At 45.4% G+C, this 231,791-nt stretch overlaps 1 protein-coding gene and 1 long non-coding RNA gene across 2 annotated transcripts; one reads left to right on the forward strand and one right to left on the reverse strand.

Moving 5' to 3' along the window:
- Positions 1-4,488: 4,488 nt before the first annotated feature.
- P2RY6 (pyrimidinergic receptor P2Y6) lies at positions 4,489-155,884 on the forward strand. The gene is made up of 3 exons (XM_040340051.1): positions 4,489-4,917; positions 129,702-129,783; positions 154,118-155,884. Exon 3 carries the CDS (start codon positions 154,160-154,162, stop codon positions 155,147-155,149), a length of 990 nt encoding a protein of 329 aa, XP_040195985.1. The 5' UTR covers positions 4,489-4,917; positions 129,702-129,783; positions 154,118-154,159; the 3' UTR covers positions 155,150-155,884.
- A 46,441-nt stretch (positions 155,885-202,325) lies between these two features.
- On the reverse strand, positions 202,326-209,614 carry LOC120928942. The gene is made up of 2 exons (XR_005747327.1): positions 209,117-209,614; positions 202,326-202,449 (listed from the first exon to the last, which is right to left on the reverse strand). It is a non-coding gene; the product is annotated as an uncharacterized LOC120928942 (long non-coding RNA).
- Between the last annotated feature and the right edge of the window lie 22,177 nt (positions 209,615-231,791).

Below are 231,791 nucleotides of genomic sequence, written 5' to 3' on the forward strand. Positions count from 1 at the left end.
GGCACCAGCATACCAAGACAATTTGTGGGAACAGTTTGGGGACTGCCCCTTCCTGTCCCAACATGACTGCACAAAGCAAGGTCAATAAAAACATGGATGAGCGAGTTTGGGGTGGAGGAACTTGACTGGCCTGCACAGAGTCCTGACCTCAACCCGATAGAACACCTTTGGGATGAATTAGAGCGCAGACTGCGAGCCAGGCCTTAGCTTTTTTTGTCAGACAAAAGCAGGATGCGCAGACTATTAGGCCCGGGTTCACACCTATGCGAACTGATTTTGGCTTAAACCGCATCCAATTGGCATAACATTATAAAATACATTGATTTTAATGAGGCCGGTTCACATATGTGCGATGCATTCGTACTGCGCATTGCCCAAAAAAATTTGCGTTTTCTAGGCATTGCGGTGCGGCTCAGGTGCGAATTCAGGCCCATTATCTTCTATGGGCAGCCGCCGGACCTTTGCTGGACAGAAGTCTCCCGTGCGCACGCGCGGGAGTGACGTCATCGCCGCTCCAGCCAATCACAGCGCTGGAGCAGCGATACCCGGAAGACACGCTGAGGCAAAATGACATCTCCCTTGGCGTGGACCAGGTAAGTTCCCCTAACCTCGTTTCAAGGTAAGCATTTTAGCTGAAGATCCCGCTGCGCTGGCGGATGACAGGGCGCTCCGTTGATCCCCGCTGAGCTGGCGGATGACAGGGCGGTCTCCGCACACTGTGCAGGGACCGCCCTGTCTTTTCTCAGCTCTCCCCTATGGGGGGATCGGATGAACACGGACCGTATGTCCGCGTTCATCCAATCCGATCCGCAGGTGGAAGGAAAAATAGGGTTTTCTTCCGTCTGCAAAATCTGATCTTTGCGGAGGCGGACGAGATCGGGTGTCAGAGGATGTTCATCAGCTGACACCCGCAATCTCATAGGGACCAATGTATGTCCCTTTTTTCATCCGAAAACGGATAGATGAAAAATCGGACATACGGTCCGCACGTGTGAAAGGGGCCTTAATGTTGTACCTTTCATTAACCACTTAACGACCGCCCACTGTATATATACGTCCTGTTTTCAAAGATGGATATCTCGGTAACGGCAGCAGCTGCTGCCACAACCGAGATATCCATCTCTTCAGTGAGCGGTCCTGTAAACAATAACGGCGGTCTCCGCGGCGGATTCGCAGCGAGATCGCCGTTATCGGTGGCGGGAGAGGGGCCCCCCTCCCGCCGCTCTCCCGTGCCCTCCGCCGCTTACCGGAGCCGTCGGTAGCGGCGGAGGCGATTGGGTCCTGCTGCCTACTGTGTGAGGATGCGAGTGAGGGCAAGATGGCCCCCACCCGTCCCCATAGCATTGCTGGGCGGAAGTGACGTCAAAACGTCAGTCCCGCCCATCGTCTTAAAGAGACAATTTTTTTGTTGTCATTTTTTTAAATGAAAAAATTTCCATTTTTTTTTTTTCTTGCATTTAAGTCTAAATATGAGATCTGAGGTCTTTTTGACCCCAGATCTCATATTTAAGAGGACCTGTCATGCTTTTTTTTCTATTACAAGGGATGTTTACATTCCTTGTAATAGGAATAAAAGTGATACTTTTTTTTTTTTTTTTTATGTCAGTGTAAAAAATTATAAAATCAATAAAAAAAAATAAGAAAACAAAAAAATTTTTTTTACAGCGCCCCGTTCCGACGAGCTCGCGCGCAGAAGCGAACGCATACGTGAGCAGCGCCCGCATATGAAAACGGTGTTCAAACCACACATGTGAGGTATCGCCGCGATCGTTAGAGCGAGAGCAATAATTCTAGCCCTAGACCAACTCTGTAGCTGCAACCTATAGAATTTTTTAAACGTCGCCTATCGAGATTTTTAAGGGTAAAAGTTTGACGCCATGCCACGAGCGGGCGCAATTTTTAAGCGTGACATGTTGGGTATCGTTTTACTCGACGTAACATTATCTTTCACATTATATAAAAAAATTGGACCAAATTTATTGTTGTCTTATTTTTTAATTCAAAAAAGTGATTTTTTTCCCCAAAAAAGTGTGCTTGTAAGACTGCTGCGCAAATACGGTGTGACAAAAAGTATTGCAATGACCGCCATTTTATTCTCTAGGGTGTTAGAAAAAAATATATATAATGTTTGGGGGTTTTAAGTAATTTTCTAGCAAAAAAAAAATGTTTTAGTCTTGTAAACACCGAATCTGAAAAACACCTTCTGTCCTTAACCACTTACCCCCCGGAACATATTGCTGCCTAAAGACCAGAGTACTTTTTGCGATTCGGGACTGCGTCGCTTTAACAGACAATTGCGCGGTCGTGCGACGTGGCTCCCAAACAAAATTGGCGTCCTTTTTTTCCCACAAATAGAGCTTTCTTTTGGTGGTATTTGATCACCTCTGCGTTTTTTATTTTTTGCGCTATAAACAAAAATAGAGCGACAATTTTGAAAAAAATGAATATTTTTTACTTTTTGCTGTAATAAATATCCCCCAAAAATATATAAAAAAACATTTTTTTTCCTCAGTTTAGGCCGATACGTATTCTTCTACATATTTTTCGTAAAAAAAAATCGCAATAAGCGTTTATTGATTGGTTTGCGCAAAAGTTATAGCGTTTACAAAATAGGGGGTATTTTTATGGCATTTTTATTAATATTTTTTTTACTAGTAATGGCGGCGATCAGCGATTTTTTTTTTCGGTATTGCGACATTATGGCGGACACTTCGGACATTTTTGACACATTTTTGGGACCATTGGCATTTTTATAGCGATCAGTGCTATAAAAATGCATTAGATTACTATAAAAATGCCACTGGCAGTGAAGGGGTTAACACTAGGGGGCGGGGAAGGGGTTAAGTATGCCTGGGTGTGTTCTTACTGTGGGGGGGGGGGTGGCCTCACTAGGGGAAACACTGATTTTCTGTTCATACATTGTATGAACAGAAAATCAGCATTTCCCCTGCTGACAGGAACGAGAGCTGTGTGTTTACACACACAGCTCCCGGTCCCCGCTCTGTAACGAGCGATCGCGTGTGCCCGGCGGCGATCGCGCCCGCCGGGCACACGCACGGGAGTCGGGGGCGAGCGGGGAGCGCGCGCGCGCGCCTCCGGCGGCGCACACGCGCCCCCTAGTGGCGGCTATACGATAGGACGTATAGCTACGGGCTCTCGCCCAGGAGAGCCGACCTGCCGCCGTATAATGACGGTGCGCGGTCGGCTACTAGTTAAAGGGGAGGTTCACCCTAAAAACGACTTTCCCTTATTACACTGGCCCCCCACATTACAATACGATTATGCCTATTAGTTTTTTTTGATGCTGTACATACCTTCGTACAGCTATTCACCCGTGGCTTCCGGGTTGCGAGTCCCGCGGGAGTGGGCGTTCCTAACATGCTGGTGATTGACATTTTGACAAAAAACGAACTTCCCCCCGTCGCGTAAGCCGCGTCACGATTGGCGAAAGGAGCCGAACGGCGAGTCGGCGCTATACTGCGCCTGCGCATCGCCGTTCGGCTCCTTTCGCCAATCGTGACGCGGCTTACGCAACAGGGGGGGAGCTCGTTTTTTGTCAAAACGTCAATCACCACCATGTTTGGAACGCCCAGTCCCGCGGGACCCGCAACCCAGAAGCCACGGGTGAATAGCTGTACGAAGGTATGTAAAGCATCAAAAAAAAACTAATAGGCATAATTGTATTGTAATGTGGGGGGCCAGTGTAATAAGGGAAAGTCGTTTTTAGGGTGAACCTCCCCTTTAAAGTGGAGGTTCACCCTTTAAAAAAAATTCTGACATCACACGGAGTCGCGCCATCCTACCGACAGAATGCCGATGTTTTTTTTTTTTTCTCAGCACATACCTCTTAATCCCGATTTTCACCTCACGGCAATCCCACGGGAGTGGGCATTCCCAAGCACTGCCTGTGATTGACAGGCTTCCGAAAGGCGCATACTGCGCGTCACAGGTTGCCGACAGAACCCGAACGTCGGTGCGCAGGCGCCGTATAGAGCCGCACCGACTTTCGGGTTTTTTCGGCAACCTGTGACACGCAGTATGCGCTGTTCAGAAGCCTGTCAATCACAGGCAGTGCTTGGGAACACCCACTCCCACGGGATTGCCGTGAGGTGAAAATTGGGATTAAGAGGTATGTGCTGAGAAAAAAAAAAACGGCGCGACTCCGTGTGACGTCAGAAATTTTTTGGAGGGTGAACCTCCACTTTAAGTGGTTAAATGTAACCATATTGTTACACTTAGAGGCTCCTCTCTTCTATTTTATACTCAGTTGTGACAAGAAAGTTATTCTTATATCAAGACATCGCTTTAAAATGTTTGCTTGTCTTGCAAAACGCTCTCAAACCAAGTTACTCTCAAACCAAGGTTTTACTGTAATAAGTTTATATAATATCATTTATTTCTTTTTACCGGGAAATGTAAACTAAAGTGAGGCGAGCCCTCAGTCCCAGCTCCTGCCCCAGGACTTCAGCAGATCCCAACAGGTTGATTATTAGAGACCTGACACCCAGCTGACAAGTCGGTGCAGCCAGGGAATGAGGCACAGTCTGCTCACATGTGTCTCTGCTGTGCTGACCTGTTGTCAGTCAGCTCCTGTGTCAGAAAGGGAGGGAACACAACTTGTGCAGGCTGCAGAGCTGTAATCTCTCTCTACTGTAACTCTCACTTATAAAAGACGCTCTTGGCTGGGGAGTTTTAGTAACTTTCTATCTCCTGCAGGATATGTGCAAAGAGGACAAGCTGACTCCAAGGTGAAGGAGGAACTTTTTAGGAGGATCTGATTGCTGGGTCTGACCTTGGCAGGTCTGGAGGAGTTTGGCTGGTCTGGAGGAGTTTGGCTGTTCTGGAGGAGTTTGGCTTTGCCTGTCTGTGTTCTGCTCTGAATGGGAACCTGCAGAAGACACCAGATCAGGGGTGAAGGTAAGTCCAAACTTTTCTTCATTGCTGCAAAGGGATGGAGTCGGGGGGGCTCTCACCTGCAAAGCCAAGGCTGCCATTGTCTAACTCCTAGGAAGCAATGGTGGCCATGGGGCTTGCAACTGACTGTAGGAGATGATGGAGAAGGGTGCTCTGCATAGGTGTGCGCAGCCTATTGCATTAGGGTGTGCACCCCAAAGATCAAACATATTTGCATGTGTATATACAGTATATTGATGGTGTCAGCAGAGCCGTGGACGGTGTCAGTAGCTTTTATTTTGGGAGCCCCATTAGGGAGCTTTGGTTAAATATCAGGGGTCTATTTCTGTGCGTTACTGCACGTTTAATGCAGTATGTTTCTCTGCATTAGTGCATGTTTAACGCAGTATATTCCAGTGCGTTACTGCACGTTTAATGCAGCATATTTCTGTGCATTAGTGCACGCTTAACGCAGTATACTTCAGTGCATTACTGCATGTTTAACGCAGTATATTTCTGTGTGTTTTCGTGCCATTTAATGCTGTATTTTTCTGTGCGTTAGTGCATGTTTGACACAGTATAGTTCGGTGCAATCTGCACCACACAGGATGATTAGGGTGTGCCTAGGCACACCTGGCACACCCTGTGCGCACGCCTATGGTGCTCTGTCTGGGACCTTGTACTATGACCTGGGCGATGTTGGCTTATCGCCCCATTCGTATCTGAGCGGATTAATGTGTATTTCCCTACATGCGACAATGCTGAACGTCCTGTTTACTAAGGATGAGCTCCGGCGTGTTCGCAAAGCCCATGTGCAGAGCCCGCCAGGAAGTCGGCACTGCGCTAATCACAGGCAGTGAGACATTTCCCGATGCGCAGCTGCAAATGTCTCGCTGCCTGTGATTAGCGCAGTGCCGTGGCGACTTCCTTGCGGGCTCTGCATGTGGAGGGTGCGAACACGCCAGAGCTCATCCTTACTGTTTACTAGGGGTGAGCTCCGGTGTGTTCGCACAGTCCATATGTAGAGCCCGCCCGGAAGTCGGCACGGCGCTGCGCTAATCACAGTCAGGGGGATATTGTCCCGATGCAGAGATCGGGAAATGTCTCACTGCCTGTGATTAGGGCAGTGCCGACTTCCTGGCGGGCTCTGCACGTGGGTTTTGCGAACACGCCATTTCCGACAAATGTTTGATGTGAGCTTTTGGTCGGATATTTTGCGACCGTGTGTATGCTCCATCGGACATTTGCTGTCGGAATTTTCGACAACAAATGTTTGAGAGCTGGTTCTCAATTTTTTCAGACAACAAAAGTTCTTGTCGGAAATTCAGATCGTGTGTATGCAATTCGTCTCTGAATCAAGTACGAGACGGAATCGCTCGGTCTGGTAAAACTAGCGTTCGTAATGGAGATAGCACATTCGTCACGCTGTAATGGACTGAAAAGGGAAAATCGTCTCTCACCAAACTTCTACTAACACGACTGGTATTGAACTTCCCTTTTAATGGTGCCGTCGTACGTCACCGCGTTCTTGGTGATCGGAATTTCCGACAACATTTGTGTGACCGTGTGTATGCAAGACAAGTTTGAGCCAACGTCCGTCAGAAAAAAATCCACGCTTTTGTTGTCAAAATGTCCAAGCGTGTGTACGCGGCAGTAAAGGGTTAAGGTGGCAACACTACTTGTAAGCTCAATGCCTTGCGCTCAAAGTATACAACCATTTTTTATTTTTATTTTTTTTTCAGGCATAATTGAGGATTTTGCCCCTATGGGATCACTTGGAGAACGAACATGCAAAAATGCGTGTTGCGTGCATTTTTCCACCGCTCCCATAAACGTGGGGGGAAAACCATGCTCCAAAAGGGGCTCCTGCAAATCGCTCCTAAATATGCAAGCCAAAGGGCTTAAAAAACAGAACACTTGTGAATGGGGCTCCTATATGTTATACAGCAGCCACCCTGACTCAGTCTGTGATGTACTTTTGAAAATGCTAGGTGCCTGGCTTTCTATCTTCTGTACTTTCTGAGACCCAAAACAAAAATATATGTATCTTCAATACCAGGATAAAGTCAAGGCTCCTAATTGCAAACTAGATTCAGTCAATTGACAGTCAGGAAAGTAGTCTTTTCAGAAGGAATAGTCAGTTGTGTTCTTTCTATATTTCTCATTACTGGGTGGACCTGTATTAATCCTCCACAGCCCATCCCCTTGGTGTTCAGTGAGCACCCTTGGATTCCGACACATATTGTTCTTTTGCTCCCATCTACCGTTCTCCCTGCATATGCATAAAAAAAAATCTCCTTAATCTGGGATGTACTTAACCACTTGAGAGCCGCGCTATAGACGAAAGACGTCCACAGCGCGGCTCTCAACTGCCGGGTGGAAGTCCCTGGATGTCCTTTTATGTGCATTCCCTGCGCGTGCAGCGGGGAAACACTGTGCCCGGCGCATCGCTGAGATGCCGATGCGCGTGCCTGGCGGCCGCGATGTCCGCCAGGTACCCGCGATCGGCGGTGACAGCAGGCATGTAAACGCAGAGCTCCACCTCCTGTCAGGGAGAGAAGAGACCGATGCTGTGTCCCTTGTACATAGGGACACAGATCGGTCACCTCCCCCAGTCAGTCCCCTTCACACACACACAGAACACACCCAGGGAATACATATAACCCCTTCCTCACCCCCTAGTGTTAACCCCTTCCCTGCCAGTCACATTTATACAGTAATTAGTGCATTTTTTTAGCACTGATCGCTGTATAAATGTGAATGGTCCCAAAATTGTGTCAAAAGTGTCCGATATATCCGCCGCAATATCGCAGGCCTGACAAAAAAATCGCAGATCGCCGCCATTACTAGTAAAAAAAAAAAAAAAAAAAATCTATCCCCTATTTTGTAGGCACTATAACTTTTGCGCAAACCAATCAATATACGCCTATTGCTATATATATAAAAAAACGGAAAATTTGAAAAAAAAAATTGTTATAATATCCCAATTTTTTTAAAAAAAAAAAAAAAAATTTCCACGGTTTAGGCCGATACGTATTCTTCTACAAATTTTCGTTATAATATAATTTTTTTTTTTTTTTTTTTTTTTTTTTTTATTATAATATATATATATATATATATATATATATATATATATATATATATATATATATATATATATATATATATATATATATATATATATATATATATATATATATATATATATATATATATATATATATATATATATATATATATATATATTTATAATATAATATAATTTTTTTTTTTTTTTTACGAAAATTTGTAGAAGAATACGTATCGGCCTAAACCGTGGAAAAAAATATATATATATTTTTTTTTTTTTTTTAAATTGGGATATTATTATAACAATTTTTTTTTCAAATTTTCCGTCTTTTTTTTTTTGTTTATAGCGCAAAAAATAAAAATCGCAGAGATGATCAAATACCACCAAAAGAAAGCTCTATTTGTGGGAAAAAAATTATAATATAATTTGTGTACAGTGTTGTATGACCGCGCAATTGTCATTCAAAATGCGTCAGAGCTGAAATTTGGTCTGGGCAGGAAGGGGGTTTAAGTGCCCAGTAATGAAGTGGTTAAACAGCACATTCAGCCCTGATTCACACTGGTGCCATGGGGAGCGAGTTGCCATCAGAAATGCTATTATGAGCTTTTTTCATCCAGTGTTTTTTCTGGCATTTTGTTTAGCCTATAGGAGGCTAAAGGTGATATCCAAATATGTATGCGTTTGTCAAGCTGGACCAATGTAAGTGTGTATGTGTGACTCCTGTGGAAGCTGGGAATCACTGTACTAGGCACCGCTGATCGCTGCTAGCTTCCGGCCCTGTGCTGAGCAGCTACCCTGCTGTTTACTGAACAAATGAGATTGCTTGTTCAGCATGGGCACTATTCAGAGAATACTTTGCATTTTTGTGTAGCGCCTGTGTACTTTCAGTACAGGTGCTATTCTAAATTTAAGGGAGATGAGAGAGTTAGTTGGCTCTCATCCAAGTGATTTGTACAAATTAGGCCTCTGTTTCAGCTGGGCTGTACTGTCGGTTCATTCTGTGTTTCTGAGGTACTTTTCCACCCCGGCGCGGCAGGCGGCAGGCGGCAGGCGGCAGCAGTGGAGTCCAGGCTGGGGTGCCTCTTGCCAGCAGCCAATCAGGAGGGGTTTTCCCTTGTGGGGCATGCTGGGGGAAGGTACTTCTGTTGCAGATGCCATTAGGCGGGGTTCCAGTCTTGAACAATATGAGATAGGGTGGGACTTTAATTGAGGCATGCACCCCAGGAGAACAACAATAACAATAGAATTTGGACAGGTGAGTGATCCAGCAGAACCGGGCACATAACATGAAAGCATTGCATGACAACAATAAACAGTCAGTTATTTAATAGTAAAAATTATATATACAGTAGATACAATAGTAGCATGGTAGATTTGTTACAATAGTCAAAGAAAATTGCATACATTCCAACAATTCATGGTAGCAATAGTCAAGATAAATAAAATAGGTTCATACTGGAAACAATATCAAGGAAAGCCAAATCATTGGAAAGTGTTTCCATGGTAAGTACGTATTGGTACGTTGGTACACTCCACTGGTGAAAAAGGGAATGATAGGGAAATATATGTCGTATGTAAACAAGGGGGCCTCTAATGGCTCCTAGCAGTATATATTGAATACATAATGCGGACATTAGATAAAGTCCGAATCGTTGGGATAACTCCATAGTAGTAGTAGCCATGATCGATCAAATAATCGACATGTATAATAATGATTAGTACTTTAGCAACAGGCATGGAGGAGGCCATCTAGTGGCTCCTCCATATAAGTGACAACCATAGTTGAAAGGTATATAAAATACAGTCGATATATATAAAAGATTAGGTACAGGTACAATGGTGATGAGTGCGAAGGGGGGGCATCTATTGGCTCAACGCGTTTCGTGGCTACTGCCACTCTTCAGGAGCAGGGTATGAGGTAGATGTCTGTAAATATTAAAAACAATATGATATGAGATAGAAGTATAGATAAAAAATCCAGTTATGGAGAAGAGGGGAAAAGGATTACAGTGGTAGCTAATCCCCAAAGTACTTACGGGTGTGTCAGAAACCAGGGGTACAGACTAGGAGGACAGAAGAGTAGCCGGGAAGGTAGCAGCCCACGGGAGCTGAGGTGGGCTAAACCCACCAATTGGATGGAAACGATCCAGTAAATGGCTAGATGTCCAAAAAGGGAGTGGCCTCATGGATGCATGGAGGTAAGTGTATCTCACATATAGAAATGATCTGTGAAAATTAAATATAGGAGCTAATAATGGCTAATATTGTGGACATTATAACACCAGAATATAGAAATAAATTGTGTGAAAATTTGTCATAGGATATAGGCCAAGGGGTAAACAAATACATGTATTGTAACCAAAAAGTCTACATAAAGTGCATTGTGTCCCAATAGTGGTGACAACCGTATATAAGGAAGCTGTAAATGGACCCCAGACAATGGGGTAGTATGCCAAAAACAGATACCAATGCAAACATGGGGACATAGTGTGAGGGAGGGGTAAGTGGTAAGTATGGTCGGGTTGGGTTCCAGTCTTGTTTCGGGTGTGGCACCCACCTTCAGGGTGACCACACATCACGGCCCCCAGCGATGCGGCCTACCAGGCCGGGGTGTGCGTGCCACGAGGTGTTCTGTTCCTGGTTCCGGGAACCATGTTGGCCCGGAGCATTTGAATCTATGGCGGGGCTCCAGTAATCGACTGGGTCCCCAATTCTGAGGAGATCCCAAGCGAGATGGCTGTTCGGTGAGGAGCGCCAATGAGAGGCTGGCGATCCAACAGGGCCTAGACAATCCACCGGGGATCGAGGTAACCGAACACTGATGGGGTGGAAGTTAGCCACTTATCAGTCAGGATCCTAATTGAAACTACCTGAGTGAGATCCAGGCCCGAAGAAGTTTACTGAGGAGAACAGTCTCCATATTCTAAGTTCTGAGGCCAGGTCTGTGGCAGAGACCTGTTCCTCTCAAAAGTGCCGAGTGATACCCTGGCTGCTAGGTCGGTGTGAGAGGCCTGTCCAGGTACACTATACCCACTCCAGAGTGGCGACGAAAGTGAAGTGTTGTTAGAAGCAGGACTGCTTCTTTTATATTAGGCCTGAATCTGCTAATCCTTCTCACCCATCTTTGATCTATCTACCTCAAGTTTTGTTTGCCGTGTTGGGCAGAAATAAAAGCACAAGAAAGACACCTGCTGTTTGGACATTCCATCATTGCTGCTCTCATCATCTACCCAGAGGTAACACGACATCCCTATTCTATCCAGCGGCTCCTTCGGGGGTGAGCGCTATATGTTCAATGAATGGAAAGCATTCTCTGTTTGGACTAGGTGGTGATCAAGATATTTGTTCCTATATAGTCTATACCAGGGGTCTCCCAACTTTATAAACAAAGGGCCAGTTTACTGTCCTTCAGACTGAAGGGGTGTCGGACTATGGCTATTGGTGTTAGAAGAGGTCCTGATGGCAGTGGGAATAGGCAATGCCCCACCTTTGGTGTCAATTGGAGGGATTGTGATCCATCGTTGGTGCCTTGGGGAGTAACTGGTCCCTATCATTGGTGAAATTGCGGGGGGATTGTGCCCCATCATTTGTGTTACTGGGAGGAATTATGTCTCTTTTTGTTGGTGTCATTGGGAGGAATTATGTCCTTTCATTGGTGCAATTATGCCCCATTGTTGGTATCGGTGGATGAAAATAGTGCCCCAAGTGCTGGATAAAAGCAAGCAAAGGGCTACATATGGCTCCCGGGCCACAGCTTAAAGACCACTGCTCCTATATAAAAAAAGAGCAGAGCCAAGCTGAGCCGTTAGACAGCAGTGGCGGCTGGTACTAAACTTTTTGGGGTTGGGGGGCAGCAAACACCCCCCCCCCAGGTCCACATTCCACGGAATGGTCCCCCCCCCCCCGCACTCAGCTCCTCCGTGGCATGTCCCTCCATACTCTGCCCCTCTGCAGCAAGGGTCGTCGTTCCCTCCGCGGCACAGTTCTCCTCCTCCCTTGGCTAACCCAATCTGCCTCCTGCCCTGATTGGCTGGGAGGAGAAGCCAGAAAACAACAGCAAATATTGATTTTGCCATTGCCACAAATGGGTAGGTTCTGTGCCCTGAGCCCAAACTTTTTCAAGCCAATTGGGCCCCAAGGCTATAATCATGTGGATTGGGGGGGCTGAATCTGACACCCTGCATGTATCCCCGCATGCCTGTGCCCCCAATGGACCGGCCACTCTTTTTGACAGGTTGGAAAATGTTTTGTTGGATTTTAATTCCCCTTTTGTCACCATTTTGTGCAGTGTGGGAGGGTTCAACTTTTGCAGTATTTTTGTTTTCTGTGCCTTTCTGACCCCTATTTTATTTTACTGGTGTCACATAGACAGGAAGTGAGGGGAAATCTCTCCAATGGGAGTCAGACAAAATTTTACACCTGAAATTTTAATTCTCCCTCACCATATTCAAAACTAAAGATGTCAGTGTTTGACCGCGTGAACATGTACACGCCGGAAGATCCCTATGCAAAAGAACTGAGCTTTATCTGTCCAAATCACAGCAAGGTAATACAGCTCATGTCAAATATACAGCTGTATTATTGGGTATGTGTTTCTTGTTTAAAGAGCTGTTAACATACTTGGTGTATAATGTGGTTACCGGTGAAACTTTCCTTTATGATAATTTAAGATATTTATGAAACTTTTTAGCGCAATATATTGGTTTATATCAGTTATTACTGTCATGGGATAATGTGGGTGCACAGCCTTTCGCGTTCAAAGCATCACCACCCTGTTCTGATCACCTCCTATTCAAGCGTCACCCCTGCTAACCTGCTGGGTCCCTGGCTTGGCAGGGGCGTCAGACGAATAGAAGTATATTAGGTCCATCAATGTTAAACAAGAACATGATTCAAGCCTGAGGCTCTAATTGGCTTGTTCAACATTGTGCTTGGGGCGCATAGCACTGTGCCCCGAACCCTCCCATCATCAGAATTCGCTATCGCATCGCTTCCGGTTCAGCAACCCGCCAGGTATCAGGCGCTGTGACATTGCTAGACAGAGAGGGACCTCAGGTAGGTGTTAGGGGGGCTGAGGGGAGCTGTTGCGCGCGCACGCACACACAGAAGGCTTTTTATCTTAATGCATTAAAATAAAAATAAAACTTCTGCCTTTACAACCACTTTAAGAGTTACTTGCCACCAGTTGCCCCACCCAACCCCTACCTGTCCCTGCCCCTAATTCCACCCCTAAACACGCCCCCCGTAAATGTATCTCTTGAAGGCACGCTGTTAAATGTTTTATGCGGAATTAAGTTACAAAAATAAATTAACAATTTTAAAGATATTAACATAAAACATATTTCATTGATCTGACTGTGATAAATAAAATATGATTGGATACTATAGGCACTGTACACCATTACTGCCTTGTTAAATATGCGCTACGTACAGACTGCAGGGTTGAGGGGTGTGTTATGTGCTGAGTTGAGGGGTGCGCTACTTGCAGGGTTAAGGGGTTCTCTATTTCATATCATTTTATTTGTGGTTTTTCCCAGCAAGGTTCCAAATGCAGGCGAAACCAGAGCAAACTATAGCGTATATGGATCTGCCCAATCCATTTATTAATCAATAGACTTCGAGAATATACAGTATATAGCTAATTCAGACACTTAAAGTGGAGTTCCACCCATAAATATAACATTACATCAGTAGTTTTAAAAAAATGTCATTAGTCCTTTAAGAAAATTTTTTTTTTTTTTTTTAGATGCCTTCAAAGTGTTGTTGCTAGGCAGAATAGTTAATCTTCCCTCTTCCTGCACCTAGGTGCTTAATGCTTCCTAACCTACACCGCACAGACTCCTGGGAATGTAGTAGGTGTAACTTTCCAGGAGTCTGTGCACTCCCCAGTCTCGAAGAATCATGTGACTTGGACAGCACAGGTGCTGAAACCTGATCTGACACTGCTTGTGCAGCACTGAGCATGTGCGAGATCTGCAAGGCTGAAATCCAGGAAGTCATACAGTCTGGCTTCATGATGCCCACACTTAAGATGGCCCCAGTCAATTTCTATTTAATAAAGTGTCTAAATGCTGTAACAACCTAACAAAACGGACCTTAGTTTACAGACTAACTTTACTAGAATACATGACTGCTGAGGCGCAATACGCCTAGGTACCCCTTAATACAAACTTAGCACATAAACCTTCCCCCTTGCCCCTTCATCCAATAAATAAACACTCTTACAACCATTAAGTTGGAAAGGGCAAGGCCACAGCTTTATTAAAGCAACATAACAATTTTTTAACCATTTATAACCCGTGCCAGTCACAGTTGTACTGTGAGCACCATTCCAGAAGGGAGGGGGAGGGGCCTGTCCTTACCATAAGTGCTGGACAGGCCGCCTACTTCCGGTGTCCATAAAGGGGCATGGCCCACTACGGCCATTTTCTGCTGGCAAGTCAAGAAAAACCGCCACCGCCCGTCAGTGGCTAACTGACGGGGCACCCCACCGCAGCCAGCGCCTGTTCCACCCCACGCTGAAGGCCCAGGTTAAATATATCCAGGCCAATGTCATTCAGGTGGACACCGTCCGATCTCAGCAGATCTCCATTGGCACCTTCCAAATCCCTGTGTCGGATCACAAACCCCCCTATCTGGCGAATGAACTTGGAGACCTGGGCATTAACTTTTCGCCGAAAGCGTTCCAGTTGTGGGCCAGGTATTTCCCGAGCCCAAAGCAAACGAGGCACGATTTCCGACCATACCAGGACCAAATTAGTAAACGTTGCGAAACACTGGGCGATGTCGCTTTTGATTGCGGAAATCAAATCCACGGAACGGGCGTAACCGACGTCGTTTCCGCCGGCGTGTAGAACTAAGACGATGGGGCCAGAAACGTGAGCCCGAAGACGCAAGCATTCCGGAAGGACCTGAGACCAGCGTAACCCACGGAGCCCGAGCCAACGGATCCTGGCAAGACCATCGTCGAAACCCAAATTCCTGTCACCATTCCGGTATGCCGACCTCCGAGCGGCCCAGTAGATAAAGGAGTCCCCCAGTATCCATACTTGTGCCGGGCGGCGATCTGAAATCAAAATAACAAGTGTGGGCGGACGTACAGGGAAAACCGAGACGATTCCCACCTACCCAGACGCTGAAGCTCCGTATCGGAAAAACCCATACCAGAAGCAGCGGTGGCAGCACCGATGCGAAACGAGTGGGTGGCAAATTCGCGCGACGGAAGGCCCAACAAATCAAGGCAACGCCGGAAAACCCGTAAAAATTGGAACCTACTCAGGGACGATGAATCTTCATGGACGAAAAAAGTGGGGGGCGTGCAGCCACGAAAGGGGAGGCTAATGCCACAGGGCAAAATGGGCCGCCGCAAGGGTACAGAACGATCCTCTTACCCTTGCCGAGGCTGTCGGTCTTCGAGGTGCGCAATAGCACCGATACGCAGCGCTCGGAGACCGAGACGTCCTCAGCTAGAACGCCGCCCGCCGAGGACGTGGATTTTGACACCAGTTCGCCAATGCGAAAGGCCCCAAAGAAAGCCCAAGAAAAGACCACGCGAAAAAGAAGCGTCTCAAACGACGAGGAGCACACGGATGGCAGCAGAGAAAGAATACTGGAGAGGATCTGAATGGAAACCGGCCGCCGGGAATCGGGGAGATGGGTGACTCGCCTCCAGCCCCGAAGAACCCGTCGGACCGAAAAAGATTTTGTGAGGTCTTCCCAACCGAGGAGTTGAAACCAGAAAGATAGCGCCGACATGTTGGATGAAACCGAGGAACCTGAAGCACCTTTTTGCTCTAAATGAACCAGGTATGTAAACAAAGCCATCCGTCTGTCGAAAGGGGAAGAAAATGAAAACTCACCGCCCGACGCTTGGACCCATTCGTCCCACACCCGACAGTACGACGACCATGTTTGCGGGGACAACGACGCCCGGAGGAGATCTAGCAAACCTCGGAAACGAGGTTCCACAAGTAGGCCGGACAGGGGAGGCCCTCCAGGGAAGCCGACGGAGCCAGGGAGCGAAACCGATCGACCTGCGAACGGGAGAGAGCATCAGCGATATCATTATCCACCCCGGGGACATGCTTGGCCCTAAAACAAATGTTAAACTGCAAACATTTTAAAACCAAAAAACGCAGCAGCGACACGACTGGAGGGGAGCTGGCTGACTGTCGGTTGACCACCTGAACCACGCTCATGTTGTCAGTCCAGAAAACGACCTGGTGGTTGCGCAACCGGTCACCCCACAGCTCCACGGCGACAACGATCGGGAAAAGCTCCAGCAGGGTGAGATTGCGCAACAAATCCATGCGGGCCCATGAGGCCGGCCAACACTCGGCAGACCACTCCCCTTGGAAGAAGGCACCGAAACCACAGGAGCCAGCCGCGTCCGTGTACAGCTCCAGCTGCGAGTTCGGCACCTCCTCCCGAAGCCAACAGGACTGGCCGTTGTAGGCCTGGAGAAAGGACAGCCACACCCCAAGTCGTCCCGCATGGGCTTAGTGATACGGACATAGTGGTGGGGGGCAGCCACCCCTTTCATGGCCCAAGCTAGGCGTCTGCAGAAAGCCCTTCCCATGCGGATGACCCTACAGGCAAAAACCAAATGACCCAGCAAAGACTGCAGCTGCTTTAATTGCAGTTTTTTGGCCCCTCTTGCCAAGCGGACCAGGGAAAGGAGCCTGGCCAGCTTGTCACTGGGCAGTCGAAAGACCATAGCAACCGTGTCTATTTCTATGCCCAAAAAGGCCAGAACAGTCACGGGACCCTCGGTCTTATCAGCGGACAGCGGAACGGCAAACCGTCTGCAGGTGTTCTGAAAAACAGAGAGGAGACGCTGGCACTGATCGCTGTGCGCTGGGCCCACGAAGAGGAAGTCATCCAAATAATGCAGCGTGGACTGGCAACCAGCCTCCTGGACAACCACCAATTCGAGAAAGCTACTGAACAACTCAAAGAAATAACAAGAGATGGCGCAGCCCATGGGCAGGCACATGTCGAAAAAGTAGCTGTCCCGAAAGTAGCAGCCCAGGAGGTGGAAACAGTCCGGGTGAACCGGGAGGAGGCGAAAGGCGGACTCGATGTCCGCCTTTTGCCAACAATGCCGACTGGCCGGCAGCCCTAACCAGCTGAAGAGCCCTGTCAAAGGAGGCGTAGTGGACCCGAGATTCCTCCTTATCGATGCCGTCGTTGACCGAGGATCCAGAAGGGTAGGACAGGTGGTGGATAAGGCAAAATTTCCCCTCCGACTTTTTGGGAACCACACCGAGGGGGGACACCCTCAGGTTGTGGAAAGGGGGAAAATCAAATGGGCCCGCCCAAGCTCCAGCTCCTTCTGGAGCTTCTCAGCTACGACGGATTCGAACTCAATTGCGGATTTTAAATTTGGTGACATGGTAGGCACGTCCGAAGGAGTGAATGGAATCCAAAAACCGCGGTCCAAGCCGTCCCTCAAAATCAAAGCCTCCCTATGAAGGGGGGTACCGGTCTAGCCAGGGAAGAATCCCTGACACGTTCACTGGTGACCTCTGGTTTAGGTAGGTCAAGCTTGGCTCCCGGCCGGACAAGGGGTTGCTTACCCTTCCGGAAGCACCGGCTGGCGGGGTGAGCGCCGCCTCAACTGGCGCACTCGTGCTTAAAGCGGCACGCAGTGTACCATTTGCAGTGGCTCTCGTTGAGCCAGCAGATACCCTTCTTGGGAGCAGCCGACGCTCCGGGAGGAGCGCCGGCCGGGGACTGAAAGGACGAAGGCCTGTGGGGACACATAAGCAGCAACCACAGGCTACCGTCCTGACAATCGAAACGGAATTCCTTCCGCGCCGCCATTTTTTGGCGAAACTGCGTGTCATAATTGAACCAACACGGCCCCCCATAAACTTTGTACGCACCCCAAATAAGGTCCAAATAACAAAAAAGGGGTGTGGCCAACTCCGGGAACCGCTCGCAAAGCACACCCGCGCAAGCGCAAAACCCCTGCAGCCAGTTCCCAAACGTTCGAGGAAGCTGCTTAGATTTCTCGCCCTGCAATGTGACGTCCACCCGACGCGATTTGATGATCGACTCCCTGTCCGGAGGGACGAGCGCGATAAAATCAAAAAACTTGCGACGCCAGATTTTACCTTTTAACCTCATCCGTCAAGTGCGTGCCAGTAGGAGAAACCGCCCACAAAGCACCGCCCGAGACGGAGCCCGAACTAGCCGCGGAACCCGAGACCCCCATCTGGGACAAGACCGACTTCACGACCGTGGCTATGCGATCATCTGGTGGGCCCGATACGGGAGCGTCATTAGGTCTACCCCAAATCAAATCAGTCATACTCACTGATACGCGGCGGCAGAGACGATGGAGGGCAACCGGCAGCAGGTCCAGGCTGGACGTCCGGAGCAGGATCAACCACAGCGGGAGCTGAACGGCAGGAGAGGTCCAGGGGCGGGGATCCGACCACCGACCCTGAGGAGCCTGGTTGGCCAAGGACAGCAGCCGAGCAGCGACAGGAGCAACCGTGGACCCCCGAACCCGCGGCAGCTCTTCCCAGCGGGCTTCCAAAAGACCCAGAATTCCCTGGGGGGGGGGTCCCTTTTATCTGAACTCAGGCCCGACCCCACCCCCCAAGTAGCCAATACTGCCATGACCACCGCCTTGTCCAGTACCTGGCCATGCCCCCATCAGTCAAGGCTCTCTTTCCCTAGGGGGGCTCAAGAGGCCTTCATTAAGCTTGTGTATTACAGGGGTATTTATATTTAAATAGTGAAATTGTGGCCGGAACTCCGCTTTAAACAGAACCCAAAATGTGCTAAACCGCATACCAAAACCAGCTATTTGCACTTTACTTGCCATATTCATAATAATAGTTACACTGCTGATGCTGCATGTTGACCGATGGGGACTCTCCCTTTTTTTTTGGAACCAAATCTCTCTGTCCCTCTTTACTTCTCATTTGTCCCTCTGGTCTGATGCATAGACCTCCTATAAAGAAATGTACTATTTACTAGAAGTGTTCCATTACCGTAAGGCCGGGTTCACACTGCCAGAAATCTTCAGTGTGATTTTGAACTTGGACCCCAGCGTGACTTCAGCATGAGTTGCATGTGACTTCTTTAGTCGCATGCAATGCAAGTTGGAGCAAAAGTAGTGGAGGAACCTTTTTCTAAGTTGGCGCGACTCAAGTCGCTGAATGGGGTCCGACTTTTGATGTGACAGGTGCTCCAAAGTCGAATTGATGGTCGTATGAGTGTGAACCGAGCCTTAACCCTACAGCCAACCACTAAATGTTTGAATTTGTTTGAGATGCTGGCATAAAGAAAAACGTAGTTAAAAATAAATAGTAATCACTTGTGGTCCATGTAACCTGATGCATCTCAGGGGGTGTGTCATTCGCATACATATCCCGTGTAGCGCTACCCCCGGAGGAGCCTTTGTGATGTGTCTAGTCGTGAGAGCAGTGACGGAACTCCGCGTAGCACGTGCACCCCGGCCTGGTAGGCCATATCGCCGAGGCCCGTGATGTGCGCACACCCTAAAGGTGGGTGCCGCACCTGGAACCAGGAACCCGCGAAGAACCCCGAACAATGGCCTCCGCCACAGATATACTCCTCCCAGCATGCTCCGTGAGGGAAAACTCCTAATTGGCTGCTGGGGAGAAGCGGCTCTGTCTGGACCCCTCTGGTGCCACCTACTGTCCAAAGATGAAACGGCATCTCTGAAGAACAGAATGACCCAGAGAACAGTTCAGGGCTGGCGACAGCCGAATTTAGATAACTCAAACACAGATGAGAGCAAATAAGTCTCTCATCCTACTAAATTTAACCTAGCACCTGTACTGATAAGTACACAGGCGCTACACCTATACTAAAGTTTTCATTCACGTCTCAGAAAGTTGGGAGGTATTCTCTAAAGTTCTTTATCATGGGCTCCCGAAGAGATCCTCTAGTAGTAATGAACAAACTACACCATTGGAATCCTTAGGAATGGTCCAGTCTGGCCTTGGGTTCATCTGCAGACAAATCAATACCTTAATCTCTTCCTGGACACTTGCATAACCCATAAACCAAGGCTAGTGTCTTTCTATGGACATGCTCAGCTTGGGAGCATGCCCACACCATACACAACTTTCTATGGGGGAGCATGCAGGTAAATGGGGGCTGACAGCGCCAATGGCGGACCCCAGAAGTGGCGGTAAGGGGCCACTATGCGCAATACTCTCGCACAGGGCAGGTTAGTATAAAAAGGTCTACAACCACTTTAGATCTACCAGCATGTAGGCAGGTGTAAGCCTTACTCCAACCTTTAGATTACACTGTGCCATTGTTACAGATTGAGTGGAGTTTAAGGGAACTGTCCCCTTACGGACACCATCGTTCTTCTCAGAGAAGACAGGTATCTGATTGGATTCTGACATCTCTTGAGCTATCAGGTGGCCATCTAGATGAAGAACTTTAAAAATAGGATGTCCAGTGTCATTCCGGCACACCTGTAGCGAGCAGTAGGTCAGGGACGGGTACCCACGGGTTAGGGAAAGAGAATAGCGCAGGGAAAGGTTCCCTGAAAAGTAGGGTTAGAAACGGGGGTCTGGTGTCTACTGTCTGAAATAGGAGTGTGAAGTTTTCCTTTACAGGAAATATAATGCTGTCCTGGTAAATCCGTGTAAATGCCACTCCTCCAGAGGAAGCTATTCTCCTGTAATAAATCATAAATCTGATAACGCACTGAGAATACAATTCCTAGATTGCCTTAGGGTGCATTTACACTCGCGAATGCATCCGCTCTTTGATTAGATGTGAGAACCCCAGCAGGGGGTTCCCATGATTAGCTGCAGGAGGCAGCCTTCTAGTGGTGCTCACTGAACTGTTTGATTCTCCCAGACTGGGTAACTTGACTGAGACCCTGCCTACAGGTAGGTTGGGGGGGGGGGGTCCTACCCTTAATGTTGCTAGAAGTGAACAAGTTAAAGAAACAGACCACCCAAAAGTTGTATTTCAGGTTTTGGTGTTTTGATTTGATTTAAATGCTAATTTACAGATCTCGAGATCTCTTGTCATCTGAGATGTCTACATATGAGCCCCTACATTGTCAATTGATTTCCCCTTTTTGGAAAAAGTAAGCTTATTAGAAAAGATTTTGCCCTCAATTCGTTTTGGGACAAAGTATTTGAAAAATTCTAATGCTAGAACATAGTCTGCAGAAATCACTTTTTTTGTAAAATGGGAAAGGTTAGAACCTCTGTCAGGTTATTATCATGTAAGTGTGCTGGGCAACCTTTCTTTGCTAGGCTGTTATTAATGTCTGTTCATTTATGTCTCTGTGATGACTGTACCTCATTTTTCTTTCTCCTGCCCTCAGAGAGACAGCAATTGAGGGGAAATCTTTCAGTATTGTATTCTTCATCGGGGTCATGGATTGCAATTAAAACTATAAAGTGGAACTTTGGTTTATGAGCAACGCGGTTAATGAGCAGTTTGAATAGAAAACAACTTTTTTCTTTATGTATCACTAACCCCGAAGGAGCTGCTGAATATTTTGGGCGGCATGTTACCTCGATCTTCTCACTCTCCAGGGTAATAAAAAAGAGCCTGAGAAATTCCAATGTCCACACAATGCACGTCCTTTTCTGTATTTATTTGTAGAAAAGAAGTTAAAGGGGTGCTGGAAGACCCAGCCATGACCCATCTTCAATGCTCTTACTGAAGGAGGGAGGTTGTTGGCCAAGATCTCGCGATACATAGCCCCATCCATCCTCCCCTCAATATGGTGCAGTCGTCCTGTCCCATTTTGCAGAAAAGCATCTTCAAAGAATGATGTTGCTCCATGCTTCACGGTTGGGATGGTGTTTTTGGGGTTGTACTCATCATTCTTCTTCCTCCAAACACAGCAAGTGGAGTTTAGACCAAAAAGCTCTATTTTTGTCTCATCAGACAACATGACCTCCCATTCCTCCTGGACATGCGCTGGCTTGAGCAGGGGGACCTTGCGTGCACTGTAGGATTTTAATCCATGACGGCGTAGTGTGTTACTAATGGTTTTCTTTGAGACTGTGGTTTCAGGTCATTGACCAGGTCCTACCGTGTAGTTCTAGGCTGATTCCTCACCACCTTCATGGTCATTGATGCCCCACGAGGTGAGATCTTGCATGGGAGATTGACCGTCATCTTGAACGTCTTCCATTTTATAATAATTGCGCCAACGGTTATTGCCATTTTCACCAAGCTGCTTGCCTATTGTCCTGTAGCCTATCCCAGCCTTATGCAGGTCTACAATTTTATCCCTGATGTCCTTACACAGCTCCGTGGTCTTGGCCATTGAGGAGAGGTTGGAGTCTGATTGAACTCGTTACCTGTATAAATGACACCTGTCCACACACTCAAACAGGTGCAGTTAATACCGGTAATGAGTGGAGAACGGGAGGGCTCCTTTAGGTTTGTAAGCACGATAGGACTTTTTGACAACAAATGTCCAACGGACCTGTTTGATCGGACAATCCGACCGTGTGTACACTGCATCGGACAAACTTTTTCGCTTTTTCAAATGTTCGCTGTGAGAACAGACAAACTTTCCAGCAACACATGTCCTATGTCGGCTAATCCTATCGTGTACACAAGTCCATCAGACTAAAGTCCAAAGTACAAACACGCATGCACAGAACCAATACTAAACATCAGACAACAATAGCAGAAGTTGCCCAAAGGATGGCGGTAAAGAGCTGAAAAAGTCCTGCTGTGTGTATGCATACCAAGTTCACGGCCAACACCCTATGGACAGAAATCCATGGAAAAGTCAGATGGAAGTCCGATCGTGTGTATGGGGCTTTAAAGAAAAAATAAGTTGGAGCCGGAATTCTTACTGATTGGTAGGTGATCGAATACTTGTATCATGCAATATACAAGTATTCGATAATTTTTTTTTAAATCGTACGAGAATTTTTTTTTTCTGGATTTTTTTGTTTGAGGTTCGGTCTCCCTCAGTTTAAGAGTCCCTATGATAAAAGTTGCAGACCTCTACATGCTTTGTAAGTAGGAAAACCTGAAAAATCGGCAGTGTATCAAATACTTGTTCTCCCCACTTTATATCATCCTGTTTACTTTTATAACTTGATATGACAATATAAATACTTGCAGGCCAGTGATTCTGCCAACTGGCAAATGACTCCACTTTGCATCTTCAAAATGTATTAATAGCCAAACCTAACACACACTTGCATCTGTCAACAGCTTGCAAATAGCTCGATCACTGCCCTGTATCATTCTAAAGTGTGGACTGAAATTCAACGATGTGTTTGATTATCAACCAAGCAAAATAAAAAGGTACTTGTAAATCTTAAATAAACGTAGAAAGTATGTATGGAAGTAGCTAAAAAAAGTCAGGATATTAGATGTGGCATGAATTTGAATAGATCCTGTATGTCACCAGTGGGTTCAGGAGGGTTCTTACTGAGATGTAGGATCTAGAAGTTTCTGGTTTTCACAAGAGCCCCTGGTTGGTTGCAGGACAGCTACCAGGTGGCAACTCATGGGACTGTCAACAGCTGATAGGCAAGACCAGGGGGAGTACCAAATTATGGGGCAGGAGTTATAGAATCGGGCCACAGGTTGGGGTATCTGAGAGCGGAGATAAGATTGTGTTTGCTATATCAGGATATGAGCATCAGCTAGGGAGTCCAAATAATGATGGTGTAACCATATTCTCAGTTATTCCATATTCGCGTGTGCCTGACTTGAGATGTCACTAACCATTGAAGGGTGAATGCCCAGAGGGAGATCAGAGAAGGGGCTTCCTGTGGTCCACGGTTTACTAAGTTCAGGACAATCCATGACTGATGCTCTCCATTTAATATTAAAGCAGTATGAGGGGGATGGAGGCAGGGGGTCTGGGGGAGATTGGAGGCAGGGGGGGATGGAGGCAGGGGACGATGTGACTAAATAATTTGCCCTTATTATATTGAAAATAACAAAAATATGTGTTTTTTTTTTTTTGTTTGTTTTTTACCTTAATATCTATTGCTATTTGCATAGCGTACTTGTTTGTAGTCTAAATACTGAAATTTGCACCTAAAAATTTAATTTAGTAACTTTTGTGAAATACCAGTAAAAACAGGGCTGCGTCTTTGGACACTTGCAAGGCATTCGACAGTGTGGAATGGCCATATCTGTTTCGGGTGTTACAGATGCATGGATAAAACTCTTTTACACCTCCCCTGTAGCTCGGGTGCGGGTTAATTCCTCTATCACTGGCCCCTTTCTGATTACTAGGGGCACACAACAGGGGTGTCCGTTGTCGCCCCTCTTGTTTGCCCTGGCCATTGAGCTGCTTGCGGTTCTCATTCGCTCCTCCCCCTCGATTAAAGGACTCCCAATTGCTAATGTAGAGAAGCGCATTTCACTTTATGCGGATGACACATTGATGTATCTGGCCGATGCTAATGAATCACTTCAGGCCCTGTTGGTGGAGATTAATACCTTTTGGAGACTATTCTGGCTTCCGGGTGAATTGGGATAAGTCTAGTCTTTTCCTCCTAGATGTGGCTGAGCCTCCCCTGATTCACCCCGATTCCAAGCTTCAAGTGGTATCCTTCTTTAGGTACCTTGGGGTTCTGGTGCAGACCCCTTTATCTTTATATGTCGCCTATAACTTAGATCCTCTATTGGTGGATGGATCTGCCTCTGGATCTTATAGGGAGGGCCAACGTCCTCAAAATGATCTACCTACCGAGATTACTCTCTATCCTTGCCAATTCCCCTTGCAAAATACCTAAATCTATTTTTAAATGCATAGATTCAATATGTACTACTTTCCTGTGGAAGGGTGGCTCCCCCAAGGTAGCATTTGAAACACTACGGTTGCCAGCACACTTGTCAGGCCTGGCATTTCCCAACTTCTTTCTATATTTGGCATCCCAGTTGGTGCACATCCACAATTGGCTGTGCCCGGCTCCGGCCAATGCCTGTACCTCCACGGAGGGAGCCATCGCATCTTCTCTGGAAACCCTACATAATATTGTCTACAGAGGCTGGGTCCCCGATCGCCCCGGAACCTCCCTACTTGCCACTTCCCTTTCCTCTTTTCGTTATATTGTCACTAAAGTATCCAGGCACACCTGGCTGAAATCTCCCAACAACCCCCTGTGGTTTAACCCTAATCTGCAGGAACTATACTCCATTCCTGATCCCAATCGCTGGTACTCCAAGGGGGTTAAATATTTATGCCACCTGTACAATGCTCAGGGCTTTAAATCTTTTTCTCAGCTACGTTTTAGACTTTGATTTACCAAGATCGTACCTATTTTATGACCTATTTTATTACTACCAGCTCAGGCACGCTATCCGTACCCAGTTTGGCTCCCTGGATGATCCCACTGACCTGCCCCCATTGGAAAAACTGCTCAGACAGCAAGATTCCACTAAACTTGTCTCCACCTATTATGCAGCCCTAATGACTGACTATAACCCCAGGTTTCACAAAGCTCAGGTAAAATGGACCTCCCTGGTAGACGAGGACTGGTCACAATTTAGTGATACGTATAAAACCTCTGTTATTGCTTCCCGGGACCTCATCATACAGGTCAAAATTTTCCATCAAACCCACCTCATTCCGGCTAGGTTACACAGGATGGGTCTCCTGCCCTCAGCTGCCTGTTTCCACGGCTGTGGCTGGAGGCTGATTTCTTACACTGCTTCTGGACATGCCCGGTAGTCCAGGACTTCTGGGAAGAAGTGGGTGCTTTCATCTCATCGGCGCTAGGCCTCCCAAACATAATTCACCCCAAAAACTGCCTATCATCACATGCCGAGAGACTGCTCCGTATACTCTTCTTCTATGTTAAAAGAGCTATTTTACTGTCCTGGAAGGACGCACAGACCTCTCTGAAATCCCTCTGGTTAAAAATTATTAATGATGCTATCCCACTGTATAAACTTACTTTTGAACTCCGGAAACGGAACAAAACCTTCCACAAAATTTGGGGTAGATGGTTGGCTAGTCCGCTAACCCTCTCCCAGCACTGATTGTACTACTCTTGTGTGACCATTGATGGGCTGTGCCTCACGAATCTCTAGTGTTTAGACCTCCTCTTTTGCTATATCCAGGTATTATACCTGATCCTTTTACCACTGTGCCTACTATTTTGCACTGATGTCAGTTTATTTTTCTATGCTTGAGTGTATTGCCTAACGTTTATGACCAGGTTATCTGGTGTTTTTTTTTGTATGTTTTTCTGTTTGTTGGTTTGTCTTAAATCTAATAAAAATATCTTTAAAAAAAAGAAAAAAACCGTGGCTGCGCCAGTAAATTTCGGGTGTCGTGACACTAAATTTCAATCTGGTAGGTTGGCAACACTGGGGGGGGGGGGGTTACGGATGTAACGGGGAGAGCATACAATAATGTAAGGGGGCACTGATATAAAGGTCCCCCCTTATATCAGTAACCCCCCCCCTTACCTTAGTGTACTAGCAAGTGTATCTAATAAAGTGGCCGGCTAGCTTATGTACAAAGATAAGCTGATGTAAGAAGAGGAGGAGACAAAGTATGTCTATAATAAAGTAAGTAGTTTATATATATTTTGTATCCTCAAGAGTGACCCTTCTGAAGTAAATGTTTCAACATTCTTCTTTAAAGTAATCACCATAGCGATGGGTAATTTATCATCTTTTGCTCCCTATGATTCACACATCCCATTATACATAGAGTGCAACATCACTTTCCTGTGCCTACAGCACTGTAACTTCCTGTAACCGTAAGCTGTTTTCAGCCTACTCCTTGGATTATGATTGTGAATCATCACACTGGTGAGGTCTCAAACCTCTACGCTCGCAGACGGTTTGATGTAATCCACCAACAGTTAGCACTTATTCTGTGATCACTGCACCCATGGGGACTGACTGTGTCCTTAAGATTCCACAGGTCATCATAGAACAGGTGTTCAGTAGAACTGGCATTGTGGAAGATGGGAAAGATGTAGTACAAACATGGTACGTGCATCTAAAGCCCTGTACACACGATCAGTCCATCCAATGAGAACGGTCCTTCGGACCGTTCTCATCCGTTAACCGATGAAGCTGACTGATGGTCTGATGTGCCTACACACCATAGGTTAAAAAAACGATCGTGTCAAAACGTGGTGACGTAAAACACAACGACGTGCTGAAAAAAACGAAGTTCAATGCTTCCAAGCATGCGTCGACTTGATGCTGAGCATGCATGGATTTTTAACCAATGCTTTTGCATACTAACCATCGGTTTTGACCTATCGGTTAGGCGTCCATCGGTTACATTTTAAAGCAAGTTCTAACATTTTTGACCGAAGGTTAACTGACCGATGGGGCCCACACACGATCGGTTTGGCCTTCAGTCCGTTTTCATCGGTTTTGACCGACCGTGTGTGCGCGGCCTAAAGAGAAACCTCAGCTTTAAGAGCTGCGGATTGTGGGATAGCATGGTATCACGCAAACGGTGTGATGTGGTATACTGAGAATGGGTTGCATGAAAAAATTTGGGGAATGTTAACTGGGTTGGATAATGTTTATTTGTAGCTCTTTAACCTTAGGTTTTTGAGGTCCATTTATTTTTATGACCTGTGTATATGGACTTTAGGCTTGTGTCGAAGGCATAGGGTGATTGATAACATGAGTGACTCTTTCCCTAGCTACAAAATTACCAGCGTCAGGAATACTGGCCATTTTTTCACGTCCACGTTCACTTTGGGCCAATTTGGCATGCCATTTGACATGTCAAATAACATGCCAAATTGGAGCCCATTGTCGGCAATCTAAATCTGTGCGACGCAGACTTTGCGGGGCCGCACCGATTCCCAAATGTAGTTTCTGCACTACTTTTGGTGACTTCGGGGCGCAATTTCAATAGACCTCTGTTCGTGAACCCCGCACAGATGTCGGTCAAATTGCTCGGACTGAACTGACGATTTCAAACCCGCCTGTCAGTTTTGCAGGCGGACCTGATCGGACCCTTGTGTCTCGTCTATGGAGTGGCGGATGTTAGCTGACACCTGCCACCATCTGATCCTATCCGCCAAAAAGATGGATGGTGGACCTATCCGTCTTGCAGTTTAGATGGAAAAGGACAGGTGGTCCGTTTCCACATGACAACCCCATAGAGAACAACTGGGTTGAGTCCGTGTCTACTCTGCAGAGCGGACCAACTGTGTTTTACTCTTTTTAAATCATAATGGCAACATAAACTACCTAAATGACCCTGATCAAAATGTTTCATACCCTGGTGATTTTGGCCTGATAACATGCACACAAGTTGACACAAAGGGGTTTGAATGGCTATTAAAGGTAACCATCCACACCTCCGCTCTGTTTGCTTGTAATTTAGTGTGTTTGTATAAAAGGTGAATGAGTTTCTGGACTCCTGATAGACCCTTGCATCTTTCATCCAGTGCTGGACTGACATTTCTGAATTCTGAGTCATGGGAAAAGCAAAAGACTTGTCAAAGTAGTTGCACTGTATAAAACAGGAAAGGGATATAAAAAGATTTTCAAGGAATTGAGAATGCCAATCGGCTGTGTTCAAACTCTAATCAAGAAGTGGAAAATGAGGGCTTCTGTTGAAAGCAAACCAAGGTCAGGTAGACCAACTAAAATTTCAGCCACAACTGACAGGAAAATTGTTTGGGATGCAAAGAAAAACCCACAAATAACTTCAGATGAAATATAGGTTTCTCTGAAAACATGTGGTGTGGCTGTTTCAAGATGCACAAAAAGAAGGTACTTGAAGAAAGATGGACTGCATGGCCAGAAGAGAGCCATTATTACGGCAATGCCCCAAAGTTTAAAATACGCCAAACGGCACAGAGACAAGCCTCAGACCTTCTGGCACAAAGTCATTTAGAGTGATGAGACCAAAATTTTGCTTTTTGGCCACAACCATAAACACTACTTTTAAAGAGGAGTCAACAAGGCCTATGATGAAAGGTACACCATTCCTACTGTGAAACATGAAGGTGGATCGCTGATGTTTTAAGAATGTGTGAGCTACAAAGTCAGAGGAAATTTGGTCAAAATTGATGGCAGGATGAATGCAGTATGTAATCGCAAAATACTGGAGTAACATTTGCATTCATCAGCCAGGAAGCTGCACATGGGAAGTACTTGGACATTCCAACATGACAATTATCCAAAACACAAGGCCAAGTCGATCTGTCATTGGCTACAGCAGAATAAAGTGAAGGTTCTGGAGGGGCCATCTCAGTCTCCTGACCTCAATATCATTGAGCCACTCTGGGGAGATCTCAAACGTGCCGTTCATGGAAGACAGCCCAAGAATTTGCAGAAACTGGAGGCTTTTTTCCAAGAGGAATGGGCAGCTTTACCATCTGAGAAGATAAAGAGCTTCATCCACAAATATCATTGATGTTAAAGCGGTTCTCCACCCTAAAGTGGAGTCCCGCTGATCGGAACCCCTACCCCCCTCCGGTGTCACATTTGACACCTTTCAGGGGGGTGCAGATACCTGTCTAAAGACGGGTATTTGCACCCACTTCCGGCCCGGCATTCACGGGCAAAAGACGGGCATCCCGTCTGTCCCCCGTTGTGTGCTGGGAACACTCGGCTCCCAGCACACAGCGGGAGCCAATCGGCGGGCCCCCGCACGACTCGCGCATGCGCCGTAGGGAACCGGGCAGTGAAGCCGCAGCGCTTCACTTCCTGGTTCCCTCAGCGTGGATGGCGGGGGGAGCAGCAGAGAGACGAGCGATCGGTCGTCCTGTGCTGCGATCGGCGCTGGACTCCAGGACAGGTAAGTGTCCTAATATTAAAAGTCAGCAGCTGCAGTATTTGTAGCTGCTAGCTTTTAATATTATTTTCCCGTGGCACATCCGCTTTAAAGGGGGCAATACACGGTATTAAGAACTGGTGTATGTAAAATGTTTTGGTCAGGGTCATTTGGGTAGTCTGATTATGATTTAAAGAGTAAACACAGTTGATTGATAATAAATGGCTTCAACTAAACCCTAACCATGAGTGAAAGAAAAGCTTTTGTGTTATTCATATTTTCAGGAAAATGGCCAAGAAATCATAAATTCTGTCAGGTTATGTAAACTTATGAACATGACTGTATATCCCTATCCCCTGACAATCTTAGGCAGGGGTTCAGGGTATATTAAGCTCGGTGATACACTGGGCTCACAAAAATGTATGTGTATACATGTGAGGTAGAAACCTGTTTTTTAATGGCATGAGTGATTCTTGTTTTGTGTAATGTGGTGGCAATTTTTATTTTGCCATTTCATTACTTGACCAATAAATTAAGTATTAAGGGCCAGATTCACAGTGAGAGTACGCCGGCGTATCTACTGATACACCGTGTACTTTCAAATTTGCTGCGTCGTATCTTTAGTTTTGAATCCTCAAACCAAGATACGACGGCTTCTGGCTTCGATCCGACAGGCGTGCGGCTTTGTACGCCTTTGGATCATAGGTGCAATACTTTGGCGCCCGCTGGGTGCCAAAGTAAAGCTGCTATTTCGTGGCGTATAGATAGACTTGCCATGTTAAAGTATGGCCGTCGTTCCCGCGTCGAGTTTTGAATTTTTTTTTTTTTTTTGCGCAAGTCGTCCGTGAATAGGAAAGAACGTAACTCACGTCTACGTTCAAAAAATGACGTCGGTGCGACGTCATTTCGCGCAAAGCACGGCGGGAAATTTCGAAACGGAGCATGCGCATTTCAATTGGCGCGGGGATGCGCTTTATTTAAATGAATCGCGCCCCCTACCCGCCCAATTTGAAATACACACCGAGAAATACACTACGCCGCCGTAACTTACGATCAATGAATGATCAATAATCAATGAATGGAGCAAACCCACATGTGAAATAAGTATTTCAAATATTTTATCCAATAAAACAATTTATACATTTTAATTGTTTTAGTTAAAGGAAGGCTATTCACGTCCACTTTTTTTTTAAAGTAGGAGATAAATGATTTTGCTGATTCCAAATTTCCTTTTTATGTGACTGTTGTTTTTTGTTTTGCCTCATGAGAAAGGGACGCAAGTTCTTCCCCCTGGGCGTCTGACTGCCAGGAATTTGGTCACAGAGAAAACGAGTATTCAGGAAAGGCAGAAAGGCGTGAAGATTAGACGATGAATGTGTTAGCAGTGGGAAAGATCGCTGAGTGAGGGCTCACAAAGGGTTTTAGTATGTGGAGTTATGTAATGTGTGTTTACTTAGCCTGATATGCTACTGGTCCTCTATCTGGTCTGTGCCAGATGTTGTGGTGCAACAGTGTCTGGTATGCCAGTAATGCTCTTTTCTGTTAACCGATGGCAATCCATTTTATATTTAGGAGTTTTCTTTTTTTGATTTTAGGGAAGTTATTTCTCCAACCCTTCCTTAGCTGCCTAGAATGGGGGTCTTCAAACTTTCTAAGCAAAGGGCCAATTTGCTGTCCTTTTAGGCTATATGTGGGGGAGGTGGGGGACTGAAAAACAAAGGCCCCATCATTGGTTTTAATGGGAGAGATGGTGGCCCATTGTTTGGTATTAATTGGAAGAACCGTGCCCCATTGATGTCAGTATTTTTGGTATCAGGTGGAGGAATGGTGCCCGAAGGGCCAGATAAGGCAAGCAAAAAAGCCACATCTGGCCCCAGGCTGCAGTTTTGAGACGACTGATGTAGTTTAAGAACTAAGGACAGCTGTTCTGACCTTGCAGACTTGGTTATTCCAATTTGGTGGATCAGCAAGTGGTAAAGCAATCATTAAACTAGAGCTTGCACCATGCAACTCCTTTTTTAAAGCGGAGTTCCACCCAAAAATAGAACTTCTACTTCCCTCCCCCCTCCGGTGTCACATTTGGCACCTTTCAGGGGGGGAGCAGATACCTGTATAATACAGGTATTTGCTCCCACTTCCGGTATTTGCTCCCACTTCCGGCGATGGATCGCCGCAGGTTCTGTGGTGATCTTCGCCATGTCCGGCACCTCCTCTGTCGCCCCTCCGCTGTCTTCTGGGAGACACAGAGATCCCAGAAGACGTCAGGGACCAGTGAGGATGTAAGGCTTCATTTCCTGATTCCCCTACTGAAGATGCCGGCGCTTCCATCCAAGAGCCAAGGGACAGATCGGCTTCGGGTGAGGACATTGTGGGCGCCCTGAATAGGGAGGTGTCCTAATATTAAAAGTCAGCAACTACAATGTTTGTAGCTGCTGACTTTTTTTTTTAATTTTTTTTTTTTTTTTTTTTTTTTTTTTTTTCGGCGGAACTCCACTTTAAGTGCTTTTACTGGTGCCTGAAGAATCTGACACTTCCAAGCGTATCGGATCCTGGTTTCCCACAATGCAGTGTGGTTTCTTCCGCCAGTCGCTACAGGACACAAGAGTGGTGTAGGGGTCCAATGGCAGGCTTATCATACATTGGTTTCTATTTGTATTGTCTTGGGCTGGGTTCACACTCGTACTATACGACTGTCCTCATACCTTTGCTGTGCAACATTGGTCCTACATCCATCCGACTTGAACAGGATACTACCTTGATCCAACTTTTTGATAGTCTGACTTGTCCTTTGACCAAACAAAACATCACCAGTGTGACATAAATTCCCTTTACAGTTGCTGTAATCACCATGTCGGATGTTACAAGTCGGATGGTTTGGACAAGGATCCTACTTTGATCTGACCTTGGTGATATTCAATGGACTGAATTAGGATCAAAGTCAAACCAAAGTAGTGCAGGGAACATTTTCAAAGTCGGACCGACTTGTGTTGGACCAGTTAAGACGGCTCTCATAGGGAAATCTTTATTTTTAAACGTCATGCGACATGTGCTCCCAATGTCAGTGTTTGTCGTACAAGTGTGAACCCAGCTTCAACATAGAAACAGATAAATCACCAGGTTAACAAATCCTTGAACAGAGATTACAGTTCAGTTGCCCAGCATCCGACACCCATACAAACTGTCAGCGTTTTTATAGTTGGACACGGGCAAAATTAAGAATTATCCTCAAAGTCTTCCCCACTCTACCAATGACATCCTCTCTCAAAAATGATGCGTGTAAGCCCAATCACAATATCTCTGCGGGATGGCTGTAATTTTTCTTCTGGCATTCATCTCAATCCTCGGTAACTTCATGAGATATGAGAAAAGAAATCTGAAAAATTCAAGAGCAAAAACTGATCAGTTGAATCCCGTGTGTTTTTTTTTTTTTTTTTTAATTTTTTTTTAATTTTTATCGATTTACATTTTTTTTATTCCAGCATTTTAAAATGAACATCAGAACTGGACTACGGAGCAATGGAAGAAGGTTGCCTGGTCTGATGAATCATGTTTTCTTTTACATCATGTGGATGGCTGGGTGCGTGTGCATCACTTAACTGGGGAAGAGATGGATCCAGGATGTGGTATAAGAAGGAAAGTTGACAGGCAGTGTGATGCTTTGGGCAATGTTTTGCTGGGAAACCTTGGGTCCTGACATTCATGTGGATGTTACTTTGGTGTCCATGCCTTAATGGGTCAGGACTGTTTTTTGGCAAAAGGGAGCCGTACTCTATATTAGGTGGGTGGTCATAATGTTTCTGATCGGTGTGTGTATCTTCATTATCTTTTATAATTTACGTTTGTAATAAAAAATTACTTTTTTAATTTTGTAATATTCTTTGTAAAGCACATTGTAAATCCCTCTATTGTACTTCTGTTCCTGGTCTTGCGGTTATCAGGGAGTAGATGGCTATGTATACATCTGTACAGAAGCTGTTTTATCTAAAGCTGGTGTGTGTGTGTGTGTGTGTGTGTGTGTGTCTATTTATCCGTGAGTCCTCACCTTTTCTTTTTCCTGCTCTGCAATCTTTATCTCTGCTTTCATTCATGCTAAAAAAAAACATGCCAAAAGTCCTGTATGTGGAGTAAAGTAAACAGCTTTTAACTTTGTCACTGAATAGCCATTTATGTTTTCTTTCCCTTTTCCTTTTCTTCTCGTCCTTGCCTTTTTTCCTTTTTTCTTCTCGTCCTTGGCTTTTTTTCCTTTTTCCTTCTCGTCCTTGGCCTTTTTTCCTTTTTCCTTCTCGTCCTTGCCTTTTTTCCTTTTTCCTTCTCGTCCTTGCCTTTTTTCCTTTTTTTCCTTCTCGTCCTTGCCTTTCCTTCTCGTCCTTGCCTTTTTTCCTTTTTTTCCTTCTCGTCCTTGCCTTTTTTTCCTTCTCGTCCTTGCCTTTTTTTTCTTTTTTTCCTTCTTGTCCTTGCCTTTTTCCTTCTCGTCCTTGCCTTTTTTCCTTTTTTTTTTCCTTCTCGTTCTTGCCTTTTTCCTTTTTTCCTTCTCGTTCTTGCCTTTTTCCTTTTTTCCTTCTCGTTCTTGCCCTTTTTCCTTTTTTCCTTCTCGTTCTTGCCCTTTTTCCTTTTTTCCTTCTCGTCCTTGCCCTTTTTCCTTTTTTTTTTTTTTTTCTTCTCGTCCTTGCCCTTTTACTTCCTTTCCTTCTCGTCCTTTAATTTTCTTGCCTGCCCTTTTTCCCTTTCTTGCCTTGCCCTTCACTATTCATTTCTTGGCTACTTTCTCCCTGCCTCCTCCTCTTTCTTTTATACATCCAATTTTTATCTGGGTTTCTCATGGTTCACATAAATGATCAGCCTCCTCACAGGAATGATAATTGTATTGGCTCATGTTGTGGGCAGTTTTCCTAGTCGGTGCACACTGGTTTACCTTTCGTTTTTGTGAACCGACCTGTATATTAAAACGTGGCCTTTGATCAATATTAACAGTGTAAACACATAATAAATCACAGCACAAAATGGAACTCTGCCTTTGATAAATACATAACAAACACAATAGCTGGGTGGGGGACATAGTGTAATATTCAAAGTGTCACATTGGCCTGTGTAGCTGCCATGTGTCATCAGAATTTTGATGATGTATCCTCATTAACTGAAATTAAAGTTGATTGTTCCTAAGAGTTCAGATCCGGATGTTTGACAATTTTCCTTGTGAGTTCAAAGAACTCCCTTTTGTTAAATGGCATCTAAGAAATTTGTTTTTAATTATTAGCAACAGGATATGTCCACTATAAAGGATAAAGCTACCCAGAGGCGCAATGGTGTACCTAGCATATTTGATACCTGGTGCATCCCATGACATTAACTCAAGTGAACTTCAGAGAGATGTGAGGTGGCACATTTATTAGTGTTTATTAGAAAGTTCAGATTCCAATGTAGGTGACGTTCAGGACAATAAGGATTACTGTATCTATAGTAACCAAATTCTTGTGCAAGAGATTTTCACTGCACAAATCCTGGATTTACGTGATGCTGCCGTTCTCCTTCAGGGGTCGGGAAACACTTTAATGGCCAACAGATGTGGTCAGCGTGGTATCGTATGTGAGACGTAAGTTCTACTGTATGTGATGAGTCCTAGGTGGCTTTTAAGTTACAGGTTGTAACAACCTGCCTGAAGTCTCTGAGAGGGGCTTTATTCCAGAGTTCACAAGGGTGGTCTTTTTTTTTTAAGAGGGCAAAACAAGCTGGAACAAGAGGTCATGCATTAAAACGATTTATCGGGGGAGACCTCTGGGGTAATGTTAGGAAATCTGAGAACTGAGGAAAGTTATGAACTTTTAGCTCTGCTTTTTTATATGAAAAATAACTAAAGTCACTTAAAGGAAACCTGTATGTTGATAATTTGGAGCAAAGTATTTTAATTATATAGCTTAAAGCGATACTAAACAGAGAAGTGTTAATTGCTATAATTTAATCATATAAATCCAACTTGGGGAAAAAATTGAGAGAGGCCGTTTTCGAGCTTTGCACAGACTTCCATCTGCTTGACTGCAAGTGATTAACCTCCCTGGCGGTATGATTCTTTCAGAAAAAAGGTGCTAAAAGCGGTACCAATATTTGCAAGGAAATTTGGCGTTTTATACTGTAGGCCTGTAATTCTTAGGAATAACTCGCTTAAATCTGACCAAACAAGAGTCTAGTAGGCATCCCGGGTATGACATTTTTTTAAAAACAAAATTATAAATTATAATATAATAATTATAATGAATAATAATAATAGAATTATAATAAAAATTATTCACTAATGTAATCAACTCAAAATCACTGAAATGTGCTCAGTTGCAGAATTGTCGCTGTCATTACTTTTATTTTTTTATGACGAATTTCCCCACAAATCACTATCGCACAATTCTGCAAGTGATTATAATTATCGCTGTTTTCTAGCTGCTCTAAAACCATTTTTGACATAAAGGGACACTTTTGGTTGCTATGGACAATCTACAGTTTGCAGGCAGAACAGTTTTTATTATATAAAAGTACATGTAGGGCACTGGGCAGACCACTAGGGACAAGGGGGGGGTGTATTTTTTACATACAGTACTGTAATCTATAAGATTACAGTATACTGTATGTATTGTGTTTGTTTACCTTTTTGAATTTGGCGCCGTTCTCCGCTCCTGTGCGTCGTAACGTCGCAGGGAACGGAGATCGGCGGCACACGAGGACACTGTGTGAATCGAGCGAGGTCCCGCTTGCTCACACAGCGCGGTGGCATCGCTGGATCCAGGGACAAGGTAAGTAAACCAAGCCTGTGGATTCAGCGAGACGAGCCCAAGTCTGACTTGGGGTTACCGATCGTAGCCAAAAAATCTCACCCCGAGTCAGACTCGGGAATACCGCCAGGGGGGTTAATGGACATGAGCATACTTTTTTTATTTTTTTTTTTTTTTTTGGACTATTAAGGACTTTAACCACTTTCCACCCATGCTATAGCTGAATGATGGCTACAGCGCAGGCTTACTTTGCTGGGAGGCTGTCCTATGACGTCGTCCCGTGATCGGTTTCCCCCCGTGAATCCCATGACAGCTGATCGCATTGTAAACACAAGCCGGTTATCAGCTTTGCTTTCCTCATGCTATTAGTGTGAGGAGAGCAGAAGAGAGACGATAATCGGTTAAAAGGACATCAACTGTGGGTATAGAGTTGGGTATATGGGATTGTACAATATAATTTTTTTTTTTTTTTTTTTTTTTTAATGGTTGAACTAGATGGACTTTTTTTTTTTTTTTTTTTTACCTTACCTGACTAACTATGTAACACTGATTTATCATGACAGATAGGCAGCACTGGTGGGCAAGGAGAAAAATTACCTGATTGCAAAATATTATAGAAAACTATGACCACTTTTTTTTTTTTTTTTTTTTTGTCTAGCAAAAATAAAAAACCCGCTGATGATTAAATACCACCAAAAGAAAGATCTATTTGTGTAAAAAAAAAATGATAAAAATGTAATGGGGGTGTAGGCAGGAAGGGGGACTATACTTGAGTTCTTTTTGTTGCATTCCGGCATATTTTTTTTTTTTTTCCTTATTTTGGCTATTTTTATACTACAATAAAATTTACAAAAAAACAAGCTGTTCTTGTAATCGTCAAAAAAAAAAAACTTGAACAAAATACACAAAAAAAAAACAATTTTCTGTATTGAATTTTATTTTTTCGGTAATTTACTTTACAGCGTACATGGTCTTGACTCAAAATAAGTTTATTTTCTATCCTAATTATAAATAAATATATATATATATATATATATATATATATATATATATATATATATATATAATTTTTTTTTTATGTATTTTGTGGTTTATGGAGTTATTTCAAACATTTTGGATTGACACGGCTTCACTTTTTCCACATTTTATGTTACAGCCTTATTCCAAGATAAATGAAATTCATTATTTTCCTCAAAATACTACAAACAATACCCCATAATGACTGTGTGTGTGTGTTTGTGTTTTTTTTTTTAGTATGATGCTACAAGCTTGGTACGTCTATTTTTGGACAGTTTCTCCCATTCTTCTTTGCCTGACCTCTCAAGCTCCATCAGGTTGGATGGGGAGCGTTGGTGCACAGATATTTTCAGATCTCTCCAGAGATGTTTAATCAGGTTCAGGTTTGGGGTTGTTGTTCTGTTGGAAGATGAACCTTCGCACCAGTCTGAGATCCAGAGCTCTCTGGAACAGGTTTTCATCAAGGATGTCTCTGTACATTGCTGCATTCATCTTTCCCTCAATCCTGACTAGTCTCCCAGTGCCTGCCATTGAAAAATACCCCCACAGCATGATGCTGCCACCACCATGCTTCACTGCAGGGTTGGCATTGGTCAGGTGATCGGGCCCACTCTAGGAAGAGTCCTAGTGGTTCCAAACTTCTTCAGTTTACAGATGGTGGCCACTGTGCTCATTGGGACCTTCAATGCTGCAGAAGTTTTTCTGTACCCTTCCCCAGATCTGTGCCTCCATACAATCCTGTCTTGGCGGTCTACAGACAATTCCTTGGACTTCATGACTTGGTTTGTGCTCTGACATGCACTGTTATCTGTTGGAAAGACACACACCTGTCTATATAAAGGTCCCAATCGTGTCCAATCAACTGAATTCACGACAGGTGGACTCCAATCAAGTTGTAGAAACATCTCAAGGATGATCAGTGGAAACGGGAGGCACTGGAGCTCAATTTTGACGTTGTGGCAGATTCTGTGAATATGTAATACTTTTTTCGTTTTTTAATTTTTTAATAAATTGGCAAAAATTTCAAACAGACTTATCTCACGTTGTCATTGTGGGGTATTATTTGTATAATTTTTAGGCTTTTTTTTTTATTTTTTTTATTCATTTTGGAATAAGGCTGTAACCTATCAAAATGTGCAAAAAGTGAAGCACTGTGAATACTTTTCTCCATGCACTGTAGGCCCCATTTGTCATAGGAGTTATCTAGAAGCTTGTCTGTTGTGTCACGTAATGTTATCTTGCCTACACCAGCAGCAATTCAACACAAACTGCATCGCTCTGTTACGTAAACTGGTTTTATTGTCTCGGTTTATATTGCAAACTGAGCAGGCAACTCGGATGTTTACTTCTTTAAAACCATCCTGTCGGCACGTTTAGTCTTGTAAGAAAATTCTTTCTAATAGTGACAATCAATTTGATTTGCCAATAAGGTACTATGGGGAATTTTTTTTTTATTTTTTATCATTTTATTAGGAGTTGCTTAATATGTTTTGAAAGCCGAATATTTTTATTTTTTTTCCAGATTTGGACTGGATAACGAAAGGAAGGGTGAAAATCCTTTCCTGTTTGTTTTACTTTTTTTTGTACCCTTTTTTAGGGAAATTTCCCTTCACTAACCAGAGACCAACAAGTGGTTAGAGGAAATCTCCCATATGAGGGGGATTCCCCTCTTATGCCACGTACACGTGATCGAAATTTCTGACAAGAAAAATTCGATGTGAGCTTTCGGTCAGAGATTCTGACCGTGTGTAGGCCCCATCTGACTTTTTTTTTTTTTCTGTCGGAATTTCCGACAGAAAAAACTTGAGAGCTGATTCTCAAGTTTTCAGACGGGAAAAGTTCTTGTCGGAAATTCCGATCGTCTGTATGCAAAAAACACACATGCTCGGAGTAATTTTTCTCGGCTCGTTGTACGTTGCCGCATTCTTGACAGTCGGAATTTTGTGTAAACGTGTGTATGCAACACAAGTTTGAGCCAAAATTCCATCGGGAAAAAAAAATCCACGGTTTTCTTGTCAGAATTTCCAATCGTGTGTATGCGGCATAACAGTTGCCATCCCTACAGGTGTCCCCATTAGAAGCCTTGCCCCCTTACCTCCTTGTTTTGGAAGACCACTCATGAGTTTTATCTGTATTGCCGAGAGCCGACAATTCATTACAGCTGCGATCAGTTTTAATTTTTTTTTTTTCCTTTTTAGAATTCTAATTTAGCTGTGGGACTGTTCTAAACACGGTAAAAATGTGCATCTTTACAGGCATACTATAGACCCCCCCCCCCCCCCCCCAGGCACGATACTTAAAGAAATATTTCATTCTTATTGTTTCACTTTAAAGCGTAGTTCCACCTAAAAATGGAACTTCCGCTTAACCCACTCCTCGCCCCCTTACATGCCACATTTGGCATATAATTTTTTTTTGGGGGGGGAGGCGAGGGGCTGGAAAGGCGATTAGCTTAATTGCCTTCTTGCAGCCCCTCCCTGTAGGCGAGCGCCTGTCCAATCGGACAGTGGGTGCCCGGTCGTGAAGCCGAAAGCTGTCACTGCCGGGTGCCCACACTAGGAATGAAGACGCCGGTCGGCGAGGGGGGACGAGGAGCGGAGCCCCGGCCGGCGCGTCACTGGAGCCGTGGAGCAGGTAAGTGTCTGTTTATTAAAAGCCAGCAGCTACACTTTTTTTTTTTTTTGGCTGCTGACTTTTAATAGACTTAAAAAAAGGCTGGAACTCCCCTTTAAGCATTATTAAAATCACTGCTCCCGAAAAAACTGACGTTTTTTTAAAACTTTTTTTGCACGAATACATGTCCCCATGGGGCAGGACCCGGGTCCCCAAACACTTTTTATGACAATACCATGCATATAAGCCTTTAAAATTAGCACTTTTGATTTTTGTTAGTGTCCCATAGACTTTAACAGTGTCTGCGTGTTCAAACAAGTTCTGGTTCGACCCGAACTGGGGGGGGTGTTTGGCTCATCCTTACTCTGCGCACAGTAGTGTATTTTAGGTTTTGTGCTGCCCTAGGCCTGATTAAACTCATGCACCCCCTAATTTAAATTATGACAAACCCCTTTTGGCCAAGGCCGCACTTCTTGCTATTTAAGACCCGCCCTGAAATTTTCAAATGGGGACACTAGTTCTGAGGGGATGGGGGGGGGGCAATGAATTCCCTTAATTTGCATAGATTTCCTCTCACTTTTTGGCTATGGGGCAGGAAGTGAAGGTAAATCTCTACAATGGGACAGGGTGGGTAAAAAATAATCTGACAGAGGCTATAACCACCCCTTACTCTATCCAAAATGAGGGGGGGTGTTGCCTATAGTTCTACTAAGCACAAATTTCTGATTTTATGGACAATGGAGAGGACTAAGAAGATGTAACCATGCCAATGGTGCAGCAGAAAACCTTGCACAGTGAGAAAGGTTTGTTGTGGTCCAGGATGATGGGACAGTCAAAATTAGACGCAGTGCCCCCCTCCCCACACACACACGCACGCAGCTGGGGGGGCGCTAGATTAATTTGTCTCTCAGCCCAGTTCGCCCCATAAGACTGGAGAAGGGTATAAATATAACGAGTAACCTTGACCTTTTTGAATAAGTGTGAGTTGCTCTGCTTCTTTTCCTACCAAGGGTGTGCTGTACTACAGAGGCCCAAGTCTGGGAACTGAAGCTGCTTGATGGAGAGTAGATCCAGGGGAAGTGGAAAAGGAAGGCGACTACCTGGATTGGTTTGGATTGGTGAAACTTAAAGTGGAGGTTCACCCGAAAAAATTTTTTTAACATTAGATTGAGGCTAATTGTGGGAAGCACAATCGGGTGTTTTTTTTTTTTTTTTTATCAATGCGGTACATACCGTTTTAGAGATGGATGTTCTCCCGCTGCTTCCGTGTATGGTCTTCGGGACTGGGCGTTCCTATTTGATTGACAGCCTTCCGACCGTCGCATACAGCGCGTCACGAGTTGCCGAAAGAAGCCGAACGTCGGTGCGGCTCTATACGGCGCCTGCGCACCGACGTTCGGCTACTTTCAGCAACTCGTGACACGCTGTATGCGACGGTCGGAAGGCTGTCAATCAAATAGGAACGCCTAGTCCCGCAGACCATACCCGGAAGCGGCGGGAGAACATCTATCTCTAAAACGGTATGTACCGAATTGATTTTAAAAAAAAAACACCAGATTGTGCTTCCCACAATTAGCCTCAATCTAATGTTAATTTTTTTTTTTTCGGGTGAACTCCCGCTTTAATCTGCTGAAGAGTATCTGGAGCAGCCAGGGACAGGAATATCTGGTGGCTTATCCAAGAAGTAAATGTGCTGAACAGAAGCTGCTGAATAGTACAGAGTGAACGTCTGTGGCAAGGGCCCTTTTTCTATATTGACTGTGAGTAGTGTTACGAAGTTTGCATTTTGGTCTTTTCTGGTATTCAGTTTCCGAATTCCTCTCTCTCCGAGTTTATTGGTCCTTTATATATGTTAACTTGTCCTCGGGTGGCTGGAATCCAATTCTTCCACCCCACAAGAGCCGAAGGATTCTGCCCTCAAGTGAAATGATAGCCCTCTAAGCCACCTGGGAGTCCATAACCACCCTTAGGGGGTTAAGAGTGTGCTGCACACAGATAACACCAAGCTGCCAATTAGGAGTCTAGCTGTGATGAAAAGATCAATGTTCTTAACTTTATGGCAGGGGTCTCCAAACGTTTTAAACAAAGGGCCAGTTTATTGTGCTTTAGACTTTAGGAGGGCCGGACCGTGGCCAGTGGGGGTAGAACATGTCCTGGCATTAGTAGGGAGTATACAATATCCTGTGTTTGGTATTGGGGGAATTATTAGTGCCCCATCGTTGGTGTTGGTGGGAGCAATGGTGCCCCATCGTTGGTGTCGGTGGGAGCAATGGTGCTCCATTGGTTTCTGTGGAAGGAATAGTATCCCAAGAGCCAGACAAAGCAAGCAAAGGGCCACATTCGGCCCCTGGGCCACAGGTTAAAGATCACGGCGCAGATCCTCAAAGAAATTACGCGGCGTAATTTCAAATTTTGCGCGTCGTATCTTTGTTTTGGTATCCACAAAACAAGATACGACGGCATCTGTGTTAGATCCGACAGGCGTACGTCTTCGTAGGCCGTCGGGTCTTAGAATGCATTTTTCGGCGTCCGCTAGGTGGCGTTCCCGTCGTAATCTGCGTTGAGTATGCAAATTAGCGATTTCCGACGATCCACGAATGTACGACCGGCCGTCGCGTTTCCGTTCGGCTTTTTCCGGCGAATAGTTAAAGCTGCTATATGGTGGCGTACTCAATGTTAAGTATGGCCGTCGTTCCCACGTCTAATTTTGAAAATTTTACGTTGCTTGCGTAAGTCGTCCGTGAATGGGGCTGGCCGCCATTACGTTCACGTCCTTGCGACGTCATTTGGAGCAATGCACCCTGGGAGTTTTTACAGACGGCGCATGCGCAGTTCGTTCGGCGCGGGGACGTGCTTCATTTAAATGAAATACGCCCCCTACCCGCCCAATTTGTATTCCGCGCCCTTATGCTGCGAGAGATACACTATGCCGCCGTAACTTAAGGCGCGAATTCGTTGAGGATTCAAACCAAAGCCAAGTAAGTTACAGTGGCGTAGCGTATCTTGCATATGCGCCGGGCGCAGCGTATGTATGTGGATCTGCCCCTACGTCTTTAAAGGAACCAGCCCTGATCCATTATATAGGCTTTGGCAGTGTGCACCTTAACCACTTGCCGACCTCCTCATGTACATATAGGTCAGCAGAATGGCACGGACATGTACGTGCTCTGCTTGACGTGGGTCGGGGGTCCGATCAGGACCCCCCCGGTACACGCGGCGGTCGATAAGCCTCAGGGAGCAATCCGGGACGACGGCGCGGCTATTCGTTTATAGCCGCCCCGGAGCTGAAGAACGGGGAGAGCCGTATGTAAACACGGCTTCCCCGTGCTTCACTGTGGCGGCTGCATCGATCGTGTGATCCCCTTTTATAGGGAGACTTGATCGATGATGTCACACCTACAGCCACACCCCCCTACAGTTGTAAACACACACAAAGTGAACCCTAAATGTTACAGCGCCCCCTGTGTTTAACTCCCAAACTGCAATTGTCATTTTCACAATAAAGAATGCAATTTAAATGCGTTTTTTGCTGTGAAAATGACAATGGTCCCAAAAATGTGTCAAAATTGTCCGACGTGTCCGCCATAATGTCGCAGTCACGAAAAAAATCGCTGATCGCCGCCATTAGTAGTAAAAAAAATAAAAAAAATAAAAATGCAATAAAACTATCCCCTATTTTGTAAACGCTATAAATTTTGCGCAAACCAACCGATAAACGATTATTGCGATTTTTTTTTTTTTTTTTTTTTTTACCAAAAATAGGTAGAAGAATACGTATCGGCCTAAACTGAGGAAAAAAAAAATTATATATGTTTTTGGGGGATATTTATTATAGCAAAAAGTTAAAAATATTGCATTTTTTTTCAAAATTGTCGCTCTATTTTTGTTTATAGCGCAAAAACTAAAAACCGCAGATGTGATCAAATACAACCAAAAGAAAGCTCTTTGTGGGGAAAAAAAGAACGCCAATTTTGTTTGGGAGCCACGTCGCATGATCGCGCAATTGTCTGTTAAAGCGACGCAGTCCCGAACTGTAAAAACACCTTGGGTCTTTAGGCAGCATATTGGTCCGGTCCTTAAGTGGTTAAGTTTTGAAGCCAAGCTTCAGACAAAAAAGGTAAATATGCAGTTGCAACACATACAGTACAGCACATAATAAAAAAAAAACTAGTTTAAATGCCAATGCATTAGTGACCATGCACAGCCTAATTTGACATCCAGGCACACCTGACAAATAACATAGTCAGGTCAGTTGCCTTCCTTTTCTACAGAACAGTTAAACATCTGCTGTTGGGTTAAAAGAATTGGCAATGAAGCAGAGACTGACTTGTTTAGAATGTTGCCCCCTCTTTCCCAACCGGTATACATAGGACTATAAAAGATGACAGACCATATTGGGCCCAAGTACGTGCTGTGCTAAAAATACATTGTATTTATTTTGTTGAATACAACTGGTTTTTAATCGTGTATTTTAAATGTAGTATAGGTTTTTTTTTGTGTTTTCTTTTATTAATTTTTTGGCTGAATTTTGAGCTTTTAAATTTTGGCTCCCACAGCTACACACAGGGATAGGCTAATGTGTTGGGAGCCAGAACACCAGGCATTCCTCCTGTAGGATCTGGTGAGGCTTATAGGCTGTCAGCATCAGGATAGCGGCTCTGACAAGTGGATGACGGCGCCCAGGTGCTGACGGAAAGCTGTCCAGCACATGCTCTAGCGATGAGCAGTTTCTGTATTGTAGACAGTTTTTGTCATTCAGTAACATTACACTGCTGTTTAGCGTTGTTGTTCCAAGTTTTATGTTTCGCAATCTGCAAATTTTTCTTCATTTTTTGGTCAAATCCTCTATTTGTTTGCTTTTATTAAAGTAGATTTAAACCTGATCACTAAATAAGATTTAACATGTCAAAGTTTTCATTCTTTTAAATCTATAGCTTTCATTAAAATTTACCGTAAGGGATGCACTCCAGATTTGGTCCAAACAAAGGTTCAGATCAGAGCTGCGCGATTCTGTCTAAAATGAAAAACACCATTTTTTTTTTTTTTTTTGCTTTTATTCTCGCTGCGTAATATCTTTCACGTTTTTACAAAAAAGTGTTTTTTTTCCCCAAAAATATATCGCAATACTGCAACAACCGCCATTTTATTCTCTAGGGTCTCTGCTAGTGTGTGTGTGTGTATATATATATATATATATATATATATATATATATATATATATATATATGTATATATATATGTATGTATGTATGTATGTATGTATGTATGTATGTATGTATGTATGTATGTATGTATGTATATGTGTGTGTGTGTATATATGTATATATATGTGTGTGTGTGTGTGTGTATATATATATGTGTGTGTGTGTGTGTGTGTGTGTATATATATATATATTATGTGTGTGTGTAATACAGGGCTCGACAAATCCCGGTCACCAGGGCGACTAGAAATAGGGTCCTGGCGACTTTTTTGTGAGCTGGCGCCATCTGGTGTTGAGCCGTTGGTATTGCAAGTTATTACCACCAGATGTGTGAGCTGGTGCCATCTGGTGGTGGCCGTTGGTATTACAAGTTAAGCATTACAAGTTAAACAGCAATTCTAATGTAATTTTTCACTATTTTCACTGCCATCTTCTTCCCTCTAATTGGAACCCCCAAACATTATATATATTTTATCCTAACACCCTAGAGAATAAAATGGCGATCATTGCAATACTTTGTCACGCCATATTTGCCCAGCGGTCTTACAAGCGCACTTTTTTGGGGGGGAAATTACACTTTTATTTTAATTAAAAAATAAGACAACAGTAAAGTTATCCCCATTTTTTTTAATATTATGAAAGATAATGTTACGCCAAGTAAATTGATACCCAACATGTCACGCTTCAAAATTACGTCCGCTCGTGGAATGGCGACAAACTGTAGATAGATTCTCTAATTTGGGGGTTCAAAGTAATTTTCTAGCAAAGAATACTGATCTGTTTTAACTTATAAGCAACAAGTGTAAAAAAAAAAATGGGCAGGCGGATGTCAGCGGAGATGTGTCCGCTGACACCCGTCTGCCATCCGATCCGACAAGATCTGCTCAAAACAGACAGATGGCGATACGGTCACCATCCTTCCAGCAGATGGGATTGGATGAAAAGAGACAGCTGTTAGTTTTGATCCAATCTCGCCATAGAGAACAGTGGGGCTCTGTGCAGTGAGCGCCCATCTTTCCACCTCGCACAACACCCACCATGCCTAGTAAGCTGAGCCCTGAGGAGGAATGTCAGCCCTCCCTGACTCTGGGGGTCACCACCAGGCCTCTGGAGGTCAGGGAGGGTGCTACATGCAAATCCCTGAATGGTGCTTTGCTGTCTTCCCAATGCAGCAGAGAAGCCTCTCGGCACTGGAAGCTAGTGGAGATCACTGGAGTAGAAGTGCTTACTACAGTGATTTCCAGCTTCCACAAGGATTCCACTGGTATGTCACATCCATACTTAAGTAGCACCCTCCTAGTATAGAGTAGGCTGCTAAGACCATTTGGTTTGATTCCCCTATAATCAGAGGAGCGGGGAGATTTATTGGTTAGGGCTGTTCAGTGTTTCATATTCTGCTGCTCTGTAAATTCTAGAAAAATAGTGGGAGGAAGGAAAGCATAGGCAGCCTGAATATTTTGGGACTATAGCCAATCCCTGGGGAGGCGTGCCCAGTAGGCTGCAAGAGAGCCCATAAATAATTTGCGGCCTGAGGCAGCAGTACAGTGTTCTTGGGTCCAGCCTTTTGGGAGCAGACCCCTGTGCAGGGGATCTGCCACTGTGGCAGCCGCAGGAGTACTGGAAAAGCCTTTGAAGTAATTGAGGTGCCAACTAGGCTGGGGGGCATATTTGCATTTTTTAACTCCAGGAATCATCTTGGGTCTAGAGAAGCTCACAAGAGAGCCAGGAGGAAGTTGGTGGGGAAAGAGTCCAGCTGTCCTATGATAGTATGAGTCTGCATGTCCCTCAATAGGAAGAGCCTGGTGGATAATGGCCAGAGGCAACCAATGATCTTGTGGCTAAGTGGCCAGTTGACCCTCAGTGCTGGAGGAATTGACTGTGTGTAGCTTTGTTTAACCCCGGAAAGCGTACAGCTCGTCTACAGCATAACAGACACGTTTAGGTGTTTGGGCAGGGCACCCAGTTGCTCTGTGGAGTGCAGCCAGAAAGTCTAGGTTATCCAGTTCTACGGTTGTGGGGGTATCCCATGCTCCCTATCTCTATCCAAGTTCATTGTTTAAAAATAACCCCTTGACTGTTTTCTGAGCCAATGGAGGAAAGGAGAAATTGCTGCATGCCTGGTTGTATGTGCTCTAAGGCCACTTTCACACTGGGGCGTTTTTTGGGCATTTTTCAGGCGCTTTGGCGGTAAAAAAAAAAAGCCTGAAAGAAGCCTCATCTGCAATCCCAATGTGAAAGTCCGAGTGCTTTCAGGGCCCTTTCACACTGCCAGCGCCCAAAAAACGCTGGTAAAGCGCCGCTAAGACCCCTTTCACACTGGGGCGTTTTCAGGCGCTTTGGCGTTTAAAAAAAGCTCCCTCTATGGGAAGAGGGCTTTAGGAGCGGTGTAGTCAATGCTCCTAAAGCGCTGCAAAGAAGCTGCTTGCAGGACTCTTTTTGACGCCCTGCCAGCGCAGCGCCTCAGTGTGAAGGCTTTCACATTGGGATTGCAGATGCAGCTTCTTTCAGGCACTTTACAGGCGCTTTTTTTAACGCTAAGGCCCCTTTCACATTGAGGAGTTTTTCAGGCGGTATAGCGCTGCTATACTGCCTGAAAAACTCTTGCCCAGCTACCTCAATGTGAAAGCCGGAGGGCTTTCACACTGAGGCGATGCGCTGGCGGGAGACAAAAAAATCTCCTGTCAGCAGCATCTTTGGAGCGGTGAGAGGAGCGGCGTGTATACCGCTCCTTCACCGCTCCTTCCCATTGAAAATAATGGGAAACCGCGGCAATACCGCCCGCAATGCGCCTCTATAGAGGCACATTGCGGGCGGTATTAACCCTTTATTGGCCGCTAGCGGGGGTTAATACAGCACCGCTAGGGGCCGATTCCCGCGGCAATCTCAGCGGTTATAGTGCCGCTATTTTTAGCGCCGATATACCGCCACTGCGGCTACAGGTCCAATGTGAAAGGGGCCTAAGGCGCCTGAAAAACGCCCCAGTGTGAAAGGGATCTAATTTCACCAGCGGCTCCTTAGGGGGTGCACTCCAAGCTGGACCAATGTAAAAATCGTCATACCTGGAATTCATCTTTTATATAAAGGCAACTTCTTACTTCAAGTTTGTAGTGCTGTCACTTACATTCCATAACATATTGTGATTTGGTATATTTTGCCAAAAATCTGTTCTGAAATGTTACGTGTTTTCTCACTCCCAATGCCTATTCTGTTTAAACTCCCGGAATCCACTTGGATGTAAATGTAACTTGCATCTCTCCCATATCCACCAGCCAATATTTTAGATTTGCAGGTCCTTTAGTGAAGAGCAGAGGAAGTGCAGTGAGTTGATGTTCCCTCTCTTGCTGTCTTCAGCAGTTTTGTATTAAACCACAAACTGTCTTCCAGCCAATGTCTCTAAGCCGTACTCGCCGTCCTGGGTTCTTTCCAGGAGAGGCTGTGAAGAAGTCAAATTGTAACCGCATGATGGTGCAAAGCGGAGCTCTTCTGTGGACTGCAGAAAAACAAAAGCTGTAACCACACACTGCAGCTGTACAATTTACAAACAACGCACATGTCTGATTGGTGGATGTGCGAATATACGGAAGGCAAATTGATGGGGTCAGTAGATTTGCATGACAAAAATTAAACTGCAGGGAACCCAGGGCCAGATTCAGAGAAGAAGTACGCCGGAGTATCTGCTGATACTCCGGCGTACTTTCAAATTTGCCGCGTCGTATCTTTATTTGTAATTCACAAACAAAGATACAACGGCATTTGGCTAAGATCCGACAGGCGTACGGCTTCGGATCTTAGGATGCAATACTTTGGCGGCCGCTGGGTGGAGATCGCGTTGTTTTCCGTGTCGGGTATGCTAATTAGCTGTTTACGGCGATCCACGAAGGTACGCGTGTTTGTCGCATTCTCTTACGTCGTCCCTATTGGACTTTTCACGTCGCAAAGTTACGGCTGCTATTTAGGTGGTGTAACAATAGACAGCCCATGTTAAAGTATGGCCGTCGTTCCCGTGTCGAATTTCAATTTTTTTTTTTTTGCGCAAGTCGTCCGGGAATACGAAAGTACGTAACGCACGTCTCCGTTCAAAACATTACGTCGGGGCGACATCATTTCGTGCAAAGCACGGCGGGAAATTTCAAAACGGAGCATGCGCAGTACGTTCGGCGCGGGAACGCGCCTAATTTAAATGGTCCCCGCCCCATTTGAATTAGGCGGGCTTACGCCGGACGGCTTTACGCTACGCCGCCGCAAGTTTACACGTAAGTGCTTTGTGAATCAAGCACTTACGATGAAAACTTGCGGCGGAGTAACGTAAAGGACATACGCTACGCCGCCTTAATTGTTCGTGAATCTGGCCACCTGTTTATAAATCTGAATAATGACTGCTTTCTATTGCACATTCCAATGTTATATTGTTTTTTGCTTCCTCAATAATAATATTGCAATGAGCAGTGTGTTGGTGCATATAGGTTGAACTTAGATTTACCATAATGCACACATACCCCTTTTTTTTTGCCCATGTGTTCTGTTTTGAGGCTCAGTCCCTGCAGTATCAATGGGCAATAGCCCTATCACTAGTCCCTGGAATGCTGCAGTGACCATTGGCTGTATTAAGGGGGGCTCCCTCAGTCTCTCCTCAAAAGCCTTTGGTGATCAGCGGTGGGAAGCAGAGGGTGAGTGGACACTCCAGTCTCGTATACAGGTATCTGCACCCCCTCCACCCTGAAAGGTGCCAAATGTGACACTGGAGGGGGGAGGGTTCCGAAAAGCGGAGATTCCCTTTTGTGTCCATGCACACATTGGCTGTTATCAGCGGTTTTGGGCAGTGGCGTTTTTGAGCAGTAAAAAATAAAAAAATAAAACTAGTAGGTTCTGAGAGACGTTTTTCAGCTGTAAAAACGCTCCAACGCTGATAAACGTTGATTAACCACTTGAGACCCGCGGTATGGACAAAAGACGTTAACAGGTGCCAACTGGACGTCTTTGGACGTCCTTTTGAAAGCATTACCCGCGCGCGCCTCTGGGGGGCGCGCAGCGGGTAAACACTGTGCCGCCGCATCGCTGGGGAGCCGATGCGTGTACCTGGCGGCCGCGATGTCCGCCGGGTACACGCGATCGTCGGTGACACAGCCGGTAACAGCAGGGACGTGGAGCTCTGTGTGTAAACACAGAGCTCCACGTGCTGTTAGAGGAGACCGATCTGTGTACCTTGTACATAGGGACACAGCATCGGTCACCTCCCCCAGTCACTCCCCTCCCCCACGCAGTTAGAACACACCCAGGATACACATTTAACCCCTTCCTCACTCCCTAGTGTTAACCCCTTCCCTGCCAGTCACATTTATACAGTAATTAGTGCATTTTTATAGCACTGATCGCTTTATAAATGTGAATGGTCCCAAATTTGTGTCGAAAGTGTCCGATACGTCCGCCGCAATATCGCAGTCCCAATAAAAATCGCAGATCGCCGCCATTACTAGTAAAAATAAAAATAAATCATAATTCTGTTCCCCATTTTGTAGGCGCTATAACTTTTGCGCAAACCAGTCGCTTATTGCGATTTTTTTTTTTTTTTTTGGGATATTTAATATAGCAACAAGTAAAAAAAATATATATTTTTTTTTAAATTGTCGCTCTTTTTTTGTTTATAGCGCAAAAAATAAAAACCGCAGAGGTGATCAAATACTACCAAAATAAAGCTCTATTTGTGGGGAAAAACGGATGTCAATTTTGTTTGGGAGCCACGTCGCACGACCGCGCAAATGTCAGTTAAAGCGACGCAGTGCCGGAAGCTGAAATTTCGCCTGGGAACAAAGGGGGTTTATGTGCCCAGTAAGCAAGTGGTTAAAAGCTGAAAATTTTTACTCACCAGTGTTTTTTTTTTTTCTTTTTTTTTTTTTACGTTTTTGATCCATATGTAGCGCCTGTGTACTTTTCGTACAGGTGCTATATTAAATTTAGTGGGGGAATGAGAGTTATGTTGCTCTCATTCATTTGATTTGTTAAATTTGGCTGTCGCCAATTCTGGATTGTCCTGTGGGTCAGTCTGTGCACCAGAGATGCAGTCTCATCTCTGGGCGGCAGGTGGCGCCAGAGGTGTCTAGGCGGAGCCGCTTCTTCCCAGCAGCCAGTTGGAGGAGTTTTCCCTCGCGGGGCATGCTGGGGAGGGGTATTTCTGTGGCGGAGGCCGTTGTCCGGGGTTCTTCCGCGGGTTCCAGGTGCGGCACCCACCTTTAGGGTGTGCGCACATCACGGGCCCCACCACTATGGCCTACCAGGCCGGGGTCACGTGCTAAGCGGAGTTTCTGACTCTGGGCTCTCATGGCCCGGAGCGACTGATGCTGCCAGGGGACCCCAGTGACTTACTCGGTTCCCATCCTTATTGAGAAGATCCCAAGCTGGGTGCTGTTCGGTGGGGGATCGGTCTGAGGAGAACCCGGAGGCAGGCGATCCAACAAGGCTTGAACAAACCATCGGGGATCTGAGCACCGGAACACTGACAGGTTGCATTCAGGCTGTCAGTCGGTGACCCCAAAAGACCTACTGGGAGGATTCGCTCTACCTTTCAAACTTTCAAGCACTAGGCCTGTGGCAGAGGTCTTATCTCAATATCCTAATTCAGTTAGAGCCAAGTCTGTGGCAGAGACTTGTTCCCTCCCAGAAGTTCTAAGTGGCGCTCTGGCTGCCAGGCCTGTGAGAGAGGCCTGTCTAGGGGCACTTTACCCACATTTCGGCTGGAGTGGCGATGAGACGAATACAATTATAGAAGGCAGGACTGCTTTCTCTATCCATAGCCTGATTCTGCAAAGTTGCTCTTCCTTCACCAAACTATCCTGTCTATTTCATGTTGACATGTTGGTCGTCTTTGACCAGGAAATAAAGAATTTGAAAACGTCAACCAACGGTCTGGACATTCTATTACTGCTCTCATCACTTCCATCACCCCTAGACACAACATCGAGGTAACTTAACCACTTCCCGACCGCTGCATGTAAATTGTAAATGTACGTCCACAGAATGGCACGTACAGTCACATGGGCGTACATGTACGTCCTTGCCTTCTAGCGGGTGGGGGGTCTGATCGGGACCCCCCCCCCCCCCGCTACATGCGGCGGTCGGATTCCCGCGGGGAGCGATCCGGGACAACGGCGCGGCTATTCGTTTATAGCCGCTCAGTCGCGATCGCTCCCCGGAGCTGAAGAACGGGGAGAGCCGTATGTAAACACGGCTTCCCCGTGCTTCACTATGGCGCTGCATCGATCGAGTGATCCCTTATGTAGGGAGACTCGATCGATGACGTCATTCCTACAGCCACACCCCCCTACAGTTGTAAACACACACTAAGTGAACACTAACTCCTACAGCGCCCCCTGTGGTTAACTCCCAAACTGCAACTGTCATTTTCACAATAAACAATGCAATTTAAATGCATTTTTTGCTGTGAAAATGACACGGTCCCAAAAATGTGTCAAAATTGTCCGAAGTGTCCGCCATAATGTTGCAGTCACGAAAAATTTACCAATTTACCAAAAATAGGTGAAGAATACGTATCGGCATAAACTGAGGAAAAAAAACATTTTTATATATGTTTTTGGTGGATATTTATGCTAGCAAAAAGTAAAAAATATAGATTTTTTTTTTCAAAATTGTCGCTCTATTTTTGTTTATAGCGCAAAAAATAAAAACCGCAGAGGTGATCAAATACCACCAAAAGAAAGCTCTATTTGTGGGGAAAAAAGGACGCCAATTTTGTTTGGGAGCCACGTCGCACGACCGCGCAATTGTCTGTTAAAGCGACGCAGTGCCGAATCGCAAAACCTGGCCTGGGCATTAAGCTGCCTAAAGGTCCGGGGCTTAAGTGGTTAAATACGCCGATCCCAAATCTAACCAGCGGATCCTCCAGGGGCAACGTTGCACATTGAAAAAAAATATATATTTCTTCAACCAAAAAACACTAATAAACGCTATTGCAAAAACGTTGAAAAAAGTTTAAAAACTCACTGCAAAGCTACTGGTGTGTGTTTTTTTTTTTTTATGTTAACGTCCAGTGTGCATGATGCCTTATTGTTTTGGCTTACTAGATGGAGGGCTCTGATCTGTTTTAAATGTGGACTGGAGTTGAGGTATGGCTTTATAATGATAAAAGGTGGTGCATATTGGGACATGTCAAAAATGTATTCATGCTGAAAGGTTCACTTTAACAAAGATAACACAACAATATTAATTCATCTGTGAACTGAATATCTGGAGATTAGACAGGATATTAATGGCAAAATAGTAAGTGGAGACAAACAACCTCAAATGCTACACCTGATGCCTGCAAGTTGTAAACCTGGACTTTGTGTTATAGTGGATATATACCTGACCACACATGTTAATTTTATTTTTCTAAATTTCTATGCATTCCCTTTTTAAGCATGGAAAATCCACTTAAAGCAGAAGTCCGCCTAAAAAAAGAAAAAAAAAAAAAAATATTAAGAGCCAGCAGCTACAAATACTGCAGCTGCTGACTTTTAATATATGGACAGGGTGCCCACAATGTCGGCAACCGAAGCCGATCATTCGCTCGGCTGCCCCGCCACCGTCCTCGGTGATGGAATCGGTAAGTGAAGCGTTGCGGCTTCACTTCCCAGTTCGCGAGTCGCGCTACGCGTCCTAACTGGTCCCCGCTGTCTTCTGGGACCTGTGTGTTTCCCAGAAGATAGCGGAGGGGATTGGTGGGAGTCTATGCCCGGAAGTAAGTGCAAATACCTGCACCCCCCTGAAAGGTGCCAAATGTGACACCGGGGGGGGGGGGGGGGTCGGAAAAGTGGAGGTTCCTTTATTTTTGTGGACCTCCGCTTTAACTGTGTGTGTGTGTGTGTGTGTGTGTGTGTGTGTGTGTGTGTGTGTGTGTGTGTGTGTGTGTGTGTGTGTGTGTGTGTGTGTGTGTGTGTGTGTGTTTTTTGGTATGGGCAAAAGGAAATGTGTTTTTGGGATTTGTCGTGCCTCAAAATGGTTGAAGCCAAAGACTGAATTTCTTTTGGGTTCTGCACTCATTTTTATACAATTTTTCTTTTATTTATTTTTTTCATTTAAACTGTAAAAAAAAACGCTCATATACATGTACAAATTTTTTAGTAGAGTTTTACGGTTTTGTTTTTTCAGAAACGTAAATGAGAAGGGCTGTTTTTTTTTTTTGCCTCCTAAACGTTGATCTCAAAATATGCCTATAAACGTCCTATTGTACATGGCCACATAGGATAACAGTGATTTGCTTCTACAGGCAAAACACAAAACCCCTGTTTTTTTACACCGGTGTGCCTGGAGCCTAATGCCGATCGTGTGTATGCAAGGCAAGCTTTTCACGTCGAAAAAATTTCGTTTTTTCCATGACATTAAAAACAGTTGTGTGTACTACGTGGCATTACTGAGTTTTGTACAAATTCCAGTTTGCCACAAAATTCCTCTTGGAGGGGGGGTGTGTATACACAGTGCCCTGAAATTTTCCACATTTTTGTCATGTTCCTACCAAAAACGTAAATATATTTCATGTGACAGACCAATACAAAGTGGCACATAATTGTGAAGTGGAAGGAAAATTACAAATGGTTTTCAAAAAAAAATTCAATTTTTTTTACAAATATGTGAAAAGTAGGGCTGCAACCAACGATTATTTTCATAATCGATTAGTTGGCCGATTTATTGTTTCGATTAATCGGTTAATAACCTTAAAAGTAATTTTGTTGCGATTTGCATTTTTTTTTTTTTTTTTTTTTTTTTTTGGGTGGATTAAAAAAAACACAAATTGCTGCAAAAACGTATTACATGCTTTTCTGCAGCTTCTCCGTTGAAGTATATTGATAACCACAAAAACAAAATGCCACAGGTGTGCATTAAAAAAAAAGTCCTTGCCCTTTCCAAATACGCAGCAGCTGAAAAAATCATGGATGTGAACGTGTCCCATAGGAAACAATGTCAATGAACTGTAGAGTGTTTCTGCAAAAAGCACCAAAAAACAGAGGTGTGACCCCAGGCCTGAGATGTTTAGTAACATAATGGGGTAAAAAAAAACTAAAATGAGTAAAAAAAAGAGCAAATAATCGCTACTGTAAGGGGTTAATTTTTTACTGTGGTACAGTGAAGGTAATATAGCGATTTGCTCTTTTTGTACTATAAAGGGATATTTTATTTTTTTATTTAATTTTTTTAACCCCTATATGTTACTGGCCGATCAATCAATTAGTTGTCAATTAATCGATTTCGTTTTTGAAAAGTGTGGCGTACATTTGTATTCAGTCAATACTTTGTAGAACCTCCTTTCTCTGCAATTACAGCTGCAAGTCTTTTTGGGGATGTCTCTACCAGCTTTGCACATCTAGAGGGTGATATTTTTGCCCATTCTTCTTTGCAAAATGGCTGGAAGGTGAACCTCCACCAAAGTCTTAAATTGACACTAAAGGTTCCCTCTTTGTTATTTAAAAAAAAAAAGACATTGATTTGTGGAGTGTACGACTAATAGTTGTCCTGTGGACAGATTCTCCACCTGAGCTGTGGATCTCTGCAGCTCCTCCAGAGTTCCCATGGGCCTCTTGGCTGCTTCTCTGATGAATGCTCCCCTTGCCCGGCCTGTCAGTTTAGGTGGACGGTAATGTCTTGGTAGGTTTGTAGTTGTGCCATATTCTCTCCATTTTCAGATGATGGATTGAACAGAGCTCTGTGAGATGTTCAAAGCTTGGGATATTTTTTTTATTTTTTTTTTATAACCTAATCCTGCTTTAAACTTCTCCACAACTTTATCCCTGACCTGTCTGGTGTGTTCCTTTTGGCTTTTTTATGATGCTGTTTGTTCACTAAGGTTGTCTAACAAACCTCTGAGGGCTTCACAGAACAGCTGTGGGCAGCACAGTGCGTAGCACTTTCGCCTAGCAGCAAAAGGGTCGCTGGTTCGAATCCCGACCACGACACCATCTGCCAGGAGTTTGCATGTTCTCCCTGTGCATGCGTGGGTTTCCTCCGGGTACTCCGGTTTCCTCCCACACTCCAAAGACATGCTGGTAGGTAAATTTGATCTTGTCCAAATTGGCCCAGTATATATATGTATATCTGTGTGTCCCAATGCGTGTCACGATCCTACAGGGTAAAATGACCGCACCAGCCAAGCAGACTCTGGCTGGAAAAAGCGCCCAGAGGTGATTCAGTTCACATGAGTTGCGCTATACAAGTTATTTATTCATTCATTCAGCTGTATTTATCCTGAGATTAAATTGCACACAGGTGGACTCCATTCACTAATTGGGTAACTTCTGAAGGCGATTGGTTTCACTAGATTTTAGTTGGGGGTATCAGAGTAAGGCTGCATTCACACCTTGGCGTACAAAATCGCGACATTTTGTCCCGCGAATTGCGGTGACAAATTGCGGCGTTTTGTACCGCGATTTGCGGCGACAAAACGCAGCGATTGTGAATGCAGCCTTATGGAGATGGTTCACATCTCCTATGCCGAACGCCGAAAGCCGCCTGAAAAAAAGGTCCGGGACTTGTTTTCAGGCGTACGGCGTTCGGCGTGGAGATGTGAACCATCTCTATAGGGGGCAATGTGAAATCATCCCTCCAGCATCTCAGGGGTGGCTGCGGCGTCGCACTACAGGCGTATATACGCCTATGTTTGAACGGGGGCTAAAGGGGGCTGAATACAAATGCACGCCACGCTTTTTAGACACTCCATTTTGTAAAAAAAAAATTAAAACTATTTATTTCCTTCCACTTCACAATTATGTGCCACTTTGTTGGTCTATCGCATTAAAATACATTTACTTTTTTTGGTTGTAACATGACAAAATGTGGAACATTTCAAAGGGTATGAATACTTTTTCAAAGCACTGTATGTTTCCTTTTGATGAAGTTTGGGTAAATCCAGGCACTTTTTCATTGATCTGGACGTGAAGGACTCTGCCAAAATTAACTTCATTCCAAAAGTGTATGACTCCAACAGACCTCCCCCAGATCGATTTTACTTTTTTTTTTTTTTTTTTTTTTTTGATCCGTGTTTGTACTTTGCTTAGTAATTGATTTGCATCATTTATTTAGCAGAACATGAAGTAAGAGCTGATGTGCGCAGAGGGATTTCGGATTCCTCTAAAAACTTTAGCCATAACTCTGACTCTTCCAAACCCATTCCAGGAACACTACTAGCTCTGAATCGGCAGGTTTTATTGTTTTGTAACTTGAGAACTTGTTCTGATGACACAGGAGTTCTTAAAAATAGTGTGAATGCTATATAACCTGGAATAATAAAGCCCTCTTCAAGTGACCAATGACATCACTGAGAATGAAGCTTATCTATTCACTACAAATCACTGTGAATGCAGCCCATCCAATCACTGAAGACCAGTGACATCATTGTGTATGCAGCCCATCCAATCACTGAAGACCAGTGACATCACTGTGAATGCAGCACATCCAATCACTGAAAACCAGTGACATCACTGTGAATGCAGCCCATCCAATCACTGAAGACCAGTGACCTCACTGAGAATGCAGCCCATCCAATCACTGAAGACCAGTGACCTCACTGAGAAAGTTGCCTATCCATTCACTGGAGACTGGTGACCTCACTGACGAGGTAGCCTATCCATTTACTGGCGATAGATGACCTCACTGACAAGGTGGCCTATCCCTTCACTAGAGACCAGTGACCTCACTAAGAATATAGCCTATCCATTCACTAGAAACGACTAAAATCACTAATATTGTAGCCTCTATTAACCGCTTCAGTCCAGGAAGATGTGGCTGCCCAATGACCAGGCCATTTTTTGGGGATACGGCACTGCATCGCTTTAACTGACAATTGCGCGGTCATGAGATGTTTTAATGTGAAAAGGGGGAAAATACTGCGCTAATCTAAAAATATAAAGTGAGCAGCTACACAAACAATATGACAAAAATTGGAATAGAAACAGTGAAAAAATATGCAGCGCTGAAGAATTCTTTTAAAAATTGCAAGTTATGCGTCAATGTGATGGGAACACAGTGACCTGTGAGTAAGTGTCCATTTAAAACATCAAACACAAGGAAAACACAAAAACAAAAAGTCCATCAATAGGGGGTGTATGACCACATCCTCATCATTGGAAAAACTTTCTGCACGATAAAATCAGGAGTAGATGGAATACTCTTACCAGATTCTGTGGATCTGCTTGTCAGCGACAACAGATCGTAAACGCATGTAACGACTCCACACGACTCTGCTCAGCTGGACGATGGCCCGATGTTGGACTCACCACGGGGTATCCTGATGGATGGCTGTAAGCCTGGACTGGAACCTCACCGTGGGTATACTTGCTCCAACTCCAATTCGTGAACAGGGACAGAGGGTCAGCTTGTTGAAACGCCAACTGGTGATGTAAACAGTGGTGTCCACTGATGCAAGGTGCACACAGACGTGGAGTTTGAAAAAAACTTTGTATCCAAGCAAGTCATGCAGGGAAAAGAAAGAAAACAATGCTCCGGATGGTGCAGGTAAAAGAGGATAGGTTTTATTGTAATAAAACCAAAAACATAAAAGTGATCACTTCAGTCTAAAAAGAAATTAAAAGCAATATGGGGTGCAGATATAGCAAGGCCGACGCGTTTCGTCCAAGTGGACTTCAACTGGGGCATCTACTAGATGCCCCAGTTGAAGTCCACTTGGACGAAACGCGTCGGGCTTGCTATATCTGCACCCCATATTGCTTTTAATTTCTTTTTTTTTTTTTATACGCCGATAAATACAGTATCTGGCCAGCCCTGTATGAGCAGTTCACCTGTGCTTTTTATAAAAGGAAATGGATAAAGTACAAAACTTTTACTTGGGGGCAAAATACATTGGATTCATTTTATTCCTGACATCTACACCACCTCCTGTAGATTGTACAAAACAACACTTTAAAATGACACTAAACTAAAAAAAAAAACATGTTTACATGTATTTTTGAACACCAAAAAAGTCCCTTCTATTCCTCTGTCTCCAAATTCCCATTTATTTTTTTATTTTTTTTCTAGCTGCTGTAATGTGACTTCCTTTTTTCAGATTGGCTATGTTCAATTTCCCATGGTCTCACTGTATGTAGGAAAGTAGTCCCCTTGCTCGCTCCCGAGATGGGCTGTGTCATGTGTACATACAGCAGTGCATATGGTGCCAGGATGAGGCCATCCAGGGCAAAGATGCCAAACTGCGCCCCCCTTTCTTTAGGGTGCCCACATCCCTGCAATAAACCATTGTGCTCTTGCCCACCCCTTGTCCTGGCCCTGAGTGCAAATGACCGCACCTAACACATACTGCTTGTTTCAAAAAAAGGCAGTGAAGGCGAAAAAAAAAATTGGGAGATCACAGAGCCATTATGTAGTAGATTTGTACAGACTATTTTTGGAGAATAAGTATATAGTTTAGTGCCACTTTTAAGATAATGCGCACACACACACACAAATCCCCGTGCTGGCGCTCGTGCACACGGATCGTGCCCGCCTGCCACGAGCATCGGGCTCCCTGCTGTGGAGCTGGGGCGTGCACGCCCTCTGGTGTCTCTCCTGGGCAAAGCCGTATATGTATGGGATTTCACCCAGGAGAGCCATTCTGCCTCGGTATATCTGTTTGAGCCGGTCGGGAACCGATTAACCGCTTGCCGACCACCCACCGTAGTTTTACGGCGGCAGGTCGGCTCGGCTGCGCGAAATCACGTAATATTAAGTGATTTTGCATTGCGGCCACTACAATGTATGAACAGCAATCAGTCATTTGCCCTAGTCAGTCCCACCCCCCCCCCCTTCAGTTAGAACACAATGAGGGAACATTTTTATCGTCTTGGTCGCCCCTTAGTGTTAAATCCTTCCCTGCCAGTGACCTTTTTACAGTAATCAATGCATTTTTATAGCACTGATCGGTATAAAAATGCCAATGGTCCCGAAAATAGGTCAGTACCGACAAAAATCGCAAATCGCCGCCATTACTAGTAAAAAAAAAATATTAGTAAAAATGCCATAAAACTATCCCCTATTTTGTAGACGCTATGGGCTAGATTCACAGAAGAAGTACGCCGGAGTATCTGCTGATTCTCCGGCGTACTTTCAAATTTGCCGCGTCGTATCTTTAGTTTGAATCCTCAAACAAAGATACGACGGCTTCTGGCTTCGATCCGACAGGCATACGGCTTTGTACGCCTTCGGATCATAGGCGTAATACTTCGGCGCCCGCTGGGTGGAGTTTGCGTTGTTTTCCGCGTCGGGTATGCTAATTAGCTTTTTCCGGCGATTCACGAAGGTACGCGCGGTCATCGCAATCTCTTACGTCGTCGCTAGTCGGTTTTTCCCGGCGTATAGTTAAAGCTGGTATTTTGTGGCGTATAGATAGACCTGTCATGTTAAAGTATGGCCGTCGTTCCCGCGTCGAATTTAAAATTATTTTTTTTTTCTTTGCGTAAGTCGTCCGTGAATAGGAAAGGACGTAACTCACGTCGACCAAAAAATGACGTCGGTGCGACGTCATTTTGCGCAAAGCACGGCGGGAAATTTCAAAACGGAGCATGCGCAGTACGTTCGGCGCGGGAACGCGCCTAATTTAAATGATCCACGCCCCATTTGAATTAGGCGGGCTTGCGCCGGACGGATTTACGCTACGCCGTGGCAAGTTTACAGGCAAGTGCTTTGTGAATCAAGCACTTGCCCATAAAACTTGCGGTGGTGTAACGTAAATGCGATGCGTTACGCCGCCGGAATTCTACATGAATCTGGCCCTATAACTTTTGTGCAAACCAATCAATAAACGCTTATTGAGATTTTTTTTTTTTACGAAAAATATGTAGAATACGTATCGGCCTAAACTGAGGGAAAAATCTTTTTTTTTTTTTTTTTTTTTTTTTTATATATATATATATATTTTTGGGGGATATTTTAGCAAAAAGTAAAAAATATTCATATTTTTTTTCAAAATTGTCGCTCTATTTTTGTTTATAGCGCAAAAAATAAAAACCGCAGAGGTGATCAAATACCACCAAAAGAAAGCTCTATTTGTGGGGGGAAAAAAGGACGCCAATTTGGTTTGGGAGCCACGTCGCACGACTGCACAATTGTCAGTTTTAAGCGACGCATTGCCAAATCGCAAAAAGTGGGCAGGTCTTTGACCAGCAAAATGGTGCCAGGGCTGAAGTGGTTAATAAATGAAATAATAATTTAAAAACTACATTTTGTATTTACTCTGATTATTTTGGTGATATTAAAATTAGTTTGATCTGAATCCGTTAAGTGTAAGAAATATGCAAAAAAATAAAAAAATCAGGAAGGGGGCAAATACTTTTTCACAGCACTGTGTGTGTGTAATGATCTCGTTTGCCTGTTTACTAATCAAAACATAGTGGTTATTGGATAATATTGCATGCAACAATGACACTCTATACACAAATGGTTAACTGCAGTGTGCAATGTAGTCTTGTTGGCTGCTGCTGGCAGCCTATCAAAGCAGAGACAGAGGACGGCCAGCAGTATTGTGTAATAATAACACAGCTGAGGTCTCCTCCTTGCATAGCGCCTGCTGCTGCTGGTCAGCGAAGCTCCCTGGGAATCTCAGGAGAACGGCAGTCCGAGTCACATAACAAGACCCATCACCGTACAGGTACTCGCTTAAATCTAAAATTAAAATTAAAAATGCCTTTTTTTTTAATTAAAAAGGAAAAAACTGTTTTTTTTTCCCCACAATTTGAAAAGGGATATTATTTATTGTAAGGATATTACATCTGTGTGTTTAACTTTAATTTGTAAATTGGTATTCTAGGTTAGTTGCTTTTTTATTATTCTATCCAATTCTACAAGTTTGTTATTGGCTTGTTTAATGTAAATGTATTAATTCTGATAACTGTTGGTATGTGTATTTTGTTGCATTCCTCTGTAGTTGCTTAATTGCATAATTTCTGGATATTATTTGTATCGTTTTGAGGTTTGAAACCTTTAATATGGTGGTCACCTCTTCCCCCCCCCCCCCCCCCTTCTTTTTTTTTTTTTTTTTTTTTTATATATTATTTTTTTTTTATTGTTTTTAAAAAATATATATTTTTTTTTTAACACCCAAGATGTCTCCGAATTTATGTTGGCAAGGATGATCTTAAGTGTTTGTTTTAAATTCAGCCACTTTAGGTGCTTAAAGCGGGAGTTCACCCATAAAACAATTTTTCGCCTTAGATGGATGCTCGTTTTGTCTAGGGCAGTGGTTCTCAACCTGGGGGTCGGGACCCCCTCGGGGGTCAAATAATGATTTACCAGGGGTCACCAAATCCTGGACTGTTCCTGAAGCCTGTATCACTCTCCCAGCATTTTTGCAGCCACCCAGCAGGGCTATCTCTGGAGCCCACAGCTGCCCACTCAGCCTCTTCGCAGGCGCAAATTCCGTTTACGTCATGGCTGGGGGGCAAAGACTAGAGGTCAGCTGACTGGTGAGGAATGTAAAGTGGGAGGGGCTGGAGGAGACCCCCTTTCCTGATTTCAGCATAGGTGTCACTGCTACGAGACACCACAGAGCTGGAGACACAGTAAAGCCGGAGACAGTGAGTTAAACTGCCTGCGATTATAGTTGCCAATACAAGGACTCAGGGAGCGCTAAATGTCTGTGGGTTAGGGGCGTAAATTACTTGTCTTGCCTTGGGTGCTGACAACCCACGCTACGAAAACAATTTTACTGTTAGGGGTCCCCACAACTTGGGAAATTTTATCAAGGGGTCACAGCCCTAGAAGGTTGAGAACCACTGGTCTAGGGGAATCGGCTAGTTGTTTTAAAATATGTGCAGTACTTGCCGTTTTCGAGATGCATCTTCTCCGTCGCTTCCGGGTATGGGTCTTCGGGAGCGGGCGTTCCTTCTTGATTGACAGTCTTCCGAGAGGCTTCCGACGGTCGCATCCATTGCGTCACTAGTAGCCGAAAGAAGCCGAACGTCGGTGCGGCTCTATACTGCGCCTGCGCACCGACGTTCGGCTTCTTTCGGAAAATCGTGACGCGATGGATGCGACCATTTGAAAGCCTCTCGGAAGACTGTCAATCAAGAAGGAACGCCCATTCCCGCAGCCCATACCCGGAAGCGGCGGAGAAGATGCATCTCGTAAACGGTAAGTACAGCTCATATTTTAAAAGAACTAGCCGATTCCCCTAGACAAAACGAGCAGGAATCTAAGGGGAAAAAGTGTTATGTGCGGTGGAACCCCCGCTTTAAAGATTTTTCATAGCAAATGTCTGTGTTTCAAAATAATTTGGCTATCGGTTGCACGTGGTTTTATTATGTGTTTGTACTCTTGTTATTATGTTTATATTACAATGGCTTCAGCCAGATGAGTGAGATTCCATAGCAGGTGGGGCAGAACAGAAATACTTGTTTGGTCCCTAAAAACAATTATTCGGCTTGTTACCCCAGGAATTAAGGTACCGCAGGGTGATAATTCTTAGACAGTGGCATCTGATCATTCTGATAAAACCTTAATGAATTTACACGGAAACCTACAGTATTCTAAGTAATTTACTATAATTTAATTTTATCTAAATAGTTTTTTACTACCTTTACACGTTACCTATAACACATTTCTGTTAAAAATAAAAATAAATGTAGTGTGTGTGTGTGTGTGTGTGTGTGTGTGTGTGTATTGCACACTAAGGGCCAGATTCACATAGAATTACGCCGGCGTATCCGCAGATACTCCGACGTAAGTCCGAATCTAAAGCCGTCGTATGTTTAAGTGTATTCTCAAACTGAGATACACTTAAACATGCCTACGATACGACGGCCAGCGCCGTCGTATCTTGGGGTGCAATATCTACGCTGACCGCTAGGTGGCACTTCCATTGCGGTCGGCGTAGAATATGCAAATGACTAGTTACGCCGATTCACGAACGTACGCTTGCCCGTCGTAGTGATTTTACGTTGTTTCCGTAAGAGATACGCGGCGTATAGATAAACATGCCCCCTAGGTGGCGTACTCAATGTTAAGTATGGCCGTCGTTCCCGCGTCGCAATTTGAAAATTTTACGTCGTTTGCGTAAGTCGTCCGTGAATGGCGCTGGACGCCATTTACGTTAATGTCGAAACCAATGAGGTACTAGCGACGTAATTTCACGCAATGCACGGCGGGAAAATTCGAGACGGAGCATGCACAGTACGATCGGCGCGGGAACGCGCCTAATTTAAATGATCCACGCCCCCTACCTGGATCATTTGAATTAGGCGGGCTTGCGCGGGTGGACTTTACGCTACGCCGCCGCAAGTTTACAGGCAAGTGCTTTGTGAATCGAGCACTTGCCCGTAAAACTTGCGGCGGTGTAACGTAAAGGAGATACGTTACGCCGCCGCAGTTCTACGAGAATCTGGCCCAAAATTGTAAAGTATTGGGACGCCTGTCAGTGTCACCATTATCACAAACAATACTTTACTTTGATTTGCATCCAGAGTTATCCACTTATTTGTAAGAATCTGATTTGTTTATGGAGTTTTCTGTTTATCTGGATTAAAAAATCTTTTAGACACGAGACAGATCAAAGGCTGTGTTGTATTTTATCACATCTGTGTAAATGCTGCATGGAATATCACAAAAAACAACCAATTCCTTTTAGATTGTTTTTGTCTTTGTGGTCGCTGTGTTAATTAGCGTTCAGGCTAATGATGTCATTTTAGAAACATTCTGAATTTCCTGAAATTTTACATCTGTGCAGCAGGTGAATTGTGTAACTTTTAGACTCCTAGATCACCAACAAATGTGGACAGTGGCAGCTTTACGTGAAATTGCTATCTGTATTTTTAACCCACTTGCTGCATGGCGTATAGTCATGACAGCCGCAGGAACTTTTCGTCCCTCTGGGCAGACGTCCTGGGTTAACCGGCCGTCTAGGGGGCGCGTGCCACCACATTGCTCGGGTGCGCGTGCCCGGCGTCCGCGATGTTCGCCGGGCACCTACGATTGCCCCCAATCACGGCAGGACCGTGGATCTGTACAGAGGGACACAGATCCGTCTCCTGCCCTTGTGAGTCCCCCCCCCCCCCTACAATTAGAATCACTCCCTAGGGAACATATTTAACCCCTTCAGTGCCCCCTAGTGTTAACCATAAACGTCCATCAGCTCATTCCCCACAGTTACAACCTTTTGTACCACCTGCCCCACCCTATTAGATTGTAAGCTCTTCTGAGCAGGGCCCTCTTAATCCTCTTGTATTTTATTGTATTGTAACTGTATTGTCTCCCTTTTATATTGTAAAGCGCTGCGTAAACTGTTGGCGCTATATAAATCCTGTATAATAATAATAATAATAATAATAATAACCCCTTCCCTGCCCGGCATATTTACACAGTAATCAGTGCAGTTTTATAGCACTAATCGTTGTATCAATTTGAATTGTCCCAAAAACATGTCAAAAGTGTCCGATCTGTCCGTCGCAATGTCACAGTCACAATAAAAATCGCAGATTGCCGACATTACTAGTAAAAGAATAAAAATAAATAAAAATGCCTTAAAACTATCCCCTATTTTGTAGATGCTATAACTTTTGCACAAACCGATCAAATACGCTTATTGCTAATTACTTTTTTTTTTTTTTTTTGTTTACCAAAAATATTTAGAATAATACATATCGGCCTAAACTGAGGAAAACACTTTTTTTTTTTTTTTTTGTATTTGATATTTATTCAAAAAGTAAAGATATTGATTTTTTTTTTTTTTTTTTTCAAAATTGTTGCACTTTGTTTGTTTTATAGCGCAAAAAATAATAAAAACAGAGCCGATCAAATACCACCGAACGAAAGCTCTATTTGTGGGGGAAAAAAAGCCATAAAGATTTCATTTGGGTACAGTGTTGCATGACCCCGCAGTTGTCATCCAAAGTGCGACAGCGCTGAAAAGTGGTCTGGGCAGGAAAGGGGTGAAAATGCCCTGTATTGAAGTGGTTAAAAGGGAACCGATCATTCACAGCTGCAACAAGTAATGGTGTGTATGTCAGAATGACTGGACCAAAGTATTTGGAGTAAGAAAAATGCTCCACTGTGTCCATGGATTTTTTTTATTTTCTTTTAAGCTGCCAGCCTGGCAATTTAGATCACGTTTTCTGGCTACCCATCATTAAATCCTGCATGGTAGCCTTCTAGTGAGATAAGATGACCAACAAGTTGCCATTAAAGTGGAATTCAAAAATTCTTAATAAATGTGCCCTCAGGAGTTTTAGGCCATAATGGTGCATAATGGCACATTGTGGCAAACTTGCCTGTCAAACAATGCCATCTAGCGTTGCACTGTCGGCTCTCCCACTGGTCACATGTGCTTCAATTTTCTCCCAGTCTTTCTTCCAGATTCAGTCTGCCGCTTGAAAGGCTGGGCTGCAATAACGTCACTCCTGTGCATAGGCATCTAAACACAAGGGGTACGGTAAATGTATGCTGAACTGCATATGCGCAGCTCTGTGTACATTCATTTTTATTTTATTTCAGGTACTTGTATAGCGCCGTCAATTTACAATGTACATTCACATCAGTCCCTACCCTCAAGGAGCTTACAACCTAAGGTCCCTAACACACATTCGTACATGTACTAGGGCCAATTTAGACAGGATCTTACTAACCTACGAGCATGTCTTTGGAGCATGGGAGGAAACCAGAGTACCCGGAGGAAACCCACACAGGCACAGGGAAGACATGCAAACTCCAGGCAGATGGTTTGAATCCTGACCACGACACTAGCATCCCTTTTTGTTGCTAGGTGAAAGTAGAGCTGCACGATTCTGGCCAAAATGAGAATCGCGATTTTTTGGCTTAGAATGAAGATCACGATTCTCTCACGATTCTCACGACGCAAAATCTTTTACATTTATAAAAAAAAAATGGGCTAACTTTACTGGCTAGTTTTTTTTTTTTTTAATTCATTAAAGTATTTTTTTCCCAAAAAATTGCATTTAAAATTTTTAAAAAGACTGCTGCGCAAATACAGTGCAACATAAAATATTGCAACAACCGCCATTTTATTCTCTCTAGGGTCTCTACTAAAACAATATATAATGTTTGGGGGTTCTAAGTAATTTTCTAGCAAAAAAATAAATAATGATTTTAACTTGAAAAGATTTACATACAGAAGTTTATTCCTTTGATGTGATACAATGTTTAGACTTAACTTTCCACTGGTAAAGAATGTTTTCAAAACTTGGCAGATTGCCCAGACTTGGCAGATTGCCCAGACTTGGCAGATTGCCCAGACTTGGCAGATTGCCCAGACTTGGCAGATTGCCCAGACTTGGCAGATTGCCCAGACTTGGCAGATTGCCCAGACTTGGCAGATTGCCCAGACTTGGCAGATTGCCCAGACTTTGACTTTTCACTGAGAGTAGAGAGGAAATTCTTTGCATGTCAAAGATCGTGAAACCCTGTGTCAAGAATTGCAACGGGAAAAAGATTGCGATTGACGATTCTTGACGATTAATCGTGCAGCTCTAGGTGAAAGTGCTATCCACTACACCACTGTGCTTCCCATTGCTGCTGAAAGGCACGGAGAAGCATTTAGCACAGAAGACCCTGCCATAGTTTAATTCCCCTTCAAAAACATTTTTTTTTTTTGGTCAGGTCAAAAGAAATAATTGCAATAGAATTATTTTCATAGATATTTTTCTGGCCAAGAGGCTCAGTTTTACCATTTTAATCAGGCTGGCTGTTTGATTCTCTGCTGAAAAAAAAGCATATTGCTTACAGAGCTCAGTAGCTCAAAGTTGCACAATAGGATGAGTCGGAGCAGAAATTCTTCCCCTCCCTGCCTGATGTATTTAGATGGGAAGTATGGCATTTCAACCAGAGAGAGACAGTCCAGGCAGCAGACCACGTCTGCTTTGCACTCAGTATAGAAAATCCATAGTGCTCTTTGATGCCTGTTCGGGTGGTAGAATTTTTGGAGGGATGCTAACTGTTTATTGCCAGAAGGGTCTGTAGTTTAGAGATTGTGATTAGACGGCATCTGATCAAATTAGGAAATGTGCGAGCTGTAAATCCTGGGGCAAATATTCCCCTTTTTTTTTTCACTCCATAACACGCACCTGACCATAAGACGCGCCTAGATTTTAGAGGAGGAAAACAAGAAATAAAAAATTCTGCACCAAATGTTGTACTAAAATATTTACCAGTGTCCATGAAATGCAGCCTGGCCAGTGCCAGTTATATGCCGCCGTGCCATTAAATGCAGTCTGACCTGTGCCCATTAACAGTGCAGACTGGCAAGGACGTCATCACATCCACCTGTCACTCAGTTAGAAGACGGCAGCAGGAGCGGCCGTACTCCATTGAGCCGCTGGTGCTGCTGTCTTCTGTGGCGTGACTGGCTTAGCCAGGAGATCGCCAGGCTCGTGGGAGATGGCCGCCCCCGCTATTGACACAGCGGTGGTACTTTCCTAGACTGAGCCCGAGTTTTGTGGTTATGCTCTGAAACTGGTACCTGGTTCTAATGCCGTGTACACACGGTCGTGTTTTGTGATGGGAAAAAAAACGTCATTTTTGAAAAACGTCATTTAAAATGACCGTGTGTGGGGAAAACGTCGTTTTATGTCTTCTAAAAAACGACAAAAAAAAAAATTCGAACATGCTTGAATTTTTTGTGTCGTTTTTCAAAACGTTGTTTTTTGTGTCATTTAAAATGATAGTGTGTTTGCAAAACGACGTTTAAAACAACGTTTTTAAACCCGCACATGCTCCGAAGCAAGTTATGAAGCGAGCTTGAATGGAACAGAGTGCCGTCGTACGTGCTGAACGTAACCACGCTTTGCTAGAGCATTTTGAAAAAACGATGGTGTGTATGCTACGTCGTTTTTTAAAATGAAGTTCCAAAAACGTCGTTTTTTTTCTATCACAAAAAACGACCGCATGAGAGTAGAGGGAAACCTTGAGTGGCTTGATTTTTAATTTTTTATTTTTTTATGGGTTAACTTGATGGCAAAAAATAGCGGCCAGATTCACAAAAGAGATACGACGGCGTATCTGCTGATACGCCGTCGTATCTCTGTTTCTATCTATGCGACTGATTCATAGAATCAGTTACGCATAGATAGCCAGAAGATCCGACAGTTATAATTGTTTTACACTGTCGGATCTTAGGATGCAGTACCGCGGCCGCCGCTGGGGGGAGTTTGCGTCGTAAACCAGCGTCGGGTATGCAAATTAGGAGTTACGGCGGATCCACGACGGATTTTCGCGTTCGCTACGTCGCCGCTAGTCTAGTTTTCCATCGCAAAGTTAGTCGTCGTTTTAGGTGCCCTAACAAGCGTATTGCTGTCTAAAGTATGGCCGTCGTTCCCGCGTCGAAATTTAAAAATGAACGTCGTTTGCGTAACACGTCCGGGAATACGGAAGTACGCGACGCCGCTCGAAAAAAAATGACATCACGGCGCGCAAACCACGACGGGATTTGCGAAACGGAGCGTGCGAAGTAGGTCCGGCGCGGAAGCGCGCCTAATTTTAAATGCCACACGCCCATTTGAATTGGCCCACCTTGCGCTGGAGGCCGCGGGCGTAGTTTTCATCGCAAGTGCTTTGTGAATGAGGCACTTGCGAAGAAAACTTGCGGCGGTGTAACGTATCTAAGATACGTTCCGCCGCCGCGATTCTACGTGAATCTGGCCCAGCTTTCCTAGGAGAAGCATACGATTAGGATGGGGATGAATGAAATGGAGAGGCAAAGCCGGGACATTATAGCTTTGGGTGTTTCAAGTCCGCGGTTTACAGAAGCTCATTTCAACTATTCTTGACCTGTTCTTGTGCCAAACATTGGCCTCTCATTAACCTTGTTGTTTTACATTTTTTTTCAAAGAATAAAACAGACAATTACAACAGGGGAACGTAGTAAAATATAAAATGTAAAGTGACAGTACACAAATAATAATCAAATAAACAAAGAACAATAAATAAAATAAACTAACCTAAATAGGGTTATTTACAATGCCTTGAAAAAGTATTCATACCCCTTTACATTTTCCAAATTTTCCCGTGTTGCAACCAAAAACGTAAATGTATTTTCTTGCGATTTTTATGTGATAAACGTATGCCGCGTACACACGGTCGGAATTTCCGACAACAATTGTTCAATGTGAGCTTGTTGTCGGAAAATCCGACCGTGTGTAGGCTCCATCGGACATTTGCTGTTGGGATTTCCCACAACAAAAATTTGAGAGCTGGTTCTGGTTCTCAAATTTTACGCGAACAAAAGTTGTTTTCGGAAATTCCGACCATGTGTACACAATTCAACGCACAAAAATTTGATGCATGCTCGGAATCAATTCGACACATGCTCGGAATCATTAAACTTTATTTTTCTCGGCTCGACGTAGTGTTGTACGTCACCATGTTCTTGGCGTTTCCTATTTCCGACAACATTTATGTGACCGTGTGTATGCAAGACAAGTTTGAGCCAACATCCGTCAGAAAAAAATCCATGGTTTTGATGTCGGAATGTCCGATCGTGTGTACGCGGCGTTACACTTTTCAGATATTTATTTTTAGAAAATTAACTGAAAACCATTTATCACTTTCCTTCCACTTCACAATTATGTGCCAGTTTGTGTTGGTCTATGACATAAAATCCCCAAAAAATTAATTTATGTTTTTGGTTGTAACCAGTGGCGGCTGGTTCTCAATTTTTGGGGGGGCGCAAACAAAGATTCAGAAAAGAAAACAAGCGCTGCCACTGTGCCCATCAAGCGCTGCCACTGTGCCCCCCGCCCGCCTGGCACTTACTGTCTCGGATGGGCAGCGGGAGAGCGATGGCCGGTGTCCTCCATGTCTTCATGAACTCTGTCTTCGCCCGCCCTCTCCTATGATTGAACGTCTGATAGACAGCGTCCAATCGCAGCGCCTGATGTTTCAGCTAATCAGGTGACAGGTAACAGACCCAAGCACCTGATTGGTTGGGAGGCGGGTCAGTGTTAGGAAAGTGATTTGTTCGCTTTCCTTTTTTTTTTTTTTTTCTCCCTTTACTTCAGGTTCCGCCTCATAGAGTTTCCTTAGAGCGCTCAGCTTTTTTTGCCAGCCCATATAGCGTCTCTATTTTGGTTTTGCATCATTAGTAAAGGTGTAATTTTATCTCTTTTATACTCTCTGCTTGTTAGCTTTTTTTTTTTTTTTTTTTTTTTTTTTTTAAATAGATTGTTATAATAGATTTGTTTTGTAAATTTAATATAAAGGAATACGAAATATACTATCCTGTTTCTTCCCATTTTTATTCCCATACCCTCCACCCCCTCCCAGGTTTTCCCCCTCACCATATATAGCCCCTTTATAAATTTCCTCCGGAATCTTAGATGTCATCCCTTAGGTTTTCGGCGTAGCTCCATGACCTCTTAAATGCCCTCCAATCATCCCATTTCTTATTTTGACTCATATTATTCCCCTCTAAACCTTCCCTTAGTTCTTCCATCGTGTATGTTTCTTCAACAGCGTCGATCCATTCCCATATCATGGTGCATTCTGTCTCTTGCCATTTTCTGGGTATTGGCCTCTTGGCCGCATTCAATAAGTGTGGCACCATGGATTCTTTGTATCTTTTGATCCCTGCTTCCCCTCCGTGGAAAAGAATGGTCCATGGGTCCTTCTTTATTTTTTATTTTGTGTGATCTCTTCTACGACCTCCAGAATCTTCTCCCAGTATTTCTTTATTTTGGGGCACTCCCACCATAGGTGGGCTATAGTTCCTAGGGACTCTCAGCCCCTCCAGCAATATCCTGATTGGCCATCTTTGAATTTGCTTAATTTATTCGGGGTTATATACCATCTGGCAATGCATTTGTAATTCATTTCCGCAGTTTGGCTATCTACCGCGGAGGAGTGTATCAGTTTCAACATTTTCTTTAGTTGGGTCCTATCGTGCTGTATTTTGAGTTCCCTTTCCCATTTTTCAATAAATGGTGGTATCCCCCGCTCGTCATTCTCCAATAAGATCCTATATAACTTTGAGATGGTACCTTTGGAGCTCTCCGTTGAGCATAATTTTTCTATCTCTGTTAGCTGTTCACCCGATCTCAGTGGGGATGGGAATTTTTGGACGAACTGACTGAGCTGTTGATACCTCCCAGTTATTGATTTCCATCAAACTTTTTTTTTTTTTTTTGTTTTAATTCCAATAGTGTTATTAAGTGTCCGTCTTTAATTATATCTCTTAATTGTGCCGTGTCTTTCTTTATCCAATTTCCCCCCACTTGTGTTTTCCCTGGTGCAAAGTATTCATTATTTTTCAACGCTATAAGGGGTGAGTTAAATTCCTTCTCCCTTTTTTTTTATAAACTGTGTCCCATATTTTAAGTGCGTTTTTTGTTATCACGTGTGTTTTCATACTTAATTCTCTATATTGAGGGGGTTTTAATATTATTGTTTCTAGCCTCACCTTTGATAGTGCATTCTCCAAACTAACCCACCTTTTTTCTTTGTTGGCCCTGGCCCACTCCACCACCCTCGATATTACGACCGCTTCGTAGTATTTTTTTATGTCCGGTATTTTTTGGTTGTTTCAAGGTCTGTAAGGAGATTCTATGTTTCTTGTAGCTCCATATGTAATTCATGATCAATTTTTTGAGCATATTAAGCAGAGATTTTGGTAAGGCCATGGGAATCATTTGAAATGTGTATACAATTTTAGGCCGGAGGACCATTTTGCAGAAATGTATTCGTCCTATCCATGAGGTCGATTTTTTTACCCTTTTTATTTCGGCCTTTATTTCATCCAAGAGAGGTATATAGTTAATCTCATATATTTTTTTTATTGTGTTTGCTAGACGGATCCCTGGATATTTGAGTTCCCTCACCCATGGGAATTGAAAGGCTGTTCTTAATAATCTTTCCTCTGTCCTATTGATGTTTACATTCAGAATTTCCGTTTTGTTGAGATTTAGTTTGAAGTTTGAAATTTCCCCATATTGCTTACATAAGTTCAGCAACCTGGGGATTGATGTTTTAGGATCCATCAAGTAGACGAGAACGTCATCTGCGAATGCTGATAACTTATGTTCCTCCTCCTTCTATTTTGACTCCTTCAATGTCCGGATTTTTACGGACCCTAGCCAAAAGAGGTTCGATAGACAATACAAACAGAAGAGGGGATAGGGGGCATCCCTGCCTTGTTCTGTTCTTCATCATGAAGGATTCTGAGAGGCTGCCATTTATTTTTATCTTGGCCGTTGGGGACCGGTATCATGAGTCCCCAGTCTACCCTGTCGAATGCTTTTTCGGCATCTATCGACAGGAATAGACCTGGGGACCCATTTTCTTTTATTTTTTGGAGGATCAGCAGAGCTCTGACTCAGTTGTCTCTTCCCTCTCTTGCTTGGATGAAACTTGTCTGATCTGGGTGGATCAGTTTTCCCATCTCCTGTTTAACTCTTTCTGCGAGTACTTTTGCAAATAATTTTATATCTGCGTTTAGCAGAGAGATTGGTCTGTAGCCAGAACAGCTTTTAATATCTTTACCTTCCTTGGGGATAACTGTAATAGTTGCCTCTAAGGCTTCTCTGCTTAGACTATAGTCTTTTCCTAGGCCATTAAAATATTTGCAAAGCACTGGGAGAAGGATCTCCTTGCATTTTTTATAGTACAAAGCTGTGAAGCCGTCTGGCCCTGGGCTTTTGCCCGACGCCCTACCTGTCAGAGCTGTTTGGATTTCTTTTTCTTTAATTGTCCGATCCATCAACATGTTTTGATTTATTCTTGTCAATCCGGCTTCTTTTAGGAATTCTGAGATCTTATCTTTTTTCTCCTCCTCTGATCGAATTGTCTGTTCAACTGCATAAAGCTTTTCATAGTATGTTCTAAAAGTTTCAGCAATGTCTTTTGTTGTGTGCACCTCCCCTTTCTCATTTTTGATCTTCTCAATATAATTCCTTGATTTCGTTTTCTGTACCATCCTGGCTAGGTGTTTGTTTGTTTTATTTCCCCATATATATCTTTCCTTAGCGATTAAGGTTGAACTCTCTTCTCGTTTCCTGGTCCATAAGTTCTTTAAGTTCGTTTTGTTTGTTCACCAAGTCATGGTATAGTTCTCGTTTCATTCCTGTTGTTTTATGTTTTTGTTCTAGTTCGAATATCTCCGTTATTAATTCTTCCCTTTTACTTTTTTTTGTTCGCTTTCCTAACACACAGCTAAGTGAACAATGAACACCCAGCATGGCGCCCACTGTTCACTATTTTGAACGCCTATGGCTCTAATCGGGTGCTTCCAAAAAACACCCTGCCGCTGTTATTCAGGTGCCCGACGAAGGGGCCGGCCATCTGAATGGGGGGGCAGCGGCGACCACGGATGGATAGATTCATGCTATGCAATGCATGAATCTATCTATGGTGAGAGAGGTGGCAGGAGAGAGGGGGCGGCGCCCTTTATGGACGCACCGCCACTGGTTGTAACATGACAAGATGTAGAACATTTCAAGGGGCATGAATTTTTCCCCCAAAAAAAACTAAAAACATTTTTTTTTTCACATAATTACCAAACTGAATTTTCAATTTTGCCAACAGCAAACCAATCGGCTTTGCTGATGGCAAAATCAGTTGCGCTGAAATCTCATTTATTCCTAATGATCAGTTCTGACTGTAAACTTGAGAGGTCAAGTTGTTGTTATGGGAGGGGGGGGGGAGTTGCTTATGTAATCCCAGTATTGACAAGTGCTCTTAAAGGATTAGGTCACTGTAAACCTCAGCTCAGTATTACATTTACTCAGCTGTGTAAATCCACAATTATTTTGTGTTTGTCTTTAATACAGTATTTCCTTTGTGTCGGGCTGTAATCAATATTGGTTATTACAGCTTCCAGTGCTCCAGCATTGTGCAGTGTATAAAGTCATTACACATGGCAGCAGGTGTCGGGAATGGTAGTAGTCATTATAACATGGGAATTCCTATCGCACCATTGTAGGAGCTCAGCTCACCCGAAGAGAAACAATTGTATTGGGTAAACTCTTAGGAAAGGTAAGGTTTTTATTTTTTTCTTCTTCCCTTTTTTATTTATTTTTTGTAAGTTTTATACAAGTATATCTAAAGCCAAAGCTGTTTGCTCATTGGCTAGAGTAGGGAATGGTTAAAACCCCTGTTGCGTTTATTTTCATGTGGCACCTTGGCTGGCCACTTTATTGGGTACAACTTGTTAGTACTGGGTTGGACCCTCTTTTTGCCTTCAATCTTCATGGCATAGGTTCAACAAGGTATTGGAATGACATTCCATAGAGATTTTGGTCCATAGTGACACAATGGCATCACGCAGTTGCTGCAGATTTGTTGGCCGCACATCCATGATGCAAATCTCCCCCGTTGGACAGTGGCGGCTGGTGCTCCAAAAATTTTGGGGGGGGCGCAAACAAACGAAAAAAATAAAAACATCAGTTGCAGCCTCACTGTGCCCATCAGTTGCAGCCTCACTGTGCCCATCAGTTGCAGCCTCACTGTGCCCATCAGTTGCAGCCTCACTGTGCCATAAAATTGTTGCCACTGTGCCATGCCATCAAACGCAGCTACTGTGCCCATGCCATTGCCGCCACTGTGCCATGCCATTGCCGCCACTGTGCCATGCCATTGCCGCCACTGTGCCATGCCATTGCCGCCACTGTGCCATGCCATTGCCGCCACTGTGCCATGCCATTGCCGCCACTGTGCCATGCCATTGCCGCCACTGTGCCATGCCATTGCCGCCACTGTGCCATGCCATTGTCGCCACTGTTCCATGCCATTGTCGCCACTGTGCCCCATCAATCGCCGCCAGTTTGCCCCCCCACCCGGCACTTACCTTTCTCGGTCAGCCATCCTCCTCCACGATCCTTCGATGTCTTCTCCTGCCCTTGATGTCGCTTCAGCCAATCAGGTTACAGGTAACCAGATCAGGTGAACCTGATTGGCTGAGATGCGTGTCAGTGTTAACCAGGGAACGCACACCCCGTGCGTCCCCTGGTTAACTATTTGGAAGCCGATTACAGCCCACAGGCTATAATCCTATCAGAGCTGCTGGCTCACTGTGCCCATCAATTGCAGCCTCACTGTGCCCATCAATTGCAGCCTCACTGTGCCCATCAATTGCAGCCTCACTGTGCCCATCAATTGCAGCCTCACTGTGCCCATCAAATGCAGCCACTGTGCCCTCAATTGTCACCACTGTGCCATGCGATCAAACACAGCCACTGTGCCATGCCATCAAACGCAGCCACTGTCGTCACTGTGTCCATTAATTGACGCCACTGTGCCCATTGACGCCGCTGTGCCCTGTAAAATGCCCCTCCCCCACCCGGCACTTACCTTTCTGGGGGTCAGCCATCCTCCTTCCAGCCGCTGGCTCTGATAGGCACTTCCACACAGCCAACCAGCTGCCGTTATTCCGGTGGCCGGCGCAATAACATAGATTCATGCAATGCAATGCAAAAAGTTACATCCTCCGCCTGGGACGATCCTGGAATGGTTTTCTCGGCGGCAGACAAAGGGCAGTGGTGGGCTGCGGAAGCCCCACGGTGGCAGCGGGCAGGACTGGTTTAGAAAGATGACATGACAAAATCAGGGGGTTAATCCAGCCCTGATGCTACGTCTATAGTTTCAGCTACAACATCCCTGACAGCAGACATCGGAGTGATATTCAGCTATCAGGGATGCTGTAGCCGGAACTATAAAAGTAGCATCGGAAAATGCGGCCACCTGCCTGCACACTCCGCAATCAGTGGCTGTACTCACAAGAGTTACACAGCCAACGAAATGATGGTCCCAATCGCAGAGTAGCAGCGCAGCCATTGTTATTAACCAGAGGTGCCGTAATAGAGATTCTGCTGGCAAAAAAAGTCCTGGGGTGTGATAGATGTGCCTGGGCATTAGGGTGTGCCCAGGCACACCCGGCACGCCTATGCTTGGATGTTACAAGTGGGTATTTGAGTTATTGCTTTTCTAACATCTTGAACCAGTCTGACCATTTGTCCTCTGGCTTCAAAAAGGCATTATGGTCCACACAACAGCCGCTCACTGGATATTTTCTCTTTTTCGGACCATTCTCTGTAAACCCGAGAGATGTGTGTGTGTGTGTGTGTGTGTGTGTGTGTGTAATCCCAGTAGATCAGCAGTAAGGATGAGCTCCAGCGTGTTCGCATGGTACACGTGCAGAGTCCGCCAAGAAGTCTGCACCCATCCTTAAAGGTACAGGGTTACACTGAACACACAGCACATTCCATCATCATGAATCACGTCTGACTAGTTTTCCTGGCACCAAGAGAAAACGGGTGACAGGGGAGGGATCCCTATCTGATTAACAGCCTCGACCCTTCCCTCCAATCGGCTCTCCTCACTAAGCTTTGCATAGTGTGATTTCAGGTCTCCACTCCCATTTTTCTGAATGCTCAGACAAGATTTATAAATTCTGGACTTTGAATGGAGATAAACGGGTACAACTTTATGTAGAAGGCTTTGTTTCCTTTCTGTGTATTGCCTGAGGCCAGTCACTTCACTGTATATGGAAGGGTTTACAACCACTTTAAATCCAGCATGAATCTGTATAACAAGTGTGACAGACCAAACTAGGACAGAGGTTTTTGGAGGGGGGTAACCTCTTGCCTACTGACTATGGGCCCTGGCTTTTAAGGGAACGCTACTCTTTGGGAGGTGTGTGCCTGGGGGACCCTTGGAGTGGTCTTGTTTTTTAATTCAAGTTCATGTCTCCCCAAAACACACAGGCTCTGGAAATCCAGGCCTGGGATCCATGTTTAGGGCTTAGATGCCCCATTACCAACAATGACTAATTCACACTGTTGGACTCATTGCAGATGTTATATCATCAGCTCAAGCCACCTGTCTGGGGTCTCCTGCTATAATGTGTTTATTGTAAGTAGGTTTCTCCAATGGTGTGCCTCCCAAGTGCCTTTCACCCATTGTTAACTGTGCTAATTACCTCACCTATTCTTTCTGTCTGTCTGCTAGAAACTGTTGTGGGATGTTGTTTATACTTATGATGTGTAATGTACTTTATTATGGCCGGGCAGTCTCACCTGGAGTGTGATATCTGATTAATCACAACGGGTGGCTAGTTGTTTAATTAACTTAATATTTATAGTATATGTTGGTGGTGGTTTAGCTATGGTAATTAACGCGGAGGTTCACCCAAAAATCAACTTTCTGTCACTAGATCCAGCATACTGCTGACATCTGCAGTATGCTGGATTTTTCTTTTTGTACTTATCGTTTTAGCGGTCTTTCTTCTCCGGCTACGAGCGGGGAATCCTTCGGGGAGTAGGCGTTCCTAAATCAAGCGCAGTTGATTGATGGGCTTGGATAGCGCGTCACGCCATCCGGAAAAAGCCAACGTGACTCTTGGCTGCTTACTGCGCCTGCCGTGTAGAGCTGACTACGCAGGCGCCGTAAATTGCCGAGAGTCACGTCGGCTATTTTCGGAAGGCGTGACGCGCTATCCAAGCCCGTCAATCAACTGCGCTTGATTTAGGAACGCCTATACCCGGAAGGATATGCCGCTCGGTGCCGGAGAAGAAAGACTGCTAAAATAAGTACAAAACAAAAAATCCAGCATACTGCAGATGTCAGCAGTATGCTGGATCTAGTGACAGAAAGTTGATTTTTGGGTGAACCCCCGCTTTAAAACGGAGTTCCACCTAAAAATTGAACTTCCGCTTAACCCACTCCTTGCCCCCTTGCATGCCACATTTGGCATGTAATTTTTTTAGGGTGGGGGCTTCAGGAGAAGTGGGACTTCCTGTCCCACTTAATCCTTCCGCCGAGGGGCTGGTAAGGCGAATAGCTTAATCGCCTTATTGCAGCCCCTCCCTGTAGGCGAGCGCCTGTCCAATCGGACGGCGCCGCTCGCGCAGTAGGTGCCCGGCCGTGAAGCCGAAAGCTGTCACTGCCGGGTGCCCACACTAGGAATGAAGGGGGGGCGAGGAGCGGAGCCCCGGCCGGCGCATCGCTGGAACTGTGGAGCAGGTAAGTGTCTGTTTATTAAAATCCAGCAGCTACACTTTTTGTAGCTGCTGACTTAATAAACTTAAAAAAAGGCTGGAACACCCCTTTAATATTCCTGTTTACAGTTTGTATTGTTAGGGTAATATGACCAGGAGGGGAATATCCTCCTGTGGGGTATAAAGTATGTGTCTGCGTTTCAATAAACAGTCATTCCTTAGGATTTTACCTCACATTTTGTCTGTGTACGATGTGTGAGGTAAAAAGGGCTGGTGTTAACTCTCGGCCTGCTCGGAAGGGTTTGAAGGGCAGGAGGCACTGCTTGGCGGAAGGAAGCACCTAATCAGGGGTGCCAAGCGGTTCCCTCACAACAAGAAAAATATATATATTTGTTGGACATCAAGGCTGTTCGAATAACAAAACACACCTTTTTCCTGGCAATGACCTAGAATTAACATGAAAGTCTTCCTGAGAACGCTTTGTAGAAATTGAAAGGACTATGTGCAGTAAACACAACGGGGTCTGTTTATATAAAATCTGCACAGCTATTTGTCCTGTGACACTGGGTGCACATTATTTCTGTCTAAATTTACCAGCGTTCTTGCATTTTATTTTAAGGATTTTTTCTCGTAATGTATAAAGCTGTTGTTGGAACATGCTTTCAGAAGAGAAATTACCCTTTCTGGAGCATTGAATGTTCATAGGGCTGTTTCTCTAAAGGCCCGTACACACGATCGGACTTTCGTCCAACAAACTTCAAAATCAGCAAGTTTTCACATTTGTCCGACCGTGTGTACGCTCCATCGGACCAACTTTTTCGGGTTTCGTCGGACATAGTTTGGTCTGCAAACGGACAAACTTTACGACAACAAAAGTCCGATGGTGCCTAGTACGACCATGTGTACAGCAAGCCATCTGACTTTTTTGTCCGAAGTACAAACACGCATGCCCAGAACCAATGTTAAAATCAACCAACAATAGCAGAAGTTAACCAAAGGGTGGCGATAAAGAGCAGAAAAGACACGTGATGTTGGGAAAGTTTTAGAAAAGTTTGCAGAAAAGTTAGAGCGTGTGTATGCTATGGGTGTGACCGCAAAAATCCAAGGGAAAGTTTGTCGGATGTCCGACCGTGTGTACGAGGCTTTAGGTTTGAATGTTCTTAGATCATTTCCTCTTGGGACTAAAGGTTCTTAGAATATGTTGCACCTAGTACTGCTGGGCAGGGCTGCTTTCAGAAATCACGGGGCCCCATACAGCCTACCTACCTGGCAGGGCCCCCCTCAAATATATCAACACAACATTTTCACAAAAAATATAATAAAATCATTCTTGGCGGACACAAAGATAACAGAAGTTGTGTGAATTAGCCCTTTTTTTTATTTTATTTAGTTTTTACATTTTTGAAAAAAAAATTTTTTTTTTTTCTTCTTTAACCACTTAAAGCGGGGGTTCACCCTATCGACGATTTTTTTTTTATTTTACCATAAAATCAGGCATTGTAGCGCGAGCTACAGTATGCCTGTCCCGAATTTTTTACCCCCGTACTCACCTTGTTCTCGTAGATTGAAGATCCCGGGGAATGGGCGTGCCTATGGAGACGGAGGATGATTGACGGCCGGCTCTGGCGCGTCACGCTTCTCCGGAAATAGCCGAAATAGGCTTGGTCTTCATGACGCGTGCGCATAGCCTGTGCGCAGGCGCCGTGAAGAGCCGAGACCTACTCTGGCTGTCTTCGGGGAGAGTGACGTGCCAGGGCCGGCCGTCAATCATCCTCCCTCTCCATAGGCACGCCCATTCCCCGCGGGAGCCGAAAAATACGATCTCCGATTACAAGGTGAGTCCGGGGTTAAAAAAATCGGGACAGGCATACTGTAGCTCGCGCTACAATGCCTGTCTCGATGGTAAAATGTGTCGGGGGGGGGGGTGAACTACCGCTTTAAGGACCGCCTCATGTACATATACGTCAGCAGAATGGCACAGGCAGGCACATCAACGTATATATACGTCCTCTGCTTGACGTGGGTCGGGGGTCCGATCGGGACCCCCCCCCGGTACATGCGGCGGTCCCCGTGGCTTCAGGAGCGATCCGGGACCACGGCGCGGCTATTCGTTTATAGCCGCTCCGTCGCGATCGCTCCCCGGAGCTGAAGAACGGGGAGAGCCGTGTGTAAACACGGCTTCCCCGTGCTTCACTGTGTCGGCGCATCGATCGCGTCATTCCCTTTATAGGGAAGACACGATCGATGACGTCATTCCTACAGCCACACCCCCCTACACTAGTAAACACATACACAGTGATCCCTAAATGTTACAGCGCCCCCTGTGTTTAACTCCCAAACTGCAACTGTCATTTTCACAATAAAGAATGCAATTTAAATGCATTTTTTGCTGTGAAAATGACAATTGTCCCAAAAATGTGTCAAAATTGTCCGAAGTGTCCGCCATAATGTCGCAGTCACGAAAAAAATCGCTGATCGCCGCCATTAGTAGTAAAAAAATTAAAATAAATAAAAATGCAAAAAAACTATCCCCTATTTTGTAAACACTATAAATTTTGCGCAAACCAACCGATAAACGATTATTGCGATTTTTTTTTACCAAAAATAGGTAGAAGAATACGTATCGGCCTAAACTGAGGAAAAAAAAAATGTTATATATGTTTTTGGGGGATATTTATTATAGCAAAAAGTAAAAAATATTGAATTTTTTTCAAAATTGTCGCTCTATTTTTGTTTATAGCGCAAAAAATAAAAACCGCAGAGGTGATCAAATACCATCAAAAGAAAGCTCTATTTGTGGGGAAAAAAAGACGCCAATTTTGTTTGGGAGCCACGTCGCACGACCGCGCAATTGTCTGTTAAAGCGACGCAGTCCCGAACTGTAAAAACCCCTTGGGTCTTTAGGCAGCATTTTGGTCCGGGGCTTAAGTGGTTAAACCAATGTTTTGCATTTTTTTTTTTTTTCAATTTGTATTTACAATAATTGTATTACATTTTGCAAGGGATTAAAACAATACTGGGTTACAATTTTTTTTTTTTTTTTACGGGACAGGGATGCCGTCAACTGTGTCCCTCCCTGCAGAAGCTGAAAGTCGGCGGGAGGGAGAGAAACCGGTTTACAGCTGCTGCAGAGAGTCACATAGGGCATCCTGTAATAGCCCCCTATGAGCCCGGGCCCTCTACGAGAGGACTGGTGGTCCCCCCTTATCAGCAGCCCTGCTGCTGGGCCCCATGCTTGCTGGGTGTTAAGCCCTGGTGCATGTCACTTTGGTGTTTTAGGGGTGGGCGGATGGCACAGGCACACTGTCCAGCCCTGCTGCTGGGAGCCTGCAAAAGTTTGAGGGGCTAAAAGTAGAGCTGCACGATTTTGGCTAAAATGAGAATCACGATTTTTTTTTTGCTTAGAATAAAGATTACGATTTTCTCGGTGTAACAACATCTTTCACATTATACAAAACAAAATTGGGCTAACTTTAATGTTTAGATTTTATTTTTTTTCAATTCATTAAAGTGTATTTGTGGTCTTTCAAACACAATTTTTTCTTATAAAAAATACAGTGTAACATAAAATATTGCAGCAACCACCATTTTATTCTCTAGGGTTTCTGCTAAAAAAATTATCATGTTTGGGTGTTCCACGTAATTTTCTAGCAGAAAATAATGATTTTTTTTACTTGTAAGCCACAAATGTCAGAAAACGTTTGGTTTTTAAATGGTTAAATCTCCCTCATTTACGCTGGAGTTCTTTCCTTTGATGAACGAAAAGATGCTTTGTTTCTACTTTTTTGTGTGTTGTGATAAAACTTGGCAGGCTGACTGGATTTTTTTTCAGCTGTGAGAACTCTGCACTTGTTAGAATTGTAACATGCTGTTTTGAAGATTGGGAAGGGGAAAAGATTGCAATTTCGATTCTTAACGATTAATCATGCAGCTCTAGCTGAAAGCTTCTGTGGCTGCACAGGGTTGTACAATGCACAGGGTGCTACTAACATTTAGGGCAGTATCGGTGGCGGCTGGTGCTCAAATTTTTTTTTTTTTTTTTAGGGGGGGCAAAAAAAAACAAAAAAACAATTGCAGCCACACTGTGCCCATCAAATGCAGCCACACTGTGCCCATCAAATGCAGCCACACTGTGCCCATCAAATGCAGCCACACTGTGCCCATCAAATGCAGCCACACTGTGCCCATCAAATGCAGCCACTGTGCCCATCAAATGCAGCCAATGTGCCCATCAATTTTAACCACTGTGCCATGCCATCAATTGTCGCCACTGTGCCATGCCATCAATTGTCGCCACTGTGCCCACATCAATTGTCGCCACTGTGCCCACATCAATTGTCGCCACTGTGCCATGCCATCAATTGTCGCCACTGTGCCCACATCAATTGTTGCCACTGTGCCCACATCAATTGTTGCCACTGTGCCCACATCAATTGTTGCCACTGTGCCCTGTAATGCTTCCCCCTTGCCCCCCCCCCCCCCCACCCAGCACTTAGCTTTCTGGGGTCAGCCATCCTCCTTCCACGGTCCCTCAATGTCCTCAATGGTAACCAGAACCGGTGGATCTGATTGGCTAAGACGCCTGTCAGTCTTATCCAAGGAACGCACCCCCCGTGCGTCCCCTGGATAACTAGTTGGAAGCCGTTGGAAGCCGATTACAGCCTATCGGAGCCGATGGCTCTGATAGGCCCTGCCAAAGCCAACCGGCTGCCATTATTCAGATGGCCGGCACTCGCCAGGGGGGGGCGGCAGCAACAATACCCAGATTCATGCAATGCATGAATCTATGTATTGTATTCAGTGGAGGTGCGGGAGCCAGAGGAGGCGGCGCTCCGGTGCCCTCTATGGACGCACCGCCACTGGGTAGTATGTGCCCAGGGACAAACTCCCGGAATGCAGACTGCTTGCATTCTGGACATTTGTCTATGGGCGTGTAGCGCTATTCCACAGGAGCCGCTGGTTACTGGTTCCCCTTATTCCTTCACAGCCAGGCAGCATGAATTCCAACTTGCATCCAAACACAAAAAATCAATCCATGGGCTTGTTTTTGTTGTTTTATTGGGGGAAACAACTTGGATAGAGTATAGGGATTATAGGATGCCCAACGTGACTTGAACAGATGAGGACAAACTTCCTTCTCTGATGAGGATGCTGGACTGTACTCCCTCTGGAATAATTGCAGTCTCTATGGATCAGTGGCAAAGTTCTTTACAAACTAAGAGCTCTCAGTCTCCTTTAGTGAAATGGCACAAAATATGCACCGACGTTGCACTAATGGCACTGACAGGGAAGGGGTTAACTTCAGGGGCGATCAAGGGGGTTAAATCTCCTGTCAGAACGGAGATCTGCCTTGTTTACTATGGCAGATCCCCATTCTGTCACTGTGGGAAATGATGGCGGGCGGCCTGCGGACATCGAGTTTGCCGGACCCGCTGATTGGCTCCCCCGCTGGCCAATGGGCCCACAGATTGCTGTGGATGAACCAACATACACCTACAGCGATTTGCCAAGCCAACCTGCCACAATATAACTGCGGCGGCTGGTCGGCAAGCTGTTACTGGGGCCAAATGGTTTTTACATTTTATCTTGTCAGTAATGTATGGACACCAGTGGATCATATCCCCCTGACCTTTCTTGCATGATGTGTCGGAAGTTGCTCATTTTGTTTTTTCCCACCATTCTGCAATGTCAAAAAACAAACCAATTGATGCTGGTGCTTAACAATTTGAGAGTTTCACTGTTTGTTGCATAAGATATTCTCTGTTAAAGCGGAGGTTCACCCATGGAGAACACATTTTCCCCTTAGATCAGACCTGGGCAAACTACGGCCCGCGGGCCGTATACGGCCCGGCGGACCTTTTAATCCGGCCCCCGGGCAGTGTTGCCATTTGCCAACCGTCCGTAGAATTACGGACAGTACGTAAATAAAAGGCACTTTTTCCCTGTTCGTAAAAGTCCGTAATAAGGGAAATGTGCCCGTAAAAAGATCCGAATGTGAGCCGCAGCGCAGGCAGCATCTAGTCCTCCTACATTATGCATAGCCTCGCCCTCTCTGACCGCCCAGCCCACCACCACCCGCCGCGCAGCCAATTATCAAAGCGCATTTTCGCGCTAACAACACTGCTGCCAGCCTATTCAAAAGAGCAGCGCGGGGAAACTGAGGAACATCGTAGAATGTGTGGACTCTGTGGAGAGCGGCACCGGCGGGATAGCACACAGCAGCAGATGTAGTGGACACACTGCAGACGCACCCCCACTGTGACGGAGTGAACTGAGTGAAGGCAGACGGAGACCGACCAGTGCGCCTGCCTGCCTGCTCTGCCCGCCCGACTGACTGTAGCAGTCGGCCAGCCGCCATGCTGGTGCCCGGACCTGGAGTGGACCCTGGTCTCCACTCTCTTTGTTGGAGTAGGACTCCTCGCGACGCCTGCTGCCTGCCCTCAGTGCCACTGCCCTGGCCTTGTCTGGTGAGTCCTCCTCAGTCCAGCAGCAGAGTGTGAAGTGCTATCCTACCTAGACATCATCAGTATGCTGTGTCCTCCTCCTGTGCCCCTTTCACCTCTCCACAGGTCAGATCTGTGGAGAGGTGAAAGGGGCACAGGAGGAAGACACAGCATACTGATGATGTGAAGAAGTGATATGATAATTTATTTGCAGCCTCTGTGCCATGTCCCCAGCCTCTGTCCCCCTCCTGTGTCATGTCCCCAGCGTCTGTCCCCCTCCTGTGTCATGTCCCCAGCGTCTGTCCCCCTCCTGTGTCATGTCCCCAGCATCTGTCCCCCTCCCGTGTCATGTCCCCAGCGTCTGTCCCCCTCCTGTGCCATGTCCCCAGCGTCTGTCCCCCTCCTGTGCCATGTCCCCAGCGTCTGTCCCCCTCCTGTGTCATGTCCCCAGCGTCTGTCCCTCTCCTGTGTCATGTCCCCAGCGTCTGTCCCCCTCCTGTGTCATGTCCCCAGCCTCTGTCCCCCTCCTGTGTCATGTCCCCAGCCCCTGTCCCCCTCCTGTGTCATGTCCCCAGCCCCTGTCCCCCTCCTGTGTCATGTCCCCAGCCTCTGTCCCGCTCCTGTGTCATGTCCCCAGCCTCTGTCCCCCTCCTGTGTCATGTCCCCAGCCTCTGTCCCCCTCCTGTGTCATGTCCCCAGCCTCTGTCCCCCTCCTGTGTCATGTCCCCAGCCTCTGTCCCCCTCCTGTGTCATGTCCCCAGCCTCTGTCCCCCTCCTGTGTCATGTCCCCAGCCTCTGTCCCCCTCCTGTGTCATGTCCCCAGCCTCTGTCCCCCTCCTGTGCCATGTCCCCAGCCTCTGTCCCCCTCCTGTGCCATGTCTATAACAAGTACTCGTACCAGTTGTCCAACAATGATATTTACTGCTTTTTATAAAGAAATACAATTGATTTTATGCAGTATTGAGTTTAGCCTTTTGGCCCAGCCCTCCAAAATATTTTTAGTTTCTCATGTGGCCCCATCGAAAAAATAATTGCCCACCCCTGCCTTAGATGAATGCTCGTTTTGTCTAGGCCCTAGACAAAACGAGCATCTATCTAAGGGGAAAACTCTAGGGGACTCTAGGGGAATCAGCCAGTTGTTTTAAAATATGATCCGTACTTACCGTTTACGAGATGCATCTTCTCCGCCGCTTCCGGGTATGGGCTGCGGGACTGGGCGTTCCTTCTTGATTGACAGTCTTCCGAGAGGCTTCCGACGGTCGCATCCATCGCGTCACGATTTTCCAAAAGAAGCCGAACGTCGGTGCGCAGGCGCAGTATAGAGCCGCACCGACGTTCGGCTTCGTTCGGCTACTAGTGACCCGATGGATGCGACCGTCGGAAGCCTCTCGGAAGACTGTCAATCAAGAAGGAACGCCCGCTCCCGAAGACCCATACCCCGGAAGTGGCGGAGAAGATGCATCTCGAAAACGGGTAAGTACTGCTCATATTTTAAAACAAATAGCCGATTCCCCTAGACAAAACGAGCATCCAGCTATGGGGAAAAGAGGGGAAAAAAACACAAATGGGTGAACTCCCGCTTTAAATGCTGGCAGGAAAAATGACCAGTTTGGTTATGTCTTCACTTATTGGTCACTTAAAAGTGGTATTTCAGGTTTTGGTGGGTGCTGAAGAGTTCACGCATATCAACAAAACAAAAATGTAACATATTGCAGCATTCAAATTCTTATGCCACGTACATACGGACGTTTTTCGGCATGAAAAAAAATGTCATTTTTCAGCATGTCCAAAAAACTAAGTTTTTCCAACTTTATCATTAAAAACGATGTTGCCCACACACCATTTTTTTGGAAAAATTAAGAACAAAGCGTGGTGACATACACCACGTACGACAGCACTCTGAAGGGGAAGTTCTATTCGCTTTTAGCTGATTCCGTGTTAGTAAAAGACAATTTCCGCTTTTCTGTCTGTTACAGCGTGATGAATGTGCTTACTCCATTATGAATGGTAGTTTTACCAGAACGAGCGCTCCCGTCTCATAACTTGCTTCTGGGCATGCGCGGGTTTAAAACGTCGTTTTTGCCCACACACGATCATTTTGTACAACACTAAAAACGACATTTAGAAAAACGACATGAAAAAATGCAGCATGTTCGAATTGTTCAGAAGCCGAAAAACGATCACGATCATTTTAAATAACGATTTTGTTTTTCATGCCGAAAAACGACCGTGTGTATGCGGCATTAGATGTGGTGGTTGCATTCATTTTCTTTTTTCAAATTTTCTTCCCTTACTTTTCAACTGAATCCTAAAAAATTACACATTCCCTTTCCCTTCGTATCTACACTTGCTTCTCCACTGTATCTGTGGAGGTAGCCATAGCTGTCGCCCAGGACAGACGTCAAACATGTCTGCCTTTGTTCATCTCTGTTAAAGGGCAGTTCATGGTATGAATAGCTTATAATAGAAAGCTAAGGAAGTTTTACAGCTTCTATGAAGACAAGATGATCTAAGAATCAAAGACCAGAGCACGTTTTGCGATTCGGCACTGCGTCGCTTTTAACTGACAATTGCGCGGTCGTGCAACGTGACTCCCAAACAAAATTGACGTCCTTTTTTTCCCACAAATGGAGCAGGATAGAAATATAAATGGAAGGATAAGCCGCCTATCAATCATCTTCTCATCCTTCATTCGTAGATCCTGTTTCATTTATAGAAACTGTAGTAATGGCTTCTATAAATGGCAGAGCTGGCCAGAAAAGCAGGCATAGTTGGGACCCCTTAATGAATGCCTCTCACAGCCCCTTAGTTCTATAAACCACTGCCGCACTGGAAGATTACAGTGGCAGGGTTGGGGGGCATCAGAGGAGGAATATTTCATCAAAAGGACACACCAGCACAAGGAACACATCTCACTGAATGTAAGTAATGTCTGGCCTGACCCTACGCTACCCACATGCGAAATGCGTGCCAAACCCAGAAGCCGGAAACTTAAATAGACTCTGCTTGACCCAAGATGGCTGCCAAAGTCACATGGGACACCAGCATCCAATCGGGTTCTGCCTCTCTGTGTCCGAGGAGATCATAGAGGAACAAGGTTGCTCTCGACTATTCCTCCCACCTGCAGTGGAGAAGATAGACTGCGCCTGCCGACAGACTGCCTATTCCTTTAACCGGCTCCTGTACATGTACGTCATGTGCTCCGTGATCATGCCCACGGGAACCGCGGACTCGATGTCCGCCGGCGTCCCGCGATTGGGTCACAGAGCTGCAGAACGGGGAGAGGCAAGTGTAAACAAGCCTCTCCCCGTTCTGCCTAGTGACACTGTCACTGATCGACTGCTCCCTCTCATCGGGAGCAGCGATCACCGACGTGTCACTCTAAGCCACGCCCCCTAACAGTTAGAATCGCTCCCTATAACACGGTTAACCCCTTCACTGCCAGTCACATTTATATGGTAATCAGTGCATTTTTATAGCACTGATCGCTGTATAAATAGGAATGGTCCTAAAATGGCATCAAAAGTGTCTGATATGTCCGCCATAATGTCGCAGTGACGATCAAAGTCGATTGATCCCCGCCATTACTAGTAAAAAAAAAAAAAATTATAAAAATGCCATAAAACTATGCCCTATTTTGTAGACGCTATAACCTTTGCACAAACCAATCAATATACGCTTATTGCAATTTTTGTTTTTGTTTTTTTTTACCAAAAATATGTAGAAGAATACATATCGGCCTAAACTTAGGAAAAAAATAAAAAATGTTATAGATTTTTTGGGGGATATTTATTATAGCAAAAAGTAAAAAGATTTTTTTTTTTTCAAAATTGTCGCTCTATTTTTTGTTTATAGTGCAAAAAATGAAAAAAACGCAGAGGTGATCAAATACCACCAAAAGAAAGCTCTATTTGTGGGGGGAAAAAAGGACGTAAATTTTGTTTGGGAGCCACGTCGCACGACCGCGCAATTGTCAGTTAAAGCGACGCAGTGCCGAATCGCAAAAAGTGCTCTGGTCTTTGGCCAGCCAAATGGTCCAGGCTGAAGTGGTTAAACTGTGTTGCACCTTTTCAAGCAGAAAAAGTCAGTAAAAACTTTTTTTGCATTACATTTTTGGTTTTGTGTTTTTAATATTGCTTCAAGTCCGTTTAGAGATACAAGAAGCCGGTGATTATGGTAGCACAACCGATTTTTCTGACCCTTTTGCGTGGACTGACCCTTTTTACAAGGGAGTTCCCCATTAAATGCAGACTGTTGTGTATTAACGGTTTGTTTTGACTAATTTCTACAAAACGCTTTGTACAGTTGTGTACAGCGGGACAGCTTCCCCTCCTTGGGCTCCCAGCCAAACAGCTTGTAAGGCTCAGGAGCTAAACACAACTTTTCAAGCACTTTGTCTGAGCCATGCAGCTTTGTCTCAAACTAAATAATACATTTTACAACTGAATTATTGCCTACAAAGATTACACTGATGGAGACAAAACTGATATTGCTCCTTTTTTTTAATGAAATTTTGAAAAGAGAAATAACCCGTTACAAACAACCAGAATCCAAGCCCTTATTTACTGCAGGGGGCTGCCGTATTTTGGACATCATTTGTGCAGTTTGTGCTGCTTCGGCGCGAAAGCTGCAGAACAGCATGATGATAGTAGTAGTATTTTTATTGTGCCAACAGTTCACGCAGCACTTTACTACATGAAGGGAGACCATACTGTTACAAATCAAGACAAGAGGGTTAGGAGGACCTTGCTCCTGATGGCATTACAATCTGCAAGGGCTTGGCGGGGAGGGAGGGTGGGGGGCAGGGCTCAAGTCCTGCGGGAACGCGTGGGAACGGAGTTCCTGCACTTTTTTCACAGCAGGAACGCAGTTCCCTTTGCAGGACTAGAGCAGCCGAGCCGCCCGAGCCAATTCTTCACTAAGCGGCGATGCCCAGCTCGAGTCACTGTCAGGGGCAGGCGAACCTTAGTAATCCTTTGTTACTGGCTGCTTCCTGTATATGGATTCATCAAGTAGTGTGCAGGTATTCCATCACTTCCTCGATGCCGCAATGTCTCCTGGGAGCTTTTGTCATTGTTCCCAGGAGACATTGCGGAGGTCTGCCGCGAGTTATCGCGGGATTTAGAAAGAACTTGCTCCTGGGAACAATGACAAAAGCTCCCAGGAGACATTGCGGCATCGGGGAAGTGATGGAATACCTGCACACTACCCGATGAATCCACATACAGGAAGTGGCCAGTAACATAAAGGATTATTAAGGTACAGTGGATCGAAAAAAAAAAGAAAAAAAACATGCGGTTTAGTAATTATGCATATGAGCGTATCATATTTTTTTTTTCTTGGTGGAGGAGTGGGTCTTGGGTGGGAGTTCCCACACTTTTTTCCCCAGGACTTGACCCCTGGTGGGGGGGGGGGGTAATTGTTGTGAGGGACAAGTTGATGGAGAAGGTAAAAAAATGTTAGGTAGAGTAGGCTTTCCTAAAGAGTTGCGTTTTTTCGAGGTTCATCTAAAGCAGTGGTTCTCAACCTGGGGGGTCGGGACCCCCTCGGGGGTCGAATGATGATTTGCCAGGGGTCACCAAATCCAGGGCTGTTCCTCAAGGCCGCACCTCTCTCCCAGCCTTTTTGCAGCCACCCAGCAGGACTGTCCCTGGAGCCCATGGCTGCCCACTCAGCCTCTTTGCAGTCGCCCATTCAGTTCACGACATAGCTAGGGGGGCAGAGACTAGAGGTCAGTTGATTGGTGAGTAATGGGAAGTGGGAGGGGCTGGAGGAGACCCTATCTCCTGATTTCGGCATAGGTGTCACTGCTACAAGACACCACAAAGTCGGAGACACAGTGAGTAACAATACCTGTTATTATATTTGCCATTAAAAGTCCCCACTACAGTTCTCAGATCAGCAGGTGACCTTGATCAAGAGCACCTAAGTTGACAGATCAGGACTCAAAACCCCCCCCCCATCATTGCCACGGATCCCAACTCCCTGCCAGCACTGCCACTCATCCCATTACCCCCCCCCCCCCACCAAGGAGTAAGAGAAGGAATAAAAATAGAGAATATGTGGAAAGGAAAGCAAAAGTGGGGGAGGAACAAAGAAAAAAATTGGAAAAAGAACAAGAAAGATGGCTAGAGGGAGGGGGGGGAGAGAAATTAGGATACAGAGATAACAGGGAAAGAAAGGAGAGCAAAGAGAAAGAGTGGTACATCCTAAAATGTACCATAAGAGCTTTAATACTTTACGAGTGGAAGGGACTCAGGGAGCACTAAATGTCTGCGGGTTAGGGGCGCAAATTACTTGTCTTAGGTACTGACCACCCACGCTACGAAAATAATTTTACTGTTATGCCACGTACAGACGAGCATACATGTACGATGAAACCGGTCCGCCGGACCGTTTTCACCGTACATGTATGCCCAGGGATTTCTGTATGGTGGCTGTACTCACCATCATACAGAAATCCGCACGTAAACAATACGCGGGGCGTGTCCGCGCCATCGCCGCGACGATGACGCGGCGACGTGGGCGGCCCTGCCAGTTAAATGCTTCCACGCATGCGTCAAAGTCATTCGACGCATGCAAGGGATGGCGGGCGCTCGGACATGTACGGTAGGTCTGTACAGACGACCGAACATGTCCGAGCGGGCAGGATTCCAGCGGGCTGTTTTAAAACAAGTCCAGAAATATTTGCCCGGCGGGCAAATGTTTGCTGGAATCCTGCACGCTCGGGCCTACACACGACCGAACATGTCTGCTGAAACTGGTCCGCGGACCAGTTTCAGCAGACATGTTCGGTCGTCTGTACGGGGCCTTAGGGGTCCCCACAACTTGGGAAATTTTATCCAGGGGTCACGGCCCTAGAAAGGCTGAGAACCACTGATCTAAAGGTTGACGGAGTGGGAGATAGCCAAACAGATTGAGGTAGGGAGCTCCAAAGGATGGGATAGGCTCTGGAGAAGTCTTTTAGGCAAACATGGGATGAGGTGATGAGGGAGCTAGAGAGCAGGCAGTCTTGGGAGGATCAGACAGGACTGTTTGAGTGACATTTCAAGACTAAATTTGTGGTATTGCTTAGGGCAGAGTTGTGGAAGGCTTTGTATGTTGTTCGTATTGGTGTATGGACCTCCAAATGAAAGCCCAACTCCAGGCAAAAGTTTTTTCCCATGCAGGTTAACTGCTTGTTTTTGTCTAGGGGATTTGAGAGAAGGGATATACTTGCCTAAGCCTCTGATCCTCTCCGCACAAGATGGTTGTAATAGGCGCCTGGCGCCATAAAGCGTTCCACGCTGGAGCGCGGCGACCACGCAATGACATCATCGCCTGGCGCTGCGTGCGTTCCAGCCTGGAACGCGGAAGTGCCGAATGTAATCACCTGCATTCAGCACACATGCTGCTCTAGTATAAACAGAACGGCGTGTATGATACACAATGTTCTATTATTGTCAGCCGTAGCTCGGCCACGCTACTACCCTGCTGTCATTGCTCTCTACGCTACAATTCAACCCCACCAGGAATCTTCATGCCTATATAGCCATTATGCTATCAACCACCTCGTTATCATTGCTGCTGGCACCGTAAGAGGAATTCCTTGCTGACACCCTACACTAGGGAATCCCATGTCTCAAGCCCTGCAAACACTTGTTTTACTTTTAGTACTTTAGAAAGATCTGCTACACATATTGTTGTTAAACATATGCTGTACTTAACGTTGGCTTGTAATTTATCATCTTATTACTTGGGACTGACTGTTGTGCCTTGGCTGTTTGCTGTGGAACATCTTAATGGGGACATATACTTCCAAATAAGCTAAGCTATATATGCCTCTTGTATGCAAATACTAGTTGCTACAAATCTTCATATTTACTACGTGCTTGACATAAGTTCTTACTTGTTGAAGGGCCAATGCCTTAAGTTGCTGAACATGTTCGCTGTAACTTTCTTTGCTAAGGGTTGAAGATAATTCATGCTTACTCCCTTAGTGGCCTAATGCACTGCTTTATATTTAAGTGATATGATGTAGAGAACCCCCAAACTCCTGTTCTCTGATTGGAGTGATGCCTGGGGTCCAATACTGATAATCACTCGCATACAGTTGTGCATTGAAACGTTCTCCTGAATCGTATCTTTTTAACGCTAGGCTTTGGTCGCATGTTGTAATGCGTCCACCCCTAGTAGCTCAACACATTCCTTTTATGTGAGAGAGAGATGATGTAGAGAACCCCCAAACTCCTGTTTGTGTGAAGTGACGCCTGGGGTCCAATACTGAATTCTCACATAGAGAAGTGCATTGAAATCTTTGCTAACCGCAGTTGTGGTTCACTCCCGTTCACCAGAGCTGTTACAATGGTCCCTGTGGCTCCCTCCTCTCCCCCGTGGTCTAGTGGTGGACTGTTCTTGATGTCATCACGCCCATAGACCTACTATGGATGTGAACGTCGGGAATAATCCACCGCTGGATCATGGGGAAACGCCGTTTGCAGGTGGGCGGAGGATTGGGTGAATAAAAGCAATTCCTAGATAAAAACAAGAAGTTGATCCGTGCAGTGTAGGCACAGCTCCATTGCATGGGAAAATGTTTTTTTTGTTGCCCAGAGATGGGCTTTAAGTCCCACTTAGGAACTCTGAAGAAGAGCGTTTGTCCCTCGGAACACATCGGCTTATGTATATCCACTGTATTTTGCTGAAGGATTGATTTATTGATGTATTTGAGGATGGAGATGTGAAGAGGGCCAGTCCATGGGATGTGTGGATGATTGTGTGCCTTTTTATTTTAACACTTTGAGTATTTTATTTTAGAAGATTTTAGAAATAAAAAATGACGACGAAGGTGGACTTTGCACTTTCTTTCTGATAATTTAGTAGCATTTGAAGATTTCCCCAATCTGAAGGGAGCTGTGAGGCTGTAAACCATTTTGACATCACGAGAACTGTATTGGTGAATGATCATTTTTTTTTCCATTTTGTGCTTGACCTTTGGCACGCGAGCCCTGGCATTGTGCTTGTTTCATACCACTTAAAAGCAAATTTGTGAAATCCCTATGCAGAACAAAGCAACAGCTTTTCTTTTTTACTTGAATGCCCCTCTGCCTATACCCCCCCCCTGTCCTTTTTCTCCCCCGTTGTTCTGTTCTGTCTTTGGTAGTGGAGATACCAGTTGTATAGAGGAGCCCATGACTTGCTCCCCATCCTTCAGTAATTGGTCCAACACTGTCACATGGGAGTGGAAATTGAGCGGTAACTAGAGCTTACACAGGGCTTCCTTTCCTTATTCCTGGTGGCTGAGCAGAGCATTGAATGAGTAAAGGAATGCTGAGCGTGCTGGAGGTAGGCATTAAAGAGAGCCGGTTTCTTTGCCTTCCGTGGCACAGAAAGAGAAAAACAGAATTTCCCCTTAGTTACCTATTCTGATGACAAGTGAAACGTTTGATCTTCCTGGGCCAGATTCTCTAAGATCCTGCGGCGGCGTCGCGTAAGCTATTTACACTACGCCGCCCCAACTTACAGGAGCAAGTGCTGTATTCCCCAAACACTTTCTCCATAATTTGCGGCGGCGTAGTGTAATTGGCCCGGCGTATCCCCGCATAATTCCAAAGGGGGGGCTTGTATTTAAATTAAGCGCGCCCCTACCATTACAAATGGAACCAGGCAGGGGTGCCCTCTCTCACCCCTGCTGTTTGCGCTTTCGCTCGAGCCCTTTTTATGTCACGTCCGGCTGAATTCCGGAATTAGGGGAGTTGAGGTGGACAAGACACAATACAAGGTATCGGCATATGCGGACGACATGCTGTTCTCCTTGACAGAACCCTCAGTGTCTCTGCCCAACTTGATGACAGAATTTGAACGGTATGGGGCACTGTCGAACCTTAAAATAAATATGACCAAATCGGAGGCGATGGGGGTAGGGATCCCCCACAACAGCTGACCCGCCTACAGGGTAAGTTCCGCCTAAGGTGGACAGAGACTGCCCTGACTTATCTGGGCACCCGAGTACCGCCTAGACTATCCCAGGTGTTCAAGCTAAACTTTCCACCACTTCTTAAGACTGTACAGACGCTACTCAAGACATGGACGACAGGACTGCATTCATGGTTTGGAAGATGCAGCATACTTAAAATGACGATCCTGCCCAAATTCCTATATCTCCTACAGGCCCTCCCGATATTCATTCCTTTGGACTACTTCAAACAAGTGTATACGACCTTTAAGACGTTCCTCTGGGCGGGAAAACACCCCAGGATACATAGAAAGATTATGTCCCTACCTAAACGTTATGGGGGCATTGCAATGCCTGATGTCCGTACCTACTACCGGGCAGTGCACTTATGTCGGCTGGTCGATTGGTGCCGCCACAGGGACATCAAGCTTTGGCCGAGAATAGAGCAAGCCCAGTGCGAGATACCCCTGCAGCAGGCCCCCTGGTGTCAGGCCACCGTACGTGGGGACATCAGACGTCACCCACTTATTGGAAACACCCTAGCGGTTTGCACAAGACTACTGGCGGGGACACACCTAACCTCTCAGGTCTCGCCGCTATGCCCGGTACTGGGTAACCCGCTTTTTGAGCCGGGGCTGCGGGATGGGAGATTTCGGGCCCTGAGAGAACAGGGCCTCCATCAGGCATCCCACTTTAGTGTAGCGGGGCGGTGTAAGACGAAACGGAACTAGTAGACCCGGGGGGAGATTACCGCTTAGATTTTTTAAGGGCAGAGCAACTCAGTCACTTTCTTGGAACCACGACACCCCCCCCCCCAGCGGCAGATCAGACCCTCACCTCGTTGGAGGAATGGTGCTCGGACTCGGGGGCCCTGCCACACACACTGTCTCTAGCGCATGAACTGTTGATTCTACCGAAGATAGAGGACCGACTTCCGGGCCTGGTCAGTGGGAGAGGGCACTGAATCGCACATTATCGGACAAGATGAAGGAGAAAATTCTCTCCCTCACTCATAAGTCTTCTATATGCACCAAGATACAGGAGACTAACTACAAGATCCTGACCGTATGGTACAGGACCCCGGACCTACTCAATAAAATGTTCCCAGCGACGTCGGACAGATGTTGGCGTTGCTTGGGGGAAAGGGGCACGCTATTGCACGTTTTCTGGACCTGCCCTCGCCTACGGAACTTCTGGGGCGAGGTCAGGCGGATAGCACAGGAATTCACGGATCGTGAGATCCCTGACGACCCAGTGTTCTTCCTCCTGCATGCGACGGCTGCCCCCATGAGGGTGTACAGGAAGTCCGTGGTCCGACACCTGCTGGATGCGGCCAAGGCCTGTATTCCACTCCGGTGGAAATCACAGCACCCCCCGACTATCGCCATGTGGTTGCAGAAAGTAGACAAGATCAATGAACTGGAAGATCTAATTCTAACGAGCCAGGATAGGCAGGAGGCCAAAGTTGTGAGTATTGCCTCATTAAAATTGAATAACAAAATCTATAAACTATGCCAACATCCCTAGTATTTGTAATAGGTATGTCTTTGATCAATGAGCACAAACCAAGGCTGCTTGGGGCCTGATTAATTGACCATAGATCGAGAAAGAAAAGGAGGGAAGGTTGTTTGGGACTTTGAAGGCACTGGTATACAACAATATAAAAAATATATATAAATATTTATTTGGACAGATTATATTAATACAAATTGTACAAAAGATATACAAAATAATTGGGACAAACCCCACTAATCACATTGATCACAGGACCATTGTCTAATTGGTGGAGTTGTAGTCTCGACCGGTTTCGCAGTGTAAAACTGCTTCTTCAGGAGAATGTCTATAGGGTATATAGGTGAGATATGGAAAAATGAACAGGTAAATCGCAAGCAATTATATACAATAGTTTAATAAAGAAATTTCAAACACTCAGTGTTGCGTCTTGTAGGAGAGTCGAGGGACTACTCACCTTAATTTGCCAAAGTGGTCGTAGATCGGCCAGGGCGGTGGCCCCCTAGGGCGCACGTGGGGGATAATAGGAACGGGCTCTAATAGAAAGGGTTAATAGATTATTCCTAGTAATGATTGTAATGAGGGACGGTTGTGCAAGAAGAAAGGGATAGTGGAAAAGTAAGGTTGAGGGAAAACGAAGAAATAATAATAAAAGAAGAAAAGGGAAGAGGGAGTGGGGAAAAAAGGGGGGCGATAGGCAGGAGGCGTTTACGGCTACCTGGCGCGGTTGGAATATCTTTGAATACTCCGATGAGGGTCAGGCCCTTAGAGGTGGAAACGCCTCAATCTGAACTCATTGCAATCGTGGGTTGGAAGCTCCCACACATGGGGACTGGAGGATGGCCCCAAGGTGGGGTGCCCTCCGGGGTTGCAGAGGACACAAGTGTCCATGTTCGTAGTACCCGCATTCATTTTCTCCTACCCCCCCCCCCCATCACTCCCCTTCTACCCCTTCCTGTTCCCTTAGTGCTCCTCTTCTCTCTTTCCCTTTTCTACCTTTCGCAATAATCTACGTCTGTCTCTTAGCTTGGTGTCCTTCTGGCACCTCTTCTTGTATTTTCCAAGGGCTGACAAGCTCTCTATTTCTATCCTCCTTCTCTACTATTGTTCTCTGGATAAAGTTGAAAAAGTAAGGGATATGGGCCTATGAGGCCATGGCAACCGACCTGACCTTCGCACACGTGAGCTTACCAGCTGTCCCGGTGGGACGGCTGAAGGAACATAGAACCCCTGGGGGTGACATCGGGTGCTAGCCGGCAATGTATAGGCCAACCTGTTATTGTGAGTACTTGTACTAAACATATTTCTGTATTGCCTTCCTGATTGTTGATGTAATGCCTTGGTGGTTCTTGTGGACCCATTTCCCTGTTTATAAATAAAGAAATTAAAAAAAAAAAAAATTAAGAGCGCCCCTGTGCCGATCGAACTGCGCATGCGCCGGGCTTAAAATAGCCCAGTGCGCATGCTCCAGTTCTCGACGGAAAACGTCAATGATGTCGACGTGTGCGTCATTGACGTAAAGTCGTATTTAAGAACGACTTAGGAAAACGACGTACCCCGACGGGAAAAGACGACGCGGACCCGACGCTATTACTTAACATGGCATACGGCGGACTGGCGTAAGGTTACCCCTCATATAGCAGGGGTAACCTTACACTTACGCAAACGACGTAAGCGACGGCTACGCGACGCAAATTCGTTCTGGAATCGGCGTATCAGGCTCATTTGCAAAAACAAATGAGACCTGAACGTAAACGCCACCTAGCGTTCGGCGGCGAATTACATTTTTAAGATCCGACAGTGTAAGTCACTTACACCTGTCGGATCTTGGCCGTATCTATGCGAAAATGATTCTAGGAATCACTCGCATAGATACCCAGGCCAAAAAACAGAGATACAACGGTGTTTCCTGAGATACACCGTCGTAACTCTGCTGAGAATCTGGCCCCCTATCACTTTCTATCCCAGTGACACTGATCACCGGGACAAACAAAAATGGTGAATCACCTCGGCGTGGACTAATTCCATGCTCTATCAAAAACAAAAAACTTTAGATGCACATCAGGCCAAATGACAGTCCACTTGACTGCAAATGGAGTAGGGGTAAGATTGAGCTTCCATGGAAATGCAAGGTCCACTTTTTTGCAAACCCTCCACCCCCCAGTATCCAACGACAACATTCGCAGGATCATGGAAAAGGTGAAGATCCCAAATCTCAAAAAAAAATTATGGGATTTGGAACCCTCAGCTTTCCCATCATCCAAAGAGAAGCCCAATGATTGACAATGGGAAAAGGAAAGAAAGGGAATTATAACGGTGCCTTAAATTAATATCAAAATTATAATCGAAGATGCTTTTAAATGTTTTTATTACTTCAATAGAGTAAAAATTAAATGCATATAAAATGACATGATGGAAAAAAGGTGGGGAACAACTGCGCTATGTTATGATACTACCTGTGTTAGGATTGATGAGCAGCAACTAATCTGTGGACAACAGTGTGCAAAATTGGAAAATAAATGGTTGCGCTACACCTAAGAAGATATACTGGGGGAGATTCACATAGAGATACGACGGCGTATCTGCTGATACGCCGTCGTATCTGAGATCCGACGGTCGGATCTATGCGACTGATTCATAAGATCTCCCTTAGATCTCCCTTGGATCCGACAGGTGTAAGTGACTTACACCGTTGGATCTTAGGCTGCAATCTCCCGCCGGCCGCTAGGTGGCGCTTCCATTTGTATACGCGACGAATATGCAAATGAGGAGATCCGCCGATTCAGAAACGAACGCCCGCCCGTCGCTTTTTTTTTACGTCGTTTGCGTTCGGCTTTTTCCGGCGGATAGTTACCCCTGCTATATGCGGCGTATCCTATATTAGGTATGGCCGTTGTTCCCGCGCCGAGTTTTGAAATTTTACGTTGTTTGCGTAAGTCGGTCGTGAATACGGATGGACGTAATTTACGTTTTCGTCTAAACCAATGACGTCCAAGCGACGTCATTTGGAGCAATGCACGCTGGGAAATTTAGCCGGCGGAATTTGAATTCCGCCGGGGGATTTACGATCCGCCGGCGCAAGTTTCGAGGTAAGTGCTTTCTGAATACAGCACTAGCCTCTCAAACTTGCGCCGGTGGATCGTAAATCAGATTACGCAGATCTAAAGATCCGCTAATCTATCTGAATCTACCCCACTGTCATCAAGAAAGCATACCCAAGGTGAAGTAAACACGCTAATATGAATGGTGTATAAAATTACCGTATTTATCGCGGTATAATGCGCTCCCGCGTATACCACGCACCCCTAAAGTGCCCCTGAAATTCCAGTAAAAAAAAAAATGTTATATGATTGCATTACTTACAGTTTTGGTGTCTTCCCAGCGTCCATCGTCCGGTCCGGCGTCCCGTCTCCGGCCTCGATGGTGTCCTCCCGGCTTCTCCAGCGCGCGCCTCACGTCGAGTCCCCGCGCTCAGTTCGAACGCCTCAGCCGACATATACAGAGCGCAGTACACTCGGGTACATTCGGCAAGGCTCGGCGTCGCTCGCACTCACGCTCTGTGACGTTTATGCGTGAGCACGAGCGAAGCCAAGCCTGGCCGAATGTACCCGAGTGTACTGCACTCGGTATATGTCGGCGCAGGATTTCAAACTGAGCGCGGGAAGCGGCTATCGGCGTATATCGCGCACCCACAATTTCCCCCCTATTTTAAGGGGGAAATAGTGCGCGATATACGCCGATAAATACGGTACATATAACACAAACCACTAACAAATGTACAAATGAATGTGTCACCATTGGTGAGTGGCATGCAATACATCAACATATATGCTCAAACTGTAGTGAACAGTAGAACTCATCCATCCATGGATGAGTAAAGTGACATGTGCAAATTAACTAAAAATAAACGCAAAAAGAGAAAATAAGTAGATAAGTCCAAAATATGAATGAGAGAAAAGTCCATAGGATGGTGTGACTAATTAAGACACCCGTGCATATTCCACTCGACCGTGTTCCAGTAATACCAATGTGAATCCGCCACCAATGATCTAATAATCTGTTTACCAGAACAAGCGGTCTCAATAGACCTAATGCAGCATATAGGAATCCAATGGGAAAAAGGTAACCAGTGTGTCCGGATTATGGCAATTATGTGCCGACGTCACCACCCTCTTCGCTGAATCTCACCGTGAACGGGTTTGCCTGTTCGCGTCCGGCCGGAGCTACAGGCTTAAGGCTTGTTTTATATCTACAAAATGTGAGTTTTTTACTTGTACCTTTTTACCAATAAATCACTCTGATTGGATGAGTTCTACTGTTCACTACAGTTTGAGCATATATGTTGATGTATTGCATGCCAATCACCAATGGTGACACATTCATTTGTACATTTGTTAGTGGTTTGTGTTATATGTAATTTTATACACCATTCATATTAGCGTGTTTACTTCATAGGTTAACCCGCACCTTGGATATGCTCTCTTGATGACAGTATATCTTCTTAGGTGTAGCGCAACTATTTATTTTTTATATAAAATTACATAAAATCAACAAAAAGGAGCAAATACTGGCCAAGGTATTGAAGGCCTAATGGAGTTACAGATCAGATAGTCCCTACACGTTTCGCCAAAACATTGACTTCCTTAGCCACTTAAAGTGGGAGTTCACCCATAAAAAATGTTTTACCCTTAGATTGATCCTCATTTTGTCTAGGGGAATCGGCTAGTTGTTTTAAAATCGAAGCTGTACTTACCGTTTTAGAGAGCGATCTTCTCCGCCGCTTCCGGGTATGGTCTTCGGGAGCGGGCGTTCCTATTTTCATTGACAGTCTTCCGACAGGCTTCCGTTGGTCGCATCCATCGCGTCACGAGTAGCCGAAAGAAGCCGAACGTCGGTGCGGCTCTATACTGCGCCTGCGCACCGACGTTCAGCTACTTACGGAAAATCGTGACGCGATGGATGCGACCGTCGGAAGCCTGTCGGAAGCCTGTCGGAAGACTGTCAATCAAAATAGGAACGCCCAGTCCCGAAGACCATACCCAGAAGCGGTGGAACAAGATTGCTCTCTAAAACGGTAAGTACTGCTTCGATTTTAAAACAACTAGCCGATTCCCCTAGACAAAATGAGCCTCAATCTAAGGTTAAAATTTTTTATTTCCGGGTGAACCTCCACTTTAAGGACCGCTGCACGGCGATATACGTCAGCAGAATGGCACGGCTGGGCACATGGGCGTATATATACATCCCCTTTAAGAGCCCAGCCGTGGGTCGTGAGAACGCCGCCGGCGGCATGCTCGCCACCTGGTCCACAGCTCCGTGACTGTGCCCGCGGGACACGATCGTGGCGGGTGTCCCACGATCGGGTCACAGGCGCTGAAGAACAGGGAGAGGTGAGTGTAAACAAACCTTCCCCGTTCTTCTCTGTGGCAATGTCGGTGATCGTCTGTTCCCTGAAATAGGGAACAACGATCACTGACGTCACACGTCCAGCCCCACCCCCCTACAGTTAGAAACACACATGAGGTCACACTTAACCCCTACAGCGCCCCTCAGTGGTTAACCCCTTCACTGCCATTGTCATTTTCACAGTAATCAGTGCATTTTTATAGCGCGTTTTGCTGTGAAAATGACAATGGTCCCAAAAATGTGTCCGATGTGTCCGCCATAATGTCGCAGTCACGAAAAAAATCGCTGATCGATGCCATTAGTAGTAAAAAAAATTATTAATAAAAATGCCATAAAACTATGCCGTTTTTTTGTAAACGCTATAAATTTGGCGCAAACCAATCGATAAACGCTTATTGTGATTTTTTTTTTTTTTGTTACCAAAAATAGGTAGAAGAATATGTATTGGCCTAAACTGAGGAAGAAAAACGTTTTTTTTATATCTTTTTTGGGGATATTTATTATAGCAAAAAGTAAAAAATATTGAATTTTTTTCAAAATTGTTGCTCTATTTTTGTTTATAGCGCAAAAAATAAAAACCGCAGAAAAGAAGCTCTATTTGTGGGAACAAAAGGACGCCAATTTTGTTTGGGAGCCACGTCGCACGACCGTGCAATTGTCAGTTAAATCGACGCAGTGCCGAATTGTAAAAAGGGGCAAGGTCCCTTTACCTGCATATTGGTCCAGGTCTTAAGTGGTTAGGGGAAGTGATCGTGACCAAGGTGATATAAATAGCTCTAGGAAAAATAGAAAAAGTTTACAATGTATTAACAACCATAGTATTGTAGTGTTGACTTTGACATAGTATATTGTGATGAACTGGAAAAGCGACACGGCATATAAAGTCTCTCACCCAATGTGGAATGTCATCACTACAATATTATGGTTGTTAATGCTGGTTGATACGTTGTAAACTTTTTCTAGAGCTATTTATATCACCTTGGTCACGATCACTTCCCCTGAAAAAGCCAATGTTTTGGCGAAACATGTAGGGACTAGCTAATCTGTAACTCCGTTAGGCCTTCAATACCTTGGCCAGTATTTGCACCTTTTTGTTGATTTTATGAACATTTTATATGTATTGTATTTCTACTCTATTGATGTAATAAAACATCATAAATCTATGTGCTTGGTAAGTGTTTTTTACATTTTTCTCCTCCATTGTTCTACTCCATTTTTGCTCTCAGCCAGGGCTGGATCTAGCATGTCTGATGTGGGGTGCAGTAAAAAAAAAATAGGGGGGGGCAAAAGGATGGGAGGTCAAAAAAAAAAAAGTATACAGGGCGTCAGCGGGGCAGAGGAGAGGATAGGGTCAGCAGTTTGTAGGGCATACAGATTCTATTGTTTTTTAGGGAAGAAGACAGGAGGGAGCAGGGCACTGTACAGGGAGTCAGCAGGGAACCAGCTGAGGACAGTGGTAAGCGTGGTTGAGGACAGGGTTTAGTGTTGGTAGGGCAGAGGACAGGCTGAGTCATGGCTGGTGAAGCAGAGGACAGGGGTCAAGGCTGGCATGGCACTTGGCAGAGCTCCTGTCCCAGCACTGTACACTGCTTCTCCTGTGGATGAGCTGTACAGGAGGAGCTGTGTACAGTGCTGGATTGGGAAAGGTGCTTAGCGGCCAGGCAAAAAGTATCCAAGGTGGAAGGGGGTGGTCAGGCGGTTTTGGGGGTGCACAACCGAGATCTGGGGGGGTTAGCACACCCCAGTACTCCCCTAGCTCCGCCATGCTCTCTGCATTTTTTTTGTGGCGAAGGCTGCGAGATAAGTCAACCTTTTTTAAACTGTAAGTCGTTTGAGATTATTTAAAGAGACCCTTCCCCCTTCTAAATTCAGTAATTCAAATTTTGCCACCCCCTTCCTCCACTTCTACCTGGCACTAAAATGAGCAGCTGTTATGAAAATCCCTAGCGGTGCCAGGACAAGGTCATCAAGCGCCCAGGGCAAAGATGCCAAACTGCGCCCCCTTTCCCTTAGGGTTAGGGTCAGGGTGTCCCCCCATCCCTGCAATAAACCATTGCGCCAGGGGCAGCCGACCCTCCTGCCCACCCCTTGTCCCGGCCCTGATCCCTAGCATCTGCTGGTGTTGAGCACTGAGGCCGCGTACACACGGTCCATCCGATGAGAAGGGGCCGAAGGTTAACCGATGAAGCAGACTGATGGTCTGATGTGCCTACACACCATCAGTTCAAAAAACGATCGAGTCCAACGCGGTGATGTAAAACACAACAACGTGCAGAGAAAAATTAAGTTCAATGCTTCCAAGCATGCGTCGACTTGATTCTGAGCATGCGCGAGTTTTGAACCGATGCTTTTGCGTACTAACCATCGGTTTTGACCTATCGGTTAGGCGTCCATCGGTTGAATTTTAAAGCAAGTTCTAAATTTTTGGACCGAAGGATAACTAACCGATGGGGCCCACACACGGTCGGTTTGGACCGATGAAACTGAACTTCAGTCCGTTTTAATCGGTTTTGTCCGATCGTGTGTACAGGGCCTAAGGCTGCATTCACACCTGAGCGTTTTGTCGCCTGAAGCGCGATGCTCAAAAACGCTAAAGGGGGAAAAAATACATTATTCCCTATGGAGATGGTTCACATCTCTACTCGAAAACGCCTGACGCCGAACGCCTGAAGCTCAAACAAGTTCCAAGAAGTACAAAAACGTCGGACGACGCTGTATGCAAACGCGCAAATAAGCATGAATACGCGCGACAAAACGCCGGAAAAAAAACGCAGAAAAAAAACAACCAAACGACCTACGCTCAGGTGTGAATGCAGCCTTAGAGTGGTGACCTCCCTCTGTCGGTCATTGGAGGAGGTCGCATTTCCCCATGCCTGGAAACGTTGGGTTTTGTTGATGGGAGGGGGGGGGGGGCGGACTGGCAAGGTGAATATTGGTGGGTCATGGGGGACTCTCTGCCATCATCTGTTGGCATCTCTTATAACATGCTTTGGATATGCAACAGCTTGTCAGTCATTTTGTTTCGATATTTTCTCCCCCAGGACAGATTTATGCTTTTTGTAAAAGGAAAGTTTGTTGCCCCCATTCAGCAGTATAATCAGTTACTGTTGTTTCTTCATTGGTCACTGTTCTCTACTGTCCTGTGCTCTCGTCTTGTTTTAACTTCTAAGCAGTGGCGGCTGGTGCTCATTTTTTGGAGGGGCGCAAACGAAAAAAAATTGCAGCCTCACTGTGCCCATCAATTGTCACCACTGTGCCATGCCATCAAACGCAGCCACTGTGCCATTAATTGTCACCACTGTGCCATGCCATTAAACGCAGCCACTGTGCCATTAATTGTCACCACTGTGCCTTGCCATCAAACGCAGCCACTGTGCCATGCCATCAAACGCAGCCACTGTGCCATCAATTGTCACCACTGTGCCATGCCATTAAACGCAGCCACTGTGCCATTAATTGTCACCACTGTGCCTTGCCATCAAACGCAGCCACTGTGCCATTATTCGCACCACTGTGCCATGCCATCAAACGCAGCCACTGTGCCATGCCATCAAACGCAACCACTGTGCCATGCCATCAAACGCAGCCACTGTGCCATGCCATCAAACACAGCCGCTGTGCCCTTTAATTGTCGCCGCTGTGCCCTTTAATTGTCGCCGCTGTGCCCTTTAATTGTCGCCGCTGTGCCCTTTAATTGTCGCCGCTGTGCCCATTGATGTCGCCACTGTGCCCTGTAAAGAGCCCCTTTCCCCCCCCCCCCCCGCCCGGCACTTACCTTTACTGGAGTCAGCCATCCACGTCCCTCGATGTCTTCTACCGCCCTCGATGACTGACAGGCGTCTCAGCCAATCAGGTTACCGGTAGCCAGAACCGGCCAACCTGATTGGCTGAGACGCCTGTCAGTCTTATTCAAGGAGCGCATCCCTAGTGCGTTCCTTGTATAAGGTTCCGGGACCTGAGGGCTGTACTCGGAAAAGCCTATCAGAGCCGTTGGCTCTGATAGGCACTTCCGTACAGCCAACCAGCTGCCGTTATTCAGATGGCCGGACATGAGCGCCGACCATCTGAATAGAACAGCAGCAGCGGCGATAATAACATAGATTCGTGCAATGCATGAATCTATGTTATTAGACTCAGTGGCGGTGAGAGCCAGAGGGGGCGGCGCTCCAGCGCCCTCTATAGACGAACCGCCACTGCTTCTAAGTGAGATTGAAACACTTGCGCAGAATAGGGAAGACATATCGCCACAATAAGGGAACTGATAAAGTACAGATGTGCGTTGTGGATAACCAAGACCTCTACAAATGGTATGCTGTGGGCCAGATGCCAAGTCCTTTTTTCTTTTTGTGTCATCACTGAAATACAAAAACATATACCATTTCAACCAATAAATCCTGTAGAAGCCTCAGATTATCAGAGCTGAGATAATCATCTCTGGTCACGGAGAGACCTATGCCTTCAACCAACATCTTGCCCAGAAAACCCGCTGAAGGACAAAGCTATTGACTTGTGGTAAGCATCCTTAAAGCAGGATTCAGGTTTTAATCGTATTTTCCGAAACCTCCCTCCTTTACTTTCCAGAATCCCTTTATTATAAGATTGTGGTCATTTTCAAGGATCTAGAAGATTGGGGTAGCCAGTAATGGAGGAAAATAAATACAAATTTCAGCTGTATTGTAGTAATCTGCAAAACAATATATTGGTAGACCAGCGTAACGTGGTAATTTGCCTAAAGCTGAACTCCAGGCAAATACAGAAGAAAGACATGAATGTAGTAGCTCTGTAAATATTAATACTTTTTATTAAATGTACTTTATAAATACAAGCAGGGTAAGTACCTGCATATGACTCTGGTATCAGCCTCTTGCATTCCCTGTACAGCAGGGCCCGAGACTAAAAGGAAGAAACAGCACATGGAATCCTTTAGTAGACAAATGCTGATAGGCGGGGAGATCTGAGCTCATCACGTTCACTGTCCAGTCACAGGCTTAGGTGGGTCCAGGATGAAGTAGTGGGTGGAATAATGGTGGTCATCAGATGGAGGACAAGGAATGTAAGAGGAATCCCTGGATTAATGCTGAATATTGCAGCAAAATCTGGTTTTATTTGATCGTCTTTTATTGTGCCTTTTTTAATTTTGATCTTGTGTTTTTTTTTTATTTAACCACTTAAGCCCCGGACCAATATGCTGCTAAATGCCCAAAGGCGTTTTTACAATTCGGCACTGCGTCGATTTAACAGACAATTGCGCGCTCGTGCGACGTGGCTCCGAAACAAAATTGCCGTCATTTTTTTCCCACAAATAGAGCTTTCTTTTAGTGGTATTTGATCACCTCTGCGGTTTTTATTTTTTGCGATATAAACAAAAATAGAGCGACAATTTTATAAAAAATGCAATATTTTTTACTTTTTGCTGTAATAAATATCCCACAAACATATATAATTTTTTTTTTCCTTCAGTTTAGGCCGATACGTATTCTTCTACCTATTTTTGGTAAAAAAAAATCGCAGTAAGCATTTATCGGTTGGTTTGCGCAAAATTTATAGCGTTTACAAAATAGGGGATAGTTTTATTGCATTTTTATTAATTCTTTTTTTTTTACTACTATTGGCGGCGATCAGCGATTTTTTTCGTGACTGCGACATTATGGCGGACACTTCGGACAATTTTGACACATTTTTGGGACCATTGTCATTTTCACAGCAAAAAATGCATTTAAATTGCATTGTTTATTGTGAAAATGACAGTTGCAGTTTGGGAGTTAACCACAGGGGGCGCTGTAGGAGTTAGGGTTCACCTAGTGTGTGTTTACAACTGTAGGGGGGTGTGGCTGTAGGACTGACGTCAGCGATCGAGTCTCCCTATAAAAGGGATCACTCGATCGATGCAGCCGCCACAGAGCCGTTTACATACGGCTCTCCCCGTTCTTCAGCTCCGGGGAGCGATCGCGATGGAGCGGCTATAAACGAATAGCCGCACTGTCGTCGCGGATCGCTCCCCGCGGGAATCTGACCACCGCATGTAGTGGGGGGGGGTCCCGATCGGACCCCCGCCCTGCGGAAAGGCAAGGACGTACCTGTACGCCCATTTGCCTGTACGTGCCATTCTGTGGACGTACATATACATGCGGCGGTCGGAAAGTGGTTAATACACAGTCTAAGCAGATTTTTATCCAGAATGCTGGTGTAGCAAAGTCTTTAGCCTCCTCCAGTCTAATGAGAACCTTCAGGGCCAAAGATGGCTGACAATCTTCTGTATGTGGTGGGTTGGGAGGCATAGTGGGTGTAAGGTGGTTAGTTATTGGGCGCCAGACACTTCTTGGGTGTAAAAGAGGTTTTATTTCTCTTTACAGTTCTTTAGGGAATTGGGGTTAGGGCCAGGACACCCTTAAGCTGTTGCAGTTTCATCAGGCAGACTTCGAGACTTCAATAGGAGGACAGCCGTACAGGGAAAGGCCCCCAGCAAGGCGCCACATCTGCACGTGCAGAATTGCTGTGTTCTATGGTGACAATCTTTAACAGTTCCTAACACAAATTGTAACAGTCCTCCCCAGCTTCACTACAACCTCTTCTTGTAGTTCTTCAGCCCCTTGAGCTCCTGGTTTCTCACTGAACCCTCTGATTCACTGACTCAAGCGTCACCCACGCTTCCCTGCTAGGTGTCTAGCTTGGCACTCCAGATACTTCTCAAACTTCACCCCTGTAACCGGCTCAGTCCCCAGCCACCTAGTGGTAGAAGAGAAAAGTGCAACCAGGCCAAAAATCAATGGATCTCTAGCAATTGACCGGGGTAACTACTCCTGGCAAGTAAATTTGTGAGGAGCTCCCTGACTAAACCCCAGGGCGCTACATCTTTCTCCTGCCTAAGAAACAACATCTCAGAGTTTGCAGAAAATAATTTGAGCTCCCAAGCCTGAGAGCGAATGTCCTGGCAAAAACTGGGATGGGTAAGGAAACAGGGAAATTTCCCTTAACCCAATTTGGAAACTCAGATGACTGTCGAAACTTGGACCAAACGGACCAAGTATGAGAGAACTGGTCTTCTCTTCCCATTTCCCGCGCCAACAGACCACCTAAATCTCTAATAGTCCATTTCAATTGTCCATTCCCCCAGGGAGGGTACTGTCGTTGATTTCCAGTGTTGTGGGATGACTGCTCTAGCTGCAGCGAGGAAGTGTCTAAGCACATCCTCCTTTGCTTTCTTTAAAGATCCTGGAATCATATTTAAGAGAGACACTCTGGGTGATGCGTGGATAGTTGTATCCACTAGTTTTCCATATAGGTCAAAGATATGTTTCCAAAACCTTCTCCCCGGGGGACAGTCCCACCAGATATGGATCATATTTCCAGTTGAATCATGACAACGCCAACAGATATCAGATATATCCTGGTTAAATTGATGGAGGGTAGAGGGTTACCTGTACCATCTACTCACCAATTTATATCCCTTCTCTTAAGTTCTTGTAGCTATTGACATTTTATGAGTCAAAATTAAGCTTTTTTGCCAATCCGATATAGTTAAAGTCTGTTGGAGGTCTTTTTCCCATTTCCGTGTATACGATCTGAATGGGTTGATAACAAAAGAATAGAGTATAATGCAGAGACCGAGTGGGATATTGGCTCCTCTTGCACGAGCAAAGATTCAAATGCAGTTGGTTTAGCATAAATATCTTGTTTTGATGGAATAGATCGTATATAGCATAAAGCTTGATGCCTCTGTAACCACTGCGCAGGATTATAAGAGAGCATTGTAGATGAAGAGGCTACCGTTAATAATGGACCAGACTGAGGGACTTGAGCAATTCTTCTATGTTCCTGTTTGTACCAAGGGCCAAACACAGTTGAGTGTAAGGCTGGTAGAAAATCCGGTGTTGCAAAGAAGGGGGTCATGGGGCTCCGTTGTTTTGATATCCTATAGATGGGTAGCCTCTATAGAAGGGCACAGAGATCTATAGGATTTATGTGACCTTCCAATTGTACCCATAACTTAGATGAGGAGTGGTGAAACCAATCAATAATACGTGTTAATATTGGTGGTGCACCGAAATGGAAATTTCAGAACCGAAACTAAACCGAAATAAAAGAAAATGTCAGGCCGAAACCGAAAATTACTTTTTTTCTTTTTTTTTTAAATAATTGTTTGTTAAAACATACACTCACTGTGCCCCCAATTGCCGCCTCACTGTGCCCCCAATTGCAGCCTCACTGTGCCCCCAATTGCCGCCTCTTGTTTCTTTTTTTTTTTTATTACTTTATCACTTTTTGTATAATTTTCTTATTTTTCTCATTCTTTACTTTTTAATTACTTAATTTAGAAATTGTGATAGCAATTGGAGGTGACAGTTTCTCTTTTTTAACCCTGTCACCTCCCAAAACATGTTGTATGAGTGTGGTGAGGAGACAATGAGCACAGCCTGCTGCCCATTCAGAGAGCATACATCTCCTGTAACAGCAGTAAGAGGATCATTCAGCAGGTCTGTCCTGGTGCCACCACCATCCTTCTAGCAGTGCACAGGGATGGCACTATGACTGTGCACAGTGCTGCTTGTGTATGGGCTGTCTCTCTCTGTTATAAAAAAATGTGGATGGCCGGTTTCATCTTGCTTGTGGGCATGCGAAGCCCACAAGCCTTAACTTCCTGGTTCCAGTGAATGCTGAGCTACCAGCATTCACTGCTCGTTCCCACGCATGCTTAGTATTAACGCCGCAGAGCACCGTAAATTGAGCAGGTTGCCATCACAACGGGTGTCGGAAGTTCCCGCCCCGGTGTGATGGCAAGAAAAAAGAGCGCAGCAGAGGAAAGATAATGAAAATGAAGCAGTCTGTCTGCTGAGATTTCTCGGCGGCGACACCTGGGGATGCTGACACTTGGCTCCCAGGAGACTCTGCGCCGCTGGGGAAAAAGAATAGACACGCCTTCTCCCGTGGGTGGGGGGGGTGACAAGCAGGAAGTGCCTCAATACAGAACTATAATAAGGTAAATGCAGCACAAAAAAAGTTTTTTTTGTTCATTGGCACATCTGTGCAATGCACTGATGGGGCTAAGATTAAGTTAGTAATTTGTGTGGACCTCCGCGATACATACTAGCCCATTATGCTTTTCATTTGCAGGCTTCAGCAGTGGGCTAAAAGATGAAGTAAAACCCATTAGGGTTTACTTTCTCTTTAAGACCAGTCACTGCCGCTCCCTCTCATTGTGCAAGATGACTGGTCTTGTCTCCGTCCCCTCTGTGGTGTTCTGCAGCAGGGCCGCCATCAGGAATTACGGGGCCCCTTACACAGCTTCAGTCATGGGCCCCCTGGAGCAGAGAACCGGGGGGGTGCTGCCGTCTGAAATTGAGAAGCGGGAGGGGGGGCTGCTGCGAATTGAGAAGCGGAGGGTGGCCCTTTACAAATTATTATTTTTTTATAAAAAGAAATTACAAAAAAGGGTTGCCATCCGGGACCTCTGGGCCCTTCAATAAAAAAATAATAAAAAAATTATATAAAATAAATAAACATTTATAAAAAAAAAGGGGGGGGTTGCCATCCAGGGCCCTGGGGACCTCTGGGCCCTTTAATAAAAATTAAAAAAAAACATTTATAAAAAAATAAAAAAAAGGGGTTGGCCACATGGGGCCCTGGAGACCTCATGAGCCCTTTAATATATATATATATATATATATATATATATATATATATATATATATATATATATATATATATATATATATAATTTAAAAAAAAGGGGGGTTGCCATCCGGGGCCCTGGGGACCTCTGGGCCCTTTAATAATAATAATAATAATAATAATAATAATAATAATAATAATAATAAAATATATAAATTAAATAAAAAAATATATAAAAATGTATCTATTTTTTTTATAAAAAAAAAGGGGTGTTTTCATCCCGGGCCCTGGGGATCTCCCTACCCCTAATAAAAAAAATGGCCCTTTAATAAAAAATAAAATAGCACCTGCTAGGACTAAGTGGATCTGGCTTCCACTGGTCACAAGTGCACCAGTTTACCTACTCGCCACGCTGGAACTCATTGGTCAGCATTCAGGCAAATATTTTTGCTTTGGCTTCAAGTTTTTAAACGAAATTGGTAAGCGCAGAGGTACTCTTCCTTGCTATCTGATTTATGACCTAAATTGTTAAATGTAATATGTTGCACTTTACCAATTGTACTAATGACGTATATTTTGTCATACACAGACCACCATATGTAAAAAGAAAAAAACGAATTGCAAGCCCTGATGAAGCACAACAGTGCGAAACTAGTTGGCAGTCTGCATTTATAATTCTTTCTTTCTTAAATTCTTTACAAAATGTTGTGGTCCCAATCATGTAAACTATTTATATGAATATTTTTATGGATTTTTATATGAAAATTAAACTTATTTTGATATTTTTCTAAAAACCATTGTGTTTTGTGCGCTTACCTTAAATACTAAGAACAACACCTCACTTCAAAAATCCCTACATTTGGAGGAGAGTTTCTCTCTTCCTTATAACCCTTTTATCTTTATTTTGATGGGATTGTGAGTCACTGTTGTTCGATCTAGGAAATCATTCACCCACCCCATTTTTCTCTCTATTTAAAAAAAAATATATTTTTTATAAAAAATAAATAAAAAAAGGGGAGTTGCCATCTGGGGCCCTGTGGGGTAGGGTTGCCACCTCATCCCTTTAAAACAGAACACATATTAATTACACAGGTTCTGTGGCTGATTAAGGTGGTAATTAAACTCACTTGGTGCCTTATCTGCATTCAATTTGTCTCAGAACCTGTGTAATTCATATGTGTTCTGTTTTTAAAGGGATGAGGTGGCAACTCTACCTGTGGGCCTCCGGGCCCCTGGGGACCTCCGGACCCCTAATTAAATTTTTTTTTTTTTTTTTTTTTTTTTAAAGGGGGTTGCCATCCGGGCCCCTGCTGGCCGGGGCCCGCTACAACAGGGCCAGTTGTACTGGCTTATCAGCGGCCCTGTTCTGCAGGCAGCCTGTAGTAGGTGCTGCTGCTACGTCACCCCCACAGTTCTTCCTGCACAGGCAATGTGCTGCACAGTGATGGCACTGCTACTTTTGCAAGGGAATATCTGTGTTTGCAAAGGCATTCAATGCACACAAGTGGACTTAAAGGGAGGACAGGTACTACTACAGTAACTCCTAGCGTGCTGTGATTGTGGTGTCCTGAGCCATTGGGAGGCACTGTGGAATAGCATGGCTGCCCAAACATTATCTGCCTATTCAGTATACTGCTCTCCTGGGTGAGTTGGATAAGGCGCCATCACACACCTTGTGAACCCAGCATTAAGTAAGGTGACCAGATTTTTTAAATGAAATCCGGGGACATATTTTTTCTTTACTAGTAATGGCAACAATCAGTGACTCTCTGCCCGTCGCCGCCCGCCTCACAGCCTCTCAAGTCTTACTCTTTGGGCCCCGGCTACTACTGGATGGGGAGCGGAGGAAGATCACTCCGCCAAGGAGATAGGCAGGTGGCTGGCCAGGATTTGAGCCAAGGCAGAAGAACATGCGAGCGAAGCTGAATGGGCATGCGCCCCGAAACTGAAGAAATATTCCCTCCGCTCCGACCAGCACATGATCATCAGAAAGGGGCACAGATAATGGGAAATAATACAACCCCCCTATGCTAGTAGGCACGGCGGAGCGGGGGTGTGTAATTCTAATTTTTTTATTTTAATTCTGCACTGATTGTCTTTGAAATTGCCCCTGCTCCCTATTAAATCCAATATGGGGACAAAACCAGGGACAGACTTGGTCCGAGGACAGTGTCCTCAATCAGGGGACTGTCCCCTGAAACTGGAGATGTCTGGTCACCCTAGCCTTAAAGTGGTTGTAAACCCACTTGTTTTACTTTTACCTACAGGCTTACCTGTAGGTAAGGAGAATATCTCCTAAACCTGCACGGTTTAGGAGATATTCCCCTCGCAATGCGGCGCATGCGCAGCGGGGATCTACGGCGAAAGGACTGGCAGCCGCCGAGTTTTAAATCTCCCGCGCGCGGGAGTGACGTCATCGCCGCTCCAGCCAATCACAGCGCTGGAGTGGCGATACCCGGAAGACACGCCGAGGCAAGATGAAATCTCGCTCGGCGTGGACCAGGTAAGTGCTACACATCTCGTTCCGAGGTAAGTATTTCATAATGTGCTAATATGCGGTGCATATTAGCTCATTATGACTTTTGCCTTACAGGAGAAAAAAAAAAAAATTTCATGCGGGTTTACAACCGCTTTAAGGCCGTCCAATTCACTGACAAAAGAAAAATTCTTATGACCAGGATTACTTCAGTCACCATTAGACAAAACATCTCAATCTTCAAAGAATGTATATGTAATTGACATAGATGGTTCCCGTAACTTTCACATCCACATCTTGTGTGATTTTATACCTCTTTCCTATGAAGAAAGTTACATTTAATGTTCCGCTAATTCGTTTTACATTGTGAAATGTTGCTGGTTCAGTGTGGGGATTGCAAAACTTTCAGTTTCTAGCTGCATGATGTCAGCGTGATCAGGCTAATGTAATGTCACCCATCAGCCATTAATGGTATTTATGTTCATGTCACATTCTGCTTACAGCCATCTGCATTCCTGGTACAGGGGAGCTTCACTGACCTTTTTAGATAAATTACATTTACACAAATTTTCCTGCTTTTATTTTATTGTCACTGTTGTCTGTTTGCTCAATGGTGGGGTCTGCTTGCTGATGCCTGGGTAGATTTAAATACCATATGTCACCAATGAAACCAGGTCTCCTCCATATAGGACACTTATTAGAGGCATTAGTCGGCCAAGTCTTTCAATGACTAGATACCCTTTTATAACGTAAATCTAATAACATACACGACCAGTCCAACAAAAATCACTGGGAGATTTCCATAGGACCTGGTTATTGATTTTTTTAAAGACCTTCAAGCACTTCTAAACCCAAAAAACAAACTTTTTTTTTTTTTTTTTTTTTTTTATGTAGCACTACCCCCGGAGGAGCTGCTGGATTTTTGGGCGGCATATTACCTCATGGCGCCTCTAAATTCCTAGGGGTGAATGATGCGTATTGCATATAGTAGAAGTAAAGGAATGTCCACGACAGGTGCTCTTTGCTGTGTTCTTTATTACCCAGCCGGGTAAAAAACGTAAACTTATGGTGAGGAAAGTAAAGTTGAAGAAGGAAGAATAGCGGATTCAGGTGTAATGATAGGGAACAGTCCTGCTCTCAAGCGTAACACTTCTATGCGCCACTCCTGCCTGAGTGGGTTTACTGTACCTGGACAGGCCTCTCTCACTGACCTGGCAGCCGGAGTATCGCTCGGACAATTGTAGGATAAAGTCTCTGCCACAGGCCCTCCTTGGTGAACTTGAATTTGAGGAAAAGTCTCTGCCACAGACCCTCCTCGGTGAGCCTCAGAAAGATACCTCTGCCACAGGCCCTCCTTGGTGAACTTAAATTTGAGGAAAAGTCTCTGCCACAGACCCTCCTCGGTGAGCCTCAGAAAGATACCTCTGCCACAGGCCCTCTCTGGATTGAATTCTTGGAGATATCCTCCTTAGATGAGTTACGCCTGGATCTCCTTCAACTTGTCGCCCAGGTACCGACTGATAAGTGATCAATCCCTCAGTGTCCGGCTACCTCGATCCCCGGTGGTTTGTCCAGGCTCTTTTGGACTGCCAGCCTCTCAATGGCGCTCCTCAGACTGACTCCCCACCGAACAGCAGTACAGCTTGGGATCCTCAATGGTGGGAACCCAGTCACTCACTGGGTCCCCGTCGCTGTTCAGATGCTCTGGGCCAGCATGGCCCCGGAACGCCGCATTGCATGCATGCCCCGGCCAGGTAGGCAATAACGTCAGGGCGCCGTGACGTGGTAACCCTAAAGGTGGGTGCCACACTGGACGAAGAAGACCCAGAACCAATAGCGCCTGCCCCATAAATACCCCTCCCCAGCATGCACAGCGAGGTCAAACCCTCCTGATTGGCTGCTGGGAAAGAGCACCCAAACCTTGACTCCTCTGCTGCCACCTGCAGCACCGGGGCTGGAAGAACACCCCAGTACAACAGAATGAGCCCACAGCACAGCCAAGCTGAGGCAGAGACCCTGTTTTGCACTTAACAATCTAGATCAGAGCCCAACTACACTCTGATCTTACCCTTAAATGTGACTAGCATCAGTACCATAAAGTACACAGGCACTACATTTATATATTGCAGTTTTAACAATCCTGTGGTGGCTACATTAGTTTTCTTCATTTTTTTTTAAGTCTCCCCCCCCCCCCCCTTTATTTTCACCTGGGGATCAAGTTAGTAACGCTTACTGCCTTAGGGCGTAGACACTATGGCGGGACAATGGAGAGACACCCCTGGACAACAGCACTGTCTGGAGAGGGCAATGTTACATGAATTAGTTAGGAGCTGTGCTCCCTTTTTTTATTTGTTGGTCACCTATGTACCTCATCCATAAATAACATAAACAAATAGAAAAAAACTAGCAGAATTTATTGGTACCATAAAGAGACGGTCAGCTATTGTTATATAGAGGTAAGTATTTATTGCAAAATCTGGTAAAACACCATTTATAAATAACATGAAAAGGGTGCTCTCCTTGGATGATCCAAGTCATACACTCTGACTACATTTGTAGATCTTTTCTATGTGTTTCAAGAGGTTGACACGTTTCTCATCTAACCGCTTCCTCAGGACCTAATTTTCTTGATGGCAAATTAACAAATTGAAATTCAACTCCACCTAACGTTTTTAAGTTGTTACAGCATTGTTTTTTCCTTTTGTGACAAAGATTTTACATAACTAAGTTGGCCATTGTAAGCATCCCTGTGCACAAGGTACTGCGTGTTGTGGTGGGTAGTAAACTACGTTATTTTGTAGAAAAGATACAAACACGACTTATTCAGGCCTGGCGGGTAGACGCACCGGTCTAGGGCCACTTTTGAACCGACAGCGATCTGAAGACTCGAAGATACCGATGGCATCTGCAATGAGAAGTGGAATGCGACCTGACCCGTCCATGCCCAGAAGAGAGTTTTTTTATCTGCACTTTCCCTACTCCTCTGGAACCTTTCCTTATCGCTAAGCACTGTCCCTGCCAGACTGGAATCTGGTCCCTATGCTAGCCACTCGCATAAAGCGATCCAAACCTAGAAGCTAAAATCTTCAATGGACTCTGCCTGACCCAAGATGTCCGCTGGAGTCACATGGAGCACCAGCATCCAATCTGACAGCTGTCTCACTGTGACCACAGAAAGTTGTGTTTTGCGCTTCCACTTTCCAATTCTTGCACAGGCAAGAATAAAGTCAGCGTGGCCCACCTTCCACCACCTGCAACCTCCTGGGACACATCACGCATCCCAGAAGGCTGCAGGACCAGTCTGAGAGCACTGTTGTGATCTCCTGTATGTGCAGTGGGTAATCGGATTTGAGGCATCATTGCCAACTCCCACATCCAAGATGGCAGATCCAAAGCCTGATTAGGCTTTATGCTTCAGCACTCTTGGCCATGTACCAAAGTTCCCATACAATCACTGTACCTCCTCTCGGCTTCCATGCTACTCAGCCCACAGCTTTGGGCCTTCAGACTAAAGCATACAGACATGCATGCTTCTCGCTTGCACTTCTCGGGAGGGTGGGGCCCAGAACCCTAGTCCTGACCAGGGGTGGACTGACAACTCATGGGGCCCCCGGGCAATAGAAGATTATGGGGCCTCTAGGCTTACAGATGGCCACCACGCCAGGAGGCAGTGCAGAGGAAGGGCAGCTAAAATCTCAGGATTTTCACATCAAAATCATGTCGGTTTCAGACATATCAGGGACAGATGTAAAAAAAACACAGATTTTTACATACTGTCCCTGGTTTTATTGAGCCTGGCAACCCTGATGGGGCCCTCGGGCAGTGCCCGAGAGCCCCAATGGTCAGTCCGCCCATGGTCCTGACTGTGCTATAAGCCCAGGACCTACCTGCTCAATCTACCAGCTAGACTCCCGGCTGTTTCCAAAACCCGGTCCCAGGATTGGAGATTCCATCCCACCCATATCGCTATGGAATCTCGGCTCCAGGTCCCCAAGTGGATTTTACAAACTTCGGAGAAAACTGATCAAACAGATTCCTCCACATACGGAGAGCGTAGTTGCAGTGGATGCAATGGGTCAAGGGATATCCAAACATTGGTGCTGAATGTGGGCAAAGGGCCATCAAAACCACAAAACCATCAAATGGGACATATGGAAGACGGCATAGCATAATAATGAATTTTGTTAGTAGAGCCAGTGAATTGGCTTCAAATATCTGAAGACCAAAAAAGTAGCCCGGGAGTATCAGTATTGTCCAATTCACGCAGTGTATGGAGCAAATATCAGCCCACCATCTACTAGTTTCATGACATTCAACCCAAGGAGGAAGAGCAAAGGTATCTGAGTCAAGGAATATTCAGACTCGGAATATCATCCTGATATCCCACCATGCTGCCAATTCCCAATGACATATTTTTTGCCAGCACTAAATTGCAGCAAAATAAAGTCCACCAACTTATTCCTATTTTGTATACAATCCACTCTTGATCAGTCTGGGAATCTCTAGAAGATATCCCTCCATCCGCACCAAATTTCTTAGTAACTTCTGCCAGAGGCTCATGCTATGGTTACATGGTGGGCAAAGTTTTTGTCCACACTGCACCCTTAAAAAGAGCAATATCCTCACCATTTGCCAATGCAACCATTAATGGTGCTATTCATCTCATGAAGTCTCATGTGAACTTTGCTCGCGTCCCAGAGGTGACCTCCTCAAATGTAATTTGGGCTGGCAGACCCCAACTGTATCCCTCTAGGTGTAAACTGCTTAACCTCATAGAGCCAACATGATCAGTTCTTTGCCAAAGCACCTCATGGCTCTTCGAGGCATCACCCCTGGTGCAACATAATCAGTACACTAGGCCTAACCCCCCCCAAGACCCTTCTGCACAAATCATCAGCCAAGAAGCATCCCAGAATGGTCATGTGGCTTTATAAAGAGGACATTTCATTACAGAGCTGGCATCATGAGAATAATGACTCGCCACAACAAGTCGTGTTCCCCTCATATGTCTGTCCTAAAGGAATTACCCTAATATCTCTTCTAAAGTAAGAGGGACCACCATTGACTATAAAATGCCCCCTCAGGTCACTATCTGGAGCCAGCTCTCTCTCCCTTTTATGCATCCAATAAAACTAAATTGCTGCAGGTTTGTTTCAAAAAGAACCAAAACCGCTAATTAATGCTGAAGGCAACATAATCGTAATAAGTGAAAGTGATTTCCAAATGGTCTCAGCCTGCTCTGTAGCACTCTAATCTTCCTTCACATTCTAAAAGGTCTCTCTAATGCTTCAATGGCGTAGCCGAGACCCCGTGTCACATCTCACAATAATACCAGCTGCTCCTAATGCAATCCAATACTGGAATTCTCATCTAAAACCTAAAGATCATCCACCACCGCTGGCTGTATAAACTGATCTGAGCCGAGATCTGGTCAGACAGGAAATGACAATGCGATACAGAATAATCCTCCCTCCCCTTTTTCCTTCATGGGGGCACAGTTCTTTTTCTTCATAGTGACAGTAACAATAATGGGATTAAAAGGGCATGTGTCCTAATATATTTAATTTTACTGTTGTTTTTAAGTGTAGATATGACAGGATAAGCGTGCACATTTTCTATCTTTTTCTTTATTTCTTTACCCACTTGAGTACCAGCCTGTAATACCCTTTCATTACCAGGCCATTTTTTAGTTTTCATTGCTCTCATAGTTTGACCGACAATTACTGTCTTGCAATACTGTACCCAAATAAGTGTTTATTCTTTCTTTCTTTCTTTCTTTCTTTCCTTCCTTTTCTTTTCTTTCTTTCTTTCCTTCCTTTTCTTTTCTTTCTTTCTTTCTTTCCTTCCTTCCTTCCTTTTCTTTTTCTTTCTTTCTTTCTTTCTTTCTTTCTTTCTTTCTTTCTTTCTTTCTTTCTTTCTTTCTTTCTTTCTTTCTTTCTTTCTTTCTTTCCTTCCTTCCTTCCTTCCTTCCTTCCTTCCTTACTTCCTTCCTTACTTCCTTACTTCCTTCCTTACTTACTTCCTTCTTTTCTTTTCTTTTCTTTCTTTTTCTTTTTACTTTATACTTTTCTTTCTCTTTTACTTTTTTCTTTTTCTTTCTTATTTTTTTTTAACCTCTTGACCACTGGGCACTTAAACCCCCTTCCTAACCAGACCAATTTTCAGCTTTCGGTGCTCTCACAATTTGAATGACAATTACTCAGTCATACAACATTGTGCCCATCTGAAATTTTTGTCCTTTTTTTCCCACAAATAGAGCTTTCTGTTGGTGGTATTTGATCACCTCTGGGTTTTTTATGTTTTGCGCTATAAAAGAAAAAACACTGAAAATTCTGTAAAAAAAAATCTTGTTTCTGTCATATTAGCAGGTATGGGGGGGGGTTATTGCAGAGTATGGGGGGGGGGGGTTATTGCAGAGTATGGGGGGGTTATCGCAGAGTATTGCACAGGGAGGGATGGATGGCTGGATCTGTGACTGCATTTGTCACAGATCCAGCCCACAGCAGCTGCTGCTGCTTCCGCTCGCCCCCCTCTCCTCTCACACTGTACTGATCGGCACAGAGAGGAGAGGGAGAAACCGGCGTCATGACATGACGCCGGTTTGTTTACAAGTCATCTCTCCGTCATTTGACGGAGCGATCACGTGGTAAACGGCCGCTATCAGCGGCAATTTACCGCGATCTGTGATTCCGGGAGCGCGCACCAGGGGGCGCGCGAGTGAAGGATTTTGGAAAAACGTCCCAGGGACGTAATCCCAGAATAACTCCACCGCGCTGTAGACGTCTTTTGTCTATGGCGCGGTGGGGAAGTGGTTTAAATGGCTTTCTTTTGGTGGTATTTAACCACTTCCAGACCTGCGCACGACGATGTACGTCCTATTTTTAAAGACGGATATCTCGGTAACGGCAGCAGCTGCTGTCACAACCGAGGTATCCATCTTTAGGGTGCGCGGTCTGGAATCCGATAATGGCGGTCTCCGCGGCGGATTCACCGCGAGATCGCCGTTATCGGTGGCGGGAGAGGGGCCCCCCCCCCTCCCGCCGCTCTCCCGTGCCCTCCGCCGCTTACCGGAGCCGTCGGTAGCGGCGGAGGCGATCGGATGCTGTCGGCTGGTGAGCGGGGACGGGACTGAAGGAAAAATCTCCTTCGCCCGTCCCCATAGCTCGGCTGGGCGGAAGTGACGTCAAAACGTCAGTCCCGCCCAGCCTCTTAAAGAGACAAATTTTTTTTTTGGTCATTTGAAAAAATGACATTTTTTATTTTTTTTCTATTTTTTGCATTTAAGCCCAAATATGAGATCTGAGGTCTTTTTGACCCCAGATCTCATATTTAAGAGGACCTGTCATGCTTTTTTCTATTACAAGGGATGTTTACATTCCTTGTAATAGGAATAAAAGTGATAATTTTTTTTTTTTTTTTTTTTTTTTCAGTGTTAAAAATTCTAAAATAAATAAAAATAAATGCGAAAAGCAAAAAAAAATTTTTTTAAAGCGCCCCGTCCCGACGAGCTCGCGCGTAGAAGCGAACGCATACGCGAGTAGCGCCGACATATGAAAACGGTATTCAAACCACACAAGTGAGGTATCGCCGCGATCGTTAGAGCGAGAGCAATAATTTTAGCCTTAGGCCTACTCTGTAACTCAAAAAATGCAACCTGTAGAATTTTTTAAACGTCGCCTATCAAGATTTTTAAGGGTAAAAGTTTGACGCCATGCCACGAGCGGGCGCAATTTTTAAGCGTGACATGTTGGGCATCATTTTACTCGGCGTAACATTATCTTTCAAAATATATAAAACAATTGGGCCAAATTTATTGTTGTCTTATTTTTTAATTCAAAAAAGTGAATTTTTTCCAAAAAAAGTGCGCTTGTAAGACCGCTGCGCAAATACGGTGTGACAAAAAGTATTGGAATGACCACTATTTTATTCTCTAGGGTGTTAGAAAAAAAAAAATATATAATGTTTGGGGGTTTTAAGTAATTTTCTAGCAGAAAAAAATGTTTTAGTCTTGCAAACACCGAATCTGAAAAACACCTAAGGTCTGGAAGTGGTTAATACCTGCTGTTTTTTTATTTATTTTTTGCTATAAAAAGTTTCCAGTTTCCATTGTTCACCGTTTTAAATAAAAATGCCAGTTTAGCACGAAGACCGCCGAAATTAACCTTTTTTTGGAACCACCCATCTTGAAAAGTTTCCCCCCTTGCATATACTAATGTGCCACAAACAGGAAGTTGATATCACCAACCATTCCCATTTTATAAAGGTGTATCCATATAAATGGCCCACCCTGTAGATACTAGCGATGGGCTCAGGCGTGTTCGGATTTGAGCCCGACAGGAAGCCGACACTGTACACTGCCAATCATAGGCAGCTGCCGGTGGGGTAATGCCTCACTGCCTATGATTGGCGGTGTGCAGTGACGGCTTTCTGGCATGCTCGATCCAAACACACCCGAGCAGCAGTTGGAGCCAATGGTGCCCACGGCTGTCTCAGCCAATGAGGAGGGGAGTCCCAGACTGCCAAACCTCTTGTTCAAAATCGCTGGATCGAGATGGGGCTCGGGTAAGTATTAGAGGGGGCTGATGCACAGACTTTTTTTTTTATCTTAAGGCATTCTAAAAAAAAAAAAAAACTTCTGCCTTTACAACCACTGTAATGTGCTGGTCACATACAATGGCAGGATGGAGATGAAGGGGTTAATACGCAGATGTTAAGGGAGGTGAAAAGTTCAAAGAGGAACAACACCGTATCTGAGCACCACAAACCAAACAGGCTATTTATTTTGTTTTTATTCAACACTCTCCCCATCCATCCATGTCTCCAAATTTTACTTAGATGAGAAATCACTTTGAAAAACATCCCCCTAGCATTTCTGGCTGCGGCCATCTTAAGTAAGGGCAGATTATTCATGTAGCATTTACTTTCTGGAATCCATCTGCCCTTAACTCAGGTACAGTGCAGTGTTTCCATGTACTGAGTAAGGATGAGCTCCGGCGTGTTCGCACACTCCACATGCAGAGCCCGCCAGGAAGTCGGTACTGCGCTGCGCTAATCGCAGGGAGAGAAACCTTTCCCGATCTCTGCAGCCAAGCATCAGGAAATGTCTCACTGCCTGTGATTAGCGCAGCGCAGTGCCGACTTCCTGGCGGGCTCTGCGCGTGGAGTGTGCGAACACGCCGGAGCTCATCCTTGGTACTTGATTCACAATGATTAACAGGTAGATTGGCCACGCAACAGAAAATTCAGGTCTTGTATTCATCTTGGGCCAGATTCACAAAGAGTTACGCCGGCGTATCAGTAGATACGCCGACGTAACTCTGAATCTAAGCCTGTCGTATGTTTAAGTGTATGCTCAAACTGAGATACACTTAAACCTGCCTAAGATACGACGGCCTGCGCCGTCGTAGCTTAGGGTGCAATATTTACGCTGGCCGCTAGGTGGCGCTTCCATTGAGTTTGGCGTAGAATATGCAAATGAGTAGATACGCCGATTCATAAACGTACGCTTGCCCGTCGCAGTAAAGATACGCCGTTTCCGTAAGAGGTATGCCGGCGTAAAGATAAACATGCCCCCTAGGTGGCGTATCCAATGTTAAGTATGGCTGTCGTTCCCGCGTCGCAATGTGAACATTTTACGTCGTTTGCGTAACTCGTCCGTGAATGGGGCTGGATGTCAATTACGTTCACGTCGAAACCAATAACGTCCTTGCGACGTCATTTCGAGCAATGCACACTGGGATATTTTACGGACGGCGCATGCGCAGTTCGTTCGGCGCGGGGACGCGCATCATTTAAATGATACACGCCCCCTACCCGCCGAATTTGAATTCCGCTGGGTGATTTACGCTACGCCGCCGCAACTTTACAGGCAAGTGCTTTGTGAATAAAGCACTTGCCTGAAAAACTTGCGGCGGCGCAACGTAAATTAGATACGTTACGCCAGCAGAAAGATCCGCTGATCTTTCTGAATCTGGCCCAATGTATGCAAACTAAGCCCCTGTTTTTAACGTATACTTATGGTGGCCGAAAAATTGTTTGAAAATCTGTCATTTGGACACTCTGTTTATTTTATATTCCAGTTAATGGGCACAAAAAATGAAAAGTAAACATCCAATTAACACAGCAAAAAGTGTTGCCGCATAAAGTCCACACGTGTTTCCCAGTAGGTGAGTGGAATCACCAAACAGGTGTGAAAAAATGAGGTGAAAGAGTTCATAGGTATACTCCCAATGCATGAGACATTCCACATAGGAATAATTCGATTAGAATCAGTAACAATGGCTTGTCTGAAGCAATCCTCAAAAGGTAAAAAATAGATAAAATAGGTACTCTTACCAGCTCTGGTGGACTTACATACTAATACTAGCAGTGAGTCAGATAGGCATGGTGGTCACACCGGACCCTGGGCTCTGTATGGATCAGTCAGCAGGGATGGTCACTCCAGTGAGGAAGATGGAACCGATCTGGAGCTAAAGCCTTGTTTTTAGAACAGGAACCCAAATGTATGGAGCCAGCAATGGAATGGCCGGGCTCATAGATAAAAAGCAGTATGGGGTACCAGATGTACTACCCCATGTAGTACATCTGGTACCCCATACTGCTTTTAAATTGTATCACATGATTTTTATATAATAAAAAGCCTTCAAAGGTTTTTTTGACCTGCACCATTGGGAGCATTTTTTCTTTTTCTGTTTCCTACCATCCCATCGACTGTATTGTCTTATGAGCCCGGCCATTCCATTGCTGGCTCCATACATTTGGGTTCCTGTTCTAAAAACAAGGCTTTAGCTCCAGATCGGTTCCATCTTCCTCACTGGAGTGACCATCCCTGCTGACTGATCCATACAGAGCCCAGGGTCCGGTGTGACCACCATGCCTATCTGACTCACTGCTAGTATTAGTATGTAAGTCCACCAGAGCTGGTAAGAGTACCTATTTTATCTATTTTTTACCTTTTGAGGATTGCTTCAGACAAGCCATTGTTACTGATTCTAATCGAATTATTCCTATGTGGAATGTCTCATGCATTGGGAGTATACCTATGAACTCTTTCACCTCATTTTTTCACACCTGTTTGGTGATTCCACTCACCTACTGGGAAACACATGTGTGGACTTTATGCGGCAACACTTTTTGCTGTGTTAATTGGATGTTTACTTTTCATTTTTTGTTCACTTTTAATAGATGTGTTATTATATTTGAAGTTCTCACCACAGGGACTGCATTATAGATTGAAGTTCGCATCGAGGACTTTATATTTAATGTCAGGATTCCTGTCCAGACTTTTCACAATTTAGCGCTGCACTTTATATTTTTTAAATTGCCTTATACTTTGTTTGTGTGCTGGCTGCTTATCGTTCATTAATTTTACTTATTACTTACCTTATAGCGCAGTTGTTTTTACATATCCACAGTTAATGGGCACAAATCGAAAATCGGTTGTATTGTTTTTTTGAGCCGAAAACTTTGGCCGAAAGGACAATAAATTGAAAGGTTAATGTGTTTTTCGCCTGAACAGTTTGCACTAGGCATATGTGACAAAACAAACAAAAAACTAATTCATTTATGTTCCTGAAATGATTTATCAATCAAAATTCGTTGATTACATGATGGCAAAATCGTTTGCTCTCACGACCATGTATTTGTTTTTCGAAAAAAACCTGTTCAAGTTATTTTTCGACAGGTGTGTATGGCATTAGACAGTCGGGTGCAGACTGGTTGGTGAGTTGAGCTGGGAATTTCTTTGGTTTTGTTTTGTATGAATTGCCCTTCCATGTGCTCATTGCTGCAAAGGCCAGTTATAGGTGGGGGCAGTGGCCATTTGTACTGTTGGAATCAAAGAAAAAATTACCGCGCTAAAAACACCAGAAATCACTAACAGAGCTGCAACAACAAAGTGTCATACATACACAATACAAGCAAGGAAAAAAGGAGAAGTTGCGCTAATTAAATGTATATAACTAAACGGTAAAATTGATGTGAGATATAATGCATGAAATTGAAGCCAATAAACCCAAAATCAATGGAAAGCTGTAAAAATAAATGAGAAAACTCAGTCCCAGTATATCCGCAATAGATATAGTTCATGATATGGTGAATAAATGATCTGGAGAAGACCATATGCGGTAACCACCACCACAAATTAATAAAAATTGGAGGCTTACCACATGGCAAGCAATAAATGCTTGCGGCTGCAAACCCCAGCCAGGGCCTTTAAACGATCCTCACAGGGGGGGGGGGGGGTGGATGTTGAGACCTCCAACGAATCCACGGTGTTGAAGCGTGTCACAAGAAAAACGCTCAATGGTGAAGTATGACAAGAACCGGCACACACATGAGGTAAAATGTGACTTATGGAACCACCACCACCAACACCCTATAGACAGGAGGCTTACCAGAGCGTGTTAATAAACCAGCATGTGGCTAAAACCCTAGCCAGGGCCTTTGAAAATCCTGGGCTGTAATTGGTATGTCCTAGAATCCTCCGATTGTGTATATTCAGTGGATACATGAAAGGAATAACAGGACCCACATAGTGAAGTATGTTACCAGTATTTCCATTTAATAAATAAAAAGTTGCACTTACAAAATCGTAATGGATAAAAGCAGAAAAAAAGCCAGCCGGCTCAATCAAACGCCCGTCCACTCGGAACGACACGTCTTGCGTCAGCACGCTACCTTCCCGACGCACGTAATTTTATGACGAAACGTGCGTCGGGAAGGTAGCGTGCTGACGCAAGACGTGTCGTTCCAAGTGGACGGGCGTTTGATTGAGCCGGCCGGCTTTTTTCTGCTTTTATCCATTACGATTTTGTAAGTGCAACTTTTTATTTATTAAATGGAAATACTGGTAACGTACTTCACTATGTGGGTCCTGTTATTCCTTTCATGTATCCACTGAATATACACAATCGGAGGATTCTAGGACATACTAATTACAGCCCAGGATTTTCAAAGGCCCTGGCTAGGGTTTTAGCCACATGCTGGTTTATTAACACGCTCTGGTAAGCCTCCTGTCTATAGGGTGTTGGTGGTGGTGGTTCCATAAGTCACATTTTACCACATGTGTGTGCCGGTTCTTGTCATACTTCACCATTGAGTGTTTTTCTTGTGACACGCTTCAACACCGTGGATTCGTTGGAGGTCTCAACATCCATCCCCCCCCCCCCTGTGAGGATCGTTTAAAGGCCCTGGCTGGGGTTTGCAGCCGCAAGCATTTATTGCTTGCCATGTGGTAAGCCTCCAATTTTTATTAATTCGTGGTGGTGGTTACCGCATATGCTCTTCTCCAGATCATTTATTCACCATATCATGAACTATATCTATTGCGGATATACTGGGACTGAGTTTTCTCATTTATTTTTACAGCTTTCCATTGATTTTGGGTTTATTGGCTTCAATTTCATGCATTATATCTCACATCAATTTTACTGTTTAGTTATATACATTTAATTAGCGCAACTTCTCCTTTTTTTCCTGTACTGTTGGAATATTGGTGAGAGGACGGTCTGAACACATTTGCTGCCGTTGTGCTGGGTGTCCAGTGCGCCCCTGTACCTTTTTATGGAGGGGTGGGCTTTTTCCAGGCTCACCTTCCCTCTGCCTATCCATTATAATGCATGTGCTTCTACTATAGAGGGTCTCACAAATGTATAGATTTAAGACTGCAGAGAATGTTGGGGTGCCGTGAAGTGGCTCTACAGCTTGCCCATGTATTTGCAAATGTGTGCAAACAAAAACCCATTTTTTTAACGCAAACTGTTAGGATAATTTGGTTGGTTGCAGGCTGGTTGGTGAGTTGAGCTGGGAGTTTCTTTGGTTTTGTTTTGCTCGTATTCATAAATGGCGTTGGGTAAATAAAGGGCCACTGGTCCACTATTGAAAGATGGAACAGCGAAAAAAAAAATGGTAAAAAAAATGTCAAAGCCACACCGGTCTGCTCTCTTGTATACTATATACCCCAAAATTTGTGTACATATTGTCATAACACCTATATAGTGTGTGTACTGTAAGTACAGTATATGATATGTTTTACATCCCATTTTAAAACCAAATGACTGAGTTCAGGTGTTTCTATTACAGGGTTCATGGTTTATCATACAAACACATCTAGAGTTTGTCTGCACTCTGTAAGTGCAACCAGTAGAATAAAAAATCCCATCCTACTTTACATACCTTATTTATCGGCGTATACCTCGCACTTTTTTGCCCTGAAAATCAGGGCAAAATCGTGGGTGCGCAGTATACGCCGATTCCCACTTTCCCGCGCCGAGTTTGAATACTGCGCTGACATATACCGAGCGCAGTACACTCGTGTATTGTCGGCAGTCTCGGCTCCTCCCGCGCTGACGTCCTGGACGTACAGGACGTCAGCGCGGGTAGCCGAGCATTGCCGACAATACACGAGTGTACTGCGCTCTGTATATGTCGGCGCAGTATTCAAACTCGGCGTGGGAAACGAGCGGGGAGGACGCGAGGTCGCCGCAGAAAAGGATGCCAGACCCGACGAAGAGGACACCCAAAGCTGCAGACGGAAGCCGGACCCGACGAAGAGGACACCCGAAGCCGCAGACGGACGTCGGACCCGACGATGGACGCCGCGCAAGACACCAAAACTGTAAGTACAAAAAAACCTTTTTTTCCACAGGATTTGGGGCAACTTTCGGGGTGCGCGGTATACGCGAGAGCGCGTTATACCGCGATAAATACGGTACTTGTTCTTGGTCACTGAGCAGTGAAGCCATGGGAAAGTTGACCGGTCAGGATATTGCATCTTTAGGGCCCATTCACACACACTGCCCACACTCTAAAAGCTCTGGTTTTGTCAACTTTATTTGAAGTGCCCAAAGTGACACTTCATGTCACCACACAGCAGCGTGGTGCACTGGACTGCTGTGCGGTGACAATGCCGTGCCTACCTGTCCGTAAAATGAAGCATGTTTGCATTTTATTGCACTGCACCTCCGGGCTTCATTGCGGTGCGAATGGGGCCCTTTCTATGTGTCCTAGTGGTGCCTGGTGTTCTTCCAGTGCGAAAAAACACCAGTCACCAAAGATGTTCAGGGTAACCATATCATTTTTATTTACTTGGGGGGGACATCTAAAAGGCAAATATAATCAATATTGAACCGAACAATTTTGTCTCTCTTTTTCAGATTTTGTTTTCTATCTGTTTTGGAGACCACAATTTTAACAGCCCATGGAATCCTCAGTTGATTATCGGTCATTGATCCAGAGGTAAGCTTTCAGTGTTCCATTTCAGCATTTAAATGTTTGTCTCTGCCTTTACACACACATGAACTTTAATGCCATTCCAAGTCTTATTCCGTAGGGTTCAATGCTGAGTTTTGCAGCTACAACTCTTCTGGGAAGGCTGTCCACAAGGTTTAGGAGTGTGTCTATGGGAATGTGTCACCATTCTTCCCGAAGTGCATTTGTGAGGTCAGGCACTGATTTTGGACAAGAAGGCCTGGATCACAGGGTTGAGATCCGGACTCTGTGCAGGCCAGTCAAGTTCCTCCACCCCAAACTCGCTCATACATGTCTTTATGGAACTTATTTGTGCACTGGTCCAAATCTTTTGGTGGAGGGGGGAATATGGTGTGGGTTTTTTTTTCCAGGGGTTGGGCTTGGCCCCAGTGAAGGGAACGCTTAAGGCATCTGCATACGAAGACATTTTGGACAATTTCATGATCCCAACATTGTGGGAACATTTTGGGGATGGCCCCTTCCTGTTCCAACATGACCAGTGCACAAAGCAAGGTCCATAAAGACATGGATGATTGAGTTTGGGGTGGAGGAGCTTGAAGGACCTGCAAAATCCTAGCCTCAACCTGATAGAACACCTTTGGGATGAATTAGAGCGGAGACTGCGAGCCAGGTCTTCTCTTCCACATCAGTGCCTGACCTCACAAATGCACATTCCCATAGACACACTCCTAAACCTTGTGGACAACCTTCCCAGAAGAGTTGAAGTTGTTATAGCTGTAAAGGATGGGCCAACTCAATATTGAACCCTACAGACCAAGACTGGGATGTCATTACATTTCATGGGGCAGATTCACAAAAGAATTACGCCGGCGTATCTATTGATACGCCGCGTAATTTTAAATTTCCCGCGCCGTATCTTTGTTTTGTATCTACAAAACAAGATACGACCGCATCTCGGATCGATCCTACAGGCGTACGTCTTAGTACGCCGTCGGATCGTAGATGCATTTTTTCTGCCGGCCGCTAGGTGGCATTTCTGTCGAATTCCGCGTCGAGTATGCAAATTAGCTAGTTACGGCGATCCACGAACGTACGTCCGGCCGGCGCATTTTTTTACGTCGTTTGCGTTCGGCTTTTTCCGGCGTACAGTTACCCCTGCTATTATGAGGGGTACTCAATGTTAAGTATGGCCGTCGTTCCCGCGCCGAATTTTGAATTTTTTACGCCGTTTGCGAATAGGGATTTGCGTAGAATGACGTCACCGTCGTAAGCATTGGCTTGTTCCGGTTTCGAGCATGCGCACTGGGATACCCCCACAGACGGCGCATGCACCGTTCAAAAAAAACGTTGTTTACGTCGGGTCACAACCTTTCTTACATAAAACACGCCCCCCATCACATCCATTTGAATTCCGCGCCCTTACGCCGCCAAAAATACACTACGCCTCCGTAACTTACGGCGCAAATTCTTTGAGGATTAAAAAAAAATTAAAAAAAGTTGCGGCGTAGTGTATCTTAGATACGCTACGCCCGGCGGATATATGCGCCGTTCTACGTGGATCTGCCCCCATGTGTGTAAGGGCAGGTGTCCCAATACTTTCGACAATACAGTATAGTGTATATGCAATGATATTTTTTTTTTTTTATTTACTATATTCTTTTTCCACAAAATTAGATTTACCCTTCAAGACAATGACTGCTGTGTAAATAGCTTTATAAACATGTATCTAATTCATTATTTCAAGTAGAGATCCAATCAAATTTTTTTTACTGAAGTAATGACTATTTGTCACCAATAATAAATGGTGCAATTCATTATAGTAACACCTCCCATTCCAGTATCGTAAGTTCTCTTCCTGTAACTCTGGGTTTTCATTTAGTTCCATCAGGAAGGAAGTGTTGTACAAATGACCCATTCCTCTTTTCTGACAGTCGGGTACTTGAGATGAATAGCATCTGTATTTGGAGTTTCCTCATCTTTCACGTTGCCGATACGGCGTTCTCCCCGCTCACTGTACTCCAAGCCGCTGATGTAAAAGATCTTGCTGTATTTCTGGAGAACTAGACGCGCTCTGTTTATTTTTGTGCCTTTGATTGTTCTATTGTTACTACAGAAGCCTATTTTTACGTTTTGGGCTATTTGTGGCTTTCTGTAGGGTCCCAGTGACAGTAACTTGATTGATATCAAAAAGTCATGTTCTGTACGTGACTACACATTCTGCATTTTCTAAAAATAATTTTCAGTTATATGTTCATAAGAGAAAAATTGTCAAATGTATTTTGAAATGCAACTGCGTCTTTCTGTTATCCCTGTTGCATGATGCCCAGTGCCATTCAACCCATTTCAGGTGAGTCCAGGGTGTCATGATTCTCCAGTGGCGGCTGGTGGGTTCTCCCTTTGGGGGGCAGCAAACACCCTGTCCCCACCCCCCGCCGGCGGGGCGGCACAGCACTGACAACCCGCAGCACCTGCCGGACCACCTACAGCACTGACCACCCTCGGGTGGTTCGACTGCACTTACAGCTGTGTGGCAGGGCTTTCCTCATCTCCTGCAGTGACAGGGCTGTCCTCCTCTTCTCCACCAGTGTGGGCAGCGGCGGCTCCGGTATCCGCTCCTCGGGCTTCCTGAGACCTGCCTCCTGATTGGCGGGGAGGAACTGTAGTGTGACCATAGCGCAAATATATTTGCTATCATCACACAACAGGGTGGGATCGGGCCGCAGTGCTCTACGCCCCAAGCCCACCCTATTTTGAAGCCATTTGGAGCTCCCTGGACTCACAGAAGAAGGTTGCGATGCCTCGTCATTATGTGGTACTACTCTCTGCAGCAATTCAGGATTTAAAGAGTTAAAGAGTTTGTAAAAGCACAAGGTTTTCACCTTCACGAATTCTATCCATGAAGGTAAAAAAAACCTGTGTGCAGTAGCCACCCTAAGACTTGCATGAGCCCCATTTTGATCCAGTGATGTCCACAAGAGCCTTGCCTCTCCGGGGAATCGCACTCATGATTGACTTTTGGCAGCAGCGGGAGCCATCGGCTACTGTCAATCACAGCCAGTGATCAAATCAGGAGACGGAGGGGGCGGGGTCAAGCAGAGGCTCCTTGTGTGAATAGACACACAGAGCTGCAGGTCGGGAGTATGCCTACTTGGGTGCCCCAAGGTAAACTGCTTTCTGTGGGGGCACCCGGCAGGAGAGGAGGCACTAGGAGCGCCGGTGCAAGACCATTGCACAGAGCAGGTAAGTATGTTGTTTTTTCTATTTTAATTTTATTTTTTAAAACAATGGTTTACCAATCGTTTTTGAGCTGGCCATACACTGGTAGACTTTCAAACAAATGTTTGTATAAATATTCATTCAAACATTCATATAAAACTCTCACTACATTTAATGACCATTCAAAAGTACCGTATTTATCGGCATATAACACGCACTCTTTTTTCCCCTTAAAATCAGGGGGAAATCGTGGGTGCGTGTTATACGCCAATCCCCGGTGTCTGAGGGCAAGAGGAGCGCCGCCGACATAGACCGAGCCAAGTGTACTGTGTACTCGGCTCGGCTTCGCTCGCAGTCACGCCCAGTCCCGCCTCCTAGCCTTTACGTCCTGCCATTGGACCGGTGTTGTGTACATCATAGGAGCCGGGTCAAGGGACAGGGCGGGACTGGGCAGGACTGCGAGACGAACCGAGAGGAGCCGAATACACAATACATCCGGCAGCGCTAAATTTAAAAACACATCATGCTGCAATTTTGGGCAAGGTGCAGATAGACACTTATAAGGCTGCAGAGGGACGCTGTGCAAGGCTGCAGAGGGACGCTGTGCAAGGCTGCAGAGGGACGCTGTGCAAGGCTGCAGAGGGACGCTGTACAAGGCTGCAGATGGACACTGATAAGGCTGCATTGATGGGCATTTGAAATGTAAGGTTTTTTTTTTCCTTAAAGTGGGGGTTCCGCGGGATATCGTTATTTTTTTTTTGCTCTAATCTGCGGCTCTTGCCTGTACTCGCGCACTGACAGGGTGTCCCACACGTTCAGCCATCCGATGCGCTGTATTTCATTAAATTATATATTAGATTTTGCTCCGATGGATGTTTCCATCTTAGCTGTGGGCATATTGAAGCCGACAGGTCTTCTTCCGGGATCGGGCGAATGCTGGCCTCCCAGCATTCACCGCTCGATCCCGCGCATGTGCAGTGTTGACGGCGAGCGTCACCGTCAACACTACATGGTTGCCATAACAACGGCCGGCGTAAGAAGTTCACGCCCCGTTGTGCAGATGAGATGTCGCGCGATTACAGCACAGCGCGTGGACGGAGGAGTTCCTGAATTCGATTGACAGGACGGGGGAGAATGGACGTACACGCCCATTCCCCGCGGGAGATATTGATTGACAGATGGAAACATCGACCTGCAAACGGGTTTTTTGAAAAACGTTTTGGTGAAATGTTACTAAATACTAGAATTACAAGTATTATCTATATATGAGACTTCAGTATTTTTTGGTGTAGAAGTACTTTAGTACAGGAGTACAATCAGGGCCAGACTTACCATTGGGCTTGACTGGGCTCAAGCCCATGGGCCCGCCCAATAGGGGGGCCCCTTACGTTTAGGTTTTTTCAATAATATGCCAGTCATTTAAAGTGGTTGTAATGTAAACCCTCAGACACAACATTGTCTTAAAAAATAGCCCATAACAAAGGCAGCTAAACATTTGCATGACGTCACAGCGCTTGCACACATTAGCCCCTCTAAACCGGCATTTAAAGCTTGCCGGAATGCAGTCTGTGAGAACTCTCCCTCTGTCCGACACAGAGGAGAAGTCTTGCAGTGTTTGGCTCCTTCCACTCTTCCTGATACTCCCCCGTGTGACTAAAGAAGACATCACAAAAGGGGAGTGAAAGAAAACAGCAGCCGCAGACACAGCAATGAATGGTTACGGCGCATGCGCAAGATTTCCGATAGGGACACAGTAAGGGCGGAAGCAAAGTCATAATTTGAATCACATAACGCAGTATGAATGGCGCTTGAGATACCCAGAAATACAGAGAATGAAACCATCCTAAAGAAGGTATTTTCAGGCCTCGTTTTTGGGGGATATATATATATATTGCAGCGAGCTGTTATAACTTAATAATTGAAAAACTGCAAAAATCTGCCGGGGTTTACTTCAGAATCGTGATCTCTATTTTTATCCAGAATTGTGTAGCTCTAAGGCCTCGTACAGACGGGCAAACATGTACGATGAAACCGGTCCGCCGGACCGTTTTCAGCGTACATGTCTGCCCGGAGATTTCTGTATGATGGCTGTACACCCCCATCATATAGAAATCCGCGCGTACTCGATACGTGGCGACGAGGCCGTGCCGTCGCCGCGACGATCGCGGCCCTGGCAGTTCAATGCTTCCACGCATGCGTCAAAGTCATTCGACGCATGCGAGGGATGCGGCCGCTTGGACATGTACGGTAGGTCTGTACAGACAACCGAACATGTCCGACGGACAGGATTCCAGCGGGCATGTTTCTAAACATGTTTAGAAATATTTGCCCGCTCGAAAAAGGCCCGGCGGGCAAATGTATGCTGGAATCCTGTCCGATTGGCTGTACAGACGACCGAACATGTCTGCTGAAACTGGCCAGCGGACCAGTTTCAGCAGACATGTTTGGTCGTCTGTACGGGGCCTAATACATAGCTTGTGTATGTATCATTTTGTTCTATTTGAAGTAATGTATAGAAGGAAGGGCCCGAAAGTGACTCAAGCCCAGGGGCCCCCACCACCCTAAGTCCTGCCCTGAGTACAATACTGTACTACATCCAGAAGGCGTCTACAAAAATCCCAGGAGACAATCTAAACTGTATTATCTGCAGATCTGTTAAAGCTGCCCACCGATAATAGGAGTTTCTTCCTGATCTCTGCTGCTGCTAATGAATGAAATGAATAACATCTGTGTTACATCGGACTATTCATACACTATTATCAGGATTCTGAGATAGCTGCCCAACCTTGAAAGGGGACTCACTTTCCAAATAACAGTGGAGTGCGGGAATAAATCGTACAGAGCATCCGGAAAGTATTCCCAGCGCTTAACTTTTTACACATTTTGTTATGTTGCAGCCTTTTTCCAAAATGTATTAAATTCATTATTTTCTTAAAAATTCTACAAGCATTACCCCATAATGACAAAGTGAAAGAAGTTTCTTGAAATCTTTGCAAATTTTATAAAAAAAAATAAAAAAAAATTCCCATGTACATAAGTATTCACAGCCTTTGCTCAATTCTTTATTGAAGCACCTTTGGCACCAAGTACAGCCTCAAGTCTTTTTGAGTACGATACAACATGCTTGGAACACCTATTTTTGGGCCACTTCTCCCATGCTTCTTTGCAGGACCTTTCAAGCTCCATCAGGTTGGATGGGGAGCGTTGTTGCACAGCCATTTTCAGATCTCTCCATAGATGTTCAATCGGGTTCAGGTCTGAGCTCTGGCTGGGCCACTCAAGGACATTCACAGAGTTGTCCCGTAGAGCCACCTCTTTGTTATCTTGGCTGTGTGCTTAGGGTTATTGCTCTGTTGGAAGATAAACCTCCGTCCCAGTCTGAGGTCCAGAGCGCTCTGGAGCAGGTTTTCATCAAGGATGTCTCTGTACATTCCTGCATTCATCTTTACCTTGATGCCGACTAGTCTCCTAGTTCCTGCCGCTGAAAAACATCCCCACAGCATAATGCTGCCACCACCACCATGCTTCACTGTAGGGATGGTATTTGCCAGGTGATAAGCGGTGCTGTGTTTCCTCAAGACATGACGCTTGTCATTCAGGCCAAAGAGTTCAATCCTTTGTTTCCTCAGACCAGAGAATTTTGTTTCTCATGGTCAGAGTCTTTTTAGGTGCCTTTTGGAAAACTCCAGGTGGGCTGTCATGTGTCTTTTACTGAGGAGTGGCTTCCGTCTGGCCACTTTACCATACAGACCTAATTGATGGAGTGCTGCAGAGATGGTTGTTCTTCTGGAAGGTTCCCCTCTCTCCACAGAGAAATGCTGGACCTCCATCAGAGTGACCATTGGGTTCTTGGTTACCTCCCCAACTAAGGCCTTTCTCCCACGGCCAGGCGGCCCACTTTCGAAAAAGTCCTGGTGGTTCCAAACTACTTCCATTTATGGATGATGGAGGCCACTGTGCTCATTGGGACCTTCATAGCTGCAGAAAAAATTCTGTACCACCCCCCCAGGTCTGTGCCTCCATACAATCCTGTCTCTGAGGTCTACAGACAATTCCTTTTGGACTTCATTGATTGGTTTATGCTTTGGCATGCACTGTTACCTGTGGGACCTTATATAGACAGGTGTGTGCCTTTCCAAATCATGTCCAATCAACTGAATTTACAACAGGTGGACTCCAATCAAGTTGAAGAAACATCTCAAGGATGATTGGTGGAAACAGGATGCACCTGAGCTCAATTTTGAGTGTCATGGCAAAGGCTGTGAATACTTGGATACATGTGATTTTTCTTTTTTTCATTTTATTTTTAATACATTTTCAAAGATTTCAAACAAACGTCTTTCACATTGTCTTTATGGGGTATTGTTTGTAAAGTTTTGAAGAAAAAAATATGAATTTTAATACATTTTGGAATAACGCTGTAACATAACAAAATGTGGAAAAAGTGAAGCCCTAGGAATACTTTCCTGCACTGTAACTGTTTCAAGGTATGCTAATTAGAGGTGACAAAACTTATATTGTACACGTTCATAATTAAAGGAATGATATAGTGTTTTCCATTATGTAGAGAAAAATTGATAGATATACATGTACATGTACACAGCTTGATGTTAAAGGAGAAGTGTGAGGTAAACTATTAACCCCTATACTTTGTCCTGCCAACTGCTGACTCCCAAGCTCTGCCCTGACAACTGCTGAATCCTGTACTCTGCCCTGCAACCTACTGGCCCCCGTACTCTGCCCTGCAAAGTACTGGCCCCCCATACTCTGCCCTGCAACCTACTGGCCCCCCGTACTCTGCCCTGCAACCTACTGGCCCCCCCATACTCTGCCCTGCAACCTACTGGCCCTTCGTACTCTGCCCTGCAACGTACTGTCCCCCCGTACTCTGCTCTGCAACCTACTGTCCCCCCGTTCTCTGCCCTACTGGCCCCCCGTACTCTGCCCTGCAACTTACTGTCCCCCCGTACTCTGCCCTGCAACCTACTGTCCCCCCGTACTCTGCCCAGCAACGTACTGTCCCCCCGTACTCTGCCCTGCAACCTACTGGCCCCCCGTACTCTGCCCTGCAACCTACTGGCCCCCCGTTCTCTGCCCTGCAACCTACTGTCCCCCCGTACTCTGCCCTGCAACCTACTGTCCCCCCGTACTCTGCCCTGCAACCTACTGGCCCCCCGTACTCTGTCCTGCAAACTACTGGCCCCCATACTTTTCTGAATGACAGAGAGATTGTAAGCTCTAACGAGCAGGGCCCTCTGATCCCTCCTGTATTGAATTGTATTGTGACTGTACTGTCTTCCCTGATGTAAAGCGCTGCGCAAACTGTTGGCGCTATATAAATCCTGTATTATAATAATAATAATAATGCCGGGTTTCTCACTGAAGCCATTATTTTTTTATGCCATCCTTACTATTTATTGGGGCTGCACCCCGGTGATCTTTGACCTATCCCTATCCCCAGGTAGATCTCCACCTCTCTAAGGTTTAGAGTGGAGTATTATGAAAAGCTACCTGAGTCGCATAGCTAATGGCATCTATGGGCCGTACACACGACCGAACATGTCTGCTGAAACTGGTCCGCGGACCAGTTTCAGCAGACATGTTCGGTCATGTGTAGGCCCGAGCGGACAGGATTCCAGCATACATTTGCCCGCCGGGCCTTTTTCCAGTGGGCAAATATTTCTGGACTTGTTTTAAAACAGCCCGCTGGAATCGTGTCCGCTCGGACATGTTCGGTCATCTGTACAGACCTACCGTACATGCCTGAGCGCCCGCCATCGCTCGCATGCGTCGAATGACTTTGACGCATGCGTGGAAGCATTGAACTGGCAGGGCCGCCCACGTCGCCGCATCATCGTCGCGACGGCGCGGCCACGCCCCGCGTATTGTTTACGCGCGGATTTCTGTATGATGGTGAGTACAGCCACCATACAGAAATCCCCGGGCAGACATGTACGGTGAAAACGGTCCGGCGGACCGGTTTCATCGTACATGTTTGGTCGTCTGTACACGGCCTTAGAGCTCATTTATAGCACCATCCTTGGGCTGTGTGGCTCAATGCAATCACAAGTGATGCCAGGCAACATGCTATTGTTTCCAGTGCTGCCAGTTCACACCAATACCCTGCTGAAAAAAAGACCGGTCACATTTTGTTGCAAAGCACATTTAGAACATTTTGGCATCTGGCATGTAGAATGGTTACATTCAATAAGAGGCAGCTCAGTTGAACTGGCCTCTCTTTTCCACAAGGATCCGTAGATGGTGCGTGGTAAGCGGCAGTGCTGTTTATCTTGGCAGAGACTGGCAGCTTCAGGAGGTCCAGATATATTGCCTCCAGCTGCTCTGAGTGATGGAGTCTGAAATTAGAGCAGAATTTAAAAGATCCAAAATAAACTGGTTTTAAGAGGGAAATTAAATAGTCAGTCCACCCAGAAGTAATATTTCAGTGATGGGCAGATGTTGTAGAGTTTTTCTTTTTTGGAGCTCCAGTAGTAAAATCTCTGCACTTGTTTGCAGGTTTGCACATTTTCTATGGCCGAAGCTCCTTGTTCCTTTTTTTTTTATTTTTTATTTTTTTATATGTATATATATTTTATAACTTTTATAATACTGCAGCCTTATCTGTCAGCGTTAGGTGTGTGTGTGTGTTGGTATTAATTTCTTGTCAGAAAAGTCATACAGATCAGAGCTGAGAACTGATGCTTTGGGTAGAGAGGGCAATAAAGAGTAATCTCCTTGATGGGACAAGCACTATGGGCACTATGGGCCAGATTCAGGTACAAATACGTTGCGCTGCGGCGGCGTAACGTATCCCATTTACGTTACACCGCCGCAGGTTTACAGCGTAAGTGCCTGATTCACAAAGCTCTTGCCTGTAAACTCGCGGCGGTGTAACGTAAATCCGCTCGGCGCAAGCCCGCCTAATTCAAATGGGGCGGGCACCATTTAAATTAGGCGCGTTCCCGCGCCGAACGTTCTGCGCATGCTCCGTTAGGAAATTTCCAGACGTGCTTTGCGCTAAATTACGGCGCCCCGACGTATTTTTTGAACAGCGACGTGCGTTACGTCATTTGGTATTTCGTATTCCCGGACGTCTTACGCAAAAAAAAAAAAATTAAATTCGACGCGGGAACGACGGCCATACTTTAACATGGCTAGTCTAAATATAAGCAATGAAAAAGCAGGCCTAAGTTTGCGACGGGAAAAAACGACTAGCGACGACGTAAGAGATTGCGACGAACGCGCGTATCTTCGTGGATCGCCGTAATCAGCTAATTTGCATACCCGACGCTGGAAAAAGACGCAAACTCCACCCAGCGGCCGCCGGAAAATTACACCTAGGATCCGAAGGCGTACGAAGCTGTACGCCTGTCGGATCTTGGCCAAAAGCCGTCGTATCTTTTTTGTGAATTACAAATAAAGATACGACGCGGCAAATTTGAAAATACGCCGGAGTATCAGTAGATACTCCGGCGTAATGTAAACAAAAAAACTGCGCTAATCAAAAATACAAAGGCTGCAGACAAACGTGTGATACACAATAAGCAAGAAGAAAAAATTATAAAGCTGCGCCAAAAAGGTTTGATCAAAGAGGATGACCCCTATAATGATGAAAATACAGTCCGTAAGGATAAAAATAGTCCACAATAAATGTTATTTTGAAAAAGATTGTAGTTTTTTTTTTTTTTTTTTTAAACGAATCCTCCAGCAGACACACATGTAATAAATCCTTATCAGACCACCACTAAGTGAGGAAATACATTGTCTGAAGTGATCCCTTCACCAATAAAAAGTGGCTGCTTACCAGAGGGTAAGCCAAATAGTGCATGTGGCTATAACCCAGCCGCGGCCTTTAGTCCACCAGATGATAGATCACAATTGAGAACGTCATTTGATGACGAAACGCGTCTGGGAAGGACAGGCAGTATCGTCACCACGTTTTGAGGAGGAAGGGCTCCGTTTCAACTTGCCGGCCGGCTTGTTTTGTTTTTAAACTGTATGCTGCCAAGCTGTTTTTATTCTGATGCTGTGTAAGTACCTCTCAACCGTACTTCATTAAAAAAAATTATAAACTGAATTACGCTATGGTGCACCCCTCTTTTGTCTTCTAAATTTTGCATATGGGAGAGTGTCATCTGGCGTGTTCCTGAGTGCTGCTTCCTCCATTGTGATCTATCATCTGGTGGACTAAAGGCCGCGGCTGGGTTATAGCCACATGCACTATTTGGCTTACCCTCTGGTAAGCAGCCACTTTTTATTGGTGAAGGGATCACTTCAGACAATGTATTTCCTCACTTAGTGGTGGTCTGATAAGGATTTATTACATGAGTGTGTCTGCTGGAGGATTCGTTTTAAAAAAAAAAAAAAAACTACAATCTTTTTCAAAATAACATTTATTGTGGACTATTTTTATCCTTACGGACTGTATTTTCATCATTATAGGGGTCATCCTCTTTGATCAAACCTTTTTGGCGCAGCTTTATAATTTTTTCTTCTAGATACTCCGGCGTATTTCCTCTGTGAATCTGGCCCTATATTACCAAAAGTATTGGGACGCATGCCTTTACACGCACATAAACTTTAAGGGCATCCCAGTCTTAAGCTTCGCACACACGATCCGATTGTTGGCCAACAGAGCGTCTGATTTTTGTCAAAAGGGTGTGTGCCTGGATCTTGTCTCGCATACTAACGGTACACAATTGTCGGGCAACAAACGAACGTAGTGTCATACTAGGAGGAATTTCAGCTCTTGAGCGCCACCCTTTAGGCCCCTTCTGTTATTTCGTGTTTGGTGAGCATTGATTCCGAGCATGCGTGTTTGTACTTTCGACTTTTGTGTGATGGATTTGTGTACTGACCATCAGAAAATCTGACAACAAATCGTTGTCCGCCGAAAATTTACTAGCATGTCATTCAACATTTGTTGGACAATTGTCAAAAGGAGCGTACTAACGGTCAGATTTTAGGACAACAGTCTGTCAACAGACAATCCCCTGAAAACAATCGGATCATGTGTACGAGGCTCAAGTCCGTAGAGTTCAATATTGAGTTGGCCCACTCTTTGCAGCTATAACGGCTTCAATTCTTTTGGGAAGGCCGTCCACAAGGTTTAGGAGTGTGTCTATGGGAATGTTTGACCATTATTCCAGAAGCACATTTGTGAGGTCAGACACTGATTGTTGATGAGAAGGCCTGGCTTGTAGTCTCCGATCCAATTCATCCCAAAGGTGTTCTATCAGGATCCTCCACCCCAAATGCGCTCATCCATGACTTTAAGGACCTTGCTTTGTGCACAGTCATGTTTGAACAGAAAGGGGCCATCCCCAAACTGTTCCCACAAAGTTGGGAACATGAAATTGTTCAAAATGTATGGTATGGTATGCTGATGGCTTAAGAGTTCCCTTCACTGGAACTAAGGGGCCAAGCCCAACCCCTGAAAAACAACTCCACACCATAATCCCCCCTCCACCAAATGATTTGGACTAGTGCACAAAGAATGGTCAAACATTCCCATAGACACACTCCTAAACCTTATGGACAGCCTTCCCAGAAGAGTTGAAGCTGTTATAGCTGAAAAGGGTGGGCCAACTCAATATTGAACCCTACGGACTAAGACTGGGATGTCATTAAAGTTCATGTGCGTGTAAAGGCAGGCGTCTCAAAATTGTGTGTGTATATATTAAAAAAATTCTGTATGCCGTGTTCCAGAACAGCACAATTTTCAATGACGGCCACCACATACTTGATTTCAGTTAAAATAAGGCTATTTCAGGTGGCAGTGACAAATATTTTTTCATCTGGCGGTAAAAGGTCCTTACATTGACAGAGATGGAAATTGGCCAGCAGTTTGATAGACATTGACTGAGACTGCTTCAGCAAACTCTCTCGCTTGGAATTAAGAGACTGCAGATGACAATGCAGTGTAAAAATTGGCCAGTGACAGGACATCTTCAAACAGGGAGAATAGGCCAAAATGTAGAAGCACAGGCAGGTGTTTTCATCCAAGAATGAAAAAAGACGTCCACAATACTTTACCTCTACTTCCAACTATCCGAGGTCCCTCGCCAGCAGGAAAAAAAATTGCGTTTTCTTTGCACAGTGATTGTCTTCCCTTCAACCATAAATGTAAGATAAATTAAAATACCCCAAAAAGACCCCCTGCAAAAAATAGGCAGCAAAGGGGGTTGATTGCTCAAAAGGTTTCTAACACCAGATAGTTGACCTAATAAGGCAGTGGTCTCCAAGCTGCGGCCCGGGGGTCGGAAGTGGTCCTTTGCTTGCCTTTATCTGGCCCTTGGGGAACTATTGCACCAATTAGGTGGCACCATTCCCCCTACTGACATCATCAATGGGACACTGTTCTTCCCATTGATGTCAACAATGGGGCACTATTCTTCCCAATGATACCAACAATTGTCACTATTTCTCCCATTAAAACCAATGATGGAGCACTGATGTTGGGGCACTTTCTACTCTCGCTGGCCACAGTCTGGCCCTCCTAAAGTCTCATGGACAGTAAAATGGCCCTTTGCTTAGAAAGTTTGGAGACCCTGGTAATAAGGGCTACTAATGTAAGTGATGAACTGTGAACACAATGAGAAGGGGGCAGAACCCCAAACAAGACCCTACCACTGTAATTCACAAAAGTATATCATAGTTTGAACCTAATCTCTCCAAGCAGTTTACCATTCCTACCTATCCTTACAGCAGCTTCATTAGATTTAGTATATGGCTCTTGTGAGCCTTTTTTGCCAGTGAGGGTCTGCTTATCCAAACGCCCCCTTCCTAATAATTCTAACCCTTCTTAGCCATATCCAAGAACCCACAGGATTTGCCTTGAAAGCAAGGTTGCAGTGAATCTGGTCCTTATCCACTGATGAGCTAATTTCTCTGCGTTCTCCTATTACAAAAAATATCCTTGGTTAGCACATGAGCATTGCAGTACAACAGACAGATTGTCCCCCTGTGCCGCTTTTCCCAGTCTTCGATCTGCTGCACAGAGGATCACAGGAGACTAATTACTGGTCAAATTCTGGTACTTCCATGGCTTGCTTTAACAAAATGCATAACTTGTATTAATGATTATGCATTATGCATTATGCATTATGATTAGCTGCATTAATTTATGCATTTCTTGGCCTGGAGTTAGGCTGCGACATATGACAAAATCCATTTTTATAAGTGTACTGGGATAACCTTTCCTGTTGTGTACTCAGATAACCTTTTACTATTGGGAATTATTGCATCATCTTTACAAATAGAAATTCTGTGAACTCCTTTTGTAGGAAGGAAATGTGGAAGTCTATTACAGAGCTATATTGTAGCAACGATTAGGTAAACTGTTGACCACGAAGGTGGAGGAACCTAAATTCCAGACTGCCAGCAGCAATGATATTGGTGGAATATGAGAGCGCTATGTGGTTTTGTGGAGCAGTGTTCCCCAACTCCGCTCTCCAGGGCCATTAACCTGCTAATTTTAAAGGAAAATCAAAGCCTTGTTAAAACTTTTAGATATTTACATGAATGTGGTAAGTTTTTTATGTTATTATCATTACTGTGTGTGTGTGTGTTATAAGTTAACAAAGGTTCCAGCAGTCAAGAAATAAGGCTAGACTAGCCCTTGAAAAAGTTGTTGAGTAGCAGTTTTACCATCTACCAGAACATGCACCTACTCGGGGCTTTACACATGCCACAGCAAAAATCATACACCATTCTACGTTCGGCAGATGGTACCACCACCAAATGCAAACCATTCAGGTGAATGGGGCCATGCCGAAACTGCCCTGCAACTGTTCTGATTGGACAAGGTGGGGAGGTGAAGTCACACTCTCCACCTCTTTCATTTAGAGAAGGCTTTGGATTCGTTGAGAAAACGCAAAGCATTCTCTGATTGGGGCCTGTGGCCAGTGGCTGACTTCCTGTGCGCACAATACAGCAGGGAAACTGCTCAGCACAGGTCCCAGAAGCTAGCGGAGATAGATTGTAGTAGGTGTGCCTATGTGCAGCACCCATGGAGTGTAGTACTTCCCCTCTCTGCAGCACATGTGCAGTATCCCTCAGGATATAGTCTCCAGTCTCCTCCTCCAGACTCTGCTCCAGTGTCCCATTTCTTGCTTCAACATCCCCTGGCAACAGTAACCTGCCTCATCTTTTTACATCCCTAGTGACACCTCCACTGTTCCTGGATTCCATGATGATCATAACACGCTACATAGTAGTTTCCTTTTTAACCACTTAAGGACCCCTTCACGCCGATATACGTTGGCAGAATGGCACGGCTGGGCACAAGCACGTACCTGTACGTCCTCTTAAGAGCCCAGCCGTGGGGTCGCGAGCGCGCCGGCACGCTCGTGACCCGGTCCGAAGCTCTGTGACCGCGCCCGCAGGACCCGATCACCGCCGGTGTCCCGCGATCGGTCACAGGAGCTGAAGAACGGGGAGAGGTGTGTGTGTGTGTGTGTGTGTAAACACACCTTCCCCGTTCTTCATTGTGGCAACGTCAGTGATCGTCTGTTCGCTGATATAGGGAAAGACGATCACTGACGTCACACCCTCCAAACTCCTCTCCTACACAAACTGCCCCCCGTTATACCCTTTACAATCCTCTCCTGTACATACTGTCCCATGTGACACCCTCTGCACTCCTCCCACTATCATACCCTCGACACGCCTCTCCTGTACATATGGATCCCATTATACCCTCTGCATTCTTCTCCTGCACATACTACCCCCGTCATACCCTCCTCACTCCTCTCCTGTACATATTACCCCATCATACCCTCCTCACTCCTCTCCTGTACATATTACCCCGTCATACCCTCCACACACCTCTCCTGTACATACTATCCCCATCATACCCTCTACACTCCTCTCCTGTACATACAACCCCCATCATACCCTCCACACTCCTCTCCTGCGCATACTACCCCTGTCATACCCTGAAAACGTCTCTCCTGTATGTATGGCCCCCATCATACCCTCCACACTCCTCTCCTGCACACATCACCACAGTCATACTCTCTGCACTTCTCTTGCACATACTGCCCCCTGTCATACTCTTGACATTCCTCTCCTGCACATATTTCCCCTGTCATACCCTCTGCACTCTTCTACCACATAGATTGTCCACTAATCTACTTTCAGCGCTCCTCTCCTGCACATACCCTGCAAATGCCCCTCCTGTACATATGGCCCCCATTATACTCTCCGCAATCCTCTGCTGCACATACTAAACCCCTTCATTCCCTCCACACTCCTCTCCTGTATGTTTGACCCTCACCATACCCTCCACACTCCTATCCTGCACACATCACCACAGTAATACTCTCTGCACTTCTCTTGCACATACTGCCCCCTGTCATACTTTTGACATTCCTCTCCTGCACATATTTCCCCTGTCATACCCTCTGCACTCCTCTCCTACATATAATGTCCATTAATATACTTTCAGCACTCCTTTCCTGCAAATACTGCCCCGTCATATTCTCTGCACTCCTCTTCTGCACATACTTCCCCTTGTCATACCCTCCAGACTTCTCTTCTGCACATATTGCCACTGTCCTATTCTCTGCTCTCCTACATATATTAACCACCAGCATACTCTCTGCACTCCTCTCCTGCACATACTGCCCCCTGTTATACCCTCCACACTTATCTCCTGCACGTACTTTCTGCGGTAGCATGGTATAGCTCCAATCTTTCCCGCTGTCAAACAGGCACGCTGATGATGTTTTAAAGCATAGGTGGCAAACACAAGGCCCGCAGGTCGAATGCAGCCCTTTAGGCCATTTCATGTGACCCTCGCACCTCTCCTGCAGCAGCAGTCCTCCTCAACCCTTACTTTCTGCTTTTAAGCAATACATCCAGCTTCTTCCCAGCAGCAGCAGCATAAGGAAAGGGGGGTGCACTGTGATGTAAGGGAGAGTAGGGAACTCAACTTCTGATGGTGGGTTAACTCTTGGCATCTAATGTAAGGGGAGGGGATGCGCTGGACATCTAATCTTGCAGATGCAACCGGCCCTTTTGAGGGAAATCATTATGCTGATGTGGCCCACAATGAAATTTAGTTTGACACCCCTGTTCTAAAGTGTTCATGTTTTAAAACTTTGGACCTATTGAATAGTTTTGTATGAAAAAGAGTACCATCATTGCTGTAATCGGTGTTAATTTTGTCGACTAACACCAACTAAAACATTTTAGACTACTAATTTATTTCCATTTTAGTCGACTAAAATATAGGACTAAAACAATTGAGATGACTAAAATACGGCTAAAACTAAAATGCCATTTTAGTCAAAAGACTACAGTAAGTATAAAACTACATTGAAATTTGACATAAAAATTAACACTGGTCTGTAGTGCATCTTAATATCGCCATAACATAAATAACCTATTTGATTTTTCACTCCAGCAGTATAAGAGTTTGGAAATGGTAGAGAAATGCTTTAAATAATGCATTACAATTTAACTACACCCATTCGATTTTAGATGACTAAAATGATTTTGGTCGACTAAAATGTCCTGGAGATTTAGAACTAAATACGACTAAAACTTAAACAATTGCAGAAGACTAAATGCAATTTTAGTCCTAACACTAAAACTTAATTGAAATTTGCTACCAAAATTAACACTGGCTGTAATACTATATATAAAAGTAGAGGTGCAATTCGTTTAGTTCGGAATTTTTTATTTTTATTTAATTTTTTACACATTTTTTTACGAATTTAACCAAATTTGTTCATTCGGAAATATCCAAATGTTGGAACATTCGTAAATCCAAAAATATGAATGAAAATCCAAAAGAACAAAAATTTGAAAACCTGAAATAATTTGGCTGTTGGTGAACGTAATAAATACGAACTTATCCGAAGTTACGAATTATGCAAAATAATGAATGGTGCTTCTAAACAAATGGAATGGAACTAAATAATAATAATAATAAACGTTTTATTCTTTTATATATTCGTTCCGTTTCATTTGTTCAAAATATCTATAATTTTAATAGTTATTGTTAGTGGTTATTTAACATTTTCTTTAGAATTTAGGTAAAAAAAGGAATGAAACAAACATTTTTTGTCATTGCACATGTCTATATAAAAGATGCAGGCAGGGATGGACTGGCCATTGGGACTACAGGGAGTTTCCCGGTGGGCCGATGGCTCAGTGGGCCGGCTTCAGTGACAGCAGACCGCCCCCCTCCGCTCCTCTGTCTCTCCCTTCCCGCAGCGCTCACCCTTCTCTCCCTTCCCGCAGCGCTCACCTGGGGGGAACAGAGAAGCAGGGGGAGGACCAGAGGAGCAGGGGGGATGACAAAGGAGCATGGGGAAGGGGACAGACGGCTGACTCAACAGCTATGGCCTGGGAGTTTCTCACTTCTGCCTAATCTTGTCCTATAAGGGGGGGCACCAAACTGATTCTTTGCCCCGTGTGAAATAATGTCTAGCTTCCCCACTGGTACTGCCTATAAAAGTACCAGTACCAGCCGTTCTACTCTAATAAAGTAGAACGGCTAGTGGCTAGTGAAGGGGGAGAGGGGGCTTGGGTGGCCGGGGGGGGGGGGGGCGGGAGTTGTCCGGCCGCCATGGGAGAGACCTGTCAAAGTGGGCCAGTCTGGATGAAGTGCAGGGCCAAATTTTTGTCCCAGTTCAGCCCTGGATACAGGGGGTATATATGCAAAGTGGTACCTCCATCATATCCTCCTTTGTCAATGCTTGGGTGTGGAGCAACGACCAGAGAGGGCTCTAAATGTGCTTTGTGAATAGCACCAGAACATCAGCCCTGGATTCCAGTTCCTTCAGCAGAGTATTCCTAAGCCCAAATGAAGCTGGATATTCATAACCCACCCCTATCACTTCCCCATCCAACCACATTTAGCTTAGGTTCACGTTTCCTGCACCGCATTGCAATCGCACTGTGTATGCGATCTGCTGTGTGTTTCAATAACAAAGTTAACGACGCCCCCAAAAGAATCAAAAATGCAGTGTGGTTTGCCCGCATCGGATCGCATGGTACAAAATGACCATGCGTTGCTGTGCAGCTCCAAAAAAGGTGTCTCAAAACTCACTAAATCGCATGTGAATTGCACAGGAATGCGGTGCGGTTCTGGCAAACGTCCTACACAAGAACAGAAAATTGTATTCTACAAAATATCAAGTAAACCTATGCAAATTATGTAAATGATATGTAGAAATATGCAGCAGTAAAGTAGAGTTGATTAATCAGCACCAAACTGTTTCCAGGAAAAAAAAGTTTTCTGTAATAAATTTCACTTTTTTAATCAGACTACAAATGAATTTGATTAGGAATGTAGATATCACAGTATGGCAACGCTGCCATCTAGTGTCGCATATACTGTATATACTGAAGTTCCAGGCAGATCTCAGACCAAAATACTGCAGCTCTTTATTCATCAATACATCATTGCATAAACTTAGTTTTTTTTAAATACTATCAGTGCAAGTACCTAGATTTGACTTGCCCATCAAACACTTGCAATCCCTGTACAGCAGAGCTCAGAATGGGAAAGGAAGAAGCAGCACAAGGAGCCATTAAGTTGTGCTGCAGCGCACATGTGCTGACAAGGAGCATGCGGATAGTTGGAGAGGGTCAGGGCTGGACTTACCATTGGGCTTGACTGGGCTCAGGGGGCCACGGGCCCAATTTACGGCAATCGTGGGTGGCAACCTCCTCCCGCAATTTTGGCACCCCCCCCCCCCGCTCAACAAATTCGGCGGATGGATGTAATCCTCGGCACCACCCCCCCCCCCCCCCCCCCGCTCAAATACTTCGGCGGATGGATGGAATTCTCGGCAGCCGCCCCCCTCGATCTCAACAAGGTCAATGCTCCAGGGGGCCCCTTTACTGCTGCTAATTACTGAAGGCGGCCCTGGGAAGAGGTAAGGAGTCCATCCAGTGACAGCCCCCCCTCCCCCCACTCAACAACTTTGATCGGTTGGTCCGGTCGGCGGATCCCCCCCCCCCCCCCCCATTCAACAAGTATGCTCGGTCGGCGCACTGCCCCCCCTCAACAACTTTGATAGGTCAGTCGGTGGATCCTGAACCCCCACCCCCCCCCCCCCCTCAACAACTATGATCGGTCGGCGGTAACAACCCCACCCCCCACTTTTCTGCTCCAGGGGGCCCCTTCGATTATTAAGCCCAGGGGCCCCCACCACCCAAAGTCCTGCCCTGGAGAGGGTAGAGACAAGCTCATCAAGCTGCAGCTTCTCCATTCACTGCAGCAGAGATCAATCTGGTCTTCTCCCCTGTAGATCGCAACTGAAGTGCGTTCTGCTCGTGGTGCAGGAAACATGAACAGAACACGAGTTTCCAGTACCATGTTCTGATACGAACAGGTAAAGTAAATGGAACAACTGTGCTTTCAGAACAGTGATCCATTGCTTTTCATGTAAAAAGGAGCCCAGGGTCTCACCTGATAATTGGATAGAGGGCTACTTAATAACATGCAAAAATTCATATTTACCTGCCTAAGAAGGAAGCAAACATATTTTTTTAACAATTTCATTTTTTTTTTTTTTTTAGCCTTGGATTATTCCAAATGAAGAAAGATGTGTCCAACACTTTATACATTCCATTTAAAACTGAACTTTCAACCACATTTAAAGCTGAACTCCAGGAATTCAGTCACGTTGTAAAATTAGCTGGATTAGCAGGATTTAAGACCAAACGAGGTGCATGCAACCTCATGGACCTAGCTCTTTACTTTACACCACTGAACCCCCTGGTCTCCGCATTTGAGTCGCATGTAGCTGCTGTGCCCAACTCTCCCCCCCTCCTGCCCTATCACAGAACTCTTTGTATTTAAGTGAGCTCATTCACAGAAGGCTTCTGTGAATGAACAGTGGAGGGGAGAGGTGGTTAGAGATGCTGTGTGTGAGAATACAGAGGGGTAGATTCAGGTACCGCTGCGCACTCCTTACGGAGGCGCAGCGTCCCGTTTTTGCCCTGCGCCCCCGCAAATTAACTGCGCTACGCTTCATTCACGAAGCAGTAGCCACGTAATTTGCGTGGGCGCTCCTCAAAAATGCCCGGCGTAAGGGCGCCTAATGTAAATGATCCCGTAAATGATCCCGTAGGGGGCGGGAATCATTTAAATTAGGCGCGTTCCCGCGCCGAGCGTAGCGCGCATGCTCCGTCGGGAAACTTTCCCGACGTGCATTGCGGCAAATGACGTCGCAAGGACGTCATTTGCTTCAAAGTGAACGTGAATGGCGTCCAGCGCCATTCACGATTCACTTACGCAAACGACGTAAATTTCAAATTTCGCGACGCGGGAACGACGGGTATACGTAGCATTTTCTGCCCCTGCTATTAGCAGGAGCAGCCTTACGTGAAACCCGACGTACGCAAACGACGTAAACTGCGTACGCAGGGCTCGCGTAGGGTTGTGAATCGGCGTTAGTATGCAATTTGCAAACTATACGCTGACCACAACGGGAACGCCCCCTAGCGGCCAACGTAAGAATGCAGTCTACGATATGACTGGCATAAGAGCCTTATGCTAGTCATATCTTAGGCTGCCGTCGGCGTAACGAGGTTCCTGAATCAGGAGCATTCGTAACGCCGGCGCAAGTAAGCAATTGCGCTGCGTAACTATGGTTACGCAGACGCAATTGCTTCTTGAATCTAGGCCAGAGTGTCTCCACTGTCAGATCTCTGGAAGTGTAGGGATAGTTGTACTCCCGGAGCACGGTAAAACAGACAGATGAAAATTAGAGAGAAGAGTTCATTAGGTGGCATGCACCTTGTTACAGTTTACAATGTTTCTATGCGCCAATAGCATAACTATCGCTAACCTTCTGGCATTACAACGCTGACCCCCTTGGTCTCCGCTTCTGGGGCTGCAGATTCGCATGTAGCTGCTAATAATCACAAAACTGGTCAGCGCTAAAATATGATCTCTTCGGGTAGCTTGCAAAATGGGTCAGCATACAAAACCTGCAAAAAGTGAATACATAATATATAACATCCTTTGGGGGCATGCACTGGCACGGAACGCGTTAGGCGGAGCTATACGTGCTGACTTCACACCGCCGGTTCTAGGATCAGCGGCCGACTTAGTACTTATACAATTTCTGAATAAATCCCCTACACCAGGGATCTCCAAACTGCGGCCCGAGGGCCAGATGTGGCCCTTTACTAGCCTTTACCTGGCCCTTGGGGCACTATTCTTCCCACTGAAACCAACAATAGGGGATTTCTTCCACTGATACCAATTATGGGATACTATTCCTCCTGCTAATAGGGGGAATACTCCTTCTTCTCCTATTGACCACCAACCCTGAGGCCATATTTATTCTCAATGATGCCGGGCCTGGGACATTTTCTGCCCTCGCTGGCCACTATCTGGCCCTCCTAAAGTGTGAAGGACAATAAGCTGGCCCTTAGTTTTAAAAATTTGGATACCCCTGCCCTACACTATAGACTACCATTTCTTGTGTCTCCATGTGGTGAGCATTCCTCCTAGGCTTGGTATATCGGTGCTGTGGCGGCCCCCTGCTGGAGAGGAAGACCATAACAAAAGGTTGTTTTCCCACAATATGAAGCCCTCTGTTCATTTTTGTGATATTTTATTTCTTTATGCAGCAGCAGCTCAATATTTTATGTATTCAGTATTCTTAAATGGTCCTCAATTCTGGTGTGTCGAAGTACCTGTTACCACAATCACATTCATACTGTGTATGTGATGAGTGCTGCTCCAACATTTCCTTCAGTCTTGCACAGTTTTACAGTACTCTTAAGCCTCATACACACGATTGGACTTCCATCTGTCTTTTCTGTGGATTTATGTTCGAAGGGCGTTGACTGTGAACTTGGTATGCATACACACAGCAGGACTTTTTCAGCCAACTTTCACCAAATCATGTGGTTTTTCAGCTCTTTACAGCCACCCTGTGGGCAACTTCTGCTATTGTCTGATCTTTAGCATGCGTGTTTGTACTTTGGACTTCGAACAAAAATCCACGGAAAAGTCTGATGGAAGTCCGATCGTGTTTATGAGGCTATAGCAAGTCAAATGCTGAGAATAAGTGCATTTCTTACTGGAGGACATCCTGCATCCTGTAGTCCAGGGGTGCCCAACCAGTGGCCCGGGGGCCACATGTGGCCCGCGGAGCCCTCTGATGTGGCCCACGACCTCCTGCTCTGCGATGGAATAAAATAAATAGAATACTGTTTGTGACAAACCCTCATCCTCTAACAGGACTATGTCCGCCGTCAATGCTATTAAAGGTAAGTTTATTACTAAAATCACAGTGTATATATAGGCATATCTGTGGTGGTTAATGGGCTGCTTTCAAACTGATCCACAGGTGCAGAGAAGTGCACCTGTGGGTCACCTGCAATGAGCCATAGACTTCTATTACCTGCGAGTTTGGTGTGCTGAGAGTAGAGTAGGCTCTATAGAGCCAAGTGGGCTGCCATCCACCCGCTCCGCTCATTGTGGCCCGTGACCGGTTACCAAGTTGCTTAAGTGGCCCTTGCTCTTCAAAAGGTTGGGCACCCCTGATGTAGTCCTTTCCTTCCCAGCGTGACCATCGCTCTCCTGCCCTTTTTAATCATGGATGCTCCACATTGCATGTGAGTGCTACCTAAGGTGATCTGCATGCAAATATAGACTGCCTAGTACTCCAGACTAACCTCCACCCATCAAGACATTTTGATATTTGCATGACTCCTACAAAGAGCCAGCCCACTGTTTACATCAGGGTTGAGGATTCTTGAGCGGAGTACTGAGGTAGGGTGCTGTGATGCTTTCCGGAAGCGATATACAGCACCCTTCTGGCCCCTCCCGCCAGACATAATCTGTCCACATTTGTATAGAGTAGCGCAGAGCTCCAGTGATGAAATGCATGGGTCCAAAATAAGGTATGTCATAAAATTCGCATCTTGAGGGACCAAGAAAGGATAATATTAGAATAAACTTTAGCTTTAAACGCAGGCTACAAGTTTTTTTGGTTTTGTTTGTTTTTTCTTTTTTGTCAGCTTCCTAAAACCAGAAAGATAAACCCACGATGAGCTAGTTTAGTTTTTTCATGATCTATTATGTGGGTTTTATTTTTAGCATAATTAATGTGTGAGGTACTTTTTTTGTAAAATTATAGTTTTTGTTTTTGCTTTGTTTCAGATTTCTGATCTGACCATGTGACCTCTTCTGCGTTCTTCCAGCATGGATAACATCACATCGGTTGTCACTGGGAAGAATTCTTGCACCTTCCATGAGGAGTTCAAGCAAATTCTGCTCCCGGTGGTCTATTCTGTAGTGTTAGTTTTTGGTCTTCCACTCAACTTCATTGTCATCCTTCAAGTATGGCTGTCAAGAAAGGCCTTGACTCGAACCGCCATCTACACCCTGAACTTGGCCATGGCAGACTTGTTCTATGTGTGTTCCCTCCCACTTCTCATCTATAACTATGTCCAACATGACTACTGGCCCTTTGGGGACTTCATTTGCCGGTTTGTCAGATTCCAATTTTACACAAACCTACACGGGAGCATCATGTTCCTCACCTGTATGAGCTTCCAAAGATACATGGGCATATGCCACCCCTTGTCTGTCTGGCACAAAAAGAGGGGCAAGAAGTTTACGTGGGTGGTGTGTGGGGCGGTTTGGTTCATCGTCATTGTCCAATGTATCCCCACTTTTTTTTTTGCATCCACCGGAATTCAGAGGAACAGAACTGTTTGTTATGACTTAAGCCCCCCAGATCTCTCCTCTCGATATTTTCCTTATGGAATCATTTTGACTATCACCGGATTTTTAATCCCTTTTATTGCCATTGTGACCTGCTATTGTGCCATGACCAAGATCCTCTTCAAGAAGGATGACCTTGCTGATTCAGCAGTTCGAAGAAGGAAAGACAAAGCCATCCGTACGATCATCATTGTGGTTCTGGTCTTCGCCATAAGCTTCTTCCCATTTCACCTGACCAAAACAATATATTTGGTAGTACGTTCCAGGACCGGTGTTCCTTGCCTGGTCTTGCAGACTTTCGCCATTGTGTATAAGTGCACCCGGCCATTCGCCAGCATGAACAGCGTGTTGGACCCCATCTTGTTCTATTTCACCCAGCAGAGGTTTCGGCAGAGCACCAAGACATTGATGAAGAGAGTCACTTACAAGTGGAAGAGTGAGGCCAGCACCAAGCCACCACAATGACCATCACAGCTGGAGACCCTAAACTCAAAAGGCACTTACCTCTATATGACAGGCAAAGCTGGTGAAAATAATTGATGTACTGGAAGATCTCAAATGTCCATCTATGAATATAGAGGCAGGTACATGTTCTCCTGTAAAACCAACTCCACTGCCTAATCGTTTGACCTTTGTGGTCTCTGTTGGAGGTGTTCTGCTGTCCTTCGATATTACAAAAGTCTGCTTTCGTATTAAACTTTAGAGACCAATTGTAAACCAGGGCAACAAAAATAGCTCTGCTTGTATGAAGAAATGTAGAAAAAGCAAGCTACAAAGACTGGTTTATTTACTTGAGAGAAAGCTTGCCCAAGCTGATAGATGCAAGATGAAGAAAAAAATGCTTTATTTGTATTCACCGTTTAAGGCAGAAACTGTTGCATTTTAATTATTTAATTTTATTTAGTTTTATTTTTTTAGCGTGAAATTGAAAATGACTTTTCCTTGTGAAAAACTGGATCTGCTAACTGAGCTGAGGTAATATTCAGCCTGCTCCGTATCTCTCAGCAAATAGGGGTTTCCCTGTAACACCCTGACATCATTGTGAACCATTAATGTCCCCCAACAGCTTAAAATAGAACTAAAGGCAAAATGTTTTTTAGAACACAGTAAGGATACACAGCGTCTTCCCGCAGGGATGTAGTCCCAAGGGAGGGGGCGAGCACGCTAACTAACCTCCAGCCAGAACGGCTCAGGATGATAGGGGCAAGCTTACTGAGGAGGAACAGGCAGTGAGAAATTGAGACAAAGAAAAAAAACATTTAGAAGGGAAATCGTAAGTGAATCAACAATGCACTAGCTTAAAGAAACCTATTTAGAAAATAAAAAAACAAACCTTTACAACCCCTTTAATTTCTTCTCATTGAGCCATTCCTTGGGTGGATTCGTTGGTGTGCTTTTGGATCATTTATAGTATTGAAAGATTAATTTCCAGTTCGATTTTATCTTTTAGACAGATGGGGGGGGGGTTATTTCCGAAAGGCAAATCCACTTTGCACTAAGTGCAAACTACACTTCAAATTGCACTTGGAAGTGCAGTCGCTGTAAATCTGAGGGGTAGATCTGAAATGAGAGGAAGCTCTGCTGATTTTATCATCCAATCATGTGCAAGTGCACAACAGACCCAGTATATGGGTCTCATAAAGGTCAAAGCAGCAGGTGCCACTCTATCCAGCACCAAACTTGCCTGCCTGTTTGTTCCCCCTTTTGCTTTGAGTCACTCTATTTAAAGCCGATGTTCACTGAAAAAAAAAAATTAAGTCAGCAGCTACAAATACTGCAGCTGCTGACTTTTAATATCGGCACACTTACCTGTCCTGGAGTCCAGCGCCGTCCGCAGCAGAGGACGAGCGATCGCTCGTCTCTCTGCTGCCCCCCTGCCATCCTCGGTGAGGGAACCAGGAAGTGAAGTGCTCCGGCTTTACTGCCCGGTTCCCTACGGCGCATGCTCGAGTTGCGCTGCGCCTGCTGATTGGCTCCCGATGTGCTCTGGGAGCCGAGTGTTCCCAGAGCACAACGGGGGGACGGGGACGGGAGGTGACGTCCTGCCCGCAGACTGTGGCCGGAAGGGGGTGCAAATACCTGTCTTTAGACAGGTATCTGCACCCCCCTCCCCCCTGAAAGGTGTCAAATGTGACACCGGAGGGGGGGAGGGATCCGATCAGCGGGAGTTCCACTTTAGGGTGGAGCTCCGCTTTAAAGTGGACTAAGGCCCCTTTCACACTGGGGTAGGTAAGTGCGCTGACAGTATAGCGGCACTCCTCAGTGTGAAAGAGACCATAGTGTTAAGGACCCTTACCCACCTATATTGTGACAGTAGTGGGACAGTCAAAAGCACTGCCACGTGTGCTTTCCCATGGGGATCAGCAGGTTGAGGAAATTAAGGAAAGGTTTGTATTTGTTGCTGGGGGTGGGGGTATTAAAGCAAATCTGTTGCCATGACCTGCATAGGCAAAGCAAAGGTTAGCTTTAGGCCTTGTTCACACTGGCTTTAACTTGTATGAGGGCAGTACAGAAGATTTTTGCATAGCTTTTAGCAAACTTCAAGGAGCTTTGTTGAAGTTTTGAAGAACATTTTAGTTCCAGTACAATGGCGGTAAACAAAGACCTTAATGGTGGTGTAAAAAGTTGTCCACTGCCACCTTCTGCCTGCAGGCTTACTGCGGACGAGGGTGCACACCTGCATGCCTAAACTAAGGGCACATGGGTTCCAGGAAGTAAATGTAAATGAATTATCTGCCCTTACTCAAGATGGCCACTGCTTGAGGTAATTTTGTTATTTTAAATATTACATTTAAAATCTAGTCACACTTGCCATGCATTTTACTGCATGAATATTCATGCCAAGTAGAAACCCCCATTCTTCCTACGGAATGGGTTCACAACTGCAGTTTAGGGAGAATGGGAGACTATATGGGTTCTGTACATGGGCATAGCCATACACATTGTAATACACAGCAGAACTCCATTTAATAATCGGTCCATATTACATTTCAAGGATTTGAGCAATTTTTATTGCAGTGTTTACCTTTTGCTGTTCTGCTAAAACTAACAAATGCATCATTGCAGTAACGTCCCACTTCCTGAGTGCTATCTGGTAGGTTGTACCTGCTGGTCTGGCTCAGTCTCAGTGTTGTAATGGGAGCTCAACAGCTGAGAAAGGGAAGTGGGCGAAACAGGAGGTGCAAAAAGAAAACTAGTTCTGGGGGCTTTCTATGAGTCTAAGGCCGCGTACACACGGTCGGACAAAACCGATGAGAATGGACCGAGGTTCAGTTTGATCGGTCCAAACCGACTGTGTGTATAGCCCATCGGTCTGTTGTCCTTCGGTCCAAAATTTAAAAACGTGCTTTAAAATCGAACCGATGGACCACTGACCGATCAGGCCAAACCGATGGTTAGTACACACAAGCATCGGTTCAAAACCCGCGCATGCTCAGAATCAAGTCGACGCATGCTTGGAAGCATTGAACTTCGTTTTTTTTCAGCACGTCGTGTGTTTTACATCACCGCGTTCTGACCCGATCGGTTTTTGAACTGATGGTGTGTACGCACATCAGACCGTCAGGCCACTTCAGCGGTGGACCGATGAAAACGGTCCGTCGGACCATTCTCATCGGATGAACCGGTCGTGTGTACAGGGCCTAAGGAATATCTTCTCAGTTTTGGATTATACAATGCCTGCGGAATAAAATATTTTATTTTAATTTTAAATTACGTTTGCATGTCTTAAATTCCATGCCTTCTGTGTAGCAATCCTATAGCACATTTTTTTATGTGTTTTCAAGTATTAACAAACACAAAGGTATGATGCGATGAAGGATCATTGGGAATGTTTGCTTACTCTAAAGCAAGTTTTATTTTTATAAATGGGGTTACACATAGAGAGAGGGGAGACTCTCCTCCTCTCTATAAGGGCTCTTTCACACGTCCGCTCAGTTTTTTAGATCATTTTTTTTTTTCATCAGTTGATCCGTTTTTTAATCCGTTTTTCGTCCGTTTTCCGTCCGTTTACATCCGTTTCCGATCCGTTTTTCGTCCGTTAACGTCCGTTTTTCCATCCGTTTTTTTTTTTTTTGTGGCTTTTTACATATTTTGATGAAAAACGGAACGGATCGTCCGCTAACGTCCGTTTTTCTTCCGTTCCGTTTTTTTGACGGAAGAAAAATAGGGTTTTCTTCCGTTCAAAAAAACGGAGCTTAACAGAGACGGATGTTAACGGACGTTAGCGGATGCTCATCCGCTAACAGACGCTAACCCATAGGAAAGCATTGCGGTCCGTTAACGGACGTCCAAAAAACGGACGAACGGACGTGTGAAAGAGCCCTTAGTCCTGGTGACTAGTGTCACTGCCAACGTAAAAAGCAAGAAAAGCCAACATTTTGGGCTTTCAACGTAACGGGAATAGAGCATATCTCCCACCTGTCCCTCTTTTCTCCTCATTTTGGTCTGATCTATATCGTTGTATATAAAATGCGCTTTTTATTTTTCAAAAAGTGTTTCCCAGTGCTAAACCTTTCATCCAAATTTCTAAATTGCTGCATTTGTACATTTCAGAAACCAGTATAAAGTAATAGTAGTGGGTAACTAATCTATTTTATTTTTATTTTTTTCAATAAATCTCCTTTAAGGGGGTGTGGCATACATGTCCTATGCTACATACCTTTGCTAATTGGTGTCCCTCGTTCCCATCTCAAAATGTTGGGAGGTATGATAGAGGAGAAATCTCATCACGGAATCCATTATTCCTGGGACAACTGTTGAAGAGGGAATCTCCATGTTGTATATTACATGACTGAAAGTAAAGAAAAATCTCTCGGTCACAGATGTCCTAGAAAACAGACAAGGGTTCTATTTCCTACTCTATTAAAAATGTAGAACAAAAAAAAAGTGAAACTGATTTAAAGGAACACCAAACATCAGACAGGAAGTAAGGGGGGAATCTTATGCCTCGTTTCCACTGAACGGAACGGTTCGGGTCAGTAAATTTGGAACGGTTAGAATGGACCGGTCTGTTCTCGTGAGTGTTTCCACTGCAAATCGGACCGTCGGGGACCATACAGGATTTAGAAAAAATGCCTAGCGCGTCCACCAATCAGTGGAATGTATTGCATCTCCGCCCTAATGGAACCGTTTCATTTTCTATGGCCCCACATCTGAAGCAGGACCCAGAATGGTCCGGTACGGTTCGGTTTTATGGCACACTTTCATAATGGAAACACCCAAAATAGCGTACCGTACGGAACCGTACCGTACCGAACCGCTCAGTGGAAAGAGGCATAAGTAATGGAGCCCCAGGTAGCAGTGAAAACTTAACAGAGTTTCTAATCCTCCCTCATCTGTCCAAAACAAGTGTATGCCCAGCTAAAACCTTTTTTTTTTTTTTAGCTTGTTGCCAGGAGAAAATTGTAGATACCATGTAATGTAATGTTCATGTAAACCTTGGGTCTTCAAACTTTCTAAACAAAGGGTAAGTGGAAGTAGAACTTGCCTTGGGTTAATCGGAATAAGCAATGCCTCAGGCTTGGTGTTCAGTTGAAGTAAATACATTTACATAGCGCCTATGGTCAGTATGAGGAGGAATAGTGCCCCATCATTGTTGTTCGTGGGAGGAATAGTGCCCCATCGTTGGTGTATGTGGGAGAAATAGTGCCTCGTCATTGGTGTCAGAAGGAGGAATAGGGCTTCGTAGTTGGTATCCATGAGAGGAATTATGCATCATCATTGGTATGCGTGGAAGGAATGGTGCCCTGTTTTTTATATCCATGGGAGGAGTAGTACCCAGTCATTGGGAGGAATAATGCCCCAATGTTGTTAAAAGTTGGAGGAATAATGCCTTGTATCAGTGGGAGGAAAAGTGCCCCATCAGTGGTTTAATAACAGGAATTATGCCCCATGGTTGGTATCGTTGGGAAGAACAATGCCCCAAGGGCTGGGTTAAGGCTGGCAAAGAGCTGCATCTGGCCTACAGACTACAGTCTGGAGACCACTGATGTAAATGTTCCACAGTGAACTGTTGCATGTTGTAGACTGACCTGACGCTTGTAAATAAAATTGTAACATTTTCAGCTGGGCATGGCAAACGCACAAAAATATTTTATAGGTAATAAAACAATATGTAAGTAGGTAATGAATATTGGTATAAAATATCAGCCTATCAAAAAACAGTAAGTTCTTCTGCACTCTAATGCTCCTCAAGTTGACCTATGCCAAGACATTGGTCAGATGGTCTCTGCTGAAGGGTAGTATACAGGCATAGCTGGCCAACCAGATTTTCTGTCTAAACTCTGAGGAGACCAGTTTTTCATCACTCTAAGCTACTTTTATTCTCCCTTAGGCTGGATTCACACCTATGCAATTTTTGTGCTTTTTGCATTTTGCAGATTTGCACTACAGAACGTGTTCCATAGGAAACCATGTTATATGGACTGTAGTGCAAAAAGCACTAAAAATGCATAGGTGTGAATCCAGCCTTACTATGGAAGCTGTGCCAAAGAAGCAGAGGACAATTGTCTCACAATGCCTTGTTGTACACGATCTCTGTGTGAAGGTAGCAATCTTGGTAGAAGCAGGGCTTCATTGATGATAGATGGGGTGTACTTTAATAAGCAGGAGAAGATGTGGGAGCACAGATCTACAGAATGGATGAAGCGGGGAGATCACTTTCAGTGCAGGTTCCGAGGTGCCACTTCCTCTCCAGCAAGGAGAACAGTGAGCAGAACAGTACAGACATCACCAAGCTCAACTCAAGTCCGACTAGCAGTGATGAGACCAGCAGTTTTACGAAGCAGTACCTTGGATGATCTCACACTATAGAAATACAACTATAAAGGCTGTAGGGACTGGACATGCAATTCTGTGTTTCAGGAGGAATTCAAAACAAGAAGTACATTTTTCAAGGTACTGCTTAGCCAATAATTGTAGAAAAACATTGGATAGATGGATTCTGGAGTGACGTTTTATAAACTGTCTGTTTAAAAACCATATACTGCCAGTGTGTGCACTCTCACAGCGGCAGAAGGAGGATTGCAGCAATCCAATGATGAATTGGAGGAGACGGGTAACGACGGAGGAAGGCCTGTGATTTAAGGTGGGGGTGGTGGTTTAAAGTGCCACTCACCCCCAATGATTTGGTGAGAGCTTTAAAGGGTCACTGACCACCAATGGCGTAGCAGGTTTTACAATGCCACTGACAGCCAATGGCTGGGGAAAAGAGGGGAATTTTATTGCTACTACTTGGCTTCCATGGGTGACTTTTTAACCACCTCAATACTACCATGTGAGTTATTTTCGAAAGATTTAGGCAAAAATGAAGTCATCTTGTGGTATCTACTTTCCATAAAGGGGACATTGTGGGGGTAATTGAACCATCCTAGCATTTTCTAGCTGATCTGTTTTATAAAAGAAAGAAAAGAGCTTTTTATCAACATTTTTGGTCTATTATTTTTTTATATAGTAAAAAGAAAAAAAAACAGTTTGTTAATAAATGCTCCTGAAAGCTCTATATGTATGTAAATATGCTTTAAAAATCCTTTAAGTATTTATAATGTATTTGGGTGTTATTGCAACCTGCTAAATGATGGAGGATTAAGAAAACATATTATGAGCTATTAAACTGCAAAATGAAGGAGTTACAGCTTTATTAAGCGGAAGGAGTTGGAGGCTTCTACCTTATATAGAATCCAGCATAAAAGTCACATAAATCAATGATTGAAGCAGCGGCCCAAAGGGGCAAATTAGTACAATTGTTCAATAATCTACGCTACTTGTCATTGCTTTTTATATACTGATCTAGATTGGAATCGGACCCTCTGCTATTGACAAAATTCTGACCTTTTGTGGATGTCTTGGGCACTAAATGCTTGTGTGCCAGAAAAATCTACGTTTTTGGGTCTCGTTTAACTTTGTTACTGTGATTTTTCGCAAAATAAGCTTTATCTAGACCAGGATCTCAAAAACCTTCAAACCAAAGGGCCCATTTACTGTCCTTCAGACCTTAGGGTGGCAAGACTGTGGCCAATGAGAGTGGAAAATGCCCCCACGTCAGTGGGAGCAAATAATGCCTGATGCCGCGTACACACGACCATTTTTCACGATGTGAATTGTTTAATGTCAATAAAAAAACAATTGTGTGTGGGTTCCTGAGCATTTTTCGCAACGTTAAAAATTGCCATTAAAAATTTAGAACATGCTCTAAATTTTCGCGTCGTTTTTCACGTTGTCGTTTTAAACGTCGTAAAAAATGGTCGTGTGTGGGCTTTAACGGCGTGATAAAAACGTACATGCTCAGAAGCAAGTTATGAGACTGGAGCGCTTGTTCTGGTAAAACTAGTGTTCGTAATGGAGATGGCACATTCATCACGCTGTAACAGACTGAAAAGCACGAATCGTCTCTCACCAAACTATTACTAACACAAAATCGGTAAAGCAGCCCCAAGGGTAACGCCATCCGAATGGTACTTCCCCTTTAAAGTGCCGTCATACATGTTGTACGTCACCGCGCTTTGCTCGAGCATTTTTTTTTTCACGATCGTGTTTAGGCAAGGCAGGCTTAACAATAATCGGGTTGAAAAAAACGTTGTTTTTTCTAGACAATTAAAAATGGTCGTGTGTACGCGGCTTCAGGCTTGGTGGTCAGTGGTAGCAAGAAATAACATGACATGGTGCCTGTGGTCAGTAAGAGGAGGAATATTGCCACATTTTTGGTATTATTTGTGGGAATAACACCTTAGAAGACAATATACCGCTCAGGTGTAGGTACTCGCAGGCCCTGGCACATGGAGTAAATAGCACAGGGACTTGATGTACAGTTAACGTGTTTCGCACAAAGAGGTGCTTAATCATAACATGATTATGCACTTCTTTGGCTTTTGTGTATCTGCATTCTCTCACAAGACATCCCAGAACCACAAAGGAAGTTTTCCCTTTGCCAGGCACTGTGATTACAATTTTAACTGAAGATCCCACTCTAAATGATATCTCTACTCAAGGCTGCCAGCCCAACATATTTCAGGGGGAAAAATGATCTCCAACCCCCCAGCCTAGTCCTCCCCTGGTAACATTAACATTGGGGTACTGCTGTAATTGTCATCACAATATTAGGAGAAAAATAAATCTAATATTGTAGGCAAGGGTAAGTGCGTCCCTCTGGCCATTGCTTAACTTTAAGTCCCAACGTGATCTTTGTAGTTCCTCAAAAGATAGGGGTTGGGAAACTCTGCTGCACTGAACATAATTCAAACAAAAACACTTGTATTGCACCAATTTTTTTTTATTATTTAAAACTGTTTCCATTACCCATAGTAGCCAGTCAGCTTCACTTTCTAGTTTCCGGTGCATTATGGGTGACTGGAAAAATTCAGATTATGACATTTTTCTTGGGGCCTTTCAGCCATAGCGCACCCAATAAATTGTAAAATATTCCTTTAACTGACAGTAGTGGGCATCATATGCCATATGTAATAATTGAAATTCATCTACATTAGATATTAATGTACAGTGCCACAGATGAACCTTTATTGGCATTACAATGTGATTATGTATTATACAAATGTTTAACGTTACCTGGCAATCCTAATGCCGTGTACAATTGTGATCTGAAAGTAATGAAGTACATTCTGTGACGCAAACTGTAAAATGTGAAATAGAGTTTATATAGTAAATTGTATGTTCTTTAAATAAATAATACAAAAATGACTGAGTGTGTCCATTATTAATTAGCACATGTCCTAACACTGTAACGACTGCAAGAAAAAAACCTGTCATCAGGAAGTTACAGCCAAAAAAAATTCCCCAAGGTTTAAATAGAATAGGGAAATAATAAAACTCATTCATTTATTTTTTGGCTTTTTGTTTCCTGTTGGGAGGTTTCTCTTCATTACTCTTCTCTGTGTCCTGGAAGCGCAATAGGAAGTGAGGGAAAATCTCGCCAAAGCCAGGTAAATGTCCCTCGCTTAGATGTGAATGGAACACGCGTTCCCATTCGAAAATTTCTCTATGCTGTATCTATAAAATGTTAGATTTGCCATCATTTTCTGTACCAGAGACAGTAGTCAGCAGGACAAATAGAGAGGGTAAATCTCCCCACTGGGGACACCGATCGTAATAAACATTTTGTAACTTAATAGGTTTTGACTTTACATACACTTTAATCTAATACTCAAGCTTGAATGTATATAGAGTTCATAAATATTCTACTTGTAGCCAGTCCCTTCACTCCTGAAAATGCCCACCCCACAGTGCCCCTGACCCCCCTGTTAATAGCACTTCCCACCAACTTCACCTCCCCAGTGGAAGCACCCAATACCCACCTCAACCCATGCCATAACAGGCTTGACCCAAATAACCCCCTAGCACACCACCTATCAACCACCTCACAGCACCCTTCATCAACCACCCAGCATACCCCTTCAGCTCTGCCACAGCAACTCAAACTTCACCAGCCACCTCCCCCCCCCCCCCTGGCCACAGTGTCCACCTCACCCTCCTGGTCAAAGCATCTACCAGCCACCTCGACTTCCCCACCCCCAGTCAAAGTGCCTATCGGCCCCTCCACCACAGAACCTTCCACCCAAATCATTCCCCCCACCACAGCACCTACCACCCACCTCCCTCCCTAGTTACAGTGCCTGCCTCCCACCTCCCTCCCTAGGTACAATGCCTACCACTCACTATACTACCCCTTCATGATCAAGGTGCCTGACACCCACTTCTCCCCCCCCAACTTCAAATTACCCCCACCATCACAGCTACACAGCACATGCATTCCGCTTGCCTCAAAGTACACCTCAAGCACCCACTTGACCTTCCCCCACCTACCTCATGTATCTCTTTATAGTAAGGTGACCAGATTTTTAAAATGAAATCCGGGGACATATTTTTTCTTTACTAGTAATGGCACCAATCAGCGACTCTCTGCCCGTCGCCGCCCACCTCACAGCCTCTCAAGTCTTACTCTTCGGGCCCCGGCTACTACTGGATGAGGAGGGGAGGAAGATCACTCCGCCAGGGAAGGCAAGGAGATAGGCAGGTGGCTGGCCAGGATTTGAGCCAAGGCAGAAGAACATGCAAGCAAAGCTGAATGTGCATGCTCCCGAAACTGAATAAATATTCCCTCCACTCCGACCAGCACATGATCATCAGAAAGGGGCACAGATAATGGGAAAAATACACCCCCCTATGCTAGTAGGCACGGCGGAGCGGGGTGTGTAATTCAATATTTTTTTTTTTATTCTGCACTGACTGTCTTTGAAATTGCCCCTGTCCCCTATTAAATCCAATCTGGGGACAAAACCAGGGACAGACTTGGTCCGGGGACAGTGTCCTCAATCAGGGGACTGTCCCCTGAAACTGGGGATGTCTGGTCACCCTACTTTATAGTGCTTCCTTCTCATCTAACCTCTTTACTCTCACTGTATCTGTTCCCGGACACAACATATCCTTCCTAACTCACTGTCTTTGCTTTGTCATAACCTTCTCCTCCATCAATGCAAACAACTCTGTTCCACAAGTATCTCCTCTGTTGCCCCCCCCCCCCCCCATCATCTGCACACAACTCTGCTCCACTCCACAATTGGCAATCTACATTAAAATGCCTCACACCCACTTCAATCCTCACCCCCCCAAAGTGCTTGTCACCCACCTGGCCACCACAGGACCTCCAACCCTCCCCACCTTACTAGCCTCACTGAAGCACCTACCTTGCAGAGCCCATCACCAGCCTTGTCAAAGCACCACTTGCTCACTTCCTGCCTGGTCAAAGCGCCTGCCTGCCACCTCAACCATGCCTCCATCACAGTGCCTTCCATCCATATTGCCTTCCTACCACGACACCTACTACCCACCTTACAGCACCCTTTGAACTTCAAAACACAACCCCATGAGTATATCAGAGTGACTACAACCACACCTCACCACCGATCACACTTTTCCATTTTTTAAATGTAAACTTTAAATTAGAGATCCCTTGCTAAAGGAACCGCATGGCGAGTGTGAAAGGGGCGTTTCTGTTTGTTGTGCCTTGGTACATTCCACAGTTTCCCCCCTCATGTTCTATCCTAGCACAGTGGTTCTCAACCTGGGGGTTGAATGCTGATTTGCCAGTGGTCACCGAATCCTGGGCTGTTCCTGAAGCTGGCTGCCCACTCAGTCACTTTGCAGCTGCCCATTCAGTTCAAAGCATGGCTGGGAGGGGGCAGAGACTAGAGGACAGCTGACTGGTGAGGAATATGAAGTGGGAGGGGCTGGAGGAGACCATATCTCCTGATTTCGACACTGCTACGAGACACCATAAAGCCGGAGACACAACAAAGTCAGAGACACAGTGAGTAACACTATCTGTGATTATAGTTGCCATTAAAAGTCCCCACTGCAGTCCTCAGATCAGCAGATGACCTTGATCAAGAGCACCTAAGTTGGCTGATCATCCCATTCCCCCCACCAAGGAGTATGAGAATGAATAAAAACAGAGGCCCAGATTCAAGAAGCAATTGCGCCCGTGTAACCATAAGTTACACGGCGCAATTGCTTACTTGCTCCGGTGTAACGAGTGCTCCTGATTCAGGAACCTCGTTACACCGACTGCAGCCTAAAATCTGCGCGGCATAAGGCTCTTATGCCTCGCAGATTTTAGGCTGTATTCTTGCGTGTGCCGCTAGGGGGCGCTCCCATTGTGATCAGCGTGTAGTATGCAAATTGCATACTACCACTGATTCACAAACTTGCGCGGGCCCTGCGCAAGCCAGGTACGGAGTTACCGGACTGCAACTTTAGCATTGGCTGCCCCTACTATTAGAAGGGGCAGCCTTGCGTTAAAGTATAGCCGCCGCTCCCGCGACGTGAAATTTGAATTTCACGACGTTTGTGTAAGTGATTCGTGAATGGCGCTGGACGCCATTCACGTTCACTTTGAAGCAAATGACGTCCTTGCAACGTCATTTGCCGCAATGCACGTCGGGAAAGTTTCCCGACGGAGCATGCGCTGTACGCTCGGCGCGGGAGCATGCCTAATTTAAATGATTCCCGCCCCCGGCGGGATCATTTACATTGCGCACGCTTACGCCGGGCAATTTTGCCGGCGCGCCCTCGCAATTTACGGAGCTACTGCTCCGTGAATCGAGGGCAGCGCAAAATATTTGCCCTGCTCCCCCGCAAATATCGCGCAAATGTACCTGAATCTGGGCCAGAGAATACATGGAAGGGAGAGGAAAAGAGGGGGAAGAACAGAGAGAAAAATAAGAGAAAGAACTAGTTGGAGTGAGGGATGGGGGAAAAACAAGAAACTAGGATAGAGAGAGATAAAAAGGGAAAGAAAGGAGAAGAGAGAGAGGGGTACATCCTAAAATGTGGAGTGGAAGGGACTCGGGGAGCGCTAAATGTCCATAGGATAGGGGTGCAAATTACTTGTCTTCTCCCGGGTGCCAACAACCCACACTACGAAAATATATATATTTTTTTCCAATAACAATTTTATTGATCAAAAAGTTAGTACATACATAACTCAGTCTTCCAAAAAAAAAAAGGAAGGATGCAGATAAAGACATCATAACAAGAAATGAAGAAGGCACAGTAATATTAAAACAGAGTGCTGACTACCTTTGCTTACTCTAGTCTGCAGTAACAGCTTGTCTATCGTTTCCGATAGCGCCAATGTGGCTGGGTGCGAACTTGCCCTTGTCTATAAGGATTGTCTGTGTGTTGTAGCTAGAGTGATCAAAAAGCCTAACTGCTGCATATCATGTCAATCAGAGTCACTAGGGGACTCCCAAGTCATGGAGGAGAGAAAGAAATAGGGACAGAAAGAAGAAAAGAGGGGGAAAGAGTAGAGGGACAGAATACGGAGAAAATTTCATCACTTCGGGCCACATAGCGTCTCAAGGCGGGTCCTCCTGGCGGTGCCACAGCTCCCAGACAGCGTCATGTGCCTCCATCCGGTCCCGCAGCTTGGCGGTCATTTTCTCCATGGTCTCCACGTCCCTAATCCGGGCGTATAGGGCCTCATGGGGAGGGGGAGAGCGGCGTTTCCAATGCAACGCCACCAAGCATCTCGCTGCCGTAAGGATGTGGCTGGCCAGTTTCTTGTATGGGAGCTTTAGTGGTGCAAGACCCAGGAGGAAATATTTTGGGGATGGGGGAATCTGTTTGTCCAGGAGCCACGCCAGCAATTGCCAGACCGAATCCCAGAAGGGGAGTATCATCGGGCAACTCCAATAAATGTGGAGGAGGGGACCCCTAGCCCCAAGGCAAAGCCAACAACGGTCCGAGCTAGAGGGATAAATGGCGTGGGGGATGTCCGTAGTACCAGAAGCATAAGATTTTATAGGCAGGCATAAGAGCGTGCAGATCGAGCTTTTACGAAAATAATTTTACTGTTAGGGGTCCCCACAACTTGGGAAGTTTTATCAAGAGGTCACGGCACTCGAAGGTTGAGAACCACTGTCCTAGTAAGACCAGACGTGTTTAACCACTTCACTTCCTTCGTATGTGTTCCACCTCTGTACCGCCTCCTGAAGACCTGTTCCACCACTGTGCCCCCGCCGCACACCTGTTCCACTATTGTACCCTCACGGCACATCTGTTCCACCCCTATATCCCCACTGCTCACCTGTTCCACCACTCAACCCCTGAAAATATTCCATCATCAGCACTGTGTCCCCACACCTGCTCCACAACTGCATATGTATTCAACTAGTGTATCCCCATCCCACAGCTTTTCCAGCAATGCACCCCCTGCACATTACATTGTACTGTGCCCCCCCCCCAATACACACACACCTGTTCCACTACTGCACATGTGTTTAACCACTGCCCCCCCCCCTCTTCTGAACACCTGTTCCACCACTGCACCCCTAGTGAATACCAGTTCTAACTCTGAAAACACTCTTTAATGTTCCAATACCTCTGCTACCTGCCTGCATACAACACTGTTGCTTCCAAGTGAGGTGGAGCCAAATGATTAAATGATGTGGCTACTACCCCAATACCCAGGCTGAGAAACTGATTGGCGGGAGTGGAGTAGTGTTGCAGCAGCCTGATGGATGATTAAACAAATGGTGGAAGTCACTAGCCCAGTGTGTCCTCCCACCATTTGTTTTAATGATGCAACCGGCTCCTGCAGCACTACTCTCCTCTACAGCGATGCTGCTGTAGATGCAGAGTGGCTTGAGCTGCGTGGAAGAGCAATGACAGCAGAGTGCTTCACCAAGTGGGAAACAACCATCGTTTGGCCACTAACTAAAAGTTGGGACCGTCCTGGCAAATCCAAGACATTTGGTAAGTATGCCTATCCGCTGGCTATAGCTTTCAACAACTTTCTGGATTCCCTGTTTGCTTTTCAGCTTTTCTGTTAAGGACTACATATCCCATGGTACCTTCCTGCCTGCAAGCAGTGATTCCTGTACTGACTCCACTTCCTGAAACTCCTCCTCTTAGCACCTCCTTAGATCGGAAGGCAGGCTCTGTGAAATGTGTGACACAGCAGTACCTACTCACACGGCATAGTGAATACGTGTAACAGAATTCAAGGAAGTGTAAATGTGTGGGGATCTTTACAAAGTAAGTTTACAAACTTCAAGATCATTAAAATTAATAGGAGTAGACTAGAAATAATTGAAAAACAATGTGAAAATCAATATATGAGTTTATATTATGACCATAGATACACTTTAAAAATTTTACACAAGGGCAAGAGTGAGCACAGCAACAAGATACAGGATCTTTGTACAGCCTCAAAAATGTATTTCAAAGGAAGACATTTCAAGTAAGGCAGTGGTTTTCAGATATTTTGTCCCAGCTCGTCTGCAAAAGCAAAGAAAACGGGCAACGATGTGGACCGAAAACTGCAGCCGGCCAAGGAAATTTGGTGCAGCAAATGAGACACATCATGCTGAATTTCCCTTGAAATCAAAATATGTCTAGTGGCACCAACAGCTCAAACCTTGCAGAACCCAATGGGACCCAGGTATACACATCTTCCATGCTAAAAATCTATACGTCTGGCATGGAAATGGCCGAATGGCTCATCCATGTATAAACACACAAGACCTGGTGTGCAGAAAATTGGTGGTCTGGATTGATGAGTCTAAACCAGGGATGGACTGGCCTTTGGGACTACAGGGAGTTTCCCGGTGGGCCGATGGCTCAGTGGGCCGGCTTCAGTGACAGCGGACCGTCGCCCCCCTCCGCTCCTCTATCTCTCCCTTCCCGCAGCGCTCACCTCCTCTCCCTGCCCACAGCGCTCACCTGGGGGGAACAAATAAGCAGGGGGAGGACCAGAGGAGCAGGGACGACGACAGAGGAGCACAGGGGAGGGGACAGACAACTGACTCATATAAAATATAGATGCGCTAATATTAACTTAAAAGGTGATAAAACGTACAAAGAAAACTAATCAGGGAGAACACTCCATAAACTGTGAATTACTAATATGTCCTTAATTAGTGCACAGTGATTAGCAGGATTCCATGCAGGGAAAAAATCACTCTCTTCAATCTGAATGCTAATCCAGCCCTCCACCGCTGTGATGATACAGGCACTCACAGACAGGGATTGCATGAAAGAAAAGAGAAAAACCTCATTGCGCAATATTCGATGACAGATCAAAAATGTAATCAGAGCATTGACATATGCACTCACGAATCCCCGCTTTCAGTAAAGCATGAAAACGCCGCTCAGTGTGCTGTTTCCTCAGCTCGATCCGATGCACTCGGATTCGATCGCAGGCTCCTCCCTACGCGTTACGTCACAGGCACGCGACTTACTCATGGGTTGCTACTGACTCATCAGCTATGGCCTGGGAGTTTCTCACTTCTGCCTAATCTTGTCCCATAAGGGGGGGCACCGAACTGAATCTTTGCCCCGGGTGAAATAATGTCTAGCTTCCTCACTGGTACTGCCTATAAGAGTACCAGTACCAGCCGTTCTACTCTAATAAAGTAGAACGGCTAGTGAAGGGGGAGAGGGGGTTTGGGTGACCAGGGGGGTGCGGGAGTTGTCCGGCCCCCATGGGAGAAACATGTCAAAGTGGGCCAGTCTGGATGAAGTCCAGGGCCACATTTTTGTCCCAGTCCAGCCCTGGTCTAAACTTAAAACACATGGCTATAATAGAAGGTAGTTTGTTGGACAAAGGCCCAGGAGACCTGTACAAGGGTGAGTGTCTGCAGGCAACAGTGAAGTATGGTTAAGTTTTCTTGCAGCTATGGGCCTGTATATCTGCACATGGAATTGGCCTTTGTTTAGAATGAATGGTCTCCTCAATGCTGAAAAGCACTCCTCATGTAGTACCATGAGGGAGGCATCTAATTGGTCCCAAATTCAATATACAGCAGGACAATAACCCCCAAACATACAGCCAGAGCTAAGTATCTACATCGAAAAGTAGACATGGAAGTTATGGTATGGCCCCCACAGAGTCCTGATCTCAACATTACAGTGGTTAGTTCTCCTTCTCCCAGACGGTTGGAAAAACCTACCTGCTGAGTTCCTCAAGTGTGTGCAAGTATAAAATGTATGCTGTTTTAAAAGCAAAGAGTAGACACACTAAAAATTTAAAGATTTAGTCTTGCGTTGTAGGTTTTTTTGAAAAATAAAAACATACTCATTGTATTATTTTTGAAACCCTCCCCCAATTCAGTATTCACAAATATATATATATATATATATATATATATATATATATATATATATATATATATATATATATATATATATATACAGGGAGTGCAGAATTATTAGGCAAGTTGTATTTTTGAGGATTAATTTTATTATTGAACAACAACCATGTTCTCAATGAACCCAAAAAACTCATTAATATCAAAGCTGAATATTTTTGGAAGTAGTTTTTAGTTTGTTTTTAGTTTTAGCTATTTTAGGGGGATATCTGTGTGTGCAGGTGACTACTATTACTGTGCATAATTATTAGGCAACTTAACAACAAAAAAATATATACCCATTTCAATTATTTATTTTTACCAGTGAAACCAATATAACATCTCAACATTCACAAATATACATTTCTGACATTCAAAAACAAAACAAAAACAAATCAGTGACCAATATAGCCACCTTTCTTTGCAAGGACACTCAAAAGCCTGCCATCCATGGATTCTGTCAGTGTTTTGATCTGTTCACCATCAACATTGCGTGCAGCAGCAACCACAGCCTCCCAGACACTGTTCAGAGAGGTGTACTGTTTTCCCTCCTTGTAAATCTCACATTTGATGATGGACCACAGGTTCTCAATGGGGTTCAGATCAGGTGAACAAGGAGGCCATGTCATTCGTTTTTCTTCTTTTATACCCTTTCTTGCCAGCCACGCTGTGGAGTACTTGGACGCGTGTGATGGAGCATTGTCCTGCATGAAAATCATGTTTTTCTTGAAGGATGCAGACTTCTTCCTGTACCACTGCTTGAAGAAGGTGTCTTCCAGAAACTGGCAGTAGGACTGGGAGTTGAGCTTGACTCCATCCTCAACCCGAAAAGGCCCCACAAGCTCATCTTTGATGATACCAGCCCAAACCAGTACTCCACCACCACCTTGCTGGCGTCTGAGTCGGACTGGAGCTCTCTGCCCTTTACCAATCCAGCCACGGGCCCATCCATCTGGCCCATCAAGACTCACTCTCATTTCATCAGTCCATAAAACCTTAGAAAAATCAGTCTTGAGATATTTCTTGGCACAGTCTTGACGTTTCAGCTTGTGTGTCTTGTTCAGTGGTGGTCGTCTTTCAGCCTTTCTTACCTTGGCCATGTCTCTGAGTATTGCACACCTTGTGCTTTTGGGCACTCCAGTGATGTTGCAGCTCTGAAATATGGCCAAACTGGTGGCAAGTGGCATCTTGGCAGCTGCACGCTTGACTTTTCTCAGTTCATGGGCAGTTATTTTGCGCCTTGGTTTTTCCACACGCTTCTTGCGACCCTGTTGACTATTTTGAATGAAACGCTTGATTGTTCGATGATCACGCTTCAGAAGCTTTGCAATTTTAAGAGTGCTGCATCCCTCTGCAAGATATCTCACTATTTTTGACTTTTTTGAGCCTGTCAAGTCCTTCTTTTGACCCATTTTGCCAAAGGAAAGGAAGTTGACTAATAATTATGCACACTTGATATAGGGTGTTGATGTCATTAGACCACACCCCTTCTCATTACAGAGATGCACATCACCTAATATGCTTAATTGGTAGTAGGCTTTCGCGCCTTTCGTTGCTGCACTGGGTCCTTCGTGTTTTGTTATGTACCAGCGAAGGGTTTTGCATTAATTGAAGGATTGTGCAGTAGTGCCCTGTCTATTACTACGTCATTAGTACTAAACATGTTATCCCAGCCAACAAACCCTCCCTCTTAGCACTTACATTCTGAATGTAGGTAGGTGCAGTCTACTTTCTCCACTGCTGGTGGCGCTATCCGCAGCGGCACTACATTCGGAAGGGAAGTCAGGAGGAACATGGTTCTCTATGGTTTCCTGGGCTACTGGGAAATGATCCAGTTGGATGCTCCCACCCTATGTGACCATCTTGAGTGAGGCAGAGCCTATTTAAGGCCCTGCTTCCCACGTTTGCCACGCATGATGTGATTAGGTAGTGCAGAGAAAGGTACCCCGTCTGTGAGGAACAATACTGTGGTAGGGAAAGCGTAGGGTCGCATCTTTTCTCTACGTCTTCCCGATTGGGCACAAGACGATCAGGCCTCATTCTGGCCCTCTCTACAGATGCTGTCATTCTGGCAGGAACCCACTCTGTTCACATTGCTGTAACCCCGAGTGTACCTGGTTGGGTAGTCTTCCCATCAGTTTGTTGTAAACTGTTGCTGGATTGCTTTACTACAAGTTCTACTATTTACTATTGCATCTGACCAGGGCCGATCCGCCCTATAGGCTCACTATGCAAGCCGCTTAGGGCCCCGCAAAGCTGCAGAGGGCCCCCCAAATTAATAGAGGCCCCTGCCTCTAGTAATTTTAGAAGTAATTTCCGGCCCCTCACCCCGCTTCTCAACTCACTGGCTGCATGGGGGAAGAGGTAAGAAGTCAACACCCCCCGCTTCTCACTTTAAGTATTTCCGAAAGCAGAACACCCCGTCCCCCCGCTTCTCAACTTTAATCTTTAAAGTGACATGTCACTGTCGGCAGCGCCCCACGCTTCTCAACTTTAATGTGACATGTCATCTTGCTTAGGGCCCCAGGGAGGTCAGGATCGGCACTGCATCTGACTTAGGGTTGCCACTTTTTCTTCAAGCCAAACCTAAACACTTTTTTGCATACTCTATAGCAGTGATGGCGAACCTTGGCACCCCAGGTGTTTTGGAACTATATTTCCCATGATGCTAATACACTTTGCAGTGTACTGGAGCATCATGGGAAATGTTGTTCCAAAACATCTGGGGTGCCAAGGTTCGCCATCACTGGTCTATAGGATTGTAAAAGACCTGGAACATCTTTGGGCACTCCAAAGAGAATAGTACTGTGGCATGCAAAGTGCCTCTTCACCTTCCTATCAGGCACTGCTTTGAGTTACATTTCCTACATTCCTGGTGAATTCCGGACATGTGGCAACCCTAATCTGACTGTGTGAATTATTGTTGCCGCACCACACCTACATGCAAGTATACTGTCATGCCTCTCTGTATCTGAAAACAGAAGCAGATAAAATGCTACAATAACAGTCACTGAATAAAATGGATTTCACTTTAACCTCTGAATAAAATCTCTTTTCATTGTGTCTGTTCTCTGTATTTCCACTAGGAGGCACCAAATGCTTTCAAATCTGTCTCTGTGTTCTTCCATTTGGAACATTTTAAAGCTGAATCATTTTTTAAGGAAAATTTTATTTTGCACACAAAACAAGCATTTTGTCTTGTGCAATGACATTTATTTTCTGTATTTAAAACTTTATAATGTATTAATAATTTAATCTATTTAAGACATTACAATTTCATAAAAAGGCTTGAAAAGTGCATGGCGGACCATACAACTGATTTGGTCTTCTTATTATTAGTATCATTATTATTTTTAACCATAGTAAGCTGAGGTTTACCATACTTAAAGTGGAGGTTCACCCAAAAAATCAATTTTTAACATTAGATGGGGGGCTAATTGTGGGAAGCACAATCAGGGTTTTTTTTTTTAAATCAATGCAGTACTTACCGTTTTAGAGAGCGATCTTCTCCGCCGCTTCCGGGTATGGGCTGCGGGACTGGGCGTTCCTATTTGATTGACAGGCTTCCGACCGTCGCATACAGCGCGTTACGAGTTTCCGAAAGTAGCCGAACGTCGGTGCGCAGGCGCCGTATAGAGCCGCACCAACGTTCGGCAACTCGTGACGCGCTGTATGCGACCGTCGGAAGGCTGTCAATCAAATAGGAACGCCCAGTCCCGCAGCCCATACCCGGAAGCCGCGGAGAAGATCTATCTCTAAAACGGTAAGTACTGCATTGATTTAAAAAAAAAAACCCGATTGTGCTTCCCGTAATTAGCCTCAATCTAATGTTAAAAAAAAATTTCGGGTGAACCCCCCGCTTTAAAGCGGAGTTCCACCCTAAAAATGAACTTTCTATTAACAGCTTTCATTTAGAGCTGGTTCACACTGGGGAGGCGACTTGCAAAATGACTTCTGTATAGAAGTCAATGCAAGTCGCCCCCAGAAGTCGTACAAGAACCTTTTTCTAAGTCAGAGCGACTTGCGTCGCTCCTATTAGAACTGTTCTATTGACTAGAATGGGAAACGACCCCGCTTTAAGAATTAGCAGCAATCTGTGCACACTGTCTCCACTTGTGGCAATGCAACCGCAACCTACAAGGATGTCAAATTGGAAGCAGCGGCTGTGTAATGCAAGTACCTACATTTCACCTGCTATCAGCCTCTAGTAGTCCTTGCACAACAGGGAGAAGTGGTAAAAGGATCCCCAATCGGTTGTACTGCAATGCAAGGAGCATTGTGATCGGAGGAGAGGACAGAGAGATGTGCGCACAGAGCAGTGCAAATCTCAGGACTGGATAGACAGAAATACAAATACAGTACAGTACTTGGCAGGAAAGACAGCGCCCATATATTCCTTTAATCTCTGGATTTAGCTATTTGCCTGACGTTCAGCTTTAAATGAACCATCGCTATGCAAAAACTGAACCCAGAAGATACAGGTGTACTATGGTTTGATATAGTTTGGGTGAAAATACAGTTTATTCATACAAAAAGTTCACATTTAAAATAGAAATACTCTAAGTTTAACCACTTCAGCCCCGGAAGAATTGGCTGCCCAATGACCAGAGCACTTTTTGCGATTCGGCACTGCGTCGCTTTAACTGACAATTGCACGGTCGTGCGACGTGGCTCCCAAACAAAATTGATGTCCTTTTCTTCCCACAAACAGGACTTTCTTTTGGTGGTATTTGATCATCTGTGCGGTTTGAATTTTTTGCACTGTAAACAAAAAAAGAGCGACAATTTTGAAAAATAACACAATATTTTGTACCTATAATAAGAGTGCTTTTCCCCTAAAAGCCCCTGGGCGTCGGTGGTAAAACAGCGCTATTTTTAGCAGCGCTTTTCCTGTCGTTTTTGCGGCGCTTATCGACTGCTAGCCAGTCGCTTTTAACCCCCACTAGTGGCCAAAAAAGGGTTAAGAGCGCCCGCAAAGCGGTTCGGCAGTGGTTTGGCAGCGCTGACCATTGATTTCAATGGGCAGGGGCGCTTTAGGAGCGGTGTAAAGGAGCTGCTTGCGGGACTTTTCTTGACGCCCTGCCAGCGCAGCGCCTCAGTGTGAAAGCACTCGGGCTTTCACACTGGGATTGCAGCTGAGGCTTTTTTCAGGAGCTATTGTTAGCTCTAAAGTGCCAGAAAAACGCCTCCAGTGTGAAAGGGGTCTAAATATCCCCATTCATTTTTTTAAAAAGCACATTTTTTTCTCAGTTTAAGCCGATATGTGTTCTTCTACATATTGTTGGGTAAAAAACAACGCAATAAGCGTATATTGATTGGTTTGCGCAAAAAATATAGCGTCTACAAAATAGGCGATAGTTTTATAGAATTTTTATTATTATTTTTTACTAGTAATGGCGGCCATCTGCGATTTATATCGCGACATTATGGCGGACATATCGGACACTTTTGACACTTTTTGGGACCATTGCTAAAAAAAACTGCACTGATTACTGTAAAAATGTCACTGGCAGAGAAGGTGTTAACACTAGGGGGCGATCAAGGGGTTAATTGTGTTCCCTAATGTGTGTTCTAACTGTGGGGGGAGGAGACTGACTAGAGGAAATGACAGATCGTGGTTCCTAGCTATTAGAAACTCACGATCTGCCTTTCCTCAGCTCACAGAACAGGGATGCGTCCGTTTACACACACACACGTCCCTGTTCTGCCTCTCGTGCCCGCGATCGCTTGCGGCAGGTGGTCATCGGGAACGCCAGTCACGAGCATCGTCACACCCCCCCCGATGCAGCGGGCGCGCACTTGCTAGCCTGTTTAAGGCAACCGACATACAGCTACGACGGTTCGCGCAGCAGAAGCCAGCCTGCCGCAGTAAAAGCGGGAGCCGTTAAAGCGGGAGTTCACCCGAAAAAAATTTTTTTACATTAGATTTAGGCTAATTAAGGGGAGCAGAAACGGGTATTTTTTTTAAAATCAATGCCGTACTTACCGTTGTAGAGATAGATGTTCTCCCGCCGCTTCCGGGTATGATCTTCGGGACTGGGCATTCCTATTTGATTGACAGCCTTTCCGACGGTCGCATACAGCGCGTCACCAGGTGCCGAAAGAAGCCGAACGTCGGTGCGGCTCTATACTGCGCCTGCGCACCGACGTTCGGCTACTTTCGGAAACTCGTGACGCGCTGTATGCGACCGTCGGAAGCCTGTCGGAAGCCTGTCAATCAAATAGGAACGCCCACTCCCGAAGATCATACCCGGAAGCGGCGGGAGAACATCTATCTCTACAACGGTAAGTACAGCATTGATTTTTAAAAAAATACCCGTCTCTGCTCCCCTTAATTAGCCTCAATCTAATGTTAAAAATGTATATTTTGGATGAACCTCCACTTTAAAACCCACTAAGAATGTATTAACATGCTAAGATTCTTAATATAATGATTAAGATAATAATTTTTGCATCACAAGGGCCGTTTGATATTGCTGCGCTGCGATTTGGCCACAGCGCAGGTGCAGCACAGCGTACCCGGTTCGCTCTGATCCTGTGCGTGTGTTTGTAATAAAAGAGGAAAGTTACAAAGGTGACATAAATGTCTTCTGAAACATGGAGATATGCTTTGTATCCACCAGGGGGCAGCCAATCCCTGCAAACTATTTTTCCCAGCCGCCGTGCTGTCTAATGGAAATTTTCGCAATGCATGCAAAGCCTTTTACTCTTCCTCATAGAGAGCCTGACCTGTGAGTCAGAGAGCGAGAGCGTCAGGTTCCTAGAAACCCCCCGCCATATTCTCGCCTGCGTAACGCGGAAACCACTTTTGTTAGGACAAGATATTCGCACTTAAAAATTAACAAATTAAAAATGAACAGAAAGAATGATTTCATTTATATTTTATAATATTAAACATGCTGGGCTAGATTCAGATAGAATGGTCTATCTGTCCGCTTGGCGTAACATATCTCAGATACGTTACGCCGCCGTAATTTAGGACACAAGTTCTGTATTTGGAAACAACTTGCGCCCTTAGTTACGGCGGCGTAACGTATCTGTGTCGGCATAAGCCCGCTTAATTCAAATGTGGATGATGTGGGCAGGTTTTATGTATATTAACTGTGACCCCGCACATGCGCCGTTCGTGAAAAAATCCCAGTGCGCATGCTCGAAATTCCGCCGCAAATCGTCATTGCTTCCGACGTGAACGTAAATTACGTCCAGCCCTATTCGCGAACGTCTTACGCAAACGACGTAAAATTTTCAAAACTCGACGCGGGAACGACGGCCATAGTTAACATAGGATAAGCCTCATAGAGCAGGGGTAACTACGTCGAAAAAAGTCTAACGTAAACGACGTAAAAAAATTCGCCGGCCGGACGTACCTTTCTGAATCGGCGTATCTAGCTCATTTGCATATTCCTCGCGTAAATCTATGGAAGCGCCACCTAGCGACCAGCGTAAAAATGCAGCCTAAGATACAGCGGTGTAAAACACTTACGCCGGTCGGATCTTAGGGAAATCAATGCGTAACTGATTCTATGAACCAGGCGCATAGATACGACCGGCCGCACTCAGAGATACGACGGCGTATCAGGAGATATCTTCGTATCTTCTCTCTGAATCTAGCCCGCTGAGTATTTCTCATTTTGGATACAATGAAAGTCCACGTTTCCTTGTAATGCAAGCAATGTATTTTATCCACTTGCCCTCTGGACGATTTACCCCCCCTTCATGACCGGCCATTTTTTGCGATACGGCACTGCTTTACTTTGAAGCCCTGTACCCACGATCGGTTTGTCTGATGAAAACAGACCAATGGACCGTTTTTATTGTTCAAACCGATCGTGTGTGGGCCCCATCGTTTTTTTTTTCCCATCGGTGAAAAAAAAATAGAACATGTTTTAAAATTTTCCTATGGATAAAAAAACGATAGAAAAAAAACGATCGTCTGTATGGAAGTCCATCGGTCAAAAATCCACGCATGCTCAGAATGAAGTCGACGCATGCTCGGAAGAATTGAACTTCATTTTTCTCAGCACGTCGTTGTGTTGTACGTCACCGCGTTTGGACACGGTCGGATTTTTGACCGATGGTGTGTAGGCAAGACTGATGAAAGTTAGCTTCATCGGATATCCGACGAAAAAATCCATCGGATTAGATTCCATCAGATATCCGATGGTGCGTACAGGGCATAACTGACGTGCGACGCTGTACCAAAACAAAACTGACGTCCTTTTTTCCCCACAAATAGAGCTTTCTTTTGGTGGTATTTGATCACCTCTGCGGTTTTTATTTTTTGTGCTATAAACAAAAAAAGAGCGACAATTTTGAAAAAAAAAAAATATATGTTTTGTTCCTTTCTGCTATAAAACATAGCCGATAAAAAAATTGAAAAAAAATCGAATTTCTTCATCAATTTAGACCAATATGTGTTCTGCTACATATTTTTGGTAAAAAGAAAATACCAATAAGCTTTATATTGATTGACTTGCGCAAAAGTTCTTGCATCTTGGATATTTATTTATTTTTTTTATTTTTTTTTACTAGTAATGGCAGCGATCAGCAACTTAGCATGGAACTGCGATATTGTGGCGGACAGTCGGGACACTAACTGACACTTTTGAGACTTTTTGGGGACCAGTGACACTAATACAGGGATCAGTGCTAAAATAATATCCACTGTCACTGTACTAATGACACTGGCAGGGAAGGGGTTAACATCAGGGGCGATCAAAGGGTTAAATGTGTTCCCTATGAGTGCTTTCTAACTGTGGAGGAGGTGCTTTTACTAGGGGAAGACGTTGCTCTATGTTCCTGCTTTTGCAGAGACACAGGATTCGTGCCTTCCCTCCTGTCTGAACGGCGGTCTGCCTTGGGGGTAGATTCGGGTAGGGGCGCGCACTGCTACGGCGGCGCAGCGTACCGTTTTTACGCTACGCCTCCGTAAATCACTGTAGCTACGCTTCATTCACGAAGCATTTGCTCCGTAATTTGCAGCGGCGTTTCGTAAAAAGGGCCGGCGTAAACGCGCGTAATTTAAATGATCCCGTAGGGGGCGTGGATCATTTAAATTAGGCGCGTTCCCACGCCAAACGTACTGCGCATGCTCCGTCGGGAAAATTTCCCGACTTGCATTGTGGTAAATGACGTCGCAAGGACGTCATTTGCTTCGATGTGAACGTAAATGGCGTCCAGCGCCATTCACGATCCACTTACGCAAACGACGTAAATTTCGAAAATCGCGACGCGGGAACGACGTCTATACTTACCATTGGCTGCGCCTCCTAATAGCAGGAGCAGCCTTACGACGAAAGCGACGAACGCAAACGACGTAAAACACGACCGCCGGGCGCGCGTACGTTTGTGAATCGGCATTTTTGCATACTCTACGCTGACAACTACGGGAACGCCACCTAGCGGCCAGCGTCAGAATGCAGCCTAAGATACGACGGCATAAGAGCCTTATGCCAGTCGTATCTTAGGCTACAGTCGGCGTATCAAGCTTTCTGAATACAGAAAGTCGATACGCCAGCGCTACTTAGCAATTACGCTGCGTATCTATGGATACGCAGGTGTAATTGCTTGCTAAATCTACCCCCCTTGTTTACATAGGCAGATCACTGTTCTGCCTGTGTACTGAATAATCATTTTACAATTATGCCAAAGATTTGTAGAATAGGAGTTGCTGCCCACATCCCCGAATTGGTACCAAATACAGAAACTATTTCCTCTGTGGGACTTTGAAAGGCAGAAACTCCTTCGCAATCAAACAGTGTTGAAAACAGATTTATATTTTATTTGGAAAGTTAAAATCATGGAGCTATGACATTATAAAAATCAAACTAAGGTGCAATATCATAAAATATATACAGACAACCACTGGACAGAGAATGCCCCATATATTTGTATTCCCTTTATTGGCAATACAATTAAATAAAAAATAAAAGATAATTATATATATAATAATAAATCATACATTTCATTACATGGAATTTTATTGAAATTTATGATTTATTATTATATCTAATTATATTTTATTTTTAATTTAATTGTAATTCCAAAGAAGGGGAAAAAAATATATGCAATTATATATTAGGGATATTGGGCCAGATTCAGGTAGAAGTGTGGCGGCGTAACGTATCGTAGATACGTTACACCGCCGCAAGTTTTCATCGCAAGTGCCTGATTCACAGAGCACTTGCAATGAAAACCTACGCCGGCGTAAGCCCGCGTAATTCAAAGGGGCGTATGCCATTTAAATTAGGCGCACTACCGCGCCGGACCTACTGCGCATGCTCCCTTTTGAATTACCCGCTGTGCTTTGCGCGAAGTGACGTCATTTTTTCAAACGGCGACGCGCGTAGCGTAATTCCGTATTCCCGGACGGCTTACGCAAACGACGTGAATTTTTACATTTCGAGGCGAGAACGACGGCCATACTTTATACAGCACATACGTGTGCTGTGTAAAGTTAAGGTACCCAAAACGACGACTAACTTTGCGACGGGAAACTAGGCTAGCGGCGACGTAGCGAACGCGAAAACCCATCGTGGATCGCCGTAACTCCTAATTTGCATACCAGACGCTGGTTTACGACGCAAACTCCCCCCAGCGGCGGCCGCGGTACTGCATCCTAAGATCCGACAGTGTAAAACAATTACACCTGTCGGATCTTATGGATATCTATGCGTAACTGATTCTATGAATCAGTCGCATAGATAGAAACAGAGATACGCCGGAGTATCTGAGATACTCCGTCGTATCTCGGCTGTGAATCTGGCCCATTGTATGTATGCTGTTAAATGTATTCCAGTTGTCATACTATCCCCCATATGTTTTTTTAGTTGAAGTTCGATACATTTTGATTATAGGGTTAAAAAACCCAGGCCAATTAATTTCCGCTACAAAAGGGCTCTCTGAATAACAGGTGGCGGATCTGAGGAAGGAGGCCATGTCCTCCGAAACATGTTATCCTGACAACTACAGCGTCCTCTATCAGTTGGCTTTAGGGCTGGTGAAAAGATTTTTGCCTTCCCCATTGGCTCCACCCAGGGCCGATCCTCCCTATAGGCTCACTATGCAAGATGCTTAGGGCCCCGCAAAGCTGCGGAGGGCCCCCCAAATTACTAGAGGCCCCCGTCTGGTGAGAAGTCATTTTTGGTCCCTCACCCGGCTTCTCAACTGGTTTTTGGCTGCATGGGAGAAGAGGTAAGAAGTCAGCACCCCCCGCTTCTCACTTTAATGTAAGATGTGATTTCCGACAGAAGAACACCCCCCTCCTCCCCCTTCTCAACTTTAACAACTTTAATGTGACATGTCACTGTCGGCAGCGCCCCGCATCCCCCCCCCCCCCCGCTTCTCAACTTTTAATGTCACATGTCATTTTGCTTAGGGCCCCAGTAAGGTCAGGATCGGCACAGGCTCCACCCCTGACTCCACCCCATTTTCCCTGCCCAAGCAAAACCCACTTGTTTAAGGAAGTGCCTATCAATTCAGCCTCACCAGCGCCTATCAGATGCAGCTTCTCCAGCGCCCATAAATGCAGCCTCACCAGCGCCCATCAAATGCAGTCTCACCAGGGCCCATCAAATGCAGCCTCACCAGCGCCCATCAATGCAGCCTCACCAGCGCCCATCAATGCAGCCTAACCAGCGCCCATCAAATGCAGTCTCACCAGGGCCCATCAAATGCAGCCTCACCAGCGCCCATCAATGCAGCCTCACCAGCGCCCATCAATGCAGCCTCACCAGCGCCCATCAATGCAGCCTCACCAGCGCCCATCAAATGCAGTCTCACCAGAGCCCATCAATGCAGCTTCACCAGCGCCCATAAATGCAGGCTCACCAGCGCCCATCGAATGCAGCCTCACCAGCGCCCATCAATGCAGCCTCACCAGCGCCAATCAATGCAGCCACACAAGGGCGCCCATCGAATGTAGCCTCACCAGTGCCCATCAATGAATGTTAACTTGCTTCCATTTATTTGTGTGTCGGGACACAGACACGGTCCTCTGCCGCCGCTGCGCCTTTAACATTATGTGCGAATGGAGCGGCGGCTGCCTGCTGATGTTTAGACTTAGTTGCTTACTGCAGAGAGAAGAAAGTAGGAACACCAGTGGCTGGGCACCCTAGGCAGCAGGGCACCGTAGGCGGCTGCCTAGTTTGTCTAGTGGTAGCTCCGGTCCTGGTTGGCTTCACCAGAGCTCTCCCTGGGACAAGTGTTGTAGGCGCCCCACACCCCTATCCTAACTGGCCGTCTCTTTAGTCAGTACAGGCCTCCTCAGACCACCATCCAGAGCACTTGGCACCATTACAGGCCTCCTCAGACTACCGTCCAGAGCACTGTGCAGCATTACAGGCCTCCTCAGACCACCGTACAGAGCACTTGGCACCATTACAGGCCTCCTCAGACCACCGTCCAGAGCACTGTGCAGCATTACTGGCCTCCTCAGATTGTCCAGAGCACTGTGCAGCATTACTGGCCTCCTCAGATTGTCCAGAGCACTGTGCAGCATTACTGGCCTCCTCAGATTGTCCAGAGCACTGTGCAGCATTACTGGCCTCCTCAGATTGTCCAGAGCACTGTGCAGCATTACTGGCCTCCTCAGATTGTCCAGAGCACTGTGCAGCATTACTGGCCTCCTCAGTTGTCCAGAGCACTGTGCAGCATTACTGGCCTCCTCAGATTGTCCAGAGCACTGTGCAGCATTACTGGCCTCCTCAGTTGTCCAGAGCACTGTGCAGCATTACTGGCCTCCTCAGTTGTCCAGTGCACTGTGCAGCATTACTGGCCTCCTCAGATTGTGCAGAGCACTGTGCAGCATTACTGGCCTCCTCAGTCGTCCAGAGCACTGTACAGCATTACTGGCCTCCTCAGTCGTCCAGAGCACTGTACAGCATTACTGGCCTCCTCCGATTGTCCAGAGTGGCTAAATCTGTATCTGTGAGTTTGTTTATACCTTAATACCATAAATAATAACATGATATTAGATATTTTTTTTCTCCAGCAGTATATAATGTGTTTTCATAATCTAGAGCAGCCTTTCTCAACCAGTGTGCCGCGGCACACTGGTGTGCCGTCAGAGGTTTTCAGGTGTGCCGCGAGGTCAGCGGAGAGAAGGCAGTCAGGTGAGCTCTCCTGCCGAACTGTGAGAAGCTCTGTCGGCTTTAAAAATGAAAGTAAAGTGCAGAGGAGTGTGCTGTGCTCTCTGCTTCCCCCTAGAGTGCAGTACCCGGCTAAAGAGAAATCTGAAAAGGTACTGAGCTAGAAGCTACATTATTTTTTTTAAAAATGGCTTTATACATTTGTCTGTGTGTGTGTGCACATGTGACTGTCTGTGTGTGTGTGTGTGCACATGTGACTGTCTCTGTGTGTGTGTGTGCACATGTGACTGTCTGTGTGTGTGTGTGTGCACATGTGACTGTCTGTATGTGTGTGTGTGTGTGTGTGTGTGCACATGTGACTGTCTGTATGTGTGTGTGTGTGTGTGTGTGTGTGCACATGTGACTGTCTGTATGTGTGTGTGTGTGTGTGTGTGTGTGTGTGCGCGTGCACATGTGACTGTCTGTCTGTGTGTGTGTGTGTGTGCGTGCACATGTGACTGTCTGTATGTGTGTGTGTGTGTGCGTGTGTGTGTGCACATGTGACTGTCTGTATGTATGTGTGTGTGTGTGTGTGTGTGCGCGTGCACATGTGACTGTCTGTCTGTGTGTGTGTGTGTGTGCGTGCACATGTGACTGTCTGTCTGTATGTGTGTGTGTGTGTGCACATGTGACTGTGTATGTGTGTGTGTGCACATGTGACTGTCTGTCTGTATGTGTGTGTGTGTGCACATGTGACTGTGTGTGTGTGTGTGTGTGTGTGTGTGTGTGTGCACATGTGACTGTGTATGTGTGTGTGTGCACATGTGACTGTCTGTCTGTATGTGTGTGCACATGTGTCTGTCTGTGTGCGTGTGTGTGTGTGCACATGTGACTGTCTGTCTGTCTGTATGTGTGTGTGTGTGCACATGTGACTGTCTGTGTGCGTGTGTGTGTGTGTGTGTGCACATGTGACTGTCTGTCTGTATGTGTGTGTGTGTGCACATGTGACTGTCTGTGTGCGTGTGTGCACATGTGACTGTCTGTCTGTATGTGTGTGTGTGTGCACATGTGACTGTGTATGTGTGTGTGTGTGCACATGTGACTGTGTATGTGTGTGTGTGCACATGTGACTGTGTATGTGTGTGTGTGTGCACATGTGACTGTGTATGTGTGTGTGTGTGCACATGTGACTGTGTATGTGTGTGTGTGCACATGTGACTGTCTGTCTGTATGTGTGTGCACATGTGACTGTATGTCTGTATGTGTGTGTGTGTGCACATGTGACTGTGTATGTGTGTGTGTGCACATGTGACTGTGTATGTGTGTGTGTGCACATGTGACTGTCTGTCTGTATGTGTGTGCACATGTGACTGTATGTCTGTATGTGTGTGTGTGCACATGTGACTGTGTATGTGTGTGTGTGTGTGCACATGTGACTGTCTGTCTGTATGTGTGTGCACATGTGACTGTATGTCTTTATGTGTGTGTGTGTGCACATGTGACTGTGTATGTGTGTGTGTGCACATGTGACTGTCTGTCTGTATGTGTGTGCACATGTGACTGTCTGTCTGTGTGCGTGTGTGTATCAGGTTTGCCAACTTTCAGTAAATTTACAAAGAGTTTGTAAAATCCATACTTTTTGCATTTGTCCATGAATGTCCGTTACAGACATGCAGCCTACAAGGACAGATGAAAAAAGTACGGATTTTACAAACTTCGTAAATTTACTGAAAGTTGGCAACCCTGGTATGTATGTATGTGTATGCATGTGTAAGCCTGTGTCTGTAGTCTGTATGTATGTTACTTTTAATCCTGCCCCCCCCCCCCCATTCCTGTACCATGACAATGGATTTTGTAGGGCTTGTTTGATAGCAAGGACTGCTGCTTCTCTGAAAAGCAATCCATGCACAGATCGCTTTTCAGAGGCATTTGACAGGCCGTAAAGAGGCATTATGTTGCCTCTTTACTACCTGTTTTAAGCCCGTAAATGCAGCATCACTACACCGCAACCGTGCAATGCACACAGTTGCGGGGTAGTTGCAGTGCACCCCCATTCACCCTCGGTATACCTCCAGTTGCAGCCACAGCATGTGAACACCCCAGCTGCTGCCTCTGCAGCTAAAGGTAGAGAAGTTGGGGGTGGTAAAAACGTCTCAACCATGTGGTTTTACCGCCCCTTTGACATGTTAACAAGCCCTTGGTTCACATCTGTGCAGCTGCATGTAGGGCAGTCCATTCATTTCAATGGGCTTCTGTACCCACAAAATGCAGGGAAACAAGTCCCCAACCTTCTTCTTTTTTTTTTAATTGCACTGCAGCTAAAGCACCCGACATTTTCCAATGTGTGGGTGTACCATTAAGAATTAATGGTACCTCTAAAGAGCAGAGCATTATTCTGTGTGTCAGGAATGAGCGCGATTTTGCGCGTGTTCTGCGACACACCATAATGTGAACCAAGCCTTGGACTGGGGTGCCTCAAGACTGAAAATACTTTTTAAGGGTGCCCCGACTGGAAAAAGGTTGAGAAACACTGATCTAGAGAAATGCTTAAAGTGGAGTTCCACCCTAAAAAAAATTACACCAAAAACCTTCCAAAAAATGTTAAAAAAAATGTTACTTACCAGAAATGCCGGTTGCTATGCGGATGTTCCTAATCTGCCTCTTCCTAGTCAGCGGCAGGTCTTCTTCCTCGTCCTCCTTGCAGTGTCTTCTGGGAAATTGAGTGCACTGCCTTCTGGGAACTGTGTGTATCCCAGAAAGCAGCCGCCCATTCACAAAAGCGCCGCAAGACTCGCGCATGCGCAGTAGGAAACGGGCAGTGAAGCCGCAAGGTTCCACTGCCTGTTTCCCTCAGTAAGGATGGCGTAGCCGGGAGCTGCCAGGATCGAGGGATCGGCCTCGGGAGGGGGGGGCGCCTAGGACAGGTAGGTGTCCTTTTTAAAAGTCATCAGCTACAGGGCCAGGTTCTCAAAAGAGATACGATGGCGTATTTCCATATACGCCATCGTATCTCTGAGTCTGGCTGGTCGTATCTATGCGCCTGGTTCTAATCAGTTACGCATAGATTTCTATTAGATCCGACCGGCGTAAGTCTGTTACGCCGTCGGATCTTAACTGCATATTTACGCTGGCCGCTAGGGGCGTGTACGCTGATTTACGCCTAGAAATATGTAAATCAGCTAGATACGCGAATTCACAAACGTACGCCCGGCCGACGCAGTACAGATATGCCGTTTATGTTAGGCTTTTCCCGGTGTAAAGTTACCCCTGCTATATGGTGGCGTAATTGTGGTGTACCAATGTTAAGTATGGACGTCGTTCCCGCGTCAAATTTTGATTTTTTTACGTCGTTTGCGTAAGTCGTCCGTGAATGGGGCTGGACGTCATTTACGTTCACGTCGAAACCAATACGTCCTTGCGGCGTACTTTGGAGCAATGCACACTGGGATATTCCACGGACGGCGCATGCGTCGTTCGTGAAAAACTTCAATCACGTCGGGTCACAAGTTATTTACATAAAACACGCCCCCCTGTTCCAAATTTGAATTAGGCGGGCTTACGCCGGCCTATTTACGCTACGCCGCCGCAACTTACGGAGCAAGTGCTTTGAGAATACAGCACTTGCCCGTCTAAGTTGCGGGGCGTAACGTAAATCGGATACGTTACGCCTGTGCAAAGATACGCCGATCTACGAGAATCTGGCCCACAGTATTTGTAGCTGCTGACTTTTAAAAAAAATCGCGGAACCCCGCTTTAAATAATGCATTACAATTTAACTAAACACGTTCTATTGTAGTCGACTAAAATTATTTTATTTGACTAAAATATACTGGAGATTTAAGTCAACTAAAATGGGACTAAATTGTGTAACATATGCTGTATACTTGGTTCATAATCCATTTTGTCATTCACTATTATTATTAAAAATACTATAAAATGTAATAAAAATTCAACTCTAAGGCGGCGTAGTGTATCGTATTTACGCTACGCCGCCTTAAGTCAGAGAGGCAAGTACTGTATTCACACAGTACTTGCCTCCTAACTTACGGCGGCGTAGCGTAAATAGGGCCGGCTTAACGTGCCTAATTCAAATTAGGATGAGGGGGCGTGTTTTATGTTAATGGGGGGTGACCTGACATGATTGACGTTTTTTACGAACGGCGCATGCACCGTCCGTGTACATATCCCAGTGTGCATTGCGCCAAAGTACGCCGCAAGGACGTATTGGTTTCGACGTGAACGTAAATTACGTCCAGCCCCATTCACGGTTGACTTACGCAAACAACGTAAAATTTTCAAATTTCGACGCGGGAACGACGGCCATACTTAACATTGACTAGGCCAGCTATTTGATGGAATAACTTTACGTCTGAAAACGCCTTGCGTAAACAGCGTATCTTTACTGCGACGGGCGCACACACGTTCGTGAATAGGCGTATCTAGGCATTTACATATTCTACGCCGAACTCAATGGAAGCGCCACCTAGCGGTCAGCCTAAATATTGCACCCTAAGATACGACGGCGCAGGCTGTCGTATCTTAGCTAGGTTTAAGTGTATCTCAGTTTGCAGATGCACGTGCCCACACTCGCAATCACTCCTGACAGAGCCAGAATAACCGCACAGTGAACACGCTCATCCACATTCTCGCAGGGGAGAGGAGACAGATAAAAAAAGTTCAAAAGTGTCCGATCTGTCCCCCGCAACATCGCAGTCCAGATAAAAATTGCAGATAGTAATAAATAAATAAATAATTAAAATGTTTGTGTTTGTTGATCGTGTGGACGAGGCTTTAGGCCCTTTCACAATCATGTGCTTTTGATGCCTTGCCATTGACTAAAGCCTCGTCCAAACGATCCGATTGTTGGCCAATCGAGCGTCTGATTTTTGTCCAAAGGGCGTGTGCCAGCATTTTGTCTTGCATACTAACGGTACACATTTTTCGGCCAACAAACACGAATGTAGTGACGTCCTACGAGGAATTTCAGCTCTTGAGCGCCACCCTTTGGGCTCCTTCTGCTAATTTCCTGTTTGGTGAGCATTGATTCCGAGCATGCGTGTTTGTACTTTCGACTTTTGTGTGACGGATTTGGTGGCACTTATGGGCACTGATGAGGCTGCACTGATTAGGTGGCATTGATGATGAGGCACTAATTTGCCGCACTGATGGGCACAGATAGGTGGCACTGATGGGCACTGATAGGTAGCAGTGGTAGGCACTGATAGGCGGCACGGATATGCAGCACTAATGGGCATTGATGGGCAGCACTGATGAGCAGGCATTGCTGGACACTGAAAGGCAGCACTGAATGGCATCCCTAATGGTCACTGATTGGTGTCACTGATGGGCACTCATGGGGTTATCTGTACCAGTGGCAGTGCGTCCATTAGGGGCACTCGGGCGCCGCCCCCTCTCTCCAGCCACCCCCTCTGTGTACTATGGATAGATTCATGCATTGCATTACTTCAGTTACCGTATTTATTGGCGTATACCGCGCACTTTTTTGCCCTGAAAATCAGGGCAAAATCGTGGGTGCGCGGTATACGCCGATACCTGCTTTCCCGCGCCGAGTTTTGAATACTGCGCCGACATATACAGAGCGCAGTACACTCGGGTATAGTCGGGCAGTCTCGGCTCCTTCCGCGCTCACGTCCTGGACGTACAGGACGTCAGCGCGAGAGTTGCCGAGCATTGCCGACAATACACGAGTGTACTGCGCTGTGTATATGTCGGCGCAGTATTCAAACTCGGCGCGGGAAACGAGCGGGGAGGACGCCGTACCCGACGAAGAGGACACCCGAAGCCGCAGAAGGACGCCGGACCCGACGAAGAGGACACCCGAAGCCGCAGACAGACGCCGGACGACTTTTTTTCCACAGGATTCGGGGCAACTTTAGGGGTGCGCGGTATACGCGGGTGCGCGTTATACCGCGATAAATACGGTACTTCCTGATTTCTTGCCTAGGCAAATGATGTCATACACCCCAAGAGTCTTCAGGAGGGGAGGAGAGGAGGAGGGGCTTTCTCAGCTGAGCACACTCTCTTACATGCATGCCTGAGCTAAGGGCAGATGGATTCCAGGAAGTAAATGCTCCATGAAAATTTGCCTTTACTCAAGATAGCCACGGTCAGAAATGCTAGGGAGGTTGTTTTTCAAAGTGATCTCTCAACAAATAAAAGCATGGATGGATGGGGATATTGCTTTGAATATTAAAAATGAATTGAATAGTGTTTTTGGTTGTTTGTGCTCCGAGGCAGTGAAGATCTGCTGGAGACACAAACTACTAGTCCAGCTTGCTTGGCAGTGCCAGGAATCAGACCTCCAGGTATTGTATTCTGGTTCAGACTGAACTTTATGGGCTTTATAATGTACAAAACAGAAAATACTTACCGGAATTTTCCTTTCCTGACACCAAACCATGGCTGGCAGCATACCTGTGATGGAGCTCCGCCTCTCATCCACTCCCTTAGGACCAGTGAATAGTATAAATAAAGGAGTAGTGAGGCCCCTCCCCCATTTATTGTAATGAGCTACAAACTGAGACGTACAGGGTGGGCATGTATGCTGCCATGGATTGGTATTAGGAAAGGAAAATTACGGTAGGTATTTGATACAATTTTTCGTTTTACTGACGCCAACATGGCAGCATACCTGTGATAAATAACTAGCTGACAGGATGGGTACTGCTCAACAAATCAATTTTTATTTAGGATGTGACAGAAGATCGAATAGTCCTTTCCAGTGGCGGCTGGTGCTCAAAATTGTTGGGGGGGCGCAAACGAAAAAAAAAAAATTGCAGCCTCACTGTGCCCATCGAATGCAGCCACTGTGCCATCAATTGTCACCACTGTGCCATGCCATCAAACGCAGCCACTGTGCCATCAATTGTCACCACTGTGCCATGCCATCAAACGCAGCCATTGTGCCATGCCATCAAACGCAGCCACTGTGCCATCAATTGTCACCACTGTGCCATGCCATCAAACGCAGCCACTGTGCCATTAATTGTCACCACTGTGCCATGCCATCAAACGCAGCCACTGTGCCATCAATTGTCACCACTGTGCCATGCCATCAAACGCAGCCACTGTGCCATTAATTGTCACCACTGTGCCATGCCATCAAACGCAGCCACTGTGCCATCAATTGTCACCACTGTGCCATGCCATCAAATGCAGCCATTGTGCCATGCCATCAAACGCAGCCACTGTGCCATCAATTCGCACCACTGTGCCATGCCATTAAACGCAGCCATTGTGCCATGCCAAACGCAGCCACTGTGCCATCAATTGTCACCACTGTGCCATGCCATCAAACGCAGCCACTGTGCCATGCCATCAAACACAGCCACTGTGCCATCAATTGTCACCACTGAGCCCTTTAATTGTCACCGCTGTGCCCTTTAATTGTCCCCACTGTGCCCATTGTCCCCACTGTGCCCATTGATGTCGCCGCTGTGCCCTGTAAAGTGCCCCTTCCCCGCCCGGCACTTACCTTTTCTGGAGTCAGCCATCCACGTCCCTCGATGTCTTCTACCGCCCTCGATGACTGACAGACGTCTCAGCCAATCAGGTTACCGGTAGCCAGAATAGGCCAACCTGATTGGCTGAGACGCCTGTCAGTCTTATACAAGGAGCGCATCCCTAGTGCGTTCCTTGTATAAGCTTCCGGGACCCGAGGGCTCTGATAGGCACTTCTGTACAGCCAACCACCTGCATTTATTCAGATGGCCGGACATGAGCGCCGACCATCTGAATAGAACAGCGGCGATAATAACATAGATTTGTGCAATGCATGAATCTTTGTTATTAGACTCAGTGGCGGTGAGAGCCAGAGGGGGCGGCGCTCCAGCGCCCTCTATGGATGAACCGCTACTGGTCCATTTAAAGTGCACTGTTGAAGAGGAACCAGGGTCTACTATGTAATGCTTTAAAAAGATATGTTGGGACGGCCATTACACCGCTCTACAGCTGGATTCCATAGATACTGTAGAATGGGCTGTCCAGTGCCGGGGTCACCGCTGAGAGCGGGGTCACCACTGAGGGAGGCTCCCGACCCCTCACTCTATATGCTCTCTGAAAGTATTTCACAATCCAGCCTGCGGGAGTCCTGGCAGGAGCTTCTTTCCCTCAACGTTTTCCAGCTGGAACAACAAAAGGCTTAGAAGATGATCTGAAAGGAGCCGTTGTGGACAGATACTTCTTTAAAGTTATGTAATGCCCAGATGTCTGTTATATGGAAGGCTGTCACTACTTTTGGAAGGAAATGATCTGCAGGTCGTAACTCTACTCATTCGGGAAACCCCAAGAGCTTGAATCTCAGACACCCTTCTGCCTGAAGTTATCGCAATTAGAAATACTGCCTTGTAGGCAATGGTGTAATTAGGTTTTGTGCTGCCCTAGGCCTGACTAAACTCGTGCACCCCCTAATTTAAATACCCACCCCACCCCTTTCCATTCTTTCCTGTCAAGGCCACACCCCATTTAAGACCTGCCCTGACATTTTCCAGTGGGGACACTAGTTCTCAGGGCCTTGGGGGGGCAGTAGAGTCCCTTAACCACTTCCGGACAGCCGCATGTACATTTACGTCGGCAGTATGGTACGGGCAGGCACATTGGCGTACCTGTACGTCCCTGCCTAGACGTGGGTCGGGGGGTCCGATCGGGACCCCCCCCCCGGTACATGCGGCGGTTCCCGTGGCTTAAGAAGCGATCCGGAACGAGGGCGCGGCTATTCGTTTCTAGCCGCCCCCTTGCGATCACTCCCCGGAGCTGAAGAACGGGGAGAGCCGTATGTAAACACGGCTTCCCCGTGCTTCACTGTGGCGGCTGCATCGATCGAGTGATCCCTTTTATAGGGAGACTCGATCGATGATGTCAGACCTACAGCCACACCCCCCTACAGTTGTAAACACACACTAGGTGAACCCTAACTCCTACAGCGCCCCCTGTGGTTAACTCCCAAACTGCAACTGTCATTTTCACAATAAACAATGCAATTTAAATGCTGTGTTTTGCTGTGAAAATGACAATGGTCCCAAAAATGTGTCAAAATTGTCCGAAGTGTCCGCCATAATGTCGCAGTCACGAAAAAAATCTCTGATCGCCGCCATTAGTAGTAAAAAAAAAAAAAATTAAATATCCCCTATTTTGTAAACGCTATAAATTTGGCGCAAACCAATCGATAAACGCTTATTGCGATTTTTTTTACCAAAAATAGGTAGAAGAATACATATCGGCCTAAACTGAGGAAAAAAAATAATTTTATATATGTTTTTGGGGGATATTTATTATAGCAAAAAGTAAAAAATATTGCATTTTTTTTTAAAATTGTCGCTCTATTTTTGTTTATAGCGCAAAAAATAAAAAACGCAGAAGTGATCAAATACCACCAAAAGAAAGCTCTATTTGTGGGGAAAAAAGGACGCCAATTTTGTTTGGGAGCCACGTCGCATGACCGCGCAATTGTCTGTTAAAGCGATGCAGTGCCGAATTGTAAAAACCCCTTGGGTCATTTAGCAGCATATTGGTCCGGTCCTTAAGTGGTTAATTTGCAGCGATTTACTCTCACTTCCTGTTTTGCTATGGAGCTCGTCAGCTGACTTTCTGACAGTTTTTAGCCTCCCCACATGGCATCTGTCTCTCTTTTCCGTGAGAACTCAGGTGAGAGGTCCACTGGTATGATAGGACAGTCAAAACTAGAAGCGACGCAAAGCCCCCTCCCCCCAATTGCAGAACGCCACCCACACAACCTCATTGGTTGGGGGTCTGCCACCCTAGCCTCCTCCATGTGTATGGGCTGTCCCCCCCTGATGGTGGCCCTGCCAGTATTATTATACGGTCAGTAGTGCGGCCACTTTTTTGTCTCCCTGCCCAGTCCACCCCAAGACTGGCGCTACACTAATAGTATAGTGCAAGCTGCGGAGACTCTTTTTGTGCTGCCCCCGTGCAAAGTGCTGCCCTAGGCCTGGGTCTTGTCGGCCTAGGCCAAGATACAGCATCGCTTGTTCCAAACCAAACACCGCTCTGTTTGAATAAAAGGTTGAAGTGACAGGAAATCCAGCAACACCGGTAGATGTCACAAGAGGAAGAGTCTCCTTCTTGGTGGTCGAATCCTCATGACTGCCCTCAGAAACTGGGCAGCCAAAAGATTTTCAGTCCATTTAATCTTTTATATAACCAACACTTGCCCCTTCAATTTGGCTATGACTGGGGCCCATGTATAATCCAGCCTGGAGGAAATCCTAAACAGCTGTCACTGGAGGAGCAGTAGGGTCAAAGCCCAGCTGAGGTAACCGCAAACTTGTCCCAGATTTTGGCATAGATGTTGTTAGGCCTTCTGGCCTTCATGGTGGTTATGGAAGAATGGTTATGACTTACATGTTCTCTCTTGACAGCCTCAAGAGGAATCTCCTCATGAGATGTGTTGGGGGGAAATGCATAGGCTGGACTGTAGTTTCAGGAAGAGACCAGCGCATCTGTCCCCTCTACCTGGGGTATCTCCAAAGTTTGTGGAAGTTGCTGACCTTAACCACTTCCATACAGGGCACACCTTCCTGCCCAGACCTATTTTCAGCTTTCAGCGCTGTTGCACTTTGACAATTGCGCGGTCATGCTATACTGTATCCAAACAAAATTTTTATCATTTTGTTCCCACAAATAGAGCTTTCTTTTGGTGGTATTTGATCACCTCTGAGATTTTTATTTTCTGCAAAAAAAAGACCGAAAATGTTGAAAAACAAATGCTTTTTTTTTGTTTCCGTTAGTACGTTTTATCCTTCACGGATGGGCACAGATGGTGCGCACGTATGGGCACAGATGGGTGGCACGGATGGGCGGCACGAATGGGTGACACGGATTGTCACAGATGGGCGACAAGGATGTACTGTAATATTTTGTACTGATGGATGCCAATCAATGCCAAACAATGCCTGCCAATCAGTGATGCCCATTGTGGGCACTGATTGGCATCAATTGTGGGCACTGATTGGCATCCATTATGGGCACTGATTGGCATCCCTGGTGGTCTAGGGTGGCATACCTGGTGGTGGGCATCCCTGGTGGTCTAGTGGCATCCCTGGTGGTTAGGTGGCATCCCTGGTGGTGCAGTGTGGCCATCCGCGGGGGGGCAGCGCTGATAATCAATCAGCACAAACCCCACCTGTCAGAGGAGCAGCCGATCGGCTCTCCTCTACTCGCGTCTGACACGAGTGAGGAAAAACCGATCACGGCTGCTCTTGTTTACATCGTGATCAGCCGTGATTGGATCATGTGCTAAAGAGTCTCCGACAGAGACTCTTTACCTAGATCGATGTTGCGGGGTGTCAGACTGACACCCCACAACAACAATCGCTGCGATGCCTGCCCCCGGGGGCACGCAGCGGCACAATAGCCTGATGACGTCACATGACGTCCACTAAGAATATTGAAACCACTTTGCCGCCGTCATTTTGCAATAGGGCGGGCGGCAAGTGGTTAATATTCACTTCCTGACTGTCGCCGCTTTTTCTGGTGGAAGGCATTGGCGGTGTTGAAGAGCACCCCAGGTACACTAACTGTTGGGTTGGAATGAGTTGGCTCCTCTTGAAAATAATGATCCAGTCATATCCTTGCAGGGTATGAATGAGGATCTCTCTTTGCGAGAAGAATGTCATCCAGGTAGTGGTGAACCCGGAGACCCCACACTCTAAGCGGGGCTAACACGGCAATGAGAACTTCTGTGAATGTCCTTGGAGACCTGCATAGGCTGAAAGGAAGGCTGTAAAACTGCAGGTGTCTTTGGCTGCAAATCTCAGATATTTCTGGAAAGAAGGAAGAACTGGCATGTGAAGGTGGGTGTCCTGCGAATCCAGTGAAAACATCCAGTCGCCTGGCTGTACTGCTTGAAGAATTGTGTGAACAGACTCTGGGGCAGATCCACAAAGATCTGCACCGGAGCAGCGTATCTGAGATACGCTACGCCGCCGTAACTTACCTGGCTTTGGTTTGAATCCTGAAAGAATTTGCGCCATAAGTTACGGCGGCGTAGTGTATCTCTCGCGGCGTAAGGGCGCGGAATTCAAATGCGGCGAGTAGGGGACGTGTTTCATTTGAATGAAGTGCATCCCCGCGCCGAACGAACTGCGCATGCGCTGTCCCTAAAATTTCCCACCGTGCATTTCGCTAAATGACGTTGCAAGGACTTCATTGGTTTTGACGTGAACGTAAATTGCGTCCAGCCCCATTCACGGACGACTTACGCAAACAACGTAAAAATTTCAAAATTATACGCAGGAACGACGGCCATACTTAACATTGAGTACACCACCAGATAGCAGCTTTAACTATACGCCGGAAAAAGCCGAACGGAAACGACGTAAAAGAATGCGACGGCCGCTCGTACGTTCGTGGATCGTCGGAAATAGCTCATTTGCATACTCGACGCAGATTACGATGGGAACGCCACCTAGCGGATGCCGAAAAATTGCATCTAAGATCCGAAGGCGTACGAAGACGTACGCCTGTCGGATCTAACCCAGATGCCGTTGTATCTTGGTTTGAGGATTCAAAACAAAAATACGACGCGGGAATTTTGAAATTACGCCAGCGTATCAGTAGATACGCCGGCGTACTTTCTTTGTGGATCTGCCCCTCTATCTTCAACTTTTCCTTGCTTAATACATTTTTATTGTCAAAGCATCTTCATGTTACAACCAAAAACATAAATGTATTTTATTGGGATTTTATGTGATAGACCAACACAAAGTGACCCATAATTGTGAAGTGAAAGGAAAATGATAAATTGTTTTCAACTTTTTTTTACAAATAAATATCTGAAAAGTGTGGCGTGCATTTGTACTCAGCCCCCTTTACTTTGATACCCCCAATTAAAATCTAGTGGAACCAATTGTAGTCACCTAATTAGTAAACAAACAGAGTCCACCTGTGTGTATTTTAATCTCAGTATAAATACAGCTGTTCTGTGAAGCCCTCAGAGGTTTGTTGGAGAACATTAGTGAACAAACAGCATCATGAAGGCCAAGGAACACACCAGACAGGTCAGGGATAAAGTTGTGGAGAAGTTTAAATCAGGGTTAGGTTATAAAAAAAATATCCCAAGCTTTGAACATCTCACAGAGCTCTGTTCAATCCATCATCCAAAAATGGAAAGAGTATGTATGGCAAAACTGCAAACCTACCAAGGCATGGCCGTCCACCTAAACTGACAGGCCGGGCAAGGAGAGCAATAATCAAAGAAGCAGCCAAGAGGTCCATGGTAACTCTGGAGGAGCTGCAGAGAGCCACAGCTCAGGTGGGAGAATCTGTCCACAGGACAACTATTAGTCGTGCTCTCCACAAATCTGACCTTTATGGAAGAGTGGCAAAAAGAAAGACATTGGGCCGGATTCAGAGAGAATCGTCTATCTTTAGGTGGGCGTAGCGTATCTCAGATACACTACGCCGCCGTAAGTTTGAGCAGCAAGTTGTGTATTCACATAGAACTTGCGCTGAAACTTACGGTGGTGCAGTGTAACTGGGCCGGCGTAAGCCCGCCTAATTCAAAATAGGCTAGTTGGGGGCGTGTACTATGTAAAATAGTAGTGACCCCAGGTTGTTGATGTTTTTAACGAACGGCGCATGCGCCGTCCGTGGACGTATTCCAGTGCGCATGCTCCAAATGACGTCGGCAAATCGTCATTGCTTTCGAAGCGAACGTAAATTACGTCCAGCCCTATTCGCGAACGACTTACGCAAACGACGTAAAAAATTCAAAATTCGACGCGGGAACGACGTCCATACTTAACATTGCGTACGCCTCATAGAAGCAGGAGCAACGTTATGCCGGAAAAGCCTTATGCAAACGACGTAAAAAAATTCCGCTGGGCGCACGTACGTTTGTGAATCGGCGTATCTAGGTCATTTGCATATTCTACGCCAAAAACGACGGAAGCGCCAACTTGCGGCCAGCGTAAATATACACCCTAAGATACGACGGCGTAAGAGACTTACGCCAGTCGGATCTTAGCCTAATTTCGGCGTATCTTGCTTTCTGAATACAGAAAGAAGATACGCCGGCGCAGCTTTGAATTTACGCAGCGTATCTATAGATACGCCGGCGTAAATTCTTGCTGAATCTAGCCCATTGTTGAAAGAAAGCCATAAGAAGTCCTGTTTGCAGTTTACAAGAACCCAGTTGGGGGACACAGAAAACATGTGGAAGAAGGTGCTCTGGTCAGATGAGACCAAAATTTAACTTTTTGGCCTAAAAGCAAAACACCTTACTAACACTGCACATCACCCTGAACACACCATCCCCACTGTGAAACATGGTGGTGGGAGCATCATGTTGTGGGGATGCTTTTCTTCAGCAGGGACAGGGAAGCTGGTCACAGTGGTTGCGAAGATGGATGGAGCCAAATACAGAGCAATCTTAAATGAAAACCTGTTAAGCCTCGTACACACGATCGGATATCTGATGGAATCTAGTCAGATGGATTTTTTCGTCAGATATCCGATGAAGCTGACTTTCATCAGTCTTGCCTACACATCATCAGTCAAAAATCAGACCGTGTCAAAACGCGGTGACGTAAAACACTACGACGTGCTGAAAAAAATGAAGTTCAATGCTTCCGAGCATGCGTCGACTTGATTCTGAGCATGCGTGGATTTTTGACCGATGGACTTCCACACAGACGATTGTTTTTTTATCCATAGGAAAAATTTAAAACATGTTCTATTTTTTTTCACAGATGAAAAACAAACCGATGGGGCCCACACACGATCGGTTTGTCCGATGAAAACAGTCCATCGGTCTGTTTTCATCTGACAAACCAATCGTGTGTACAGGGCTTTAGAGTCTGCAAAAGACCTGAGACTGGGGTGGAGGTTACATAGTAGGTGAGGTTGAAAAAAGACACAAGTCCATCAAGTCCAACCTATGTGTGCGATATGTCAGTATTACATTGTATATCCATATATGTTGCGGTCATTCAGGTGCTTATCTAATAGTTTTTTGAAACCACCGCCTGTGGAAGGGAATTCCACATCCTTGCCGCTCTTACAGTAAAGAACCCTCTACGTAGTTTAAGGTTAAACCTCTTTTCTTCTAATTTTAATGAGTGGCCACTTGTCTTATTAAACTCCCTTCCACAAAAAAAGTGTTATCCCTATTGTGGGGTCACCAGTACGGTATTTGTAAATTGAAATCATATCCCCTCTCAAGCGCCTCTTCTCCAGATAGAATAAGTTCAGCGCTCGCAACCTTTCTTCCTGTGAGTGCGTGGCCTGAGGCGGCCGCCTAATTAAAGAGCCGCCTCTGCCCCCCCATCAACAGCTCTCACCCCTCAGCCTCTGTGCTTCCTATCAATAGCATTCCCTCTTACACCCAGCACTCTGAATTCACTGATCTCAACATTGGTGCTGCATGTTCCAAAACCTCTCTGATGCCCTGTACACACACGAGCGGAATTCCCATCGGAAAAAAGTTGGATGGTTTTTCCGACGGAACTCCACTCAAGCCTGCTTTGCAAACACACGGTCACACAAAAGTTCGGTGAACTTTTGACTGCCAAGAATGCGGTGACGTAAAAGACTATGACGAGCCGAGAAAATTAAGTTCTATGCTTCTGAGCATGCGTCAATTTGTTTACCGAGCATGCATCGAAATTTTGCGCGTCGGAATTTGTACACACAATAGGAAATTCCGATCTGATTTTTTTCCTGGCGGGAAAATAGAGAACCTGATGTTTATCTTTTTCCAGCAGTTTTTCCATTGGAAAAAGTCTGATGGAGCATACACACGGTCGGGATTCCGGACCAAAAGCTCTCATCTGACTTTTTCCAACGGGAAAACCGATCGTGTGTACGGGGTATTAGAGTCCCCGCATGTTCTCCTTACAGAAGCCAACATGCTCTACTCAGCAGCTGCCAATCCAGGGTTTTATTTTCAAACACACAGACACAGCAGCACACTCCTTGCATTCCTCGATCCCCTGTGGGTCGTCGGAATCCTATTGAACCGCCAGCCTCTCATTGGCGCTCCTCAGATGGACTCTACACCGAACAGCTAAACTCGCTTGGGATCTTAAAGTGGGAATCCAGTCGAACACTGGGTCCCCGTCCTGCTCAAATGCCCCGTACCAACCTAGGCCCGGAACCAGGAACTCTCCATAGCACGCACACTCTGGCCAGGTTGGCCATAACGTCGGAGCGCCGTGATGTGGCCACCCTAAAGGTGGGTGCCACACCGGAAGAAGACCACACAAAATGGCGTCTGTTTCATAAGTACCCTCTCCCAGCATGCCCAGCGAGGCCCAAGCCTCCTGATTGGCCGCTGGCAAAAGGCACCCAAACCTTGACTCCACCCACCACTCCGGGGTTGTAAAACACCCCAGGACAACAGAATGAGCCCACAGCACAGCCAAGCTAAAACAGAGACCCTATTAAATGATTGCAGTTGGAATCAGAGTCACTTACACTCTGATTATCCCTTAAATTTCAATAGCACAGATTACCTTGGACGTAACCCGGCGCTACATAAGTGTTATATGATTTGTCATTACATATACACACCTTTTTGAAAGGCCCCAAAGGCTGCAACACCTAAGCAAGAGGCACCACTAACCAAACACTGCCATGAAGACCAAGGAACTCTCCAAACAAGTAAGAGACAATGTTGTTGAGAAGTACAAGTCAGGGTTAGGTTATAAAAAAATATCCAAATCTTTGATGATGCCTAGGAGCACCATCAAATGTATCATAACCAAATGGAAAGAGCATGTTACGGCCCCTTTGGCATCGAATAAATAACAAGAGGAGAGCTTCTGACGGGTGCAGTAGTTTTATTATTTCGGAACAAAGGTGCGTAGCAGGGTTGAATATTGTTTTCTTTATCTCCTTGAGCACCGTAAACATGAATATCGTAAGCACCATAGCACCATAGCACCGTGAAAACTCGATCCACTTGCCAAGGGGGGTACAAACTTTAAGCTTTAGGGATTTTCTGCAGACATCTTCCATGAAATCCTATGCAGACAGCTAACATGTGGCATCTGAGATACAGGAAAAGGCTTTCTTTCTAAGACAGGAAGAAGGAGTGGTCTTGTAATCCTGCTGATCAAAACATTCCCCAGGGAACCAAAGGGAGGCAGAAATGTTCCACCCAGCAGTAAGTGCTGAACTAGATCCACAATGATAAGCGGACAGTTACACTCCCACCAAATTATGTTATGATGAACATAACCTAAAAGTCATACATAATTTACAGAACATAACCTTGGCCGCTATAAAACATGGTACATCATACACAATTTAGCTTATAGGTACCTCTGTGACTGGCTACTGTCTTGTGTGGTGGTATGCTAGTGTATCACTAAAACTGAACTTATTTGCTTTCTATGAGGACTACTAGCTTTTGAATAGGACGTTCAATAATTGAAGGTTTTGATACATAGTCCTTCTTATCTTGCAATCTTCTGTCACCTACTAACACCTTGACTCGACGAACTAGATCATCCTTTTCTATTGTAGTTTCAATTACACGTCCTAGTTGCCACTGGCATCTGGGAGACATATCATCTTTGATTATGACAATGTCATTTACTTTGAGGTTACGTCGAGGTGTGTGCCATTTCTGTCTTGTGGAAACACTCATGAGGTATTCTCTTTTCCACCGACTCCAGAATTGTTCTGCTAAATATTGCACTCTACGCCACCGTTTAGCTGCATATACGTCTTCCTTTACGAATTTCCCAGGTGGAGGTAATGCAACCTTGGATTTCATCAGGATGAGGTGGTTTGGAGTTAGAGGTTCTGGCGCCTTGGGGTCATTGATTCCATCGACAGTTAAAGGACGGCTGTTAACAATGGCCATGGCTTCATAAAATAGCGTTCTAAGAGAAGCATCGTCTAGTCTACTTGAACATTGGACTGTTGTAGCATTTAGCACATTACGAATGGTTCTAATTTGACGTTCCCAGACTCCACCTGCATGACTTGCGGAAGGAGCATTGAAGATAAACTCACACTGTTTATCAGCTAGGAAAGTTTCTAGTGCCTTTGTGTCACATTGCTTCAGGGCTTCTTTAAGTTCGTTCTTTGCTCCTGTGAAGTTTGTGCCTTGGTCACAGTGAAGTTGGCAAACGGCTCCTCTTAAACTGATGAAACACCTTAAGGCATTGATGAAGGAATCTGTAGATAAATCTTCAAGCATTTCGATGTGGACTGCACGTGAGGAGAAGCATGTGAAGATTAGACCATACCTCTTGTATTCCTTTCGACCTTGTTTGGTGATAAAGGGACCAAAACAGTCCATACCACAGTATGTAAAGGGAGCCGAAACTTCTACGCGTTCTTCGGGGAGCTCTGACATACGCTGCTCCTCTGTGGGACGCCGGAGCTTTCGACACTGTACACATTTATGTATTAACTTGGCAACTGACTTGCTTCCACCAAGCACCCAAAATCCATTTGCTCTGAGTTCTGTTAGAGTTTGGCTGCGGCCCTGGTGATGAATGGCTGCATGATAGTGGGACAGGATTAACTGGGTAATGTGCCCTTCTTTTGGGAGGATGACTGGGTGCTTTGTTTCTTGACTAAGAGTTGATCTTGAGAGCCTTCCACCAACACGAAGAAGTCCTTGAACCAGAATGGGGTCAAGGCAGCTAAGAGGGCTTGAACTTGGGAGACTATCTCCTCTTTGAAGGAGTTTTAGCTCTTGGGGGAAAACTTGCTGTTGAACTAGACCTATCACTACCTCCCCGGCCTCCTTACGTTCCTCCACAGACACAAGATTGCTGCAGTGATACGTCTTCGTTTTTATTCTCCTGATTCTTGCAATCACCTTAATGAGCATTGACCAACTGGAGAACCTGCTCAGACGATTTAGAGTATCAGTTTGTTCATTGGCTTGTGATGCAAGGGTTGTAACAGGTTTGACTTCAGGGTCGCCTACAATTAGTTCTGCTGAAGAGCTTGAAGATGCGTGCACTTCAGATCTCCAAAGGAAACTAGGCCCAGATAACCAACTTGAGGTGGAGATATCCGCTACATGTAGACCCCTGGATGCATGGTCGGCTGGGTTTTGTGTCGTATCCACATAATGCCACTGGGTTGGATCTGTAATCTCTCTTATGAGTTGAACACGATTGGCTACAAACACGTGAAACCTTCTTGCTTCGTTATTGATATAGGCTAAGACTACTTGGGAGTCTGTCCAGAAGAACTCTTTGTCAATTTCTATTTCAAGTTCTGCCTTCAACATGACACTCAACCTTGCTGCAGTGACGGCAGCTGAGAGTTCAAGCCTTGGGATGCTCACAATCTTCGTTGGTGCAACTCTTGCCTTGGCCATTACGAAGCTGCAATGGACTTGATCTCTGTCATTTTTGTACCTAAGGTACGAACAGGCACCATATCCTATGTTGCTGGCATCGGAAAAGTGGTGTAGTTCCACTTTCATTCTGTTACCAAAGTCTGGGGGATGGTAACATCTGGGTATCTTGATTTCCCTTAAAGCTTGCAGACTACTCTTCCAAGCCTCCCACCGTGGACATAAGCTCTCAGGAAGTGCTTCATCCCAACTGATGCCTCTGCGGCAAAGCTCTTGGAGAATGCACTTGCCACTCAGTATGAAGGGGGCTATGAAGCCTAGAGGATCATAAAGGGAGGCTACGACTGACAGGATACCACGACGAGTTGAGGGTTGATGCTTTATGTCAGCACTGAAACTGAAGGTGTCGTTTTCAATTGACCACTGAATGCCAAGTACTTGTCCTTCTGTTGTTGAGTCTGGGCTAAGTTTGACAGGTACACTAGTTGTTGCTCTTTCTGACGGAGCTATACAGGACAGGACGTCCCTTTTATTAGAGTTGAACTTATGCAGTCGTAGGCCGGCATTTTTACATAATCCTTGAGTTTCGAGGATTAGATTCGAAGCTTCGCTGACTGTTGGAACGCTAGTTAGGCCGTCGTCGACATAAAAGTTCTTCTCGATGAAGGCTGATGCTGAGGGATGTTCTGACTTGTGTTGTCGTGCAAGATACTTAAGGCCGAAATTGGCACATCCTGGAGAGGAGCTGGCACCGAAAAGGTGAACTGCCATTCTGTATTCTTTCGGTTCTGTTTCCAACTGACCGTTCTCCCACCAAAGGAACCTTAAGTAATTGTGCATTTCTGAGGGGATATAGAACTGATGGAACATCTTTTCAATGTCGCATATCACAGCAACTGCTTCCTTCCTGAAGCGACAGAGGACTCCCACTAGAGAGTTTATCAGGTCGGGACCTGTCAGCAAGGTATCGTTTAGGGAGATGCCTTTGAACTTTGCTGAACAATCAAAGACAACTCTTAACTTGTCTGGCTTCTTGGGGTGATAAACCCCGTGATGTGGGATGTACCACACTGTCTCTTCCTCTGATAATGAAGGGGCTGGTTCTGCATCACCTTTTCTGATTGTTTCTTCCATGAATGCAGTGTAGTGTTCATGGTACTGTCTATTTCCCTTTAATCTTTTCTTTAGATGATGAAGTCGAATAAGGGCCAGCCTCTTATTGTTTGGTAGTGCCAGTTGACTGTTGTCTTTGAAGGGTAACGGCATCTCGTAGTGTCCATCTTTCCTTTTCATTATAGTTTCCGAGAGAAACTGCACGAAGCGAACATCATCTTGAGACACGTACTTATCTTCATAATTTCTTTCAATGAAGTCCATTTCTAAAGCCTTTAACACATCAGCGACCGGCGGCATTGGCATTTCTTTCACTGCGACTCTGTGTACGAAGCTCTGGCTACCCGGTCTATCAAGATGTGGATTTGCTGATCCTACAATGCTCCAGCCGAGCATAGTTTTTTGAGCGAAGGGTTCATTTTCGGAGCCGATAACAACCTCCAAGGGAGCCAGTGCTGATGGGCAGTCATAACCGATCAGTAGTCCTACTTCGCAATCTTGAAGTGGCTGTAACTTGTTTGCCAAGTGTTTGAGGTGTGACCACTGGAGTGCAGTCTCCTTAGTGGGGATGTGAGACTTATCTACTGGAATGAAATCTCTTGTATAGGCTTGACGGAGTTGGACTTGAACTTCGGAGTTGAAGCCACGCACTTGCAGACCGTGAGCAATTTGGCTTGAAATAACTGTGTCAACCGCTGTCATTGTGCTGAGCCTTAGCTGTAATGGCTTGGTGCTCACACTTAACTTCGATACCAGGTCTGCCAGAATAAAGGTTGAATCACTCTGTGTGTCAAGTAAGGCATAAGTGAGGATTTCCCTCTGAGGCTCTGTAGTAGCTGACAACAGAACTGGAACAATGCAGGATGTGGCAGACGTATGTCTTGTCAAAGTATGGGACATAACTTTGGGAACGTTGTCGTTTGCCTTATTTCTCATGCCTACTGAATCATCGTTTGATGCCTTGACAGGCTCAGTGTCTCTCTGTATGTGCAAACAGGTTGGATGACGTCGACTGCATATGCTACACGTGTGTCTTCCTTTGCAGTCTTTTGTAGTGTGGCCCTTTCTTAAGCAACCAAAACAGAGATGGTTTTCGTGAATAAAGGCCCTCTTTTCATCGATGGTCTTTGCCGCAAAAGTCAGACATTTAGCGACACCGTGTGTTTCGTCTTTGCAGACTAGGCAAGGTGGTTTTGGTCTTGAAGCTGAGATATTTGGAACGTTGAAAGTAGAGGGCTTCATTTGAGTGCTTGTGTTGAGCGCCTTGGCTCTCTTGGGAATTCTCTCATCTGTAGTCTTGGTACTGAGGAGAAAAGGAGAGGCAATGGGGTTGCATGCAATCTTAGCTTCCCTTTGCAGGAACTCTGTGAAACGAGCAAAGGTTGGGTATTCTTGGGACTTGTCCAGCTCGTCCACGGCGATGCGACCCCATCTGCGCACGATCCATTCAGGCAGTTTCTTGAGAAGCTTGTGGTTTTCTTCACAATCATTTAGAATAGCTAGGCCTTTAACATGAGGAATGGCCTCCACACAACCTTGAAGGAAATCTGCAAACTCTCTTAATGCTACAGGGTCATTTGCTGATATCTTTGGCCATTTAGCCAACCTTTCTCTGAAGGCTCTTTGCACTATGAATGGACCTCCATACCTGTCCTGTAGGATTCCCCAAGCACCTAGATAGGCATCTTCTGAATTTCGGTAGAAGAACCCTTCCACTGCCTTACGAGCTTCACCACCTAGATACCTCTTCAAGTACAGCATTTTTTCGCACACAGGGAGTGGTTTCTGATCAATCAGCGCCATAAAGGATATCTTCCAATCTATGAACTTCAAAGGATCACCTGTGAATACAGTTGGTTCAGGTATAGGGAGACGGTTGGAGATAAGCAGACTTGCAAGTCCTGGGGTTAGACTAACTTCTTCATTTGGTCTTGGCACCCCAAGTGGTGTATTTGAAGGTTGAAATGGCACAGCCTTTGGATTCAATGAGTTTCGTGGTTCATTATTTTGGCAGAGGTATTGCACATTGTGGTCTGTCTCCTGTTCGTAAATTTCAAGACTATCATAAGCGTTGTAGGCTTTCACTCTTGCTGCAGCTACCTTGACTTCATTTTCTGCTTGTAGCTGTTGTAGTCTTGTCTTTTCCTCATCCAACTTCAGTTTAATTTCTGCCTCTAGTTTGTTCAGCTTAGCTTGCTCCTCGCGCATCTGTTGCGTCGCCTTTGCCTGTTCTATTTTGGCTGCAAGATCTGCTTCTGCGTCAGCGCGTTTGCTAGATCTGGAAGTGGCTCTTGAGCTTGCGTTGGAGTCTGGTAATGACTCTGAGAGGACAGTTTCTGTTTCTGAGTTTCCAAAGACTGACTCATGCTCTTCTTTATTAAGCACCATCCTCACCCTTTCCTTCTCAAGTTGATCGTTAAAGATTTCATCTACATTCTCTAGCTGCTTGCTGATGAGGTTGCAGATTTCAGCCGTTAACGCGGTGCATGCATCCATTTTCTTAACAACGTACGGGGTAGTGGAATTATTTCGGCACATGGACTCATACTGTTGGTGCACTAACGCTTCTTTGGCTTTAATCTCTTTCAATCTTGTATTAAAGTCTTCAGTTGAGCAGAAACCTTTTAACTTTGTCCTACATTCCTTTGCTAGCTCCTTCCAAGAGTTGCACACCTTGTTGAATGCCTTTTCATTTTTCTTAACTGTTTCTTCGTGCATTTCTTTGCCCTTTTCTGTTAGGCTTCGCTCTCTAGAGCTGGATCGTACCTGTTGTGACTCTGTGGGTTTGTCTGTTTCTTCAGCAGGTGACAACATTTTGTTCTAGTGTGCCTTTGCCTTTCAAGTGTGAGTGTGCCTGAAACCTAACTTGAATGAGTGTTGGCTCAAACTTGCTACTAAGGGCTACGACAGATAACAGGTGTTCACACTTGTAACTAAAGATTAGCAAACAATGCATACAGTACTACAAAATGTTTTAAACGAATATACTGCTGACACTTTCTAACCAGACAATTAACCCTTTACGTAAATAACTGCAGTTTAGTGGATTAGGAACTTGGAAGATAGCGTTGCTTTAAATCTGACACTAGGCCTCTAAACACGAATATAATAACTTGATCACTGGTTTAGCAAAATATTAACTATTTGGCTCGCATAGTAGTTAAGGGCGGCTTCCGGATCACATATAAAGAGTCCGCTATATTTAAAAGTCCACGTGACACGTTTACTTTTTTAGCCAAGTCTCTGTTGCCAAGATGGCGTCCGCACGTGTCTTGCGAGGCGTTGGGAAGCCTTTACTCACAGTTCGATGAAGACAGCGACGCAGCTGGTGATGTCGAGTCTCCACCGCAGCGACGAGTTTTCACTGTTACGGCCCCTTTGGCATCGAATAAATAACAAGAGGAGAGCTTCTGACGGGTGCAGTAGTTTTATTATTTCGGAACAAAGGTGCGTAGCAGGGTTGAATATTGTTTTCTTTATCTCCTTGAGCACCGTAAACATGAATATCGTAAGCACCATAGCACCATAGCACCATAGCACCGTGAAAACTCGATCCACTTGCCAAGGGGGGTACAAACTTTAAGCTTTAGGGATTTTCTGCAGACATCTTCCATGAAATCCTATGCAGACAGCTAACATGTGGCATCTGAGATACAGGAAAAGGCTTTCTTTCTAAGACAGGAAGAAGGAGTGGTCTTGTAATCCTGCTGATCAAAACATTCCCCAGGGAACCAAAGGGAGGCAGAAATGTTCCACCCAGCAGTAAGTGCTGAACTAGATCCACAATGATAAGCGGACAGTTACAGAGCATGTCACAACAGCATACCTACCAAGAGACGGCTGCACACCAAAACTCACAGACCGGCGGGCAAGGAGGGCATTAATCAGAGAGGCAGCACAGAGACCTAAGGTAACCCTGGAGGAGCTGCAGAGTTCCACAGCAGAGACTGGAGTATCTGTACATAGGACGACAATAAGCCGTACGCTCCATAGAGTTGGGCTTTATGGCAGAGTGGCCAGAAGAAAACCATTACTTTCAGCAAAAAACAAAATGGCACGTTTTGAGTTTGCGAAAAGGCATGTGGGAGACTCCCAAAATGTATAGAGGAAGGTGCTCTGGTCTGATGAGACTAAAATTCAACTATTTGGCCATCAAAGAAAACGCTATGTCTGGTGCAAACCCAACACATCACATCACCCAAAGAACGTCATCCCCACTGTGAAACATGGTGGTGGCAGCATCATGTTGTGTGGATGTTTTTCAGCAGTCAGGACTGGGTAACTGGTCAGAGTTGAGAGAAATATGGATGGTGCTAAATACAGGGATATACTTGAGCATTCTGTGTGTGATTTGAGGCTAGGACGGAGGTTCACCTTCCAGCAGGACAATGACCCCAAACACACTGCTAAAGCAACACTTGAAACATGGGAAACATGTAAATGTGTTGGAATGCCCTAGTCAAGGCCCAGACCTCAATCCAATAAAAAATCTGTGGTCAGACTTAAAGATTGCTGTTCACAAGCGCAAACCATCCAACTTGAAGGAGCTGGAGCAGTTTTGCAAGGAGGAATGGGCAAAAATCCCAGTGGTAAGATGTGACAAGCTCATAGAGACTTATCCAAAGCGACTTGGAGCTGTGATAGCCGCAAAAGGTGGCTCTACAAAGTATTGACTTTAGGGGGGTGAATAGTTATGCACATTGGGCCAGATTCTCGTAGATCGGCGTATCTTTGTGCGGACGTAACGTATCCGATTTACGTTACGCCTCTGCAACTTAGACGGGCAAGTGCTGTATTCTCAAAGCACTTGCTCCGTAAGTTGCGGCGGCGTAGCGTAAATAGGCCGGCGTAAGCCCGCCTAATTCAAATTTGGAACAGGGGGGCGTGTTTTATGTAAATAACTTGTGACCCGACGTGATTGACGTTTTTCATGCGCCGTCCGTGGAAAATCCCAGTGTGCATTGCTCCAAAGTACGCCGCAAGGACGTATTGGTTTCGACGTGAATAACGTCCCGCCCCATTCACAGACGACTTACGCAAACAACGTAAAATATTCAAAATTCGACGTGGGAATGACGTCCATACTTAACGTACGTTTGTGAATTCGCGTATCTAGCTGATTTACATATTTCTAGGCGTAAATCAGCGTACACGCCCCTAGCGGCCAGCGTAAATATGCAGTTAAGATCCGACGGTGTAACAGACTTACGCCGGTCGGATCTAATAGAAATCTATGCGTAACTGATTCTAAGAATCAGGCGCATAGATACGACCGCCCAGACTCAGAGATACAACGGCGTATCTGGAGATACGCCGTCGTATCTCTTTTGAGAATCTGGCCAATTGACTTTTTCTGCTATTTTGTCCTATTTGTTGTTTGCTTCACAATAAAAAAAAAAACTTCAAAGTTGTGGGCATGTTCTGTAAATGAAATGATGCAAATCCTCAAACAATCCATGTTAATTCCAGGTTGTGAGGCAACAAAACACGACAAATGCCAAGGGGGTGAATACTTTTGCAAGGCGCTGTATATGCTGTAGTGGATGGACCTCTGTCTTTTTTTCAACCTTATAAACGATGCAACTAAATCCCGTTGATCTTATAACTATACAAAGTACAAACTGTTGACGTCAGCTCAGTCCTAGTACACTGATATTTCCTTCTTTGTGATGTGTTGTAATGTTGTATCTACAGAAGTCACCGGTTATTTTCTTTGGAACACACAACTTCAGTTCATTTCCCAGCAAAGATGCTGAGCTACAAACTTCCCCAACCTGTTCTGTAGACCTGAGCCTCGTCAATGAGTTCCTTCATCAAGTCAGTCTGGGGATTTCATAGGAGTTTCGTGTCACAGCATGTTCCTATGACTTCCTCTTCTTTTTGGCTTTGGAGACGTAAAGTGATGAATTAAAGAGAACCCATCACAGCTGAGCTGTGACAAGACGTTTCAGTCTTAGGCCCGGTTCACACTGCTGCGTCTTCAAAATCGTGCGACTTTACCACAATTTCGCGGCCGAGATTTTGCCGCGATTCGTGGCTGCGATTTCAAGGATTGCCAGTCTATAGGGCTGAATTTGCATCGCACACGGATCAAACTCGCACAGGACCCTTTTTTAACGCAGCTTAGATTCGCAAACAGTGGCGGTTCGTCCATAGAGGGCGCTGGAGCGCCGCCCCCTCTGGCTCTCACCGCCACTGAGTCAAATAACATAGATTCATGCATTGCACGAATCTATGTTATTTTCGCCGCTGCCGCTGTTATTCAGATGGTCGGCGCTCAATGTCCGGCCATCTGAATAACGCCAGCTGGTTGGCTGTACGGAAATGTCTATCAAAGCCAACAGCTCTGATAGGCTTTCCCAATACAGCCCTCGGGTCCCGGAAGCTTATTCTCGGAGCGCACAGACTGTACGCCCCTTGAATAAGATGACAGGCGTCTCAGCCAATCAGGTTGGCCGGTTCTAGCTACCTGTAACCTGATTGGCTGAGACGCCTGTCAGTCATCGAGGGCGGGAGAAGACATCGTGGGACGTGGATGCCTGACTCCAGTAAAGGTAAGTGCCGGGCGGGGAACGCAATTTACAGGGCACAGTGGGGACTGCGTTTAATGGCATGGCACAGTGGTGACAATGGATGGCACAGTGGTGACAATGGATGGCACAGTGGCTGCGTTTAATGGCATGGCACAGTGGTGACAATGGATGGCACAGTGGTGACAATGGATGGCACAGTGGCTGCGTTTAATGGCATGGCACAGTGGTGACAATGTATGGCACAGTGGCTGCGTTTAATGGCATGGCACAGTGGTGACAATGGATGGCACAGTGGCTGCGTTTAATGGCATGGCACAGTGGTGACAATGTATGGCACAGTGGCTGCGTTTAATGGCATGGCACAGTGGTGACAATGGATGGCACAGTGACTGCATTTAATGGCATGGCACAGTGGGGACAATTTATGGCACAGTGGCTGCGTTTAATGGCATGGCACAGAGGTGACAATGGATGGCACAGTGGTGACAATGGATGGCACAGTGGCTGTGTTTAATGGCATGGCACAGTGGTGACAATGTATGGCACAGTGGTGACAATGGATGGCACAGTGGCTGCGTTTAATGGCATGGCACAGTGGTGACAATGTATGGCACAGTGGCTGCGTTTAATGGCATGGCACAGTGGTGACAATGGATGGCACAGTGACTGCGTTTAATGGCATGGCACAGTGGTGCAAATTGATGGCACAGTGACTGCATTTGATGGCATGGCACAGTGGTGCAAATTGATGGCACAGTGGCTGCATTTGATGGCATGTAACAGTGGCTGCGTTTGGGCACAGTGAGACTGCAATTTTTTTTTTCCTTTGCGCCCCCCCAAAAATTTTGAGCACCAGCCGCCACTGTTCGCAACGCATTGATGTGAACGGCACTCATGGAAAACTATGTTAGTAAAATTACTTGCGAATTTGAGCAATCGCAACGGATCAAATTCGCAATTGAATTTGCGGCAGTGTGAACCGGCCCTTAGGCCCAAAATTGTGGTAAAATCGCGCGATTTTGAAGACGCAGCAGTGTGAACCGGGCCTAAAGCAGAACTAAAGTCCTGCTTTCAAAAACAGGTGAGCAGGCGGGCTCTTTATTGCAGATGCAGAGACATGCTGCAAGTCAGCAGCTCGCAGTCTTCTGTAGAAAGTGCAATGAGCTGGGCGTGCGCAGCCCAGTTTACATTCCGGCATAGATCCTTTGTTCTGAGATGATCGAAGTCTTGCATATTTATGACAGTGATGTCATCCCATGCCAGCCATTGAAGACGGTCACAGCCTGACACCTGGAAGAACCGAGTGTTGAAGGAAAGGTATTGTAAGCATGGGCGTAGCATAAGGGGTTGCAGGGGTCACAATCGCAACCCCACCCCTAGCTCCAGGGGGCCCCTGCAGCCTCCCTGTCATATTATCATATCATCCACAAAGTCCGATATGCCCAAGGACCCCACAGCCACGCTCCAGTACTGGGCTTCCACTTTGCCTTCCACAGTCCACACCCCTCCATTTTTATTGGCTAGGGACAAGCTGTGAGCCATTTCCTGAATGGAGAGGAGCACAGGGTGAGAACAGCCCAGGGACCAGGTCAATTTTTGCATTAGGGCCCACAAGCTTCAAGCTACGCCTTTGACTGTAAGTATCACCGCTTTAAAGTTTCACTAAACCCAGGACCCTGCATTCACTATATCTGGTCTCCCACAGTACACAGAACATGGAAATGCAATTTTTATAGTAAATATAAACTGCTAAATACCCTTTCTCACCAGCAGGATATAGAAGTCTTTTGACTTTTATTAATGTCCGACTAAACACTGGTTAAAGCCGGTAGGAGGAGTTTTCATTCTCCTCTGACTGTCCTTTGAGGCTGCAGGACTCTTGACCCTCTGTCTGGACAGTGCTGATTTGCCCTGAGTTGATCACATGCACCCTCCCGAAAGAAAAAAACTCTCTAGCAATATACACCAAACTGAGCATGTGCAGAGTGACACCAAGGCTCTGTACTATCAGGAGTTGGTTTGGGGACTGTGAAAGAAGGGGAGGATCAGAGAAGACAGGATCAAACAGCCTTTTTACACAATGCAGAGGTTCCACAGTGAGTAGAAGCATGCTTTACTGCATATACAGACTGCTTTTACTGTTGTGGATTTATTAACACTTTAAGGCTTGGTTCACACCTACAGGCGCGGCCAAACACAGGCATGTTTCCATGCATAGTGTGTAGGGCAGCCCATTTATTTCAAAGGTCTGCCCTATGTGCTAGAAATGCAGAAAATAAGTCCCAGGAACTCTTCCAAAAATGTGTTGCACCATTGCTCATACGAGCTTAAGCTTTGTTTTGATGCCTATTAAGACCTTGTTGCTCCATTCTAAGTCACGTGTCTAGTGACGTAACGCGTGGGGGAGGGGCTACGAACGGGACGGATTACACATCCGAATGAGGAGACACATCGTATGCTGAGCAGCCAAAATTAGGATTTGATAGTTTGTTTGCCTACACTAATCGGTGGATTCGTGAGTGTGACCTATCTCTAGCTTGAAGAAAAATACAAATTAAACTAAATTGCAAGCCAGCACTGCAGATATAACTCAAAAAATATCTCAAAGTGAATACATAGAAAATTAGTGCAGCGCAAATAAAACATTAAATGAAGCAATAAATGAATAAATCAATTTTAGTAAAGTCCATAAAGTGCAAAGTGATAAGGTGCTCCAAAAAACAATGGTGATATAAAGTGCAGAAATCTTCAACAGATCCGTGACCCACAGGACAGGGTTATCCTCCACCAAGACTAAAGGGTGGCCTCTCACCTCAATAATTCGACCTGTGGCTAGGTCAAAAGGCAAGAAGCAAAACCTCCAAAGATAGGTAATCAGCTTTACATGGGCTCAACTCCAAAGAATCCAGCAGATGGAACCAGCGGGCAATAAGCAAGGCAACACTCTCCCATACAGCATTTAAATGGACCGAAAAGGGAGTAAGAAAGACAAAAGGCAACTTCATCAGCGTGGGGCGAGGATCCCCGCCCCACGCTGATGAAGTCCCGCCCACTTTGGGACGTAACGCGTACGAGGGGGAGGAGCTACGTCGACGTCACCCGCGTTTGCCTCACAGAGACCTCACAAGCTGTTTACATTGATCCGGACGCTGCGTTCCGGAATTTGCTGTTATACCTGCACTCGGTTCATGAGTGCAGGACAATGTAAGTTTTATACTTTATATTTTATCTTTATTAAACGTTTTTAAGCAGTGAGCACTTAGAATTGTCTTTCTTACTCCCTTTTCGGTCCATTTAAATGCTGTATGGTCCATTTTCTATGTATTCACTATCTCTAGCTTGCCATTTGATTTCACATGGTTGTGTATATCTGCGCAATGAGGTTTCCTTTTGTCTCCCTGTCTCTTATATGAGTCGCACAATTGTGTGAAGTAATCAGCTTGGAGTCTGCAGGATCTGTTCACCCCATACATATCTTTCAAGCCACTACACGGCACTTGAACACAGGAGGTGTATTGTAGTACATGCCATCTAGCATGCATTTGGACTAATTTCTTTGCACATGTATTGTATTTTGAATCATATTGATTTTGGTTTCACATCACAAAAGTTATTAATTTATATTGATTTCTATTTTGTTTGACTCACACATCATATGCTGCGATTTTTATTTGGGATTTTTTTTTATGTCACATATTATTTAGTATTTAGTAGCGCTGTAGTACTATCTTTTTTATGTTATTGATCTGTTATTCATTTGTTATTTATGTTTTGGTCAATAAATGGCTGTTATGGTTATTAAATCTGTTGTTGTGTGGTTATTATACCAAAGGGATGGGGGTATAGCAGCCAGCACAAGTCATATTTAATACCTTAGTCAAGGATTCTTTCCTAAATGTACATAATATAACTGAGAGTGCTGATTGGATGCTGGTCGGCAGACGTGACTTCATCAGGGAAGATGTTCCCCGCAGACCCCTGATGAAGTCACGTGCCTTGACGTAACGCGTAGGGCAACCCAGACCAGAAGTGATGTCGGAAACCTGTATATTGTTTTGTGTTTGCACATAACCAAGCGTTTTTAACCAAATTGAATTGAAGAGCTAATATTTTAATACATTTAATTTAACTTTAACTAGTACACTATGGGAGGTCACTTTCGTTTACCATAATATATGGATGGTGCGTGGTGGACGGTACCTTAAAGGGACCTTTACCAAGGAGTATCCTAATACATCCAAACACTTCTGTTAGACCTGGACCTGGATCCGTGGAACATCACCCTGAGCACTACTAGGATCGATGGAATATCACCCTGGGCATTGTAATCAAAAAGCATATTTAATCACTCGCTAAGGTGAGAAAGGGACTTTATTTGGAAATAAGTGATTACTTTAGTCACATCACCGCTGGAGAATTAACTGTTACACACTTTTAGCTAGATTCAGAAAGACCACCTTAACTTTGCGACGGCGTAGAGTATCGTGTTTACACTACGCCGTCGTAAGTTAGCGAGGCAAGTACATGATTCACAAAGTACTTGCCTGCTAAGTTACAGCGGCGTAGCGTAAATGCGGCGGGCGTAAGCGCGCCTAAATCAAATTCAGCTGAGAGGGCGTGTTTTATGTTAATATGGGTTGACCTGACGTGATTGGCGTTTTTTAGGAACGGCGCATGCGACGTCCGTGTACATATCCCAGTGTGCATTGCGGCAAAGTACGCCGCAAGGACCTATCGGTTTCAACGTGGACGTAAATTACGTCCAGCGCTATTCACGGACGACTTACGCAAACGACGTAAAATTTTCAAATTTCGACGCGGGAACGACGGCCATACTTAACATTACTAGTCCAGCTATTTTATGGAATAACTATACGCCTGAAAATGCCTTACGTAAACGGCGTATCTGTACAGCGTCGGGCGGGCGTACGTTCGTGAATCGGCGTATCTAGTGATTTACATATTCTACGCCGACCGCAATGGAAGCGCCACCTAGCGGCCAGCCTAAAAATTACACTTTAGGATACGACGGTGTAAGACACTTACGCCGCTCGTATCTGAGCCTAATTTAAGCATATCTGGTTACCAGAATATGCTTAAATTTGCGTCGGCGCAGATTCAGACCTAAGTCTATCTGAATCTGCCTATTGGAGACATATATTTGCACCTTCTGAAATGGACTGCACTATAGCTATGCACTTTATATGTTATGATATATTTCTCACAGGATATGAAATGTATATCATTTGTTGATACACATTATATATTTGAGTTTGCGCAGCAGTAATCTTTGCATAAAATAGTGAAGCTCCAATGCACTTGTGTTATAGCTCTGTGTACATTGGGTTGCTGAATTGGTGAATGTCAATTTACAGTACGAGTAGGTGCCACAACCACGAGCCAAGCTTTTGGCTCCTCATTGCGACACAGCCCTATTGACTGGAATGGGTGACTTCCACATGCTGCGTTAAACTTGCTGTGGTCCTGACGCAAAGCATCACGGCCACTGCATGTGAAAAGTCCCCTCTGAATGTATTGTGAACTTTATGTGGACAGTAAAACCGTGGCTCAACCTCCTGTTTTTTTATCACCCGTGCCAGACTATTCATTTGAATGCAACGCACGTCAAAGTGGTTGTAAACCCTTCCATGAAACAACTGGCCTCAGGTGATACACAGAGATAAAACAATTCCTCCTACATAAGTTGCACCTGTCTATCTGCAGTCTTAGGCCCCATACACAGGAGAGGATTTATCCGCGGATACGGTCCACCGGACCGTTTCCGCGGATAAATCCTCTCGAGGATTTTCGAGGATTTTGATCCGATGGAGTGTACTCACCATCGGATCGAAATCCGCGCCGAAATCCCATCGCGATGACGTGTCGCGCCGTCGCCGCGATGATGACGCGGCGACGTGCGCGACGCTGTCATATAAGGAATTCCACGCATGCGTCGAATCATTACGACGCATGCGGGGGATCCCTTCGGACGGATTGATCTGGTGAGTCTGTACAGACCAGCGGATCAATCCGTTGGGATGGATTCAAGCGGATAGATTTTAAAGCATGTCTTCAAATTTTTATCCGCTGGAAATCCATCCCAGGGGATAAAAATCCGCGGAAACAGATCCGCTGGATCGTACACACCAGGGGATCTATCCGCTGGAGCCGGTCCGCGGATCAATTCCAGCGGATAGATTCTCTTGTGTGTATGGGGCCTTAGAGAAGCTACATCCATTCAAAATTCTGAATATTTAAAGCTCGCCCGGGAGTTCAGAAAAAAGGGGACGTAGAGCTGAAGTTACACTCTGCAGAGCTCAGTGAGGAGAGCTCTGAGAGCTGATTGGAGGGAAAGGACACACCCCCTTCCACGGGAACAGAGCTGAGGCAGTCAAGCAGCAGGAGGTCCCTCCCCTGTCACCTTTTTTCTCTTGGTGTCATGAAAACGTGTTAGAGGTGATTCATGGTGATAGCAGAGGAACGGAGCAGCAGACAGATCTTGCACTTAGTCCTTTGGGTTGAGGCAAGTACACACTATAGAGGGATATGCTTTGTTAAAGTGGAGGTTCACCCGGAAATGTACATTTTTAACATTAGATTGAGGCTCATTTTGTCTAGGGGAATCGGCTAGTTTTTTTAAAAACAAAGCTGTACTTACCGTTTTAGAGAGCGATCTTCTCCGCCGCTTCCGGTTATGGGCTGCGGGACTGGGCGTTCCTATTTGATTGACAGTCTTCCGACAGGCTTCCGACGGTCGCATCTATCGCGTCACGATTTTCCGAAAGTAGCCGAACGTCGGTGCGCAGGCGCCGTACAGAGCCGCACCGACGTTCGGCTTCTTTCGGCTACTCGTGACGTGATGTATGCGACCGTCGGAAGCCTTTTGGAAGACTGTCAATCAAATAGGAACGCCCAGTCCCGCAGCCCATACCCGGAAGCAGCGGAGAAGATCGCTCTCTAAAACGGTAAGTACTGCTTCGTTTTTAAAAAAACTACCCGATTCCCCTAGACAAAATGAGCATCAATCTAATGTTAAAAAAAAAAATTCGGGTAAACTCCCGCTTTAATATTTCACGTCTGAGGTCTACAGCCAACACCAATGTCTGAAGGGGTCCTAAAATGTTACCTGTGTCCAGGGCTATGAGTTGTGAATTTGTGAAAATGTTGCACGTGTGATGAATGAATTTCAAGCAAATATTTGTTATAATAAGAGACTCCTCCGCAGGAAGGCCGATGTACCACCATTTGTAGATGAACAGCTGGACCAGCACCATACAGGACCCCAAATACTCTGCACCTGTCTCCGGGAATTTCCTCGGGGCTCAGCAAGAGAAGAAATTCTGATCAGTACATACAACGCACGGATGTAGAAGGAGCTGCTGATTATGAATCACATTGCTGGAATGATGAGAGGCTGAGAAATACCGGGAGGGGAGAGGAGGGTGTGAATCTCCGGGAGAGAAACCCAACACAAAGCCAAATCTGTGATTCAGAGAAGATGGAAGTTTACGTTTTATGAAACGAGATGTACACGTGTCATTGCATGTTTCTACATATACAATTAACTCCTCACAAAATAATATAAACTACAACCAACTGCTTTTTATTTGTTTTACGTCCTGGTGAGAACCGGTTACACTGGGTTTTACGGTTCAGGAAATATACACTATATTACCAAAAGTAATGGGACGCTTGCCTTTACAGGCACATGGGGCCAGATTCACCAAAGAGATACGACGGCGTTTCTCCTGATACGCCGTCGTATCCCAGTTTCTATCTATGCGACTGATTCATAGAATCAGTTACGCATAGATATCCATAAGATCCGACAGGTGTAATTGTTTTACACTGTCGGATCTTAGGATGCAATACCGCGGCCGCCGCTGGGTGGAGTTTGCGTCGTAAACCAGCGTCGGGTATGCAAATTAGCAGTTACGGCAGATCCCCGAAGGATTTTCGCGTTCGCTACGTCGCCGCTAGTCTAGTTTCCCGTCGCAAATTTAGTCGTCGTTTTGGGTGCCCTAACTTTAGTCAGCAATCGTATTGCTGTATAAAGTATGGCCGTCGTTCCCGCGTCGAAATGTAACACTGCAGAGTGTATGAGCATCATGGGAAATGTAGTTACAAAACATCCGGGGTGCCAAGGTTCGCCATCGCTGGCCTAGTCAGAGCCCAGACTTAAAGTGGTTGTAAACCCTTTACAACCACTTTTTACTACAGGTAAGCCTATAAGACTTACCTGTAGCTACCCCGGATATCTCCTAAACCCTGTGCCAACGTCATTGCTACATGCGCAATGCAACAACAGCTCCTTTGTGCCGTTGCTTCAGCTGAAGTGCCGTTACCGGCAGCTCCCGTGTACGCATGTGCGGGAGTGACGTCTTTGCGGCTCCGGCCAATCACAGTGCCGGAGCCCGCAATACCTGGAAGTAGCTCCGGGAGTCATGTCGCCGGGCAGAAAAGTGTCCCAGGACAACTGCAGGGGCTTTCGATCTAAGGCTCTATTCATGGGGAAAATTTTGTTTGGGTACCACGTTGCACGACCGCGCAATTGTCAGTTAAAGCGAATGCCGAATTGCAAAAAGTGCTCTGGTCAGGAAGGAGCTCAATTCTTCCGGTGCTGAAGTGGTCGAAAGGGGGGGGGGTGATTCTTTTCTGTACCCACTGTAGATAAGGAAACTTCCATTAAAGTCTATGGGCACAAGGATAGACGTCACCTTGAAATAGTACAGGAACCTTTTGTAAAGTCAGAGCAAATTCTAAGACAGCTCTTATTGACTAACATAGGATTTCATCTGTCATGAAACTTGAGGTCTCACAAGTCGGATCCCAAGTCGTGGCAGAGTGAACCAAGCCTTATGGCCCATATACACGCTCAGAAAATCATATGAAAAATACTGCTTTCAAAACGATCGTACGATAATCTGATCATTCGTACACAGCTTTCGAGAACCGATCATGACAGTTCATCCGATATTAACCACTTCCATACCAGGCACTTACGCACCTTCCCGCCCAAGCCAATTTTCAGCTTTCAGCACTGTCGCACTTTGAATGGCAATTGCGCGGTTATGCTACACTGTACCCAAACAAAATTGGCGTCCTTTTTTCCCCACAAATAGAGCTTTAATTTGGTGGTATTTGATCACCTCTGCGATTTTTTTTTTTTTTGCGCAACAACTAAAAAAAGACTGAAAATTTTGAAAAAAAAATAAGTTTTTATTTTTTTCTGTTAATTTTTTTGTAAATAAGTAAGTTTTCTCTTTCAATTACGGGCACTGATATGGCGGCACTGATGGGCAACAATGAGATGGCACTGATAAACATCGATGAGGTAGTACTGATGGGCACAAATGAGGTGGCACTGATTGGCGGTGCTGGTATGCGGCACTGATGGGCACACATAGGTGGCACTGATGGGCACACAGGCGGCACTGATGGGCACTCATAGGCGGCACTAATGGGCACTCATAGGCGGCACTGATGGGCACTCATAGGCGGCACAGATGGGCAGCACTTATGGGTGGCACTGATTGATACTTATGGGTGGCACAGATGGGCACTGGGCATGGATGGGCACTGTGGGGTGACACTGATGGACACTGTGGGGTGGCACTGATGGACACTGTGGGGCAGCACTGATTTATCCATGTTGCCAGTCAGTGCCCATTTGTGGGCACTGATTGGCATCTTTTTTATTTTTTACTGCTTTTTTTTCACTGACTTTTTTTTTGCCCCCTTTTTTTTTCTTTTGCCCTTCCCTGGTGGTCCAGTGTGGCGATCCGAGGGGGGGCTGCGCTGATAAACAATCAGCGCGAACCCCTCCTGTCAGCTCTCTTCTACTCGCGTCTGTCAGACGCAAGTGAGGAAGAGCCATCAACGGCTCTTCCTGTTTACATCGTGATCAGCCGTGATTGGACACGGCTGATCACGTGGTAAAGAGTCTCCGCCGGAGGCTCTTTACCGAGATCGGAGATGCAGGGTGTCATACTGACACCCTGCATCACCGATCGCCGCGCAGCGCGCGCGGCATGAAATCCTGCAGGACGTCCATGGACGTCCAGTCAGGATTTCAGAACCACTTCCCGGACGTAAATCCCCTATGGACCGGGCGGGAAGTGGTTAACCAATCGGACAAGCTCAAAACTTTTTTCGTACATTACCAGATCGTACGATTTTCATTTAATCAGTAAAGTCGTCGTATTGAAAATGCAATACAAATACACTACAACACATTACATCGCTTCCAAATTTTTATTCCGTCGTATGAGAATTTACGTAACTTTAGTATCCTCTTAATTTTCGATATTAGATTAGCATGCAAAAAAAAAAGTGGACAATCATTCATCCGATAATCATATTGTGTGTACCAGGCAGAAGTCTGTTATGTTTATGTAGCGCTCACCCCCGAAGGAGCCGCTGGTTATTAAATGGGATGGCCTGTTACCTCTGTCACTCCGCCGTCTTTGGCGTAGGTCCACACAGCAGGTGTCTTTATCTTGTGCTTTTATTTACCCAACAAGTTAAAACAGTAAAACTTGAGGTAGAGAGTAAAGATGTATGAGGAGAAGAAACAGCAGATTCAGGCATAACGATACAGAAACAGTCCTGCTTCCAATCAACACTTTGCTTTCGTCGCCACTCCAGCCGGAGTGGGTATAGTGTACCTGGACAGGCCTCTCACACCGACCTGGCAGCCAGGATATCACTCGGAACCCTGAGGGAAAAGATCTCTGCCACAGACCCTCCCTAGAATTTAGATCATGGAGACAATCCTCCTTGGTAGTATTAGTGCCTGGATCAGCTTCAGGTAGTTTTCAATTACCGTATTTATCGGCGTATACCGCACAATTTTTTACCCTGAAAATCAGGGCAAAATCGTGGGTGCGCGATATACGCCGATACCCGCTTCCCACGCTGTGTTTGAACCACTGCGCCGGCATATACCGAGCGCAGTACACTCGGGTATAGTCGGGCAGGCTTGGCTCCTCTCGCGGTCACGTCCTGTGCGTCCTTTACGCGAGAGGAGCCGAGGCTGCCCGACTATACCCAAGTGTACTGCTCTCAGTATATGCCGGCACAGTAGTTCAAACTCAGCGCAGGAAGCAGGGATCGAGCGGGGAGGATACCATGATGGCCGCAGAAGGCCGTCGGACCGGACGAGGCCGCCGATGGACGAGATGGACGACGGGCAGGACGACGGGCAAGACACAGACGAGGGGCATCCAAACTGTAAGTATTTTTTTTTTCAGGAATTTTTCTTCAAGTTCGGGGGTGCGCGCTATTCGCCGGGGCGCGCAATAGGCCGATAAATACGGTAGGTTACCGACTGAAAGGTGGCTTTCAGTGTCCGGTTACCTTGATCCCCGATGTATTGTCGAGGCCCTGTTGGATCGCCAGCCTCTCTTGGCTCTCCTCAGGCGGACTCCCCACCGAACAGCTATCTTGCTTGGGATCTTCTCAGAACTTGGGGACCCAGTAGATTACTGGGGACCCGCCACAGCTTAAACGTTCTGAACCATCATGGTCACGGAACCAGGAGCACTGCGTGGCACGCGCGGCCCGGCAGGCCATCTCGCCGGGGAGTCGTGATGTGTGGTCACCCTAAAGGTGGGTGCCATACTGAAAAAAGACCCCGCCTCAATGGCGTCTGTTCCAGAAGTACCCTCTCTCAGCATGCCCGCGAGAGAACCTCTCTCCTCATTGGCTGCTGGCAAACGGCACCCAAGCCTCGACTCCACTGCCGCCCCGGGGTGGTATGACACCCCAGCCACAACAGAATGGGCACACAGCACAGCCAAGCCGAAACAGAGACCCTTTAGAATTACAATTGAGATCAGAGTCAAATTATACTCTGACTATCCCTTAAATTTTGTCAGCACCGGTACTTGGAAGTACCCCGGCGCTACATTTATAACAGCTGAAGAGCCAGTGTTTGCCTGAGCACAGGTCCCTAGACAGCTGTAAACACGGCCACCACTAATAGTATGCAATTCCCTCCATGTCGTGTTTTATAAACTGATTTTCCAGTCTTCATAAAAAAAAAAAAAGAATATTGCCGGTACAATTTACTGTTTTACAGTATCTGCAGAAGACATGACTTCATGGTATTAAAGGAAACCACTACTAAGTAATATGGCGATTGGCTTTGCTGGACTCGTAAAAATGCTAGTTGCCTGGCACTCCCTGGTATCAGTAGTTTCGGTATCTCAGCCACCATACTTTCTTAATACAAGTTCCCTTTCACATAAACTAGTAAGTAGAGCATAGGGTAGGAACTAGGATGATACATAGCCTGATGTTTCAGCAGCACAGGACAAAGCATGTGCAATATGCAAATCCCGCTGCACAGACACTGCTGCCTCACCCATGTTGCCTAACAGGATGTATGTATCTGTGCTTGGAGTGGATTCTGGATCTGCACACTGCAGAACTATGCAAGGCAATGACATATCCTACCAATCATCAAATTTACATACACTATATTACCAAAGTTCCTCCACCCCAAACTCGCTCATCCATGTCTATATGGACCTTGCTTTGTGCACTGGTCCAAATCATTTGGTGGAGGGGGGATTATGGTGGGGGGTTGTTTTTCAGGGGTTGGGCTTTGTCCATTTGTTCCAGTGACGGGAACTCTTAAGGCGTCAGCAAATTAAGACATTTTGGGCAATTTCATGTTTCCAACTTTGTGTGAACAGTTTGGGGATGGTCCCTTCCTGTTCCAACATGACTGTGCAGGGCTGTCTTTAAGGCAGAGCAAAAGGGCCCCATCATTATTGTGAGGGCCCCAAGCAGCTGCCTCATGCTTGCCAACTATCCCCGTTTAAAGGAGTTGTAAAGGAAAATGTTTTTTCACCTTAATGCAATCTATGCATTAAGGTGAAAAAACATCTGATGACCCCGGAGCCCCCGTTATACTTACCTGACCCCTCGAAAGTCCCGCGCGGTCCCGATATCCTCTTCGCCGCTCAGCCTGGCCGCTGATTGGCTAGAGCGGATGGATTGAGAGCAGCGCAGCCATTGGCTGGCGCTGCTGTCAATCACATCCAGTGACGCGGCGCGCCGAAGGGCGGGGCCGAGTGATACAGTGAGCCGCTATGGCCGCTCACTGTATCACAGGAGCGCGCGCGCGCGCAATTACTGACCACCATGCGAGCTCTCACATGACTGTGATCAGTAATTGCGAGGAGGACAGAGACAGCCGCCGAGGGACCCCAGAAGACGTGGATCTGATCCACTCTGTGAAAACGGACTGCACAGTGGAGGTAAGTACAACATGTTTGTTATTTTAAAGGAAAAACATTTTTTCCTTTAGTAACCCTTTAAATTCCCTTGTCCCTTGAAGTTTTAGTCCCATGCTGTGTCCTGATATCTCAGTTTGAAGTGCTGCTACGAATGCTGCCCAGTTCCGCCCTATTGCCATGTACAGATGACTCAGCTGCAGACCCTGGGGCAGATCCACAGAGATCTGCACCCGCGCAGCGTATCAGAGATACGCTACGCCACTGTAACCTACTTGTCCTTGGTTCGAATCCATAAAGATTTCGCGCCATAAGTTACGGCGACGTAGTCTATCTCTGGTGGCGTAATTCAAATCGGCGATTAGGGGGCGTGTTTTATTTAAATGAAGCCCGTCCCCGCGCCAAATGAACTGCGCATGCGCCGTCCCTAAATTTTCCGCTGTGCATTGCGCTAAATGACGTCGTAAGGACGTCATTTTTTTTAACATAGACGTGAATTACGTCCATCCCAATTCACGGACGACTTACGCAAAAAAAAAAAAAAAAAATGCGAAATAAACGCGGGAACGACGGCCATACTTAACATGGCAGGTCTCACTGTACGCCACGAAACTGCAGCTTTAACTATACGCCGGAAAAAGCCGACTAGAGACGACGTAAAAGAATGCGCCGGCCGCTCGTACGTTCGTGGATCGTCGGAAATAGCTAATTTGCATACTCGATGCGGAAAACGATGTGAAGGCCACCCAGCGGACGCCGAAAAATTGCATCTTAGATCCGAAGCCGTACGCCTGTCGGATCTAACCCAGATGCCGTCGTATCTTGTTTTGAGGATTCAAACCAAAGATACGACGCGGGAAATTTGAAAGTACGCCGGCGTATCAGTAGATACGCCGGCGTACTCTCTCTGTGGATCTGCCCCCATGTGTTTACATGTAAATAACCTGCATTGATATGTAAACAGTGGCATCATTAATATGTAAATAACGGCGGAACGGTGGCATTAATATATACAATTCTAGTGGTCATAATGCACGATCTTCCAGATTCACTGAATGATGAATGACAGTTAACCTGGAGAAAAAATAGCCCAACAACATTTAATTTTGTACCCAATCACTCAGCAACAATTTGCAGGATGAATAGCGCTGCATTTTTTTTTTTTGCTATAAATACACCACTTCATTTATTATTAGAGGAAGATATGACCACACTGCTGCCTAATAATAGCTAATACTAGCTTACAAGGTGGCTGTAATATTCAACTCGGGATTCATTCTGTGGGCATTCAGGAGTGTGCTGTAATGCCAGGACCCCAATTGAACACCAATATCATTCATACAAGGCTCCATCCTGAACTGATGCTGCATTTTTGCTCTATGTGGTTTCCTCGGTAGTTGAATCACGCCCTGGCTTATTAAGCCAGCCATAGATGGTTCGAATCTCGGTCGGTTCAGCAGGGACCGGCAGAGATTCAAAACATCTATGGGCAGGCTGATAGTACCCAAGTCGATCCATCAATTGACTTGGATATCATGTGAAACTCATAGGATGTGATTATTGCCAGCGGCTATAGTCGCTAGCAATAATCATTGTCAGAGACAGCTCCCCGTGCCCCTCCGACGGTAGAACACAATAACTCCACAGGAGGGATTCTCCGTCAACATTGGCTGTGTTGATTGGAGAAGCGATCACCTGTGATTTCAGAAAGGAAAATCGCATCATTTATGGCCTGCCTTAGAGTTCTCTGCTATTGAGATATTCTCAGTTTTATCCATCTGCCATTGCATAGCCAAATGATGTTTTTTACACTACCGATGGACAGGGCCGCTGATAAGCCAGTACAACTGGCCCTGTTGTAGCGGGGCCCGGATGGCAACCCCCCTTTTTTTTTTAGGGGTCCGGAGGCCCACAGGGCCCCAGATGACAACTCCCCTTTTATTTATTTTTTATAAAAAATATATATATTGTTTTTAATATATTTTTATTTTATTTTTTATTAAAGGGACATTTTTTTTCTTAGGGGTACGGGGGTCCCCAGGGGCCCGGAGATCCCCAGGGCCCGGGATGAAAACACCCCTTTTTTTTTATAAAAAAATAAATACATTTTTATATATTTTTTATTATATATATATATATATATTATTATTATTAAAGGACCCAGAGGTCCCCAGGGCCCCTGATGGCAACCCCCCTTTTTTTTATAAATTCTTTTTTTTTTATATTATTTTATTTCTTTTTTTTTTTATTCCTTTTTTTTCAATATATATATATATATATATATATATATATATATATATATATATATATATATATATATATATATATATATATATATATATTAAAGGGTTCATGAGGTCTCCGTGTGGCAAACTCCCTTTTTTATAAATGTTTTTTTTTTTTTTATTAAAGGGCCCAGAGGTCCCCAGGGCCCTGGATGGCAACCCCCCCCCTTTTTTTTTTATAAATGTTTATTTATTTTATATATTTTTTTTTCATTTTTTATTTTTATTAATAATTTGTAAAGGGCCCCCCTCCGCTTCTCAATTCGCGGCAGGACCCCCCCCTACCGCTTCTCAATTTCAATTTCAGACGACAGCACCCCCCCCCCCCCGGTTCTGTGTAAGGGGCCCCATAATTTCTGATGGCGATGGATGCTCCCAAATATGGATGCTCCCTGCCGATGGATGCTCCCAAATAATTAGCAAGACCATGTGTGGATATGCCACACCAAATAGGGCCTTTTGGAAGGGAAATGACCACAGGAACATCCCATTATGGCCAAGATATGTAAAGTAGGCTAAAGGAAACAATTCCAGTTGCCCATAACCAGCAGGATTCTGATTGGTTGCTATGGACAAGAATTTTTCTTTTCGAATATTTGCATACATCAGGACTTCAAAAAGCTGCCATTGGTCCACGTGGAACTGGGTAGAGAGCCTTCAGTTTCTAGAGCACTGCATGTCTAAAATCTAAGAGAATGCTGGACTTGGCCAGTGGGTTTAAAGCTTAAGTGGTTGTAAACCTCAGACATGAAAAATGAACAACATTTTCACAAATTCACATCTCATAGCCCTGGACAGAGGTAGTTTTAGGAGCCATTCAGACATTGGTGTTCTGGTGTGTAGTGTTAAAGTGGTTGTAAACCTCAGACATGAAATATGAACAAAGCATATCCCTCTATAGTGTGTACTTGTCTCAGTCCAGAGCAGGGGTTGTCAACCCCCGGGTCGTGGCCTTTCTGCAGCCGTGCCGCGGGAGCCCGTCACGAGGCAGCCGAGTGGCCGGGCTTTGAGCACCGGGTGGAAGAGATAAGCAAGTGGGCGGGCGGGCAAGCAGAGACGACATCATCTCTCTCTGCCCCCCGTATTGCTGCTCTTCCGTCCTGTCAGCCTCAATGTCGGAGGTGTGGCAGGGAGCAGAGAGATGACATCATCTCTCACCGCTCTCCTGCCTTCACTCAGCACCTCTCTGTGTTAAATGGACCAGTTCTGCCACCAATGCAGTGGCAGGCAGCATGGCAAGTGACATTCTGCATCTTGTGGTAGGTGACAATCCACATCTGGTGACAGGCAATATGGCAGGTGACGTGGCAAGTGACAATCCACATCTGGTGGCAGGAAACATGGCAGGTGACGGGGCAAGTGACAATCCACATCTGGTGACAGGCAACATGGCAGGTGACGTGGCAAGTGACAATCCACAACTGGTGGCAGGAAACATGGCAGGTGACGTGGCAAGTGACAATCCACATCTGGTGACAGGCAATATGGCAGGTGACATGGCAAGTGACAATCCACATCTGGTGACAGGCAATATGGCAGGTGACATGGCAAGTGACAATCCACATCTGGTGACAGGCAATATGGCAGGTGACGTGGCAAGTGACAATCCACATCTGGTGGCAGGAAACATGGCAGGTGACGTGGCAAGTGACAATCCACATCTGGTGGCAGGAAACATGGCAGGTGACGTGGCAAGTGACAATCCACATCTGGTGACAGGCAATATGGCAGGTGACGTGGCAAGTGACAATCCACATCTGGTGACAGGCAATATGGCAGGTGACATGGCAAGTGACAATCCACATCTGGTGACAGGCAATATGGCAGGTGACGTGGCAAGTGACATTCCGCATCTGGTGACAGGCAATATGGCAGGTGACATGGCAAGTGACAATCCACATCTGGTGACAGGCAATATGGCAGGTGACGTGGCAAGTGACATTCCGCATCTGGTGACAGGCGACATGGCAAGTGAGACACTCAGGGCTCCCACTAATTCAGCATTATGGCGAATCGAACTATTTAATTTCTTACTACAATGTAGTAGAAATAATGCGCTGACAAATTGCCAAAAAGGTTGTGAACCATTGGTCCAGAGCACCAAGTGTCATTTCCGTCTGCTGCTTCCTTCCTCTACTAATCACTTCTGACAAGTCTTCCAGACACCTAGAGAAAAATGGTGACCGGGGAGGGACCTCCAGCCGATTGACAGCTTCAGCTATGTTCCTGTATGGAGGGGGTGTGTCCTTTCTCTCCAATCAGCTCTGAGCTCTAGTCACTGATGTAACTTCAGCTCCCCACTCCCTGCTTTTCCATAGCTGAGAAATCCTGTGTGAATTCAGCACTTTGAATGGATGTAGGGGAAAGGCAACTGTAGATAAACAGGTACAACTTACCCTCGGCTGCCATCTGAAGGGGGGCACATACCGTGTTTCCCCGAATAAGCCCGGGTCTTATATTGATTTTGGCAACAAAAGACACAGTAGGGCTTATTTTCAGGGTAGGTCTTACCATGTAATGTGCTGTCTTCTCTCCCCCTCTCCCTCCCTGCCTGTCAGGAATCCCCAGTGTGAACGGAGTTAAAATGCATGCAAAATCCTATAGTTCACTCTATTACAGTAGTATATCTGGATCAACTGTGGGTATAGAATTGGGTATATGGGATTGTACGATATTATTATTGCTATTTTTTATTTATTTTTTGGTTGAACTGGATTGACTTGTGTCTTTTTTTTTTCAACCTGACTATGTAACTATATAATGTACAATGTGTGTGTGTGTGTGTGTGTGTGTGTGTGTGTTTTTTTGTAAAATAATTGTGCCAAATACGTTTGTTTTAGCACTGCTCTGCGTTTCTGTGACCCGCCGGAGCTCTCTTCCCTGGATTTATATTACAGAAACAACCACATTGTACAATATATACTACTGTAATAGAGTGGATTATAGGATTTTGCAATCATTTTAAACTAGGGCTTATTTTCAGGGTAGGGCTTATATTTCATCCCTCCTGGAAAATAACGCTAGGTCTTACTTTCAGGAAAACAGGGTAGTGGAGAGATGCCTACCTAGGATTCCTGTGGTCTATTCAAATCAAGCATATTTTGCCCTACTGTAAAAAGTGGTCAGACACCTTTGGCGAGTTGCCATCTACCTCATGACCACTCGCGGTGAAGCTTTTCTCTGAAGGAACATTGAAGCAGAAGATTTAATTGATTTATTTATTTATTGTGTTGGGATTGTCACTTCTGACTTTATGGGCCAGATTCACAAAGAATTGCCCTGGCACAGCATATCAGAAATACGCTACGCCGCCGTATCTTACCTGGCGGAATTTCGAATCCACGAAGATTTTGCGCCATAAGTTACGGCGGCGTAGTGTATTTCTCGGCGCGTATTTCAAATTGGGCGGGTAGGGGGCGTGATTTATTTAAATGAAGCGCGTCCCCGCGCCGATTGAAATGCGCATGCTTAGTTTCGAAATTTCCCGCCGTGCTTTGCGCGAAATGACATCGCACCGACGACTTTTTTTGAACGTAGACATGAGTTACGTCCTTTCCTATTCACGGACGACTTACGCAAAAAAAATTCAAAATTTGACACGGGAACGGCGGCCATACTTTAACATGGCAAGTCTATCTATACGCCATGAAATAGCAGCTTTAACTATACGCCGGGAAAAGCCGACTAGCGACGACGTAAGAGAATGCGACGGCCGCGCATACCTTCGTGGATCGACGGAAAAAGCCAATTAGCATACCCGACGCGGAAAACAACGCGAACTCCACCCAGCGGGCGCTGAAGTATTGCACCTACGATCCGAAGGCGTACGAAGGCGTACGAAGCCGTACGCCTGTCGGATCGAAGCCAGAAGCCGTCGTATCTTGGTTTGAGGATTCAAAATAAAGATACGACGT

Source organism: Rana temporaria, chromosome 2 (assembly GCF_905171775.1).
Source record: "Rana temporaria chromosome 2, aRanTem1.1, whole genome shotgun sequence".
Classification (NCBI taxonomy): domain Eukaryota; kingdom Metazoa; phylum Chordata; class Amphibia; order Anura; family Ranidae; genus Rana; species Rana temporaria.

Bases quoted from the DNA above. Each gene is read 5' to 3' on its own strand.
- P2RY6 (XM_040340051.1), top strand. From the start codon at position 154,160: ATGGATAACATCACATCGGTTGTCACTGGGAAGAATTCTTGCACCTTC.